This window comes from Pinus tabuliformis, chromosome X (genome assembly GCF_031772625.1).
Source record: "Pinus tabuliformis cultivar Carrire ecotype Pingquan chromosome X, CPIR1, whole genome shotgun sequence".
In the NCBI taxonomy this organism is placed as follows: Eukaryota; Viridiplantae; Streptophyta; class Pinopsida; order Pinales; family Pinaceae; genus Pinus; species Pinus tabuliformis.
In genome coordinates, this window is record NC_142308.1 from 1,221,362,900 (window position 1) to 1,221,651,257 (window position 288,358).

General features: G+C 38.7%; 1 protein-coding gene across 1 annotated transcript; it reads left to right on the forward strand.

Annotated features, from left to right (window-relative positions):
• The first annotated feature begins 3,450 nt into the window (after nucleotides 1-3,450).
• Nucleotides 3,451-239,427, forward strand: LOC149144366 (nucleotide/nucleic acid binding protein). The gene is made up of 18 exons (XM_089452135.1): nucleotides 3,451-3,495; nucleotides 3,708-3,777; nucleotides 3,856-4,008; nucleotides 4,126-4,231; nucleotides 30,921-31,028; nucleotides 31,173-31,287; nucleotides 31,663-32,612; nucleotides 32,742-32,873; nucleotides 44,223-44,315; nucleotides 44,615-44,738; nucleotides 46,112-46,435; nucleotides 76,375-76,439; nucleotides 133,147-133,315; nucleotides 204,669-204,776; nucleotides 204,868-204,963; nucleotides 205,115-205,294; nucleotides 238,448-238,582; nucleotides 238,726-239,427. Exons 1-18 carry the CDS (start codon nucleotides 3,451-3,453, stop codon nucleotides 238,855-238,857), a joined length of 3,105 nt encoding a protein of 1,034 aa, XP_089308261.1. The 3' UTR covers nucleotides 238,858-239,427.
• Nucleotides 239,428-288,358: the final 48,931 nt, after the last annotated feature.

Here is a 288,358-nt window from a genome sequence, read left to right on the forward strand (position 1 = left end):
AATCAATAGAGATTAATTTAGCAATAGATAAGTGTTGGAATAAAACTTGCATTTTCAATAATAATAAAATCCCATTTTGGAACAAATTGATAAAATTGAAGTGAATTAAATGTAATCATTTATGCTTTAGAGATTATTAAAACCTCATTCAAATATATTAAGTGAAACCAAGGGAAACCACGTGAAGGAGGCGACGTCATATTTCGGGAGTGAAATATCATAGCACAATATGGATTGAGCTTACGATGTCGCGGTCTTCCGAAATGAGAAATCCATGATATACTACATATGAAATATCGTAACATTTCTAAAATAAATCTTACGGAATGAAAAGTCCCCATATAAAGAAGGACTTATGGCATATATTAAGTATAAATGGAACTCGAAAGAGTGGGCCTACTGGGGCTTTATATTTCATAACCGTTTAGAAATAAGCTTTAATATAATAGCTCCAGTGATATTCATTTCGATAAAGGAAAAACTTTAAGTGTTATGAAAAAGTTTTGTTTTTAAATGTCCTTATAACTTATTTCCCTATTGTATTTTATTGAATAAAAGCAAAATACTTTTGATTGAAAACTAAGTAAAATAAAAAGGGTCTCCATTATTTATTAGAAACTAAGTGAAAATGGGGGTTGTTGTTTTCTACAATAATTGGCGATGCATTGGGCAAAACAATTATCTTTGAATATATTAATGAAACTTTGAAAATATAGGAATAAAAATGAAACGATTAGAATGTTGAAATCTAGATTTCAGATAAAAAGTTCTCTGAATCAAAATAAAAGTCAGTACTTGTAAACTTCACAACCTATTTGATAAGAAAGACTCTATCTATCTTTGAAAGTAATTTGATAATACGAGTTATAATGATGAAATAAAGACTATTTGAAGTTTATCATTATGATGGACTCCATTTTCACTAGTAGCGCCACTTTTTCCAGCATTGCCTCAACAGGGTTACCATTTAACCAAGAAATACCATTATCCCATCCACTAGAACAGATTTTAGAGACACAGTTCAGACTCATAACTTTTTCTTTTCCTTGAAAGCCATTGTCTTGGCTTGGTGACCAGATGTCGACAATGCCATTCATAAGTATTAATGATATTGAACAAGTCGACTCGTGATGAGACCTATTGTCTTACAACTTTTGGCTATAAGACACTATCCCTGCTTGGTGACCAAATTTGATAATGTCAATCCCATTAGTTGCCCATGATCATGGTAAGTTGGCTCTTAATGATACCCTTATCTTTCAAGTTTAATATTTTTTGAATCACACTCTAAAAATATTTGATTAGTGGATGGGGAGGTAAGTCTTCTCCGTAAGAGTTGTGGATGACAGTTAGAGCCATAAGATGCTAAAAAATTTCGTAGTTTACTTATTTCAACCATTGTTCTGGAATATGACTAGTCATAAGACAAAATAGTATTTTTAAAGATTCAAGTTATGAATAGTTCACAAAATAATGGAAACAAAATCAGAGATTACAATATTTATGAAATTCGGAACAACACGCAATGATCATTTTCCTTTTATATGAATTTCATATATATATATATATATATATATATATATATAGCCCAAGTACAAAGTCAAGAGAGTAAGATTCAACAAAACTAACCTAAGACACATTGGTAATTACATATTATAATTTACAAATTTACAATAAAACATGAGTTCTCAAGAAAGATATATATTTTTAAGATTAACTCATTTATGAGGAGGTTTTCCTTCCTACCCTGTAAGTCTTGAAGAATAAAAGTAGATGGGTAAAGCTTTTCCACAATCTGAAATAGTCCAAGCCAAAGTTTATGGAACTTTGTATGTTTACCTTTCTCCTCATGGGCCTGTCCCATTTTAGAACGAAATCTCAAACTTAAAAAGTTTTGTTTCTAACTGATATTGCATCGAGCCATGACTTAATAGCGTTTTGATGTTTGGTATGAATATAATTTGCCTTATCTCCTCCTTCTTCTAATTTCAATACTTGATACAATCTTACATGAAGGGAAGAGCAAGGTTGTTCTTCAATTGATTTCACTACGGCTAATGAAGGTAAATCTACATTAGGAGGAAACATAACTTCTTTTCCATAAACTAGATAATAAGGTGGAGTCCCTAAGGAAGCTTTGCGAGTTATTATATCTTCCCATGAGCAAAAATTAAAGTTTTATGCCAATATATATATATATATATACAAAAGCTCACAAGCAGTATGAAAAAACAACAATAGAGAGATTTACAAGGCAAAATAAGGAAGAAAAATTTCACTTCCTCTCAATACCACTCATGGCCAACCTCAATAGCTAGAGATCTTAGGATTTTAATAAGAATTTCATATTTATTATGGAAGCAATTATCTACTTTCCATATCTCTCCCTCTCACTATTTTCCTCAAGTCTCTTCCACTCTTGGCATCATAATCCCCCCAAGTGAGAATACATGAGACTCATATATAGGAGGAGCAACCAATTCTTGTCATAAACGAGGAGTAATGTGCATGCATTGGATTCCATTTAGAGGAGTGTAACTTATGCCATTAAGGAGAGGTATGCATGCCTTAGTTAAGGAGAGTGTAACATATGCATTAAAGAGAGCGTAAGAGGAATATTTTATGAGATATTTTTAATGAGTGAAAAGTAATATGTCATTCTTTAATGAGTGCATAAAATAGAGTGTAATGAATTATTTAAAAGAGAGAGAGAGAGTTACATAGAGCCATGTCACACACCATTACAGATCTAATAAATTTATTTTTTTACCACAGTATAAACATGCATACATGTTCATTGGATCTTCGCATTGCAAACATGTTATATACAATATTATTGCCAAACAATGTAATAAGGAACACTTAATAATAAAACACTTAAATGTCTTATACTCTTACCCACTCATACTAAAGTCGAAAAGTGATTTACTGTACCAACAACTATCCATAACCATGATTCATTAGCGAATAAACAATAGTTGGCTCATGATATGTCTTGGGTTAATCAAGCGGTTGACATTACAAAGGTATGTACAAAAGTTATATGAGCGGGTACTTCAGTTATGAATGGTTTTATGGCAATTTCTATTTGCGTGCTGGTTTATTTCGCCGAGATTAATTGAAGCCGCGAGTCTTGTCCGGCTCTGATACTCACCCAACTGGCCTGCTCTGCATCGTCCATTTGGCACGATGAACGGCCGGCCAGCAGGTACCATGTGCCCTCCGCGTGCTCGATGCTCCAGGACTCATACGGTCTGACATTTCTCGAACTTACCATTTAACAGTCGTTTCCCGGTTTAACTACGATTGATCCAACGGTGGAGACGAACCCGCCCAAATCAAGGGCTGTCGTCGAGCCATGAGGCGGTGGGTGCTTTAATGGTTTTAATGCATGGTTAATTCCTTTAGCTCGTTTTCATTGTTGAGTGACCTCCTGTCGCTCACAGCTTTATGGCGCTCCGCCTTACTCAGAACTCCTTACCTCCAGGCGGTCTGGTACGCAGCAGGATGTCTCTGCCTTCCAACACCAGTTAAGGTATCGAATTTCCTATTATTCATGTTTACCGCTCTTCTCGTTTCATGCTCATGTTCTTCACAGGCTTTTAAACTTCACAGTTCAGGTTATGGTTACGCTTCTTTTAGTTTTTGTATTCATCTTCTTCCGCGTTTTTAAAAACTCACAGTTCTGGTTACGTTGATATTTTCAGGTGAAAGGTTCGGTTGCTAAAACCAACGGCGTTGGAAAGCCTTCTCCGCTTCTCCGCCATCCCATGTCGGGTAAGAATTTATGCATCTACTTGTAGGCTCGTATGGCTTTTCCGTGGTAACGGGCTGAGCCGCTGTCCATTTTGACAGGATATCGGGTTTTGCTTATGCTTCGGAATCCCTTCGCCATGTACAGGGGTTTTCCTTCCATGGGGAAATTTACGTTTTTCTCATATTTTGTTGTTTGTAATTTATCTGGTCTCTCCGCCAGCATTCAGGCGGAAACCTTAGTTGAGAGGCGATGTATGCCCAACTTGTGTTGTATAATTTGTTTCCTTATTATGGAATGTTGGTCTTGAGGGCGGACGAATGCTTCCGGTTGATTACTGTTTTGTTTATATGATACTGTTTCGAATTTAGTTTTTGGTTTAAGAATTATTACTGGTTCATATGGAAGCCTTTATCTGGCTCTAATACTTTTATTCGGTGTATATTGGGCGTACTTGCCTTCTCTGTGGCTTTTATTGTGAATATAAGTTTTGAGCATTTATCCTTGTTCGTTTTCCAATGTATGTTCGCTTCTACTGTTAATTTATCTTGTAACGTCGGTCTGGCAATAGAAGCCCCTGCTGGCTACATATGTTTAAGCATAGCTTCGGCGATTCTCTTCAGAGTCGGGGCACCTGTTATTGTTTATTACGCATGCATGGTGGCCACGGCCCCTCCTCCGTTCCTCGAGAACAGGGGTATTTCCGTCAGTTTGCTTTCTCTCTGCATGCTTAAATATTCTATTAAATGTTGAAGTTGTATATTTGGTAATGGATTGTTACTTCAAAAATATATGCTTTGTTCCACAGTTGATTCGAATGGCTTGCATTTTCTTTGGTAGAAAGTCTGGGTATCTCCGGGTATTTACTGTTGTTCTCGGTTCGAAATGTAAACTCAATGATTATGCACAGTGTTGAATTCTCTTGTTCGATTTCCATCTGGGTTACAGAAGATGGCTTACACAATAGTCGTTTTCCTGTTTTACATTCTTTCTATCGCTTATGCTACAGGGGTTTTAATTCGGCATGGATTCGCTATTGTTCTTTGATTGAAAAATCTAATTCCATCTCTGCCAGTTGCGCAGAGGCTAAATCCTAAAAATGGTTAAATCTTTTTCCCATTACCTTTACTTGCCTATCAAAGACCTTAAATGAATTCCACAGGTTATAAACGAATTCTTTAATGCTTTAGCAAGCCGTACCTGAGCAGAAGCAAACCTTTTCGTAGCGCTTGTCAACCTCCCGACCGTAGGAAGATCCTCCTCGATCTTCCACCCCCAAGCACTTCTGCAGATCTTCACTGTCTGCAAACCCTCTGGTTATGCCAGAGTCACGCTATCTGGTCCTAACCAGACGTAGCGGTTCAGGAAGCCTCTCACTTCCAAGCACATGCCATCTGATCACTACCAGACATAGCATATCTCAACTCCTCTGCCATCTGATCCTTACCAGACTTGGCATTCCCCTTTTCCCCCTTTTTCCCTGGGGTCTCAACCGTCACATGAAGGTAGTTAGGTTTTTCTCTTGTTTCAACTACCTCAACAGCTACTAACAACAATTAATCACATACTTAAATAAACAGTAGTAGCACAATTAATTATCATAATAATTAACAGTAGTAGCAACAGAGTTATTATAATTTACCAAACAGAATTTTAGTTCACAGTTAAATTTACTATCTTACTTAACATTATCGCTTTACTAGGAGCATTACAAGCCATGAGAGTCATGAAGGAGATAAAATTGACTTGTAATTCCTTTTTAATAATAATATCATAGTCTCATAAAAGATAATAATAATATTAATAATATTGAGGATTCAATCAAGATTGAACTATTAGGATTGATTAATGATAATTTAAGTCATTTTTCTTCAACTCCACTTGATTACCAATTTATGCAAGGTGATTTACTATTTTTGGAAAGTCGTGCTTGAGATGCTCGACATGACTTTCTATTTTTAGAAAGTCATTCCAGAATTGTGAGAATGAAATTTTATTTAAGGAAATTCATCCATGAGTGGTATTTTTCTTCTGGAGAATAGGGATTCCGCACCCCTATTTCATGCATCTTTGTGCCTTCGTAGATTTAGGACTCCGCGCCCTGATCTACTCCAAAGATCCAAGATTCCACAACTTGATCTTTTTAAATATTTAGGACTCCATGCCTTAAATATACAAGACTCCACATTTTTATCTTTCTTGAATTTAGGACTCCACGCCCTAATTTCCATGCCCTCTCATCTACTGTGCTTTAAAACTTTGTGTTTCTCCTTATGGTATTGATTGTGAGCTTTTACCCATCTGATGGTTCGCTGGTAAGGCCTTGTTCAAAGACCTGCACACATTACAATCTTATAGATCAAAGGAATCAAATGAATTTCATAATGAAATTAACTTAATCACATTTTACTGAGAATGGTGCATGGCTTCCACAGTCATTTTGGTTTTGAAGAAATGACTTCCACGGTCATTCATAATTGAACATCCTTGTTGGAAAATGACCAGGTACCCTACCACATCCTGCTTAGTACAATATTAGACATATATAATCACACAAATCATGTATCATCCATAAATCATAATTAACCATCTATTCCGCATAACCATGAGCATCCATGGGTCTATGTGTCTCAATCTTGGATCACCATCCATGTCATACACCTACTTCATAAATCAGATACAAAAAGAAAAACATATGTATAACATTTACTTAAACAAAACCATCTAATACAAATAATCAATGATACCACATATAAGAGGAAATATGACTATATAAAACATTGTTCCCCAATCCACTAATCAATATGCCATACATAAACATAAAATGAAATATAACTATGTATATAAGGCAATATTCCTCAATCAAGTGATCAACCTGTCATATATATAACTCGTCAAAAATCACCCTTGATAAGAGTGACAAAACTATAGTAGGAAAAAAATAGGACACTACATCGTTTTGCAGCTTCCCTTGTGTCTGTATAAACTGAAGTGGTCGGTGATATATATGGATGATCATCTTCTTCCCCAGAATGTAATGTTTCCATTGCTAGCAAGCCTGCGCGATAGAATACATCTCTTTATCATAGTTAGAGTACTTCTGAATTGTATCAAAAAGTATCTTGTTATGATAGGCCATCACATGCCCATGCTAGGTAAGGGTTGCACCAATAACATAGTCGAAGGCATCTATCTCAATTTCAAATGGTTGTTGTAGGTCTGGTAATGTGAGTACATGTACAAAGCAGAGGTGGTGCTTCAGCTCAACGAACACCCTTTGTTGGGACTCGAACCAGGAAAACTTTTCTTTCACTCCACCCTTGGTAATCTGACTCAAAGGCCAAGTGATATGGGAGAATCCCAACACGAACCTTTGATAAAAATTGGAAAGGCCCAAAAAACTACGAAGATCTATTAGACTGGTCGGGGCTAGCCAATCCCAAATGACTTGGATCTTAGTTGGATCCACATGCACGCCTTGCTCATCTATGATGTAATCTAAATATTGGACATGGCTCATGCCAAAGGTTCATTTCTCTAAGTTGGCACCTCATTTGTGTTGTTGCAAGGTTTGAAGGACCTATCGAATGTGTTGCAAGTGCTCTTCCCAACTCTTGTTGAAGATGATGATGTCGTCCAAATAAAAAACCATGAACGAGTTGGTGAAGGGTTGCAAGATGTCACCCATCAACCTCATAAAAGTAGCAAGGGCATTTGTTAACCCAAAAGGCATGACCAACCATTCAAAAAGGCCTTCCTTGGATTTGAAGGTAGTCTTACATACATCTGTGGGCTCCATTGGAACCTGGTGATAACCAGACTTCAAATCGATCTTGTTGAAATACCTGGCCCCCTTGAGTTGGTCAAGGGGTCATCAATCAGTGATATTGGATACCTGTTCTTGATAGTGATTTTGTTTAGTGCGTGATAATCAATACAAAGACCACAGGTCCCATCCTTCTTCTGTACAAGTATAATTGGGCTCCCACAAGGTGAGAAACTTGGTCAGATGTGCCCTTTTTTCAGGAACTCCTGGATCTATCACTTGATCTCTTCATTTTCCAGATTGGAGTGGTTGTATATCAAACCACTGGGTAGAGGTTATTTGGAGTCAAATTGATAGAATGCTTGACCTGAAAGTTCAAGGGTACCCCTGTGGACGAGGAGAAGTTGTCCATGTATTCTTCCACAACCTTATCCATCTACTTCTGTTGCGTGGAGGAACCCTTCCAAGGGTCCATGGATGTGGCCACGATCTTCCCCTTACTTTGATATTGAATCAAAAAGAAAAAAAATTCCCCATATGGGAGATGATCTTACTACATTGCTTAGCAGGGATCAAAGAGGTTGCGGTAGGTGGGGCTACCTCTGCTATCCTGCATAACTTATTTCCCAAAGTAATAATAACAATGTGAGGCCTAGAATCATACACAGCATGATGCTTCCATAAGTATGGTTGGCCTAATAATACATCACAGACTTTAACATAGTACATTATCCGTGGAGGGTTTCATGCTGAAGGGAAGGTGACATTGTTGGCTTACACAGAGATTTTGTCCTTGGTGGAGCCATCTGATGGTGTATGGATGCAGGTGTGGTGTGATCGGCATGCCCAACTGCTTAACGACTTATGCTGAGATGAGGTTCTTTTGGCTCTCATTGTCGACAATGAGCTATAACGACGACCCCTTCACCCACATCTGTGAGTGGAAGAGACACTCCCCTTCCTCTCGGTCTTCGAGCTCAAACTTCTGGATCTTGGTGGTGGCAACAGTGGCACTGGGATCCAAATTAATGATCTTCTTCCCTTTTTCATTCCCCTTATCGGGGTTTAACTCTGAGTCAGAACATGCATCTCATTCTGAAGCCTTCAACTTGGCCACTAGTGACTACTTGGCATGATGCCCACTTGTGTTGTGGGGCTCCTATGGAACTCACACCACTTCCCCATGTCCTTCTTTGTCTTCGTGGTGTTGTTCTTTGCTTGCAGCTTTGATGGCTTGTCCTGGGTCACCCTTCCTTGACTTTGTCCTTTGTTCTGTGGTTTAGGTGCGCATTTTCCCTGCTTCAAATTGACAGATACAAAGTCTTGCTTCTTCTATTTAAATTTTTGTTCAATCTTAACAACATATCAGTATGTTGCACTAAATGAGGAGATGTCCAAGAACTAAATTTCTTCCTAAATGTATTTGTGTAGACAACCGTAGTACTAGAGAGCCATAGGTCACTTAGAGTCTTTGATAGCTTGCTTTGTGCGTAGAGTATGAAAGATATTTGTGAAATCATGCACATTTTGGTCCCTTTGTTGTCGTAGTGTGGTCCATTTTATGTATTTGTCCTCATAGCTCTCCACAAGGTAATATTGTTCCTTGACAACATCTCAGAAAGAGTTCCAAGTGGGTGCGACTGTGAACAGTGAGGGTTCCTTATCCCTTTCTCACAGTAATTCCCCCCAATCCTTTACATGGGGAGCGACCTTAAGCAATGCAAACATAATCTTCTCCCTATCAGAGAATTATGGACTGAAAAATAACCCTCCAGCATATTCAACCCTTTATCTACAACATTTTCAAATAATTGTCCTTCGAATATAGGTATATCAAAGATCACATGTACCTTGAAGGGGGCGGTGCCTTCGATGTGACTGTTGGATGAAAATGTGTAACCGGTGGACATCCACCAAAGAATCTGGGAAAAGTTGTTTATCATCTCGTTCCTTTGTTGTTCGAGGGCTTCTTCAAGCAGCAATTTGATAGGATTTATTGCTCCATTGTCTTTCTTTTCTTTCGCCATGGGAGGTTGTCGATGTTGATGGGGACAATCTTGCAAGGGTTCAACCAATTCAAGTTCCAACTCATTATACCCCGACCTCTTTGGGGACATGTACAAAAAATTAGAGAAAGAGCAGACCACTCTGATACTACTAATCCAAATTTATGCAGGAACGAAATGAAATGCATATATAAACAAAAAAAAGAGCTACAATGAAAAAAAAACTTTAATTCATTAATAACAAAGTATTGAAAACTGTTAAATACATAATGAAAATGAACTAGTTAGAGTGAGAGTTATTTATCCCTAAGAAGAGATGTGGCAGCTACATGCCTTCTGAAATGCGTTACAATGAGGCTCATAGGCCTTTTTTATCATTAAGAAACAATGGGAAACCCTAAACATCCAAAATCATAACTTATTTTCCAGTACCTCCATTTTCCTAAAAAACTTCTTTTAGGCCCTCAAAACGACTCCAGAAGTTTAGAACCTGAAAAACTGCCAAAAATAATAAGTTGTGCTACAATTAAGGAAAATGAAAGAAACAACAGTGAGGGTCCATGTGGAATAGGCGGGTGGCCACCAATATCCACCTCAATCAATCCTTCCCCTTCAGTAAGCAATGGTCCCTGTTGTGTTTAGTGCCTCCATGAGATGGGAAAACTTATTTTTAACTTTGTCCTTGGTGAGCCACTTACGGTGACGCATCTTCACCCAACTGTCACATCTGAGGCGTTTCCCCCTTCAAGGTGCAGGAGTTTGGTAGCTTTGACAACCTAATATAGTTGTATCTTCTTTTAGCGAATGGTATTGATCTGTGTTTCCATAATCCAATCAGTTGGCCTGTTCCATTCAGTCTGGGTTGAGCTCTGTTGGTGTTAGTTGTTCTATAATGTTCGATGTGTCCAACAATGGCGGAAAGTATGGACAAAGGTGGTCCACATTGAACATTGGGTGCAGGGAAAGGAATGGGGGAATGTTGAGCTTGAAAGCTTTGTCACCCACAACCTTGGTAACGGTGTAAGGCTTGTATCAAAGTGGTTGGATCTTTCGATGGGCTTCCACAAGGCATTCTTTTTGCAAATGAAACCAAACTTTCTCACCCACCTGAAACTTATGTGGCACCCAATGTTGATCATGTAGTTGCTTAACGACTTTAGTTGAGATGAGGTTCTTTTTTCTCCTACTGTCAACAATGAACTGCAATGACAACCCCTTCACCCACATTTGTGAGTGGAAGATACACTCCCTTTCCTCTGGGTCTTCAAGCTTCATCTTCTGGACCTTAGTGGTGGCAACAATGGCATTGGGCTCTAGATCAATAATCTACCTCCCTTTGTCATTCCCCTTGTCAGGGTTTGACTTCGAGTTGGAACATGCATTTGACTTCAAAGCCTTTAACTTGGCCATTAGTGACTGCTTGGCACGACACTCACTTGCGTTGTGAGTGAGGCTCGTGTGGAACTCACTCCACTCCCTTGTGTCCTTCTTCATCTTTGTGGTGTTGTTCTTCGTTTGCGGCTTCAATGGGTTGTCCTGGGTCGCCCCACCTTGTCTTTGTACTTTGTTCTATGGTTTTGGGGCACCTTTTCCCTACATCAGATTCACAGATGCAAAGTCTCACTCCTTCTGTTTAATTTTTTGTTCAATCTTAGCAACATATTCGTATGTTGCACGAAGCGAGGAGATGTTCAAGAACTCCATTTCTTCCTGAATTATTTGTGAAGATAGTCACGGTACTTGAGAACCAGATGTCACTCAACATCTTCAATACCCAATTTTGTGTGTAGAGTATGAGACATATTTGTGAACTCATGCACATCTTGGTCCCTTTGTTGTTGTAGTGTGGTCCATTGTACGTATTCGTCTTCATAACTCCCCATAGGGTAATATTGTTCCCTGACAGCGTCTCAGAAAGAGTTCCAAGTGGGTGCGACTGTGAATAGAGAGGATTCCTTGACCCTTTTCTTACTGTAAGTTTACCACTAGTCCTTAACATGGGGAGTGGCCTTAGGCAGTGTAAAAGTAATCTTCTCCCTATCGGAGAAACTATGGACTGAAAAATAACCTTCCAGTAGATTCAACCATTTATCTACAACATATGCATCTATTTGACCTTTGAATATAGGGATATCTAAGTTCACATGTATCTTGAAGGGGGCGATGCCTTCGAAGTGACTACTAGATGAAGATGCATCGTTGGTGGGCATATGCCAAAGGATCTGGGCAAAGTTTTCCATCATCTTGTTCCTTTGACATGCGAGGTCTTCTTCAAGCAACAATTTGATAGGATCTCATGCTCCCTCGTCTTTCTTTTCTTCTACCATGGGAGGTTGTTGATGTCGAAGGGGACGGTCTTGCAAGGGTTCAACCAGTTCAAGTCCCAACTCCTTATACCCTGATCTCGTTGGGGACATGTACAAAAAAATAGAGAGCATACCGCTCTAATACCACTACTCCAAATTTATGCAGGAACGAAATGAAATACAAATATAAACATAAACACAATGCTACATTGAAAACAAAACTTTAATTCATTAATAATAAAGTACTGAAAACGGTTACATGCATAATGGAAATAAACTAGTTTGGATGATGGTAGCTTATATCTGAGAAGAGATGTTGCGGCTACATGCCTTTTGAACTATGTCACAATGAGGCACGGAGGACCTTTTTATCATTAAGAAACAATGGGAAACCATAAACATCCAAAAACCTAACCCTAGGAGATGAAGCGCCAAATTTTTGGGCCCAGTTAGAGTTAGTTGGAATGTCAACTTCCCGGGGTCGTAACTTTGGCATATGATCTTTGTTTGACTATCACAATACCTCATTTAGGCGCAAAAAATGACTTTGTAAGTTTAGGACCCAAAAAAATGCCAAAAATAGCAAGTTGTGTTACAATTAAGGAAACTCAAAGAAACAACGATGGTGGTCCAAGTAGAATAGGCAAGTGGCCACAAATATCCACCTGGATCAATCAATTCCACTCCAAGGGAAGATGCAAGATTACAAATTGAGAGGTTAAGAGAAAGGAAGGAGTCAAAGATTAGAAATATGTCTAAGTTAGTTGTTATATGCCCTAGACCAGAGCGACGGTTAGACCAAGTGTATCTGTTCTTTATGGGTTTAATGTCTAAGATCTTATGGATCTAGATAAAATATTCCATATTTTCCTGGAATTGGTCTCGAATTTGTGAGCCCCTTTTTATTTCCCACTCGAGCATTGTGGTGTTGAAATCCCCACCTAAGACACAATTTGAGGAGTAGATGGAATCTTCCAGGGATGTTAAGGAAAACAAGCATTCTTGCTTTTATCTAAAATGAGCAGGCATATAAACATTTAAAGCAATCCATAGTTGGGTTGAAGGGATGTGCCAGAAGTTGGTAGCCAACCAATGGAGGGTTGAGAAGTCGCTAATCAACTGTAGTTGTGTGTTGTTCCATGAAGTGCAAATTCCACTTGAGGCCCCACTTGAGCTTATTGCTAATATTTTGTTGGAGGAGATAATGTTCCTCTAGTTTTGTTTCCTAAAGCAGGGTGACTAAAAGCTTTTCGTGTTTTTATTAAAGGTTTTACTTTTACCATTTGCTCCTTCAATTCAAGGCCCCTACAATTTTAGGAAAGAATCTTCATTGTGTATTACGTTTATGAGTTTCCCCTTGAGATGTGGCAGATTTGTTTCCTTTCCTGTTGGTTCTAATTGTTTGCAGTCAGGTGCTCAAAATTCCTTGCATGCCCATTTCATTTTTCCTTCTCAGTTTTCTCTAGTCTTATCTCTCTATTAGTTTTCCTTCCCTTTTTATCTTGCCTCTCTAGCTCTGTCTCTCTTTTGGCTTTTGATTTTTCGTTCGTTGAACTGATGGGGTTTAAATCAACCTTAGTTCCATGTGGGGAGGGGGTCCTCCTCTTCTGTTATTTGATTTTATTGGATCGACTCATTCTAGTCTTCTTCCAATGGTGGCATAAGCTCATCTGTTTTATCCTAGCTTGATTCATTATGATTTATCAAATTTGAAAGGGGGGGGATTTGAGTATGGAATTTCACCTTCTTCAAATTCTAAATTCAAGGCTTCAAAGTTGTTCCTCTCCCTCCAACAATTTTAGATTTGTTGGTTCCCTTACCAACACTTTGATGTTACACCCTTGGTGTATTGTGCCTTGATCCTTTGTTACTTGCTTGATCATTTCTCTACCTCTGCTCTTTGTTGTGACTATTGTTGATGTGGGGAACCTCTCCTTCTCTTCATATGACGCCACTACTCCCTGGCTTCTCCCTGGCTTTGCTGATCTTCTTATTTTTTCTTATAATGCTTGGTGAAATGGCCATATTCATGACATAACTTGCATTTGAAAGGGAGTTGATCATAGTCTGCTCCTTAAATGTGTGACCGATTATCCATATTAACATTGGTGGATACCGAGAGGCATTTGTCATGATCCACCTCTACATAGATGTGCGCACAAGAGATAGGCCTCCATGAGGCTAAAATTGGTCAATGTATTTACTCAGGATGTTCCCTATACTTCAAAAAGTCGCATCATTTCGGTAATGGAGAGGGAGAAATGGAATTTTTACCCAGACGGGGACAACATAAGGTACATTACTATCAAGATTGAAATTAGGCCTCTAGCCCTCTAAATAAAGGCATTGAGCACCCATAAAATAGGGTCTGCTTATGAAAATCAAATCTCGATCTACCTTGTTTTCAAAGAAAAAAATGTAGTAACCCTCACCGCATAATGAGGAGGATATTTCCCTTTTGATGAGGGGCTTCCAGATTTTTTCCACCCATTATTGAACCATGCATGGAGAGGGCCAAAGACCCATGAACTGACCAACTAACCCTTGTTCAAAAAATTGTAAGGCGCTTGATCTAGCTTAAGGAGCACTCACCTCAATTTTCGAGATCTCATCAAGCTTTTACATGAAACGAGAGGGATGGTTTTTTAGGAACTTTGGCCCATTGGTGATTAGAAGCTTACAATTTTTGGTCATAGGAGAAGGGGGGGGGGGTGTGGGGGGCGATCCCCCTATATAGGAGGACATGTTTCCCTAATTGCGCCTAGGCAGGTCATAGAGGGACCCACACCAGCCAATCCAAAAAGAGGGATTTCCAGAAGCACCAACTAATCAATATCTGATCCATCATAATTGTAGCATGTTGCAGAGGCAGGTAGTCGATTCAAATGTCGTAGAGCTCCTGCCCAGTCAATTATTGAATTCAATGATGTTAATATTATAATATATTAATATTATAAAATGTACAATAATTTAATAATATTCAATATTCTTCACATACATATATATATAAACAAAAAAATGTTTTTTTAATTGAATTTATGTGGAATATTCTAGATTCATAGAAATTCAATTATATTACATACATAAAGTACTAAAAATTCTTACATATATGAAAATATTCTATTAGGTCTCATTACCAAGGGTTTTTAACATTTATATACATGGTTACTCACTCTAAGGCATAAAGGATTGAAAATAAATATTGTGTAGATCCGACAAAATAGTTCACTTTTCATTTGTCTAAGGCTTTGAAGACTATCCTACAATGCAATTCCACATATGAATAATGCCTACAACATTAAGCTTTTAAAAGGACTCAAAATATAGAGAATACTTAAGGTACTTCGCTATGAATACATGATTACATGAAAGACTAACTAGTCATAGACCTTCGGGCTTTTGGGTTTGGGCTTTTGGGTCTGTTCTTTGCAACAATAGGGACATTAATATACTTAATGTTTGGCCATGGATTCTCTTATTTTCGTGGTGTCATTGTCAAACAATATTCCCAATCCCACTAGTCATTTATAAATGTATTTCGATCTAATTTGATGACTATCATGGCAAACAAACAGAAAGAAATCGATGGATGCCAGAGTTTGAAATTAGATTGAAAGCGAAGTAAGGCTCCATGTATACTTACGAGATGATGGCAAGATTAGAAAGTTTGAGCCCAACGAGAAGACAAACTATTCATGGAGGGAAAATAAAGACGAGGAGGTTTAATAATGATGATACTCTATGTTACCTGTATGGACTCGTCATTTGATCGCTGAAATTCTACACTTGCTTTGCTTCCTTCAATGCTTTTAAAGCATCTTTACCCTTTGCGAATATTCCACCGCAAGATTAATTCACTTGTACTCCGATATGATTGGATGGGTATTAACAATTATAGATTTGATTTGTATCCATAATATTAATATACTTTAGTCTTATAAGTTCAACCTATTGAGTTGTCCTTTTAAAATGTTCACATGCTATCTTTCTTACATTACACACAATGCCTACGCATTTCTCTTATACTAGGTTGTAAAGCACCTCTCGATGTTTTTTGTTTTTGTTTTTTATAAGCAAGTATACTGTTTTAATTAACCAAAAAGATATAATTTCTTGTTTACTAACCTGTAATCGGGGAAACTAGACCAATAACACATGTACATAGCTTATGTCCATATTACCAAATTATTAAAAGTAACACAATAAATTAAGTTCACAAGTCTTACTATAAGAAGAGCTACTATATAACCTACATCTATATTTAGTTTTAGTAGCAAATTCGCTGCTCAATGAAAGTAAAAGAAAAAACTTTAATCCAAACATGTTAACCCAAGGGAGAGTTCACTCAAATTATCTCTAGGTTTTCTGTTTCTTCCTCAAAGGTTGGGAAATCTAGGTTAATAATCCTTTTAGCCAACAAACACTTTGTTGTCCAATTTGTTGACTTGCAGTTGAAGGACATCAATACAAAGAAAAATCTTCCATTGAGTTTCACTTCTCTTCACAAGCACCTTTCCCATAATTGTCTTATTAGTAAATATCAACTATATCTATTACAATGACCTCAATTGGTGTGAATGTTAGGGATCCATTGTTTGACATTTTCTTCGATCTCCTCATTTTGGATGTATTGTTTCTTCGCCCTAGCTTTTGTTTTTGTAATATTGATTTCATTCTCGACTACTTGCGAAGTCTATTCCCAGTTGATAATTGTCGAATTATTTACATTTTATTGCGCTCGTGTGCGTGAATGAGCTCGATGCCTATGATGACTGCATCAACCATGACCTATTCCAAAGTGTGGCATGGTAGAAGTAAGACATGCAATGAGAGTGAAATAGCAATATGACCAGGGGGAAGGAGCCACCGAGGATTAAAAAAAATAGACTCCCACATATACAAATACATGGTAAGCAAGGGAGGTTGGCAAGGACAATCGACTTGTTGAAGGAAGGGGAGAGAAGAAACTAGGATGGTGGTCTAATGCTCCCAAACCAGAGACATAGAGACCAAAAATGAAGCCAAAAAAAGGAAATCAACCAAAGTAGGCTACACCTAAAACCATGAAGACAAGAGAAGGTGAGCGAGGGCATCATAATTCTTTATATAATCAAAATAAACAACTTATTTGAGTGTCATTGTGGACGACTGAGCTGGTGAGAGCGACATGTAATCATGAAATAATCCAAAAAGAAACAGAGCCACGTGGTGGCATGTCATTGTTTTTTTTGGTACAAATGAATTTTGTGCATGTCGTTTTATTTGCATTTTAAATACTTTGACATTGTGGGTTGATTATTCTTCTTCTATCCAAAAAATCGATATTGTTAAAATGAGAATAGTGCATTGAACAATTCCTTAAAATTGGAATGTCCAAATAATCTCATCTTTATGACGTTAAGAAGATTGAAGATGAAAAACATTTTTATTAAAATGTATTTTATACACCTACATTATATATCAATTCTCAATATTTTGTCATAATATTGATTTTCTTAAGAACTAATTCTAAAAGTACAAAACCTAATTCCAATCTCAAATCTCTAAAGGGATAAGAAGGTTGAATTTATGATCTCCTTAATTAAAAAAAGAAAGAAAAGTTTTTGCTTAATTCTAGTCAAATAATAAATTATATTTTAAAAGATTTCACATGTGGTTCAACCCTCAATTCAAATAAATAAACTGTATTTACTTAAAGCTACCAACTTAATCTCTATAAAATATATTTACTTAAAGCTACCAACTTAATCTCTAGTTGATTCATATCTCTCGAGGAAGTTGGTTGCTAAAACTAAGTGAACCAAGAATGACAACAAAACTTAGCACAACAGGCCTAGATCAACACATCTCTCACATCTTCTCAACTCTAAACTTACTAATTATCATAAACAAGTCTCACAAAATTACCTTAAGTGATGTCACAATTTGTTCCATTTTTTAAATTATTCTTTAAACTTCAAAATTTAAGAATATGTTCAAAATAAATATAATTTTTTAATATTGCTAATGTTTAAATTAAAAATAAAATAAAATAAATATCTTATAAAAATTATCAATTCTAGAAAATATATAAATATATTCTATTTAAAATTTACTAAATATATTTAAAACAAGTCCTACATAGTAGCTAGTACCTGCAACTTAGTTTAAATATAGCTAAATTAAAGTAAAAATAGTGAATTCAAGTTAGTTTTAAGATTTAGAATCCATCAATTTAGGTTTTACAAATTGGTAAGTTGAGGTATTTGTTATTTATAATTTTGCATTGTAGCGTTGGAGAACCAATTTATGGTTTGAATCATTTTTTAGTTAATTATTAATCAGTTTATCCCATTGTATTTGTTTATGAATAATTTTATTTATTTCGACTAGTAAAATTTTAAATCTATTAACAAGCAATATTTGTTTGAATTTGTTAACTAACAATATTTATCATAAAAACAATTTAAATATTATAAAATAATCAAATTACAATTTAATTAATTAATGGTTAATAAGAGTTCATTTTGTTATTATTAGTAGTTGGCAAGGCATAACTCTAATAATCAGTTTGCTTGTTGACGGAATAAGACATGAACTAATCATATTGCACATAAATAATTTTAAGTATTAATATAAAACAATAAAATTCAATCTAACGTTAAATCATAGAGAAACTACAATTATTTTTAGTCAAAAACAAAGTAATACCCATTAAAAGAAGAAATTGAAAAGAAATTGAATGTGTAATATCATGTTTGGTGTAGCAGATATAAAAATATTAATTTAGATCTAACTCAAGGATTCATTAATTTTTAAATAAGAACTTATTTAAAAAAGATAATTGATGAATTTACTTGTATACAATATTAGTATGAATTTGTTATTAGCAATCTAAATTTCTTGTATTTATCAATTTTTATTATTTAAAGCAAAAATGTTAATATTATCCAATTTCAACTATTTAATGATTCTTTAATAGTTAATATATTATTATGGTTGTGCTTTATTTTAATAGGTTAAAATTATTTATGTCAATCAAAACTTTTCCTTAATAATAATTGTGAAAGTTAAAAAAAAAACTATCTCTAAAATTTGAATATTAATTATAATAAAAATATATTATTCAAGATATTGCTATGTTTTATAACTTGGGATATTAAAAGAGTTAAAACAAAAAAACTAATTGTTTTCATTGGAAAAAAAAACTACAAAATATTCGAGGAAAAAAATATACTAGCAAACTATATTATAAACAATTTACACTTTAATTTAACATATCATAAACAATTTACACTTTAATTTAACATAAGATAGATATGATTCTTCTATGTATTGTTATGCAATAGCAATAGATATGATTCTTCTATGTATTGGTATGCAGTAGCAATATAGAATTTTTATTAATAGACGGTTAACAATACAATCGAGAAAGAAAAAAAGGTAGTGAAAATAAATTCACACATGTAAATATAATAGTGAAAGAAAGAATTGAGGGTGCTCAATGATAATGGAAATTTATTATAATTTAAATAGTAATAGGTGGAAAATACAAATGGCAATTATTTTTTTGATCAATAAAAGTTTATTATAGATTTTTCGGCCTAAATCACATGGTATTTTATTTGTCGATGCATTTCCAACCAACTAGTGTTCATCGTCAGGACAAGTTGAATGAACAGATATCGCTTTGCATATTAAACAGACAGAGCAGAACATCCAACAACTATATTTCATGACCAGGTAACGGCTAAATTGACAATGGCTAGATTTGACCGATAAACGATTAGTTTAGAGAAGATTAGGGGCAAAAACCTTTATTCAATTAAATAAGTTAAGTTAATTCTGTTAGTTATATTCTTATTAAAATCAAAGTGAATGGACCAATTTTATAAACTTATAATTATAAATATATATTAAAATAAATAAATTATAAAATTAATTAATTTAAATTAATAATTAGTTATCAAAGTTATTATATATAAATATTAGAGTAATATATAAATAGTTAGTTATATTTTTATTAAAATATAGGTTAAGGGGACTGTTTCATACACTTTATATTTATAAATTAAAAAAATTTAATTCTAAAATAAACTAATTTTAAATTAATAGTTATTTATAAAAGTTATTAAATATATAAATATTAGAGTATTGAATCATGAATAAAGAGCCGGTCGAAAGCAGAGTCTCCCTCAACTCGCTGCGCAACTGGATGGACAGAGAGTGTCTATGCACGTTGTGGGACATCTCACAGTGGAATAACGATTCTTGGGCAGGTTGGAAACAGTTCGATGTGCCGGAGCATCTGGTAAAAGACTGGGCCACGCTTATGGACTGTCTGCATGGTTTGGCGCCCATTCATAGGAGAATAAGGGACCAGAAAGGATGGGGCACGAGCGTCAAAGGCTACACTGTGTCCCTGGGGTATAACAAACTGAACGAGCGTCCATATGTTCCTCCCAATCCAGCTCCATGGCGAGGCGTATGGCGCATTCCCTCACCGCCTAAGATTGATTTCTTTGCCTGGCAGCTCTGTCACACCAATATTCTCACCTACGACATTCTTCAGAAGAAAGGCTTTTATGGTCCCTCCATCTGCCTATTGTGCAGAGAAAACACAGAGTTAGCTGTCCATTTGTTTCTTGAGTGTAACTTCTCCAAGCAGGTATGGTCCTCTCTCATTCCAAATCCAAATTTCAAGCTCCTTGGCACCATGGCGGGTCTCTTTTCAACCTGGCATCCATTTACCCCGGCCCAGCCCCTAAAAATCAGGTCATCAGAACAGCGTGGGCAATTCTTCCTAAGATCATAAGTTGGCAGATATGGCTTGAACGCAACAGAAGAATCTTCAGGAATACAAAGCATAGCCAAAGGATTTTAGAAAATAGAATCAAATGTCAAATTAAGGAGTGCTTGGCGGATACTAAAGATGACTCTAATCTGAGTCAACAGGACATCGCTTGGGGATCGACTCTAGGCCTTCAATTCCAACCAGCAGTCAAAAACACCCCAAATATTAAAGACTGGAAAATAAGGAAGTCTGAAAATGATATGCAAGGTTGGATCAAAATGCAAGCAAGACACTCCCTCTTTTTCGACGGGGCAGCAAAGGGTAATCCGGGCAAAGCTGGAGCAGGAGGAATCGTTCTTAATCCAATAGGAGAAAAAGTCCAATCCTATGCCTGGGGTCTCGGATAAGCTTCCAGCATTCAAGCGGAGGTCTTAGCCCTCCTTCAAGGTCTCCAGAGCCTCAAAGAATTAAACATAAAAGAAACCAACATTATAGGAGATTCCCAGATCATCATCAACGCAATGGCTACCAATTCCCCAGCTTTGGATCTTAATCTAGCAAGAATGATAACCAGAATCAAAGGCTTGGAAAGTTATTTTCAGAATTTGAGATATTATCATGTGCTGAGAAACCATAATAAAGAGGCGGACAGAGAAGCCAACAAAGCTGTCCTCCTCCCTGCCGGAACCAAGATGAAAGACGGAAAAGAAACATGGGAACCCATCCCATAACCTGATCGCTGCCATGTTTTATTGCTGGTTATTAAATAAATTTGTCTGCATCTTCAAGTGGGGGAAAATCACTGAAATGGATTTCATGGACTCTTTAGCAATTAGGAATTCTGCAAGCTCCAGCTGCATTCTTAGTCACGACAGAGAGCGGCAACAGGGCAATGAGATTCCCAATGTAATAATTTTTTCGGCATTCAGGCCAAGATGAATACAAACAACCCATAACCGTTATTGTTAATATATATATATATATATATATATATATATATATATATGAGTAATTTAAGGGTTAGAAAGAATATTTTAATATTTAAAATTAATTAATAGTTTATTGAAGGGTTAAAATTAGTATGTTATCATAGATTAATTTCAAGATTATTTTATTTTTGTTATTGGAATAAAACAAATAGCATAGATTAAGTGCTATTACAATACCTCCAACTATATCAACCACACCTTAAAGAATAAGGTCACAAGAAATGGGAAACCAGGGGAAATTACTTAAAAGACAACAAGAAAAAACTATACCTAGGGAGGGGAATAAAGGAAGAAAACGACTAGGAGGAGAGGACTGGGACCCAACAACTACTGATTTTCCAGCCATCCTCTCTATTGAGATTGTTCGACCGTTTTTCAAGCTCAAGGGCTTCCCTAAATTTCCAGTGATGGAATTGTGACACTCTAGCAATAACACCAGCCTCCTCGATACAGACATGATGATTGGTTTTTTCCACATGTTTTGCCAAAGCAGAAGACTTGGTTCTTCTATGCTTAAGGTCAGCTGCGTGCTCACTAATCCTTTGATTAATGGAGCGACCAGTTTCACCAATATAGGGGGTCCCACATGAACAAGGAATAATGTATACCCCTTTCATGTCCTTGGGTTGATAGGATCCTTCACTGATCCAAGGGACCTACGAATGGTGTTAAGAGGTCTGAAGGTCGAGGGGACATTATGCTTCTTAAGGATCCTCGCAATCCTATCCGTGGTCCCCTGAACAAATGGAAGATGGACACCAGGAATCCGTTACTCTTTTAGTTAACGAATTCCTAGCTGCTTTGAGGAAAGCCTTCTGTCCCATGTTTCTACTATAACTGTTCTCAACAAAGATATTAAGCAGATGGGATTTCTCCTCCTCAAAGCTCTTTTCATCATAGATCCTTAAGGCACGAGTAGCAAGGGTGTTGAGAACCCCCAACTTCCGAGCCGGGAAGGGGTGGGAACTAGCATGAAGATATTGTTCCGTCGACAAATGAAATACTATGTGATTTACGCCGAAAAATCTATCGTAAACTTGATATAGATCACATAAACTTCAATTCAACAATAAAAACATTTTAAATAATAAAAAAAATGATAAAAATATATTGAATAATAGTGATGTACTGAAAATACAAATCTTTGAATATTAATTGATGATGTGACACACCATCTCTCACAAAAAAAAACACTGAAATGTATTAATGAAAGTTGATACACGCTGAGTAAATATGTGAAAACACCGGAACTTGTTAACTTAGGTTACAAATCTAGGACTTAAATGTTTAATACGAGAGTCAGACATTACCAGCGGGTTTCACGGGCCATCAAAGCTATTGAATTGAACACTTTACCAGCTGTTATAGTAGTATAAGTACGAACTATGATTAAGAAAAAGAGGTTAACAATGTTAACCTTTGAGAAAAATATATTTAAATAGTATTAAATAATAAAAAAAATTAATATTTTTTTCAGAAAAAAACTACCTTTAAGAAAAGAAAATTTACTATATAAAGTTAAATTACTGTATAGTTAGATTTTTTAATCAAAAGCAAATTTATATAGAGTCTACTAAAACCTAATGCGTTAAATTTGCATGGCAGGTATAATAAATAAAAACATAAGATTACTTGTAAATTTTAATATCAATAATAATTAAATTAAAAAGTTAATATTAATATTTAACATTAATTTATATTAAAAAAACAAAAAAAAATTGAATTTCCAAGATTTTGTGTTTTGACTTAAATTTTATTAACTTCAAATAAATAAAAATTTTAATATTTATAATAATTAAATTAGCAAGTTAATATTAATATTTTAACATTAATTTATTTGAAGATTTTGTTTTTTATTTAAATTTTATTACTTTTCACTAAATATTTTTAAAATATTATCGTTATTAAATAATTTAAAATATAAGTATTTTTATTTTATTATTAAAATTTAATTTTAATTTTAACCTAATTTAATATTTACAATTTTAATTATTTCATTTAAAATTATATATTATTATTATTATTATTTACTAAAGAAAAATCATAATTTTCATTATATATTTGAAAATTACACGCTGTAGATATTTCCATGAAGCATATATCAAAAAACTAGTGGCCAAGCTACATATTGTGAAGTGTCTATGTTGTAAATAAATATACAATAATAACATGTCTGTGAAGTTAGACAAAAAACTGATATATGCAAAAAAGTCGTATCAAAATAGTTCATCCCCAAAATCTGGGCTGAGTTGCCCTGTGTGAATGCTGATCATAAACACCTCTCTTCGTACAAATCATTATAAGTTTTGAGTGGGACTACATCATCATCATGTGTGATATAGCACTTTACCAATTCCACATTAGGGAGTACCTTAACAGAGCACCACATCACCATTTATCCAAATACTTTGCAAAAATAAAATACATGCCCAAGCATCCCACTACAAAATATTAAATAAATATTAAATAATCTACATGTTGTCTATATATCACTTGCTTTGAACAAATTTGAAGGTCAAACTAAAGAATATTAAATTGGTTGCAACAACATACTTCATGCTTAATGCAGAGACAGAGATATGAAAAATGAAAGCATTCATTGTAGATATGTGTGCCATACTGCATTAATACTCTTGTCTATGTAGGGGTGCCAAGGCTACATAGAAGTGGCGAATAAGTGTTTCACTGGACAGAGAACTGTTGAGATCCGGAAAGGAACTTGCTTGCAAACAGTGAACAGACAATGTTGTTCAAAAATGGAAAGATAAAATTGAAGTGAGGAAGCAAGGTGGTAGGGAGTTAGGCTTAAATCTGGAGAAGTTGTGCACATCAAAGCAAAAGAAAAATTGTTGAAGTATAGTTTTAATCACTTGGACTAATGTTAAATATTTTAAAATAGAGTTTGTAAACCAGAATCGCACCAGCTGTAATAGAATAGATTCAAGCCGGGCACCCTCCAAATATGATGTCGTCATGTAATAACCCCAACAATCCATACCCCCGCTTTATCGCCTCAACGTACAAAGATGATCATTCCCCGTTGAAATTTCAACGTCGCTGGTATTCACAGACGCCATCGTGAGCAACACACCCATCTGCACATAGATATTGTATTTTTTTTTCAAATCAAATATTATATTTGCAGAACAATCAATCTTGAAACAATTTTAAAAAGTGTTACATTAAAAGGCATCCCCTATTCTCATAGAAAAGGAACAAAAGAGGAGTGTTACATTGCCTATTTGTTTTGATTTGGAAGAATATCCAAAACTAGACTATTGCAACATGAATAATCTTAAGACCAAAAAACAATACACAGTCTTCCTTAACATTGTACACAAGCGGTTTCATCAAAACTTCTATACATATATATTACATTTCCATGCTTTGCACAAGTTCAAAACCCTATCAATATTCCTAGCGCCCCTGTTGAATTTTATTGATGTCTATCAACTGCCAGATATCATCTTCCCATAAGACCCATGGAAGACCTTTGCAACAACCTCATTATATGCGGTATTCTTAGAAAGACCCTGAGAAGAAATGGCGACCATTACAACACCATCATAATATGGAAACTGGTTCAACCCCATGGTCAGAAAGACATTGAAATCGAACTCCCCAAGAACATTTCCATTGCCATAAGCCTGCAAGTCCCCAACATTTGAACCATCCCCAATGGAAGAAGTTGAGTCTGCATGCTACGATATTGAGCCCATTTTGGCTTCTTCTGACAATTTTGCAATGCCAAAATCTCTGTAGTGCTCATTCTCGCGCTCGATTGGGCCTCGCAAGAAAATCCATCCTCGTCTGTGTAGCTATCAATCTTGTCGATTCTGCCCAGAAGCATTAGCTCTATCCTAGGATGCCCAACGAACACTAGTTCGTGTCCATGAATCATGGTACTCTAAGTTTATCACACTATCACATGGAATCTCATTAAAGAATTGTAACTGACTACAAGTTTTTAATATGATGACAGAGACTATTTCTATTGTCTAACACCTAAATCAAAGGCACACAGAAAAACAAGTGACATGGGAGGGGAGGTTTTCTCAGAAGAAAACGCCTTACGGGGTAATTATAATTATAATTATAATTTAATCTAATATAATATTATTAAATGTTTCTGTATTCAAGCTTCTGTGATCCATAATGAATTAAACAGAGTCTTTTGGTAGGAATCACATGAGAGAATTTTTTGGCCGACGCGTTTCAATTAGATGTATTATTTTAATTAAATAAATATAAAAGTATTAAGTGTGAAATAAAAAGCATCTAAACAACTTTTTATTAAGTAATTTTTTTAAGAATCTCATTTTAATTTAGGCATAGATAATAAAAAATCATAATTTCATTTCTAAAATATATAGAATAAAATAAATTTAGAAAATTATTTTTCTTATAATTTATAATCATTAATAGATAATCAATTAAATTTAACTAAAATGTAATTTGACTCATAAATATATAAAATTAACTAAAATCTAATTTGAATCTTAAATATATAAAATTAACTTAAATGTAATTTGAATCATAAATATATGGTTTTTTTAAGAGTTATAATTATAACTTTTTGAAATTTAATTGTTTGTTATAAAATTTAAATTTTATGTTACATGAAAATTTAATGATTATTTTTTTCATGTGAATTATTTTATATTTTATGCATTTTCATCATTGGAAAAAAATAATAATATAAAATATAAAATATATATTATTTAAAATTAATTTTTAATTTTGGTAACTAAAATTATTTTTTAGTTTTGACCAATGCTAAAAATAAAATGAGTATTGCAAAGATGAGAGCTAATTTTCATGAGCTCTAGAATGAAACTTGGCATTGGTCTATTTCTAAAACACCTTAGGATGAAAGAAATACTAAAAGGGTTGAAGATGAAAAGCACTTTCTCTTGGATAATGGACACTTACACATATACGTTCTCATTTCCAAAACATTTGCCACGATGCCAACCTTATTAACTTGCTAAGTTGGCAAAACTATAATGAAATGGGTCCACGAGACTAAAAATAGTCTATGAGACCATTAGTTCCCTGTTTTTCGCTCTTTGCAATTCAATCCTTTTTCTGATTCAAATTGATGATGAGCTAACCCAACATTCCAACAATCTCTTCGTTAAAAAGATAATGGCAAGAAACCGATGCCAACATGTTCTCATAACTTTCTTTGATGTCTTTGAATGCATTACATTCCAAAATGAAATGTTTTTCCAATGCCACAGCCCCGAGACGTGCAAAATGTGCACACCCTTTTTTTCCAAGCTTCTTTAGGCCTTGTCCACCGTCCTGCTTCATATCGAAGTTGATGTGAGTTGGTCCTTAATTAAGCAATAAGAACCTTTGCCCTCCACCAAATGCTAGCTCCAATGAACTCTTTTTGTTGTAAATCACACATAAGGTTGAATTCCTCAATGTAATATTTCTTCTTTCTACCCAACTCTTTTCCCCACACCTTTTTATGAAACTTCTCCATAACAAAATCCTTTAGCTCCTTGCTATTTGTGGGATAGACATTGAGGTAGATATCCCATTTTTCCATCCATGTGTAGTTTTGTTTCATCCATGATTTCTTTCTTTCACCGATGCCTTCATTGAAGATAACATTAGGCCATCTACCTACTCTCATTTGTTCAATTCTTTTTAGGTATCTTATGAGTCGTGCCATAGTAATTGCTTCAATTAAAGTTACTTCTGTTTCACTCAACATTCTCTCATAAGGTACCGAACTTTTTATTTTGAACTTGCTCATGATCAAGCGTTTTTGGATTTTCTCAATTTGTTTCAATTTTGAGATGAGAGTGTTGTTAGCCCACAATTCACACCCATATAGCATCACTGGACAAACTAGTAGTCCAAAAAGCACTTTAATCATTTTCCAATCCCATAACTCTGCCTCTCTACATCTGTTTTGAAGAGCATATAATGCTTTCCACCCTCCTAAAATTCTCTTCTTTCTACAGTCCTCCCAATTGAGTTTGTTGTTGAAATTAATCCCAAGGTACTTGTACTCCTTTACTTCTTCAAGAATGTTGTCGTCAAAGAAGAAAGTATGCTAGCTCTACTTCCTTTTATTAGAAAAAATAATTATTTTGGTCTTGCTAGTATTGACTTGCATCCCCACTGCTCTACAAAAATGCTCAAGGGCATATAAGTGCATTTGCAATCCATGGGCCGATTTAGAAATCAATACAATATCATTAGCGTATAAAAGAAGCTTTATCACAAACTCCCCAATCAAACACCATCTCCACCTTGCAAATTTATCCACTCTTTCAATTTATCAATACATAGACCAAAAAGAGTGGGGGATAGAGGGCAACCTTGCTTGACTCCAATGTCAATTCTAAAGCTTTCTGAAATACCCACTGAGGTTCTAATTTTGACTTTCACTTCTTCATAAAGTCTATGGACAACAGCTCTATAATGCACAGGAATTTCAAGTTCTTCCATTCTACGCCACAACTTATCCCTAGGGACTGTGTCAAATGCTTTTTTGAAGTCAACAAAGCAGCAAAATACTTCTTCTTTGTCATCACAAACCTTTTCAACAATGTGTCTCAACGTGATGCCATGATCCACTGTAGAATGTTTCGGCCTAAAACCCGCTTGTCCTCTTGCTCTCTTTTCTTTTACTTCTGCCCACTTGTTAATTCTGTCTTCTACCATGCTGCCGAAAAGCTTTACGAACAAAGGATTGATCATAATTGTTCTATAGTTGGATGGATAATTAATGTCTCCACTTTTAAAAAGGGGTATTGCTAGGCTAGTTGTCCAGTCTCTTGGGAATCCTTGCTGAATGATGTTGTTGAATATTTTAATGATGTGCGGTGCAAGAGTGCTCATTCCTCGTTTTAGGTACTCTGCTTGAAGTTCAACCAAGTCCTTTGCCTTTCCTGTTTTCAGCTTCTTAATTCCATTCTCCACCTCTTGTAATGTGAACAGCTTTGAATTTGTGTTGATCCTAGGGGAGGACTCCGCCTCATATTCTTTCTCATAAAGTTGCCTTGCATAATCAAACCATTGATTGGCTGTAATATTATTTTCAATTTGCTTCTTCCTTGGTTGCAGTTCCTGCCAGAAAAGCTTTGGATTATTCTTGCTTAAATATATTAACTCTTCTCTCCTTGTTTGCATGAACTCATCTTTTTTCCTTTTTAGTATCTGCTTATATAACTTTACACTCATCTTCTCTTTTCCTACATTTTTCAAGGTTCTCCTTGCCATTTTGCATTCCTCATCAAACCAAGCATTTACAGGAAAGCAATTTGATTCTCATTTCCTATTTTTTGCTCTTTTGCACTTCTCAAGTGCACTTTGGATTATATTTGTTAACTCATGGTTGCTGAAGCGTTTGAAACCAGTTTTCTCTTTCTGAATTAATCTCTTTAACATTGTCTTGAAGATAGTACCATTTTCATGTGTTAGAAGAGTTTTTCCCCTTGATAGTATTGTCGAGAGCATTGAGTTTTCCTCTTATGCTACCTTTCTTCTAACCATGATAACCTTATAAAAATTGGGTTATGGTCTGATTTTAAGTCCTAAATATGCTCTCCAATACTAACTTCATCTATCTTTTCTATTAAGCTTTGTGAACACATCACATAGTCAATGACACTTGCCCCATTGTATGTGTTGCAAGTGAAGTTCCAAGATCTTTTCTATCTATCTAGACCATTGCAAATAATTAGGTTGAAAGCCTCACACAGTGTAAGCAACTTATCTCCAAAATGATTGCTAACTTTGTCATCTTTTGAACAGCTCACCCATTGGAGATTCTCGTCTTCAGTGAGCCAAATAGGATTGTTACCCTCTTTGCAACAAAGGATGCTAGCTTGATTATTTGTTGTTCTAGCATTGAAATCTCCCACTAAAAGAACTTCTCTTTGCTGAGAGTACACGACAATATCTTGTTTTAAAGCTGCATATGGATTCTTGCTATTAAGCCCCTTATTTTTGTAAGTTTTTGAGACTTGAGGGGCAAAATAACATGTCGCAATTCTTATGTGATTCTCATTCTCTGATATTTTCAACCATAAATATTGTTTATTTGCATCTTCTTGAATTAAACGAATGTGACGACCTTCTTTTTCTTTCACTAAAGCTAGTATTCCCCCATACCCTTTACCATTTTCTGCTACCTTGTTCCAAACTGCCAACTTCAAATAACCGTTAAACACAGGAGTTTTGCAACCATCATGTTCATGAGTTTCCGTGAGACAAATTATGTCTCTACCTTCCGCAATAGGTCCTAACCCAGGTCCCCTCCTCCAAGGGTAACCTCTACAATTCCAACAAACTAAACTTAGGTAGACCTGGGTAGGATTTGACTGCTACACAGTTTGGCACATAAGACTCAAATTTGAGTCTTCACCCCTTTATGACCTATGAAAACTTCCTTCCATTCTTTTTGATCATAGAAATAAAATAAAAAATCTCAATTAATCTTTTTCTAAAGATCTCATAGACCATATTTGTCTTAATGAACTTTCACCACCAACACCAACACAATTTTTTTAAGATTGTAATTTTTTTAACTAAAATAATAACATTTACTTATAAATCAAAATATAAAATTAAAAAAATAAATCTTTAAATTAATTTAATTAAAATTATATAATTTAAATAAAATGATTAAAATTTGTAAATATTAAATTATGTTAAAATTAAAAATAAATTGTAATGTCTATAGGCCTTAGATAGACCTAAGTACTCTTTAAGACACTTTTAATTTAAAATCACTAATTCAATTTCCCATCTGGTCTAAAGTGATATATTGAACCTAATAAAAATATAATCTTGCCAAACTTAAAAAAATTAATAATAACATTAAAATATTTAATAATTCACAATACATGCAAAAGTTTTGCTAAATTCAATATATTAACCTAAATATATATTAGATTAATCATATTATTATATAAAGACAAACGTTATATATCTAATGTATTACTAAATATTGAATCTAATATATTGTATTTACGTTAATATACAAACCACAATGGGTGTCTCAGGTTCAATCTCATTGCGAGAAACGAGACAGCAGAATAGACGACCCGGGTAACGAATCCGATTTGGAGGCAATTGAGGGCGCGATATGCTCAGGCGTAACAGTTAGGACGACTGATTGAAGGGGCAGTTGTGCTCTCAGCTATCCATAACATACTGTCACTCATATTTTTTCACAACAGTGGAGAGGAGGAGGAAGCGAAATCTAGTGATATGTGGGTTATTTAATTTGATTTATTTTGCTGTCAAATACTATCCATTGCTCATGAGATTTTGAGATTCCTGTTTTAATTTTTCAGGTCTCGAATTTGCGTGAAGAACTTACCCCGCTATCTCGAGGAGGATCGATTGAGAGAGTATTTCTCTCAGGCGGGAGAAGTAACAGATGCAAAAATAATAAGAACCAAGTAATTAACTTAATCTTTCCAACTCTCGATTTCTGATGCAAAAATCACAAGAACCAAGTAATTAACTTAAATCTTTCCAACTCTCCATTTCTATTATTTTAGGTTAACTGATTTAAGGACAATTATTTTCGTTTATGTGCACAGGGAGGGAAAGAGCCGTCAGTTTGGATTTGTCGGTTACAGGACGGAGGAAGAAGCCCAGGTTGCTGTCAAATACTTCCGGAATGCATTTTTGGACACCTGTAAATTGTCGTGCGAGGTTTTGCACTGATTTCCTTCGTTTAATTTATTCCAATTTTTGTTTTTTGATTGAACTTCGGAACTGTTTATGGCGGTCTAAATCTCAGCACCATGTTCCACCAGGAGAATTATCATCATTTATTTTATTTTTAATTTTTTATAGTGCTTTCTTCAACTCCAGAGCTCAAACACTTCAGGCACCATAAGCTAGCATTTTCAATAGGAGTTAATCACTAGTCACAAGCAGTTTCGTTCGGCTAAGCTGCAGCGACAGTTGAATAGATTAAGTTATGCAACTGAATAGTTGAATAGCTAAGTTGTGCAACTGTAAAATGCACTATGGTTAATTAATTTCTTATAGTTGATGCTGAAAATGGATGAACATTGTAAACAGGTTGCTTTTAAAATCGGAGATTCAAACATTCCACGTCCTTGGAGCCGTCATTCTCAGAAAAAGGAAGAAGACACTAAGAAAAGTATTAATGATAGGGATTCTGCCTTTCCAAAATCAAACAAAAATGAAGACCCTAAAGAGAACCCTAAATCGTCAATTATTGATAAGGATGATCCTCTATTTCAAGAGTTTCTTCAAGTTATGCAACCCAGAAGCAAGACAAAATTGTGGGCCAACGATACTGTTTTGGGTCCTAGTAATGACAACAGTTCTAAACTCAAACGGGTTGATAGTCAGACAGGAAAAGGGAACAAAAAGGTAGATGTTGAGATAGTTGATGGAGTCCTAAGAAAGCTACCAGTCGGAAAGGGTAAAAGTTCAGAGAAGTTAACACGTGTACATGTGAGGTTTGAAGATGAAAGTGACGGCGATTTTGAAGGAGAGGATTCAATGGAAAATGAAAATATTTTGATTGAACCACTTGATGGAGCTATTAGAACTCCAGAAGTAGATGAGTCCAATAATCTAGCTAAAGACGAGACAGTATCAGATATGGACTACTTTAAAAGCAGAATTAAGCAGTGTTGGGATGATAAGGCCGAGAGTGAGGAAGAGGAATCTGCAGATGAAATTGAAGATCAGAGTGGTCAAGATAAGTCTGCAGATGAAACTGAGGAAGATAACAAATTTAACGAGCAAGAGTTTCCCGATTTTACTGAATGTATGCATCAGCATCATGAGGTTGTGCCTGCTGTTGAACTCAAAGACCCTAACATGGATGATGGTAGCAATGCCTATGGATCTAAAGCTACCAATATAAATGAAACATTTGGAGCTACAAAAGATCAAATGCTTGATCATGGTGGGGCATCTACCATAGAAAACCCTGATGAAGAAAGTGCCTTTGAAACAGGACGCCTCTTTGTTAGAAACTTACCTTTTACTACAAGGTATATCCTACTAATGAGTACAAACGATTTATGATAAATATGCTGATCTGTTCTTTATCGTTATACCTTGTAGCGTTCTACTTTTACTAAGCTCTTTGCGGAACATTTTACCCTTGTCAAAATGTGCAGTGAAGAAGACTTGGTTGAATTATTCAGCCAATATGGTGAGATTTCGGAAGTACATCTTGTTCTTGATAAGTTGACAAAGAGCTCAAAAGGCTATGCGTATGTGCTTTACATGCTTCCAGAATCTGCTGCAAGGTAACCTCACTGCATAGTCAAACTTTGTGAAAGTTGATTTTTTTGTCATTTTATTATGTTAATCTAAGCCACACGAGCAAGCTGTTTATTTTCCCTGCAAAATGTTTGATGCAATGCACATGACTGCATGCCATATGGTTAATCCCTGCTTACCGAGGAGCTCCATGGAGGGGACCTCTATTTTTTTTTAAATTATCAATTTCAGCTGAGTAAAAGAAATAGTGTTTGGCTGGGGGAAAAGGTAATAATGGTTCTGTTGTTTCCTGTTTTCCCGGACATGAAAATGGAAACTGTTCAACGTGAATAAGAGAGAGCTAATTGAGGAACAGTAATGATATAGATGAAGCCTGTGCATCTCAAAGATCTCCTAAGCTATAGGAGCTGAAACAGGGCCTTTTCTCTTATGATGGCTGAGAAAAGCACACCTAAATAGTAGTTGTTCAACTAGAGAATTTTATTTTTAGCCTTACTCCCCTTGCTTTTTTTTTCTTCGTGTAATGCATTTCCCGGAGAAACCCACCGGGCACTTCCCCTCATTCCAAGGATGGTACCTATGGCAAACCAGATTCTTCAGGGTTCAAGGCCAAGTCAATATTTGAACAACAATTGGCTGGCAAAGAACAATCATGCCACAAATTGGGATTTGAACCCGGGCATTAGAGGAAACAACAATTACCTTCACAGGTCCATTTTCTCAGTGTGTAAATTCTCCCAAGTGGATTAGCTATTAATAAGTTCTCACTTTGCTTTCTCACTTCAGTGGTTTTAAAATTGAACATGGTAATTTTGTTTTTAAGAGTGGGCTTTCTAGCTATATTTCAAGTTCAGTTTATGTCCTGTTTGTTGTGATGATTTTATTGTCTAGAATGATCATATTCGTCGTGGCTACGTCTCATGTTAAATGTTGTTCTATTAATGAGCTACACACATATTATTATAGAACTCTGGCAAATTATGTTATTCTTGAATTCTTTCATATTATAGAGTAAGCTTTTAATGCAACGTGGCCAATTATTTTTCCAAAATCTGTATTTCATGTAGGGTTTGTTGAGCGGATGTTTACATAGGGGTTCCTTTTTTGGGGATAAATATGAAGCGAGCTGCGACATATGACATTTTAAAAACCGTCTCCTGAAATAGGGTTTAGAAAGTGCATGCATGTATGTGCAACCTGTCAAACTCACATGGGATGTGAATAATCATGTAAATGATAGAATAGTGAATTGCATATATTATTGACATGATATATATTTATAGTACATTGATGTGACCCTTGGATTCATATTTCAAGTGGTCTCTTGGACTCCGGTCGCTGTTCACATCCACACCAACCCATAGAGGATTAGGTGTCCAACATTCCCCCCTTAATCTGAAGGGTTATGTATGAGTCCAAGAAGAGAGCTATAATACAAAATGTGCAAAAACATGCATGGCAGCACTAGGCTGAATGTGCTCTTTGAAATGTTGGTATAAGGGGGTGGTTTAAGGATGACCACCAACACTGGAACCTTTAGTGCAGTTTCCGGAACTCTTCCAAAGCTGGCAAGAAGGTGAAGTCTTCTGCTAGAGGAAGTGTCCCTAATGATTTGGAGAGGGAGACCTTCAACTTGAAACAGGGAGGTGTTCAACTTACGATGGTTTAAGGATGACCACCAACTCTAGAATGCTTAATGCAATTCGTGGGACTCTTCTAAAACTGGCAAGAAGCTGAAGTCTTATGCTAGAGGAAGTGTCCCCAATTCTTTGAAGAGATGTCTCAACCCCACATAGATGGTTTAAGGTTGATCACCAATCGATGGCATGCTCAGGGGCATCTTTGTCTCTGGCTACAGCTCTGAATCTGGCATGGCAGGTTGTGGTCAGGCTCGCTTGATGTGGCTTTGAAGCTTGTAGATGAACATCACTTCCCCCCTGTTAGATACAAGGTGAGATGATGGAGAAAACTCAACTGCAAGACTGTTCAATACTCTAGAACAAGTTTTGACATAGGACTAAAATATCTTCTTGACTATTGATGCCCATTGCCAAGAAGCGATCCATCCATGACGAATCTTTGTTCTTGCCGGAAGCTTGTTTTTGAAGCATCTGTGCGAAGAATGAGTATGCTGACCACAATGCTTGCATGGATGAAGATCAAAACAATGATCTTTCACATGGCCAACTCTTTCACAATGTTGGCATTTCACAATCTGTTGTTGTTGTTGTGGAAGAGGGGCAGACTCTGGAACAGCTGAAGGTGAACTGTCACGAAGAAATCCAACACTCTGAAATTGGATGGGCTTTGAGTAATCTGGAATGTGAAAGGAAACCTCCTTATCATATCCAAGACATGTTCTATGCTTGTTATGGACAAGCTCTTCCCAAGGTCTAATGACCGACTTGGGAAGTGGCAGTGCAGGCTGAATTTCTGCATCTGCATGTACCACTGCTCCTTTATTGGGTACTAGATTGATTTGCTGCTTATGGGAGTCTTTCTCAATGTTCTGAACAGAAACAGGGTTAGAATGATGACTCCCTTGCTGTAATTCTTCTTATTGAAGCTGAGATTCAAGTTGCAAAAACTCGATCTTTTCTTGTGCATTTTGCAGATAGGTTTTAATATCGGAAGTAATGTCCTTGCTGACTTCTACAGTATCATGAACAATAGAGTGTATTAGAGTTTTCAAGAACTCTAATACTTCACCAAGTTTGGCCATTTTATTTTTTTAAAATAAAGACTCAATAAATGATGAGGGAAAATACCCACTTGTACACTCAGCACATCAAAAAGAAGAGAAATTGATATTAAAAACGCTATTCGTTTTGCTGAGAATAAATAATCTTTCAGATACTGTGAATGTGATTGAAAGACCAAAATCTATAGAGGATTCAATGTGCATGAATGGTATAAAGGGATCAACACACCATATGAACCCACATTATAAAACCCACAAGATTATATTGGGAAAAGACTGATATAGTAGGGAAATAAAATCTTCCATAATATCTCAGTTGTGAATATCATTCCAAGGGTAGTTTTAGTAAGGCTCCACCTAAGTCTGTAATAAATGAGCCAATTCAGCAAATAGAATTTTGCATATAAATTTTGATGAATGAGCAACGATGATAACTAGAGAATAATCGCTGCAAGTGCTCTTTCAACAATTATAGGCTACTCTTTTATCCAAGATAACATGTCGATCAAAGCTCACTTTGCCCAATACCTCTTGATCAAAGCTCACTTCTCCCAATACCTCTCGTTGCTGGGCCTACGGTGCCTCGCTTCGGATATTTTACCAAGGATGACAAAGTTGGTTGGATTATTTTCATTAATGACTCTCCTTGATGACTGTGCAGAATTACTCACACTAAAGTTTCACAGAAATGCATTTGGACATCATTGCCACACGCTTCACATCTCCAACTTTACCTGATTACCTTTTTCTTGTCAATGGTGGCGTGACACCTCATCATCCCTCCAGGAGAAGGCCAAGTCAGGATTCCAATCTTCAACTGCCACAACCGGTTCAATTCAATCTTTTGACCACCGTACACATAAGCAACATTCAATGCACAAATGCTTCATTCATAGTTTCAGTGTCAACTCAATACAACGTCAATTATTGAACACAAATATAATTCATCAGATAGAGCGATCTTCAACAATACCACCTGCAATCTTCAACGCAAATACCTTTATATCTATATCCTTTCTAAACACTGTTAGAAAGACATGACCATTTGAACACCTATGACTTACCAACCTTGGAGTGATTGCCACACTTGTGAAGGTGGATGATACGAATGCTATCAATTTTCTACTTTCTATGGAAATAATTCCACTTTGGTCTATCTCTTCAAAGAATGTTGCATGTTCACGTTGAGTTCGTGTCTCACTAGGTGTGCCAGCAATGGGGGAGGAGTGACACACTGAGACGTATCTCCAGCGCTGGTGTTTGCGGAATATCCTCATAATGACTTGATTGTAGCTCCAGTTATTTGAAAGTGAGACCTCATACTATAGTCACTCCAATCTCTCGTAATCCAAGGGCAACCAAATCCTCATGTGCCTCACCCTTAGCAACAGAAGTGTGCATGGGTTTAGACACCAAAGGCAACCCCATTCTTCGTCAAAAGGAATACTGAGAGCAACATTTTATTGAATAAAATTTTACGAGTTGTCCAAGTGGGCACACACAGGAGAAACACAAGTGCATTGGACGAGGCAACGTTGAGCTAGGGTAGAAAAATGGAAGGGCATTTGAGAGTTTGTGGAGCTAGGGTAGCGCAAACAAAGGTGGACAAGGTAGTCGTATTGTGGACTATTAATACTGAACGATACAACGATGTTATCGTGGGTTTCAATGACACAAAGGAAATCCTGCTTGCTTCTCTGGAAAGAAATGAGTCCGAAATCTCGTCATTGACTCTGTACGGCTTGGCTTATGTTTAGGAGAACGTTCCCTTCATAAACGACAGTCCTCAAAACGCCTTCGTTCCAGGATTGATTGATTTAGCAATTACAAAGAACAGTATCATCGTAGGAGACGACTTCAAGAGTGGACAAAGGACATTTTTTTAAACGACAAGACAACCCAAAATAGGTTTCAAAGTCTTTGAGAGGAAAAATTGACGAGCTGCACAATAAATGAATGCAGAGGACTAGAGTACTGAATCGGGTTGGCGTTACATATGGGAGGCGTTACTATGCTCAACAGAATGGCAAAGTGGATGGCAGCGAGAATGGCGTTGATATTCCCGAGGGAAGGAGCATTTCTGTGTAAGAGGCGCATAGTAATGAAAGGGGTAGAGTGGTAAGACAAGCAGAAACGCAGCGGGACTGACAAAGGTTGTAGGCTCACTAGAAAGGTATTAGTCGAGGGAGGCATGACTGACAGTGGAGTTGGCCACAAAAACAGTGGTTCAGATATGAGTAGGGTAGGAGATCGCCTGCTCCAATACCATGTCAAACTCACATGTGATGTGAAAAGTCATGTAAATGATAGAACAATGAATTGCATATATTATTGACATGATATACATTTATAGTACATTGATGTGACCCTTGGATTCATATTCCAAGTGGTCTCTTGGACTCTGGTGGTTGTTCACGTTCCACGCCAACCCATAGAGGATTAGGTGTCCAACATTCCTAGCAAGCAAGTTGATAGGTGTATCCTGATTCCTCACAAATATATGTATTGAGCATGCTGTAGTCTAACTCTTCTACATTTTATCTTTTTTCTTGGGCATATTTTCCTCTCAATGCTTGAAATCCGGCTGGGATTTGTTAGGATCTCAAGTTTGAGCTATGTAGTTTGCACAATTAAAGTGCCCTAGGGTTTTGAAGGTTGCTGAATCCATTTATGCATTCAAATTGTGCCCTAGGGTTTTGAAGGGTGCTGAATCCATTTATGCATTCAAAAACACATTTTATACAACGAAAGATCACAATCTTGCCCAAAATTGTATCCCTCGATTTGGCCCAAAAGACCAAAACGCAAAAGGGTTAGACAATGCCTATTATGCAGAATGGGTTGATATTTTTTTATTTTTATTTTCTACGTATGCCATTGTGTAGATTATAAATGAATCATTTACTTTAGTATTCTTAATTCACTAGCATATGGTGAAACGATTGCCTCCCTCCAGTGTAATTGGCAACACAATTTTTTTTATGACATGCACACTAATTTTACAACTACATTGGGGTTTTTTAGCAATGCACACAAGAACGTTTTAAGAAGATAAACAAGATATTAAAAGCTCAAAATAAATTACACAAGAAAGATTGCAATTTAATGTATAAACGAGAAGCACTTTAAATCTAGTTGCATGATAATATTTGATCAATGATACATCGATAATTTATAATAAGTTGGTATGGGGTTAAACTTTAAAGGCATGCCAACTGGTTTAAGAGGAGCAGGGATAATATAAATATACTGCTATAATAACACCACTCAACACGTAAGGATAAGTTACAAAACACAGTGGCAATCAACATTTAATAATTTTTGTTGTAGACAAGTGTCCATTGTTGCAACCTATTGATTATAGGTCACATTCAATGTTGTAGGCATTGTAACTTAATTTTTTGCACTTTAATCCCAACTACTTTGATTGGAATGCCTTGTCATACATCCATTGTATACATCTATCTTAGGGATATTCACTGTTCAGTGAATCTCATTCCTTAGTAACATCTTCTTAAAACTTTGGCGAAAGGGAGGGAAAGGTCCAAAAAGAAACCTCGATTAACCATCTAGTTAATCATAATAACCTCGGTATGTGTAGCCCTTGTGTTGGCTACAATAATTTCACTAACTGATCATTAGGACAATTAGACGGTAGGAATTGGGGTCCTTGGAGGCATGGTAAGTGAGAAAAAGAGGTCATTAAGGGAGCCAATTGCCTTACCAGGGCATTGCAACATCTCTATGTATATAAATAACCAAAGAAGAGCACTTATTTGGTTGTAATAACCAAAGGGTACTTTCTTTATACAAATGCTATTTTCACTCAAAAAGTGAGTGCTATATTTGGAGATTACTATTTTTAATTCCCTCAAGTGTTCTATCTTAACCTTTCTCATCTTCGTACTTTTGTCATGCTAATTCTATATATTGTAACGAGCAAAGAGAAGGTTTTGATTTTCTTGTGTAAGATCTTCGTGCTTTCTTCTATCCCTTTTGTGCTTATTCCTCTTAGAGAGATTGAGATCAACTACTAGCATGGACTACCTGTGATGGTGGATTGGTTGTGCTGTATTATGATTAGTACTGTCCCATTCAGCAGAGTTGATTTGTACCATGACATGTGTTGTCCAAATTTGTTAGAACTTTGTTCTACCAACTACTTTTGATAATAAAGACAGATTTTCAATTGCGACCAATATTTTCTTAGGCTTTCATCGGTGCTTAATCTTTGATCTTACTAAGGTTTTAGTGATATGCTTCTGATTGTCTTCCACCCTATTCACTTGTAATCTTTTCATTTTCTTTTGACTCCATAAAAGGTACCGGTTTACTGAATATTATTTTCTTGATCTCTCATTTAAAATGAATTTTTGCATCAAACATTGAACACTATGCATCTTTGGCATATCAAAGTAGGCATCTGGGTTATTTTAATACTGTTTTCGATAAAATTCAGCAAGATTAGCTTGCTGTAACTTCACCTTTATTACGCTTTTTCTCTGTTTCTGTGCATTTAAACATAAAAAACACTCAAAAATACCAAAAACAGCAGCATTATATTTATTAGGACATCCGTAAATTATCACCGTAATTTTTGTTTTTGCATTTAAATCAGTAGGCTTGCGGTCATATAGTTGCATTGGGTTATGTGTGTGGCCTTAAATTAATTTTTAGCCTATGTTTTGTTAGAAAATCAGAAAGACAGAAATTTTTTCTTAACTAGATAATTACTTGTGATTCTTTTATCTTCATGTTCTTTTTTTATCTTTTAGTTCATCAAGCAATTACCAAAACAATAGCACAAAGACACCAGATATAGGCAGACAGTCAGGGCAAAAGGTAAAACCCCTATCTAGGGGAAACCCCAGTGAACAACTCTTCCTTAAATAACTTCTTTGAGATAATCCAAGACTCTTGACCTAGACCCAAACTTCCTCCACACCAAGTCAGCCCTTTCTTCCTTCTTGTAGATGATAACCCTTCAATAGCATCTTCGACCTAGTAGCAACAACTTGCAGTAGCAGCTTCGACCCAGCAAATGGCAGCAGCGGCAGCAGCAGCAACTTCAACCTGACAAGAGAGACTTTGATCTCCTAGAGAAATCCACCTGAGAGAGAGATAGATAGCCCAAAATTTTGATTTTCTCCTTTTCTTCCTCTTTCTCCAACTTCGGACTCCTTTTGCCTTCCTTTCTTACTTCGCACTTTTCTAGCTCTTTCTTTTGGATATTGAACTTGTGAGAGATAGAATAAATGCTACAAATGAATTCAAACTGCTCCAATATATAGGCTTTTGGTGAGGTCAAATTACCCAGTTTGAGGCCGACTTGGTGTGGAGGGGACAAATAGCCTATTTGACTCAATATTAATTCTTTTTACATGATTCAAAAGCCCAAGAAGGGTTTCTTTAAATGGACAATGACTCTAATGACTCAGAATACTTCCTAGAAGTCCTCAATGGGGGACTTTGACCTAAAACATGATGACCCAAGCATGAAACCCATGTTTTAATAAGTGATAATAATAATAATAATAAATTTTTTTCTTCATTCTTTTTGATAAATACATTTCATTGCGACTCAAATACATTTATGAAGACTGAACCTAGTTACATTTTCCAACATGTTTCCATTCCATTTCGGCCTCAAGGGAAATTACTGCTTGCTGTAAATTCTGTTTTGCTGCTTTATTGGTGCATTTTTCATAATCGTAATTGCATTTGGTTTTGTCACTTCAGTCAGAAACAAATATTGCATCATTTTTTGTGCATTCTTCTGATTCTCATATCATTTATCAATTGCTGTTTTTAAAAATTTGTGCACAGATTTGTTAGGGCAGCGGTCTACAATTTTGATTTGTGTACTAATCATTTCTTGCATCATAGTTTGACTCCTAAGGTCATCGAGGGATTACCCGTTGTGGTTAGCAAGCACAAACCTAAGTGCAGGGAAATATTATCTGGTGACAATGTACTATTTCTAGTTACCTTGGAACTGTACAGTTTCAAGTGATAACACATTGTGCAATGTGCATTCATCTTTTACTGTCTTCTTTGCTCTCATTTTTCTGTTACAATCTTCTTGCCAACAGGTCCACTGGATTTTGAATTCATCTTGTTGCACTGGCCCTTGATGATCTGATGCTTACTCTTCTTGAGATCTTGTTGAATCTCCCATAGTTCACACAAAAAATGAGCATTTGTGTCTATAGTGACAGTGGCTTATGTCCATTGGAGGTCGCTGAGTTCTAGACCAAGATACCCAAAATAACCCAACAAATTCTTCTCTAACCAGAGCACTTTGGTTCACTGCCGTTTCCATGGTGGCCACGAAGAGGGGCATAATCAATGGCTTGAAGCCATTCCAGAACCAATAGAACTATAAACCCACACACAAGGTTCTAATTAGTAAATTACCCATCGTACTACTCATAAGCTTGCATGGCCATGGCAGAATGGAATGGATTAATGAGCATTGTGGGTGCCTGAACTCTCCATCTTTTCAATCTTGCTTTATGAAAGGCTTGTTATTATGCGACTTTTTTTTGGTAATAAAGAATTCAGTATGATTTGCATTAAAAATTGGCTGTGGCTGAACCAACTTCCAAGATAACACAAAATATATAGATGAGGTCTATCATAAGTTCTTCAAACATTCACAGAAATTCAAAATCACTTCCTATAGGATGTGCTAGCCTTACTAACCTATGCATATCACTATCTATTTGACTGGTATGTTGTCAAATGAATTCCATAGATCTCTGTCACCCAACCTTAGAATGCCCCTATTTTTCTGGCTTGACAACCTTCCCTTGGACCATGTCCACCGTCTCTGCCAACTCTTCATAACGCTGGTTATTGTTCTCCATAAATATTTCAAATTGTCTTTCCTTTCTCCCGAGAGATTCCACTCGTAAATTTGTGCCTACAATCTGCCTGTGCATGAGATGGGTTTCTAATGAGTGCATGTTTTCCTAGTTCTTTCTTCACCCTTCTCATTTATGAACATATAGGGAGAGAGAGTCATGAATTGCACCGACATTTCAATTACACCTCCTTATTCCTCTTCGTAGGTTTGTATTCTCGCACAGGTATTGTTTGTTGGGTCGAGTTTTTCAATCCGCCTTCCAACTGTTGCCCACTAGCTGAGGTCTAATCAAAAGCCAAATACTAGACACATGGGCTATTCCTTCCAGGACTTGTCTGCCCTCTCTCAACAAGAAGCAACAGATTGGTGATAAGAAGGAATGTCCGTGAATTCGAGGAATTTAACCCACATGCAGGAAGCCATCCCATCCTTATTGTATTGATAAATGCTACCTCAGGGGTGAAGATAAGAGTGAGACCAAAGTAATGAGGGGGCTTTAATGGCCATCTTTTCACCACTTTCACACCTCACCACTTGTCTGTAATGCTTAGGTCCATCAAACAGTGAACTAAGGATAGATTGATAATTATGATGGGAAGTAGATGAGTATAAGCCCATCCCATTTATGCTTACATTTTCAACAACTATGTGAACTGCTTCATTTACTTTCCTATTGACTGAGGCATTGGGTGATCTCAGATTATGGAAGAACTCTTCCCTAGGCCTCAAATCCTTTTGACTAGAAATCCAAATTGGATATCTTGTGGAGTCGATTGGTTGTATATATGTCTAATTAGTTATCACTAAAGAATCCCTTGCCACAATTAATTGCTTTATCCTTCTGTTCTTGAGAATTGATAGTCCTTGGAACAATACCAATGCCTTGGCTTGGTTATTCTTGGCCTTGCCTATTCTCCATGCATAACTTATTTCTTGTTTTCCTTTGGGATTGAGAGTGATCCCCTCTGTGCCTGCCACCCCTTGTTGTTGTGTGACCTTACGTCCATACTTGATGACCATTTTAAAGGAGGGTATTAAGGATGATTCCTCCCCATTTATTTTAATTTAACCTCTGCTCAAACTCATTCCTAGATTGGCTGAGGCATCATTCTTTCTAGTTAGAGATCTCAGAACTTAAAATAAGTAATTTTTTGCGACATAATCTGACGTTTCTAAGAGGGTTTTGTTGAAACATTGATTGAATGACAGTCAAAGAATCCCCTATTAGTGTCATTGGTTCAGGCTTTTCTCATTTGACATGACTAGGACCTGGAAAACTGCTAGTGCCTCTGGCTCATTTTTTGTTGCATTCCCTAGAACCCATGCATACTCTATTTCTGTTTGTCCATTGGGGTCATAGATGACCCACCACTTGCAAGTTCTCTATGTTATGATAACTTTTTCATTCTGTTAAATTTTTTACAAACCGTAGAGTAGGTGGCAAGAAATTATTTTCTTGGGTGCTTGTTTGCTATTCTTCTCAATGGGTCTATGTGCGATCTCGTACATTTATACTGCTTGCTTTTCTTTTGGTCTGAGCATGGTTTATTTTATTTCATTTTTGAATTCTGCTGATACTATAATTTAATTACAGTAAATGATTCATATTGCTTCCTGTTTTCATCATTACTCTTTTAGTGTATCGTTCTCATTTCAACTGCTTAGATATTGATTTTTTTTCACCTTGGTCCTTAAATAATAGAAATTCCAGATTTAAGGCCTTGGCAACGTTTTATCCAATATCTGGATGATGCTAGTTCCTTATGCTACTATCCATTTTTCATTCTGCTTTATGTTTTTCTGCAGGGCACTTGAGGAGCTAGACAAGTCAATATTTCAAGGGAGATTGCTCCATGTTATGCCTTCCAAACAACCACCTCCTGCTCCTGAAAAACTACTGTAAGCTCTTGCCCGCATGATCTGTTTTTTTCTACATACAATTTGCAACTAAATTTTGAAGTGTGCAAGAATTATTTATTTGACCTTAAACTTGAAGAGAAGGATCGAGAGGTTCAACCACTTGCCATATTTAAGATGTTACTCGCTAAATATTTTCAGGATCAGACATTGTGCAACTTATACATATGTAAAATTGATATAAGAAACCATAGAGTTCAATCTTTTGTTTATCGTTGGATTTGAAACAAAGGCTGGAATGACTGCATGGTTGGGATTACTTATGTTGGTTAGTTTACCAGAACTAAAGGCACTGCAGCAGCAGGAATGAACACATTTAAACAAAAAAGGGAAGATCAGAAGAAGGTTTCGGAAGCCAGTGGTGATACAAGAGCATGGAATTCTCTATTCATGCATCCTGACACGGTATGTGTTTAGACTTATTGCTTTCAAACATCGGGCTAGTCATGTCTATATATTTTTTAGAAGCTGTTTGTTTGCAGAATCATATTTTATGAGTTCATGTTCCATTCAGTAACCTAAAGTTTCTTTATATGGCTGGCATATATTCACCTTCATATCTTAATCCTTGGTTATAAACTTATAACATATACAAAATTCAGAGAAAATGAAAGGATTAAGTAGTTTAGAAACAACACTTAGACACCAAACAAAGTTTTTTGATTTATATTGCAAGTAAGGGTGCAAATAGGGAATATTACACCGGACACCAAATAAAGTTTTTTGATTTATATTGCATATAAGGGTGCAAATAGAGTTTTACATCGAGATAGTTAAGAGATTAGTTCTAAGATACAGAAAATTATGGTACTGATATGGAATATGTAAACTTGAGGCTCTCAGTGGCCCCCAAAGTACAAAACTCATCAAACCATAATTTAATGAGTACATACTACATGCCATGTCATGAGTCATGACTCATAATTCATCAAGATTAGGCTGAATTCTCAAAAATATCCTCTGCAAATGGGTAGACAGCAAACATGGAGTGTGTCCCCTCCAAAGTCAGCTCCAAGTTAGCTTCTTATCAACTCGAGCAACAAACTGCAAGGTGCCGATCTCTTCAGTCCAAATTTTCCAAACAGTGGCATTGAGAAGTGGTTGAGCATGGAGTGATTGAGGAAACTATTCGTTTGGATTGGTTTTGGTCCAAAACTGGCTAGACATGGCCAAGTTGAGTTGACCCAGCTGTTTCTGATAACACTGGTCACTGTCTGCTTTTGTGCAGACTTTGCCTCACCTAGCAGAAATTCGGGACAGTTTTCTCTATGAAGGGAGGATATGGTGAGATATAGTAGGTGAAAATGGCATTGCATTACGATATGCAACTTCTGACTTGGGGAGATATATTGTATACATAATCCTGCTAATTACTTAAACCACTCCAACACTGACATCCCATTGATGACGCCATTGATTAATTACAATCCATTTTTGGACTCTGTGCTTTATGAATATAATGACATATACAGTGTACAAAATGTGTGTACAGTTCATTTCTCTCTTTTATTCTGTATTATTTGTGCATGTATTCCCTTTTCTGTTTGTGTTCTCATATCAAAGTAAGCAATGCATGTAGCTTTTTGATTGTTTTTTCTATCTTGTAATTTTTGCTCAACTGCCTTTACACACAAAAATATATCACTGCAGTAGCTCGATTATGGCTAATAAGGGATACATTAACCATGATGCTTTGGTTAACGTTTCTTGTCAATATGCAACAATTCTCTGCTCTTTTGGACAGGTTTAACTACTTTGTTCTTCTTCTTGTTTTGCAGATAGCAGAGAATGTTGCCAGGAAGTATGGGGTTAGCAAAAGTGATCTATTAAATCCAGAAGCTGATGATCTTGCTGTCCGCATGGCCTTGGGGGAAACACATATCATTGCTGAAACCAAAAAATCTTTAAGTAGTGAAGGAGTGAACATAGAAATTCTGGAAGACCTTGCTTCTGGAAAATTAGAAAAAACAAAGAGAAGCAATCATGTATTACTTATAAAGAACTTGCCCTTCAGTACATCAGAAGCAGACCTGGTGCAGATGTTTGGGAGGTTTGGCAGTTTGGAAAGAGTCATCCTTCCTCCAACAAAAACAATGGCATTGGTAAGTCTGTTCTTTTCCTTCACGATGCCTTGCCTGAGTAGGTAAAGAAGTTGGATTTTCATCTTTTTGCTTATTTATTGATTTCACCATATGCTTGTTCAGTTTGTGCATGGGCAATGTTCTATTTGTGGTACTTTGCTTTCTCAGATAATGATGTTACCTTTCATTTTATTATATGTTCCGATATATAACTAGTAGACACCTAAAATGTGAAAATTTTAAATTCTGTTGCAATTACTGGTTAGTATTCGCCTATCTGTTTAGATTATTTGTCTTTTGCAATTAACTTGCGGCAAATACTGAATAAAACACAACTGTAACTTCACAAAAAAATAAATGGCCCCAGGAACTGAGAAAATTATGCACACACACAACATAGATGACACCAATATTTTTGGACAATAGTCCATGGAAAAACCCCAATGTGGGGAAAACTAGTCTGCAGATGAGGGTTTAGATTAATTCTTCAAATGAAAGAGTACATCAACTGCTTGCCTCTCTCATTGGCAAAGCTCAGGAAATTATCTTCACTGACAATATTGATCTAGAAACACAAAGTTTCCTTCTGTAAATCAAATCGGCCTCCTACTTGCAACTTGCACTGGCAAAATATGGAAATGTATACGGCCTTCTTGGAATTCGCACTGCCTCAGGAAAATCGTTCCTGCACCTTCTTATTCTGGCTGCAACCCGACTGAGCTATTCACACCTCCTCCAGCAAATGTCTCCGACAACTGGAAATCGAATTACTGCCCAGTAATGAGCACTGACAAACTCACACTAGCTAGTGCGGTCTCTTTGTAGAATAATTTGGCCTCTATTCCCTTCTCTCGGAATGCTGAAATCACGTGAAGAATTCCTCCAACAATCACTCCTCAATTCTTCCTACTGAAACCCTTATTGCTGGTGTTCCTGCACTTCCTCTGCGCCCTTATTCTCACTGCAACTCTGTGTCTCGATGTCTTACTGATCTACTCTTCAAATGCCCATCAATTTCCTCTTGTAATTTCTCGTTGACAAATCAACAACCATGATCTAATCTCAATTGGTGGCTAAGATCATCTTGACCCCATCAAGTGACTTCTCCGAAAGTCTCTAGAGGAAAATTGATTTACCCCAATCAATACTGATTAATTAAGCTTATTTCCCTAAGTTAGACTTAGAAAAATTAACTAATTGGCTAATTAATTCTAATCAAGGCCTTTACTGATTAATTAAGCTTATTTCCCTAAGTTAGACTTAGAAAAATTAACTAATTGGCTAATTAATTCTAATCAAGGCCTTTTCTTGCGAAGCCTTTTCGGGGTATTGGAGAAAATGTGTTCCCTGGCCTCATGGGCACAATGTGAGACTAGAACACCTGCTTGAGCTACACAAACTAACATAAAAAACCACAGGGTGAATGAAAATCAGTTATCTTTTGGTTCTAGAATGGGTTCAGGTTTAGATATTGAGTGGGGTTGTTATTAACCGAGTTTATAAAGAGTCACATGCATAGAGGCTTATGGGTATTACAAGTAGATAGTTGTATATGTACATGCACAAACATGTGTTATGAACTTATAAATATCCATTCACTAGTGTCTTTTGTGTGTATCCATGCAAGCCTACAACATATGGTTTCTCTAAGTCCTCTTGAATTTGATGCTTGTTCTAGTTTACACCAATGGAACATTTCTGGATCAGTTTCATTGAGATACTGTTGGTGTCCTTACATTATAACTTGTGTATGAACTTTGTAACCCCAACAACTTGTTTAATTACTTCCTAGGGGATCAGATCTACTGAAGAAAAAGCGCTGCTGAGATTTAACACTTAAATAAAGTGTAACAGATTCTTACTCTTGGCTTGGCTTTTCTGTGGCTTCTCTGTGATTTCTGATGGCTATTCTTTGATGGCTCTTGTCCTTGTCTTCCAATGGCTTCCCTGATGGCTTTCCTCCTTGGCTTCTTGCTCTTGTTACTTCACGGATCTGCTTCTCCTTGGGTTTCCTCCTTGGGTCTATTGCTTCTATTATGTCTGTATATCCATATGTTGTATCCAGTCCTTGGGTCCTTCATGGGAAACATTATGATCACAAGAATTTGCCATCACAAACACTGCCATATTGACATCAATGACAACCTTGATTAACACAAAGGACATGTTTAATCAACATAGGGCCGACTTGAAGAAGGGCAACTTGGGGCCGACTTGATTTTGAGGCATTTGTAGGTGTGCAAAAATTCTAATTTTCCTAGTGAGGGGAGATGCCATCAAGGGGAATCCAAATGTGAAAAGAGCCGTCAAAGGAGGGGCTTCTAGGATGGGGAATTAACCCTAGTTGCACTCTTTAACACTCCCTCTCAACTAGGGATTAATTCTAATTGACCACGTCCATCCACGACTATTTCATCATGTTCATCATGTACCATCTTTGCAACTTGTCTCGTCTCTATTGAAGATTGATATTATATATTAATAAGAAAGGATTGAAAGAGGGTGTGTCACAAGACCCTACCACACTCACCAAAATGACAGAGGCAAGTCCTCATGTCTAGGGGACAAGAACCCCTACCAGGCCTGATCCTTAAAGATCAAGTTGTTGAACATCATGCATACTAGTCATAGGGAATACAGTAGTACCTGATGCATCCATCGGTAGTACTAATTAACCCCAACCTATTTTCCTAACTCTTTGGCCAGATGAGAGGTACTTCCCAAGAGTCCCAAACTTCAAGGGTATGGTGTATGCTTGGGCATCCACAGGGGAAGGTGAACCACTGAACCTGTGCTTAATAATGCTTGGGTATATACTTCACAGGGGAAGACTCGCCATATGCTCATATAACTCCAAGAAGTACCCTAGGCCCTGCAGGAGCTCCCAAAGCTCAATGTGCAACTCAAGTGGGACCTTGATGAGAGGGTATTTCCAGGACTCCAAGTCTCTCTCTGAAGATTAAGAACTTGGCCTTTCCCAAAAGCTTTGTGAGGATGTGAGTAACCTGTTCATCCATCTTGATGTGATGGATCCTTATTGCTCCCCGCTATACCATATCCTAGATAAAGTGGCACCTGATATCAATATGTTTGGATTGGTCGTGGAACACGAGATTCTTTGAGAGACGAATCCCACTTTGATTATCGCAATAAATGATGGTGGTATCCAACACATGCTCAAATAGCTCATTGAAGAGCTTCTTCAACGAAATAGCTTCACAATAGGCCATACTAGCTGCAATATATTCAGCCTCCGCGGGGCTTAGTGTAACTGATTTTTGTTTTGTTTGTAGCAGATCCCAAAGAAAAACAACATCCATATGTGCTTTTTCTATCCACCACATTGCTAGCCTAGTCAACTACAAAATATCCATGTAGCCTCAAATTCTTGGTAGTATATCTCAGTCCAAAGTTGATAATGCCATGAACATATCTTATGATGCTTTGCAGCAACCCAATGTACATGATGAGGCCCAACCATAAATTGATTCAAAGTATTTATAGCAAAGCATATGTCTGGTTCGGTGTTCACCGAGAACATTAGGGCCCCCACAAGTTGTCTATATTAAGAAGGATTTGCTAGTTCTGGACCAGCAACACTTCCACATGGCTTCTTGAAGTTTAGTTCCATTGGAGTAGACACAAACTTGCATTCCACCATACCACATCTTTCTAACAACTTCACAATGTATTTCCCTTGAGAAAGGAAAATCTCGCCTGACTTTTACCAGACCTCGTAGCCTAGGAAGTAATGCATCAGTCCTAGGTCCTTCATCTCAAATTTGAGAGTCAACTCTCTCTTGCATTGATAAATGACAGGGTCTGCACTAGTCAAAAATAGATCATCGACATGCAAGACCAAAATAAGTGGCATGTCCTTTTCATCCTTGAAGTATAAGTTTGGATCAACATAGAGCTCCTTGTAAATTCCAACTTCATAAGATAGCTATCAATCCTATCATACCAAGCCCTAGCGGCGTGCATTAACCCATATAGGGCTTTTTTCAATCTGCATACATGTGTCCTTCTATCTTGTATTTCAAACCCTTGAGGTTGTTCCAAGTAGACTTTCCCCCTTAAGTGAGCCATGCAAAAATGTAGTCTTGATGTCCATTTGATGTAGGCTCCATCCTTGATTGGCAATAAGAGCAATTATGGATTGAATAATGGTGTAGCGAGCAACTGGTGTAAATATTTCATCATAGTCCACTCCTTCCTTTTGAGAGAAACCACGAGCCACAAATCTTGCCTTATATTTTTTAGCACTTCCATAAGCTTCATGTTTAATTTTGTAGATCCATTTGAAGTGACCATAGACTTGTCCTTGGGTCTAGGCACCACTTCCCAGACATCATTCTTCATGATTGACTCATATTCCTCAGCCATCATATCTTTTTAGACTTGGTGCTTTATAACTTCTTCGAAAGTGCAAGGTTCAATTTGAATGATAGTACTCATGGCAGGCAAGTATCCTTGATATTTGTTAGGTTTCTTACTTTCTTGAAATGTTCCTCTAGGGGCAAAACAGTGTTGCGAACATCGCGATGTTTTCAAAAAATCTCGCTTTTTTCAGCTTGCCAATTAAATCGGGCGATTTTTTAGGCTTTTTTGTTTGTTTGAAAAAATTGCGATTTTTTCCAAAACATCGCGATTCGACGGGAAAACATTGCGTGGGTCCTGGATATCATGTTTTAAAAGCGATTTCTAGGTTTTAATTTGTCATTTTTTGCAAACATCGGGCTTGTTTGAGAGTTGAGGAGGAGAGGAAGGCGACTACTAGGGCAGAGGAGGAGAAAAATGAAAGATTTTAGCATTCCAAGCAAGACAAATTTGTGTTTGGACCAAATTTCTTCGGCAAACCGTGGTTTCCAGGTATGGGCACCAAATTTGGCCTTTTTTTTGGTTTTTTTCTTGTTTTTGCTTGCGTTTCTATAACCCATTGACTATCAATGATTTTTGAGTGGATTTGATTGTGTTTTTTTTCAATTTTGTTGCATAAAGTGGATAGGGTTCATTTTGGTCAAAAATGCAAAAGCTTGATTGTTAAATTTATTAGTTTAATTTCTTCTTGTGCTCTATTTTTTGCATCATTTTTCTTTGGGTTTGAATGTGCATTTTTTCTATCATTGTTGCATTGAGTTGAAATTTTTTTGTTGTTGTTGTCAAAAATTCAATGTGTTGTGTCATTTATGTAATTTTATTTTTATTTTTTTTAACTTGCAATTCTTCTTGTGCCATATGTTCAACTTCAAACTTCATCTTACATTAAAACTCAAGAGTTCAAGTTATAAACATGCCAAGGAAATTGGACCCTCTGTGGGAATTTGGTGAACCTGATGGAGGGTTTGATAGATCAAACTTGTCTTGCAAGTTGTGTGGGCATCATATGACAGGGGGGTTTTATAGATTGAAGTATCACCTGGCAAAAATCCTTGGACATGAGGTAGGGCTTTGCAAAAATACAAATCCGGAAATCATCCGAAGAGCCCTCAGATTATTGGAAGAATTAGAGCAAGCCAAACTGTCCAAGTCAGATCTAAGGAATCAACTAGCAGAGAATATAATGTTAGGAGGTGAATATGAAAGTGGCATTGGTTCTACTTCAGCATCAATATCTACAACCAACCCTGTAGCTACCTCATCATATTTTGTTCCTAGAACCACGACTGATTCACAACCATCTATCTCTTCAATTCTTAAAATAAGGGAGAAAGAAGAAGCTGACTAGTTGTTGGGCAAGTTTCTTCTTTGGAGTGATATTCCTTTCAGCGTTACAAGGAATAATCGATTTTTCCAGCTTGCTATTGATGCTATTGCAAGTGTTGGCCCAGGGTACAAAGTCCCTTCTTATGATGACTTTAGAGGTCGCATTCTTCAAGATGAAAAGGTTGACTGCACTAAAAGATTGGAGGAGTTTAGGGCATCATGGGCACACACATGATGCACTGTGATGTCAAATGGTTGGACTGATCAAAAGGGGAGAAGCCTTTTAAACTTCTTGGTTAATTGTCCCAAGGGGACAATGTTTATGAAATCTGTTGATGCATCTGCATGTATCAAAGATGCAAAATTATTATGTGATTTGCTGGATGTGTTTATTTTGGAGGTGGGTGCAGAACATGTTGTCCAAGTCATAACGGACAATGCTGCAAATTATGTTGCTGCTGGCAAGATGCTTATGGAGAGGCATCCTACTTTATTTTGGACACCTTGTGTTGCACATTGCATTGATTTGATGTTGGAGGACATAGGAAAAATTCCTTTTTTCAAAGATATTGTTGAATTATCAAAAATCATTACAAAATTTATATATAATCATGCATTTGTGCTTTATTTGATGAGAACATTCACCAACAACAAGGAGTTGGTGCGCCCCGCCATTACACGGTTTGCCACCAGTTCCATTTCTCTTTAATCCCTCTTGAATTCTATGTGGGAAGTGAAGATAATGTTTCTTTCAGATGAGTGTCGTGCTTTGACAATTAGCCGCAAACCAGAGGGAGAGGCCATGTGCAGATTAGTTTCATACTAGGAAAACTTCTGGGCGGGAGTGCAGGAGGTGTGCAGCATCATTGAACCTTTGGTAAAGGTTCTTCGATTAGTTGATAATGACAAGCCCGCAATGGGCTACTTGTATGAGGCCATGGACAAGGCCAAAGAATCCATTCGGGCCTGCTATGATGATAAGGGAGATGAGGGGTTTAAAAAACAACCCTTCCTATGGGAATTGATTGATGAATGATGGAACGACACACTCCATCATCCTATTTATGCTGCAGGGATCTACCTAAACCCCACATTTTCTTATTTGACGCTGAGATCATGGATGGATTCTTCACCTGTGTTTAGAGGATGGTGCGATCTCCAACAAAACGTGCAAAAATCTCCAAAGAAATGGAGATATACATGATGGCAGGTGGCACATTTAGCTTTGATATCGCTGTGGTTGATAGGAAGACTAAAATGCTAGGTATTTTTTAGCTTGTTTCAAATTTCACTGTCTCTTCAAGTTCATAACTTCATACTTTGCTTCAACTTTCAAATTTCATTTTTTTTCTTATGTTTATCTTATTTGTAATTTTGTTGTAGATGCATGGTGCAGAAGCTATGGTGCCAGAGTACCCCATCTGCAAAAGCTTGCCATTCAAATTCTCAACCAAACATGTAGCTCCTTAGGATGCGAGCGCAACTGGAGTGTATTTGAAAAAATATGCACCAAGAAGCGCAACGGGTTAAACTTAAAACTTAAAATTATTCCAAATTTCCAATTAGTTTTTTGAATTCATTAAATAATATTTTTTTATAATTATTATTTTATGATCTTTGTACAGGTTGGAGTCCCAACGACTTAATGACATGGTCTACGTCTACTACAATCTTTGATTGTGGGTGAGGCAACTTGAGAGGACACCTGATATGGAAGCCATCTCATTGGATGGGATTGACACCACTGCTGCCTCTCATGGAGTCTGCCGATGATTGATTAGAGCAGGAGGTAGTGGAAGGTGTAGAGGGGGCGGAGCAACATGAGGAGGAGGTGACACCGCCTACCCAAGCTACCCCTGCCACCAGTAGAGGACGTGGTCTACCTCCTGTAGCTCCTAGTTCTTCAGCGTCTAGAGCACAATAGAGTCCACTGCTAACTCCACCGGCATCTACATCTAGAGGGAAAGGCAAAGCTATTGCATTTTCTCGCAAGAAGGGTAGAGGATATCAGTAGTATTAGTTATTTGGTTCATTTCATTGTATATGACATTATGACTCATGATATGAGATACATTATTATATTTTTGTTGATATTTTGAGGCTGAGTTGGGACTCAGGAGTTAGGACTTACTATTCAGGACATGATTCACTGTTATGTGTGATGTAGCACTAGAAATGATATTACACATTTTATATATTAGTTTTTTGATCATATTTATGTGTCAAGGTATTTATTTTATGCTAAGTTACCAGGATTCGGATCCGGATACGGATTCGGATACGGATCCGCTAATTTTTTGAAAAGCCAGGATCCGGAAACGGCAAGGAAACGTCAAGTACAAGCAAATAAAAAAAATAAAAATTTAAAATAAAAATTTATATTAATATAAAAATAAAATCATAAGTTAGTTTTTAAATATATAGATTTTACATACAATAAATAATTATTGTATAGATAATTTCATATTTAATGTATCATTTATTAATATTAATTAAATTTATATTAAAATAAAAAACATATGTTAATTTTTAAATATATATGGTTACGCTATAGTAAATTTTAAAATATTCTAAAAATATGTCTTTTATTTTTAAAATTAAAATTTATATTAATATAAAAATAAAATCATAAGTTAGTTTTTAAATATATAAATTTTACATACAATAAATAATTATTGTATAGATAATTTCATATTTAATTTATCATTTATTAATATTAATTAAATTTATATAAAAATAAAAAACATATGTTAATTTTTAAATATATATGGTTACGCTATAGTAAATTTTAAAATATTCTAAAAATATAAAAGACATAGGGCAAGGCAATTATTTTTGTCAAATTTTAAGAATATTAAAAAATCTATGGTTCCCAAATATTTTTTTTTTAAAACACATAAAAATCAAAACTCTAGAAATTATTATTGCACTTCTGATTTATTGCCTACGCGCGTGCAGATGCTTGTGTATTATATGAGTTTATATTGTTTCCCATTTCTCTCCTGAACGGAAATAGAGCTATCCAGATTAAGAAGTCAAAATTAATCGAATTGCCTGAAGTGCCAGACTCAAGAATCATATTTAATTTATAAAATCAGAGAGAGAAAACGTGACATCTTCCTATCAAAAATTTGCCCGCATAACGTGAAACGATCTTTGCGGCTGCTGGGAGTTTAGAAACGTTAATGGGTAGAAAGTCAGAATAGCATAAATGTTAAATTTGGACAACTAGGTCCAAACTCCATGTTCTGATGCTCAGATTAAGAGGCTAATATTTTTGTTGGATTCCTCTTTCTGAGAGGTGTAAAATCCATATAAAAATAGTCTTAATCCGATGAGCAGAACTTATATTTTGAATTTATTATTCTTAATAAATTATATGTGCAAGGTCAGCCAGTTTTCTAATGTAGGCTCACATGCCCAACAGATGTGTAACACACCCTCATTGATGGATATATATACAGGAAAAGTTGGAGAGAATTTTATCACAACAAAACTCACATCTTAGGGTTGTTGTGACACATGCTGGGCTGGCTGACCAAAGGAGACTTTGCTGGTTGAAGCATCCTGTTGACCGCCGAAACGATCACATACATTTTTCTTGTTTCTGATTTGTCTTCTGTAAGATCTGCTTATATGTTCTATCTGCATTTTGCTTATCTACTTGTATGATTGCTGTGAGAAAAGTGAAATTGCTCTTAGCATAGAACATCTACAAAACTTAACATGGTATCGGAGCCAAGTTGAAGACAAACTCTATCTATAACAATCATCTCTTGTGATCTCTCTCCACTTGTCTTTGGGTTTTGGTGGTGTGAGAGATCAAAAGGGATACGCTATCCTAAAGGATGCCCTAACTAATACGCGGTCAGGGAGGAAGGTTTCATAGCGCAGCAAGGGAGTGACCTAAACACAGGTCTAATGTTCCGTTGATTGGTTTGCATATCTACTTGTTCGTGGAATATATAAGTTCGCAAGACTGTCTCACATATGATATGACCGCAATCCCTTTTCGCATAAGGTATACCCGTGTATGTCACAATCTCTGGCCCGCATATGGAATAACCGATGACTCGCTGAAAAACACAGTCACGTTATCAAATTGCATTATATATTATCACCACATTGTGTATGGCAGGGTATGGCAAACAACGTATGGCAGACAATGTTTCTTTGACATGGCAGACAATGTCATGGTATGGAAAACATCATGTTGAAACATGATATGGCAAACAGTTCTTTGACATGGCAGACAATGTCATGGTATGGAAAACATCATGTTGAAACATGATATGGCAGACAGTTCTTTGACATGGCAGACAATGTCATGGTATGGAAAACATCATGTTGAAACATGATATGGCAGACAGTTCTTTCATGGTATGGCAAACATCATGTTGAAACATGATATGGCAAACAGTTCTTTGACATGGCAGACAATGTCATGGTATGGAAAACATCATGCTGAAACATGATATGGCAGACAGTTCTCTCATGGTATGGCAAACATCATGTTGAAACATGATATGGCAAACAGTGCTTTGACATGGCAGACAGTGAACAACATATATATACACGGTATGGCTGACAGGATTTTGGTATGGCTAACAATATATATATATATATATGACATGGCAAACATAGTATCCATGACAGGGTAGTCTCCCTAGTGACATGATATAGTGGACGCAGTAATAAAAGGACACAGTCAACCGCAATCTAAATTCCACAGTCCTGAGGTGTAGCTGGAGTTATGTATACGCTGTGCAATTATACGCTGGGCAGTCATGTCATACATTGCAGTTATGGTTATATACATTCGCTGGACAGTCCTGTACACATCACATGAGGATATATATATGCACGCAGAGATCCTGTACACGTCGCAAAAGTCTTGTACGCATTGCAGAGGAGTTATATCAGCCGCAGAAGTTTTATACAATATTATATAGGTCACAGAGGTCCTGTACACGTCGCAGAAGTCTTGTATGCATCGCAGGGGAGTGATATTAGCTGCGGAGGTTTTATACAATGTTCCTGTACACATCGCTGAGGTTATATATATATTATACACGCAGAAGATGCCAAAGACTTATATATACAAACAGAGTATGCAAATGTCCCTTATGTATATTCGCCGAGGCTGCGGAGGTTTCATACAATTGCATTGGTATATGGTCTCACATTCGTCTCTTTGATGTGGTATGACATTCGCATAATATCCCTGGTTATAATGGCAAATGATATGATCGCGATACTGTGATGATATGTGATATTGCTCTGGTGTGAAAATTGATACAAGATGTATGGCATCAGCGTTATATGACAGGGTCTCGATATATATGATCTTGCTCCAGCAGTATATAGGGTCTTAATATGTATCTGGTCTTGATGTGTATGGTCTTTATATATACGGTAGACTGTACTGACGATGGGCAGTAATCGCTGGACAATATACGCTATAGTACATAAGTTATATATATATGCTGGACATGTATATACACCGGGCAGTCATGATTATATATACACTTGTCATGGTTATTAATACCAGGACCAGAAATACCAGGTATGAGGAGTCTAATGTTGTTGATAAAAGAAATAAGTTCAAAGACTTTTGCAGAGAAGCTGGCATTAAGAGGGAGACTACCACTGCATATACTCCTGAGCAGAATGGTGTTGCTGAACGCAAGAATAGGACTATTGTGGAAGCTGCCCGTGCCATGCTATGTGACCAGGGTCTTCCAAAGTTTCTGTGGGGAGAAGCTGCAAATACTGCTGTGTACATTCAAAACCGATGCCCTCATTCCGCTTTGGACTCCAAAACTCCCGAAGAGGTTTTCTCTGGTAAGAAACCTGATGTCTCACATTTTAGAATTTTTGGATGTCCTGTCTATTTTCATGTGCCGAAAGAAAAGAGAAGTAAGCTGGATGCTACTGGGAAGAAAGGAATGTTTGTGGGCTACAGTGAGACTTCTAAGGCATATAGAGTCTATGTACCTGGTCAAAGGGAAGTAGAGATAAGCCATGATGTCACTTTTGACGAAGATGCTTCCCTGAAGAAAGTAGTAGATCTTCCTAGATCTGAAGAAAACCATGAAGAAAGACCTGGAAATCTGGAAGAACCCCAGGATGAGACTATGCCTGATGTTGAAGGGCCAATGGATCCTATTGATCCTTCCCCTTCTCTAGGAAAGAGGCCATCATGGCTCAGGGTCACCCTCGAAGATGCTGAGGGTCATGCTGCCCCAAGGGGAACATTCCGAGAAAGCAAGAAGCCGTGTAGATACCAAGGGTATCTAGCTGCCATGAGTACTATTATACAATCTGAACCTGGATCTTTTGAGGAAGCCATCAAGCATCAAGTCTGGAAGGATGCTATGCATGAAGAATATGAGGCTATTATGAAGAATGATGTCTGGGATGTGGTCCCGAGACCGAAGGACAAATCTGTTGTCACCGCTAAATGGCTCTACAAGATTAAACATGGATCTGATGGGAGTGCTGAAAAGTTTAAGGCAAGATTTGTTGCCCGTGGCTTCCCTCAAAAGGAAGAAATTGACTATGACGATATATTTGCACCTGTGGCTCGATATACCACCATCCGATCCATCATAGCCCTTGCTGCTACGCAAGGATGGAGTCTTCATCAGATGGATGTCAAGACCGCTTTTCTGCATGATGCAATAAAGGAAGAGGTGTATGTAGAACAACCTCTGGGATTTGAAGTTCAAGATCGAGACACTTATGTCTGCAGGTTGAAGAAAGCCCTCTATGGGTTAAAGCAAGCACCCAGAGCTTGGTATGAGAGGATGGATAGTTACTTGATGAAGCTGGGCTTCACTCGAAGCAATGCTGATCCAAACCTTTACTTTAAGGTTGTGGAAGGAAAGCCTCTCATTCTAGTGCTGTATGTGGACGACCTCTTCCTGACAGGTGATGACCCTCTCATTCATCAATGTAAGAGGGAGCTTGCTGCTGAGTTCGAGATGAAAGACCTAGGACTGATGCACTATTTCCTAGGCCTGGAGGTCTGGCAGAGACCTGGAGAGATTTTCCTTTCTCAAGGAAAGTATATTGTGAAGCTTCTGGAAAGATTTGGGATGGTGGACTGTAAGTCCGTGTCGACACCAATGGAACTCAACTTTAAGAAGTTGAGTGGCAGCGCTGCAGGGCCTATCTTGGCCAATCCTACTGAGTATCGTCAACTCATAGGAGCTTTGATGTTCTTAGTGAACACCCGTCCGGACATATGTTTTGCAGTGAATACTTTGAGTCAACAGATGGTTGAGCCTCATCATTTTCACTGGGTTGGTGCCAAGAATCTTTTGAGATATCTTCGGGGCACGATAAACCATGGGCTGAGATACACTGCCGGGAGTGTGATACTCCAGGGGTATACTGATGCCGATTGGGCTGGCAGTGTGGTGGATCGTAAGAGCACATCTGGATGCTGTTTCAATCTTGGTTCTGCTTCGATCTCATGGATGAGCAGGAAGCAAAAGCCGGTGGCTTTGAGCACCGCGGAGGCCGAATACATTGCTGCTAGTATGGCCTGTTGTGAAGCAGTTTGGTTGAGGAAGCTCTTTAGTGAGCTGTTCCAACATGTGCTAGATACCACTGTAATACTCTGTGATAATCAGAGTGGGATTCGTATGACTGAGAATCCTGTGTTCCACGACCAATCCAAGCATATTGATATCAGGTACCACTTTATCCGGGATATGGTACAGCGAGGCGCCGTAAGGCTCGATCATATAGGAACTGATGAGCAGGTCGCGGATATTCTCACTAAGCCCCTGGGGAAGGTCAAGTTCCTAACCTTCTGTGAGAGTCTTGGTGTCGTGGAAAGACCCTATGATGTGGGTCCTGTTGGACGATGAGCTCTGGGAGCTCTAGGGGGCTTTGGGGATAGCTTCTCAGAGCTATAAGCACTCATAATGCTTCTGCCCCACCCTTGTGATTATTGAGCTGGTTCGCCACTCATTTAATCTGTGCCCCGTATGCATCCTACCCATTGAGTTCAGGGCTCATGGGAAGTACCTCTCATTTGGCCAATGAGGTGTGGAAAAGCTAGAGACTATTAGCAAAGACTGATGGACGCATCAGAGATTGCCGTACTCTCTATCTAGGATGGCATGGTCCAACCACTTGATCTGGGATCAAGATTTGTGAGGTCTGGGACCTCTGGACTGATTATGTCAGTCGGGGAATGATGTCTTTGTGACTGACCCACTTCTGTTCTGAAATAAAGAAGCCAGCAAAGCAAGTTTCGGCGGGATGACTCACGATGTTAATTGCACTAATAGATGGAGTTCTCCCTAGTTGAGAGGGAGTGTTAAATTTGGACAACTAGGTCCAAACTCCATGTTCTGATGCTCAGATTAAGAGGCTAATATTTTTGTTGGATTCCTCTTTCTGAGAGGTGTAAAATCCATATAAAAATAGTCTTAATCCGATGAGCAGAACTTATATTTTGAATTTATTATTCTTAATAAATTATATGTGCAAGGTCAGCCAGTTTTGTAATGTAGGCTCACATGCCCAACAGATGTGTCACACACCCTCATTGATGGATATATATACAGGAAAAGTTGGAGAGAATTTTATCACAACAAAACTCACATCTTAGGGTTGTTGTGACACATGCTGGGCTGGCTGACCAAAGGAGACTTTGCTGGTTGAAGCATCCTGTTGACCGCCGAAACGATCACATACATTTTTCTTGTTTCTGATTTGTCTTCTGTAAGATCTGCTTATATGTTCTATCTGCATTTTGCTTATCTACTTGTATGATTGCTGTGAGAAAAGTGAAATTGCTCTTAGCATAGAACATCTACAAAACTTAACAATAAATTTACAGCAACAATCTAAACTTACAACGACAATCGAAACCTAAAAAAATTCCACTTTTTTCTGACTTTTCGGTGACCATTTCACTGTTTCCGGCAGCCACCAGCGGGATCCGTATCCTGGGAAAGTTTACCGTTTCCAAAAACTGTATATTTATAAAATACGTATTTTAGACGTATTTTTGGTGTATCGTATCCGGATCCGGTTCAGATCCGTGGATCCGGCAATGTTCCTCTTGCCTCTGCCGGATCCGGTAACATAGATTTTATGTTGTAGATGCTTTAGATATTTAAAAAATTGACAAAAATGAATATTTTTGTATTTGCCAATTTTTCCTAGATTTTTTATTTTTATTTATTTATTTATTTATTTTTTCCGATTTTTTCTCCTCGCCGATTTAATCTCGATCACGATGTTCGCAACATTACGACAAAATGTTTTTCTGCATCTTGAAGAGTATCCCAGAGCCATACTATTCTTTTTCTTTGAGGTAGAGGGATCACAAGGAGGTGGATCAAGAGAATCCATCGGGCCATCAACATTGGGCATAGGCTCATCCATCAAAGGTTCTTCTTGTTTTCCAGCAACATCATTATCCTTCTTGATGGGGAGATTTGTGGCTTTCCCAAAGGCAGTGTCTTCATCAAAAGTAACATCTCTAGTTACTTCTACTTCTCTTTGACCCTGTACATAAATTCTATATGCCTTTGAATTTTCATTGTATCCAATGAATACACCTTTCTTCGTGGAAGCTTCCAACTTGTTCCTTTTCTCATTAGGCACATCAAAATATACAAGACAACCAAAGATTCTAAAATGAGAAACATTAGGCTTCTTACCAGTGAAGACTTTTTCGGGTGTCTCGAAATCTAAGGCTTGATGAAGGTTCCTATTTTGAACATATACAACAATGTTAGAAACTTCTCCCCACAAAAACTTCGGTAGACCTTGATCACAGATCATGGCATGGGTGGCTTCCATAATAGTTCGATTATTTCTTTTAGCAACTCCATTTTGCTCTGGAGTATACATAACAATTGTATCCCTCTTAATGCCTACCTCTATGCAAAATTCATTGAATTCATTAGATTCATATTCGGTTCCATTATCAGTGTTGAATGTCTTGATCTTCTTTCTTGCTTAATTCTCCACCACCACTTTGAAAGAACGAAACCATTTGAATACTTCACCTTCCTGTTCAAGAAATAAATCCATGTTTTGTGGGAGAAGTCATCCACAAATATTGCATAGTATGAGTATCCTCCTAATGAAGTTATGTGAAAGGCACTAGGCAAGTCAGAATGGATCAATTGAAGAATATCAGTTGTCTTGCTCTCACTAGAAGGGAATGTCCCTTTGTATGTTTTCCAGTTGCACAACCTTGACTGACTCCTTCATGGTTCATATGAAACTCGGGCATTTCTGTGACCATCTTCCTTACTATAGGTAAGGCTTTATAATGTAAGTGGGCAAATCTTTGGTGCCATAGCTCACATTGAACAGAGGTATCACTTGCCAATGCTCCTAAAGGACTTCCACCAACTTGATAACAACCATCAACCATAAACCCAAGAGTAAAAGCATTTTTAAAGTTCTTATGCCATGCACGTACCATCACATCAACGAAAGCTACTTTGAAACTTTGTCTTGCATCACAAAGTTTTTCTTCAGATCAGGCACATACAAGACTTCTTGTAGATGTATGGATTGAGCATCGTTCAAGTGAAGAATAATAGTTCAAAGTTCCTATTCCTTTCATGGGATATGTGGAATCATCTCCAAGACCAATATTTAGATTAGTCTTCCTCTCAACTAAATTTGAGAGAACCTCTTTATATCCGGTGAAATGCCTTGAGGCTCCACCATCGATTAACCTGTTAGCGCTTGAAATTTCACCTCAGGCTGAGAAAGGTAAACCTCAAGGCAACATCAAACCACTTAGCCTCGTAGCTAGCCCTATGGGGCAGGAGAGGGCTCTCTCCGGTCTATCTCGGTAAAGATTTTCAATGGGTGAGATGACCAATAGGGTAACACTCATTTTAGGCTGGTAAACTGATCAAAAGGGTTGATTTGGGGTTTTTAGAGTTTTTGGTGGCAAATTGAGGAGATGGCAATTTTGGGTGCGGGGATTGGACACAGTTTCTGCAGGGGGTTCTTTGGGGCGAGATAGGAGACAGTATTGATGCCTTAGATTGAGGTGAATGGATGAGAAAGACAGGTGAGGAGCTAAGGAGAGCAAACAATAACTTTGAATTCTCCTTAAACAGTAGAAAACATTTAAATTAAGAAAACTTAAAAGCAGAGCATGACAGTCATGAGTTCTACTTTAACACTTCATTTGCCTAATGTGCAGAAGGAAAGAAAGGAGATGATTCACATAACACACTTACAAGTACATAGAGAAACACACCATCAATACATGTAACCACAAGAATCCCAAAAAGGACTGCAAAACCCTGGTCTTCCTTAGCCAAAAATTGCAGAGATACAATGAATAATACAATGATAACTTCTCCCTCAAGAGTCCAACCATGAAAATGAGCAAGAAAGTACATAATATAGATCATCTAACCTCTTTCCCTGCCTCCATGGGTCGAGCTCACTATCCTAGGAGCTGTTTCAACCACTTTTAAACTAAGCACTGAAAACTAGGCAGTCAAAACAACTTGCCTCTATAAGCTAGGAAACCAATTCATTCATTTAATTTTCACCTATTTCATGAATGAATCTTCTAGAAGAGGTACATAAGTGTAAAAGTGTCATAAAAGTACATTAATTACATCAAAGAGGATAATAATCCACCCCAAAAAGTCAAACAGGGTCAAACTGCGTTTTTCTAAGCTGTACACTGAAATTTGGAGAAATTTGCCTGACGGGTCGCGCGCCTCTGGGACCACTTTTGGGGCACTTCCAGGTGTCCAAATTGAGTAAGAGTAGGCTTGTTGGAAAGGTCTGTGAGTCTACTTTCCAACCCAACTGGAATTTCTGAATTTGGTGGTCATTTGCCCCTCCAAAATTGCAATCTCCCAAGACTGCTTTCTGTGTCTCAAAAATGTGGCAGAAAGTCATTTTTTGCTTGTTTTTTGACTTTCTGGAGGCCCAAAACTTCATAAAATCTCTTGGCCATGGATGAGCATATATAACTTCTCATGACAAATCTGGAAATGCTGAGTTTTTGCAAAATGGAGTTGCCAGGATGAAGGGTCGCGCGGGGGGTGAGACCCGTTAATGGAGAAAACCTGTAAATTGCCTGAAAAAACCAAAATTTACCAAAAATGCTCAAAATTTCTTGGGATTTGCGCTGTGGCTAGGCTATTTAGTGCCTTGGTCCTTCAGTGAGGCCTCGACCAAGATATGGAGGGGATCGGGACTCTTTCTCCTTTTTTGTGCCTTGGCCAACCGCCTTTGAAACATCTTAATCTTTGCCTTGCACACGTGCATTCTCGCCCAATAATGGTTCTTCATGTTTCTCAACAAATTTTTATCTTGGTTGGCCTTAGCCAACAACCTCTCCAAGTGAGCATTGAGCTGGATAAGCATGGACTCTCGCTCAGCGGGCAATGGATCACCGGGTCTTCTTCGATTCAAGTTGCGGTCACTACGGATCCTCCACAACTCATCAAGAGCTTGCTCATCCTCCAACTGTTTGTTGCGCTGCTCTAGATATGAGATTGTCCATTGTGCCCCCTCTAATCTCCTCTGCAATGCATCATTTTCAGCTCTAAGGTGCTGAATGATCTCCTTCGACTCTAGGCTAGGAGAACTGACATCAAGATCAATAAGCTCGATAGCTGGAACACCTGATGGCCCCTCATCAATCTTGGGCTGCTTGCCCCTCTGTGCTGCCTGTGTTGCTGAAGAAAGCGAGGCCCCTTCCACCTGTTGTGGAGATAACACTCGCTGAGCTGATGAAGAAGGCGAGACCCCTTCCACATGCTGTGGAGAAAGTACTCGCTGAGCTGCTGCAAATAAGGCCCTTTGGCCTCTCTGATAAGTAACCAAAGGTGAGGAGCTGACATGTCTAGTGACGGAGATGTCATGCTGCTTTGATGGTCCTCCCTCCTCGTGAATAACCTCAGGATGTGGCGGTGGTGGTGCTGTGAAAAGCTCACGAGAGATGAACTCCTCCCATGAGATGCCCTGCTGAGCCAACTGATGTAACACCACAAGCTGAATCAAACCATAATGGTAAAGGCTCCTATACTGCTGTGCCGGGCTCTTCCTCTGCATCATGGACACCATCCTCTCAATGTTCTGATAGAAGAAAACAAGGATGTTCATCATCCGTACCCGTGTGAAGTGCATCAATAGGCGAATGTGGTACGAATATACCTGTGAAAATCTGTCCTTACAGGTAAAATAGAGCATGATGAGCCTCATCATGGGAGCATACTCACTCCTGAGAAATCTGAAGGGAAACACACCTGTCAAGTGTCTCATGAGTGCTGGTCTAACGAAAGGCTCAAAATGAACACTGTCCAACACCTTGCGCTTATTCCATACCTCTCCGACATTAGGTATCCCTGTGGCCTGTGCAATCATCTCGGGTGTCAATGTAAAGTCCACCCCGGCAAGGTTTACATGTCCATCATGCAAATGTAAAACAAATAGGCGAGCCAACTCTCTGTGATGCTAAATCCGAGAGATCCTCTCGCAAAACTCATAACAAGACATATACTGGAAACATGAAACTGCCATAGGACAAGCCTGTAAATTTGTCAAAGAAGTGGGCTCCTCTCTCTTATGATGACCACCCTTTCCACCCTTATGAGGCCTCCTTTGTACCTCAATCTCTGAAGCTGATGCCTGGTCATCACTCTGCTCATAGGTTTCAGTTTCTGACATTGTTTAAGGAGCAAAGTGGCCAAAATGTACTACTGTTTCAACTTTCTGCCTTGCAAAATGCTGATCTATATGCTGTTTCAAGGGGACAAGGAGCACGAGGGGAATGTTAGGGGAGGGATACTTTTAAAGGGAAAATGGGAGTAAATATATAAAACAGGGATTTTAGGGAAAAAACATTGCAAAATCATTGCATATGCATCATTATATACATTTGTTTACATGGGTATTATGAGAGGTAGGATTAGATTTTTTTTAGTTTTTAGGGAAGAGGGGTAGGGTTTAGTTTTTCTTTACAAATTTAAAAGGGAAATTTACATAGGAAGACAAGGAAAATGAAATGGGAAATGGGGAAAAATGATTACAAGGGAATACCCTAAAACAGCATAAAACCCTAGGCATATTTTACAATTTTAAACCACAGCCACATAGAGCTTTTTCTCTTGCACAATGAGATCTTTAAAAATGTATTCATGATGTCTTTAACCATAACAAGCAGCAATTTGTAAGTTGGAGGGCCTACCTTAGGCAATTTGGCGATTTTGTTGGCTCCTTGGATGAATTTGCAGGCGATTTTATAAGGAGGGCGCTGACGGGTCGCGCGCCACTGACGGGTCGCGCGCCTCTGACGGGTCGCGCGCCTGGTCTGACGGGTCGCGCGCCTCTGCAACTCACAAATTCGCCTCGAACTCACTTGCAATCACTTGCTCAATGACTTAGATGCACAATGAGGGTCGATGGAGGGAGATTGGGCTTTTATAACTTTGATTTGAATTAATTTCATGCCCAAACCCACTTTATAATGTTTTTCTTTGACACTTTTTAAACTTGACTTTTTCTTGGTTTCCTTTGTCCTGAAATTGACTGATTTGATGCTTTTTGCAGGGATAGCATCTGAGGGATCTTGGCAAGGGAGCCAGAGTTACATGCTGTCTTTGGAAGCCTTTTGAAATTTTACCATTTTTTACAAAAATTTGAAAAATGACCTTGGCTTTAAAAACAGGGTTTTTAAATCCAAGGTGAAATTTAACTGTACAAGATATAATCTTTCGAAGAAACACTTTGAAAAACATCCCTCTGGCTTGTTGGGAACTTATTGACCTTCAGAGACAATGACCTTGAAGACAAACTTGACCAAAACCCTATACCTAGAATTTGATTTCAAGACAAGACAAGTAAGCTTGAAAGAGTCTAAGGACTGAAACAACTTTGATCCAACAATGCCAAGAGGGGGACAAAAACACCAGCTCCTCCATCAGGGTTATGGCATGCCTAATGGAATGCAAAAATTGACACTGATGAGACACCTACTTATGCAAATGCAAAGAGTTTTGATCGCTGATGGAGGGCTACTAGACCGACTCTAACATAACCAATGATCCAAGGTGTCCGGAGGAGAGGCAGTAGATAAAGCAGAAATAAGATATAACTCATTTTGTTTTTCTACAACATTATTTGCATCATACCTGACATTTCTTGTTCTCTTGGGGGTTGATTATTTCCTTCTCGAGCAGCAGGGGCATTCCTTTTTACTTTGTTATTAGACCTGTTGTTTCTTTGATTGTTATTATTATCCCTCAAAGGATTCTTCTTGTTAGGATACTCTCTAGCATAGTGGCCAAACTTGTTGCAATTGTAGCATCTTCCTTTGCCTTTTCCTTTGAATCCCTTCTTAGATCTTGCCCCTGTCTCCTTGAATTAGATGGACCAACATCATTCCTCCTTTTAGCATGTGTAGAGAAAGCAATAGGTTCATTTCCATTGTAGGACTTGTCTCTCTTCATCATCCTTATTTCCTCTTGAGCGCATCTAGCCAAAAGCTCATCAAAATTAGGTATCCTGTCATTATTGAGAACGGTGGTGGAAAATGTTTCCCATGGCCTTGAAAGATCTCCGAAAGCAATGAGGGTGAGTTCCCTGTCAGCAATAACTTCTCTAATAGATAGCTAATCATTCTTCACTTGAGTGATTCTTATGAAGTAAGATGGATAGACTCCCCTTTATCCATCTCGATATCCTTTAACTTGTTGTTGAGAAAGAGGATTTGATTTGCATTTTTGACTTTGAACATCCTAATCAACTTATCATACATTTCCTTAGAAGTTCCCAAATCATAAATATAGGCAATTAAATGCTTTTGAATGGAGTCAATTAGGATTTTCTTAGCTTTGACCTCACCTTTTCTATACTTCATTCTAACAGCAACAGGTGCATTTGAAGGAGGCTCCATCGCTTTCCCTTGCACATAGTCCAATACTTCATGTTCCTCCAAGGTCAGATCAAGTGTCATCTTCCAAGCATGATAGTCTGATTTGTCATTGAGCTTATCCTCTGTGTTGAAGTAAGAGGTAGAAGTCATAGAAACTTGTTCCCAATAGACCTTGTCCAATAGTAGCAAGAGTTCCAAAAGTGATTACTTACTTCTTCCTTGGGCTTGCATTCACCTTAATTCTGATACTATGTTAAGTTTTATGGTATGTTCTATGCTTGCGATAATTACTTCAATATATTATTAACCCAGTAACAATTTCACTTTTTTTTTACTAAATATGACTAAATCTATTAATGAAACCAATGTTTTAAAACTCCGACTCCGACTCTGACTCCGACTCGGCCGAGGATCGACTCCGACTCCGACTCCGAAACGGTAATGACTCGACCGGCTCGATTTCAATGACTCGGTCGTTGTAAAAAATACATTAAATATTTATTTTTTTTATTAAAAAACATAATTTTAAAGATTTTCATTCATGTTTCCAAACACACAGCATTATAATATAGATGAAAGACAACATATGATCAAAGTAGGCTCATGAACCAATCCACTATATCAAAATGGTACCCAATGGCAATACATAGTCGGCGACCTCCAGAGACGTGTCCCTTCAATCAAGCAACAAATTGTGTATAAATAGAGACCTTGACCTTGTCACCTTTACAACTGAGGGAAAACAAACTGGCAAGCTGAAAGTGGTGGCCATGTGTTTGAATTTTCCACATAAAGCTATGCATCCTGTATGTTTGAATGCTAGTTAGGTTGTAGGGTCAGCATTTACCATCTCTAAACTTCTGGTCTCAAAACGAACCACCTCTCCTCCCTTGGTTTTTCATTTTCTCCCTGGGATTTCCATCTGATTATATAAGGTGCAACACACCCTTTCAACTTTGATCTTGTGCCTACACTAGGTATGTGGAAAAGGGGTTGAATGACAGTACAATTAAAGAAATGATAACACAATGAAGTGGGGTGAAAGTGCGATAAATAGATCCAACTAACATGTTTTTCATAAAGTTTTAATGACTTTTGGGTTTTGGGAAATATCCATTGCTTTGACAACCCTTTTCACATGCCAAATTGGTAATGTGGGCATATAGAAAGGAAATTAGGTCAAACTAACTTAAATTTTGTTTGATTGGTTATGTTGGACATATATCAATGCATTACATAAAAACCCTTATCTTTCAAAATATCTCAGACATAGAACAATAACACGCAGGCATTTTCACAACAATTACGCAACAAACACACATACATTCATTTACTGGGCAATGTCTGGTCAGTTTTGTAAGAAAATATATGGCTAGAGAGTAGATTTCCTACCTTAGACAACATGAAAACTGCATTAAACATTTGAAAAAATACCAAAAAAATGATTATTATTATTATTATTATTATTATTATTTTTTTTTTTAATTTACGCTGCCCAGCCGTCCCCTTGTGACTCGGCCGAGTCATATCGGACCCGGCCGGGTTGACCGAGTCACACATGACTCGGTCAACCGGACCGGTTACTTGGCCGGGTCAGTCCTCAGGCTATTGAAACGGTTCGACTCGGCCGAGTCGGTTTCGAAACGACCGGTTTGTAAAACAGTGAATGAAACAAAAAATAGTACATGGAGGCACCAGTCTTTGCAGATTTTTCTTAGATTTTACCATGCTTTAACAAACAGTAATTGAAAAATGACTGCCCTCAAAGGGGAAACTAGTCCAAGATTCAAGGAGTATGCTGCCCGCGCGGGGAACCAGCCTGTAATAACATTGTGGTATAGTTTTTTGAAAAAACATCAAAATTGACATCAATTGCAACAAAAAACATTAAAAAGACCCCTAAGTTGGTGACCGGGTGCTTAAAGAACATGAAATTAACCTTGGCCTGCTAGGTGTCATTAGGTGGCAGAGGTTCCTCCACAATTAGACACCTGTAGGCCTCCATATCATCTTCTTCATGCTGTTGCCCGCTTGTTGTGGCTTCCATATTCGTATTTCCGCCTGGAGTGTTGTGAACCTGAGCTACGTCCATCCGGTTCAAAGCTTCACCATGAGTTCTACGAGTTCCCGAGTTGCTACCAGGAGTTTTCCTTCTGCTGTTGTCAGTCCTTTCCTGAATGATGCGAGCCGGAATGACAGAGCTCTGTGGCTCCTCTATGAAGGCAACAGAAATGGTAGCAATAATGCACGGGCGCTCCAGCGTGCAACGAAACTGGAACTGGGTAGAATGGCAGGAATGCATCGTCGGAACAGAGGCATCAGGAGGTTGATGGGTGTCTACAGCACGCCTAGAGCTGGCCGTCTGAGCACGCCCCCTACCATTGTGGGTGGCGGGATATCGACCCGTGAAGTGAGCATCTGTCGACGGGGAGGAGGAATCTGAAGGAGAAGAGGCAGAGAGGGACAGCGAGGGAGGGCGAGTTGCTCTGCCTCTATCGTTGCCCTGTCTACAACACATCCTGTGCCGCAAACGAGGCATACTTGCTTGGTTGGAATTGGTTCGGCGGGTGCTAGGAGGAGCAGGATGAGGGATAGAATGGCCAGTGGAAGTAGGAGAATGGGGAATTTGTTGATTAGAAGCAGAATTCAGGGCCGAAGCAGCAGTTCTGAAGCAGCGAAATAGATTATGTGAGAAGTGGGCACCTTCAACCATTTCAATACAACAGAGGATCTGGCACCTTCTCCCCGTAGTCGTGCGCGAGCTTGGCTTTGCAGCAGCGGGGAGGCAGTTACAGTCCAAAGGAGGCAAAAAAGGGGGATGGCGTTCCGATGGATCAGAGTGAAATTTCCTCGTCTTTCACACAACATTAAATTTTTTCGGCCTTCACACAACATTAAGTTTTTTTGGCCTTCACACAGCATTAACACATCATTACGTATGACAGTGGGCTTCTGGGTGGAAGCATGGGTGGCCATGTGGCCGTGCCACTTGCCAGCCCAAATATGATGCGCTGTACCAACGCGGTTAATCACCCGCATCCGGGGGAGTAACAATTTCACTTTAGATTCCAATAGCAATCACATTAAAATTCAACAATAGCTCATTATTAACAGTAACTGTAGATAGAACATTATCAACGATTTGCACAAAAAGACAAGCCAAGACAATGAACACACATATTTAGGATAATGCCAGGGCAAAACCCCACAAGGGGGAAAACCCAACCAATCCTTCTTAATAATCAATATCAAATGTTCAACAGAGAGAGAAAATCCAATTTAGTACAATAGTCAAAGTGAAAATGTTGACTTGCTAATGAAGTAGACCAACCAATTAGATGAGGCCCAATCTGATTAAAGTGATTTGGTCAACAGTTCTGCAATAGTCAACAACAGTCAACGTGCCCTAGCCAGCACAATCAACAGTGGCCAAACAATAGTTAAATGGCCTCCAATCAGCTTGGTCAAACCAACAAGGAACTCAGCCTCTTTAGCAGGGTCAAAGTTAGCCCAAAACAATGATCAAAACTCGGTCAACCAAAGTCAACACATTGTGGTCTGCTTGCGGTCAACATTGTTCAATCTACCCATAAATCCTCGGAATTTGTGCCAAACAAGTCAAAATGTAGTCAAACGGTCTCCCTAAGTCCTCGGTCAACATAAGCCAAAGATGCCCAAGAAGGTCCTCGCACGTGTGGAAAATGAGCTGCTTCAGATGATGTATGAACTAATCAAGAGAGGAGAGATGTTGTGATGAGATGAGGTGAAATTAGTGTTTTAAAAATCGACTGGTTAGCAAGCCTTAAAAACCCGGTTTACCTCCTCATTTCGCCTTTTTTTTGCCCTAACCGGCTGGTTTGTGGTCAAACCGGTCAGTTTTGTCCTAAATCGGCCAGTTTATTTCCAGGGCAACTATAACCCTCACAGAATGCATTTTTGTGAGTTTTGAAGCTGGTTTGAGGGAAATTTGGGGTTGTTTTCCTCAAAAAATAGTCCTTCCAAGAAAAACATGCCTACCCTCTCAGTTTCCTGACACATCTCAACCCTAACAATGTTGGCAATTAATGGTAATGTTAAATTCTTAAAGTATTTCATTTTCATCCTTTTACTTAAATTTTAACATTACCATGAAATGACTCAGGATGTTTGAGAGTGGTTTCGACTTCATTGGATTTCATATGGAGAAACTAGAATTTTAGATTTCACTCAAAATTCAGTAGACTTAATGGTTTTCAGGATTTCATGGTTTGGGGGTTTGCAATGTTTCCATTTGATTCTATCATGCGTGAGGGTATGAGATTGGCATTTGATCAAGAGCATGAAGCCCTTTAAGAACCTTGATTGTGGTGCCATTGATTGTTGAACTTTGTTGATGTTGGCGGTACTGATTGTTGAACTCCTCTACCATGGCCTTAACAAGAATGCGCCCTTCACTCAAAGGAAAACAACTGGTTAGGCATGCTAATCTTTTTCTACCACATTATAAGGTTGAGGAGATGAACCCTTCACTCAAACCAAAATCATTGGTTAAGCATGTTAAACCTTTTCAATTTCTATCATGTTATAAGGTTGAGCAATCCAAGTCTGAAGGCTTTGAGCTAGATGATGTTTATGTATCTCTTGTTGATGATCCCATTTCTAGTAGCATTGAATAATGATGAGTTTCATGAGTGACCATGTTGATCAGTGATTTGCAGTTTTGATGTCTATTTTTGCTACTACTACTAAAGTTGTAGAGGAGTTTCAGGAGTCTTCAAACTCGGAGGCATGTTATTTATGTAGCTCATGTTGATGATCGCTTGTCTAGTAGTGGTGACGAGTTTGATCATGATGAGGAGTGATCATGTTGTTGATCACTGATGTGTAGACTTGTAGTAGTTCAGTGACCCCATAGCTTAGAGCATTGTTTTCGGACTCTAGAGGCCATTTAGAGCCTCATTGATTATGTATTTTGTTGTGGATATGTATTGTACTCGATGCCATTTTGATATATTCACCCAGTGTTACTTGGGAGCGGGAGCGAAAGCGAGGAGCGGGAGCGAAAACGGGAGTGGGAACGACATTTTCAGAAGCTCCCGGTTTGGGAGCGAATCCCAAAGCTTTTTTATATAATATATATATATTTTTTATATTTTTTTAATTTTGATACATATATGTCAACAAAAACATGTAGAATAATGAATTAGATATAAAAAACATAAAAAAAACATAGATTGAACCATATAACAACAATCATCTAGAAGTTATAATCTTCATCAACCACATCCACAAGTTAGTAACATAGTAACATACAACATATTGAGTCTCATGATTCATCAATCTTAAAGTTTCAAGCTTTCAAAATTCAATATATAACATTTATCATCATTGATCACCAAAGTTGTACTTGTAAGCTAAGTGTAACCATTACAACAAATAATATCTAACATGAAATGAAATGAAACAACTTTCAACTTTCATGAAGCATCATATTCATAATTCATTACTAATGAGTTATAATTGCCAACTTCAAACTTAAATTGTCATATATTGTTTAAAAAAATATCATAATAAATATGAAAGAGTCAATAGTTATAAAAACTACTAGAAACTATAAAAGAGAAGTAAATCTATTATCTATTTCTTATGCTTGGGCCTCTTGCCACCACGAGAAATGTCTAATTTTTTAGTCTTGTTGGAAAATTAGGATCTTTGTCATTAATATCACCCTCTAAGCATTAATATCTAGAGGTATCTTTGTCATTACCTCTGTATCTGTATAGGGATCTTTGTCATTAATATCACCCTCTAAGCATTAACATAAGATAGAAAAAGCATAGCATGTCAAGTCAAGATTTTGTTTGAGTGATGCGTACATTTTTAGGAGGGTCATGATAGAGGAGTTCGACAACCAATGTCACTAACATCAAGGTACATAGAGGGATTGGTGCTCTTGATTAAATACGAGTTCCATACCCTAATACATGACAAAATTCAATGGAAACATTGCAATCCCCCAATCCTGAAATCTTGAAAAACTGATAAGTTTGCTGGATTTTGAATGAAATCTAAAATTCTACTTTCTCCATATGAAATCCAATGAAGTCGGAACCACTCTCAAGCATCCTGAGTCATTTCATGGTAATGTTAAAAATTTAAGTAAAAGGATGAAAATGAAGATTACATTCTCCTTAATCTTCATTTTCATCTCCATAATTTTCATTTTCATCCTTTTACTTTAAGAATTTAACATTACTATGAATAGCATATCAATACTAGGGACATAGACTTGATTATTAAGCTGCCCCACTAAAAAATGATTTGTTTCTTTCAAAAAAAATTGCATTTTGAACATTACTACAAAAACAAATTGCAAAAAAGAAAAAACGCTCCCGAAAAGGCAGGGAGCGAAATTTTTTTAGGGAGCGCGCTCCCAAAATCGTTCCCTTTTCAGGGGCGATTTTGGGAGCGCGCTCTTGAGTCGCTCCCACCCAAAGCGCGGATTGGGCACGGAATCGAGGGGGTGGGGGGTGCTCCCCCGCAACATTGTATTCACCTTTACATGGTATATAGATGAGCAAACCTTGCATATTTTGTTTCTATTGGATTGGAATCATGGTTTTAAATCTTAAAAATAGTTTTTTTCATTAAAAAATAATTATTTAATGTATTTTTTAAAACCGGTTTGTTTAGACCTAACCAATCCCGGTTCGACTGGTTCCGGTTCGAAACCCGGTTCATTAGGTGGACCGGTCCAGTCACTGTTTCCGGTTTTTAAAACATTGGGTGAAATGAAGTCATATTTATATGAGTCAAAGTGGGGTCAAAGGACATGTCTAATCAACATAGGGCCGACTTGAAGAGGGGCAGCTTGGGGCTGACTTGATTTTGAGGCATTTGTAGGTGTGCAAAAATTCTAATTTTCCAGGTGAGGGGAGATGCCATCAAGGGGAATCCAAATGTGAAAAGAGCCATCAAAGGAGGGGCTACTAGGATGGGGAATTAGCCCTAGTTGCACTCTTTAACGCCCTTGCACTCTTTCTCAAACCTTGCACACTTTGATGAAAGTCCTCCTTCACCCAATCACTGAGATCTCACTTTCACCGATTGTGCTCAACATGCGTCTTTTCCCCCAATCACTGAGATCTCACCTTCACTGATTGTGCTCAATATGTGTCTTTTCACTTAGCCAATCCTTTCTTTTATAGTTTGAGTTATTAACTGAACCTACAACCCTAATCTTCAAAGTGATTGACTGTTGAGATTAGATCTTAACGTCACTTGAGATCAGTGGTTGAGATTCGTCTAATTCACTAGTGCAAATAACCTTAGCATTTCTTTAGATTAACTCACTTTATCTTATAAAAGTCAGTTACTTAATAGTTAAAGTAATTGCTGACGTTAAGGGTCAATTAGTCGACTTCCACATGCCTAGACACTTGGGTTTGTGTGGAAGTACCCGTCCAAGCTACTCTCATCAACATATTAGGTAGAGTTTTAGCTCTTAAACGGCTTATTATTTTGATGCCCTGGATTGGAATTGAAATATGCTCTCCGTATTTGTCTGGTATAATTTTTAAGGAACTGTATATTGAATTCTGTTTAAATTTCTAATGTAGTAATAATACTTAAAAGTTAAGATAGCTTGTGTGCATTATATTATCAGCCTTGCTGCAGCTTTTATTTATCTCTTCTATCCTTTTGAATGTTTTCTCTTCGCACCACTAGCATTTTCTCTATAATTATGCATTTCTTTCTTTCTTTAAGGGTGTTGACTCTCTTATATTCTTGAGCATCGTCTTTTCATTATAAAGAAAGGGAGATCTTATCTATAACACTTTCTCGGTGTTAGCTCAGCTCATCAGTGGAAAGGAAAGGAGTGGTCTCTTCCCCCTAAGGAAGGCCAAGACCAAGAAGAGAGATCCTGCATTAGATATTTGACAATGCAGAGTTGGGGACCAACTTGTTGTTAATAATAGTGGGGGGAGCAAAACAAAGTGCAAGAATAGGGGAATTCAGGATATTCTGTCTTTCTTTTGGGAAGGAATAGAAGCGAAAGACTAGCCTGCTGCTCTTTGATAGCTTTAGTTTTTTGCCTCCTGCAGTAATCCTTCCCTTTTGTTAAAGACTCAAGTATATGATACACATGTCAAACTTTTGTACCATGAGTTCAGGAGTCTGCATTTGATTTGTCAGCTACCTGGATGTGCTTTCCCATGGGCTGTCATGATGAATTTTATGTCGCACTAGACAGATCTTGAAAGAAAGTTTTGGTGCTATTTGGGTAGAGAATGGACATCCCGGCAGAAATTTTGACTTTCCATTTTGTTCATTTCTTGATGCCAATTAATGTACCCTACTGTGCTTTCTACAGGCTGTTTATCTTGAAGCAGCTGAAGCCCGGGTAGCATTCAAAGGCTTGGCATACAAACGTTACAAGTAAATTTTCTTCCTCTACTGGAACTTTTCCATCCCTGTTCTCTATATAATTTTTGAATATTGGTGTAGTCTCCAGCCAACTATGCAGCTTCTAAACTATTACATTTCATACAAACATGGTAGGTAGAATAGTTTATATTGCATCCCTTTAAATATAATTTGACCAATAGATAAATCAGTACTCTGTATAGATATCATCAATATTACATGGTTAGGGACCAGGGTGCATTTCAATATATCGAAGATCTGGTTCCTGTATAGTGATATCATTTATATTGCATAGTTGAAAATTCAAAGTGCTGATTCCATCTTATTCCAATTTCAGAGTTTAGATGTGGGGAATATTTTTTTCAAAGTGACTGTGAATGGTTTGTGTTGTGTCTTTATTCAGTCTCTTATATGCATATTTGTAATATTATGATTTTCTTCCCTGTGTCAGAAAGAACTATGTAAGGAACATTCCCTGGCAATGTCTTCTATCATCCTTGCAAACTACCCGATATTTGCTCCTTCTCCAATCCTGTCGAGAAATTTTTTGGTTGAGGAAAGAAATGTAGGCCTTAAGAGTTCAGCGAGCAGTGGTTTTTGTTACAGATCCGTCTCCCAACACTATCCTTAGTGGTAAATGTAGCCTTCCTAGACCTGCGTAATTGGTAATTCTCCCTTCATACTGGGTACTATGTGTGAGGGGATAGAATATGTCCAACAACAAAACTTCCACTTGGTAAAAGTCAACCTTGGTTCTGGCTCAAAAAACTTTGGTTCCACCAACTTGGCGTATCTATTATGATATTATCTATTATTACTTGCACTTATAATAAAGAAAAGTGATAATAACTGTATCCTTGGCTGTTAAAGATATTCAAACACACACATGAGCCAAGGGATATGGATAGATTTGATAATATACATCATGCAATTTAAGGACACGTGGTAAATATATATCCATATAGAAGGTAAAATGGAATGATAATATACTTCATTGAATTAAAGGACATGTGGTAAATATATGCATATAAAAGAAAAACTTCGTTCCATTTTTTCCATTAGCAATGTGTCATGTCTTTGTCAGTTCATACTAACTTTATTGCATCTTTTTCCTAACACATCACTAACTTTGTCATTATGCTAACATTACACTTTATTACGTTAACACCTTTATAACTTAACACTAATAACCTCCTAGGACCCAAGTCTTTTAAAATAAACCTCACATCAGTTTGTTTAACACCCCCCTTAATGTTTATTTTGTTTTCAGTGATTCTCAACAAGTTTCTAAATTTCTGAAACTTTTCTTTTCCGAGTACCTTAAGTAAACATGTCTACTATTTGATTTCATGATTTGCAAAAATATTGGGTCCATTTATCTATTTGGTACTTGGTCCTTGATGTAGTGATGATGCTCTGCTGTGTTTTTGGTTTTTGAGTGAAGCACTTGACTCCTCGTCATTTTTATAGCACTTTGATTGTCACATGACAAGAGAGCTGCACCTGCTGTAACTTTAAACACTGGGTATGTTAGAGAGCCAAAGTGTTTCACAAGTTGCTCGAACCATTGCTCTATGTTTTGCTTATGCTGATGAATATGCAACAGAGGTTTCTGTTTTACTTACCTATGAATTTACACCACTTCCAAGGTTAAAACTTGAAAGCATAACACGATGCTGATATTTGGCCACAAATTTATCCTGCCCAATTTACATCCAAAAATTTGCTCAACCTGAAATATATATATATTTTTAGTGCAACTCCAAAATACAAAGTACCTATGCTACATCTGAACACTCTTTTTGCCGCATTCCAATGCACCATCCTTGGACAAGTAAAAAATGTTGAGAACATACCAACTTCTGAATTTATATCTGGTATAGTTATTTTAAGATAAATAAAACTTCCTACAAGTTGGCAATGTGTGATTCCGTTTACAGCTTCCAACTTACATGTTGAAATTTTTAATCCAACCTCAGTGTCCAATTGGGATTGCAAGTTTCAACCTTGAACATTTTAATCAACTCTGATTCTTATTTTATCCCTATCTTTCTTCTACCAAATCTCAATGCCTAACCAATACTATAATAAGCCCAATTTGAAAATTTCAAGCTCTAAGCGACTAATATCCTTATGATATCAATCAAACAAGTAGATTGCTGAATTTAAATAATGCCAAAATTAAATTTCAGACCATAGCATCAGTCGCACAATAACTAGAATTTAAATAGTGGAAGCATAAAAATTCATTTCTCACACATAGGTAATTACTCTTTCAAATCAGCGTTTAATTCCTTTGAAAAACTTACATGAAAATTTCTCCACACTGCTGAGAAAACAGTACTGCATAGTCAACAAAATCATCTTGAACTTGAGCTTCTACAGGCTGCTTGAGAGGTACAACTACGGAAAAAAACAGAAACAATAATTATCTGCTTTACAGCCATATGGCTGCATGGATCTGTATAGTATTGTCCATAGCACTATACAGAACTGTGCACTGCATGGAAGTGCCTCTTTGCTGGTTGTTTGCACTCTCTTCCATTCTCAGTCGCTCAACCTGCTTAACTGCTTATGTGTTTTCAAAGCCTCTACCTTGCCCTGTCTTTATACTTTTAGTGGAGAATCCATTTTCGAGATTACTCTAGTCTAAGTCATGCGTGAGATACAATTATAGATTCAAATGCTAGATATAATACTTTCACCTTTTTACTAAATTGAATTACAAAATAGAATTACTTTTCAAAAATATTTATTGAAAATATCTCAAACTATTTCTTGCATATTCACACTGAACATGTGCAGAAGTTCCTGTTCGAACTATAATTCTCAACAGTCCCTATTGATGAGGAAGGAATTCTGCACCAATCCAAGTTTATCGCTGAATGCCTCATACTTCACTTTTGCCAAGGGCTTGGTCAAAATATCAACTACTTGCTATTTTGTGGGAATATGTTGGAGCTTCACTGCTACTTTCTGAGCCTTGCCTTGAATGAAGTGATATCTAATCTCTATATGCTTGAGCCTTGGACCTGTCTTGGGACAATGGATTCTCAAAAAGTCTGATACTATGATTATCACAGAAAATGATTGTATGCTTCAACTCCTAATCAAACAATCTTGCAAGTAACTTGTGAAGCCAAATGGCTGTTCATTTGGGGCTATGTTGACGGAAACACTGGTTTTGAAGGTGTTTCTGGGTAGAAAAGAAATGGAAACGCGTTTGGTATGGCCTGGAAATGTGTTTCAGGTCGTACTGGCACGTTTCACGTGGGGGAAACGTGGCCTAGTACGACCTGAAATGCGTTTCCAGGTCGTACAACCACATTTCAGTGATAAAGTGACTTTTTCAGTTTTTTATTTTTATTTTTATTTTTTTATTTTCGCTCCCTACCAATTCAGGAGTGATAGAGGGAGCTATTGAATATTGGAAACAATTTGTTTTGAGTGGGGCATCTTAATGTTCAAGCCTATGGCCCTAGTGTTGATATGTAGTTCATGGTAATGCTAAATTCTTAAAGTAAAAGGATGAAAATGAAAGATAAATAAGAATGTCACTTTTACTTAAATGTGACATTCTCCTTTATCTTTCATTTTCATCATTTTACTTAAATTTTTAACATTACCATGAAATGACTCAGGATGTTTGAGAGTGGTTTCTCCTCATTGGATTTCATATGGAGAAAGTAGAATTTTAGATTTCACTCAAAATCCAACAGACTTATCTGTTTTTCAGGATTTCAGGATTTGGGGGATTGCGATGTTTCTATTGGATTTTGTCATGTACTAGGGTATGGAATTTGTATTTAATCAAGAGAACCAAGCCCCCTATGCAGGGGAGACTCCCAATAATCAAGACCACCTAGGCTACTAGGGTATGGAACTTGTATTTAATCAAGAGCACTAAGGTCGTTTGACTATGCAGGAGGAGACTCCCAATCAAGCACAAGACAAGAAATTAGAAATTTCTCGTTGCTGATCTTGGATATTGCTGTTTTCATTATGTGATCATTCATGAGAGGATGTGATCTAAATTTAGAGGCTTATAGTTTATGCATTAACATTGGACAATTTAATCATAATGTAATAAATTATAATGTATCATGTATGCTTTATGATTGTACATATTTCTTGAATGTCCTTATATATATATCGTGTTTTCTCCGTTTCCAAAATTTGAGGGGGGGTCACGTTTCGTACCCATATCCATTTCGGAAACTCATACTTGTTTCCCCGTATCGTACAACTTAGATTTGGGGTAGTATCGGATGTGCTATAGGCCTCAAATTTTGCAGGGAGGTTTGGACACATGTATTCCAAAGAACCCAAAAAGCGTTTTGGGAAATTCCACCCAAAAACAATTTTATTAAAATAATTAATATTTTTTAATGGGCCCCTAAGTGTAAACTTAGGAAATAAAAAATATTAATGGGTATTAATCTAATTGTGGGTGTAACTTCTAGAAGAAGATGAGGATCAAGCTAAAATGATCTTAGCCATTGATTAGCTTTTAATCTGGGCCGTTGAATGTCAACAAGAAGATTTTTTAAGGAAGCTTGAGGGTCATTTGGAAAACGCAATGAGAGATCAAGAGATCGAATTTCTGAAGTGAGAAGTTCTCAGGAGGAAATTCTGATTGAGTAGATTTCTTGCAGTTGAGGAGCAAGATATATTCTAGAGAGAGAGATTTTCTCAGCCGGAGAATCATCAACAGAGAGAGGCAGAGAGTGATCCAACAACTCTCACGTAGAGGCTGATGCAAGGCCACAGAGAGGCAGCGTAGAGGATGAGAGAAAGTCTGAAATTTTGCAGCAGAGTCAGTTTTGGGTTGTAAGACTGGGAGGCTGAGAGGAGTGACTCCGGGCAACAAATCGATCAGCTGGCTGGGTGATGCAGTGCATAGAGGGGTTGATGCAGGGACTACGTGAGGACTGCGCAGGTCCTACCAGAGGCACCTCATCCAACATCCAGATCAGCAAAGATTTTTCTCAGTGATTGTGTGAGGTAATCTCACAATTCTTTCTGCTAGTATTTCTCTTTGTGTAACTGAATAACCCTTGAGGTATTCAGAGATGCATTCAGAATTTTCTGTTGCATAATAATAAAACCCTTAGATCCGTTGCACTGATTTTACCGTATTGGGTTTTTTCCATGGACATTTATCCAAAGATACCGGTGTTATTGTGTTGTATTTTCTTTCTTGCTCAGTCTCTTGTTTCTGTATAATATTTAATTAAGTGAAGGTTGCAGTGTATGTATTTCGATATTTGCCATAGGAAACTACAAGTAATTTGTTTGAAGGAATTTAACAAATAGGAGAAATATGCAGTAGGAATTCCGGTTTAGGAATTTTCGCATGGTATCAGAGCTGCAGGTGGAATAAGAAGAGCAGTACCAGAGAATCCAACGCTGAGCAGAAGAGGGAGATCGAAAAGCTGCAGGAGACAGCAGTTCGAATCCCAGAGGGGTTTGCCCAGTGCAAGCTAGGAGGGCTAAATTTTCGAGGCAGTCTCTCTCTGAGTGAGTCGACAGATAGGAAGGGCTTCTAGATCGAAAATTTGCCGTGGCAGAGGGAGCAACGTTGAACCTTAGTGTGAGGAAGAGCTGGTGAGACATAATTTTTCTGCAGGTCGTTTTGCTGAGCAGAAAGACGTCAGAAGAAAAGGAGAAGCATAGTGAGTGAATTCTTCCTTAGAGGACTTCCAGCCAAGGAGTCTGAATTCTCACTAGCTGAGCAACAGTGGAGAGGTGCAGATTTACAAGTTCCAGAAGGGAGTGCGTAGGCCAGTCCAATGCTACGCAAAGGAGAGAGGGAGAAATTCGACATTTTTTTTGGTAGAGATGGCAGCCACATCTCTAGGAGGGAGGCTGGGTGATCTAGAGATGTAGTTCGAAAGGACTGCAGATGGGCAGGATACTTGAGGAACCCACTTCTCAGATCAATTCCTTGCTATGGGAGCCCAGATCAGAAGTAGTAGGATGTACTAGTGTCAGATGGTGTTGAGGAGTGTCGAAGAGTCAATTGCAGTGGCTAGGTGGGCCAGAGACTGAACAATGTAGAGCAGAGTTGGCAGTAGTGCAGATGGCACAGAGCAGAGGTCAGCAGCAACGCAATAGATTTAGAGGGTCAGCGCAGAGACTAGCAACACTCAGGGTCCAGCATTCACATGGTATCATACTGAGCACAGTTAGTTCAGTAATTTTGGATGTTTTTCCATCGCTGATGGAGTAGTAGCAACAACTTGCTGTGCAATGGCAGTGCTAGCAACAACATAGATGCAACACTTGAGAGGGAGCTGTAGTACGAATGTTGTGTTAACAATGGCAATGTTAGTAGTAGTTCAGTTGCAGCAGCAACGCAATAGTTGGTGGACATCATGTTAGACATGAGCAACGCAGAGGACGATGTTTCAGAGTCAGAGCAGTATGCAACAAGGTATTTAAGAGCACATTCCTTGCTAAGAGGGAGTGTTGATTTGGGGTAGCATCGGATGTGTTCTAAGCTTCAAATTTTGCAGGGAGGTTTGGACACGTGTATTCCAAAGAACCCAGAAAGCGTTTTGGGAAATTCCACCCAAAAACAATTTTATTAAAATAATTAATATTTTTTAATGGGCCCCTAAGTGTAAACTTAGGAAATTAAAAATATTAATGGGTATTAATCTAATTGTGGGTGTAACTTCTAGAAGAAGACGAGGATCAAGCTAAAATGATCTTAGCCATTGATTAGCTTTTAATCTAGGCCGTTGAATGTTAACGAGAAGAATTTTTAAGGAAGCTTGAGGGTCATTTGGAAAACACAACGAGAGATCAAGAGATCGAATTTTTGAAGTGAGAAGTTCTCAGGAGGAAATCCTGATTGAGTAGATTTCTTGCAGTTGAGGGGCAAAGATAACTTCTAGAGAGACAGAGATTTTCTCAGCCGGAGAATCATCAGCAGAGAGAGGCAGAGAGTGATCCAACAACTCTCATGTAGAGGCTGACGCAAGGCCACGGAGAGGCAACGCAGAGGGTGAGAGAAAGTCTGAAATTTTGTAGCAAGAGTCGGTTCTGGGTTGTGAGACCGGGAGGCTGAGAGGAGTGACTCCGTGCAACAAATCGATCAGCTGGCTGGGTGACGCAGTGCCTAGAGGTGTTGACGCAGGGGCTGCTTGAGGATTGCGCAGGTCCTACCAGAGGCACCTCATCCAGCGTCCGGATCAGCCGAGATTTTTCTCAGTGATTGTGTGAGGTAATCTCACAAATCTTTCTGCTAGTATTTCTCTTTGTGTAACTGAATAACCCTTGAGATATTCAGAGATGTATTCAGGATTTTCTACTGCATAATAATAAAACCCTCAGATTTGCTGTATTGATTTTCTCGTATTGGGTCTTTCCGGGGACATTTATCCAAAAATAGCGGTGTTATTGTGTTGTATTTTCTTTCTTGCTTAGTCTCTTGTTTCTGCATAATATTTAATTAAGTGAAGGTTGCAGTGTATGTATTTCGATATTTTCCATAGGAAACTGCAAGTAATTTTTTTGAAGGAATTTAACAAATAGTAGAAATATCATCAATTGCTGCAGTAGGAGTTCTGGCTTAGGAATTTTCGCATGGTATCAGAGCTTTAGGTGGAACAAGAAGAGCAGTACGAGAGAACCCAACGCTGAGCAGAAGAGGGAGATTGAAAAGCTGCAGGAGGCAGTAGTTCGAATCCCCAGAGGGGTTTGCCCAGTCCAAGCTAGGAGGGCTGAATTTTAGACGCAGTCTCTCTTTGAGTGAGTCGACAGAGAGGAAGGGCTTCTAGATTGAAAATTTGCCGTGGTAGAGGGAGCAACGCTGAGCCTTAGCGTGAGGAAGAGCTGGTGGGACGCAATTTTTCTACAGGTCATTTTGTGGGTAGAAAGACGTCAGAAGAAAAAGAGAAGCACAGTGAGGGAATTCTTCCTTAGAGGACTTCCAACCAAGGAGTTTGAATTCTCACTAGCTGAGCAACAGTGGAGAGGGGCAGATCTACAAGTTCCAGAAGGGAGTGCGTAGGCCAGTCCAATGATACGCAAAGGAGAGAGGGAGCAATTCGACATTTTTTTTGGTAGAGATGGCAGCCACATCTCTAGGAGGGAGGCGAGGTGATCTAGAGATGTAGTTCGAAAGGACTGCAGATGGGCATGATACTTGAGGAACCCACTTCTCAGATCAATTCCTTGCTATGGGAGCCCAGATCAGAAGTAGCAAGATGGGCTAGTGTCCGATGGTGCTGAGGAGTGTCAGAGAGACAATTGCAGTAGCTAGGTGGGCCAGAGACTGAACAACGTAGAGCAAAGTTGGCAGCAGTGCAGATGGCATACAATAGAGGTCAACAACAACGCAGTAGATTGAGAGGGTTAGCGCAAAGATTAGCAACACTCAGGCTCCAGCATTCACATGGTATCATACTAAGCACATTTAGTTCAATAATTTTGGATGTTTTTCCGTCGCTGATGGAGTAGCAGCAACAACTTACCGTGCAATGGTAGTGCTAGCAACAACATAGATGCAACACTTGAGAGGGAGCTATAGTATGAATGCTGTGTTGACAGTGGCAGTGTTAATAGTAGTACAGTTGCAGCAGCAATGCAATAGTTGGTGGTCATCATGTCAGACATGAGCAACGCAGAGGACGATGCTTCAGCGTCAGAGCAGTATGCAACAATGTATTTAAGAGCACATTCCTTGCTAAGAGGGAGTGTTGATTTGGGGTAGCATCGGATGTGCACTAGGCCTCAAATTTTGCAGGGAGGTTTGGACACACGTATTCCAAAGAACCCAGAAAGCGTTTTGGGAAATTCCACCCAAAAACAATTTTATTAAAATAATTAATATTTTTTAATGGGCCCCTAAGTGTATACTTAGGAAATTAAAAATATTAATGGGTATTAATCTAATTGTGGGTGTAACTTATAGAAGAAGACGAGGATCAAGCTAAAATGATCTTAGCCATTGATTAACTTTTAATTTGGGCCGTTGAATGTTAATGGGAAGATTATTTAAGCAAGCTTGACGGTCATTTGGAAAACACATCGAGAGATCAGAGATCGAATTTCTGAAGTGAGAAGTTTTTAGTAGGAAATTCTGATCGAGTAGATTGAGGGGCAAAGATAGCATCCAGAGAGAGAGAGATTTTCTCAGCTGGAGAATTATCAGCAGAGAGAGGCAGGGAGTGATCCAGCGACTCTCATGTAGAGGTTGACGCTGATGCTGCCCAATGCTCTTGCCTTGGCTCCACCATGAATTGTCTCAAGGTGTTCATTGCAAAACATACATCTAGCTTCTCTTGGTGCTTGATTGAGTATAGAGAAGGCTTTCTTAACTTCACACACATGTGACTGCTTTCCATTTACCTCAAAGTCTCAACGCTGCTCTATGTACATTTCTTCCTCTATGATGCCATTAAGGAAAGTTGTCTTCACATCCATCTAATATATCATGCATCCCATAAATGATACTAAGAATAGGACAATTTTAATAGAAGTGTACCTTGTGGCTAGAGCAACTGTCTCGTCATAATCCACTCCCTCTCTCTAGAAGTTAGAACCCTCTCACCACAAACCTCAGTTTGAACTTCTCAATGCTACCATCTACAACATGCTTGATCTTGTAGCACATCCTAGAATTTACAGTTGACTTCCCCTCCAATATTAGCATTATTTCCCAAACATTAATCGAAATTCTTCATGTTGGAGGTGTACTTCTCCACCATGGCATCCCACCATACCAACTGGTTTGGTGCCTCTTGAAAATTGGAATGCTCATAATATAGAATACTGCTCATCAATGCCATAAAGTTTGGAAACTTCTTTGTAGCTTTGCTTTGTTTGAAAGTGCTCCTAGGAGTCTCAATATGCACCTGAGCATCCCTCAATGTTTTAATGAACCATCGTGGCCTATTGATAGAAGTAGAAGGGGCTCTCCTTTATCCCTCTCTTTACTTGAAGGCTACTATACTACCTTGAAAATCAATGATAACCTAGGCTCTACCTTTAGAGCTTCCTACTCGTCATTCTTTATCATTGGAGTAGACTCATGGGACTTCTTGGTTGCAAAGTCTTCCTCAAACTTTACATCCCAATTTACCACTATCTTCCCTTGCTTTGGAATATAGAACTTGTAAGCCTTCGAAGTCTCACGGTAACCCACAAATAAACCCCAACTTGGTCCTCATCTCTATTATTACACGGATATAAACTGGACAAACAAATACACATAAATGACTCACCTCTGATTTCACACGAGTGAATGCCTCCTTTGGTGGTTTGTACTCCAAGATCTCGTGAGGACCCTGGTTCTAGATGTAGATTGTTGTGTTGCATACCTTTGCCTAAAGAAGCTTTGGCAATTCTTAGTCATGTATCATGGCCTTAGTAACCCATATGATGGATTGATTCTTTTGCTTTGTAACCCCATTCTACGATGGGTTGTATGGAACTATCATCTCCCTCTTGGTTCTTCCCTCCTTGCCAAATCCCTTGAAATCCTTAGTGGTATACTCTCTCCCATTGTTTAGTCTCAAGAGTTTGATCTTCTTTCTTGTCTTGTTTTCAATTAAAACTTTAAACTCTTGAAACTTGCTATAGACCTCATCATTAGTCTTTAAGTAGATCCAAGTCTTGTGAGAGAAATCATTAATAAAGGAAACATAATACACACTTCTTGTTATTGACACTACTGACATTGGTCCACAAATATTTGAATGTACTAGGTCTAGAATCTCCTTAAACCTATGCTTGCTACTTAGGAAATCAACCTTAGCATGCTTGATAAGCATGCACCTTCCACACACACCATGTTGCTCAATACTGAATTCTAGAAGACCTGTGACTAGCTTTTTTGGAATAAGCAACTCCTTGTGGGGTAGGTGTTGGAAATTAGGGGGTTTTTCAATATTAACGTAGATTTCCATTACATGATAATTACTTGTGACTCTGTCATCATTATTGTTATTATGTTTTCTTTCTTCGTCAAGCAATTACCATAAAACATGAAGATCACATGAAGACAATAGAACACAAGATATAGGCTCCAAGCCAGGGCAAAACCCCTCAAGGAGAAAACCCAAAAAAATCTTCTTATAGAATCAAATCAAATGAGAAATCCAAGGCCCATAACCACAAAAATTTCTGCCTCTAGATGCCAAGCCAAACCTTCCTTTCTTCCAGCAGATTCATCAACAAGAGATCAACAACAAGAGGCAAACCAAGGCAGATTTTCCTCAAACCCTAGCTTCAAGAAGAAATCCTTTCTTCCAGACTTCATCCTCCACTTCTTCTTTTCCCTTTTCTGCGATATTTATGATCAAACCCATTCAAGTGTGTGTGTTCAAATGAGCTCCATCTACCCTCTATTTATATAAATTAGAGGGGTGTGAATTGACATGTCCATTGGGGCAAGGCTGAGTTGGCATCTAGAGGGGTTTCTGTCCCAAAATTTACATTTAAAATTTCTTTTTCTTTTTCTTTTGCAATATGTCCAAAATAGGACTTTGACTAAAAACCTAGAAGTACAAAGAACATGCTTATCTAGAAAGAAATACTAATAATTTTTCTTTTTCTTTACTTTTGCTTTTTACATAAAATACATAATGGTACAAATTATGAAGACCGAAACTAGTTACATTCTCCAACAGTAGGTGTCCCATTCTCTTCTGCCACAACTCTTACAAGTTGTCATTGTTATGAACCAAAGCTCGAACAAGTTCATCTTGCAACCTATACATATTACCTTGTCTAGAACTCAATTGCAAAGCCCTTATCCGCCATGACTGAAACTGAAAGTAAATTCTTCATGAGACATGGAACAAACAAGACATTTTGAAAATCTAAATAATTTCTTGAGTCATACTGGAAGGGAATAGTACCAACTCTTGCTACTGGACACTTGGCGTCATCACCAAGCTCAACCCATACTCTTGGTTCCTGTTTCTTCATCTTAGAAAACAACTACTGAGCTGATGTCATATGTTGAGATGTTCCACTATTCACATGCAACTCATCTCTTTGAATTGCACTAGTAGAAAGGAAAGATATCATCGAGAAATCCTTGTTGAACTTAGTAGCAAACTCATTCATTTGAGTTTCTGTAAGGAACGATATCTACTTTTGCTATTGCTTCTCTTTAACCTTCTTCTTTGGACACTATGATGCATAATGACTGTGTCTATGACAACGAAAACATTTGATTTTAGTCAAGTCCTTCCTCGATTGTGAGGTTGACTCCTCACACTTTTCTCACCCCTGTTGGGTCCTTTACCTCTACTCTTATTTGAATGACTAAATAGAGATAGGTTTTCATCACCACCCATCCTGCTTGCCTTTGACTTCTAAGTTTGGCATTAGGTTTGTCTATATATATATATATTAATGTTAAAATGAAATATAACATAAAATATTAGGAAATCAACATTAATATACATAAAAAATGTTATTATGGAATTGGAAACTATAAGGATAATTACGAACTTGAGTTGTGGACTTGATCAATGACCATGAAGTTCGAGGAGGTTTAGTGAACCTCTATTTTTTTTAGATTTGCCAAATTTCGAAATTCAAGGTTGAAGTTTGTCAAACCTTGTGACATAGGAAAAGACTAATTGGGTTATCGAACATCTACTTCACCATCTTTTTCTCAGATACATGAGGGATCATATGGTCCTTTATGACATCTAAGATCATGCAGCTGACCATCACATCCTTTTTGTTGTGAGCTACGAAGTCTTGCATATTTATAGGTGGAGTAAAAACATCTTTGAAAGATCATTCACTTTTAGTAAGAGTGTTACCCTCATCTTGCATGCTAAGAAATTCAGGGCACCATCTAATTTGTCTTCAATCCAAAGGCTCGTTGCTGCCATCTTACAAACTCCCAAGGTAGAGGCACCATCCAATCTGTCTTCAAACCAAAGGTTCATGTTGAATTTCCTTGAAAATTCCGCAACTGTTATGACGAACAATTTGAAACTAATTTTTTTTCACCAAGATACAAAATTTCTCAACAATAGATAAGCAACATAATAAAATACAGAGATAAAGAACACAATCACACAAAAGACAAAATTTTCTTGGGAAACCCAACTAGGAAAACCCTCTCGTTGATGTGGTATTTATTCACTGAGCAAATAGATCAAATACAAAGCAATCTGTCTCTTGAGAACAAAGATATTTTCATGGTGATCTATCTTAGACTTGTCCTGCTAACCCTTGATCCTAGCTCCTAAATCGTTGTGCACTTGTGATCTCCTATTACGTAGGACATAAGTTCTCTGTTCTCTCCATGAACAAGGCTCTCTCACAACCTGTGAGCTTTATCTTGTCACAAACCTTTGTGCACAAAACATTGTTAATTCCGTGCCTTTGTCCTCCTTATAAGCAATTCGACTTATTACCACACAATCTAGCAGGGCCATAGGAGTGGAAACCTAAGGGACAACTACTAGAATGAGTGACAATAATTGGGACAATGATCCACTGTCACCTCAGTCAATGTCCCTTACTCTTTATAGACTTTCACCGATGGGAGGAGTCCCAGTAGGTAGGAAGTCACTTGGAATTGATATGTCAATAACTAGTGACTTAGTGATTTCGCAAAGCCCATTCAAGGAGAGACACAATAAAGGCTTAATGCTTCAAAGATGCTAACACGCTTTCCAAGAAAGACCTAGGGGAAAGAAGATCAAGACCTAGGGTTTGAGATATGCAGTGGTAATATGTATTCCTAAGGTCGAAACTATAGGGGATGAATTAGGACCTCTCAAAGGAGCTCTATGTGATGACTTAACACTTTTAAAAGGTTCTTCACTCTCTTTGAAAGACCTAAGGAAGGATTGCACTAGACCTAGGGTTTATGAATAAGCGTGGGAAAAAATATTTCCAAGGTACTTGCTAGGTCAAGGCAAGGGAGGAGAAGGGGCTTTTATGATTTATTCCAATGAATACTAAACTCATACAACCCTCAAAGAAGTCCCCAAGGTGAGATAGAAAGACCTAGGTTTTCTCTCTTGGAGTGGCACCTAGGGAAAGAGATTTTATGGATGAACCCAAATTTGGAGCATAGGTAGCCTAGAACCTAAGCTTGATGTGTGGACCCTCAGATTCCCGAAAAATCACCTCCCAAATTTCGCTGCAAGCCCTAGATTTACACCGTACTTTTAGGGGACTGAATTTTAGGAGGAGAAAATATGGAGAAGAGAAGAGTTGATCACCAAACTTCTTGGACTAGTGCCTAGTCCTTTGGGCTATGGAGTCTTAGATGATTTAAAATTGGCCAAAATCGTCTTTAAGGAGGCTAAAGATTGATGCCCTAGTAACCAACCTTGAACATTTACCCACTCAAAATTTATGGAGTTTTATGGAAGAAAAACAAAATTTCATCCACTAGGAACATTTGTCATTTGCCATACAATGAGTAGCATATGCAATTGCCAACAAAGAAGCTTTCCAAAAATGATTTTCAACAATTAGGGCATAATATCATTAACCCATTTGCAAAAATTCCATACATTAGACATAATTCGAAGAAAATATTCGACAACAAACACTTACAAGATGACAACATGATATATATCCATCCACAAATCATGAGGTAGCTCCATAGAAGATCGAAAATTTCAGCTTCAAATGTCAAAATGCATCTCAGAATCTCAAATAGTCTCTAAAGAAAAAATGTGATTTCTTTTACAATGGAAGAATCCAAATGATGATGATGAGTTCTCACAAATGAGACTCATCTTTATTTGTATGAGTCTCCTAATTCAATTTAGCCTAATGAGCTCCTAGCAACTATAAAATAATGTACCAAAAATAAATCATTGTGACCAGCCCACTAAGTAGCAATAAAGTGATGAATAAGCCATCCAAAGTGAGCTGAAATGATGAAATCATGGTGTAGAAGGGCCATTGGAGGGCTTCATTGAGTCCTCAAGGTGCCATGATGTGACAGGGGGCTCCATGAATGGTAAACAAGGGGTTGGGCCCTTAATCTCTATGAAAATCATCATGTGGTGCTCCAAATTGGCTATAGGGCACAAGTATTAGTCTCATGGGTCTCCCAATGAAGATTAAGCCAGTAGATTGCTCCAAATGAGGGCATGAAAGATGGTGCTTGCCCTCTCATGTCTCAAGGATGAGACAAACCTCCTCCGGGCGTCAGATCAACTACCAAACCCTGTATATACTGCCAAGCTGGCTGGGGGCACTGCTAGTCCAAGTGCATCATCTCGCATATAATATGGGGCAATGAACAAGCTGTTGAAGGTGCTGAGGGTGCCCATGGCACGAGATAATGCTATGTCACATGATGGAAACCCATGGCTCTCAACACATCCCCTACAAGTGTCAATATGATCCTCTTGTGGGTTTGGGCCTCAGTTATGTTGCCCAACCCATGATGAAACCACCTGCCAATTACGCATAAGATGCAATGCGTCTCCTCACCATTAGGTACAATAATTCATTAGTGCATTTAAGTGAACCAAACTTGTTAATCAAGGGCACAATTGGGACTTTATAATGGGCTTCCCTTCCAAATTTGGGGCTTTGAGCATGTAATGGTGTTACCTCCCTAGGTAGGTGTGGTTAATAAATAACCCTATTAGGTGTTCCCAGTCCCTAAAGGGAAGGACATGTCCAAGGTACATCCTTCAAGTGGTAGGTGTCATGTGGATAATGATGAGATGGATTGGGACACAAGGGTTTCAAGGTCAAATGCTATTGGCTCAAGGGTGGTGATGATGAGGGATGGCCACATATTTGAATGTATAGATGTAGGAGGGAGCAATTGTGGTACATGAGTTACCTCGACCTTTGTTTTTCCACCCTTCTTCATTTGTGTTTTTCCCTTTTTGTTTTTTCTTTTATTATATTGCTTGGGGCTCCAGGGGATGAGAGCATGCTGTGTATGATATAAGCACTGAATACCCTGATAAGGTGGGGCAGTTCATCACCCACCAGGGGTTGGGACATGCATGGGTTCCTTAATGATGTTGGGGGCGCTCATTGGGTCCCTAAGAACCAGGGTGATGGCCATAATGACAAAGTGGTAGAGCTCATGTTTGGCTTTTGCCCACATGCTAATATATTGCCTTGACCATCTTTTGCATTTTGTGGTATTATTTTCTTTTGTATGTGGCCATGATATGATTTTATTCCTTTTTTTTGACTGCATCAACCTCCGGGGCAACATTCCAAGCCCGACCCAGACATGTGGACAAGGGAAGGGGGTGTACCAAAGCCTTGTGGACCTAGTGGTAATGTGGACTCGTAGGGGGAAGATGATGGAATAGGGCATGTAATGTGAGAGGGGAGTGAAAAATATGAAACAGGAAAACGAGACCGCGCTACCAAAATCGGGGTTTCCCAAGTAGTGCCCATCCTGAAGCTATAAGCCAATAGGAGAGATCCATTGGGAATAGGGTTGAGGATTAACCCCCCATTTAAGGTGAGGGAACAAAACTACAGTCAAAATCCTTCCTCCTTCCAAGTTACCCAATAATCCATACGCAAGCGTGCCTAAGGAAAAATAAGCATAACCACCCGATTGCACAATGAAAGACACACCTTTATGATTGGATGGCCCACCTTCAAACATATGGTCTCAATAGATGGCAGAGGGGACATATGACTGGCTCAAGGAGCGGAGATCGACTAACACAATATCGACTACACTGGTGGCTGTCGGGGGCTGTTGGTTGCCAGTTGAAGATAAATCTAGGAGAAAAATTCTCCTATTGGGTCACCCACTGGTGGTGGGTAACACGACCCATCTAAATCTGTCTAGTTTATTTTTGGAACTCGGTCTTGTGATTGACTAGTTAGCTAAGTCTAACTAACTCATGTAACTTATCCTAATCACAAACAACCATTGAGACTTCTAGCTCGCACTAGTAGACAAACAATTGAGCCTCCAACTATTTGCATGACTTAAAGTGCTTCATGAACTAGTCCTAACTTTTAGGAGTTTGTGCATGCTAAGAAAGACTTCTGGTGGTCTCTTTGACTAAGGCACAAGTCAAAAAAGACGTTACTTGCTACTATTTTTCAACACTCTATCTTAGCGAGGAAGGTGCTTTTGGAAGAACCTTGTCCATCTGGATCTGTCTCCAACACTACCATGTTCTTCGTTGCTGCAGCTGCTCCCTCTGAACTAGAAGACTTCCCTGCTTTCTTTTGCGGAACCTAATCTGAACCTGTTCTTTTCCGCCATGCTTGGCGAGTCTATCACTTTAGTCATAAGTGCAATGTACTTTGTGTACCTCTATGGCTACTTCCTCTGGCTGAAGGTGATACTGAAAGATCCAACTCTATCCTGATCTCCCTAAAACAAATCCTTTGCCCACTTGGCTCGATCTCTCCCTATACATGGAGTCACTGACTAAGTGGCTACCTCCACTTGCCCTGGGCTATGCTCCTCATCATTCTGTTGGTCGGCCTTGACCCTGTTGCGTGGTAGGTCAAATTGCTCCCTCACGCCTGGTCTGTGCACCCTAGATATGCAACACTCGCCTGACAACTCTTGCGACAATGTTGTGGCCGACTTTGATCCTATTGTGCCCATGAGGTGCCACCTTTGCCTCCGCTGACCTGTCATAACTTTGTTGACCCTGGCAGTTGGGCTAATCTGTGATTTCGCCCAACAACATTACAGCTTGTCACTCACCACATTGTTGTCGATCTTGCATATGTCCACCAATCACTCTTGGCCTCGTCATTCGACTTGGACTTCTAAACATGACAACATAACCTACTTGACTTGTTCGACCCCCTGTGCCTGCAACTATGTCACGACAACTACCATGTCTTCTTGTGCTAAGTGGACAAACTCTTATGTAGTTGGGGCCTTGTTCACTGTGTCGTTGACTATGTTTGTGTGTTTTTTTTGTCATGGGGTGGGGGATACATTAGATGGATGTGAAGACAACATTCCTCAATGGGGCCATTGAGGAGGAGGTGTACATAGAACAACCTTAGGGCTTTAAGGTACATGGGAGCGAGTCTCATGTGTGTAGGCTTAAGAAGGCCTTCTACGAACTCAGGCAGGGTTGAGGAATACTTGCGGAGCTTGGGCTTCACCAAGAGTGAAGCGTATCCTAGGTTGTGCTTCATTCTTATTGGGAATGATTGGCTTATCTGGGTGTTATACGTGGATGACTTGTTTCTCATGGTTGCAAAGACACTCATAATAGGGTGCAAAGCACATTTAACTACCAAGTTCGAGATGGACATTGGCTTGATGCATTACTTCTTGGGGTTAGGGTGTGGTAGAGGTTGTGAGAAATCTTCCTTGGTGGAGGAAAGTATTCAATGGAGTTGTTGAGGAGATTCAAGATGGAGGAATGTAGGCCTATGGCTATGCTTATGATCACCAATCTAAATTGGATATAAAATTCAGAGTTGGTGAATCCCACGATATATAGACAATTAATAGGGTCCTTGATGTATTTGGTTAAGATCAGGTTAGATATATGTTTTGTTGTGAACACCTTGAACCATTTTTTGGTAGAACCAAGGAAGGTGCATGGGATATTAGTGAAGCATGTGCTCAGGTACTTGAGAGGTACATTGGAGTATGGTTCGAGGTATCTTGGAGATGATTAAGTGAGGCTGTAGCGATATATAGACTGATATTGGTGAAGGAGTGCAACAAATAGGAAGAGCATCTCAAATTGTTGCTTAAGCTTGGGATCAACGATGATATCTTGGTTTAATTGGAAGCAGACTTTCATAGCACTCAATTTAGGCAAGGCAAAGTATATGGCAATGAGTATGGCGAGTTGTGAAGTCATTTGGCTTCAAAAATTGTTTACATGGTTATTTGATCAAGAGTTGGATCTAATGATGATCTATTGTGATAATTATAGTTGTATCAAACTCTTTTAGAATTTAGTGTTCCACGATAGGTCCAAGCATATTGAAATCATATATCACTTCATCAGAGATAGAAACCATAAGGGACTAGTCAGGCTTCAATCTATCTTCACAGATGAGCAAGTTGCAGACATTCTGACCAAAGCCTTGGTTAAAGGGAAGCTTGGATATTACAGAGGCAAGCTTGGAGTCTTGTATAATACCTTCTTCACTAGAAGGGAGTGTTGATGGTTGTAGCTTCGACATGTACTTTCACACAAGTTTATGTGTCAAGATATGTGGAAGTTGTCCAAAGTCTTTAGCTTTGTAATTCAATTTAACTAAAGGAATGATCAAAAGTGAGTTTAATATTCAATGAAATGTAAAGACTTTAAATTAATGAATTAGATGAATCTAGACCATTGATTGAGACTTAATCTTAACTGTTAATCTCATTGAGAGATTAGGGTTATGGGGACTTAGTCATCAATGGTTATTTAATTTGGTCAGTAACTCAAAAGTATAAAGGCAAGACTAGGTGAAGAAGAAGACACATTTGAGTAATTGAAACATAAAGGACAATGACTTAAGGAGATGTTAGCAAGGGTGATAAACAAATTCATCCATGGAGGTGGTCAACTTGGAAACATAGGCCACCAAGCGCTTGTCGATAGAGTCCTGGATGATTTTCCTTGCTTTGACTTCTCCCTTGGTCCATTTTTTCCTAGCAGCAGCGGATGCATTTGATGGAGGCTCAACAATTCCGCCTCTCACATGGTCCAACACTTTTTGTTCTTCTAATGTTAGATCGAGAGACATCTTCCATTCGTGATAGTCAGATTTCTCACGGAGTTTGTCTTTAGCAGGAAATGTGTTGAGGACCCCATGATTTCATTAAGATAGCCTTGCCAACCTTCTCTTCGGTGATTACTCTTGCTCTGGCTTGGGCTTTGTCTTCACCTCAGCTCTGATACCATGTTAAATTATGGTATGTTCTATGCTTAGAGCAGTTATTTTTCTTCTTATTACCCACAGATTAGCAATCACATATACATAAAGTAAAGTGCAGATAGAACATTAAATGATTGACAAAAAAAACTAGCTAAGACAAGAGACACAAGATGTGGCAGCTAGCCACGAACAAACCCCAATGCGGGGAAACCCTTGATCAAATCTTCTTTTATCTTCAATAGTTCAACAGAGAGAAATAGTACAAAATCAGAATTCTGTAATTTTATATCATTAGCAGCAAACCCTAGATCAGAAAAGTCAAACTTGGTCAAACGAGTGGAAATTGACCTCCAATATTTTTGGTCAATTTTTGGTCAGCCAACCTTTGAAGAGCTTGAAGAAACAACCCTTGAACAGCCCTGAAAATGTAGTCAAACTATAGTTGACTGAAGTCAACTTGCTGCCCCAAACTAGGGCAGTCAACACCGGTCAAACCAGAGGTCAGATCACCTAGGTTTTCATGCCAAAATCTGCAGCCTGCCCAAGAGAGGCAACGACACCAAATCCGCACTCCTGGATGGTCAACGCTTGGTCAATGCTGGTCCAAGAGATGACCTGTAGCCCCTGCGTCCTTCTTTCTGCGTCTGCCTTGCCCTACTGCGTTTTCTTTTTCCAGCCACACGTGTGAGAGAGAGAGAGGCTCCTTTGATGCGTAGGAGAGAGAGAGAAGATGAGTGAATGAATGAGTTCCAAATGACTCAACCTCTCTTCTATTTATATGAAAAGCTGGGCATGTGTGCCACACACTTAGCTGCTGGCCGACCTTGACAATTTGTTAAGTAATTATAAATAAATTCATATCTCCATAAATACTTGTCGGAATCGGATGATCTCTAGATCAATCCTACACCTCTTGATGAGAGGAACCTAGGAAAAATATCGGCAGCCATAAATAAGGTGACCCACATGGAGTTTGGTCCTAGTTGCCAATTTTAACACTCCCTCTCAACTAGGGAGAACTCCATCTACAATCCGTCTGACCGTCGCTACTATCCATCCATCAAATGCACTGCCCTGCACAACTTGACCCCTTCTCTGCTTGAATTATGAAGAAGAATAAATGATCGAGGATGTATCATACCATCCTCCACTGACCCTAAGTCAGTGTCAGAGTGTGTACCACTCTCACCGATCCCAGATCAATATCATTGATCCCAGATCAAAGGAGGTCATCCTAGCATATGGTGTACAGTAGATACAACGATGCGTTCATCGATAGTACTACAATGGTCCCTAACCTCATTTCCATGCTCATTGATCAGATGAGAGGTACTTCCCATGAGTCACAAACTGCATGGGTAGGATGCCTCGACAGGAGAACTAATCATCCTGTCCACAGGAGAACGAATCATCCTGTCCACAGGAGAACGAATCATTTTGTCTAGTGGATGCCATGGAGAACTAATCATCCTGGCCCACAGGAGAACTAATCATCTCGTTCCACGATCGCCACGAAGAACGAATCATCCTGGCCCACAGGAGAACTAATCATCCTATTCCACAGTCGCCACGGGGTGTCACAAGGAAAGGTTGAACCTTTTACCCTGTACATAGTGCACCACCAGGGGATGGTGAGTCGCCCTGTGGTCACATGTCGTTCCAAGAAGTACCCTGCGCCCCCTGGAGCTCCCAGAGCTCAATACATCATACTCAACCCTCATAAGAGGGTCTTTGAACAACACCAAGTCGTTCTCGGAAAGTCAAGAATTTGACCTTTCCCAGGGGCTTTGTCAAAATGTCAGTGACCTGTTCATCTGTACCAATATGTTGGAGCCTTATTGCTCCTTGCTACACCATATCTCGAATATAGTGGTACCTGATATCGATATGCTTGGAGCGATCATGAAATACGAGATTCTCCGATAAACAAATCCCGCTCTGGTTGTCACACAGGATCACGATGGTATCCAATGTAAATCCAAACAACTCACTAAAGAGCTTTCACAACCAGACTGCCTCACAGGAGGCCATACTAGCAGCAATGTACTCTGCCTCGGCGGTGCTCAAAGCCACCGACTTCTGTGTCTTGCTCATCCAGGATATCGAGCCAGATCTCAAAGAGAAACAACACCCTGAAGTGCTCTTTCGATCCACCACGCTGCTTGCCTAGTTAGCATGGGTATATCCAAGTAGTCTAGCATCTCCGGCAGTGCATCTCAACCCGTGAGTGATCGTGCCACAAAGATATCTCAACAGATTCTTGGCACCAATCCAATGTGAGTGTTGAGGCTCAACCATATGTTGACTCAATGTGTTGACTGCAAAGCATATATCCGGACGGGAGTTCACCAAGAACATCAATGCTCCGACGAGTTGACAATACTCGGTAGCATTTCGTAAAACAAGTCCGGCAGCACTACTGCTTAACTTCTTGAAGTCAAGCTCCATCAGGGTAGTTACGGGCTTGCAGTCCACCATGCCGAATCTCTCCAGTGTTTTCACCACGTATTTTCCTTGAGATAGCAAAATCTCCCCTGGTTTCTGCCAGACTTCCAGTCCTAGGAAGTAGTGCATAAGTCCTAGGTCATTCATCTCGAACTCAGAAGCCAACTCCCTCTTACATTTGTGAATGAGAGGGTCTGCACCTATTAGAAAGAGGTCGTCAACATATAGCACCAGTATGAGAGGCTTGTCATCTATAACCTTAAAGTAAAGGTTAGGGTCGGCTTCACTCCTAGTGAATCCCAGCTTCATCAAGTAGCTATCGATCCTCTCATACCATGCTCGAGGTGCTTGCTTTAGCCCATAGAGGGCCTTCTTCAACCTGCACACATGAGATTCTCGATCATAAATCTCAAATCCTTCGGGTTTCTCCACATAGACCTCCTCCTTGATCGAACCATGTAAGAACGCAGTCTTGACATCCATCTGATGTAGGTTCCATCCTTGCGAAGCAGCAAGGTCTATGATCGAGCGGATGGTGGTATATCGGGCAACAGGTGCAAATATCTCGTCATAGTCTATACCTTCCTTCTGGGAGAAGCCACGAGCGACAAAACAAGCCTTACATTTTTCCGCACTTCTGTCAACTGCATGCTTTATCTTGTAAAGCCATTTTGAAGTGACAACTGCTTTGTCCTGGGGTCTGGGGACCACGTCCCAAACATTGTTTTTCATGATGGACTCTTATTCCTCAGTCATAGCATCCTTCCATACTTGATGCTTGACAACATTTGTGAATGACAAAGGCTCATTTTGGATGATCGTGCTCATGATGGTCGGGTATCACTGATACCTGTTCGGCTTCTTACTTTCACGGAAGGTTCTTCTGGGTGAAATGTGTCCTTCAACATCATCAAGTGTCCCCCTAAGCCATGAAGTTCTCTTCCTAGAAGAGGAAGGCTCTTGCGGAGGAGGATCAATAGGATCCATAGGTTCTTCCACATCGGGCATTGTCTCATCTTCCTTTTCCTTCGGTTCCCCGGTGTCAGCATCTTTAGATCCCCTAAAAGTAGGAAGATTGTCTACTTTGCTAAGAGCCATATCTTCGTCAAAGGTGACATTATGATTATTCTCAACTTCCCTTTGACTAGCCACATAGATTCTATAGCCCTTAGTATTTTCGCTATAACCCATGAAGATTCCTTTCTTTCCAGATGCACCAAATTTATTCTTTTTCTCCTTCGGCACATGAAAATATACAGGGCTTCCAAAAATTCTAAAATGAGATACGTTAGGTTTCTTACCGGTGAACATCTCTTCGGGAGTCTTGGAACCCAATGCTTGATGAGGGCATCGGTTTTGTACATATACAGTGGTATTTGCAGCTTCGGCCCATAGAAACTTCGGAAGTATTTGATCATGGAGCATAGCACGGACAACTTCCACAATTGTACAATTCTTCCTTTCCGCCACACCATTCTGCTCAGGAGTATATGGTGTAGTAGTCTCCCTCTTAATGCCAGCCTCTTTGCAAAAGTCATGAAACTCATTGGATTCATATTCAGTCCCATTATCAGTCCTTAAGGTCTTGATCTTCTTTTCGGTTTGATTCTCGATCAAGGCTTTGAAGTGCCGAAACCAGGAGAACACTTCATCCTTCTTTTTCAAGAAGTATATCCAAGTCTTGCGAGAATAATCATCTATAAAGGTGAGGTAATATAAATATCCTCCCAAGGAGTTCACAGGCATCATACCGGATATGTTTGAGTGAACCAACTACAATATATCGGAGGTCTTGCTTTGGCTTGAGGGGAATGGTCCCCTTTTGAGCTTTCCTTCGGCACATCCTGGACATACACCTTCTTGCTCTAATTTGAACTCGGGCATCCCGGTCGCCATATTTCTCACATCGGGTAGAGCTTTATAATGAAGGTGAGCAAACCTCCGATGCCATAGTTCGGACTGAAGAGATGTGTCACAAGACATGTGACACCCAACGGACTTCCTCTGACCTGATATAATGAATCAACTCGAAACCCAAGAGTGAAAGCATCTTTAAAGTTCTTTTTCCATACACGTACCTTGCCATTGCTGAAGGCCACCTTGTAGCCTTTGTCTTCCATTGCCGAGATGGACACCAATTTCTTTTTGAGATCAGGTACATATAATACATGTTGTAAATGGATTGCATTTCCCTGATTCAATTGAAGAGTGACATTTCCTACGCCTTTCACAGGATATTTTGAATTGTCTACAAGAACAATTTCGAGGTTGGTTTCCTTTTCTACCAGATTAGAGAGAGCTTCTTTGTAACCAGTGAAGTCCCTTGAGGCACCACTATCAATAAGCCAATTTCCCAGCGAGTCCGGGGGAGCAGTAGTAGAGAGAGAGCTGCTGGTAGATAATATTCATCTTGCTTATTGTTAACAGTGTTAGATTCATACCTGGAGTTTCTTGCCTTCTTGAAGGGTTGTCCTCTTCCCTGATTTCCGACATTTCTTTTGCCTCAGCCATTTGCCCTGCCATTCCTTTGGTTGCCTTGAGAGTAATTTTGATCATCGTCCTGGTGTGAGTCCCTTTTATCAGGGCACTTTCTCGCATAGTGGCCTGTTTTATTGCAATTGTAACATCGTCCTTTTCTTCCACCCTTCGGTCCAACCTTTCCTTTGAATTTAGCCCCGGATTTGTTTCTTCTTTTAGTATGAGAAGAAAAAGCAGAGGGATGGCCTTTAAGTGCGGGAATTTCTTGTTCTTCCATCCTAGTTTCTTTTTGAATGCATCTAGCCATCAATTCCTCAAATCCAGGAATTACATTATTGTTGAGAAGAGTAGTCTTGAATATATACCATTCAGATGGCAGTCCTCCAAGAGTTGTGAGTGTCATTTCCTTGTTAGGAATTACTTCCCCAATAGATAGGAGATCGTTCTTGATCTCGGTGATCCTTAAGAAATATGCTTGCATACTCTCATCTTTGCCCTTTTTAATTTCCTTCAACTTATTTCTAACGAACAAAACTTGATTTGCATCATTAACTTTAAATAAACTCACCAGTCTATCGTAGATTTCCTTGGAGGTGGTCAGCTCGGAAACATAGGCCACCAGCGCTTGTCGATAGAGTCTCGGATGATCTTCCTTGCTTTGACTTCTCCCTTGGTCCGTTTGTTCCTAGTAGTAGCGGATGCATTTGATGGAGGCTCAACAATTCCGCCTCTCACATGGTCCAACACTTCTTGTTCTTCTAATGTTAGATCGAGAGACATCTTCCATCTGTGATAGTCAGACTTCTCACGGAGTTTGTCTTTAGCAGGGAAGTGCGTTGAGGACCCCATGATTTCTTTAAGATAGCCTTGCCAACTTTCTCTTCGGTGATTACTCTTGCTCTTGCTTGGGCTTTGTCTTCACCTCAGCTCTGATACCATGTTAAATTATGGTATGTTCTATGCTTAGAGCAGTTTACTTATTTTTCTTCTTATTACCCACAGATTAGCAATCACATATACATAAAGTAAAGTGCAGATAGGACATTGAATGATTGACAGAAAAAACTAGCCAAGACAAGAGACACAAGATGTGGCGGCTAGCTAGGGACAAACCCCAATGCAGGGAAACCCTTTGATCAAATCTTCTTTTATATTCAATGGTTCAACAGAGAGAAATAGTACAAAATCAGAATTCTATAATTTTATATCAGTAGCAGCAAACCTAGATCAACAAAGTCAAACTTGGTCAAACGAGTGGAAATTGACCTCCAATATTTTTGGTCAATTTCTGGTCAGCCAACCTTTGAAGAGCCTGAAGAAACAACCCTTGAACAACCCTGAAAATGTAGTCAAACTGTAGTTGACTGATGTCAACTTGCTGCCCCAAACTAGGGCAGTCAACACCGGTCAAACCAAAGGTCAGATCACCTCGGTTTTCATGCCAAAATCTGCGGCCTGCCTAGGAGAGGCAGCCACACCAAATCCGCACTCCTAGATGGTCAATGCTGGTCCAAGAGATGGCCTGCAGCCCCTGCGTCCTTTCTGCGTCTGCGTTGCCCTACTACGTCTTCTTTTTCCAGCCACACGTGTGTGAGAGAGAGAGGCTCCCTTGATGCGTAGGAGAGAGAGAGAAGATGAGTGAATGAATGAGTTCCAAATGACTCAACCTCTCTTCTATTTATATGAAACGCTGGGCATGTGTGCCACACACTTAGCTACTGGCCGTCCTTGACAATTTGTTAAGTAATTATAAATAAATTCATATCTCCATAAATACTTGTCGGAACTGGATGATCTTTAGATCAATCCTACACCTCTCGATGAGAGGAATCTAGGAAAAATATCAGCAGCCATAAATAAGGTGACCCACATGGAGTTTGGCCGTAGTTGCCAATTTTAACACTTCAACATCCTGTCCTTGACCATATTAATCCCACCATCGCAATGTGAGAGTAATCTTTCGAACATATTTGAAAATCATAGCATTTGGTGGGGTGAGAGGGAAAGCTTCTATGAAATACAATTCTTATCGATAGACTCCGCATAATATGGAGTATCTGTTGCATGCAACACTTCATCCATTGCATTAATACTTCATGATCCTCCCCATCATGGATTGGAGTGGTATAATTTTCACATCCACATTTAATAATCCCAAGCTTTTAGTGGTGCATTTTGGGGCATGAAAATGAACATTTTTATTTTTTATTCTTAACACTTGATATCATTGCAAGCTTTCAAATTTTATTCGGAGTCTTTTGACTCATTTTAGGATGTTATTCAATCGATTGTCCTTTGGAGACTTTCTTGTTACCATATGTCTAATTCTGATGGTGAAGTTATCGAAAACATGACACTGCCAAATACCAATCTGGCTTGCTAAATCGAGCCCTAGATACAAAGCATAAGACTTTGATTGGTTGTTAGACATATGACATAGACCCCATAGATAACTATGTTCCAAATTTGCTCCAGGGTTAAGAAGAACCTCTCCGACACCTATCACCCCTCTCCCATTGTGATTGTTTCATTTTCACTTTTGTCAAGGTTTTAAAAAGATCTTTTCTCCTAATCATATATTTATTAGCTCTAGAATATTGCCTCTGTCTATGTCTTCTTCTACCTTTGGTTCTATTTCTTTCCGCTTCATGCATTTTACTTCAAAAAAAATCCCCCTTTGTGTTATTATTGTTTCCATGACTGCAATATGTGGGCTTGTTGGTATTAGAATCATCTTTGAAATTTTGGGAATTACTTGTGAAATTTTATTGCACCCACCTTTGGTTAGGCTTTGACGACAACCTCATGTTTGCTTCCAAATATTGTATTTAGTTCATCTTCCTTCTTCTTTAGTCTTTGTTCCTGTTATTAGAATAATCCTACAACTTCAAATGATGGTATTTCAATTATGGATGTTGTTGGACACCTAATCCAATAGGATTGGTGTGGAGGAATCCCAATAGTCATAAAAGTCCAAGAGACCTCTTATAAGATCAAAACCAAGGGTCGCACATGTATTAATGTGTACTTAATTTAAGTAATTACACTACAATACAAATAATTGGATTAGCTATACTTGTCCAAGCCCATTATTAGTTAGGTTCTTCATGCAAAAATCCTACATTAGTAGACTAATGGGTTATCTCAAGTGGTTGAGTGCCTTGGGCTTCATGTAAGAGGACTTGGGGTCAATTCTCCAAGTCAATTTCCCCTGTTGCATGCCTCACTTGATGTCCCTATTGGATGAGGCACCAAAATAAGCATTGACAAGTTTTTACTAAGTATCATTTGTGAATGTGGGTAAGTGCCCGAAGTTTCCTTAAGCTATTAGAGAACTCTAATGGCTTTCTATCTTTTGCATCCATTTTAAACTCATGATTACTCTGCATTCTGGTCCATCATTTGTGATACAACTTGAGTGGGTGTATTGGTTAAGAACATGTATTTTCTCCTAAGAAGTCATAGGTTCAAATCCAGATGGGGTTAGATTATGTACAATCTGTAGACTTGCATAGTCAAATCTCTGTGTAAAGGGGGTCCTTTCTCCCGCAAACATGGGGGTCTAATAGACTAATTTGGTATCTGGCTTGGGTGTGGCCTTAAAATTAGATTATTGTTATTATTATAATAACGAGGTCATGAACTTTCAATAGTATTTGGAAGTTTATTCAACAAAATTATTATCGATTATTTTCTTGAATAGTTGTTTCAATTGCTAGCAATTCATTTGAACATTATTTATTTTTAAGTTTCATTGCTTATTTCTTAACAACAAAAACCTAATTGCATAAAAGTTTCATCTAAACTTTTTAATTCACACCAAAGCTTCAACAACAAATTTAATACATTGAATATGTAGTGAAATTTTGTTCTTCAATTGTAAATGTTTCTTTTTTGTTGTATATTTTAAATTTTTTAATGAAAAAGGGTGAGATCATATTAACATTGGTATGAAGTTACATGTGATACTGCTAATTTTAGGTATGTTCTATGCTTAGAGCAATTTATTTCAATTTTCACAGTTAGCTCAATATCTTTTTTAGATTAGCAATCACATCAACATTAAAGTAAATTGCAGATAGAACATAAACATAAATTGCAAAAGACAAGCCAAGACAAGAGGACGCAAGATGTGGCGCTAGCCAGGGACAAACCCCAATGTAGGGAAACCTTTGATCAATTCTTCTTATATGTTCTTCAATAGTTCAACAGAGAGAGAGAGAGAGAGAGTACATTTACAACAAAAGTCAACACTTTGACTTATCTAGATAAGAGCATAGATCATCTCTTAAGAAGATGATACATGAGATCAGTTGAAGACATGTTGCTTCAATTGATTCTCCAAGGTAACTCCTTCACCTATCATTGCGTTGCATCTTGTCATCATGTTGCATGTCACCGTGCTGCACCCATCATCACAATGCTGGACCTGATGACCATGCTGTACACTTCATACTGCTGCACCTGATGCTGCACTGCTGTCCATTGCTGTACCATGCTAGTCACTGCTGTCCTATGAGGCATACAACTGTCCCACTGTTCATTCCAAGTTTGCTTGCTGTCCCATGCATTTTTGCAGCGCTATGTAGCCTGCTGTCCCATGCATCTTTGCAGCGCTATGTAGCCTGCTGCCCCATTTAATTTGCTGCACTAGTCACCTTGCTGTCCCATTTACTTTGCTGCACTAGATAGCAGCACCATGTAGCCAACTGTCCTATTTAGCATAATGCTGTCCCACTGTTAGTGACATGGCCATTCCATGTTTGCTTGCTTGCCATGCTGCTCATGCTCTTTGCCTTAGCATACCTTTGCTGCTGTCTAATAGCCCTGTTATTTTGCTGTACATGATGCTGCACTACTGCACTGCACACTAGTTAGGGCATCACGCTACAACCCTTTATCTAGTTGTTGGCTACAGCCTCACATAGCAGTTGCTGTAGCTTTCAACCTCCCTCCAAGCCTTCACCACACTGCCCTAAAACAATGTCAATCTGTCTTTAGGATTTGCGGCCTTACAACCCTTCAATCCCGCCCTTAAACAATACTTGTGAAGCCCTAAAACATCGTCAATTTGAAGAGGGATGAGGAATCCACTGATCCTTTTGTCCTTTCCCAATTGTCTTTGGTGATTGCTCTTTCACTCTTGCTTGGGCTTTGTCTTCACCTCACCTCTGATACCATGTTAATTTTAGATATGTTCTATGCTTAGAGCAATTTATTTCAATTTTCACAATTAGCTCAATATTTTTTCCAGATTACAATCACATCAGCATTAAAGTAAACTGCAGATAGAACATAAACATAAATCGCAGAAGACGAGCCAAGACAAGAGGACACAAGATGTGGCACTAGCCAGGGACAAACCCCAATGTGGGGAAACCCTTGATCAATTCTTCTTATATGTGCTTCAATAGTTCAGTAGAGAGAGAGAGATAGTACATTTACAACAAAAGTCAACACTTTGACTTACCTAGATAAGAGCATAGATCATCTCTTAAGAAGATGATACATGAGATTAGTTGAAGACATGCTACTTCAACTGATTCTCCAAGGTGACTCCTTCACCTATCATTGTGCTGCATCTCATCATGCTGCACCATGCTGCACCCATCATCACAATGCTGGACCTCATGACCATGCTGTACACTTCATACTGCTGCACCTGATGCTGCACTGCTGTCCATTGCTGTACCATGCTAGTCACTGTTGTCCTATGAGGCATACAACTGTCCCACTGTTCATTCCAAGTTTGCTTGCTGTCCCATGCATTTTTGCAGCACTATGTAGCCTGCTGTCCCATGGATCTTTGCAGCGCTATGTAGCCTGCTGTCCCATGCATCTTTGCTACACTAGTCACCTTGCTACCCCATTTACTTTGCTGCAGTAGTTAGCAGCACCATTTAGCTAGCTGTCCTATTTAGCATAATGCTGTCCCATTGTTAGTGAAATGGCCATTCCATGTTTTCTTTGCTTGCCATGTTGTTCATGCTCTTTGCCTTAGCATACCTTTGTTGCTGTCTAATAGCCTTGCCATACGGCTGTCCATGATGCCGCACTATTGCACTGCATCACTGGTTAGGGCATCACCCTACAACCCTTTATCTAGTTGTTGGCTATGGCCTCACACAACGGTTGTTGTAGCTTTCAACCTCACTCCAAACCTTCACCACATTGCCCTAGAACAACGTTAATCTGTCCTTAGGATTTGCGGCCTAACAACCCTTCAATCCAGCACTTAAACAATACTTGTGAAGCCCTAAAACAGATTCGTTGCACCTATAGCAACTCAGCTTCTCTTCTAGAACTGCCACGCTGCTCCTCGACCTCCACACTTGCTGTTCCTCGGCCTAGTCTGCCCTATTGTTCCTCGACCTAATCTGCCCAGCAGTACACACTAGGAGCAACCTTTAACTTACCCTCAAAACATTCTTTCTCACCACGCTGTCACCACAGCCCTTCACGCTGTCCCTTTGACCCTTCATGCTGCGGCTAAGGCTTCGTTGTCCACACAGCGCTTCACATTGTCTAGGGCAGCCTCTTTCTTGGCTGTGTAGAGGCTAACGTATAGGCTAGGGCTTCTTCTTGATAGCGTTAGTGCTTAGGCAACATATTTCTTCTTCTAGACTGCGTAGATACTAGGGCTGTCCTCCTTGTAGCGTTAGGGTTTCTCACTTGACAATGTCCTCTAGATTAGGGCAATGTTCTTCTTCTAGACTGTGGCTAGGGCAGCCTCAATCCTTCAACGTCTAGGTCTTCCACTCCTAGTTTTCTCTTCCACCAAAAACCCAAGACAAGTGGAGAGAAATCAAGATAGAAGTGTGTATGAGAAATGACTCTCAAGTCATCTCCTTTTATACTAAAACGTTGAGCGCATGTGGGGTTTATTTGGTTGCTGGCCAGCCTTGTCGAATTGTCTTATAACAGAAATAAATTCATAACTCCATGAATACTGATCGAAATTGGATGATCTTTAGATCAATCCTACACCTCTCGATGAGAGGGATCCAAGAAAAATATCAGTTGCCATAAATAAGATGACCCACATGGAGTTTGGCCCTAGTTGCCAATTTTAAGAGATATATTCTTGGCACAAGAGAATATGGCCAAATGCCCTTTGTGTATCGCTTAAAGTAGAATGTTAAGGTATGAACCAAATGAGGGAAGGGTAAATACCTAAGGACCTATCATCATCTCTATCGATTGTTTCAAGAGATTTACAAGTGGAAGGGGCCAAGTGATACAAGCCTTAGAATTTGGCTTTGCATTGGGCTAGCTGATGAGGGTGTTTCTTGTTGAGTTTCTAAGTGCAATAGAGACTAGCACAATATTTCTGAAAACTGATAATTACTTTTGATGTTGATCTTCTTTTAATTATTCCAATGTATCATTAAGCAATTGTACTTTAGAAATTCAACCATACAAAAACAATAGGACAGTAGAGATAATAATGCACAAAGAGAACACAAGATTTACCCTAGGAAAACCCACTAAGGGGAAAAACCCAACAACTTTTTCAATAGAGAAATTCTTCTATTCAACAAGAGACACACCTAGACCTTCTAGTCATCAACTAGGTCACATTTGGTCAATCCCTCCAAGTCAAGCATCCCAATCTGATCGATCACTTCACTTTGTTGATTTGCCCCAAAATTTCGGCCCTCCTGCAAGTGCCAGAATCCCAAAATTTCGGCCCCTACAATAGAAATTGCCCAGAAAATGTGCACTACAGAGAGAGGGAGCCTTATCCACATGTGCAAGCTTGACATTGAGAGAAAGAGATGTAATTCGTCCTTCTTTTCATCCTCATTGTCCTTCTTGATCTTCGCTAGGATGGCCAGAATTGTTTTGCTTGAGAGAGTGTGAATTGATGTCTTCAGGAGGAGGTCGAGCTGCCTTTACATAGTGAAATGGCTGGGTCAAATGAGTGTGACTTTACATGGGACGACTTGACTTGGAGGGAGGCCGACTTGGCAAACTTGGAGCCACAAATTTCAATTTAAAAGTTCAAATTTTTCTCTTTTAAAAGTCCATATGGGACTTGACTCAAAATATAATTTTCTTTTGACTCTAGAATTTAAAATATGCTTTACAATGTTCGCTTGGGGTAGCTCAATTGGCAATGGCTGTGGAAATGAAGTCTCACTGCATCGGAAGTCTTGGTTCAAATCTTGTACTATCCCCCCTGACCTGGGTGAGAAGTTGGACATGATGAAGATGTAGTCCTACCAAGCTTACAAAAAATACGCTTTACAATAATCAATAAAAATACATCAAGCGCCAAAAATACATTATGAAAACTGACCATGGTTACAAAATTCAACACTCCCTCTTCAATAGGGAGGTATTCATAATGAATTTCATAGATGTTCTCAAGTTGACAAATTTGTCTAAGAAAAAGATAGCATTAATTGTCATCAACATCATCATTATTAAATCATCATCTATTGTCAACATCCCCTAGTAGCCATATCTTGGTTGGTACCTAACCCATGGCTTATCATCAACATATCATAGCTCACTCTCTTAGAGTGATTGATCCTCAAATCTCAAGGCCTCTCATTAGGCCAAAATGTTGAGATACTAACTTAACCCTCCTGGGGAGTACTAGTTGGCACTCACTCAACCCTCCTTGGGAGCACTCCGAGCCTTGATGTTGAAAGAACTCACTCAACCCTTCCTTGGTGAGTGTTTGGGTCTTGATGCTGAGAGACCTCACTCAACCCTTCCTTGGTGAGTGATCGGGTCTAGACCTTACTCAACCCTTCATGGGGAGTAATCAGGTCTCCTCATTGAGAGGTACACTCAACCCTACTTGGGGAGCACTCTGGGCATCTCAGACCATTCTACACACACACACACACACACACATATATATATATTGGGAGAATGTCCATCGACGCTGCTATCAAATCAACACTCCCTCTCAACAAAGAGGGGTAATCTCCAAAAACCCCATCTTGTCTCTAAAGCAATGTTTTGAAACTCCAACTCAGACTTTGACTCGGCTGAGGGTTGACTCCAACTCCGTATCGACTTGGTCGACTCGATTTCAATGACTCGGTCGTTGTAAAAAATACATTAATTTTTTTTTTTAAAATAAAAAAACATAATTTTAAAGATTTTCATTCATGTTTCCAAACGCACAACATCAAAATATAGATAGAAGACAACATATGATCAAAGTAGGCTCATGAATATATCCATTATATCAAAATGGCACCCAGTGACCTGTCCAATACATACATGATGATGATATAGAGATCAAAACAAAAACACATAACCAAGGAGGCTAGAAATGGCCTCTACAACAAAAGTAAACTGTGACTAGTACTACTGGCTACTGCTAGAGGAGCCAAGATCATCTGGATCAATCTTTGGATCAGAGTCAGACAGGGGGACCCATGGCTCCTCCTCATCATCATCTCCAACTGCAACTATAGAAGTGGTAGCACTAGCAGGCTGTGTAGTAGCCGCAAACTGAGATAGACGAGATATGCGCTTTTGTCGTGGTTGAGCAGAGGAAGCGCCTGCAACTGGAGGACTTGCTGGCTTTGAGGTTGAGGCTGGTACAAGTGGATCAGGATCTGCATTCAACTGAACATGTTGTTCGAGTGATGCTATCATCTGTAATTCATAATCAATATCCTCATCAGAAGCAAACTCTGCTGGATGACTCTCCACTACCCAATCTGATGTTGGCTCAATGTCTTCCAACACAACGGGATTTGAATCAAGCTATGTTGCCAGGAAACGTGGGTGCGGGGACGGGGACGACATTTTTGGAAACAGGGGGCGTGGGTTCGTCGGGTAATATAATAATATTAAATTTTAATAATTAAATTTTATAAATTATAAATTTATAAGTAATAATATATATGAAATTTGAATTTGTATATTTTTTCAACTTTAAACAAGAAAACTTTAATGATAAGCATTTAAACATGCACATCATTGAACATTCAACATCGACATTTAAATTTCAAAATTTATCACCAAAAAACTGTTCTTTTGAACCTTTTCCGTGTAACCATGACACTGTGATAGCTATGTGAGAGAGCTCAAGGCTACTACTAAAACTGAAAATTCAAAATACATACTAGGATAAATGCTAGACTCGACGATTTTGGTGAAACTTGGGACAGATTTTGTCACACACAGGCTTTAAAATAACTATGCAGCTTAGGTTCATTTGCAAGGATGCCTATCAATGAATCAGGCTGTGGTCGTACAGACCCTTCCTCCTACACAGCCAAGGAGTGTTAGCATTTCTGCCTCCTGCTCTAATTTCAAGACAGCTTCTCTCCTTATTGAAATTGCTCATTCTGGCTGGAGCTTGAGCTTGTAACTTTGCTTTGAATGTTTAGTCTCTCCCATATAAAAACACAATTTTTTCATAGGAGATTCTTCTCAACCTGATAGTGGTCTAGAATTTTTTTGATGTCTAATCATCTATGGTAAAGCAATCCCAAAAACAGTGGCAGCCTTAACCTTCCACAAAACACGCTTATCAGTCTTTGATTCCCAATAAAATGCACAACAACCATCTGATGGGTTGAGGGATAGTTTGTCTTTGAGTGCGAAGCTTTGCCTGAATATTAATAATAATTATCTAAACATAAAACATCTTTACAGTTTTTAGAGATTACTTGGTGTACAAGTCTGTAGAGACCATATATGATTTAGGCATATTTTCCTAGTTTTAATCTTAACATGATGTTATCAGAATGTTGTGAGAAATTGGCAGATTTTGATACTTAATTTAGCCATTGTCCAAAATAGCCCTTCGCCATTTAACAGCGTCAGCTGATTACAGCTTATGGCTGGTCTCAATCCTACTTTAAAAAACAAGACTTGTAAAAAAATTTAAAAAACCGGGTGCGGGTGCCCGTGCAACACAGGTTTTGATGGTAAGGACCGTGGAAGAATGTCTCATTCCAAATTAATTTACAAGAATTGATTTAGGGTTTTTTAGGTTTTGTTATAAGTTTTACCTTTGTTATAAGTTATTTTTTAAATTTCAATAAAAAAAAATTATTTGAAAATTAAATTTTTAATATAGTTTTTTTTATGAAGAACCCAAAGAACCCAACCCGAAGAACCCAAAGAACCCAACCCAAGAACCCGAAGAACCCAAGAACCCAAGCACCCGAAGAACCCAAGAACCCAAGAACCCGTTAAAGGAAAAGAACCCAATTTTTTTTTTTGAAGAACCCGGTTCTTCTGGGTTCATCTGGGAAGAACCCGTACCCGAATCCGGTACTTGGGTGCGGGAACCCGGGACGGGTTCGAGAACCCCACCCCCGGGTGCGGGTACCCGTGCAACACAAGAATCAAGTCTTTTGTTTAGCGATTGGTTGCGTCTGAGCCGGAGGTTGTATTGGACATAGACTAGATCATTTAACCGTTTTTGATCCAAACGGTTTCTCTTCTTTGTGTGAATCCTCTCAAAGACAGACCAATTGCGCTCACACCCAGTAACACTGCAAGTTTGACCCAAAATACGAATTGCAAACTTTTGCAATTCAGGACAATGGCTACCAAAAGCCTCCCACCATTGTGCTGCAAAAAACATAGGAGTGTAATGAGTTAGCTCAACAAAATTACAAATTATATCCAACTTTCAAATTATAAATGATTTAACAAAATAAGTATTAAGCATTTGAAAATTGAAATTTTTGTTTACCTGGCTCATTTGCTTCCCTTGCAATCTTTGCTAGGTTCTTCCCAAAGGTACTTGAGGCATTGATGAAGGTTGTGACCTGTCGGTGTATCTCCAGCTGATCACACTCCAATGGCATCATGCGATCAATGCAGTCAATCAATCCATCTCTAACCTCCCCCCTCAAAGCTCCTGTCGCCTTAGCTTTATACTGATACCGTGGGTTCAAAAAATACCAATGTTCCACCAAGTCTCCGGGACGGGGAGACGTGGGTGCGGGGAGACGCACAAAGGGGACGTGTGGGAGAACCCTGAAATTTTAGGGAAATTTAGGGGAGACGGGGAGACGTCGAGGTATATATAATATAATTTTTAATTATATATATTATAAATTTATATATATATATATATGTATATAATTTTGAAATTTTCATGTTCATATTCATTGTTCAATAATGCTAATTCATCAAGATTCAATACCATAAGATTCAATAATAAAATTCAATATGAAATTCAAATATTCAAATACAATGTACATTGATCCATATCATTCATCAATCATCATTCTATAATTTACATTGAAAACCAAAATAATAACTGAAACTAACATATATTCCAAACAGTTGTTTCTATATGATTAAATCAAAAAGTTATAAATAAATTCTAACTTCTAATGTATCTGACCAACCTCCGCTATTTCGCTTTGGTTTTCACTAAAAGAATGACGATAGATGAACCACATACCTGTAATCTTACAATGCTCTTAATTTGTTCACAGTCTAGAGGTTGGAAAACAATATACTCATCAATGCGATTCATGAACTTACGGCGGAATGTCGTTTGAGCCACTTCCATAACCCTGTTCTTCATTCTCTCATACAGTTCCTCTTTTGAGCCAGGTTCATCATCAAGCCTACTTAGAATGTACTGAGAACCAATGTTTGAAGTCATAATAATGACAGTGTTGGTGAAGCTTACAGTTCGACCCTGAGAATCAGTGACCCTTCCGTCATCTAAAATCTGAAGTAGAATATTGAAGGCATCTGTATGTGCCTTCTCAATTTCATCAAACAGAATAACTGCATAAGACCTTCTACGTATAGACTCAGTCAACTATCCCCCTTCTTCATAACCCACATACCTTGGTGGTGCTCCAATCAGCCTTGAAACTGCATGCTTCTCCATGTATTCACTCATGTCAATCCTCACTAGAGCTTCATCAGTATTAAATAAATAGGATGCAAGAGCCTTAGCTAATTCTGTTTTGCCAACACCTGTTAGGCAACGACTGCTAAGTGCTAACAGCAAGCCGCTGCGTGAGGATGCGCTGAAGCTCTCGTGGGCGCCGTGAGAGCAGATGGAAGAAAAAAATGCGTTGAGGTAAGAGCATAATGAATGGCGGCAGAATGAAAACTTGAAAAGTGGAGTTAACCCTAGCTTGTTCATGTAATTCTTTATTTGTAATTGTTAATTTAGTTTATTTTTATTTTTTATGTTTTTTTAATAAATTAATTTTCATTTTTTTTATTTTTTTTTTGGTTTATAAAGGGTAATTAGACAAAAATGAAGGGGGGACGCCCAGAAGAACCCCATTTTCAGGGGGACGCCCAGAAGAACCCCATTTTTGGGGGGACGCCCAGAAGAACCCCATTTTTGGGGGGGACGCCCAGAAGTATCCCTTTCGGGGAGTCGAGTCTCCCACATTGGGGAAACGAACCCCCTTGCGTCTCCCCGAGTCTCCCCAAAAGGGGGACGTGGGGAAACGCACCCCCGAGAGTCTCCCCGTCCCGGGTGCGTGGGGTGCGAAGGGTGCGCGCACCCCACCCTGGGGGACGCGTCCCCGTGGAACACTGAAAAATACCTAGCTACATGTATAGGGCGATGGAGTTGATTGTTCCATCCTTCATCAATGATTGCCCAAATGGGCCCATAGTTAGCCACTCTATCCTTGTATGCCCTCTTTATTTGCTCCTTTTCTTGATCCATGGCCTCATAAATGAAGCCCATAGCCAATCATTCCCCATCCACCAACCGCAACACCTTAACCAGTGGCTCAACAAGCTTCACAACCTCTGCTGCCTTTCTCCAAAATATTTCTTCATTAACTTTCATTTTCAATTCTTTGCCTTCCAGTTTGTGAGACCACTGGCTTTGGTTCCATTCTTCACTGGAAAAAATCTTTTGCAAGTTTCTATGTTGTGAAAGCATAGATTGCAATGTCAAAAAATGAGTAGCAAATCTAGTGATGGCAGGCTTAATAATATCCCTGCCCCCTGTGTGTTTCCCCATCAGGCTCAAAATCCATGAATGATTGTAGATAAATTTTGTTATGCTTTTGGCATGATCTACAATGTTTTTGACCCAATCTAATTTGCCAATATCCTCAAGCATGAGGTCTATGCAATGTGTAGCACATGGGGTCCAAAAGATGTTTCTGTGTTTTTCCTCTAACAATTTATCAACAAAAACATAGTTAGAGGCATTATCTGTGATGACTTGAACAACATTAGCTACCCCCATCTCCTCAACAACCTCATCCAATAGCTGAAACAACAATTGTCCATCTTTTACCTTATCAGCTACATCAACTGATTTTAGAAGCATGGTTCCCTATGGGCAAAAGATAAGAAAGTTTATGATGGTACGGTTTCTTTGATCAGTCCATCCATTTGACATGATGGTACATCTTGTTCTTGCCCATGAGTCCTTCAAATCTTTCAAATACTTATTAATGGAGGCAATTTCTTTCTGCAAACGATACCCCCTTAGCTTATGGCGTAGTAGGGCCTTTGAAGCCTTTTCTAGCAGCATGTATGGCATCAAACATAAGCTCATAATATGGTGAATCGGAAGCATTGAAGGGGATATCAACATCATACCACCATCTACATATGTAATCACAAGTAGTCTCCCTCAATTCTTTCTTCCAATGGTCATCTAAAGTAGGTTGCATATGACTTTAACTAGCTTGAGGACCATGTGCATCTGATGGAGAGAAGGGAGTGAAATAACTTTTGATATTCATATCACCCTTTTTCATTTTACCCTTTCCCTTTTCTTGAATAGACTCAAAAGAGGGAGGAACATATTGGAAGGGGTTGTATGCATCAGTACAAGGGATAGAGGAAGAACCCTCAAAATCAAAATGGGGGTTGGTAGCGAGCACATGAAATTTAATAAGCAAAAACAGATTTTTACAAGTGAAAAAAACCTCTAGGCACAAACTGCCTCCTCAAGGTTGCTCCAAGAAACCAACTCCTTAATGGAAAATGCTACTCCAAATGGCTGCCTTGCTCCAGCTACAATGCTTGCCCAAGACTCCTCACTGCTGCTCCAAAAACAAACTCAACAACTCCTCACAAACTATCATTGAAATTCTCACTCAAATGCATGAGATGGCTGTGAGGAAATGAGAGGGGTTGGGTGGGTTAAATAGGGTTTAGGAGAGGGGAATGGACCCCAAAGAAAAAATAAACGAAAAAAACCGGTTTGGAGTCCCCCAAAAGAATCATTTAAAAAAAAATCATTGTTTTTACTGGTTATTAGGCCGCTGTTTCCAACCCGGACGAGTTAATACGGACTCGGCCGAGCCGGCCGGGTTAATACCGAGCCGGCCGAGTTGTTAGAGAACCCGGCCGGCTCGGTATTAACCCGGCCGGCCGAACCGTTTCCTAGGACGAGTCATAGGTGGAGGGTCTGGCTCGGACCAACTCGGCCGAGTCGGTTTCGAGCCGACCGTTTCTGAAAACATTGCTCTAAAGTACATGAAATTCTCTCTTAGCAATGACTTCGTTAAAATATTAGTTGTCTGCTCATCGGTGGAGATGTACTCGAGCCTTTATTGCTCTCCTCTCTACCATATCATGAATGTAGTGGTACTTGATCTCAATGTGCTTCGACTTGTCATGGAACACGAGATTCTTTGAAAGCTTCACACAACTTTGATTATCACAGCGTATCACAGTCGGTTCCAACTCTTGATTGAACAATCCTGCAAACAACTTTTGAACACACACTCCTTCTGTACATGCTTCATTGACCACAATATATTCTTCTTCTGTAGTGCTGAGTGTGACAAATCTTTGCTCCCTGCTCATCCAAGATATCACATCGGAGCCGACACTGAAGCATACCTCGAAAGTACTCTTCCTATCATCAACACTTTTTGCCTAGTCAACATTTGTACATGCCTGAAGCTGTACATCCTTGTTTGCGACATATCTCAAGCCATAGCTCACAGTGCCATGTAAATATCTCAAATGCGCTTTGTTGCAATCCAATGCTTATGCCTTGGTTCAACCTGGAACTGGCTCGGTGTGTTTACAACAAAGCAAATGTCTGGCCTGGTGTTAACCAAATACACCAACGAGCCAATCAATCGCCATTACATAGATGGATCTACCAATTTGGATTCAAAGCCTCTTAACTTCTTCAAGTTAGTCACCATGGGAGTAGCCATGGATTTACAGTCCATCATGCCAAATCTCTGAAGGATCTCAATTATATATTTTCCTTGACCAAGGAAGACTTTTCCAGTTCTTTGCCATACTTCCAATCCCAAGTAATAATGCATCAAACCAAGATCCTTCATATCAAACTCAGAGGCCAATTGCTTCTTACACTGAATGATGAGAGGCTCAACACTTGTTACAAACAAATCATCAACATATAGCTATAGGATCATGGGTGCATTCTTCACAGCCTTAAAATAGAGGTTTGTATCGACATTGCTCTTGGTAAATCCTAGTCTCATCAGATAGCTATAAATTCGAGCATACCAAGCTCTTGGAGCTTGCTTGAGTCCATACAAGGCTTTCTTTAACCCACAACTGTGAGATTCCTTTCCATGCACCTCAAAACCTTGAGGCTGATTTATGTATAGTTCCTCCTTAATCACACCATTGAGGAAAGCATTCCTCACATCCATCTGATGTACGTTCCATCCCTATGAAGCAATAAGAGAAATAATGGATCTAATGGAGTTGTATTTGGCAACTGGAGCAAAAGTCTCATCATAATCTTCTCCCTCTTTCTGGGAGAAACCTTTAGCCACAAATTGTGCCTTGTATTTGTCGATACTTCCTTCTGCAACATGCTTGATCTTGTATATCAACTTAGAAGTCAGTATTGACTTCCCTTCCGGCCTTGGCACAATATCCCATACATCATTCTTCATAATTGATTGGTATTCTTCATTCATGGCCTCCTTCCATACTTGCTGGCTAGTTGCGTCTTCATAAGTGGAAGAATCTGCATCAATAAGATTATTCAAAAGAGTTGCATAACTAGAAAACCTTTTAGGTTTCTTATTTTCCCTGAATGTGCCATCTAGAGCTGCATGCCCTTTTGCTTCTTCCAATGTAGAGAAAACCATTGGTTCTTTTGGTTCTAAAGGCCTTTTTGGCTCTTTAGGATATTGTATAGAACTCAAACATTATTCCTTCCAATATGCAACCTTCTCATTAAAAGGGACATCTTGACTGACCTCAATCTGTCGCTGCTCTGGAATGTAGATTCTGTAGGCTTTTGATGATTCACTATAACCAACGAATATGCCTTTCTTTCTTGAAGGTTCTAGCTTGTTCCTTTTATCCTTAGGAACATGGATGTAAATAGGGAAACCAAAGATTCTCATATATCCAACATTTGGCTTTTGTCTAGTGAATGCTTTTTCAAGAGTCATATCTTCCAGGATTCGATGAGGACTTCTATTTTGGATGTATACAAATGTCAATGTTGCTTCTCCCCATAAGAACATTGACAAATCATGATCATGCATCATAACCTTGACAGATTCTTCAATGGACTTGTTCTTTTGTTCTGCTACACCATTTTGTTAAGGATTATAGGGAACAATCACCTCCCTCTTAAGCCCAACTTTCTTACAAAAATCAACAAATTCTTTTGAGGTGTATACTCCTCCATTGTCAGATCTCAAAATCTTGATCTTCTTACTCAGCAAGTCTTCCACTTCAGCTTTGAGTTCTTGAAACTTAGTGAAGATTTCATCCTTGGTATTTATGAGATAGATCCATGTCTTACGAGAGAAGTCATAAGTAAATGTTACATAGTATAACAAACCTCCAAGTGATCTCACACGCATAAGACCACATACATTAGACTGAATCAAATCTAAAACTTCTTTAGATCTATTGTCACTACTAGGAAATGGTTTCTTGATATTCTCTCCAAGTGCACAACCTTTACAAACACCATTATGATCTATCTGCAATTTAGGAACACCTGAAACTATTTGATTCAATTTCAGGTAATGCTCTATAATGTAGGTGACCATCTCTCCCATGCCATAGTTCACTTTGCTCGATTTCATTAAGTACTAGTGCTTGAGCTAGTTGCCTCACGAGCCTATATAGTCTTCATTCACAAATTCCAATGACTCTAGCATCATCTATACTAGAGTCTAGAACCCTTGGGCCATACTATTGAGAAATCTAGGGGCAACAATATAGGTGATTTCTCTTCGTTTGATAATTTCTTGTGATGTATTTTACTTAATTTAATTAGCTTCTTCTTTTACTTGATTATATTTAGTGTTCTTTTCATCAAAAAACTATCAAACCATAAAGAACAATAAGACAAGAGGACACAAGATATAAGCTATCAGCCAGGGCCAAAACCTCTCCACTTGAGAGGAAAACCCACAAGAATTCTTATCTTCTTATAGAACTTCAATTGACGAATTCCAAGACCTATGACCCTTGACCAAGACCCTCCAAGACCAAGTCAAACCTTTCCTCTTTGATGAGATTTCTTTCAACCTCAACAACTTCTGCAATTTCAACCTCCCAGCAGATTCTTCTGCAACTTCGACCTCCCAACAGATTCTTCTGCAACTTCGAGCTCCAACAGTTTCTTTTGCAGAAACCCTAAATGACACGTATGAGAGAATGATGGAGATTTTGTCCTTCTATTATCCTTCGTTTGAGATGAGACTTTCTCCTTATCAACTCGGCTTGTAATAGAGACTTCCTTTGACCCAAAACTTTGGCTCTCTTGGAGTGATTGCAATTCTCTGTTTGCTGCTGCAAGATGATGCCTTATCCTTCGCACATGTGGAGGAATATAACCCAAAAACAATCTCTAAATTGCTTCGCTATTCCTTCTTTTGTCTCTCCTTATCTTACTTGGTATTAGGCTTCTTATTTTGGCTTGATCGAACTTCTTGATGCTTGAGTGAGTGCTCCTTGAATGAGGCCAAATACTCCTTTATATAGGCTTCCTTGACTCCTTAATAGGCTAACATGTCCTTTTAGATAGGCTGACTTGTCCCCTTCTAAGTCCGACTTGTTGCTTGCATCGTGACAAGGTCTTAGAGGGTCTTTGACTCTAGATTGACTCAAATAAAATTTTCCTTTACAATATGTAACATGACCAAATTGGTCTTCCATACATGACAGTGACTCAATTGACTTGTAGACTCAATGACAAGCCCTAGAAGCACTCAATGGGTGCTTGACCTATTTTTTTTTTCTCTTGAGCATGAAACCCATGCCTCAAGAATAACAATAATAAATTTATTTTTCTCATTACATCAAATACATAAAATCATGATTACATATGTCATTATGAAGGCCGAACCTAGTTATATATTTCAACACTCCCTCTTAACTAGGGAGGCATTCATAATCTATACAAGGTACTTGGAAATTCTAAATTTGAAGAATTTTCATAAGAAGAGTTGGATTGGTAAGCCATCTCTTTGCATCATACCAACCAACATTGTCACATAGCAAGGCCTTGAATAACAACTCTATTTCTCCACACGATTAGAGCACAATGCTGGCGAGACCAATGACTGACAGGCACCATCATCATTGTCTCTCAAGGCACATACCCCACTTAGGTGTTCACAGGGTATGTCCTTCTAGGACAATTCCTATCTTGGAATGACACATCTTTAAGGAATTTTCTCTTCGACTACTCTTGTCTTGGATGCGCCCTACCTCATCCTCAAAGAATATCAGATGCCAGATGCTTACCCAATCCTCCATTCTTTCTTCACGAAGGGAAGACAAGAATGATGTGTCTATCTCTCCCTCTTAACTAGGGAAGATATACCCATTCCTATTAAAGGAATGTACCCAATCTCCCTCTTAATGGGGGACTTGTTACTAGCAACAACTCTCAGCTCTTTGGTGGAGATCATGTAACTATCAGCTACTTGTAGGGCTCGTCCTTTTGATGTCATGAACTCCATCTTCTTTGTTATGGAGCCTTCATCTTTCGTAGGACATTGACCATCAATCATTTTCCTTCACGAATCACATTGGTCATGTCATCCTTCTCTTTATCGGAAAGTGATTCGCTAGTCCACATTTGGCTTTTCTTCATACAACTACCTCTTCCAAGTCATGTTTTCTTTCAGGATCTTCCATCCAACCACATGAGTGCTAGTTGTAGGTGACATCTACAACTCCCTTTCTGTAGCGCTGTATCTACTATCAACCCAACCAGATGTTGTTCAAAAATAAAAAATGAACATCAAATCAAAGTTACCTTTTGTGATGGCCTTTCATCATTAATGTTAAGGGTCTCTTTCTTTTACAGGCCTTTCTTTATGGAGATGTCACAGTCAATTCTTCTAGTCATCAGATGTTGATTTCTTTTCTTTTCTTACATGACCATAGTTGCATCCTTCCCCATCCCAGGAACTTCTATTCATAGTTCCTTCATCTTTGTCAACCACCTCATATTCCATATGAGGACATATTATGTTGATTTCATCTTGTCAATATGTAAACCATGCCTTCATGCATTTTTCAAGGGAAGAGATCCCTTTTCATTGATTATGCTTATGAGGTAGAGCATTTATCCATGCTATCTGCAACTATATTATGACATGACTTAATCTATCAAATTTATACATACCTCTTTTCTCCTTTTTGGTCATCTAGACTTCCTTCGACAACTTCATTTCCTTGATTGAAAGTACTTCAATCATCTTGACACTAGAAGTGGTAGCACTAGCAGGCTGTGCAGCAGCTGTAAACTGAGATAGACGAGATATGCGCTTTTGTCGTGGCTGAGCAGAGGAAGCGCCTGCAACTGGAGGACTTGCTGGCTTTGAGGTTGAGGCTGGCACAAGTGGATCAGGATCTGCATTCAACTGAACATGTTGTTCGAGTGATGATATCATCTGTAATTCATAATCAATATCCTCATCATAAGCAAACTCTGTTGGATGACTCTCCACTACCCAATCTGATGTTGGATCAATGTCTTCCAACACAACGAGATTTGAATCAGGTCTTTTGTTCAACAATTGGTTGCGTCTGAGCCGGAGGTTGTATTGGACATAGACTAGATCATTTAACCGTTTTTGATCCAAATGGTTTCTCTTCTTTGTGTGAATCCTCTCAAAGACAGACCAATTGCGCTCACACCCAGTAGCACTACAAGTTTGACTCAAAATACGAATTGCAAACTTCTACAATTCAAGACAATGGCTACCAAAAGCCTCCCACCATTGTGCTGCAAAAAACATAGGAGTGTAATGAGTTAGCTCAACAAAATTACAAATTATATCCAACTTTCAAATTATAAATGATTTAACAAAATAAGTATTAAGAATTTGAAAATTGAAATTTTTGTTTACCTGGCTCATCTGCTTCCCTTGCAATCTTTGCTAGGTTCTTCCCAAAGGTACCTGAGGCATTGATGAAGGTTGTGACCTGTCGGTGTATCTCCAGCTGATCACACTCCAATGGCATCATGCGATCAATGCAGTCAATCAATCCATCTCAAACCTCCCCCCTGAAAGCTCCTGTCGCCTTAGCTTTATAATGATACCGTAGGTTCTTCCCAAATGTACCCGAGGCATTGATGAAGGTTGTGACCTGTCGGTGTATCTCCAGTTGATCACACTCCAATGGCATCATGCGATCAATGCAGTCAATCAATCCATATCTAACCTCCCCCCTCAAAGCTCCTGTCGCCTTAACTTTATAATGATAGCTTGAACTTGCTCGTTTGATCCTACATTGCTTTTTGCCTTCAACCTGGTTTCTTCAATCTTACACAATGACCAAAACTCACTGAATGGGGTAGCTTCCTTCTTTCCATAGATGCTTGAAACAAATTTGCCCCATTCCTCTGCTAGTGCATTGAGCACAACTGTGATCATCTCTTTATTGGACATTATTTCCCCCAACTCTTGCAGTTGATCCCATATTTCCGACACCCTCATGAGATATGTGGCTATTCCTTCTTCTTTTGATACCTTCATCTTATATAGCTTGGTTCTTAGAGATATGACTTCTCCAATAGTGCTTACGGAGAACAATTCTACTAACTTCTCTTAGATTTCTTTTGATGTTTCCAATTTTGCAACATAAGGTATGAGGGGTTCTTTGATTGATTCTATAAGAATCCTTTGAGCCCTTACTTCCCCTTTCATATACCTCGCTAGAGCTTGAGCTTCTTCTTTTGGAGGTTTAGTGATTGAACCCTTAACATGTTCAACGATTTCATTTTCTATGAGGATCAAGTCTGTACTCTTCTTCTATGCAAGGACATTTGATGACCCAACCAACTTGTTGCTCTCCTTGCAAAATGAAGTCATTTTGATAGCAGATTCAGACATAAATATAGAGATACTTGTCAAGTGAAGATGCTTCCTGATGGTGATATCTTCAACTTGATGCTTTCTTGATTTTGATGATAGAAGATGTCTTCTTGATGAAGATGCCTTCCTTCGAAATTGATTCTTGACTCAAGGAGAGGGAGATCACATTGATTCCTTGATGATGATGACAATGCCTCTTCTTGCTTCCTTAGATGATAGTGTAGAATGTGGTGGCTTTCCCAAGGTGCTTCAAATGTAGGGTCTTTCTTTGAATGAGTGGATGTCGGGTCCTTGAGGTCTTCTTTTTGTTGTGATGAAGATTGGTCAATGTGCAAGCTTCCCAAGAATGCTTTATTTGAAGAGTCCTTTCTTTAAATGAGCTAGGGTTTTGAGGTCTTCTTTGATGCTCCTTAATTACTTTCTTCAAGATGATGAGAGGGTTAGTCTTTCTTGATGATTGATGCTCTTTTGTTCCCCAGATTATCTTCTTATGTTTCGACCTTTGAGTATCCATCTATAAGCTGCCTTTCTTTGATGTAGTCACCTTAGCTCTGACCATGTTGAGAAATCTAGGGGCAACAAGATAGGTGATTTCTCTTCCCTTGATAACTGCTTGTGATGTATTTTACTAAATTTAATTAGCTTATTTTTTTAATTGATTATATTTAGTGTTCTTTTCATCAAACAACTATCAAACCATAAAGAACAATAAGACAAGATGACACAATATATAGGCTATGAGCCAGGGCCAAAACCTCTCCACTTGAGAGGAAAACCCACAAGAATTCTTATCTTCTTATATAAATTCAATTGGCGAAATTCAAGACCTATGACCCTTGACCAAGACCCTCCAAGACCAAGTCAAACCTTTCCTCTCTGACGAGATTTCCTTCAACTTCAACAACTTTTGCAATTTCGACCTCCGAGTAGATCCTTCTGCAACTTCGACCTCCTAGCAGATTCTTCTGCAACTTCGACCTCCAACAATTGCTTCTGCAAAAACCCTAGATGACACATGTGAGAGAATGATGGAGATTTTGTCCTTATTTTCTCCTTCAATTGAGATGAGACCTTCTCCTTATCAACTCGGCTTGCAATAAAGACTTCCTTTGACCCAAAACTTCTGCTCTCTTGGAGTGACTGCAATTTGGTGTCTATTGCTGCAAGATGATTCCCTATCCTTCGCACATGTTGAGGAATATAACCCAAAACAGTCCCTAAATTGCTTTGCTCTTCCTTCTTTTGTCTCTCCCTATCTTTGCTAGGTATTAGGCTTCTTATTTTGGTTTGATCAAACTTCTTGATGCTTGAGCAAGTGATCCTTGAATGAGGTTGAATACTCCTTTATATAGGCTTCCTTGGCTCCTTAATAGGTCGACATGTCCTTCTAGATAGGCCAACTTGTCCCCTTATAAGACCGACTTGTTGCTTGCATCATGACAGGTTCTTAGAGGGTCTTTGACTCTAGATTGACTCAAATAAATTTTTCCTTTACAACATGTAACATGCCTAAATGGGTCTTCCATACATGACAATGACTCAATTGACTTGTAGACTCAATGACAAGCCGTAGAAGCACTCAATGGGTGCTTGACCTAAAAATAAATTTCTCTTGAGAATGAAACCCATGCCTCAAGAATAACAATAATAAATTTATTTTTCTCATTACATCAAATACATAAAATCATGATTACATATATCATTATGAAGATCGAACCTAGTTACATATTTCAACACATACAAGTACTTTTCCATCTATAAAAGCTACTCTATATCCTTTATCTTCTAAACATGAAATAGAGACTAAATTCTTTTTCAAACTTGGTACATATAGGACATTATTGAGATGAGCATTGTTACCAGATTCCAGCTCGATGGATGCCTTTCCAACTCCTTTGACTGCATACCTGTGGTTATCACCAAGCTGCACCCTTTGAGATAGTCTTCTTTTCATTATGTTAGTGAGATTGCTATGATCTCCTGCCATATGTCTTGAAGCACCACTATCTACAAGCCACATATCATCATTGTTTGCAATAGAACTCGTTAGAGCGGAAAAGTAAAAGAAATCTTTGTCACCTTTAGGCTTCTTTGGATGTTCATCTTCAATGTCAGCTGCAAAAGTATGTTGTTTTTCCTTTGTCTTTTTGTTATTAGCCATCTCAGGACAATCCCTTTTATAATGTCCAAATTTCTGACAATCATAACATTGAATTTTTGACATTTCCTTCTTCCTTTGGGGAGGAGGTGATCATCTTCCTGACTCTTGTTTTGAAAGCCAAACTTCTTTCCTTTATTCTTGAAGCAAGCTGCAAATGCTTGAGAAGCTTCTTCTTTTCTATCTCTTGATATAAGCCTTGATTCTTCTTGAGCACAAGAGGCCCACAATTCTTCAAATGAAGGAGTTTCCTTCCTGCTACTTATACCTGCTGTAAATGCATCCCATGATCTAGGTAGACCATTGAATGTTGTAGTCACAAGTTCCTCTTCAGAAACAGTTTCTTCAATTGCTTGAATTTGGTCTGTTATTTGTGAAATCCTTATGAAATATGAAGCCACGGTGTCATCATTTGTCATCCTTACATCATGAAGCTCATTCTTCAAGCTCATGGCCCGACCAACGTTCTTGATAGTAAATAGATTAGTTAGGGCATCATACATCCTCTTGAAAGTATCAAGCTTTGCAATATAGGGAATTAGATGATCTCTAATGGAGTCCACAATTAGACTCATGGCATTGATGTGACTCATGTAACCAACCACCGTCATCACATCAACCCAACATGCAAAGATCACTAGGAAACACCAACAATGCCATGAAATATCTACCTTGTAACACCATCATCTAACCCCTGGGGTAGCTAGAGCCATCATCCATATCCAAGATAAGCATATTGATATCAACAACATCAAAATGAGAAAGCATGCTCTACAACCATTGAATGTGTAACGAAGGGGTAATTAATAAGTCAAGAACATATGGGAAGACAACCAAATCAGCAAGCACACACATCCAACCAAGGAGAAGGGAGAGTCCCACAACCTAATACCTCCATCAAATGATCCATTGCCATTAAGAGAAGGGGCTCCATGAAGATGAATCACCCCAAGTTGTTCCAATGTTCCAAGATACCAGCTGCAAATTTCCATAAATGTGATGAAAATCATGGTGTGGAACCTCATACAGTATGATTGTAACACTCCATTTTCCGAAAAGGACAAGTGCCAGATCTTTTGTGTCTACTCACCCTATTGCCTCCTTAATCCACACCTTGGATTATCATGGAGAAAGTCCTTAACTCCACTTGGTGTGGCTTTGGGGGCAAGTTTCGAATTGAGGCTGTCACTCAATTCTCAACTCCTCTGTCAAGGCTTATTCCTAGCGAAACGAAGGGGGGTGGACCTTAAAGTTGTCTCAGGTTTAGCTAGCTTCAAGCTAGCAAGTTAGTTTTCATAGGAATTATCCAAGTAAATGTACAAGTTCAATGAACACACAATACATATAGATTCACCAGTATTGAGATGAGACTAGTGCCAAGGAATAGATGCTTGCTAAAGATTCCAAGTACAGATACAACTTTGCAAGACACTTGGAAGGTAAACCAAAAGCCACAAGATAGATGCTTTCAACAATGATGCTGACAAATAACAATTTTAGCAAATCCAAAAAAGGAAACAAGTGCTCATCAAGTTATTAGAAATATTTGAATGATAAATAGGATGCTCGCGAATCAACAAGATTTACCTAACTTAAAAGCCCAATTCGAAATAGGAAACCAAACTTAGATGATGCTCATGTACCTACTTTGTGATGAGTGATGAGATGATCTTGGTTAATTCTAGTTTGAGTTAGGTCACTTGGAATTAGATTGATTCCAGGTTACAATATGCAAATTTAATAAGTCTCAATTCAGCTTTCCCTTCCGTCCTTATCCTCGCTGCATTAAGGAAAGATGCAAGGAGGTCCAAAGGAGGAAGCTAAAGCTCCGTGTGCTCCCCGGATTCTCACATGCAACCCACTTGCAAGTAGATCCATCGTTGGGTGATCCAACCTGATTTAGCAAGTAAAATGTTTACCATTCCCCCAATCCCAGAATAATAAGACATAAGAGGGAGAGGATCCCTAACTTAAACTACTTCAACCAACTTATATTGGAGATAATTTTTAATTAGTGCAATTATGGACTAGCTATGAAAAGAAATGCTTTGCAATGACAATTAAAAGAAAAACTAACTAATGATGTTACAAGAGCAATGTAAAAGTCAAGTTAAAGTATAATATGCAAAAAAGGAGAGACAATTGCAATGAAGGAGAGACAATTGCAGTAAGACAATTAGCTCATAAAATATATCAAGATCAACTAGAGATTAGGTTGCATGTCACGTGAAATGAGACGAGAATTAGCAAGAGTAAATTTGCATGTTAAGTAAAGAACATGAAAATAAAACCATGAAAGGGAACTTATTTATAATCTAAGTCACTTAAGCAAATTAAAGCAGCCAAACAATGAACCACTCAATCAATCTTGCAAAAGACACCTTCCCCAATTGGGGAAAATGGATGACAAGGGGAAAATACCCCAAGGACCCAAAAAAAAGATTAATTTTTTATTTTATTTTATTAAGGTTAGGCCCCTCTTGATGAATGAGGGATGTAGGAGTCTACAAGCACTTCCCTTGAAGGGAACAAGAGACCTCTTCCAAATCTTGTTACAATAATGGGTACAAACTCTCACACCCAAAACTACAATGAGCTGAGCGAAATTACAAAAATTTACTAGGCTAAAACCTTCCTTGAAGAAACCCATTAACAAAGCATATTTCAATTATATGTGATTTACAATGAGGAGAGGTGAAAATCCTTTAAAGCTGCTGGTTGAAGGTGTATGCGATCAGGTTGACAAGATGCCCCCTTTTTCTTTGTAAGCAAGCCAAAACAACTCTGCCTCAAGAAGAAATGAGAGTCCAACAGGGTTCGAATCTCTGCTCCAAGAGGGAGTTGGAGTCTGGTAAAAATCAACTCCAAAAACTCTGTTTAATGGGACTGAAGTCTGGTCAAAGAGACTAAAAAAAATCAGTCCTATGGACTGTCAAGAATACCCCTTTGCTGCCCAAGCTCTCTGCAAAAATCAGTCCCGAATTAGTACATCAGTTGATCAAAAGGAAATGCAAATTGGAGCACCAAACTCTAGCTTGGATTTAGGGGCAGCTGATTGCAAAACTTGCAGACTTAAGCAAACTGAAAATTAATTTACAAATTTTCCCAAAGCGAACATTCAAACTTGTTCTCTTTGAGCAAAGAAAGTCAATGTTGGAACAATTAATTATGCTTGAGCCCAATACTCTAATGTTCAATAACAAGCCCAAAACAAGTAACCAAAATTGACTTAGAATTTTTTTGATTGGTAAAAGTCATGGAAGTATTGAGGATCCTTTTTGATCTGTCTCTTGAACAACTTAGAGAGTCTTTGTCCACTTTGGGTTGGGAGTCCTCAACCTCCTTGGAGATGGTTGGTCTAACCGAAGACTTCACCACCTTTGAGTATGTGGGATAACCTGCAACTAACACCATACACTTGCAAACAAAGATCAGTACACCTTGAGACCTCACTCATATGATGGCAAGAGTTGGATTATTGTTCAATCAAGAATAAATAAACCTAAATGAAGCCTAGGATATGATTGAATGCCAAAGAGGAGATCCAAATAGTTGGATCCCTCTCCCCTAGGCAACAATGCCCCTATGGGCTAGGCTACTAAAGCAAATAGATTGCAAAGAAAAACCATAAATCATTAACACAAGTGCATATTAAACATTGAAATCAATACCAAAGTTACCTCACAAAAGTCAAGCCAAAAGCCCACAACCCCAAAGACTAGACCTCCAAAGCCTTTTTATTGATCGAAGTATGAGAATTATACAAGTAGCGTTTCCACAAGCTTTGAGCTTCAAACCATGAAATGAGAGAGGTCCAATGGGTCTCTTTATACAAAATTGGGAAAAACCATGCAACAAGTGGAAGAGGGTGAAGATCTCTATGAATTTTTCCAAGTGTGAGGACTGCTGTAGATGACTGTCCACGTGTCCCTTGACTGCTGCGATTTCCCTCTGCCTGGCTGTGCGCAAATCCTGACTGCTGGTGCGTATCTTACTGATGGCTGATGTGTGAGGGAGGACTGCTGCCATGTGGGAAAAAGGCTGAAGTTTAAACTCCAGCATCTGCCACCAAACTGAGATCCTAACTGTTGTATGATTCCTTGATTCTGTGATGATCTCCTAGATGATTGCCAGCGCTGGAGCATAACTGATGTGTTATCTATTTGTTGCTACATGGAATTTGGAGTGAAGTTGAGAGTGTAGAAAAACTCCACTAATCACTGAAGTGTTTAACCTTAACTCAACCTTCCAAATCTGCATGGATTTCAGGAGCTTTTGGCTAGTTGACAAGGCAATTCCAGCCTCTCAATGATCCGAATTGGATCCTTAAACGTTTTCATGACTGTTTCAAATTATGATAGATCAAATCTTATGAATAACAAAGCTTATCAGAAATGACCTCTGGACAATGGCAATTGTGGCCAGCACGGAACAACGAGGACCCTCGGTCAAAGTGCGCTGACCGTTGGCGCATGGAGACCGTGCATGGACGCAAATTGGCAAATGGGAAGCCCGGATCCAGAAACAAAGGCAGTTTCTGATATGCGATTAGCGGAAAGCGCTAATCGCGTATCGCAGTACAAAACCCTCAGAGAAGGAAAGCCCCGAGCGTTCAGTCACAGGGAAAACAGGAAAACCGTGCGGAAACTGTCAGAAGGCGGGTCCCGCGCCCAAAATCGCCAGGATATCGCGTGCACTTCGAGCGGTAAGTGGGTTTGGCCGAGTTCAGCGTGATGCCATACACTGGGCGACATGTGTCCAACGGATGAGAGAGAAAACCGCTTACATCGCGTGAGTAACGGTCGAGCAACTTACCCGCGCAATATAGACGGAGACCGTAGGATCTGGAGGCTCCAGATCAATGGCGGAGAATCAACCCGATGGATGACCGGATTCGACGGGGAAATAGACTGAGGCACATAAAGATTTGAGGTCCGGCATGACCGATGAGCTTGCAGAAGAATCAATTTCGCGGGCAAATCCTGGAGTAATGGAAATAACGTCCGTTCAAAGAAAACTGACACTCAGTTCGTAAGGTGACAAGTAGCCACCTCTCTGTGTAGCGTTATACAGTGATGATGATGCAGAGCAGGGGAATTCCAACAGATAGAGGTAGGCGATCCAGAGAGCCGGGAAGAGGAAACAAACAGTCAGGGAGCAGATTGGCTTTAAGCCACAACAGACACAGAGACAGAAAACAGAACAAAAGAGAAGGGAATAGAAGTAGAGAAGGAAGCGAATTGCAAAGAATAGAGAAGCCGAGCTGACCTGCAGAGCAAAGGCAGCGTCGAGCAGACAGAACAGAGAGAGTCTGAGAGTCTGTGAACTCTAGAGAAGGCTTGAGAGGTTCAAGCAACTCCTCTGTGTATACTTATCTAGTATTGAGTACCAAATTGGGCTCATACCATTGAGACTGGTTGAGGTCGAGATTCAGTAAGGGGGAGTCTGTGCACTTTAGAGGCTTGGGGGATCCAAGTACCACTCTACTGATCATCATCTGTTAAGTGAGACTCAAATTGAGCTCCTTGTTGTAAAATCTCTGCTTTAAGACACAATAGAAAAGGCCACCACTGAAGCTGGACCAGGAGACATAGCCCAGGAGGATTGGGTGAACTCCTTATTAAATTTGTTGTGTTCTGTATTTGCTTACTGTGTTTCTCTTACTGTTTAAAGTGTCTGTGTATTTCGCAATCTTATCAATCTATTGCCTAAAATAACATAGACACACCCCAACACGAGTCTGTAATACCTTCATTAATTAATTGAGATCATTCACGAGTGATTTTCAGATCACTCAACTACTAGTGAACTTGACCCTTTTGAGGTCCCACCTTAATGCGGTGATTTCGCTGCCTAGTCAGTCTTCCATTTGACTTTTTACTTGTTTAAATTCCATGTCATTTCACTTGATTTTTGAGAGCATTTTTAATATGCCTCAATATTCATATTTTCAATTTTTTGACACTTAATGCCACTAAACTTGGGAAAATTGGATTTTGAGGGGGGATTATTGAACTTTTTATCCCTTGAAGTGGACCTTAGAAGAATTTCGGGATGGTGAGTATGATTTTCAAGTACTATACGCCCCCAATATCTTCGAGGTTCACTTATTTACCATTTTACATGGAAATTAATTAAAAATCCCGTATTGTGATAATTTTAATAATTTAAAAAATCCTATAAAAACCTAATTAAATTTCGCGATGCTTTAGATATGTCCTAGTATGGTAATATACATCGATTCTAGGCATTAGCAAAGACCCAAGGCCCAATCATCAAGCCACACATCAGCTTTGGAGGTGTTTGAGTGGAAAAACTCAACTAGTTATTCACTGCTGAAAAGTGAGAATAATTAGCTAAGTGAAAAAAACACTCTAGAGTGTACTCACTTGATGATCGAGTTCTAAGTCGCCTAAACCTGTTACAACAGTTCATCATACTAGCGACATAAAATACAATTCCCCATAGTGTTGCAAAATTTGAGAGAAGAATATAGAGATAGGAGAGAAGGGTCAATAGGTGTTTGTTGACTTCTGAAAATTTTGATGAGTGCCTTGTACATTGGGCCATGGGGTCTTTAGGTTCTGCTCGATATAACCTAGTAGATAACACACCATATTAAGCACACAAATCTCTAATCTGATTTCAGTTCTGTGCTAATAGATAGATTAGTGATTTGATCTTAGGGAAATCCCTCTTGACTAAAGGAGAGCTGGCCTAAAGTGAAGGATGGTTATATTGAGGTGATAGTGGGTAAAACTTCCAAGAGTTGTGCTAGGGTTTGTACCTGGAAGATTGGACTTATCTTGTGTGCAGATCTAGGAAGTAACAGCACTGAACACCTGTTCCTATGTTCTACAAACTTGTATAACATAGATGTTGAGTTATTTATGCATAAGCTTTTTATGGCTTACATTTTGGAGTCATTTCTAGCTATACATGTGCAAACATTTTTGGTGAACACTGGTGATTTATTCATGCAGTTTGGATATGGCTAGTGATTAGTTCAAACCTTAAATTTTTGATATGATATGTGGCTCTAGGTAATTAGTTTCAAAGCAATCAATGAAATTCACTCAATGCTTTGCATATTCATGCTAATGTATTCAACAAAATTCAACATGATACTAGCACGTGATGATCGGGACAAATGTTACCCTCATTTCGTGTCTGTCAATCAAATGATATTCTTTTGTTATATTATAATTTATTAGAACAAAATGAAGACCATCTGTGCCTTGTATATCGTTTTCTATTTTTCATGGGGATACTGCATTCTATTTGAGAAAAGGAAATTCCATCTTTTGAAAGAAAAATAGAGTGCATTGCTTAATTGTATTCGACTGCGATTATAGAACAAACTGCAAGGAATAAAGAGAGGAGAATATTATGAACTGGAGCATAGGCTAAGTCATCTGTACTAAAATTCTTCTTATGTGAATGAATGGGTTTTTGCTATTGTACATTCTAATATTTAAGTCTTTTATTGTTTGAATTTTGGTCTTGTTTCTTTTTAATTATAATGATAATTGAGAATTATGGTGGCATTTAGATTGTTCTAGTAAGAAAACTATATATTATTTGAGTGCAGACACGTGCCTTTATATTTAGAATGGGCTCCAGAGAATATTCTTGCCCCAAAACCAAAGGCACCAAGTGGACCGATTGAAAGTCAGTCTACTGGCGCTTCTGAAATCAAGAGAATCGTAGTGGAACAACATGCTGGTATTTCTGAGGATGTGGAGTCTGATAGTGGAGAGGTCTGCTCTTTTACACCGTTCACTTCATTCTTATTTTAAATTTTAAGCCTTAGTAGTTGTAATGTTTATTTATGGGCTGCTCTCAAAGAGATTTGTTATTGTTTTTTCTTGTTTTCATATTCATCTTATTTTTATTGGTTCTATCTGAATATTGTCAATTATTGATTTCTTATTTATTTTGAAATCGCTTGCTTTATTTTCTTGTTTACATATAGTGATATATTTAAAGTATTATTTCCATAAATGAATTGCTGGCATTCACATTTTTGCAGATTTTAAAGATTGTAGATTTCATTAATCTAGATTTTCAGTTTTTTTTGTTCCCATTCGATTGGGACTACTGATGTATTGTTTACCATGGATTTTCATTTATTTACAAGGTTGGTTATGTTCCTATCCTCTTTATAAATAAAACTTTCAATATATTTCCAGGAAAAAATTATAACAAAACAAAAGCAGGGTTTGGCGAGCAGATAAAAAGGAAAAATGGCACAGAGATCCTAGAAAAACCCCGAAGGGAAAACCAGTGAGGAGAGTGAGATTTTTATTACTTTCAAAGAAATTATTACAACATTTATTACAATAGTTAAATCAACTTATCTCATAGGAAATCATGCCTGGATTTCCTAGAATTTCACGCTGTAGCTGCTCCTTAAACACTGTGTCAGACAACTCTTTGGTTTTTGTGCCAATCACACCCAAAAATTCATGCTTGACAATCGCTTAGAAATCCGTGCTAGCTATACAAATTTCCCAACAATTCTTCTCTCGAAAATTGTGTTGCTTTCTGACTGACGAGCTGTAATTAAGCTATAAGAATACCCTGATTTTCATGCCCAAGCTTTCTGAGAATTCATGCTACTCGTTACTCTCTGATAGCCTCAATTTTTGCGCTGTCAGATCCCTAGAAATCTGCCCAGACTGCCTTGAAAATCGAGTTGAAGTAGTAGCAATAAATGCAACCTAGATTGCCTCAATTTTAGTGCTCTCTTCAACAGTAAATGTGTCGATCCTGTCCTTGAATTCCATTCCAGTACTCAGCCTTGGAATCTGTACCAAATTTGTTGTACCTGCTATACTCTCCTACTATACTTAGCCCCTCTCATGCTGTTAATGACTCTCTCTACCTTCTTTGCTTCTCTTCTCCAACTCTCATGAACAAATGTGCAAAATGGTGCCTTCTCCTCTTTCCTTTTTCCCTGTTGCTATGTCATTAAGAAGAAAGACCTAAACCTAAGATCTAATGGTTGAGATTAAATCTTAACCAATTAAATCAAGAGTGGAGATCTAATCTCTCATTAACCCATGAGACACTTTCCCCTTTAGTCCCCTTTTCATTAATTACTCAAAAGGTACTTTATGACTTTAAGTTCATAAAATCAAGTGACTTTATACTTTATAAACTCACTTTAACGTTATTTCGCATAAAGTTAAGTAAAAGGGGTCACGTTAGGACACTTTCCTAGGCTAGACACCAATTCTTAGGAACACTTGCCCTTGGTACTCCTTTTATACCACTTCCACTTACAATGGAAAGTGTTTCTCACCACTTCCATCACGTCTCTAAAATAAACATGCTTTTTATGATGATTTTGGGTAGCATCGGATGTGCTCTAGCTCCAAAATTTTGTGGAGGGGCTAGAACACATGATATCTCCAAGACCCAGAAATCGTTTAGAGAAATTCCACTCGAATGGGTTCCTAAGTCTAAACTTAGGAAAATAAAAATATTAATGGGTATTAATAAAGATATGGGTGAGAAGCTTCTAAGAGACGAGTATCAAGTATGTTTTAATCTTAGCCATTGAGAGACTTAATCTCAGTCGTTGATTCATCAACAGGAAAAGTGTAAGAGAAGACTTGAGAGTCATTTGGAGACACACCGGGCAAATACTCAGTACCTCGAGGGAAATTGATCCTCAAGGAGAAGGAGTTCGATTTCAGAGGGAGAGTTGCAGGGTGAAGGAAGAGGAGGGCATCAACAGCAATCAGTGACTGAGGAGGAGGTAACGCAGGGCATTTGAGAGACAACGCTAGAGGGAAGAGTAGGTAAACTGCACCATTGGAGACGTAGTCCACACACAGGTTGACGTAGACTGATGCGAGAGACGAAGAAGTGACGCAGAGGTGGGTGAAGGGTCTCCAGGGTGTTAGAACTTCTCCAGGAGGAGGAGAAACTTTGTCTCAGGTGTTTTCTCTCAAAAGTGTCTTAGTTTCTCTGTGAAATCATTCCTTGTAAAGCGATTGTTGTTGAAGATTAATAAAACCCTCATTTGCTGCACCAGTTTTCCCACATTGGGTTTTTTCCGAGGACAATTGTCCAAAAACAACTGTGTTGATGTGATTAATTCTTGTCCTTGTATATCGCTGCTATTTTCTCTATGTAATTATGTGATAACTGCAGTAGAATTTATTTTAATGTTTACTGAAGGGTTTTCGTAAATAACTTATTGTGAGAGATAAGTTGGTGAAACAAATTAGTTACTGTAGTAGAATTTCGTATTAGAAATTTTCACATTTTATAACTACTTCATCATTCTACTTGCTTTTGTTGACACATATGCATCAAAATATATGTTATATAAAAAATGCGTCGGACTCGGAAGCTTTTGAAGATTGTCTCTCCCACTCCCACTTCCACTCCCACTTCCCACTTACTCTCCCACTTCCAAGCAGCCTTGCTCCAACCCCAGGAAATAGTGCATTAGCGCTTTATCAATCATCTTGAACTCTAAAGCAAGGTCTCTCTTGCAGTGCTCAATGAGTTTCTCCTCTCCTGAAATAAACAAATCATCTACATACAATATAAGAATGAGTGCATCCTCACCAACCATAGTGTAATATAGGTTCATATTCGCATCACTATTCTCAAAAGCCATCTTGCTGCAAGTAGGAATTAATCCATGAATACCACACCCTTGATGGTTGCTTTAGCCCATACAAGGCCTTATTCAACCTACATACGTGGGATGCCCTCCCATGCCCCTTAAAGCCCTGTGGCTGCTCGATATATACCTCATCTTGTATGATCCCATTGAGAAAACTGATCTTCACATTCATTTGGTGGATCTTCCAACCCTTCTCCGCTCCAAGGGAGATAATTGCTCTAATCGAAGTGTATTTAGCCACTAGTGCAAAGGTCTCGTCATAGTCAACTCCCTTTACTTGTGAGAACCCCCATGCCACAAGTCGAGCTTTGAACTTCTCAATGCTGCCATCCACAACATGTATGATCTTGTAGAGCCACTTGGAAGTCTCCATTGTCTTCCCCTTAGGTCTCGACATATTCTCGCGCACATCATTCTTCATGTTGGAAGCATACTCTTCCACCATGACATCCCTCCAAACCCGTTGGGCTACAACCTCTTCATGCCTAGATGGTTTGGTCTCCATAATGCTACTCACTATAGCCAATTAGCTATCAAATCGCTCTGGTGGACTGCTCTCCTTAACTGACCACTTAGGCTTTCCCACTGTCCCCTGGGTTTCTTGCAAGGTATTGCGAAGCCATTTAGGATTCTTCTTCCCTGAAGTAGCCTCTTATATTGGGATGGGTATATCATCCTTTATAATTGGTATCAACGAAGATGATGCCCTTGTGGTTTACATTGAACCTGTACTTGGGGATCCTGTGTCCTTGTAACTTGTGGACCTGTCATCCTAGAAGCCTGCGGAATGAAGCTTGCAATCATCCAGACCCCTGTGAACCTGTACTTGATGGTTCCATACCCTGTGGTGGACTTCCTTGTTTAGGAGCCCGCTGCTTTACCTGATCCATATCTCGTGACCTCCTCAAGGCTCTCTCTCAAATCTCACATCTCGCCTCACAACAACCTTCCTCTACACAATGATATATATGCGATAAGCCTTCGAGGTCTCACTATGCCCCACAAAAATGCCCTTCTTGGTTGTGGGTCCTAACTTTGTCCTTTGCTTCTCAGTGCCATGTGAATATGTTAGGCAACCAAAAATCTTGAAGTGTCCAATATTAGGCTTCTTCCCAGAAAAAGCCTCCTCTAGAGTTTTGTTCCCCAACACCCTATGTGGGTTCATATTCTGCAGATGCATTGTAGTGTTGCATACCTCAACCCATAGAAAGAATGGTAGCGCCTGATCATGGAGCATGGCTCTTGCTGCCTCAACTATTGCCCCGTTCTTCCTCTCTCCAACCCTATTTTGTTTAGGGGTGTAAGGAACTGTCCACTCCTTCTTGATGCCCACTCTAGCACAAAAATTCCTCTTCTCATTGGAGGTATACTGTTAAAATTGGCAACCAAGGCCAAATTTCACCTTGAGACAACTCATATGATGGAGATGATTATTGCATTGGATTCCTCTTTTTGAGAGGTCCAAGATTGATATAAGGATCATCTCATTCGGACAAGCAAAAGTGTGATTTTGAATTTATTCTCTCTCGTGTGCAAATTGTTAAGGTCGGCCTCAACTTAATGTAGGCTCAAGAAGCCCAAAATATGTGTCTCTTCACCCACAACAAAGTGTATAAATAGAAGAGACCTCACACCTGATCTGGACATCATTCACTCACACATTCTTCTCTCTCTTCATCAGATTGGTTCGTACAACTTGGGCATCTTCTCTCTCTCTCTCCCCCACACGTGCGGCTAGGAGGATTGTTTTTCTAGGCTATAACAAAACCAAAAATTTCAGACTATTGACCAGCATTGACCACTGCTGATTTGACTGGGTTTTTGGAGGCAATATTTTGCTCTCTTGAGGCCTCATTGATTGGCACGAAAATCAAGGTGTTTGGGGCAATTTGACATGCATTGACTGCAAGGCTGTTTGACCACATGGCTAATTTCTATTTGAATAGAATTGTTGGACTGTTTTGCTGCTGATTTGACAAACATTGAATTTTTGGTTAGGGCTGAAGTCTGACTGTAGAATTTGACAGGGTTGATTTGACTTTGTATTGGGCTAGTCTATTTGAATTTTGTACTCTCTCTGCTGAACTATTGAATAATAATAAGGAGATTTGATCAAAGGGTTTTCCCCACATTGTGGTTTTTCCTTGGCATCTGCCACATCTAGTGTCCTCTTGTCTTGGCTTGTCTTCTGCATTCACTGTCAATGTGATTAATGGTTGATGTGATTGCTACTGGAAATAATTGCAAATTGTTATTGGGTTGCTAAGGAACATTGAAGTAAATTGTGCTAAGCATAGAACATACCATTGTTATTTAAAATTAACATATACTTGTCTCCATTGTCGGACCTCAAGACCTTGAACTTCTCCCCTATTTGCTTCTCCACAAGAGCTTTACACCCTTGGAACCTCTTGAAGACCTCATCCCTAGTTTTCATGCAGTAGATCCACGTCTTCTTAGAGTAGTCATCAATAAAAGTGACATACTATTCACATATGTTAGTTTTTGTAGCATTAGATTGGCGGTTGTTTCAGGTAGTGCGTATGGCAGACAGTGCTAGGGTGACGCAGAGCCTGGGCATACCACTTGGACGGCTAACTTTTCAAAAGGTCAGATAGTGTTGGGATTATCGAAGTGAGGGTAAAATCTCCGAGTAAATTTTTGCTAGTATTTCTCTTGGATAGATTTTCTAGTTTGGCGACATTTATTGTACTCAGAATTTTTTCAACGCTGCTTAATAATAAAAGCCCTCAAGTGCGGCACCGGTTTTCCCACTTTGGGTTTTTTTGGTGCTTTTTTCCAAAAATAACAATTTTATATTTTTTTGTGTGTGTGCTAGTGTTTTCTCAGTTTCAAGTTTAGCTTCCGCAGTATTTTTTTTGTGAAGATTGCAATGTGATTAATTCGTTGTTGCCATAACAATAAACTGCTAAATTAATTTACAGTTAGAAGAATTAACTCCTGTTGCTGCAATAGACTTTTAGTAGTGAATTTTTCACATGGTATCAGAGCATTTTTGATCAGATGAGGAAGGTCAGAAATAGAAGAAGAAAATTTGCTGTTCAGAGGGAGCAACGGGACAAATTTTCTAAGGGTTGCACAATGCCTATCCAGGCAAGGCGAATTGCTGGGCAGTTCGATTTTTTAGTGCAGGGTTGCAGAAAAATTTGTCTTGCCAGATTGAGTGATTCCAACAGGGAAAGGAAGCAACAATAGCTCAGATTTTTACTAAGCAGATTCCATGTTTGGGCACAGGAGGGTTCTGTAGCAGTAGTAGAATTAGTGCTGGGTGGAAGATGAAGCACACACATAGAGGGAATTTTTCTCAGAGGGTTTTTAGTTCAGAAACCATATTTCAAGTTGTAGTCGGCAGTAGTTACAAGTAGACTTTCCCACTCAAAAAAGGGAGTGCAAATAGCAGATTCACCAACCGAGTAGGTGAAAGAGGGAGATTTCCATTCTAGTTTTAGAGATGGCCACAACTGGGCTTAGACATCAGGATAGGTTGGAGGGAGCCTCCAACTATGTCATCCAGAAGGCTAGGATGTCCTTCCTGTTAGATGAACATGGCCTGAAGACGTTTGCAGAGACTGTGGTGGTAGTACCGACTAATGCAGATCAGTGGAAAGAGTACAGACAAGAGATGGCCAAGGGCGAAGCAGATGATCCTAGATGGAGTTCGAGACCATACAGTTTCACATATATCTGGAAAGAACATTGCCAAGGAGATGTGGGATGCTCTCACTCAGCAGAATTCTTCCAAGCAGTGGAAGATGCCCCTGAAAGAGAAGCTGAGAAACCTTAGGATGCATAAGGGTGAAGGCATTGATTCCTTTCTCACTAGAATTCAGGAAATCTAGGATCAACTTGCAGCCGTGGTAGCGGCACCTCAAATTATAGAGCTTGTGTGTTTGGCTCTAAACACTATCTCTAAGGAATGAGAAATCTTCATCTAAGGCATTTTGGGACGAGATACATTACTAGGATGGGACCGGATGTGGTCAAACCTACAGTAGGAGGAGATGAGGTGAGCACTTGTGAAGACCTCCATTACCAGAAGCAGTAGTAAGGGTTCGAAAGGTGAGAAGGAGGAAGAGAATGTGGCTCTTGCATCAAAGGGTCCTAGATTGGCAGTTGTTGCCGGCAGTGCATGTGGTAGGCAGCGTTAAGGTGACACAGAGCCTGTGTAGACCACTTGAACGACTAGCTTTTCGAAGGCCAGACAGTGATGGGATTGCTTGGAATGATGGTAAAATCCCTTAGTAAATTTTTGGTAGTATTTCTCTTGGATAGATTCACCATTTTGGCAACCTTTATTGTACTCAAAATTTTCTCACTGCTGCTTAATAATAAAAGCCTCAACTGTTGCATGGTTTTTCCACATTGGGTTTTTCCGGGGACTTTTGTCCAAAAATAACAGTGTTATATTTTTATGTGTGTGTGCCAATATTTTCTCAGTTTCCAATTTATCTTCCGTAATATTTTTATTTGCGAAGATTGCAGTGTGGTTAATTTGTTGTTGCCATATCAATAAACTGCTAAATTAATTTACTGTTAGAAGAATTAATTCCAATTGTTGCAATAGAATTTTAGTAGTGAAGTTTTCACATGGTATCATAGCATTTTTTATCAGACGAGGAAGGTTAGAAGCGGAAGAAGAAAATTCGTTGTTTAGAGGAAGCAGTGAGGCAAATTTTCTTAAGGCTGCGCAGTGCCTAGCCAAGCAGTGCGAATTGCTGGGTAGTTCGATTTTTTAGCGCAGGGTTGCAGAAAATTTTGGCTTGCCAGATTGAGTGATTCCAACAGGCAAAGGGAGCAACTGTAGCTCAGATTTTCACTAAGTAGATTCTTTGTTTGGGCGCAGGAGGGTTTTGTAGCAGTAGCAGAATCAGTGCCGGGTGGAAGACGAAGCGCACACAGAGGGAATTTCTCTCAGAGGGTTTCTAGTTCAAAAATCCATATTTCCAGTTGCAGCCGACAGTGGTTGCAAGCATATTTTCCCACTCCAGAAGGGAGTGTGAATAGCAGATTCAACAATCGAGCAGGTGAAAGTGAGAGATTTCCATTCCAGTTTTAGAGATGGCCACAACTGGGCTTAGAGATCAAGATAGGTGGGAGGGAGCTTCCAATTACGTCATCTGGAGGGTTAGGACGTCCTTCTTGTTAGATGAACATGGCCTGAAGACCTTTGCAGAGAGCGTGGTGGCAGTATCGACTGATGCAGAACAATTGAAAGAGTACATGAAAGAGATGGCCAAGGCGAAGTGGATGATCTTGGATGGAGTCTGGGACCATACAGTTTCACATATATCTGGCAAGAACACTACCAAGGAGATGTGGGATACTCTCACTCAGCGATATCAAAATCCTTCTGAGCAACGAAAGATGTTCTTGAAAGAGAAGATGAGAAACCAGAATTTAGGAAATCTGGGATCAACTTGCAGCTGTGGGAGAGGCACCTCAAACTACAGAGCTTGTGCGTTTGGCTCTGAACAGTGTCTCCGAGGAATGAGAAATCTTCGTCCAAGGCATCTTGGGACGAGATACGTTACCAGGGTGGGACCGGATGTGGTGAAACCTAGAGCAGGAGGAGATGAGGTGAGCACTTGTGAAGACCTCCATTAGCGAAAGCAGCAGTAAGGGTTCGAAAGGTGAGGAGGAAGAGAATGTGGCTCTTGCAGCAAAGGGTCCTAGTAAGGCACAAGGTGAGAAGAAGAAAAAGAAGGACCTATCTAAGGTCAAGTGCTTCAGGTGTGGCAAGTTTGACCACTATAGTACTTAGTGTCCTTAAAGGAAGAAGGACAAGCAGGAGAAGCAAGACTAGGCAACAACATCCACAGAGATAGACAATTTGTCCTCTAGGTTGGAGGAGGAATTTTCCATGTTTGCAACTATACCTCTAGGAGTGAGGTGAGGTGATATGGAGCTATAGTCCTAGAGTTGCGTAGATGGTTGGGCAGGGTCCTTTGGGGTGTCTTCCTCATTGATCATTACCTTACTACAGGGGCCTATAGTGTTCAATATCAAGATGGATTGATGTCAGTTGATGCAGTCAGATTCCAGAGTGACAGTTGCAGACTAGTTATAGTCAGGTGCTGAGGAGCACAAAGTAGTGTTGACAGTAGAGTAGGAGGCTCAGTAGCAGACTCAACAATAGTGTAGATTCTTCAGTTGGCAATGCAGAGGCTAGTAGCAGTGAGATGCTCAGGAGACAAATGCAGCATAGAGACACAGTTGATTCAATATTTCAAATGCTTCTCAATTGCAGTAGTTGCAGTAGCAACAACAATAGTTGAGAGGGAGTTGTAGGGCAGATGCAGAGTTGGCAGCAATATAGTAGTGTCAGCAGCAGCACAGATGCAACATCAGATTTGCGTAGTGGTTGGTGGGAAGTGGCAGATAATCACAGTGGCCAGGTGTCAGTAGCATGAATGGAGGATGATGCAAAGACAAGGTGTTGGAGCAATTCAACACTTGAACACATTCCTCGCTAAGAGGGAGTGTTAGTTTTTGTAGCATCAGATGGTGTATAGTCTCGACAATTGTAAGAGAGGCTAAGAAACACTAGGACTCCATAACCTAGAAAAGATTTCAGGAAAATCCACCTAGAGATGCCTTAATTAAGTTAATTAATCAATAATTAATTTTTTCCTAAGTCTAACTTAGGGAAAATGATTAATTAACAGTAATTAATTGAGGAAGGTGAGATTTCTTTAGAAACTCACACGGATCAACTAGGAAATAATCTCAGCCATTGTTTAAGTTTTAATCTTCGCCGTTGGAGTCCCACACTGAGATTATAAAAAGTAGATGGGTGGATGGAGAAACACACTCGAGATTGATTTCCTTGGGCAGTTTGATTTTCCAGAGAACAACAACATTCTGTCGGAAGAGTTCGAGCCCGAGAGGGGACGCAAAGACAAAGGGGCAGAAGCGATGAGTCCGAAGGAAGTTTTCCAGTTCTGGATAGTCAGAAAGAGGAGATCGAGATTGTTTGTAGGAAGTAGCGAAGGGATTGCGCAAATGCTTCAGAGGAGTAGTTCGATTCAGCTGAAGAGGAAGACACTTTCTATTCCAGAGGTTGGGAATATTTTCTGGAGTGTTGGAGAAGCATTTTCCCAGTCAACAACATGCAGAATGACTAGATTGGCAGTTGTTTCAAGCAGTGCGTGTGGCCGACAGTGCTAGGGTGACATAGAGCCTAAGCAGACCACTTGGACAACTAGCTTTTTAGAGGTTAGACAATGCCGAGATTGCTCGGAGTGAGGGTAAAATCTCTCAGTAAATTTTTGCTAGTATTTCTCTTGGATAGATTCATTAGTAAATCAGTGGTGGTGGTGGTTGATACCAATGCTCTAGTAGGTTGAAACATGAACCTATAGAGTTTCCCATGGCATACTCCAATCACTTTGGTAGAAGTGATACAGGATCCCTTGGGATACATAAAAACTTGTCCATCTCGAAACACCACATCATATCCCTTGTCCTCAATAGTGGACACTGATATCCTCCTGATCTCCTTTTGAATGTAATCATCCCACATCCTCCCCCAACCTGGAAGATGCTCTCTATCCATAATACCATCCACGAATCCATCCCACTTCTTGGGGAATCCACTTAATACCATCTTGACCAACTAGTCATCTGGAATAATCTGTCCCACTCAACCAACTTATTTCTCACCTGTGTGATCTTGGTAAGGTATGAGGTCATCGTGTCAGTTTTGGTCATCTTGGTGTTTCTTAGTTTTTCATGTAACACCATCTTTTTGTCTTCATTGTTCTTTGGTGAAGTTTTTGTTAAAATTTGATAGCTCAGGAATGAATTTCTCCTAGAAGAATCATATCTTTCAGTGCCGTTTGAACCACCTATAATAAAATTTCATTTCTAAAAATTCTAATATGACTTTACAAAAATAGTAAGTCACATCTCAATTTGGAAGCGACTTTCCAAAAATAAGAAGTCATGTCTAAATGATCAACGATGATCTCGACATATGGAATCCACTTTAAAATCAAATCAATCATGATTATACAAGCCAAGAATTAATATTTTTATCCTTACTAGTAATATTATTATTATTATGATACTATTATTTATAAAATAGTCTAAAGTCATTCACCTTTAATGGATTAATAAAAACGAATTCTCTCATGAAATAAGTAAATTAAATTGAGAATCTCTTACTTGGCAAATTGAACCTCTCTCTTGGAATAAAACAGTAACTTCGCACTTTAGAGAATGTAACTCTCCGTCACTAATTCAATGTATGACAAAAGTGTAACTCCTCATTAAATGCACTTGTAACTCCCTCATTCAATTCGATTTATAACTCTCACCAAATACTCTCTCTCGCCCTAATTCAAATTGCAACTGCTCAAGACAAGTGTATCTCTTTCTCTATTCTTGGGATGAGTTACACTTCTCCTCAAGTAACTCCTCCATTTCTTCTATTATTGGCTCAAGGAATGAATTCATTTTGTAACTCTCCTTTCTCATCTATTTAACCAAGAGAAAGTGAGAGTTGAGTGTAACATGTTCATTGTGAATGAGGAGAGCTAGAGTTGAGTGTGTGCAAGAGAAGTGTGAGAGCAAGTCAAGAGTAAGAGCAAGGGAAGACCTGAAGCAAGTGTGTAAGACAAGATCTAATCAAGAGGGAGGATATTTTCTAGCAAAGAGCAAGAGCACTTCAGCTGCAAGTTGATTAAATGTTGGTTACTTTATCCATTCTCATTCTCTCTCTCTTTGTACTCTGCTGAACAATTGACGAAATCTAATAGAAGAAGAATCATTTGGGTTTTCCTCTTGTGGGTTTTTCCTTTGTCATTGGACCTAACTCTCAGTGTCTCATATTTGTGCTTGGCTATCTTCATATAATCCTTAAGTTTATGTTCTATCTACAATTTTTGTTTTGAAAAGTTGCGAAGAAGAAATCTGCATTCTAAGTAATTGTAACAGCATAGTACATTCAATTTTCTGCAAAGCACATTCAATTTTATGCAAAGTACATTTAGTTTTCTACAAAGTACATTCAAATTTCTGCAAAGTACATTCAGTTCGATTCAGTTTTCTGCAAAATACATTCAATTTTTTACAAGTACATTCAGTTTTCTGCATAGAACTTTCAAGTTTCTGCAAAGAATTTTTAAATTTCTGCATAGAACTTTCAGATTTTAACATGGTATTAGAGCCTTGGTGAAGACAAGTCCAAGGAGATCAGAGATCACCTGAGGAGACCCCACTTGCTACCAAAGTTTTCTAATTGAGATGGCTTCGTCCTACTTCAAGATAGAGGAGAAGTTGAATGATGCTTCAAACTTTGGTCCATGGAAAGCAAGGGTAGATATCACTCTTGAAGAACACGAAGTTCTGGAGTATGTTGAAGACACAATAGCTAATCCACCAGAGAATGCAAGTGCTGTTGTCAAATCCAAATATAAAAAGGGTGAAATCAAAGCTAGAAAAATTATCCTTGATTCTCTTAGTGATCATCTCATTACTTATGTTTCTAGTTTGAAGAAAGCTAAAGAAATGTATGACAAATTAATTGGCATGTTTGCAATTAGTAACTTGAACCAAATTATTGCCTTGAAGAATCAATTGAAGGACATCAAGATGAATAAAGGAGAGATTGTTCAGGCATACTTCCTGTGCATGACTAGAATCAGGAATCAACTTTCAATAGTTGGTGAAGTTGTACCCAACAAAGAAATGGTGTTGATTGTGCCTGGAGGCCTTTCTCTTGTTTGGGAGACTTTTATCACCGCCATCAACAACATCAACACTATTCCCACATTTGATGAGATCTTGGGAAAGTGTATCCAAGAGGAGTCCATTGAAGAGTGTAACTAGGTTCGGTCTTCATAATGACATGTAACTGTGACTTTTGTAAATGATGTAAAGAAGGAAAATAATATTATTATTGTAAGACTTGCTTCATGGGTTTCATGAGCAAGGGATTTTATTTTTAGATGGCTCCCATTGTGAGCCTTTAGGAATTGTCATAGAGTTAATGTCATGTATGGAATGTATATAAGTCTATAAAGGTGTCTAGAAGCCTTCTAACGACAAGCACTAGTCCTTCTCTTCCTATGTTGGCCTCAAGATGAAGACACAATTATGGAGACACAACCCTTCAAATACACATGTCAACTTATTTGTGGAGGACCAATCACTATAAATAGGCGTGAAAACACTTCACATTTCCGCAGTCAGAAATTCACATATACCCTTGAGATTTTCGGATGGACAGTTAAGTGACAAGTTTGGATTTCTATTACAATCAACAAATGTTTCAGATCTCTGAATTTGGGTGGATAGCTACAGTTAGGAAATTCGGATGTCTCTATAATTTCGGATGGACAAATGCAGAGTACATTTCTATGATTTCAGGTGGGCAGTAACAAGATATCTCTGTGGAAACTATAGTGACACAATTCAGAATAGAAGTGAGACTACAATTCAGTGCTATCTCATAGTCAAGGGAATTCAGATCCCTCTGAGACTTGGATCATAGGAAAGGGAGAATAGTTCAGATGGGTCAAGGGACAACAAGGAGTGATGAAGGGACATCGAAGCTTTGTCTAGTTAAGGAGCTATTATTCAGTGATGTATCATTGTGCTTTGGTGCTGCTGCAGAGGTCACATTTTGGTGACATTACATTGACATGTTTTGGTGCCATGACTAGTATATCTACCCTTCATTGAAGAGATGATCTCAGTGCGAAGAGGGTCGAATAAGAAGAGGAGTCAAGAAGAAGAACAAAGAACTAGTGTCTTGGTCTTGGAGTGGCTAATAGGTCAAGGGTCTTGGTCTTGGTATTCGTCAATTGGAATATCTATAAGAATTTGTGTGGGTTTTCCTCTCAAAGAGTGAGAGGCTTTGGCCCTGGCTGATAGCCTACATTTTGTGTCTATTGCCTATTTATGTTTATGCATCGGTAGTTGTTTGATGAAGAAGAGCACTAATAACTTAAGCAAAGAGATGATACTAATCTAATAAAGTAAAAATACTCACAAGCAGTTACTAATGAAGAGAAATCACCTAATTCATGATGCCCTAGATTTCTCAACAGAGGCCAGAATGATCTCTAGAGGGAGAATTGCACATGATGAAGAAGGAGAACCTACTGCATTTTCAACCTATGGCAAAAGAAAGAAAGGTAATAAAAAACAATCTTCTTTCAAATCAAGTAAAGGAATCTAGACACGTCAAAAGTTAGATGCTTTAACTGTCAAAAACATGGTCATTTTGCTCGTGACTGTAAAGAAAGAAGAAGAGCTCTTAGATTCAAAAGCAAATCTGATTATAGAAAAGACTCTACTGAAGATCAAAGAAAAGGGTGTTATGAATATAATTCATAACAAATAATTAAATAAAATAAATATAAATATTAAATATTTAAATATTAATTAGGTTAAATAGTCATTAAGTTAAGTGAAAAGGCATGTCTAAAAGACATGCCCATTCACGAAAGGACACCTGCTTAGGTATATAAATGCGGGTCCTCAATGTAAATAATCATGACTTATACATTTTTTATATATATAATAAATTGTTATTTCAAATACTTCTTGTGTATTTTTACATTCAAGCCTACAAGCTATTAGTTTTCTTGCTTCAGCCATAGTTTTTATGCTTCAGTGGTATCAGAGCCATGGCACACAATATAATCATGCAGGTCTTTGAACGTTGTTCACCGCACAATGTGTAATTACGTTCACATCCTGAATATGTTGAGCAATTTAGTAAAATTCAAGAAGAATTTTAGTGTTTAGAAAACTCATGTGCAGAAGTTAAAGCACGTCGAAAGGAAATCGATAGTAAGGGAGATGATAGCGACAGTGAAGAGACAAAACAAGTTGAAGTAGGAAAAGAAAATGAAGCATTAGATTATTATAACGTTGAAGATGAAGATGTTGCAGAAAGTGATCAAAATGATGATTCTGATGAAGCTAATAGAAATCAAGATGAGGATTATCTTGAGAAACAAGGGGAGGTACAATATCATAACAATGAAGAAGATGTTGTCAGTGAGAAACTATCATCCATGACCCCAGAACAAGAGCAGGTTGTTGTAGATATTGGCAATGAAAGGATATTAGATTTATCCTGGTTGAAAGAAGATGTCAATGAAAATCTTCCATCTGTGGCTCTTGAGAAAAAACAAGTTTTTGAAGATGAGAGGATTACTACTTCTGATTCTGATGATAAAAGTGAAGTGAAAATGGTTAATTCTGATAATGAAGTGAAACAACGGCTCTGGTTGCTGCCACATGGTGGAACGAATTGTCTCTGGATCTTCAAACAGAGATATTCTCTTCCTTGCCAGTTGAATTTGTGTATAGGTATCAAACCGTGTGCAAGCAATGGAACGATTTGATTTCTTCAAACTATTTCATAACTCAGTATTGTGAGGCGCATATCAGGCAGCAGCCACCACTGGATGTGTTTGATTTAAATCCAGAAAAATCCTGCATGTCTTTTTTCTTTGACACAAAGACTTGGGTGGAGTCCTCTGTCACCCTATCTTTCCTACACAATTGGCTACGTGGCCAAGTTCAAAGACGTATGTCAGAATCAGTACCGCACAGTCGGTGGCAGGACTCATGTTGGTATGCCCCTTATTTAGTCAGTCCCATGTGTTTGGCAAGGTCTGTAATCCTTACACACGAACGTTGGTCGTCGATGAGAGCAAGAATTAGCGATCAGAGAGTGCATACAAAGTGGTGGCTCTTATCAATATAACAACGGGAAGATGTATAGTGAGGATTTACGAGCCTTCCCAAAAACAATGGATTATCGCAGGATACTTTTTTGATTATTTAATACAGCGATGTTACAATGATTTTATTTTTTGCAACGGATCATTCTACTGTTTTGGGAAATCCGGCATTGTGCGTTTCAGCATACCATTGGAGGGAAATGGTTCAGATGTAGCACCCAAGCCCATGCCCATGCCCATGCCCATTCCCATGCTTCTTGTACCATTCCCTGAAATAGTTCGTAACTAGGAGGGCTACAATGCCCTGTGTTTCCCACGGAACATCAACTGCGGGTCACGTCTATTCTTAGTGTGAGGCAAAAAGACAGGACGAGGTGGAGATAGGGTGGTGATTATGGTTTGGGAGTTAAAAATTAAGGACAACTTCCTTATTCGTCCCTCGTGGGAATGGGATTGCGCGGATGCCACAGGTACCTTGCAAGGAATGGATGGATAAGCATTCAGAAGATCGTAACTCTCGTTGCTTACCATCTCGTTGCTGCGTAGGCGTTGGAGATCACGTGTGCTTCATAGCTGCAACCACCACCTCTCGGGTCTGCTTTGCGGCATGGGAAACCAAGCCACTGTGCGTCCGCAGATCCCGTCGACATCCGTGGACAACACGCCATCGTGACCACCGTGGACAACACGTCGTCAACCATCTAGGAGAACAACGCTCCACAAAGCTGTCTTGGTGCCGTGGGGTAATTGACCGCTGATCTAGGGTGCCTGCCATGGATCCGTAAAATGGTCAAACGAGGCAGCGTGACTATTGAACGCGTCGATTTGGTGAGTACAATAGGTTATAATAAAATGGTGGGTTATTATATAATTACATACTATATATATAAATTATAACTTTATAATATATATATCTATATCTATATATATATATATATATATAGTTTATAATTAAAAAAATAAAAATAAAAATTAAATATGGAGTTATAAAAAATAGAGTTATTAAAAGATAAAAAAAAATATTAGAGTAAAAAAAAATTATTGTTAAAAAAAATAAAAAAAATAGAGTTTCAAAAATAAAATAAAATTAGAGTTATTAAAAATAAAAAATAAAAATCCAAGGGAATATTACTGATGGGTTACATGAGAGGATGGCCAGATTATCTAGATTATATACATCGAGGCGACAGACACTAAGTGAAGAAAATCCACAACGATAAAGCTTTGAGGACAAAGCTTCCGAAGGGAAGGGCTATGTTATGAATATAATTCATAACAAGTAATTAAATAAAATAAATATAAATATTAAATAATTAAATATTAATTAGGTTAAATAGTCATTAAGTTAAGTGAAAAGGCATGTCTAAAAGACATGCCCATTCACGAAAGGACACCTGCGCAGGTATATAAATGCAGGTCCTCATTGTAAACAATCATCACTTATACATTTTTTATATATATAATAAATTATTATTTCAAATACCTCTTGTGTATTTTTACATTCAAGCCTACAAGCTATCAGTTTTCTTGCTTAAGCCATAGTTTTAATGCTTCAAAGGGCGTCCTAAGAAAACAAGAAATCCAAGATATAGAAATAATGCAACAGAAACTCAATCAAAATATTTTCTTGTTTTTGCTCTTTCAAGTTCTTCTTCTGCAGATTCATTCGATAGCTGGTTAGTTGATAGTGGTGCTTCCAAATATTTTACTAGTTACAAAGAGGCACTTTCTAATCTAGTTGAGAGGGAGACTAATTTAAATGTTATCCTTGGAGATAATTCTACTCACCAAGTTAAAGGTTATCGTTCAGTTTCATTTCAATTAGATGATGACAGATTTATTTTTCTGCAAGAAGTTTTTTATGTACATGGTTTGAAAAAAAATCTGTGTCCATATCTGCTCTAGAAGATAAAGGAATGAAAGTTGCTTTTATTAATGGAAAATTTCTAACTTGGTCTTTGAACTCAAGTATGAGAGAAGTCTTCACTCTTGGAAACAATGACATGACAAGTTCTTTCATTTAGCAAACCCTGGAAACAAATCAGATCAATGAATCTAACACCTTTCAAAATTCATAGAGTAGACTACTCACTAGGATTTCAAACATATCCTAGATTTCATACATGAGCTTTAACAATCAAAACCGATCACAACTTAATCAACATCATGACTAGAATATACTAGGGTTTGATGTGAACCCTAGATTTCCATCTACAAATTCTCAACAATAACTATATAGATTCATATATTCCAGACAGCTAAACATACTAGAGAATTTAACTACTACTAGGGTTTAGCTATTAAACCCTAGATTTTCAAACAACATCATCCTAGAACATCAAACTTTGATTAGGGCTTGTTTCCAAACTCTAGGACTCATGACCATTAACACTTAGGTCAACACATATATCTAGGAATTCATCAACATATCATAAGCAGATCATATGTCAGGTAATATTAATGTTAGACATATACCAACCTAGAACAAGCTAGGGTTTCAACGAAATGAACACATACCTAGGACTCTAAATACATAATAAGGGTTTTGCTTATAGAACCAACCAAACCCTAAAGATCTAGGGTTTCATAACATAGCAATGGAAACCCTACTGTTCCAAAAATTTCAAAGGTTCGAGATCTCAGACAAACATCATTCAACCCTAACAAGTTAGGTTTATATGATCATACTGAAATCCCAAACATGACATCATCAACAAAAACTTCAAATAACATTTCCCAATAACCCTAAGCAGTGTTAGGGTTTCAAACATTGACATTATCATACTCTTAGGTTAGGGTTTTCCAGAGAACCTATCTAGCATTCTATAAGAATAATTAAGTATGTAAGGAGGGTAGATTTATCAAATGATGAATCCCCCGAACAAGAATCTTCATGGTTCAAGACAACTAGATATAATGATGTTAGTAACACAAATTTCAAAATAATATGAAAAGAATTTTACAAGATATATGGTCTAAGACATACTTGGAGACGAACCTTGTAGTAATTCCTTGAAGTGTAAGCCATGGTCTTCTCTACCTGTAATACATACTTTCAAGTAAAACACGTGATACCTTGAACATGATTTAATTTCTTAAGTTAGATCTCCTACATAACCATGGAGGATGGTATCCTATAAAACTTATTCCTTCTTGCCATCCTAGATTACTTGTAATCCCTAGAGGATAAGAGTGCATGTTGCAATCTTTATCCTAGACTAGCCATAAACAAGGATCATCGAAAAGTTAAAAGATTATGTTTATACGTACCTTGTGATTACATACCTCTGATAACTTATTAGACTTGCATGTGCATTTTGATAATACTTACTTGAACTTCCTTAAGGCTCGAATTAGAACAAACTTTGAATTCTTCAGTTATGTGGAGATGGCCTTGTCCTTGGTCTTGTAGTAGTCCTTATCATATTTCTTGTAGACATAGATCATAGCTTACAGAATCAAGTTCCTTTCCCTTGACAAGATGTGGATCAAATATACTTCTTTGTTGAACTCATAGACATGTCTTTACCTTATCTTTAACACTTAGTGCTTCAACATATTCTTGAGCCCGAATTCTGAAATCTATATGACTAAGACTGTGATAGGTACCATTGTAGTGATACTTATTCATTGTGATGGGCACCGAAACTATGATATGCATCATTGTAACAACATTGAACTTGTAGTACTGAAGTTAGTTTACTGATGATAGCATCGAAGTTATCTCTGTGATTTTTCTTCACGAGATCATATCACTTCAATGGCACCAAGTCCGAGTTCTTTGTCACTATGGAGGCATCAAAAACTTTTCTTTCTGTGGTTGTACCGATTGAAGAGATCATCAACCAATCAGAACTCCTCCACTGTAACAATATAACACCGAGACTTTATCCACTTGTGTTATCACCACTGTGATAGAACCGAGTCTCATACACTGTATTATCATTACTGAAATAGAACCGAGTTAAGGTCATGAGATCATAATATTGTGGAAGCACAAAGACTGTGTTGACATGGTGACTGAGATAGCACCGAGATCAAGGGTGACCTTTTCTTTGAAAATGTTATTTGAACATTACACTGAATCTTGTATTACTGAAATTGTTCTGAACATGGTTACTCATTTTTTGAAGTGACTGAACTGTCTCACTATGCCTTTAAGGATGCTTTTGAATTCCTTCTGACTTGATCTTTAATACAAATGCACCCAAGTGATTCTCAAACTGCCTTTTGACCATAGATTTGATACCATGTTGAGAAATCCAAAGAGGTGGTAGTTAAACGATTTCTCTTATTATGACATTAACTTGTGATGTTTTCATTATTAGCATTAGATCTTTTAATTATCTTTTCTTATCATCAAGATTAATGCCAAGCAACAAATAGAAGAGAACACAAGATGTAGGCACGCTGCTAGGGAAAAACCCCTCTCTAGGGGAAAGCCCAGTGAAAATTCTTCCTTCAGTAGATTCCAGATGAGACGACCAAGACCCTTACAACTTAGACTCGAGAATCCTCCATTAAGTCATCCTCCTTTCACTGTGTTTGCATACCATGATCCATGTCATTGTGTTAGCTTTAAACTGTGTAGCACCGACACATCATTATGATACCACCGAGACCTTCTTACTGTAAGATCACCAAACTGATATCACTGTGATACTGAAGTCATCGTGATAGCTTCCAAACTGAGGTCACTGTAGTGGCACCAAACTGAAATGGCACCTAAACTATGAGATTATAGTAGCATCGAGTCATGTGCCATATCACCGAAATTGTGTTATAACACTGACTGTGAAAGCATATATATCCTATCCGAGTTCCCTATAATGACACCGCACCATCTGCCTTATTCGAACTTATCTCTTGTTATAGCACTGAAAACTTGTTCTCTGAAATCCGAACTTCTTCTCTAATAGCACCGAAAAACATCTCTCTGAAATCCGCACTTGTCTCTGAGACCCACGAATTGATTTCTGTGTTTTTGGTTGAAGGTTGCACTCCTATGTATAGTAGTTTACCTCTTGTAATGAGCCGACATGAAACCTTGAAGAGACGTGTCTTGTAGGACGACCTGCTGATGTATTATTTTGAGGCCGACTTGAAGAGAATTCTTTCAACAATAAGGAGACTTTGACTTGATCGAGGACTCTTCACAAATTGACTTTGACAATAACCTAAAGCCTAAAATGCAGACTTGAACTATACATTTGATCCAAGCATGAAACGCATGCTTTAATAAGTCAATTCAAAAATAATAAAAATTCTTTGTGCTTTTCTTTTGACAAATATATTACATTTTGACTTCAAGTACAATTATGAAGACCGAACTTAGTTACATTCTTCATCAATTGTATGTGGTATGTGTGCTCAAAATTACACCTCTCACCCTCAACTTTCTACTATGACACACTTTGAGGGGTAAAAAATAAGTTCTACACTCTCAAAACCTACTTTTCCTAAGTTTTGCGGAAAATGTGGCAATAAATTAGCCCAAAAATTAAATAAATGGAGAAAAATAAATATCCACACATGCTCAAATGATGTGGAAATGAGGTGGTATTTCATTTAAAGGTCAAAGTTGAGTTACCAAGTGATGTGGACTCCACATAAGCCACAAATTAAGCAAATCATATTTTTTGTGGAGAAGACAGTGAGTTCTAGTGACGAGAATGTGTTTTGCAGCCACCCCATATCTGGTTCAGGCTCCGACCTGGTTTCTTGAGGACTCCAATCCTCTAGGGCTCCAACCCTATCTTCCAAGGCACCAACCTTGTCTTTTCGAGGCTCCAACCTCCTGGGCTCCAACCCTCACTTTACTTCGTCAAGATGTATTTGGTTATATTTCATGGTTCCCAATGTCTTCTTCAACAAGCCCTGTCAATCTTCGCTTAGTCTTCACTTTGGTCTCCACATTACATCATCAATGACAACCTTGATCTCTTCACATGAAGGTGCCTCCGCTATCCTTCATGGTACCCAATCAAATTCTCTAAGTCACCTCAGGATGACATCAACATTGCATCATGGTCTTTAATAGTCTTTGAAGAAATTTCAACCCCCACTCCGGTTATCAATTTACCTTATCACTCCATGCATTTAGTTTTAAATCCAAGCATGATAAAAATTCTAAAATCTAGAAATGAAAATATTTTTCTGAAAACACAAATTTAGAGATTTCACTACTGTTGAAATTGTAGAAATAAAACACAGTAAAATTATGATAGCCACACACAGAAAATAACACAGTGATTTTTGGTCAATGTGACCTTGGAAAAACCCCCTACAACTCTTGGGGAAAACCAGTTTGAGAGCTCTTCTTTATTTCTGAAAATGATTTTATAGAGAAACTGAAATACACAATAAAAATTCAAGCAACCACAAATTACAACTTATCTCGATTTTCGTGCTTGAACTCCACCTCGAAAATCGTGCCAATCACCGAACAACCAAAACATAATTTTTTACAGCAATAAAACAACATTAAATGTTGTACGACCTGCCTCGAAAAACGGGCCCAAAACTTGTACCGACTGTAGGGACCATATAGATTTCAATTGTACGACTGCCTCGAATTTCGTGCCCAAATATGCCTTGAAACTCATGCCCTTTCTGCTGTCCCTCTTCCTCAATTTCTGTGTTGTCCCTCTTCCTCAATTCTTGTGCCTTTCCTTGCTATACGGTTTTGCCTTGGGATGCGTGCCAATAAATGCTGCTGCTCAAATTTGTTGAAATGTCTTCTTGCTGCTCTCCTTCACTTCCTCACTGCTCAGAGATTCTCTTTGCTCTCTCTTCTCTTTCTCTCAAATGCTCATGAAAGAATGAATTGATCTCTTCCTCCTCTTCTCATTTTATTCTCTAAATGACCTTTTGGGTTACCCTCAGATCTAATGGCTGAGTTTCATTTAGATCTAGGGATGAGAATAAATGTGCATTTAATTTTCACTTTTTATTTTTTAACTCACCCACTTAAATAAAAACTCACTTAGCTTTTTATTTCCTTACTCACTTTTTCACTTTCTAATTCTTCATTGACTTTAATAAAGTCACCTTTAAATTAGAATGTAACTTTACCACTTATAAAGTCACTTTTAAACTAGAATGTAACTTTACCACTTATAAAGTCACTTTTAAATTAAATTGACTTTACCACTTATAAAGTCACTTTAGGAGAAAAGTAAAAAAGAAATTTGGACACTTTTCTCGAGGCCAAAGATCAAAGCCTTAGGGAACCACTTGTTCTCTGGCACCCAAATTTTAACATTCCCTCTTACCGAGGAAAGTGTTCCTCACCACTCCCATCTTGTCTTTGAAGTAGACATGCTTGCCCCGTGGTAAGGCTTTGGTCAAAATATCCGCTACTTGCTCATTTGTGGAAATGTACTCAAGCTTGATAGCGCCCTTTTGGACATAGTCTCTAATGAAGTGATACTTGATTTCAATATGCTTTGGCTTGTCATGAAAAACTAGATTCTCCACGAGTTTTATGCAACTTTGATTATCACAGTACATTACTAAAGGTCTCAATGCCTGACCAAATAGACCAAACATCTTGCGAAGCCATATGGCCTCACAACTAACCAAACTAGTAGCCATATACTCTGCCTCAGTTAAGCTCAATGCAACTGACTGTTGTTTCTGGCTAATCCACGACACAACTGCTAAACCCAATCCAAAACAGCACCCAGAAGTACACTTCCTATCTGAAGCACAACCTGCCCAATCTGAATCCGTGTACCTTGCTAGTCCCACTCCATCACCCTGTCCATAATCTAGACCAAAATCCATAGTCCCCTGCAAGTAACGAAGAATGTGTTTTGCAGCCACCCAATGCACTCTCTTGGGCTCACACATGAATTGACTCATAGTGTTAACTGCAAAACATATATCTAGTCGAGCGTTGACCAAATAAATCAAACAACCAATCGATTGTCTGTATAGAGTAGGGTCCACCAACTCGAAATTAGAAGCGTGAAGCTTCTTCCAGTTAATGATCATGGGTGTAGACATGGGTTTGCAGTCCTCCATGTGAAATCTGCTAAGAATATCCACAATGTACTAACTTTGTCCCAGTAAGAAATGCCCCTCCTCCTGCCACACCTCCAATCCCAAAAAATAATGCCATCAAGCCGACATCCTTCATCTCAAACTCTGAAGCAAGATCTCTCTTGTAGCCCTCAATGAGTTTCTCTGCACCAATGATGATCAAGTCATCAACATACAACACCAGAATGAGAGGCTCCTCACCCACCACAATGAAGTATTGGTTCGGATCAACCTCACTCTTTGTGAAGCCCAATTGCTGCAAGTATGTATCAATCCTCGAGTACCAAGTTCTAAGAGCTTGCTTCAGGCCATAGAGTGCCTTTTTCAATTTGCATACATGGGACTCCTTCCCATGCACCTCAAAGCCCTGCGACTGCTCAATATAAACCTCCTCCTGAATGAAGCCATTGAGAAATGCAGTCTTCACATCCATATGGTGGATCTTCCAACCCATCTCTGCTGCAATCGATATAATGGAGCGATTAGATGTATACCGAGCTACAGGAGTGAAGGTCTCCACATAGTCAACTCCCTCTACCTGTGAGAACCCTCTCGCCACAAATCGAGCTTTGAACTTCTCGATGTTGCCATCTGCAACATGATTTATCTTGTAGAGCCATCTGGAAGTAACAACTGATTTACCTTCAGGCCTCAGCACTACCTCCCAAACATCATTCTTAATAATAAAAGAATACTTCTCCATCATGGCCTCTCTCTAGACCTGCTGGCTGGCTGCCTCCTCATAACTAGAAGGCTCGGAGTCAACAATGCTTGTTACCAATGTCATGTAACTACAGAACCACTCAGGTGGTTTACTGTCTCTAACCTGTCTTTTTGGCCCAACAACTGATGTGGCCTTGCGCAAGGTATCTTGAAGCCACTTGGGCTTCCTCTTCCCTGAGCATACTTCTCCCACCTGAGTGAAAGAATCCTCATCATCATCAGAAGCCTGAACTCCTGAAGGCCTGTCAACTGACCTCATGCCTGAATCTATGCCTGTAGATGTTGAAGCACCATGTGAACTGTCCATTAGTGGGCTACCCTGTGAACTGCTCTGTGGATTGCCCTGCATGATGCCCGAAGAACCACCCATCTGATTCTGAGAGCCACTGCTCACTAATGGACCTGACACTGTAATCGATGCACCTCTTGATCCTTGACCACTGGATCCCTGTGACTGACTCAGCTGCTCCTGAGGGTTTGGTGACTCTGGATACTCTAACTCCCGTGACCTCCTGAAAGCTCTCTCCTCCTCGAACTTCACATCCCACCTGACAACCACTTTCCTCTGCGCAGAAATATAAATTCGATAAGCTTTCGAGGTCTGCAGTGGGCTCTAGCTTGGTCCTGTTCTCCTTAGGGACATAGGAATATGTAAGGCACCCAAAGATGTGAAAGTGCCCAACATCAGGCTTCTTCCCAGAAAACGCCTCCTCCGGAGTCACATTCCCCAAGGCACGATGTGGACTCCTGTTCTGCAAGTACACAACAGTGTTGCAGGCCTCTGCCCACAAAAATAAAGGTAACCCCTGATCATGAAGCATGGCTTTGGCAGCGCCTGCAATGGATCTGTTCTTCCTCTTTGCAACCCCATTCTGCTGGGGTTAGTAAGGAATTGTGAACTCCCTTCTAATGCCTCAACACAAAAATCAACAAACTCACTAAGGGTATACTCCCCTCCATTGTCTGACTTGAGGACTTTGATCTTCCTACCTGTCTGGGTCTCGACAAGAGCTTTGAACTCTTGAAACCGCTTGAAGATGTCCCTCTTGGTCTTCAAGAAATAAATTCAGGTCTTCCTGGAGTGGTCATTAATGAATAAAACATAATACTCATAGCCACTCAAGGATACATGAGACATCCGACCATTTACATTGGTATGAATCAAGTGAAGGATCCTGGTCGCTCTGCTGTCACTGTTGGGAAAAGGAGATCTGGCAAATTTCCCCATAGCACATCCTCTGCATACATCAAGGTGATCAGAATTGAAATCTGGCACACCAGTGGTGATCTCTCGCAATGTACTCAAGGCCCCATGATACATGTGCCCCATTGTGCGGTGCCAAATCTCACACAACTCTGAACTGCTAGATCTGCTGTCGGTCCTATCTCGGGTGTTGGTACTCAATGCCATCAGGGGCTAGAATGAGAACTTGTATACCTTGGCATGGCACACACCATTCTCTCTAGCTGAAGAAGTTGGAGTTCCCCTAGGATATATAAGCACATGCCTTCTCCTGAACAACACCTCATACCCTCTGTTCTCAAGTGCTGAGACGGATATCAGGTTCTTCTTCATTCCAGGCACATATAGAACATCTGACACTTTCAAGGGAGGTTTGGGTCCCCTATCAAATGTCAATGTCCCCACACCGACTGCTCTAACAATGCTGTCATCACCAAGTACTACCTCCATATCAATATCACCCTCTGAAAGCTCTGAGAAGTACTCTTTGACTCCTGTCATGTGGCGGGAAGCGCCACTGTCAACATACCAGATGCTAGAAGATGCTCTGCTAGTAGCAGGGAATGCACACTCCCTCTGAACCTGTATGGCAGGGGATCCTGAATTAGTGGCCTCACAAGCTATGAACTCAAACTCCCGATCAAAGCTTTCTGAGAAGCTCTCTATCTCTGCAAAAACTGCCATGGGTTTGTATTTCCCTTTCTTGTTCTTCTTCTCCGAACACACAACAGCATAGTGTCCCAACTTTTGACAATTCCAATATTTGACTTTGGAATAATCCTCTTTGTTCTGCTGCTTGCCTTTACCTTTGCCTATGCCTCCACTGTTGGAAGTTTGCTTCTTTTCTCTGCCCCTTCTTGGCTCTTGCTAACAATGCCACATTGTCATCCTCCTCCACCTGTTTGGCTGCCCCAAGATGGTTCTTTCTGATCTCATTTTGAATGCAATCATCCCATAACCTCTCCCAATTGGGCAGGTTTTCCCGTGCAACAATGCCATCCACAAAATTCTCTCAAGTCTTGGGAAGACCATTCAAAGCAATCCTCACCAACTCAGTGCGTACAATGATCTCACCTACGGCTGCCAATTCATCTCTCACTGAAGTGATCTTTGTGAGGTATGTTTTAGCACTATCAGTCTTAGCCATTTTAATGGCCTTTTCGTTTCTCCTTTAGGACCATTTTTCTGTTTTCATTTGAGCTCTGGTAAAGACTGGTCAAGGCTGTTCATATCTCATGTGCATAAGTCTTTCCTCTCACATGAGGAATGACATGATTTTTGATTCCTTCCAGAATCAATCTTTTTGCCTTAGCATTCTTTTTGTTAAACTTTGCCAACTGTACAGGGTCAGCAGGTACGACCACTGGGTTCTGTGTGGTATTTACCATAATTCCTCAGACTTCTGCTTCCTCAAAGATGCTCTGGATTCTCTCCTTCCATGCACTGTAGTTGTACTGCCCATCCAACTTGTCTTCAACTCCCAAACCGAAAGACATGTTTCACTGTCCTACCAAACTGAAATTTTTAAATTTGTGGTAAATGTTTCTGTTTTCTGTGTAAAACCAGTTTGCTGTAATTTTCACTTGCTGTCTCAAATTGCACTTTTCAACCAACCAAGCTCTGATACCATGAAGAAATTTCAGCCCCCACTCCGGCTATTAGTTTTCCTTACCACTTCATGCATTTAGTTTTAAATCCAAACATGATAAAAATTCTAAAATCTGGAAATGGCAATATGTTTCTGAAAACACAAATTTAGAGAATTCACAACTGCTGAAATTGCAGAAATAAAACACAGTAAAATTATGATAGCCACACACAGAAAATAATACAGTGATTTTTAGTCAATGTGACCTTGGAAAAACCCCCTACAACTCTTGGGGAAAACCAGTATGAGAGCTCTTCTCTATTTCTGAAAATGTTTTTACAAAGAAATTGAAATACATAGTAAAAATTCCAGCAACCACAAATTACAACTTATCTCGATTTTCGTGCTTGAACTCCACCTCGAAAATCGTGCCAATAAGAAAACAGCCAAAACAGAATTTTTTACAGCAATAAAACAACATTAAATGCTGTACGACCTGCCTCGAAAAACGGGCCCAAAACTTGTACCCACTATAGGGACCATATAGATTTCAATTGTACGACTGCCTCGAATTTCGTGCCCAAATCTGCTTCGAAACTTGTGTCCTTTCTGCTGCCCCTCTTACTCGATTTCTGTGCTGTCCCTTTTCCTCGATTTTTGTGCCTTTCTCTTGCTGTACGGTTTTGCCTTGGGATGCATGCCAATAAAAGCTGCTGCCTAGATTTGCTGAAATGTCTTCTTGCTGCTCTCCTTCACTTCCTCACTGTTCAGAAATTTTCTCCTTGCTCTCTCTTTTCTTTCTTTCAAATGCTCATGAAATAATGAATTGATCTTTTCCTCTTCTCTTTTCCTTTTATTCTCTAAATGACCTTTTGGGTTACCCTTAAATCTAATGGCTGAGATTCATTTAGATCTAGGGATGAGAATAAATGTGCATTTAATTCTCACTTTATATTTTTGAACTCACCCACTTAAATAAAGACCCACTTAGCCTTTTATTTCCATACTCACTTTTTCACTTTATAATTCTTGATTGACTTTAATAAAGTCACCTTTAAATTAGAATGTAACTTTACCACTTATAAAGTCACATTTCAATTAGAATGTAACTTTACCACTTATAAAGTCATTTTAAAATTAAATTGACTTTACCACTTATAAAGTCACTTTAGGAGAAAAGTAAAAAATAAATTTGGACACTTTTCCCGAGGCCAAAGATCAAAGCCTTAGGGAACCACTTATTCTCTGGTACCCAAATTTTAACAGTCTTCACAAAACTTCAATGTGCCTACAATGAACTGTACTAAGCCTCAAAGTTTGCACCAAATAATTTTTCTAAGAATTCTTTAATATACCTCAACACTGCTGCTTCAAGGATGCTTCAATACATCTCCAAAAGATTGCTTCAATACTTCAACCAAGCTTGTTGCAACAATTCCTCTTCAATTTGTCCTCAACAAGCTTTTCAATTAGTCAACCAAGGTGATAATGAACTGTAGGTCTGAATTCTTACTCGACAGGGTCGAGGTACAGGACAATGCCACTTCTTTTTACAAATATGTACTTACAAACTTTTGTTTATATGTAAAGAAGATGTTCTATACGGGTCGAGGTTAGTTTCCACAGATCTATGTGATTCATCTCCACAGGACTTTAGGTATCTTCTGCCCAAAACAAAGGTCTGTCCACAGATCTGCAAAAAGTGCTACAACATGTCAAATATTTTTGCACATAATCAAGAGTTGAACAGGTGATAAGGATCGAGATCACTGAGGTCTGTTACAGACCTTCCATAGGGTCAGAAAAATAGACTTGAACATCCTTTACACAAGGCCAAAATCACAGATCCGAACTTGCTCCAAATGAACTCTCATATCTGAATTCTGCTATCACTGTCTTGGGATGCTACAGGTGGCTTCGAGCTTCAGATTCTTTGCAAAACAATGATGTAGTCTGCACTTAAAATATTAACCTTAGTATTCCTGTTTACAGATCCAAATTATGTCACTGTTTCACTGAGATTACAGTGCCCACAGATCTGGGCTCCATCGAGACTGTAATGCCCACAGGTCTGGGTTCCACCGAGATTACAGTACCCACAATTCTTTAACAGGGTCTCCTCAAATCCACTAGAGGAAGAAATTCAGGTTTGTAATGAAGTATCACATGTCTGAGAGTTTTAATGAACAGGTCTACAATTCATTCATAAACATCCACCACAGAATTATAGGCTCGACTCACTCAATAGATTATTTATTGCAGAGAATATTATTGTCCAAAAGATACAGGTTTGCTTGTTAAAAAGAAACACTTTCCCTGGTCCTGAAATTGCAGGTCTGCTGGTTTCGTTTTTTACCCATGAGTTGTATGATAAACTCAAGATCTTCTCGCTTGAGTGTGCTTTGCAATCCAGCTTTATGATTATGCTTATGTGTTTTCTTTGTCTCGTGTTTCAACTTCACGGTAATCCCCAAACGAATCAAAATACATATATCTATATATGTGTTTTCTTTACATAACTGAGCCGACAAGATCAACGTTTGGAGAGCCGACATGTGTTTTGGTGAAGTCGATACATAAACGTTCAACGTAATGCAACGGTGGATATGAAACCTGTAATTTGTTCTGTGACTTTGTTTGACCAAAACACTTTATCATCAAATGTTATGAAGTAAATACAATGCCTTTATTGAATTCCCTCAAGTTAATTTATATACGTATTTGTCTGGTTGTGGATAGTCGAGATATGAGTGGAAAGGCCAACATAATGAGTGTAATTTTTAAGGAATATAATAGTATATGTTGGAAGGTATTACATGACTTTATAAAAAAACTTCCTTTTTTTTAATAATGTATGGTAGTGTATCTTAGCATAAAGTAAGGTGATGTAGGGTAGCATAAGATAATGTAATGTATGCTAGTGTAAATGTATGGTTAGGGTTTCATTATTATAAGAATAAAGGATATAATAATTTAGGACATTAAGGTTTAGGAATTAGGATTAAGGGTAAAGGTTAGGGTTTGTAGGTATGAACTTAGGGTTAGGGTTTCATGAATATATTTAGATTATCAAGTGTAGGGCTAGAAAATAATTATCACTTTATAGGGCATATCATGTAGCTAGGGCATATGCATCATTAGGGTTTTATCGTAAGGTTTGCATGAGGTTAGGGCAACATCACGAAAGGGTTATTCATGCATGACAAGAATATTTGCTATCTTCAATAGTGCCATATTGACATCAATGACAACCTTGACCAATAGTCTCCCCCTTTGTCATTGATGGCAATATTCTCGCCCTCTCAACATTTTCTCCGCCTTTGACATCAATGGAAAATGGGGTGCCCAAGTACTCCCCCTATCAAGCTGCTTTTCTTCATCGTATTTTTTTCATCAATGATAGTTCTTCATAGATATGTTGCTCCCCCTGTTATGGTGCTCTTCATCAATAAATAGTTCTTGATATGTATGTTGCTCCTGTTATAATGTTCTTCCTTTTGGCAATGTGGTCCATGATAGATGTGTTTACATTTCTTCATGTAATGAACCAACTCCCCCTCCCTTTATAAACTCCTTTAGCTTGAGAAATATTGCTTGCTTTGTGATCAAATGGAAGAAATCTTCAACAGTAGTCCATCGGATGAGTAAGGGATCATGTTCTTTAATGGAGTTGCTCCTAAGAGATGATTTATCAAGGGATGATTGTCCATGAGTGACTCTGTTGTCGCACAGATTGTCACGACAACGCTCAGACCCGGGGCTGTCACTCTGATCCCCGATCTCTCCGTTTAAGCCTGTCTCCCGCGGCTAAGGGGGGTAGGCCCTATGAGATGATGAAAACCAACTGTGATCCAGTTGGGTTGGGAGACACGAAGGAGCAAGCACTAAATAGATTTTACTGAGTTAACAGACCAGTGCCTTGTGGAGCTTAATGTTTAAACGATTAATTATTAGATGCTGCAGAAATAGAAATCATGGCGAGAAAATGCTTAAATGATACTCCAGCAATTGAAATTTCGATAGATAAAGTGCTAATCACGTAAAGATATCAACCAGAGATCACATTCATGCAGTTAATCTTCAGATGAACATTCATGCTTGCCAACTCACATAAAATGATATACATTCATTCCACATCAAAAATTTTAGCCTTAGCAAAGATAAAAAAGCGTGATAAACCCCTGAACCCAGGCCGAAAAAATATTTCCAAATTTTTTTTTATGTTTTTCAAATACAACAAAGATTTAAAGCTAAATGAAACAAAAAATCTAAGAAAATGATTTTTTTTATGCTTTTTTAAAGTTTTTATAATTTTTTTTTTTTTTTAATGAATTTTTTATTTGTTATATTTTTTTAAAACAAAATTTAAAGTTCAAATCTAGACTAAAACTAAAGTAAACAAAAATTGAAATAATTAAAATCTAATCGAAAACACTAAAAAAAAAAAAAAAAAAAAACTAAGGACTAAAATGATTATTTTTTTATTTTTATTTTTTATTTATTTTTTAAATTTTTTTATACTTTTATGATTTTAAAATTTAAAATTAAAAATTTAAACAAAACTTAAATCTAAAAGTAAAATCCTAAAAAAAGAGGACTTTCTTTTCTTTTTTTATTTTATTTTTTATTATTAAACTTTTAAACTTAAAACCAAAAGAGGAAAAAAAACTTGAAGCCAGAATCTAAAGACCTATATTTAAACTCTAAAACATTCTTTTTATCATTTATTTTTTTATTTTTTATTTTTCAATTTTTTAATTTTTTTTTAAATGGATCCTCGAACTTAGCCTTTGGAAAAATCACCTAGGACCTAGGACTTAGGACTTATGAGGGGATTAAAAACATTTTCTAACCCTCAAGACACTTTACATCATGACTTTTACAACTTTATATCTCAAGGGGGAGAACCCATTTGACATAGACCCTCATAAACCACCCAGTTCTGCGACAAAACTATAATCTAACAGATTAACACACTAGGATTGTCCTAAGATTCTAATGACAAAATCCATTCCGGCTTTGGGGTTAGGTTGAAGGAAAACTCTGCCGATCATAGATCGGTGAGACAAAAAACCTTCCGAAACGTAGATTATCACTAGAAAATTAGGTCCACCTAAGCAATTTACATACATGACTCAACTCTGCTAAGATTATTTACAATTAAATATGCAGACTGGGTTTACAACATAAATTGATCAAGCTGTCGATGACTGTCGAATGGCACGGACATGTCGATCAAGCGCTATCCCTTTTTTGCGAAGAAAAGGGGGTGTACTGCTGGGAAGTTGACACGTAGTGGTCAACATCTGGCTCCACTTGGGGACACGTTGCTGCACTGTAGGAATGTGAGAATCCAGAATCTGCACCCATGCAACACACGACAAAACATAAGTAGCGTCCATCCAAAAAATCATCATATAATGTTAAGCACAGGAAAAATATAAGCTCTTCATTTATTAACTATCTAGTAACATGAAAAGTAAATCTTAATCCTAAAACAGAAATGCTGAAAAAACAAGGAGTAAGGTTAGAAATACAGGGGATGCCCCATGGCATCAGATGTGTTCAATATAGTGTATACTGAGCATTTGCCTGCTTTCAGGCAAATCTGTCGGCTGCTTGTCGGATGTGCCATGTCCAATTCTACATATGGTAGGACTTTTTCCTATCCGAAAATCAAGCTGCTCGCAGCCGTCTGATGCATCAAATCTTCTTCTCATTCTCTTTCTTTTGCACTTTTTCTTCCTGGCAGGCTGCATCACTGCTGACATGGAACTTTCTGCTTCAAAGTTATCAGATGAAGTATGTAAGATATGCGTGACATGTCTTTCTTTATCCTGCATCTGATCTTTATCATTTTTAATTCTATCTGGATCACCTCCAATTAACCACCTTTCAATCGAACCAATGATCTCCTCATAGTAAGATTGGAGCTTGTTGCAGCGGATGAGAAGGCTCTTGATTGATTGATTCTTCCTGGTTTCCTTCATCTTCCGACTGCTGTTGAAATTTCTGACACTGTATTTTAATGGCGTCTATCTAACTAGAGTGTTCAACCCTTATAACACTGATTTCCCTGGCATGGTCTTCTTCCATGGTCATCAAGCAATGCTGCATAGAGTTTATCTCTTTCTTATGATTTGTTTGCATGGTCGTCATATTTTCCTCTAAGCCTGACATCTTGCTTTGCATAAAACTAATTTCTGTGTCATGATTAATCTTCATGGCTTCAATTTCCTTACTATGCTGATTTTGCATGATCTCCATCTCTCTATTACGCTTTTCCAGGTGAATGCATAACGTTCTCACATCATTTGCGTAATTAGTTTGATTTGTCTCCATATTTCTTACCAGTAGCAATAGATCTTGTATAATTTGCTTATGATCTTCCTTTTCATTGTCAACACTACTATGATCTGCAATGGTACAAGTGGATGGCACATTCTGATATGAAGAATTGTCTTGGACAGTTGGACCTTTTACAAGATTACTTTCATTTTGTTGCACAATTTTAGGGGCATAAGGCGAGCTATCTGGATCACCATATCTATCTTTAAAAGCATCGACAATGTCTTGCAAAGAAATGAAGGAATCTTCAGGACAACTATTAAACCAGTTCAAAGCATCACCCTTTAAAGAATGGACAAATAGACACATCTTGACATCTTCATGATTATATTGAGGAAGTCTACAATATATGATCATTACACAAGTAAACCTGTTTAAATGCTGTCTAACAGCAATCGAATCACCACCTGAGAACTTAAATAATCTAGGAATGGCCTCTTTAGGAAAATCATGGAGATTATCAGTAAAATGACATGGTTTAAATGAATAATCCATGATGAATAATAAGGGATCAAATGGATGATAGAAAGAGATTTCTGCTCAAGAAAATTAAGAGATGAAAGAAGTGGAGTCGCCACTTGAACAATGGATCTAATTCTAAGATCCAAAAAGCAACTAACAAGTAGATATGAGGGAGGTTTCTTGTCTGGGAAAAATAAGAAAATGGAGTCGCCACCCAAACAAGAAACAAATCGAAGAGAAGTTGCTGATATGACGAAAGATAAGGTGATGAAAGAGATCCAAATGATGCCAAAAAATGTTGAATCTGCCAGCTCAAACGCGAGATGAGAAAGAATGATGAGAATGATGAAAAATGAGAAGATGAATGTCGTTGAAACGCCAGGAACGAAAAAACTCTCTCCCCGGCAACAACGCCAAAAAATGTTGGCGTTGCCGGCTCAAACGAATGATGAAAAGATGAACGATGAATGATAAAAAGTCGTTGAAACACCGAGAATAAAGTATCCCCGGCAACGACGCCAAAAAATGTTGTCGCACAGATTGTCACGACAACGCTCAGACCGGGCACTGTCACTCTGATCCCCGATCTCTCTGTTTAAGCCTGTTTCTCGCGGCTAAGGGGGGTAGACCCTATGAGATGATGAAAACCAACTGTGAACCAGTTGGGTTGGGAGACACGAAGGAGCAAGCACTAAATAGATTTTACTGAGTTAACAGACCAGTGCCTTGTGGAGCTTAATGTTTAAACGATTAATTATCAGATGCTGCAGAAATAGAAATCATGTAGAGCAACCATTCAAACAAAAATTAATTTTTATCAAATGCGAGAAAATGCTTAAATGATACTCCAGCAATTGAAATTTCGAAAGATAAAGTGCTAATCACGTAAAGATATCAACCAGAGATCACATTCATGCAGTTAATCTTCAGATGAACATTCATGCCTGCCAACTCACATAAAATGATATACATTCATTCCACATCAAAAATTTTAGCCTTAGCAAAGATAATAAAGCGTGATAAACCCCTGAACCCAAACCGAAAAAATATTTCCAAATTTTTTTTATGTTTTTCAAATACAACAAAGATTTAAACCTAAATGAAACAAAAAATCTAAGAAAATGATTTTTTATGCTTTTTTAAAGTTTTTATAATTTTAATTTTAATTTTTAATTTTTTGAATTTTTTATTTGTTATATTTTTTTAAACAAAATTTAAAGTTCAAATCTAGACTAAAACTAAAGTAAACAAAATTTGAAATAATTAAAATCTAATAAAAAAAAAAAAACTAAGGACTAAAATTATTATTTTTTTATTTTTTATTTTTAATTTTTAATTTTTTATACTTTTATGATTTTAAAATTTAAAATTAAAAATTTAAACAAAACTTAAATCTAAAAGTAAAATCCTAAAAAAAGAGGACTTTCTTTTATTTTTATTTTTTATTTTTTATAATTAAACTTCTAAACTTAAAACCAAAAGAGGAAAAAAAACTTAAAGCCGGAATCTAAAGACCTATATCTAAACTCTAAAACATTCTTTTTATCATTTTTTTTTTTTATTTTTTATTTTTCAATTTTTTAATTTTTTTTTTTTTTAATTTATTTTTAAATGGATCCTCGAACTTAGCCTTTGGAAAAATCACCTAGGACCTGGGACTTAGGACTTATGAGGGGATTAAAAACATTTTCTAACCCTCAAGACACTTTACATCATGACTTTTACAACTTTATATCTCAAGGGGGAGAACCCATTTGACATAGACCCTCATAAACCACCCAGTTCTGCGACAAAACTATAATCTAACAGATTAACACACTAGGATTGTCCTAAGATTCTAATGACAAAATCCATTCCGGCTTTGGGGTTAGGTTGAAGGAAAACTCTGCCGATCATAGATCGGTGAGACAAAAAACCTTCTGAAATGTAGATTATCACTAGAAAATTAGGTCCACCTAGGCAATTTACATACATGACTCAACTCTGCTAAGATTATTTACAATTAAATATGCAGACTGGGTTTACAACATAAATTGATCAAGCTGTCGATGACTGTCCAATGGCACGGACATGTCAATCAAGCGCTATCCCTTTTTTGCGAAGAAAAGGGGGTGTACTGCTGGGAAGTTGACACGTAGTGGTCAACAGACTCATCAAGGATTTCATAAGGCCCTTTCACGGTAGCTTCTGCAAGAATGATCACAAGCTCCCCCTAACTGTATGCATGGTCTTCTTTTTGGTAGAGTCTCATCATCAAACACTTGGAATATCACATCTGTGAAGGATGTCTTCATCAAATCAACAACATGTGTTGTTGGCTAGAGTGTCCAAGAGACTTTCAGATCCAATTTGCTTCTTTCTCCATATTTTTGTAACTTTCTATTTTGATTTGGTTATCATGGTTGCTTGTGTAGGGGCCCAAGTCAAGTTACAATCACATGCCATATGTCCAATGTTATGGCAATTGAAGCACTCCATCTTATTTATGAATGAGTAATCATGACTTCTTCTTGCAAAATTGCTTCTAAGAGATTGACGGGGACCATTGTATGTGTCTTTGTGATATGCCCTACAATCCTTTGCCATGTGCCCAAAGGTTGTACAAGAATAGCAATAACTAAGAAATATATTTTGGTTCCTGGGAGATGAAGATTTCCTTCATGTGCTTCTGAAGTCTTTTTGTCTTGGGATTCTTTGATGATATTCATTACCTTTCATATTTTTGACACCATCTGCAAGTCTCCTTGGAGTAGGATTTCTTTCATAGTTGTCTTGACTCTTCTCCTTGCCTTTGTTGGAACTGGGAACATCAACATTTCTTTCTGGCTTCCTCACATCCTTGTTGTTTGAAGCATTATCATTCTTGTTTGAGGATTCACTTGCATAGCCAAGACCTGATTTATCAAGGGTAGACCTTTGATGACTTAGGATGTCATCTAGGGTTTGAGAGCTTTTCAAGTTCTTGTTCAACAAGTCAACTTCCTTTTTAAGAAAGACAATTTCTCCTTTCAACTTTTCACAATCTTCATCTTTCATAACTAGTTGCTTCTTTATTTCTTCCATCGTCTTTGTTACTTCGCGTGTTTCGATTTTTTGAGAGATGACATTTGATTTTAGTAGGAAAATCTCTTCATCCTTTTCTTTTAGTTGACATGTCATAATATAAGATAAGATAAGATAAGATAATTTTATTAATGTCGAACAAATGACCATAATAGATCAACGGGACTGTCGATTACAATGATTACATCATGCCAAGCCAGTGGACCAAACGGTCCCCTTTAACATTTCTTTTGAAAAGCAGAAAATACATCTATAATCTAAGTAAATGTAAATGTAGAAGCTAGAAGCTCTCGGCTTCTAAACAAAGCCCTGCGATGAAGCAGAGAAGGAGAAGAAGAAGAAAAGTGGGGAAGGAGATTCCTGCCCAGTTCCTACTCCTAACATCTGAGGTCGAGAGAAGAACGCTGAGAGAAGCTTGTCAAAGTCTGCTGTCCTGTGGGCATATTGGGCTGTCGCCTGGAGGTTCTAGGGTGCCTCCCAGGGGTGGATCCAATCCTGGAGTGCTGGTGCAGTCTGGTGGGTCGGTCCCCCCGGGACCGCATTGATCTGGTCTCAGTGTTTGTGGGTCGGTCCCCCCGGGACCGCATTGATCTGGCCTCAGTGTTTGTGGGTCGGTCAATGGTTCTTTTGGTGCCCCGCGCTGATGGTAGCACCCTAAATAAGTTTGTGATCTTCTGCGTGGTGTTCGATTTGGTGGGGGGCTGAAGAAAGTGGGCCCGAAATCTGAAGGCCTCCTGGAGATAAAGTGCAAGGCATCTCTGATTAACATATCTGAGGAAGCTGGTCAAAGTCTGAGAAGACCTAAAGAGACAATGGAAACGACCTTGAATCTCGTAGTCAGCAGGGCATCTGAAGATGAAGTGTGTCTCCTTCTCTATCTCCTGTAAGTGACAGAGCTGGCAAATCCTATTGGCCCTAACGATGTGGTGATTTGTCTCCACTCGGAGTCTATGAGATCCAACTCTGAGCTGCCTGAGGGGGATTCTAAGGGCATGCATCCAATGCTGGAACGTGTACTAGGGTCTGATGATGGGCCCATCCCTGATCTCTAGGCAATGCTCCGCAAAGGTGGCCATTTTTAGACGCAACCCATTGGGAGGATTGGTCATGTAGTCTGAATGTATCGTCTGTAAATATCCTCCTTAATGATTTTATTCAGCTCTTGCTGGTTGGGAAGGAGGTGGCCTGGAGCATTCAAAGAGTACTGAAAAGGAGGGACATGGTCAATCTGGATTCCTGAAGCCTCCAGAAACTCTGTCACACCGATGTACCAACATTTGTATCGGCCTGTCTGCATACGGGCGATGTTCTCCGAGGAGCAATATGCTAAATATTGGTATCTGTCACGACCCTTCCTCGTGTCTGCCAAGCCTCGGAGCCTGTGAAGGAGCGACACTAACTTGAATATCACCTCTAGGCGGAAAGGTTGAGCCCCGAAATCTGCTAGAATGATGTGTTGAGGAATTGTCTGCTTGCACCTAATGAAACGACGCAAAAGGAGGGTCTGGAACCGCTCTGTTGGAGCCCAATCTGACTCTAGGAGAGAGGGACCCCAAATCTTTGAGCCATAAAGCACTGTGGGGCAAATCAAAGTATCCACGATGCTCATTTTGGACGAGATGTCCTGGAAATGGTGCTGGAAACACTGCCTCTCCAGAAGGGCTGGCCGCAGGCTGAAGTGAGGCCTTGAAAACTGAACTCCCAAATATTTATAGGTGCTGACAATCTCGATCTCTTCTCCTCTAAATAGGAAGTGGAAGTTCGAGGTTTTCTTGACTCCATTGGAGATAATCACTTTGGTTTTACCGAAGTTCACAGTTAGATGCCTCCGGTCACAAAAAGCTGCGAGAACATCCAGCTGTCTCTGAAGGCCTTCTTGGGAGGAGGCAATAAGGACAATATCGTCTACAAAGAGGAGGATGGAAATCAGGAACTGGTGAAGAAGACACCCAATTGTATCCTGGATATGCTCCCGGAGGAAGGACTCAAGCTCATCGATATAGATCTCAAATAAAGTAGGAGAAAGGGGGCATCCTTGCTTGACTTCAATGGTGCTTCGGATGAAATCTGACATTTCTCCCACTGTGCGGAGACGACCAAGGACGGCCTCATAGAGGCGCATGATAGCTGTTAGGAGAGTCGAGGAAATGCCAATCTCTCTTAGCCTCTGGAAAAGATCTTCCCTCGGGACTGAGTCAAAGGCCTTCCGGAAGTCTACAAAGCAGCAATACACTTTAGAGGATCGATGCCTAGCCTCCTCGATCATTGCACGAAGAGTAAGGATGTGGTTGATCGTTTGGTGGTCTGGGCGGAATCCTGCTTGGCCCTTGGCCCTGAGTTGTCTCTGCTCAAGGAAATGGGAGAGTGTCCTGTGGAGTGCTGTAGCATATAGCTTGGAGAATGTGTGCCCAACCATGATTGTCGTGTAGTTGTTGGGGTTGGAAGTAGGCCCTGACTTGTGGATCGGGTAGATAATGTGGTGTGACCAACCATCCGGAAATCCATCCCTAACCACCTAGTTGAAAAGGTCCACCAGATATCCTACTAGGGGCCGAAGTCCATGCTTGAAGAATTCTGCTCGGAAGCCTTCTTCATCTGCTGCCCTGCTGCTATTCATTGTCCATATTGCCTCTCTGATATCTTTGTCAGAGAAAAGGTGGCAGGATGTGGGGGGGGGGGGGGGGGAAGTAACCTAAATCAGAGGCTGCCCAGGAATGTCATACAACTGGGAGGTGTGAGAGAACATTGAGGCAGGATCAAGGTTGACTGGGGTAGGTGAACGTCGGGAAAGGATGGTCCCCCAGAAATCTTTCGGGAAGCGAAGGAGGAGAGTAGAAAGAACCTGTCTCCTATGGGCAATGAAAAGGCGCTTCTTGTGGTGAAGGTAGGCTGAATAGAGGTCTGGGTATGTTGGTAAGGAGTTCCGGAATGCGTGTTGGAGGTCCTGATACATAGACTTGCATTCATGGTCATACCATTTATTCATAGGGCAATTTCCCGGTTTGTGGGAGGTGGTGGCAGTATGAGTAGAATGGGGGAAGGATTGGAGCGTAGCTTCCCAGATTGCATATGAGAGGCATTGGTATTTGTCCTTGGTGGAGCTGAGAGAGGCGAACTGGGACTCCGATGGGAGTGTCTGTCTGAGGATAGAGGAGAAGAGATCAGGGTCAACCTCCTCAAATTGGAAGGTGGTCCTGGGAGGGCTGCGGGGAAGAGTAGGAGATGGATTCGGGAGGTCAAATTGCACAGAGAGTGAGAGAAGTGCATGATATGCGAGAGGGATGGGGGTGATCGAGAATCTTTTGATGTAAGGGAGGAGATCTGGGTTTGCAATAGCGTAGTCAACCACAATTGGCCTGCCTCCAAACGGTCTGCAGGTAAAGAAGTGCAAGGATGGGAAACATGGTAGGCCATTCAAAATTACCAGCTCATGAGATTCTCCCAACTGTAGCGGATATCTCCCATAGGCTGTGGTGGGTCCCAAGTGATCCTCGGAGGTCCGGTGCATGCCGGTCGTGGTCAATCCCCCGAGTGCAAAATATATCCTCTGTTCGGTCGTGCATAGGAGTATGGAGGTCTTTGGTCCGGGCATTGAAGTCCCCCGTGAGAATGACGTCCCCTGCTGTCGAAAACCTGGTGATGTCAGAGTACAGGTCTGTAAAAGGGTCTCCGTCTGAGCTATTGTGAATAGCGAAGGAAGACAAGATAGGTGGGAAGTAACAGACTGCGACATAAATGTCTCTCGGAGGTGATGTTCTGGCTTTGATTTGAATCCACATGAATTTGGCATACTCATCGGTCGTGACCACTGATACTCTGCTCCTGAGGCTATCATGGACGAGGCAAGCAACCCCTGATCCCCTGACACCTCTTGAACTCTGTGTCTCCTCTCTGCAAACTGCGATCCACTGGTATCTTGTAATGTCGGGGAGAGGTCGGACTGGGCTCACATGAGTCTCGGTAACCAGGAGGATGTCTACTGAGCTAAGGGCTTCATAAAGTAGGCCTGGTGAAGACCAGAAGGAGCCATTGCCATTCCAGCAGTGAATCGAGAGTTCTGTGCCCCGCCTCCTCTCCGCTCGAGCTCGTCATTTGGAGCTACCTGAATGGGATGCCCATCCTGGGGGAAGGTGTCCTGAATAACTGCCCGAAGGTTTCTAATCACTGCCCATTTCCCTGCCTGTCTTGCTGCTGCAACTTGTTCCCTGGCCTATTTTAATTCAGCTACTTGAGCTCTTGTGAGGTCTTCATCCAGAAACACTTTATTCGGAAGAGAGAATAGCTTCCGCTTGGCTTGGAGTACCCGAAGTCTATCCGAGGAGTCATGGAACCCGAGGAAGAGGGTAGAGTCCTGCCCCATCCAGTCTTTGTTTAAGGTTATGTCTAGTATGTCAAGAGTGTCACATAGAACCCTGTTCCCCAATTCCATTGGGTCCGCTGAGGGGGGAGGTGTAGGGAGTCCTCTTACCTTAAGATTTAATTCTCTTGCTTGTCGGGTTCTTTCCTCCACGAGCTTTGCCTACACTACTTCCTCCACCGCTACAAGCGGAGGGGCCTTGTCCTTTCCTTTGACCACTTGTGCCCATGTGCTGATATGCGACTTTGTTTCTTGTTTAAAGGACATTTGTTGGGATCTAATTTCCTCCTGTTTGCTTTTAAAATCTCTAATGTCTGCCTGTAAAATCTCGTCGAAATTTTGCCCCACACTTTGTTCTCAGTATTCCTGCAGTGTTTTTCTGATAGATGCATTGTCTCCCTCTACTGGTAGAACTCTGTTTGACAAAGTGCCGATGTCGGCTCGCAGCCTGCGATTTTCCGCCTCTAGGTGTTCCATTTTCCTCATAATTTGTCTAATTTGGGATGTCCAGAAAGCAAAACCTGTTTCTAATGCAATATCGGTGGGGTTGTATACATCCTCACCTATATTGTGGCACTGCTATAAGTACTTCAATGGACCTCTGTTGTTGAAATCTTTGGACAGTGGCGTTTCGGCTTCCCCGGGGTCCTTGTTGTGTTGCTGCTCTGCTACTGCGGTTGTTGAAGTCGGTAGGAATTTGTAGCGGATGTCCGAGACCTCGTCCACCATTGCCGTGTAAGTGGGTTTCGGGGCACTGTGGGGTTCGTCTGCAATTGCTTTCAAAGTAATTCCAGCATTCCTACTAGAGGACGGTGGTCCAGTAGCCGCAGAATTGCCCTCCAGAGCAGTGGCACCTTCGAACAAAATCAAACGAGGACCAATATATCCACGACTGCCCTCATCCCCGACATCTGCCACAGCGGTTAGCATATTCCCGCATCTCGACGCCTGCCCATCCTCCTTTTTATCTATTATGGCGTTGACTACTCTGTAAGTCGGCGCAGGCCTTGGCGCCGCTGCCATCGATCCCTGGTGCTGCTGAGGCTGTGGGGGCATGGCCATGCCCTGTGCTTCGACATATTGATGTTGCTTCATGTAAATATAACTATAGCAGACAGGACGGAGAGCAGACGGGATGGGAGGAGAGCAGACGGGACGGGAGGAGAGCCGACGGGATGGGAGAGCAGACGGGACGAGAGGAGAGCCGACGGGATGGGAGAGTAGACGGGACGGGAGGAGAGCCGACGGGACGAGAGGAGAGCAAATGGGACGGGGGGAGAGTAGACGGGACGGAGGGCAGATGGGAGGAGAGCCGACGGGAACGGGAGGAGAGCAGACGGGACGGATAGCAGACGGGATGAGAGCAGACGGGACGGAGAGTAGACGGGATGAGAGCAGACAGGACGGGAGGAGCGTCGACGGGACATGGGTTTAATGCTTGGGTCATCTTGTTTTAGGTCAAAGTACCCATTTAGGAATTCTAGGATATATATTTTTGCTTCATCAACTCGTCCTTCTATGAATGCCAAAGCTTCCATCACCTTCTCAGCGTCTTGTGATTGTTTCCTTGCTTCTTCTAGTTGAGATCTAAGGGAGGAGACCTCTTCCTTATATCGACCAATCTCTGCTTCAAGTTTGTTTAAACTCTTGAGTCTTTGTTCAAGGTGGATTGACAAAGTTTCTTCCCTTTTCTTTGCCTTATCCAATTGATTTGTCATGGATATGACTTCTTCATGATGCTTTCTTTTGTTTTGATGAAATTCTTCCTTAAGCTTGGTGAGCTCCTCATCTCTTTCTTGAAGCTTGAAAAGGTCAACTTACTTCCTTGTCTTGTCCTGGTCACCATCTTGCGCTTTCTTCTTAAGTTTCTCATTTTCCTTTTTCAAACGGTTAATCTCTTCCATGGCAGCTATAAGTTTAGTCAGGAGACCTTATTCAAAGTCTTCTTTGCTTTCTTCTTCTTCTAGGTCTTCTTTGGCCTTGATGTCATCATTCTTATTTTTAGCTTCCTTGATGGGTTTTGGATTTCCTTCTTGTTTTCCATCATCTTCTTGACTAGTGGTCATGGTGAATGCTCCTTTTGAGTGAAGGTCATGAAGTTTGTCCCATATACCCTTTGTTGACGAACATTTTTCCAATTTGGCCTTTATAGAATTTGGCAGCTCATTCAAGATTGCCTTCATCGCTTTTGCATTGTACTCCTTGGATTCTTCGTTCATCATGTTATCAGTAGTCACTGATTCCCATACTCCAATGCCTTGAGCCATTAAGAAATTCCCCATTCTTACCTTCCATGCATCAAAGTTTCCATTGAACACTGGAACTTTCTCAACTTGATTGGCTTCAGTTTTCATGGTTGAGGAAGAGACATCTTTAGGAGGATTGGAGGCTTTCTTCCTTGGCTTTGCCATTTTTATAATAAGGATCAACCTTCAAGCTGTTAGGCTTTGAGTGAAGGTACTGGCTCTGATACCAATTGTTGGAAACACTGAGAGGGGGGGAATCAATATTTCTTTTCAATTGTTACTTTTACCAGTTAGATCACTTATATTTAGAACACAAAATGAACAATAAGAATAAATGCTTTTATTAATTTCTTCAATAAATCAAGTACTATATATGTAGGGATTCAACCCTAGGTGAAGACACTGATTTTCAATCTCCCAGGCTCCAACTTGTATTTGCCAAGCACCGACGTGGACTTCCAAGGCTCCAACCTTGTCAATTTTGAGGCACCAACCTCAAGGGCTCCAACCCTATATCTAGTTCAGGCTCCGACTTGGTTTCTTGAGGACTCTGATCCTCTAGGGCTCCAACCCTATCTTCCAAGGCACCAACCTTGTTTTTTCGAGGCTCCAACCCTCATTTTACTTCGTCAAGATGTATTTTGTTATACTTCATGACTCCCAATGTCTTCTTCAACAAACCCTGTCAATCTTCGCTTAGTCTTCACTTTGGTCTCCACATTACATCATCAATGACAACCTTGATCTCTTCACATGAAGGTGTCTCCGCTATCCTTCATGGTACCCAATCAATTTCTCCAAGTCACCTCATGATGACATCAACATATCATGGTCTTTAATAGCCTTCACAAAACTTCAATGTGTCTACAATGAACTGTACTAAGCCTCAAAGCCTACACCAAAAAATTCTTTAATATACCTCAACATTGCTGCTTCAAGTATGCTTCAATACGCCTCCAAAAAATTGCTTCAATACTTCAACCAAACTTGCTGCAACAATTCCTCTTCAATATGTCCTGAACAAGCTTTTCAATCAGTCAACCAAGGTGATAATGAACTATAGGTCTGAATTCTTACTCGACAGGGTCGAGGTATAGGACAATGCCGCTTCTTTTTACAAATCTGAACTTACAAACTTTTGTTTATATGTAAAGAAGATGTTCTATACAGGTTGAGGTTAGTTTCCACATATGTGAGTGATTAATCTCCACAGAACTGGTATCTTCTACCCAAAAGTGCTACAACACGTCGAAGATTTTTGCACATAATCAAGAGTTGAACAGGTGATAAGGATTGAGATAACTGAGGTCTGTTACAAACCTTCCACAGGGTCAAAAAAACAGACCTGAACCTCCTTTCGCACGGCCAAAATCACAGATCCGAACTTGTTCCAAATGAACCCTCATATCTGAATTCTGCTATCACTGTCTTGGGCTGCTACAGGTGGCTTCGAGCTTCAGATTCTTTGCAAAACAATGATGTAGTCTGCAGTTAAAATATTAACCTTCGTATTCCTGTTTTCAGATCCAAATTATGTCACTTTTTCACCGAGATTACAACATCCACAATTCTGGGCTCCACCGAGATTGTAATGCCCATAGATCTGGGCTCCACCGAGATTACAATACCCACAGTTCTTTAACAGAGTCTCCTCAGATCCGCTAGAGGAAGAAGTTCAGGTTTGTAATGAAGTATCACAAGTCTGAGAGTTTTAATGAACAGGTCTGCAATTTGTTCAAAAACATCCACCATAGAACTATAGGCTCGACTCACTCCATAGATTATTTATTGCAGAGAATATTACTGTCCAAAAGATACAGGTTTGCTTGTTAAAAAAAACACTTTCGCTGGTCCTGAAATTGCAGGTCTGCTGGTTTCATTTTTAACCCATGAGTTGTATGATAAACTCAAGGTCTTCTCGCTTGACCGTGCTTTGCAATCCAACTCTGTGATTGTGCTTATGTGTTCTCCTTGTCTCGTGTTTCAACTTCACGGTAATCCCCAAACGAATAAAAAATATATATATCTATATATGTGTTTGCTTTACATAACTGAGCCGACAAGATCAGCGTTTGGAGAGCAGACATGTGTTTTGGTGAAGTCGATACATAAATGTTCAACGTAATGCAATGGTGGATATGAAACCCGTAATTTGTTCTGTGACTCTGTTTGACCAAAACACTTTATCATCAAATGTTATGAAGTATATTCAATGCCTTTATTGAATTCCCTTGAAGTTAATTTATATACGTATTTGTGTGTGAGTGGATAGTCGAGATATGAATGGAAAGGCCAACATAATGAGTGTAATTTTTAAGGAATATAATAGTATATGTTGGAAGGTATTACGTGACTTTATTAAAAAACTTCCTTTTTTTAATAATGTATGGTAGTGTATCTTAGCATAAAGTAAGGTGATGTATGGTAGCATAAGATAATTTAATGTATGCTTGTGTAAATGCATGGTTAGAGTTTCATTATTATAGGAATAAAGGATATAATAATTTAGGACATTAAGGTTTAGGAATTAGGATTAAGGGTAAAGGTTAGGGTTTGTAGGTATGAACTTAGGGTTAGGGTTTCATGAATATATTTAGATCATCAATTGTAGGGCTAAAAAATAATTATCACTTTATAGGGCATATCATGTAGCTAGGGCATATGCATCATTAGGGTTTTATCGTAAGGTTTGCATGAGGTTAGGGCAACATGACGAAAGGGTTATTCATGCATGACAAGAATATTTGCTATCTTGAATAGTGCCATATTAACATCAATGACAACCTTGACCAACATTTATGTACTTCTTCCTTTTTGTATTTGATTTTATATGATTATATTTTTAACGGACGCTATTGATATAAGTCTTTTGTTTGTAGATGCAGATTCCAAGTTCTTGCATACTATCACTTCCTATTAGCATGCATCCCCATGTGGAGCCGAATGTTGACCACTGAGGTGTACCCAATTTTTTTTTTGAAGACTCCTCCATGCCCAAGGATATATAAGAGGCCTCATGTACCATCCCAGTTCACTATATCATCAGAGATTTTCAACTCTATTTCTTCTTCTCATCTTCTTCTATTGTACTAAGATTCCACAAGCCCTATAGGGATGATGCAAAGTGATGCTAGTATGATGAGTTGAGTCATGTAACAGGCCTAGATAACTTGGGACCTTGTCATAAAGTGAGTTTACTATGGGAGGTTTTTTTTTTACTTGGTTAATTATTAGGTGCTTTCAGGGACTTAATAATTAATTGAGTTTTTTCCTCTAAGCATAACGCCAAAGCCAGAGTGCTGCGTGATGGTGAGGCCTTAGGTGAGTCCTAGTGTCTAGGGTCATTGTATATTACTATACTAGATCACTTGTAAAATTTAGTGGAATTTGATTAGGTCTAGGGGTCAATTTTTTAATTTTTTAAATTTCCCGCAGGGCGAAAATTTGAATGTAAAATGTAATAAGTGGTGTTTAGAGAAGTTGGATGGGGTATGTGTGCTCAAAATTACACCTCACCCTCAACTTACAATTATGACACATTTTGAGGGGTAAAAAATAAGTTCTAGATCTTCAAAATCCACTTTTCTTAAGTTTTGTAGAAAATGTGGCAATAAATTAGCCCAACAATTAAATAAATGGAGAAAAATAAATATACACATGCTCAAATGATGTGGAAATGAGGTGGAAATTCATTTAAAGGTCAAAGTTGAGTTACCAAGTGATGTGGACTCCACATAAGTCACAAATCAAGAAAATCAATTTTTTTGTGGAGAAGACGACGAGTTCTAGTGACAATATCCACGAATTGAGGAAGTTAACTCGAGCTTCAAGGAGATATCATGTGCTTACTTGAGATTGGATTAGAGTTTACTTGAGTGAGGTGGAGAGTGGTCTCCTACCAATCCACTTCACTCTCCCACATGTTCTCTCATCTAATTCGAGCTACTTCATCAAGGATTGTGTGGGCCTATAAGGAAGAAATCAAGTTGCCCCTTGGGAAATTCGAATTTGCATGAAGGAGCATTGGGATTGTCACCATTTGCCTTGGGATTGACTCCCAAGCTTTTATATAATAGAGCTATGGGCTCTCACTATGTAATAATTGATATGAGTTGTTGGGCTAAAGGAAACTCCATTGGATTGTACACCCTTTTGCAAATTAATACAAAAGACCTTGGGGTTACATTTGAGGTGTTCTTCTCCTTGTGTATGGTAATATGTTGATATTCTTGTCCTTTTTTTTCTACTTATTTCATTATGCTATTATTTCCATTATGCTTTTCAAGTTGTGTTGATGTATAACTATCTTACATTAGCATAAAGATTATTTACTTGCTTTAGATAGAGAATGCTTTAGTGGATGTCCAATATATCTTTAAAATTTTCTCATCATTGCATGTGATTAAGCTCATGTGGATCTAAGTCTATGTGAAGTTGTGTAGAAAATCTTTCTTTGGGTCAAGCTTCAAGCGTGGGGGGAAGTTCTCAGAAGAACCAATCCACTCTTGAAATACTCAAGGAGAACCCACATTTGTCAATTTCCGAAGCCTCATCTTTCGAATTTGTCTTGTAGGGACTTCTTTTGGGCTTTGGGCTCATATCTCAAGCATAATACATTTAATATTTATTTCTCAAACTGTAATATTGCTATTTTAGAGCCGAATAATAGCTAAGAAAAGATGAGATTTTACTCATACTATTTAGCTTTAGCCTTTGTAGACTATTGTACATATATATTTGCAATTTTCTTGATTAATTTCATAGCTAACACTTGGTTTGTTTTTCAACCCTCTCTAACTTGTTATTGTGGCAGCTTGCGGAATTCATTGTTTGAAAATTTTAACAAGTTGTGTGTAGGATCCAGTGTTGCCCCCCCCCGGATCCTAGGCCGGAATCGCGTCCCGTACGGAAGCGTTCCGGAAGCGCCCTAGGAAGCGCGATTCCATTTTTTCCGAAGCGCGATTCCAAAATTTTAATGCGCTTCCTGGGATTCGGGTAAGGATTTTAGAGAGCAGTTTCGGTGATATGACTGAGATTACTATCTCGGATCTCATAGAAGATTGCGTTGAAGATTGGGTTCAATTTTGTTATGTATCACAATGAATGCGGATTGCAATGGAGACAGTTCTGTTATGTATTACAGTGACTCAATGTTATTCCTATCACAGTTTCGATGCTACCTTGATTTCGATGCTATTACAGTGATCACACTTCGGTGATATTACAGTGATCACACTTCAGTGCAGTGATGCAGTCACAAAAACTCGAATTATCTCTGAAATAAAATTTGGGTACCACAGTAAGGTAATGCAGATTAAAGGTTTTGTGCTACCACAGTCTTGGTGCCTCAACAGTAAGAACAGTCATCAATAGATTTTGGTATAACTACAGTGATACAAATTTGGTATCACAACAGTGAGAAAGTTTTCATCACAATAAGAAGATCTTGGTACCTAACACAGTCTCAATGATAAGGGTTCGGTGAGAAGGTTTCACTGTCAAAATCTTGACGCATAACAATGATATTACAAGGATAAGGACTTTGCATCACATACATAGAAATTCGATCAAGGCACTTCAGAGTTTCGATGATATTATGTAATGCTTAAATCAAAATTTTCCCATTTAATTTTACAATTGAATTGCTAAATTCATGTAATGCTTAAAAATTTGATGTATGTTTGTAATAGCTAGAATATAGATGATTGTTATACATACTATTAACTACAATGGAATCATGGATGCCATATCTATCTTGATTTATGCAAAAATATGCATGTTTTCATGTCTTCTACAATTAATTTGGTATTTGGGATGTTTGTTTTGTGTATAAATGCAAAAAAATATAAAAAAATATATATATATAGCAGACGCTTCCGCGGACGCTTCGCTTCCTAGATTTTTGGAAAATGACGCTTCCGCGCTCCGCGCTTCCGCTTCGCTCCCGCTTCGTGCAACATTGGTAGGATCTTGGGCTCTCACTTCAAGACTAGTTTTCAAGGGAGGTCGTGGGCTGTTGTGAGGGCTGCTAATTTTCTTTCTCCAATACCGAGAGCTAGAGGGGGCTTAGCCTCTCTCCTCTTGCATGCATTGTGATTGTAAAGTGACCGATTTGTGAATACCAAAACAATCCACATATTGGGCAGATTTGGGCAGAGGCCTTTTCTCTATGCCATTCATTTGCTAATTACTTTGGGCATCTAGGGGGGAAGTCTAGTGCATCACAAGCACAAATTTTGTAAAGATTTTTTTTCTTTTGAAGTCTCTTGAGAGGTCTCTTTTCATTGTAACTATTCACTAATAAAAGCGTTAAATTTTCTTGTGAGGGAGTCTGGGATTTTTTCCATAGTATCCCTTCTCCCCATTTAGAGGGAGGATCTTTGCTTGTGTGTGAACTAATCATATTAGTCTAGTTACTCTAGTTCTCATTCGCTAATTTCATTTCACTCTTGCATGATTAGTTAATGACATAGTTCTCACATCCATTTTAATATTAACACAAGTTTGACATTTGTTTATTTCAATGTCTTGAGTAATTGCATTGAGCTTCTATTACAACACATGCAATATTCTTTTCTTTCAAAAGCAAGCAAATATTTTACACAATTGGCAAACTTAAATTGGTTTAGTTTAACCGTCTTGGTTTCACAAGTCTCTTGAGCACTTTGCTTTATCATTGTCAACTTAATTTATGTGGCATTTTGGTTATTATTGAACATTCTTTGTTTTGAAGCAATTTGGCATTGACTCTATTTCTTGCAAAACAATTGTGGACTTGTGAAGTTTCATTTTCATTTCCATTTGAAGATATTGGTATTTTTACCTAAGCATTGTCCATTATACTCAAGCGCCAATGCTTTATTTTGGAGGCAACAACATTTACCCAAGCATCCCACGTAGGTACATTTTATTACTAATTCGCATTTTTAAAAATCAACTTCCAACTTAAGTTGGTTGTATAGACTTTAGGGACCCTCCACCCCTATTGACGACTCATTGTGAGATCCGGATCTCCGGGCAAGGATGAGGTCTGGGGACCAGAGTTCAATTGAAACTTTGTTCTAGAATACAACTAATAAAATAAACCAAGAGCATCTCTACCTCACAATTTCACTTTACTTGCAATACAACTCTCCTATATATGCTATCTTGAATTTTTTGAGTCATATCTGCAAATATCATCATTTTCTCAAGAAGCATTTGCTTTATAGTGCAATCATTTGGATCGTTTACTTTTGCAACAATTAGCTTTTTTTTACTTGGAATATCCTTCATTGGTGCAACTCAATTTCATGTTATTACATGTATCTGTTGCTTTGATGATGATTTTGCTTATGATTAATTGATGTCATTATCTTTTCATTTGAGCATTTACTTTTAAGTACTATCTCCTTTATAGTTGCAATTGATGTTTATATATGCTCATCTTGGTCCAACATTTGATTTTGCAGGATTGTCTATCATTGTATCTTGATTTCATTTTTTGGGCAAGCTATTGTTATTTATTTGAAGGCACTGGTCTATACTTTGAATATATCATTGAAATTTGCTCATTTATTCATATGCTTGCTTAATTCTTGAAAACAAGTTATTTTTGACAAACACTCCACTTAACTTAATCTCCTAAAAACTCATATCTTATAACTTTTCATTAGGGACACCCCCCCCCTTTAGCTCACCTAGGAGAGAGCTTTAACAGAGAGCGTTGAGAATAGGTGACAACCCCATCTCTTAGTTTTGCCACCAAACCACACCTTGTTAGGTGACAACCCCATCTCTTAGTTTTGCCACCAAACCACACCTTGTGGGGTTCAGGGCTTTTTTTCACTAACTTAGGTGTGTGTGCTAGGCGACAACAACAAGCCCAACTTGGTTAATCTCATCAGTTTAATGCGCAACCCAACTGAGATTTTTTGCTGTTGTTTTTAAACATGAAACAAATAGGCCTACTATACTCTTTCAATTTCACTTAGAATAATTGTAGCTGTCACACAAATTTAACACAATGATTTTTGGTCCAAAGAACCTGGAAAAACCCTGTAGGGAAAACTAGTAAGGAGAGAGAGAGAGATTTTTATTACATATAGGGAACATACTACAACATTTATAAAAATAGTTAAATCAACTTATCTCATAGGAAATCATGCCCAAATTTCCTAGAATTTCGTGTTGTAGTTGCTCCTTAAATACTGTGTTAGACAACTCGTTTTTTGTGCCAATCGCACCCAAAAATTTGTGCTTGACAGTCCCCTAGAAATTCGCCAACTGCACAAATTTCTCAGCAATTCCTCCCTCAAAAATTGTGCTCTTTGCTGGTTGACAAGCTGTGATTAACATTGTCAGAATACCTTGATTTTCACGTGTAGGTTTTTTGAGAATTCATGTTACTTCTTACAACGCTAGTAGCTTCAATTTATGTGTTGTCATACACCTATAAATCTGCCTAGACTACCTGTTGTAGCGGCTACAACCACCCTCCAAAATTTTTCCTTAGCCTGTTTTGGAACCTCCCTACCAACCTTACACAACACTTTGTCTTGCTTCATCAAGTACTCAAGCTTCAGTGTTTTCCTCAGACAAAGGCCGCGTGTCGATCACAGTTGATCCATTACCCTCATAGGCTGCTTACCCGGACTTGGTCCAGCTGCAGGCTGAGCAGCTTCCCCTTGAACATTGTGCATTTCTGGAGGGCAACTAGCCTTCTCTCTAGGAATTGCGCAATCCTCTCCGACAGTCTGTTGGGCTTCAGGATTGCGCAATCCTGCCAACCAACCCTTCTAGCAAGATTTGCGCAAATTTTCCCAGTAGCAAGCTGTTCAATCCAAGATTTGCACAAATTTGGGCATTAGTCTACTGCTCTGCTCAGAAATTGCGCAAACCTCCTGGGCAGTCAGCCCAACTCCTAGCTAGGAATGCACATTTTTCCCAAGTAGTTGAGCACTTGCATGCATGGACAGTCCGGTTGACCAGTTCCACCCAGGACCGAGGAAACTTGACTTGCATGCATGCATGACTTGATCTTCCCGGAATAGCAAGAGACAACATGCAAAAGGCATCCCATGATTCAGGGAGCTATTTTTAGCAGCCGAGGGTTACATGCAAAGTTGTTTTAGAAGTTTCCCTCCAAGTGTCGCTTTTTCCTAGATTTGTGGCATGCACGTCATGAGACCAAACTTATTTATTCGACGCATCAAAGCTCATTCATTCACATCGATCTTGGAGCTCTGACATCCCACAACACATCCAGGACTCTTCGACACATCCGGCTCAACTATTCACGGGTAAGTGGCCTCAACTTGTCTTTTTTAGCATTTTTGTCGCTTTTTGTGTATTCGCTTGTGTGAGTGCTATTTGCTTGATTTCTTTGAACACTTGCTGTCATTTACATGTATTTTAGCTTGTCCTAGCTCTGTTTCAGTTTTCATTGCTATCTCACTGCTATCACATGCATGAAACTGTTTTGCACAAACGTTCGCCCAACTGGCGAACTGCCTCACCCACATGCATGTTGATCTGTCTGTTGAATCTTTCATTCATGTTTTGCATGCACTGTCAATCACTTATGCTATCACTTAGTGTCACCATTCATTTTACAGTCTTAGTTGCTTTCAGTTGCCCGTCGACGAGTCGCGCCGACCTTGGCCTGGACTCTGCCTTCACCGAGGCTGCATTGTGCAATTTGGGGAGGGAAGGCTCTCCTTCCTTTCTAGAAATGCGCATTCTTGTCCAGCATTGGCCTCCAGGACTGTTTTGCACATTTCTGGAGGACAGTGGCTGCTTGGCCCAAGAAATTGCGCAAATCTGTCCCTGGGCCAACAGTTCTTCCTAGCTGGAATTGCGCATTGCGCAATCCCAACAGCCAACTGCCTGACTGGATTGCGCATTTCGCAGATCCAGCAGCCCGTCCAGCCTCGCAGACAGCCCAAACTGCCTTTTGCGCAATTCTGGCAGCGAGTCACTCAGCCTCCCAGTAAAATTTGTGTAATCTTGCTCATTAGTTCCCCAGGTATGTGCTGTGTCCTTCCCCGGATTTGCTTTGTTTTCACTGAAATATTTGTTGCCATGCATGCTGCTTGTTTCCAGACCTTTCAGGTGTTCATTTGTCTCAATAGCTTCCAAGAGAACAAGATCACAGGACACTGATGGTATTGCAGCTAGAGCAACAGTTGGGCAGGTGTCCTCTAGTCTGCCGATCTACGAATATACGAAGCTGTATCTAGACAAGGAGATCAAATTGAAGTGCCAAGAGGTGAATGAAACATTCATAGGTACTTTTGGGGAAGACCTTGAAGACTTTCAGGTGTACGTGAACATTCATAAGTCCAGCTTGTATTGGATTACATGCAGATACCTCGCGTTCCCATGCGCAGACATGATTCACTGGATCGTTTCTCACACTGACCCTGAGACGATGACCTTGAGCAGTGTCAGTCGTACGAAGCTTGCAACCTTCTGGGCACGAGATTGAGATGAGATGTATCAGATGACCGAGCCCATGACTCTCATGAATCCTCCATTCAGCTGGCCCAACAATAGAGCTCACTCCAGAGACATTTTGAAGGATTAGGTAAAGGAGCCAGCTCGCTTCAGGATGACACCCAACCAAATCTATAAGACAAAGATATTGAGGAAGGAATACCAATACTTGGTCATATTCGCATGCCGACTGAGTGGCCAAGAAAGCACTGAGACCTTCCCTCAAAGTTGGGTGATCGTGCTGGACCAACTGGCTAGAGAAGGAAGACCATGCAACTGGTCCGACATACTGGCTCATCAGCTGAAGGAACAAGTCACGAAGGCTTGATAGTCACCCGAAGGCATGCATGCAAAGATTTACATGTCCGCCTACATTCTAGATGCAGTCTGTGTCCGATATGAGTTCCTGGGCTTAGAGTGGGCATGGTCACTGGCAGAGACTGTTGTGAACACGTATTTCAAGTTATTGTCCGAATGCAACTTCAGAGTGATCATATGTTTGTCCGACCATTTTGTCACCCCAGTGTACAGGTTGATATTCGAATAGGATCCACCCTGCATGTCAGAGGAAGCGATGAAGGCATTGTTAGGCATTGCAGATTGGTATGCCTCATCGTCTGACACGTTCATCCAAGTGTTCAGTGCGGAGAAGCCTCCTCATGTTCTGCCAAAGTTCGCCTTGGACGTACTTGTCATGCAGGAAGTAGCATATCATATCTCAGCAAGATTGAAAACTAGACTGCAGCGGAAGAAGAAGGCACCTTGGCCCGCTCTTCCTTTGCGTATTGGGTTATATGAGATCTGGAGCATCAAGCAAGCGGATGTCGAAGCAGAACAGATGAAGAAGTACCCGTTCGACCTCCGAAGCTTCAATTCGTATGACCCACATTGCATTCTGAAGGATCACTATGCGAGAGTTCAGTTCAACTGGATCCATGGGGCATGTCATTGGGTCAAGGAAGACTCGTGGAGGTACTGCTACAATTCCTCTAGACCCAGTGAACAGGTCGGCTTCGTCGTAGAGTGGTTAGCACAACAGCATGAAGCGACATCACGGAGAGCACCAACAATAGCAATAGTAGTAGCAACAACAGAGGCAACAGAGCCAAGCATACCTGTGCACGACAAAAGGAAGAGGAAGATTGTTGACCACATGGAGGAGGAGCAAAGCTGCAAGTTTCGAGTAGATCCACTTGTAGAACAAGCAACTAAGGCTATTCAGGGAAAGAGGCAGCAATGCGAAAGTGCATCAGGCAAAGGCAGAGGGATAAGAAGAGAATGGAAGAAGCAGAGAAGGAGTTGCATGAGCTGAGGGAACAACTTTGGAGAGAACAAGAGCTGTGCCAACAGAAGGAAGCGCAACAACAGTGGACACAGCAGGGGGCGCATCATGTGCAAATAGACGAAGCAACGCATGTACAGGTAGTTGATTCATCTGAACAGTTGGCATCAGACGAACAGGGTGAACCATCACAAGGGGAAGACTTTACTCATGAGATAGAACATGCGCTTGAACAATTGGATGTAGACATGGAGCAACGGGGGTTGGAACAGGATACCCATCTCATGCCTCATCACAAAGAGGTTGACTCACCCGCTTCATTGCATCCTGATGATGAGCAAGTCTCAAATGAGCAAGGGGGGTACTGAGGTCCTTGGTGGTCAGCCGGAAGCAGAGATGCACAACATCTCCTTTGACGAATCTCATCACAGAGTTGTGCAGTCTCAAAGAGTACTGACTCCGGAGGACCAAACATCCCCGGTGCAATTTGAAGAGCAAGTGATCGTGACTGATGTGCACAAGTATCCAACTGCTTTGGCCAATGCAACTAGGGTGTATGCCGAAGCCACTAGTTCAAGTGTTCGTTTTCTCATAGCTGAGAATGAGTGAATGGCGAAGGAACTACAGGTGGCTAAGCAGGGAGGAGACTTGGTGACAATGTCCGCCTGAGCTGAACTAAAGAAGGCAATACTAGATGAAGTATTGTCCTTGGACACAGTTATGCGAGCATTGTACTCCAAGTTTGGTACCATGCATCAAGCAGTCGTTCATCTCCACGGATGGCAGCAACGATGTGCGAGAAGAGCATGCATCTTGAAGAACATACATGCTGTTGTTGATAACATGCAAGCATGGACGATGAAGTACAAGGGATCCCCGCTTCACTTGCCAAAGATGATGAAGGCCAATGCAGTCGAGCTGCAAGCATGTATCCGAAGTCAGATTTGGAACTATGAAGACCTACTGCAACTCATCACTAGTGTACAGGCTTCCCATGCACGAGTATTCAAGAGCATGGATGTTATAGTACATACTCATGCGATCCCATCACTTGGGACTCTCACCCAGGCGAAGACAAAGAAGCAGGTCCGACAAGAGCTTGACTCGTACTTCGACGAGTTGATGCGCACCGCCACCAGCCCAGACTTGCCTATTAGTGTAGACATCATGTGCAAGTACATTGCTGGTCCGGCCACATTGAAGACAATGATGCGCATGCTTACAAACGAGTTGGACAGAGGAGCCCGAGCAGTGTCCCTTCATGCTATGGAGGCAAGGTTCAGGTTTCAGACGGATGTCACAATAGAACACACAGACACTATCAAGGACTACCAATCTTGGCATCAATATGTCACTATCGATCAACATGAGGATGTTGAGCAGTTGGACTTCTATCGTTGTCTAAGTCCGAATGATGTCTAGTTTGGCTTGTTCAAGCCATTGTTCACATGGGTACATATGCATTGTAATGTTGAGTCATGTCAAATGTAAGTCGAGTCTCAATAGTGGATGTAACAATGATAGAGTAGGTGAAGAGTCATGAGGGTAGTTGAATGGTCACAAAGGGGAATGTCAAGGGTCACCACACCCTTTGCTATATATAGTCCCTCATAACTCATTGTATAGGCTTTTGGTCAGCCAAGCTTCTACTAAGACTATCTTGAAGAAGGCTTGGACAATATTGTAACGCGCCTTGGCTTCTTCACTGCATGTAGCTAGTACAACTCTTTGGAGGAGCAGGCGGATGTGGTTGTAACATTCCACTGTTGGGGCTAGTAGGTTTACATGGATGTATTGTATGATTGAGACTTACACTTCTTTATATTATAAGAGCCAACACATTTTCATGCATATGTTGTTATTGTAGTTGGATTGCTCCGGTTGCCTTAATGATATATGTTGTTTAACTTACGTACTTGTGTATGAACTGATTTGTATGCAATTATGTGAATCTTGTTGTTAATGTGTTGCATATGTTGTTAATGCTGTCACCGTCTGTGTCGATTGCTCTGTCGGACATCAGAGAGACCTGGACTGATTCGTGAGCACTGTACGTGTTATCTTACCTTGTATGATGTGACTGCCACATCAGAGTGGACTGCTCTGCCAGAGGCTGTGCATGTCCTTTTGTGTTGTGTGTTCCTAGCCGAGTTGGGACTGATCCCTTTCAACCTGGAACTCACCTTCACCTCCTTCTCCCTTCGAAGTGTTGGAACCTCTCATACACCTTCCTTGACTCACTACATCAGTCACACCCTTGCTGCTGATAGAGTTATCCTACTTGCCTCTGTGCGACATTGCGGTCAAGGCATTACCTTACGACCCACTGCTGGGACTCCTACACCAAACGGTTTGAGGTCTAATTGGGACTTCTTATCGGGGAGATCCCCTTGACATGTTGGCGAGTTTAGCACCGTCAACACTACCTTGAAAATCGAGCTCAAACGGCAACAATAAATGCAACCTACACTGCCTCAATTTTAATGCTCTGTGCAACAATAAATGCGTTGATCCTCTCCTTGAGTTCTGAGCCAGTACTCAACCTTGGACTTTGTACCAGATTTGCTGTACCTACTCTACTCTCCTACTATTCTTAGCCCTTCTCAAGCTGTGAATGACTTTCTCAACCTTCTTTGCTTCTTTTCTCCAACTCTCATGAAGAAATGTACAAAATTGTTCCTTCTCTTTCCTTTTTCCCTTTTGTTCTTTCATTAAAAAGAGAGGCCTAACCCTTATCTAACGATTGAGATTAAATCATAGCTAATTAGATCAAGGGTGGAGATCTAATCTCTCATTGACCCATTAGACACTTTTTCCATTTAGTGCCCTTTTCATTAGTTACTCAAAAGGTACTTTATGACTTTATGTTTATAAAGTCACTTGTGACAATTTCTTTTAAAGCTATTTTTTGACTTTATTTCTCTTAAAGTCACTTTATGACTTTATACATTATAAGCTCGTTTCAACTTTAATTCCCATAAAGTTAAGTAAAGGGGGTCACATTAGGACACTCTTTCCTAGGCTAGACACCAAGCGATAGGAATGCTTGTCCTTGGTACCCCTTTTCTAACACCTTTTTCTTGCATCACCTCAGATCACAAATTTGAGATGCGATCGTCTTTTGTTCATTGCGAGCTTTCCAATGATATAAGTTTCATCTCGTTTTGAGCTTCAGACATGAGGTTGTGCCCACTTGAAAATATTACCCTTTTAAGGTCACATTAGCGTCCAATATAGGCCATGTAGTTGACATGGCGGCCTATGGCCACTTGTCTTAGCTGCATTGGCCCACTATTGCTACCTGTCTATCATGTCGAAGTCCCCCCATATTGGCATTGTCTATAAAATGTGCCTTGTCCAAATCCCAGAGGGTTCAATATCCTAGTATATTGGTATCTCGAAATGCTGATATGCTAATATAGTGATATCCTTCGATTTGTCATTACGCTGATATAGTCATATCCTCCAATGTGTTGATACGTTGATATAGCAATGTCCTGTGATGTGCGATATGACGATGTCCCACTATGCTGGTATCATGATACATAAATACCTGGATATTTGGGATTTTGTTATAACCACAATTCCTTGCAAATAGCTGAGATGCCGATAGGTGGGTAGACAACTCATCATGCCACCTCATTCGTTGTCAGCCAATCACCACTTGAAATGTGGTAGATCTTGATGTGTCCCTTGCCACGTGGCACTGCTGATGTGTGCCATGTGTCACTCATATTTTCGTACCTAGCAGGGCAAAAATGCGAAATTTTGCTGGCATGTGCTTCACCGACACTACCATGTCACCATTTATGACGTCATTCTTTAGGATTTCTCGATGCTCCGATACTTTGGTGTTGTTCGTTGACTTGCCCAATCAATAGAGATTTTGTCGTCAAGTGGCAGTTCATTGAGAAAAGCTGCGCCATATTGGATAACTTCCAAAGGGCATCTCTTTTATTCTCCTAAGGCTTGGTGTTCTTGTAGGGCCCCCACTTCATGGCTCCTATTGTCCTATGTGGGCAGGGGCTAACACTGAGAGTTCAAACTCCAATTTTTAGGTAAAATCTAGGATTGCTTACACAAATCTCTCTTGATATTTAGGACTCTAACACTGCTTCCAAGGGAAATCAACACGCTGTGTTTAACTAGGCTTCTCACTCCACCACCATTGTCTACATAGTGACTCGACTTGATTTCCTTCATAAAATTGGAAATATATGTATTTATATACAACGATTATATCCAAAGCAAACTTTTCCATTTATGAACATAAAATACACAAATGTCATGATTTATTTTATTTTTTGAGAAAAGAAATTAGCCTCGTTCTCAACCCAAGGGCTAGAGTGAGCCTAACATTGTTGGTACTAGGCCAACCCATAGGCATACTCACTTAAGAGTTCACAAGGATTGAAGCCAATACAACAATATTCATAGGCATGAAGCCATTACAACAATATTTATCAAGGCATTATAACTCATCATATCACTAGTGGGGATTTGAACCTAGGAGGGGAAGATAACAACCATTTTGCCCAACCACCCAAGATAACCCAATTGACAGAAAGGCTTCCATTGTATATAAAAAATCATATTCATAAAAGGAAAGGATATCAACCTACAAGCAGATTGAATGTTGCACTCAAGTCACTTGTCATACATATTCAAGAAGTCAATACAACAATATTCATAGGCACGAAGTCATTACGACAATATTTATCAAGGCATTATAGCTCATCATGTAACTAGTAGGGATTTGAACCTAAGAGGGGAAGATAACGACCATACTTCCCAACCACCCAAGATAACCCCAATTGACAGAAAGACTTCCATTGTATATAACAATTCATATTCATAAAAGGAAAGCATATCGACCTACAAGCAGTTTGAATGTTTACACTCAAGTCACTTGTCATACATATTCGATAAGACATTACTATAGCTTTCAACGTCTCATTGCATACATACACAGCGAATCCAGCATAACATTTAAACATGAAGCAAGGAAAGTAATACACTTACCTGTTTGACTTGAGCTTGCTGGAAATGAAGAAGGGGTAGCCACTCTCCACCTAACTGTAGGCACAATTGCATTGCAAGTTTCTTGTAGTTGGCCACCCTCGAGCTAGCTCCAATGTTTGGAGAATGCTTCTCTCAGGGAGTTTTAATGAAGGTTCAATTCAAGTTATAGAGTTTGAAGACCAATCTCCTTCACTTGTAGGAAACAAGAGTATTGCCTCTCAAGCATTGAGTTTTGGTTGTTCACATAGTTAAATATGGCCACTGGGACCTACACAACACAAAAATATATCCCTTCACCGCTCCCTATGGTCCCCTGGCAATTCTCCTTCTCTTTAGTGCTTATCATGCACAATACATCCAAATAGCTGAGTTCTTCTCAGGCTAATCAACTCAGCTTGAGGCTTCTTCACTCGTTTCCAATCACAATCCAAAGATGGACTCTCTCGCAGGTTTGCCGTGACTCAAGCGATTGTTCTCTCTCCTTCTATTTGAGTCACTCTCACACAACCCTTGCAGTCCCAAATCCACACAAGTTTTATAGATCGCTGTTTCACAATGGGTTTTGGGTTCCTTTCCACATAGTCTCTCTCTCTTTAGTCGCTCTAGTGGCTAGACTCCCTTCCTTTTCTCAGACGCACTACCTTTTGCATGAGAGATTCAGCGTAGACAAACCAAATGGCGAACGTCATCTGAACCTCATCAAAAGATTCGAATTCAAACCGAACCTAATCATTGCTGAAATTGAACTTGAACCTAGACCATGTGACTTACGCTAAGGGTGAGCAATTTCGTAAAGCACATAATAGTGGTGTTGATGATGTTGACAAGGATGTCACATGATACATGGCTTTCAAGTTTGTTTATTATCATGTATCATGAGTTGCAACATATTCATATTATGATTGTAATTATTTGTGGTTTAACTTTTGGCTCATGAATTAATAGAATATGTGTGCGCGTGTGTGTATGGAATCAACTATACTTTTCAAGTGGGTCTAGCACAAGTGGTTGTGAGGAAAATTGTTATCCTCTCCTCCCGCGATCAAATCCCATGTTGTGACATGATGCTCTTTATGAGCCATTTGTTGAGTGTCATGATCATCATGAGGTTGTTAACAATGCCTTGAGCTTTTGTAGAATCCATTTTATCTTGGGGAAAGTTACCCACCAAAATGGGTAACCCCTAGGAGAAAACTTTTCTTCTATTCTTGACAGTCAACTGGCTAGCCAAGCAAACCTTGACAACGACTACTAGCTGATGACTTGCCATTATATCTGTGCCACTTGCATGAGCCCTATGTTTCTCATCTAGCTGGCAAGAGCACATGGAATGATGGATGAAGGTGGGCTTTCTCTCAAAAGGTACTTTAATCATTTTGCAATCTGGTGCTTGTGCTTGTTTGTTTTAGGACATATGATATGGATTATGGATGGCAATTGATCCAGGGCTTAGATGGGGATGGTAGCTAATCTAGGGTCTAAATGGGGATGGTCTCACCTTTTGAGACTTAGGATGGCTAGTAGCACCTAGAAAGCCCTCAACACTGGTGCAAAGATGGATACTTTTCACAATTAGAGACCCATGGAGACCACTTTGTGGTATTGCAACTGGATTTTGGGACCACAATGAGCCATTTAGTAGGATTTGAGAGCCAACCCTCAAATCATGATTTTTAGATGCTTCTACATCACACTTGGCACGTAATGGCACCAACACATGGCATTTGGAGCTCACTTTATGGACGACGTAAGCCCTAGAGGCCTCATGACTCACACTTGTGAGCTTTTGTTAGCATTTATGTTAAAAGCTTGTGGTTTGGCTTGTAACCCAAGGGATTATTATGATTTAACATGTCATTAGGGGGCTTTCAGGCTAAAATTTAACTCATCCTCCTTATATAAACAGAGGAGAGGATCATTATAGCAAATCATCATCTCTTGGACTATTTCGTCCCTCCTTAGAGATATTTTGTTCTTCTTTTTTCTTGGTGAAGATGTGATCTATGGAGTATTCTTGTTCATTGTAGCTACTTTCTTGACCTTGGAGAAGTTATCTTGGATCAATAAAGAATTGTTCATGCATATTTTCTTGTAAGTGAGCTTTATTATTGAAAATTTCTGATTTTATGTCTAATGTATGGAATAAATTGATGATGTAGGGTTTTCCTATTGTGCCCTAATTTGTTGAAAATCAATTGCATAGAATCTAGGTCTCATTATTGTATGCATTACTCATGTATGATATGTAAATGGCAGTCCCCTTGGTGAATCTTGATTATAGCTCTCCCAAGTGATCTTGATCCCTCACAAAGGCAATATTTAGGGTTTATGCTAGGGCATCTAACATCCTTACTCCTTTGCAAGTTATAACTTATCTTAAGAATCCATAGACCCCATCCCCCAAGGACTAGGCACTGGCCTTGTTTAGTTGGTGATCAAGTCAAACTTTATCCATAAATTCAACTTCACTCCTCTTGTCTTGTCTTCAGTGCTCTTAAGGGCAAGCGACCCAATTAGGGCTTAGTGCAAATTGTCTTGGAAGAGGAATTTTGGGCTTTGGAAGGATTCAACATGAAGCGTTGTAGTGGTTGCCTCAAAATCATTCCCCTTGGTGGCTATTTTTTCCATTTTTCTCCATAATTTCTCTTGCCCTAGGAGAAACCCTAGTTTGGTTAATCTTCAACTTGAGTGCTTGTTGAAGGTTTCATGAGCCATTGCCTTGCTATAATACATTGTTGGAAACCTTTTTTGGGTACCTGGATCTAGGTCATTCCATTTTCCATGCTATTCACCAAACCCTAGGTCTAGCATGCCCTAGTTTGGCCTCTCCAAGGGATGTAAATTACCTCTCCTCATTGATTGAGCCTTGTTCCTAAGTCGTGCCATCCCTTAGAAGCCTATTGTGTCACCTTATACCTATAAACTTAGAATATCTCTTGGGTGATCTATATATCAAGATTCCTACCAATGGTGAAAATCTATAAAGAGCAAGGGGCAATGGCTGTGGTGATAGTGGGCCACACCTCATTGTTGTCACTTAGTCTAGTTTTGCCATGTAGGGTTACCCCTCTACAAGGCCTTCTAGCTTTTGTAGCAACAAGTCCTATTGATAAGGTTACTTTAAGTGTTCCGCATGAAAGAGGTTACAAGCCAACCTCATAGCTCAATAACATAACAAAAGTGCCATAAAATCCCACACGTGGGACAAAATGCTCCTAAAACATGGCATCATCCTCCAAATGAGCTCTTTAAGCTACTGAAAGGTAAAATAAGGGCTAATGGGTGCCTTATACTCCAAGATGCATCTCTAAGAATCATGTGCAAGCTGCCTCCAAAGTCACTCCATGCCAACATGCCATGTCCATGGTGCCCTACGTCACCCTCAAAAGAGCAAAAGGGTGACGTGGCACTCTATAACTCAAGCATTGGGGCTCCAAGGTGATGTACAAGCCCTCCCTTGTCATCTCAAGGATGACCATCATTATTTAGGCTCTAGAACAAGTGATGCCCATCAAATAGTGTCAAGGCCAACTTGGGGGCATCCTTGCTCGGTTGAGCATATCGTCAATATCTCCAACGCCTTGCTTCATGAGCTTAGCGTTTTAGCATGTATCAAGCATCATATGGGGTCATTAATAGCTCAATGCTTTTCTTTGGATAGGAAATATTGCATCATCAAGGTCAATTTTTCTCTTTGCTATGGTATGAGCTCTATTGCTCTATTGAGAAGGTGTGGCAATCACCTCAAGTAGCCATTTGTTGATGTGATGAGAACCGCCTGACAAAACTATCTCAAGATAAGTGCAAATTAACAATAATTAGGTAACAAAACCCATGGATACATCATAGTTTACCATACTTAATGTTATGGGCATAATAGCACTTCACACAAAGATCACCTTCAAATATCAAACTAAATGAAGTCTTTTATAAACGTTCCTTCATTATGTTAGGGATGGCTAGATGGATGACCATATTAGATGTTCCTAGCCAAGTGGCTAGCTAATGGTGGTCTAACATCTTGAGTGTATAGATGTAAGGAGGGAGCAATCGTGGAGGCATGAGTTACCCCTTTCCTCGGCCTGCTTTTTCCACCCCTTTGGTGTGCCTTTTACTTTTTTATGATAATGCTTTGATTTGGATGCATAACTCAGGATCCTAAGCCTGCTTTTAGAGATTTAGTATTTATCACCCCTTGATGATGAGGCAATTTATCGCACATCAGGGTTGGGACTGTTACACACCTGTTGACCACTCTTTGTCAACTGCCCTATATCAATACACATTTTTGCAATGGAATTCCATCATATGCAAGCATTCAGATATCGAGGATTCATCATCATCATCATTCGTCAGTTTATCAAAGTTGTAAACCCATTCTGTAAAATTTTAATGTAAATGATGCTAGTAAGACGATATATGTATGTAACAACCTAGGTAAGTCTATTATTTTGACGACGAATTTCTTCTTAGGAGGTTTTTCATCTCACTGATTCATTTGTGTTTCTAAACACAGATGATCGGCATAATTTTTCCCTCCAGCCTCACCCCAAAGCTAAGGTGGAATTTATTATCAAGGTCTTAGGTGAGTCCTAGTGTTTTAGTCAAGTCTTTTGTAAAAGTGATTTGGGAATAATTTAAGCTAATTGGCTAAATTATTTTATTACAAATCACTTGGTCTACTAGATCATATTGAGTCGTAAAATTGGGTGGTAAATTGAGGGTCTATAATGAACGGGTGTTCTCCTTTTGAGGGTTGAAATGTAATTATCTTATGTAAAAAATATTTTAGTTCATGGTCCCTCATATTTAGACACCATGGCTAAAATATTAGAGGGTGGAAAAAATATTAGTGTCAATTAATTAATTTTTTTGGTAAAAATAAATTAAAATCCTAAGTCATAAATTTAATTCATTAGAGTCAAACTTAAAGTCTTAGAGAAATTAAATTCTTCAAGTGGAAAAAATCGTGGGTCTTAAAGAAATTAATTTTTGGAGGTCCCCCACCATGGGAATATTGGAAATTTTAAGAAAAATTGGACCCTTGGGCCTTGTTGGTTAAATCAAAGTCAATTTTTTGAAGAAATTAGCTCAAAATAAAATAATTATTTTGAGCTAATAAAAAATGGGTTAAATAAGAAATTCGAAAATTCCTAAAAAATGAATATTTTCGACTATGGAGCTTAAAAAATGATCAAACATTTATTAAAGGTCGAGATTATTTTGACGAGTATCATGCCAACTAGTCGTTATTTTCCACTTGGAGGATTTTTCTATAAATTAGAACCCATTTGTTTCTCAAGATAGAGAAAATTTTGTTAAAAAGCTCTAAGTCAAGCTATACTGGTTGTAATACTTTTTTTGGATCAACAAAGCAAAAGACTTTGGGGTTTATTCAAGGTGGTGTTCCTCTTCTGCTTCTTGTGGTTATTTTTTGGATCATGTTCTTAATGCTTTATTGAATAATATTTTACAAGTTATTATTTCATTAGCCAATGATGGGAGTAATTATTTGCACATGTATCTTGCTTTAGTTACTGGGTTTAGAGATGCATTTTAACTTGATTGATCTAGCAAGTATCTATAGATCTTGAGAGTTATGGTGTCTATCTAGCCCATATTGATCTAATAACTTGATCTTAAGTGTGTAGAGACTTCAGGGATTCAGATCTTAGGTGTGAGGGGAAGTCTTCGGTTGGACCAACCAACTCCCAAGACAAGAAAACTTAAGAGCCCACATTGTTAAATTTCAAGGCTCATCTAACGATTGGTTTTGGAAAGATCTTGGCCATTGCTCACCCCTTTAAATTATTTTGCTCATCTGTATTTTTTTTATTGTGCATTAAATGAATAGATATGCTTATAAGAGCCATAAATCATTGTGAATATTGTAAAATAAGATTGTCTAAATTATTTTATTCACTAACACTTGTTTGCAGTTGGGGTTTTGGGATTTATTTTAATTTTTTGTATATATTGGGGATTTGGGCTCTTGTAATTTTATTTGTGCAGGTGAACCTCAACCTATATCTGAAGATTTTTCGGGGATTTCAGGTCTTGGAAATTTTTTAGAGGGTTTCTAGAGGTGGATCTAGGCCTAGGAAGGCAAGATCCACCATCTATTGCTCCTCCAAGCTCAACGCTCAAGCCCAAGGAGAATCCGTCAGCCTTCAAGAGGATTTCTAGTGGTATTTTTTAGGCAAATTGTGGAAATCCGAGGCAAATTTGATTTTTTTTGCGGACGTCTAAATCTTTTGGCCTTCTTTGGCCCTCCAAACCCTGCCGTCAGCCCAAGGAGGCTCCTCCAAGCCTGCTGCTGGCCCTTTTCTTCCCTGCAGCAGCCTTTTCCATCTCTGCCATGAGCTTTCTTCTCTCTGACCATCCACTTCTTTCCTCGGCTCCCCTCCTTCCTCCACACTGCCCTTCCTTCTTGCCTGTTGTGGCCTCCTCTGCCCTCATTCTCCCTCCCGCAGCAGCCTTTTCCATCTCTGCCATGAGATTTATTCTCTATGTCCAGCCACTTCTTTCCTCGGCTCCCCTCCTTCCTCCACGCTGCCCTTCCTTCTTGCCTGTCGTGGCCTCCTCTGCCCTCATTTTCTCTCCTCCAAGCCTGCCACTGTCTCCAAACCCCTCCTTCTCTGTCCCTGCCTTCCGCTGCCCTATTTACTCCTGCCGCAAGCCCTACTGCCTATTTTTTCAGGGCCGCAGGCCTCCACTGCCCTAGACAGCAGGCCTTAAGGCCTGTACAACCTAGCCGTGGGCCTAAATTGGCCTTGTTGTCCTCTTTTCCTCACGGTTTGGTTAAAATTAATTTCTGGGTAAAATTTGTTGGATTTTGCAGAGATATTAGGACTATTCTCGTGTTTACAGGTGCTCTAGCTATTGGAGAAGTTCTGGGCATTCTCACTAAGCATCTACAAGCCCAAAGGGCTCATTGGTTTGCGTCTTCAAGCCCTCTATTCATCTCTGTTCTATTAGCAGCCAAAATATTTTATTAATGGTAGGATTTTTACAAAATCAACACGAAGTCACTGATAACAAACTCAACGTATTTGTTGTGGTCACTCATAAAAATATGAGCATTTTCTGATTGGTATAATTTGCAATTTTAGGTGACTGTCTTATTGTTTGGAAAGGCATCATAAGGTCTGATCTTAGCATAGGAATGCCATCATACAAATTTCTGAGCTCATTTAACATTTATCTCTTGCTCCCTCACTGATTTAATTTGCAGCATCTAATTGTTGTGATAACAGTGGTAAAACAATCATAAAAGTGGCCTAAAATCATTTAAGCATATCAACATTTCATTGCATCAATTGGCTTGTCATTTTTTGGCTCACTACATGGCTTATTGTTGACTGTCATAAGCATTATAAAGGTCTGAAATTACATCAAGTGCATATGCACCTTTTCACTGTTTGTTCTCTATCGTAAGTATTCTAATTTGACTGAAAAGGAAGTAAGGATTTTAGGACTGTTTGGCATCTTTAGCCTTGAAATATCTCACTGCTGTCCTAATTATCATAAGAGATTCACTGTTGTAATAAGTTAGCTTACTGCTGTCATTAACATAAAACACTTTCACTTGTTCATGTTCTTTGATGATGATTGATTGTAATTGAAGACGTTGTTTACATTAGGTTGCTAAAGGATTTGACAATTGATGAAGTATCTTGCTGCTAAGAACACACTAAAACTTTGATTGTTCGTTTTAAGTTTGCACTTATAAGCTCTCTCTATAAAAAAATCTAAATCTCTTTAAATGGTTTGCTAGTAAGTGAATCTAAGAGTCTATTGGATATTGGTGTCTCTTACATATTGATCTATAAGTCTAATTGTCATTGACATCTCCTGTTGGCGATAAGGAAACTAATTGCAGTATTGGCATCAGTTTTTAAAAAGGCATTGTCTCTTTATTGAAGCAATCCTCGTTCTAAATAACATAAGTGCTTTATCTCTCATTTACTTGTTGTCATTGTTTCATGATTAATATCTTCTTGTGGATGATAATTTTATCTTGAGCATATTGGTGATTTATATTGTATCATGGATACCCATTGTATTTTAGTTGCATTTGTTAAATTGGCACATTCTCCTTATGGTTAAGATTGTCTTTTGAATATCATTGTCAAGTACTTGTTTTCTTAACTCAAGATTTGATTATAACTTAAGTACTTAATCATTAAGCAAATCTTAACCTAAGATTCACTCAACATCTTTGCATTGCATCCTTAGTTTAGTTGCATTGATAAATTACCTCCAAGCATAAGCTTGGTTGATAGACTTCTAGGGCCACCCTTCTCATCTAGCTTGAGGGGCTTAGCAACTCTTTGGTGGTTAACACGATGACCTTGCAGTTGTCAGAGCCAAAGTCTCTGTAGCGCCGAAGACATTGGGTGATAGGAGCCTAACATAAGGTATCGTTAATCAAGCCCTTGCTTGCTTCTTGTCAGCTTCCTTCCCACGACCTACCTTGGAGCCTAGCTTCAAAATAGTTAATGGAAGGTCACATTTAGATTAGGCATTTAATTAAAACTAACCAAGGTCTTTGCATCACACCTAGCTCTTAGGATTTGCATAACATATAGGTTAGCGAGGCATCTAAGCAGTAGTTGTCTATTCGATTACTCCATAAGGCACTAGTCTCAAATATAAATTTAATCTAATCCTTAAAATCTTGCTAAATTTAATCAGGTAGCTAGGCCACTCACTGTGTCTCCTAGACTCCTTGGTTCCCAACTTGTCCTTCATCATCTCATTTTCATAGTGTCTACCCCCCATAGCCTGCTATTGGGTGACAGCTAGAACGAAGAAGTTGGGGATTAGGGTGACAACCCCTGACCCGAGTCGTTGTCGCGGTGCCTGTATAATCTGAGCGACAACATTTTTTGGCGCTGTTGCTGGGGACAATTTATTGGACCTTGGCTTTGCGACATTCGTCTTAATCATTTTCATCTTTTCACCTGTCATATTTTCATTTATCTTGGCCACGCCACATTTTTTGGTGCCTGGTTTCTAACATCTTTCACCAGGATAAGTTTCTTGTCCTTGGTTCCCTTTACTAACTTCCTCCTTAACATCTTGGGTTTTTCAAAGTTAGATTTCTGTTCGAGTGGCGACTCCACTTCTTTCATCTTCTACAAGAGCGTGTACTAGGAGGCATCCAAGTTGCTTGGTTAATCCTACTTCGGATCTTGAAAAGGTTCTCAAAGTTAATTACACAAGCTCTCTTCCCGTACACTTACTTTTAATCTTGGACGAGAAGCTCTCTCTGATATCATTTGCTTTTCCCTGACCCGGCTGAGCAAGACATCATGGACTTGTTCGCCCCTTGTAACTTTGCCAACATTCAAGGTTATCCCCATGATCTCCCTGAGAATGGTCTTTATAAGTTGCCCTATTTCCAATGCAATAATGCGGTTAGCTTTAATGCTCATCTAAAAGCCTTTGGATCTTGGTTGGGTAAATATGCTAGAGGTGCTGGCTATAATCATGAAGATGTGAAGATGAGCCTCTTTGTTCTTCCTTGGAGGAAGATGCTTTGGATTGGTTTACAAAAAAGTCTGATAATTCGTTTAATTCATTGCAATTGATTATTAATGCCTTTAAGGACAAGCATGGAGATAAGAGAGAAGAAATACATCTAGTTAAAGCTATTGACGTCATAAAGAAGAAAGAAAATGAAACAATAGAAGAATTTAATAAGAGGTTTAATGGTATTATTAAAGAACTACCTCAAGATTATAAACCTCTTGACAAGTCTCTTTTGGATTTCTATTTTGATGTCTTAAATGCTGATACTTCTTATGAGTTAAGACGTGCTAAAAGTAATGATTATAAGGCTGCCCAGGTTTTAGTTGAGGAAATTGAAAAGGATAAGAAAGCATCTGGAAAGTCTGAAATTCCAGGTTTTGATAGGGGTCCAAGTAATTTGAAAGAATCTAAGGGAAAAGAAATTAAAGGATCTGATGATGACCCTATGCAGAAATTAATGCAGCTGAACTTCAAGCTAGATATGAAGATTTTTCGAGGGAGACATCGGGGTCCGTAGCATAGGGATCCTGTCTCTAAATTATAAAATATAAAAATAATAACGATAAAATCTGAACAATGGCAATTCATCCCGTGCTATAATCTTGCCAATCCTGAAATCCTGAACGCTGTTAAAGTCTTCTGAATTCTGAATGGTATATGGAATTATTCTTTCTCCATATGAAGTCTGATGAAGGGGAAACATGGGGGGCGTGTTCTAACCCTAATGGGTGCATCCCCATGGAACACCCCTTAATCTATTTCATGAGCTATGTGGAATACAGGGCGATTTATGTCTTAATGCTGATTCTGGCTAACTCATCCCTTGTGGACTTTGCTTGCTCTGTTAGCTCATGATGGGAGGTAAGGTCATTAGTGGTTGAACAATTGAACCTGTGCAACACCCCTTTTCATGTTGTTTATTATCTTTTCTGCATATTCTTTTTTCTGATGATTCACTTATTAGTATCTTACAATTAAATAGCCTGTGTAAATCTTGAGATTCAGTGAGAAAAGGCACTGGTAGTAATGTTGCAAACTGCAAAGCTGAATTGATTTTGAAACAGTTTTAATTTTCATTTTATTTTAAATAATTTGAAATATAAAATACAAAATTTTGGCAGAAGATGTGGATGGTTCAATGTTAATATCAGTGACTTTAGGTATTTACTAAGTTGATGAATTTAACAAATACATTTTGGTTAGGGCCATGGGTATATAAATTTATATAACATGGTTTTAACCATCAAGAAATTTGTTTTCCTGGTATGCTAAGATTCATGATGTAACTTAAGTTGTAAATGTATCCAAAAAATCAGATTCACTTATCTGAAATTCTGTATGTTGCAGTTGTCTGGATCCATTTTTGTTAAAAACTTGAACTTCAAAACCACAGCAGCAGCATTGAAAAAACATTTCAACCAGCATGTGAAGGGAGGAGCAATTCGAAGTATAACGGTACTGTTTCCTTTTTGCTTCGAGTAGAGAGAATTAGAATGATTGTAGTTTTTTATGACGAGATTCTAATGTGGCTACCATTAGCATGCAGATGAAGGGGGATGCTCCTGGGAGAGAAAACAAGGGCTTTTGTTTTGTAGAATTTGACAGTAATGAAACAGCAAGGGATATTTGCAAGAAATTGCAGGTAGCCCACTCTCTCTTTTCATCTAATACAGAGGCTAATTTATGTGTTGATGTTGGTTTGATGTAATCTCATAAAAGGCTTTATATTGATCTGATTGAACTTGAAGTTAAAGATGAGTCTTACGCTACATGATTTGATTAATTTGCTGCAGGGAGGTGTTCTTGATGGGCATGCCCTTTCTCTACAGTTGAGCCATAGTAGAAAAGAAGCAAAATCAACTCATGAAAAGAAACATGACAAGAGCAAGAGTTCAACAAAAATTATTGTCAGAAATGTCGCTTTTGAGGCCACAAAGAAAGATTTGCAACAACTTTTCAGTCCCTTTGGTCAGGTATTGTATTCTTACTTTGTCCTCTTGAAGAAAGTGCAAACAAAATATTCTGTGGAAATGATCAGAAAATAATAAAATTAAGATGGTTGTAACATTAAAGGGAGTGATGCTAATGTTTTATTTAAAATAATTAGAAAACTAAATAATTGTATTTATAAAAACATGTTTTTTCCTTCTCTGAGAACAAATCCTTGGGCAACTCCCAGTCGTTCCCCCCATTTCAAAGATGGTAGATGGCGTAAAGCAGGGGGCGGAGGCTTAGTGCAGCTAACCCCTGTGGGAATTGTATTGGGGACCTGCACAGCGTGCTGGATTACTGGTGTTGAGAAATCCATATAGTGGCAGTTAAAACGATTTCTCTTATTATGACATTATCTTGTGATGTTTTTCATTATTATTATTTGTTCTTTCTAATTATATTATCTTATCGTCAAGACTATTGCCAAGCAACAAATAGAAGAGTACACAAGATGTAGGCACGCTGCCAGGGAAAAACACCACTCTAGGGGAAAACCCAATCAAAATTCTTCCTTCAGTAGATTCAAAATGAGACGACCACGACCCTTACAACTTAGACACAAGACCACCTCCATCCATCAAGTCAACCTCATTACTGCGCTTGCACCGAATCCTTGTCACTGTGTTTGCACCGAGACTACATCAATGTGCTTGCACTAGCACTGAAATCATTCATTGAGATTTCACCGAGATTGTGGCACTATGGTGAGACTTCATCACTGTTTTTCACTGAAATATGATAGCACTAAAACCTTTGTCATTGCACTGAGATCTAGTCAATGTGTTGAGACCCTATCATTGTGGTAGCATCTAAACCATCTCTACAATATATAGCGAAGTGCTAACTTCATTATGTTGATTTCTGGTAGCATCAGATGTGCTCTAAGCCTCAAAATTTGTAGGGAGGCTTGGACACATGTATTCCACAATACCCAGAAGTCGTTTTGGGAAATTCCATCCGGAGACAGTTTTATTAAAATAATTAATTATTTTTAATGGGTCCCTAAGTCTAAACTTAGGAAATTAAAATAATCAAAGGGTATTAATCTAACTGTGGGAAAAACTTGTAGAAAAAGACGAAGATTAAGCCAAAATGATCTGAGCCATTGATTAGAATCTAATATGGGCCATTGGTTCTCAACAAAAAGATTATAAGAAGAGGCTTGATGGGCATTTGGAAGACACATTGAGTGGGAGATCAAAAGATCGAATTTCTGAAGCATAGGAGTTGTCAGGAGAGAAATTCGAAGTGATTTCTTGCAGTGAGGGGCATGGATGGTTCCAGTTGGAGATTTTTTCTGATCCGGGAATACTCAACAGAGAAGGCAGAGAGAGATCCAATAGAGGCAGTGCAGATCCAGAGAGGTTGACGCAGAGACATGCAAAGGCAACGTAGAAGCCTAGAGGCATTCGTAAATTTGTTGGAGAATCGATTTCCAGAGCTAGAAGGCGGGGTGTGAGACCGAGTGGGTAGAAGTCAAAATATTAGAGGCAAATCGATCAGTCGGGAGGAGTGACGCAAACCCCAGTAGCTGTGATGCAGGGCCTACGTAGTGAATGCGTAGGGAGTGCGCAGAGGCAGTCAGGGGCTAAATTAGCCAGGATCTCTAGTGATAGTGTGAGGGATAGTGTGAGTTAATCTCACTCATCTCTCTGTAAGTAATATTCTCTGTACTGGATAGCCAGAAGGGCATCTAGAGATTGTATTCAAAATTACTACTGCATAATAATAAAACCCTTAGCTGCTGCACCGGTTTTCCCACATTGGTTTTTTGGGGGACATTTGTCCAAAAATAACTATGTAGATGTGTGTGATGTTTATTTCTCTCGCATGCTATATTTAGTTTCCACAATTTTATTTGGTGTACGCTGTAGTGTATGCATTTTAGTATTTGCCGTAGAAAACTGCAAGTAACTTGTTCAATTAATTTAACAAGTAGGTGAAATATAATCAGTTTGTTGCAGTAGGAACCGAGTAACCAATTTTTCACACATTAAACTATGCCTTCACTGAAATACTTAGACTGTGCCTCCACCGAAATACTAAGAGCCCATTCTCTGGAAAGATCCGAATTATCTCACTGTGTAGGTACCGAAAATCTGTCTCTGAAATCCGAACTTATCTTTGTGTTGAGCGAAGTGCTTATACGTGTATATATAGTATCTTGAAATGCGCTGACATGAATATATGAAGAGGTGTGTCGCTGTATTTAGGCCAATATGATATTATTTGAGGTAAGTCGACTTGATGGTGTGTTCTTTGACAACAAGGAGACTTTGATGGATGGAGGAGTCTTCAAAAATTGACCTTGACAATAACCTAAAGTCTACAATGGAGGCTTGACCTAAGACAAATGACCCAAGCATGAAACCCATGCTTTAATAAGTCAATTTCAATAATAATAAACTTCTTTTTGCTTTTCTTTTGACAAATATATTACATTTTGACTTCAAGTACAATTATGAAGATCGAACCTAGTTACATTTTTCAACACTCCCTCTTAACTAGGGAGGTATTCATATTTACATATAACCATAGAGGTACATGGAAGATCTCAACACATCCTCTACGAAGAGGTTTATGCACCGCAATGCGATGGACTAGATTCTTGACAAGGGCAATTTATCCATTAGTCTCTCAACAATTTAGGCACCACAATGCCATAGACTAGATTCCTTACTAGGGCAATCTATCCGGGTAGGACTAAGATGGACTCAAGCTTTCAACCTCTAGCTACCATCATGCTTACTTGCTAACCATCAACCCAGGGACCTAGGTTCGTATCCATGGTCAAAGTTCTTTGACCTATGCCACCCTCCCTACTTTGGGACCTAGACATCAACACAAAGTGCCAAACAGATGTCCTCCCAGGCAATGCTTCACTCACAAAGCCTCAACTCTCCTTGATCGAGTAGATCAAGGACAACAAATCTCTCCTGATCAAACTGATCGGTAACCAACATGCTATCAAAACCTTCGAGAGATTTACCTTTACAAACACAACCCCAATCAATAATATACTTTGAAATGTACATAAACATTTACAAACCTTCGGGGTCTTCTAGACAACTTTGATGTTGCTTCTCAACTTTTCATAGTAGGACTTTAGAGCTTTCCCAATTAATCTTGACAAAATATTTCTTAACCATGCAACTTCCTTTCCTACCTACTTCTCATGCAACAATATATTTCATAAATCGATCCGGCTTCTCAGCATCCCTTCAAAAATACATTCTCCAATTTCCCTCTCTCACTTATGGCCTTCACTAAAGCTTATGACTGTTAGTCCTAGTCTAGTGCATGACACATGAAGTAGAGAACCATATTTGTTACTCCCTTTTAAGAAGAGAGGATCTAATCATTCTTGTACAAGGAATATTCTCAACCTTCCTCTTTTCCTAGGGAGATTCCTTTCATTCAAAACCCTCTTTATCTAGGGAGATTTCATTCAGGCTCCCTCTTAACTTAGGGAGTGTTGATTTGGGGTATCATCAAATGTGCTCTAGCCATGAAAATTGGTGGAGAGGCTAAAGCACATGAGATCTCCAAGTCCCAGAAATCGTTTTGGAAAATTCCATCCGGATGAGGAGTTATTAAAATAATTAACTTTTTAATGAGTTCCTAAGGCTCAACTTAGGAAAATAAAAATATTAATGGGTATTAACAAAGATAAGGATGAGAAGCTTCTAAGAGATAAGGATCAAGTCTATTTTAATCTTAGTTGTTGATTAGGGACTTAGTCTCGGCTGCTGATTCATCAACATGAAAAGTATAAGAGAAGACTTGAGGGTTAGTTGGAGATATACTGAGGGAGATCAGTCAGTTTGATTTCTGGAGCGGGGCTTGCTGAGAAATTTGAATTAGAGGACTGGATTGCAGTGAGAGGCAACGAGTACATAACAGAGAGGCAAGGATAGTACCGGAGGACCAGCGCATAGATCAGAGAGGCAGATGCAGAGCCAATAAGAAAGACACAGAGGCAGCTGGACTGCGCAGTGACTGGAGGGCCTGCGTGGGTGATGAAAAGAGGCCAAGTATTGACGCAGTGAGGCAGAGTGTTGACGTAGAGGGTTTGAGAGCTGTGCAAAGGCTAGCTGGACTAACTCTGAGCCTAGGGGAAGCGCTGAAGGATTCTTTGGTATCACTGCCATGTGGTTATCTTTGTCGGGTAAGCCAGTTTGGAACCCTAGTTGTACTCAAGAAAAGCTGATTAATAAAATCCTCCTCTGTTGCACCAGTTTTCCTGCGTTGGGTTTTCCGGGGACTATTGTCCAAAAATAACTGTGTTGATGTGTTTGTTTCTTGTGCATGTGTTTGTTTCTGTATAATGGTGTGATATCTGCAGTAGAATTTATTTTAATATTTACTGAAGGGATTTCGTAAATAACTTATTGGAAAATAAGTAGGTAAAATCAATCAGTTGCTACAGTAATAGAATTTCTGTTTAGAAATATTTACATGGTATCAGAGCAAAGAATCAGAGACAAAGGGAAAATCAATTATGGGTCAAGATCGTAATGCAGAGGCATCCAAGTCAGGGGACTCGTGCATATTTTTAGAAAATTGCACAAGAGATAGAAATTTCGATTTCTCTATGTTAGCTTCTAGATTAAAAGAAGTTGCTTGCGTAGCAAGCTCTGCATCATCAGGGGTATGGTATATAGACAATGGAGCCTCCTGGCATATGACAAGAATCCATGAATGTTTCTCAAATTATTAGGAGGAAATAATGAATTTTCAGATCACCATGGGGAATAAAGCAAAGTGTACTCTAGTAGGGAAGGGTACCATAATTTTTCAAATAGAAACAGGAGAGCGATTCCCAGCTACCAATGTGCTGCATGTGCTAGTACTGGGGATGAACTTACTTTCCATATCACAACTTCAAAGCAAGGGCTATGATGTTTTCTTCATTAAGGAGAAAGTATACGCCAAACACCCAAGATGGAAAAAGGAAGTACATATCGGAATCAGAAGTAACAGGTTGCAGCTAGAATCACCAATGGCACTGATTGGCAGTAATGGAGACAAGGATTTGAATGCATTATGGCACAGAAGGATGGGACATTTGCACCATGGGGCTTTGAGAATTCTCAGGAAAACTGTGACAAGAGTTCCAGATCTTAGTACAGAATGGGATGATGTATGCAAAGGATGTGCTCTAGGCAAGTATGCCAAAGCAACGTTTCCTAGAAGTAAAAACAGGGCCAAGAGTGTACTAGGATTGATACACTCAGATATCTGCGGACCGATGTCCACAAAAGCTCTTAGTGGGGCCGAATACTTGGTCACCTTCATCGATGACCAGTCTAGGAAGACTTGGATTTATTTTTTGAACACCAAGGATGAGGTTTTTGTCAATTCAAAGAGTTCAAGGCTCTAGTGGAGAATCTGACTGGAAAGAAAATAAAAGTCTTGCGCTCAGACAATGGTGGATAATATGTCGACAAGGAATTCACCGATTTTTGCGCTAGGGAGGGCATCAGAAGAGAGTGGACAACTCCTTACAATCCAGAGCAAAATGGAGTAGTAGAAAGGAAGAACAAGACTATCGTGGAAGCAGCTAGGGCTATGATGTATGATCAGGATATGCCAAAATTCCTGTGGGTAGAAGCATGTAGCATGACAGTCTATGTCCAGAATAGAACTCCTCATAGGGCATTGGGCAAGATTACTCCAGAGAAAGTCTTCACCGGGAAGACACCTGAAGTTAGTCATTTCAAGATTTTTGGGAGTTTAGCATATTGTTGTATACTCGAGGGGAAGAGGAAGGATTTAGATCAAACTGCAGAGAAAAGATATCTAGTGGGATATGGCGAGAATGCTAAGGCATATAGAATCTATCTTCCATTGAGGAGGAAGGTATTACTTCGACGAGATGTGAAGTTCATGGAAGATAGGGCCTTCAAAAAGTCTCGAGAAATGCCTTCCGAGGAGCAGTCAAAAGATGAGTCGTTGGTCAACCCACTTCAACCAGTGGAAGCCAGTACTAAGAATTCTCCTTCAGAATAGGAGGAATCACATGAAGAGGAAGAGCTAATAGATGCACCTACTACTAGGGGAGGAATGAGCTGGGAACTTCGACAGATTTTGCGGGATATTGAAGATTTCATCGGTGCACCTTGGAACAATAAAAGGGAGCGAAGACAACCAGATAAATATTAGGCCTTAGTAGCTCAGGATGGGGAACCTTCCAGTTTTTAGGAGGCAGCTCAACATCAAGTTTGGATGGATGCGATGGTAGATGAATACAACTCTATAATGGTGAATGATGTCTGGGAAGTAGTGCCTAGGCCTCAGGATAGACCAATGGTAGGTTCGAGATGGATCTACAAGATCAAATACGCTGCAGATGGCAGTGTGAAAAAATACAAAGCCAGGTTTGTGGCCAAGGGGTATGCTTAGAAGGAAGGAATAGACTATGAAGAGACCTTCACCCCAGTAGCCAGGTATATATCTCTTGCAGCATAGATGGGGTGGGAGATTCATCAGATGGATGTCAAAACGACATTCTTAAACAGAGTAATAGAAGAGGAAGTATACATTGAACAACCAAAAGGCTTTGAGACACATGAAAATAAATCTCATGTATGCAGATTGAAGAAAGCCTTATATGGGCTCAAACAGGCACCTAGAGCATGGTATGGTCGAATTGATGGCTACTTGCAGAAGATGGGGTTCATCAAGAGTGACACAGATCCAAATCTCTACTATCTGGTTGTAGAGAATGAGCCTCTAATCCTAGTACTATGTGTGGATGATCTCTTCCTAACAGGATCATCCAGGCTCATCAAGGACTACAAGAAGAATCTAGCCACAAAATTCAACATGAAGGATTTGGGATAGATGCATTATTTCCTGGGGTTGGAAGTTTGGCAGCAGAAAGGGGAGATCATCCTTAGACAAGGGAGATATGCTAAAATGAATTATGAAGAGATTCAGGATGTAGGACTGTAGACCTATGGCTACTCCAATGATCACCAAATGGAAGAAAATTGATGCATTAGAAGACAAGGATGTTGATCCCACCTTATCTAGGGAGCTCAAAGGGTCCCTGATGTATCTGGTCAATACCAGGCCAAACATTTGTTGCGCTGTCAACACCCTCAGTCAGTTCATGGTCGAACCGAAGAGGGCGCATTGGGCAACAACCAAACATGTTCTTAGATGTATACAGGGAACATTCTATTATGGAATCTTGTACACTAGAAGCAATGATATCAGACTGAGTGGGTTTACTGATGTAGATTGGGCTGGAAGTTCAGTAGATCGAAAAAGTACCTCTGGGTACTGTTCCAACATTGGATCAGGGATGAACTCCTGGTGCAGTAGGAAACAAAAATCCATAGCTCTGAGCTCAAGCGAAGCAGAATATATGTCCGCTAGCACAGCTTCGTGCAAAGCCATATGGCTTAGAAAATTGCTTGTAAACCTATTCAGAAGAAGGATGGAAGCGACCAGGATCGTGTGTGATAATCAGAGTTGCATCAAGCTGTCTGAGAATCCAGTATTTCATGATCGGTCAAAGCACATTGATATTTAGTGTCACTTTGTCAGAGACTGTGTCCAATGAGGAGCTGTGCATTTGAGTTACACTCCTATAGGAGAACTGGTGGCAGACATCCTTACCAAGGCCCTTGGAAGAACCAAGTTCGCTTATTTCAAGGAAAAGATGGGGATGGTAAAGAATCCATTTCAGGAGCAGAAATGGATAAGTATCAGGTATTGTAGTGCTATGAGCAGCATGATGCAATATTTGAGAGAGAGTTGCAATGTTGGGAAGAAGGACCAGCGACAACATTGATGCAGAGTGAGCTGCAGTACAGATGTAGCTTTGGCAATGGTAGAGTCATGGGCAGTAGTACAGGAGGCAACAATGCAAAGGATGTTGGGTAGCAGGCCAAGCATCGGCACAGGTACCGGTGCAAGATGATCAAGGTGATGTTCAGTGGTGGAGCATTACTAGAGCACATTCCTCGCCAAGAGGGAGTGTTGATTTGGGGTAGCATCGGATGTGCTCTAGCCATGAAAATTGGTGGAGAGGCTAAAGCACATGAGATCTCCAAGACCCAAAAATCGTTTTGGAAAATTCCATTTGGATGAGGAGTTATTAAAATAATTAATATTTTTAATGAGTTCCTAAGTCTCAATTTAGGAAAATAAAAATATTAATGGGTATTAATAAAGATAAGGATGAGAAGCTTCTAAGTTCTAAGAGATAAAGATCAAGTCTATTTTAATCTTAGCCGTTGATTAGGGACTTAGTCTCGGCCATTGATTCATCAACATGAAAAGTATAAGAGAAGACTTGAGGGTCAGTTGGAGATATACTGAGGGAGACCAGTCAGTTCGATCTCTGGAGCGGGGCTTGCTGAGAAATTTGAATTAGAGGATTGGATTGCAGTGAGAGGCAACAAGTACATAACAAAGAGGCAGGGATAGTACTGAAGGAGTAGCGCAGAGATCAGAGAGGCAGACGCAGAGCCAATAAAAAAGACACAGAGGCAGCTGGACTGCGCAGTGATTGGAGGGCCTGCATGGTTGATGCAAAGAGGCCAAGTATTGACACAGTGAGGCAGAGCGCTGACGCAGAGGGTCTGAGAGCTGCGCAAAGGCTAGTTGGACTAACGCTAAGCCTAGGGGAAGCACCGGAGGATTTTGTGGTATAACTGCCGTGTGGTTATCTCTGTTGGGTAAGCCAGTTTGGCACCCTAGTTGTACTCAAGAAAAGATGATTAATAAAATCATCCTCTGCTGCACCGATTTTCTAGCATTGGGTTTTTCCGGGGACAATTGTCCAAAAATAACTATGTTGATGTGTTTGTTTCTTGTGCATGTGTTTGTTTCTGTATAATGGTGTGATATCTGCAATAGAATTTATTTTAATATTTACTGAAGGGATTTCGTAAATAACTTATTGGAAAAGAAGTAGGTAAAATAAATCAGTTGCTGCAGTAATAGAATTTCTGTTTAGTAAGTTTTCTCTTATTGAAGTTTCTTATTGATCAATGGTAAACCCTAGACCCCTGACAAGAATATCCTCCAAGCACAAGTCAAGTCCTTCTTCCTGCACTTTTTTTCTTAGCAGTTCGTCCTCCTTCTGACACTTCCTTCCCCGACACTTCATCCTCCTACTTCTTTCGGCAACTGGTGATAGACCTTGTTATGCTTCGTTCTAGAAGATATATTTTTCTTTGATCCTTAGTGAACTCCTTCACATAAGATGATGCCTTCCTTCTTTTAACCAAATGAGCTTCTTCCTTGAAATGTAAGTACAGACTTAATATGACTGTCATGCAGCGCTAATTCCTCGCATGTGTGGTGGTTTACTTGATGTTGTAGGATCTTTTCTCCTTTGCTTGAGTGCCCTTCTTCTTCGCTTGATTGGGAGGCCTTATAGGCCTAGTTTACTAGCCCCAAATTGTGAGATATATCAGCCGTGAGTTGCTGTTGTCATAACCACAGAGACAACCCTCCTTTTCTCGCACATGTGGCTGTAGCTTGCCCTAGAAACAATCTTCTTTAAGCTCGCTTGTATACCCTTCTTCTTCGCTACACTTGGAGATCCTTTCTTGTCCTTCGTTCACCCTTTACTTCCTCCTTTTCTTCGCTAATTTCAGAGATGTGTGTGCATTCTATTTAGAGGAGTGGACAACCTCTATATATAGAGGACTGTCCCTCCTTTAGGCCGACTTGAGGCTGACTAGAGGACAGTAGGTCGACTTGACATATTTAATCATCATTTTGTTGCTTGAAGGATGTCGTTGCAAGGAGGAGACTTTGACTTTGCTTGGAGGTATTCCTTTTGACTCTAATCTATAAACATACATGGTGTAACATGCCCTGAAGGTCTTCAACATTTTCTTTTGACTATTTGACTCACGTATAACACTTAACGTGTGCTAGACCTATTTCAATGAGAAAGAAACTCGTTGACATATATTATAAAAATAATATTTCTTTTCTTGAATAAGTACATATATCAAAAGTACATATATGAAGACTGAACCTAGTTACATTTCCTTCAACACTTCCCAGATGCTTCCAACTTATTTTTTTTTTCTCTTTAGGCACATGAAAGTACACAGGACAACCAAAAATTCTAAAATGAGAAACATCATGTTTCTTACCAGTGAAAACTTCCTCGGGTGCCTTGAAATCCAATGCTTGATGCAGGCTCCTATTTTGAATATATACAAGTGTTGGCAGCTTCTCCACATAAGAATTTGGGTAGGCCTTGATCATGGATCATGGCATGAGTGGCTTCAATGATTGTTCAATTCTTCCTTTCAGCAACACCATTTTGTTCAAGAGTGTATGGGACAGTTTTCTCCCTCTTAATGGCAGTCTCTCTGCAAAAGTCATTGAACTCATTTGATTCATATTTGGTTCCATTATCGGTCCTCAATATCTTGAACTTCTTCCTTGTTTTATTTTTCAGCAATGCTTTGAAAGAACGAAACCATTTGAAAACTTCATTCTTCCTCTTCAAGAAATAGATCCATATTTTGCCAGAGTAGTCATCCACAAAGATTGCATAATAAGTATCCTCCCAATGATGTTACAGGAAACATACCAGACAGGTCAGAATGGACTAATTGAAGAATATTGATTGTTTTTCTTTCACTAGATGGGAATGGTCCTTTTGTATGTTTCCCAGTTGGACAACCCTGACAAACACCTTCATGGTTCATATTAAACTCGGGCATACCTGTGACCATCTTCCTTACCCTAGGTAAGGCTTTGTAATATAGGCGGGCAAATCTTTGGTGTCATAGCTCAGATTGAAGAGAAGTATCGCTTGCCGAAGCTCCCAAAGGACTTCCTCAACCCTAAATTCAAGAGTAAATGCATCTTTAGGTTTTCTTTGCCAAATACGTACCTGTCCATCAACAAATGCTACCTTGAAGACTTTATCTTCCCATTGCAAAAATAGACACCAGATTCTTCTTCAAATCTGGCACATACAATACTTCTTGAAGATGAATATTTTGACCTTGATTCAAGTGAAGAGTGACAATACCTATCCCTTTCATGGAGTGGCTGTCATTATCTCCAAGTATGATCTTCAAATTAGTTTTCTTTTCAACCAAACTTGAGAGGGCCTCCTTGTATCCAGTGAAGTGCCTTGAGGCTTTACTATCTGCAATAACTTCTCCAATAGATAGGTCATTCTTGATTTGTGTTATTCTCATGAAGAAGGATTGGATAAACTCTCCTTTATCCATCTTGATATCCTTCAACTTGTTCTTGAGAAGGAGGATTTGATTTGCATCGTTCACTCTGAACATCCCAACCAACCTATCATATATCTCCGCAGAAGTTCCCAAATAAGATATATAGGCAACCAAATGGTTTTGAATGAAATCAACCAAAATTTTCTTTGCTTTGACCTTACCCTTTCTATACTTCGTCTTAGCCACTGGTGCATTTGAAGGAGGCTCCACCACTTTTCCTTGCACATAGTCCAATACTTCGTGCTCCTCCAAAGTCAGATCCAAAGTCATCTTCCATGCATGATAGTCAAGTTTGTCGTTGAGCTTGTCCTCAGTCTTGAAGTAAGATGTAGAAACCATTGGGACTTGACCAATAGATCTCTCTTAGTGATTGCTTTTCTCTCTCTTGCTTGAGCTTTGTCTTCACTTGTCCTCCAATACCATGTTAATTTTAGTTAACAATGGTATGTTCTATGCTTAGCACAATTACTTCAATGTTCCTTTGGTAGCCCAATGACAGTTTCCAAGTTAGTTTTCCAATAGCAATCACATTAACCATAAATCACGTTGACAGTACCTGTAGATAGAACATGAATAATAAAATGCAGAAGACAAGCCAAGACAAGAGGACACCGGATTTGGCGAATTGTAGGGCAAAAACCCCAATATGGGGAAAACCCTTTGATCAATTCTTCTTATTATTATATCAAATGCTCAACACAGAGAGAGTATAAAAGTTAAAATTGAATCGCCAAATCACAGTGAAAACAACCCTGTCAAATCTGCAGTCAACAACAGTCAAACTTCTCCCAAAATAGCCTGGTCAACCCACAGTCAAACTCGGCCTTCCAAGTTCTAAGGTGGTCAAATTTAGCCCAAAAACAGTGCTAAAAACATCGGACAAACTTGGTCAATTTATTCACTTCTAATTTGTGGTCAACTTTGCGGTTAGCCTCGATCGATGTGCCCAAAATACCTTGGTTCCTGTGCCAATCAATGTGGCCTTCCAAAAACGAAATTCTGACCCAAAAATCGCAGTCAAACTTGTTAAATGCACCCCTGGTCAATGCTGGTCAAGCCTTCAATAGGATTTTGAAATTTCGGCCTATAATTCGTCCTCCTTGGCACACATGTGAGAGAAAATAACTACCCAATCGTTGTATGAACCAATCAGATGAGGAGAGAGAAGAATGTGTGAGATGAGGTGATGCCAAATGAGGTTTGAGGTCTCTCATATTTATACAAGTCGTTGAGGGTGAAGTGACATGTCTCTTGGGCTTTGTGAGCCTACATGATGATGTCGTCAACCTTGACAATTTTCACGTGTGGGCATAAATTCAAAAACATATTTTTGCTTATCCAAATTTGATGATCTTTAGGTTGATTTTGGTCCTCTTGAAAAGAGGAATTCAATGCAATAATCATCTCCATCAAATGAGCTGTCCAAAGTAGAATTTAGTCCTTGTTGCCAATTTTAACAGTTAACTACTTCTAAACTTGTCTTGATTTTTAGGAACAATTCCTAAATTATAGGAACTCATCCTAATTTGTTGGGATTTATCCTAAATCTAAGGAACTCATCCTTTTTTATAGGAATTAGCTCCTAACTTATAGGAATTGATTCCTAACTTATAGGAACTCGAGCATGCTAAGGAAGAACTCGTTGAACTCCCTTTGATTAAGGCACATCGTCAACGAACATTTCTCGCTACATTTTTTAGCATTGTTTAGTATGCCACGAATGCATGTGCTATGTTAGAGGTTCACTGAGTGAAGCCCTCGTGCAACAGTGGCACCAACTGATTGAGCCAACCATGGGAGCTCAAACATGGAATTGTTAATTACATAGCAATAAACCAATGTTCCACCAAGTTTCTAGACACATGGACGCGGGTGTAGGGAAATGCATTTAGTTGAGGTGTGGAGGTTTCCTACAAATTCTAGGGAACTCCCTAACGTACGTTAGGGTCTTCCCACCCAAAATACTAAAAAATATAAATTAAAATATATGAAAATTGAAATGTAATTTCTTGAAATTTTAGAGATAAGAATGCAACAATAACACTCATCATTACGAGTAACCAAAATTATCATAATCAGAATTAGTTGAGGTTTGACTACTATGGAACCGGAATCGACTGGTGAACCAATCTACTAAAAAACACAATAAAATATGCAATATGTGTGTGTGTGTGTGTGTTCAGACCATTAGACACCAAATATGTCAAGTTTTCTCATGTATGTAGCAAACATTAAGCATGAATATAGATATGCTATTAATGAAGAGTATGAGTCGAATATGAAGAATGATGTTTGGGATGTGGTCCCTAGACCCAAAGACAAATCCATTGTCACCTCGAAATGGCTCTACAAGATCAAGCATGGAGTTGATGGAAGTGCTGAAAAGTTCAAGGCCTGGTTTGTTGCTCGAGGCTTCTCTCGAAAGGAAGGTGTGGACTATGCTGAGATATTTGCACCTATTGCCCGATATACCACCATTCGTTTGATTATAGCCCTTGCTGCCTCGCAAGGATGGAACCTACACCAGATGGATGTCAAACCACCTTCTTGCATGGTTCAATTAAGGAGGAAATCTATGTAGAACAACCCGAGGGGTTCGAAGTTCAAGATCGTAAGACACATGTATGCAGGTTGAAGAAAGCGCTTTATGGGTTGAAGCAAGCTCCCTGAACTTGGTATGAGAGGATCGACAACTATCTGATGAGGCTGGGTTTTACAAGAAGTGAAGCTGATCCGAACCTTTACTTTAAGTTTGAGAATGATAGACCTCTCATCTTGGTACTTTATGTGGACGATCTCTTTCTGACAGGTGTAGACCCTCTCATTCATCAATGCAAGAGGGAGTTTTCTTCCGAGTTCGAGATGAAGGACCTAGGACTGATGCATTATTTCCTAGGGTTGGAGGTCTGGTAAAGGCCAGGTGAGATTTTACTTTCTCAAGGAAAATACATTGTGAAGTTACTTGAAAGATTTGGGATGGTGGATTGCAAGTTCATGACTACTTTGATGGAACTTAACTTCAAAAAGTTATGCAGAAGTGCTGCTGGGCCCGATTTGGGAAATCCTTTTGAGTATCGTCAACTTGTGGGGGCCCTGATGTTCTTGGTGAATTCTCGTCCGGACATATGCTTTGCAGTGAATACATCGAGTCAATTTATGGTCGAGCCTTATCACATACATTGGATTGTTGCCAAGGATCTTTTGAGATATCTTCGGGGCACAATCACCTATGGACTGAGATACACTGCCGGGAATGTGAGGCTTCATGGTTATTTTGATGCTGACTGGGTTGGCAGTGTGGTGGATTGTAAGAGCACATCGGGATATTGCTTCTCACTAGGTTCTGCTTTGATATCCTGGATGAGAATGAAGCAGAAATCAGTTGCTTTGAGCACCACCGAGGGCGAATATATTGCTGCTAGTATGGCCTCCTGTGAAGCTGTTTGGTTGAAGAAGCTCTTTAGTGAGCTGTTTGGACATGTGGTGGATACTACCGTGATCTTCTGCGACAAACAAAGTGATATTCATCCTTCTGAGAATCCCGTGTTTCATGACTACTCCAAGCGTATTGATATCAGGTACCACTTTATCCGGGATATGGTACAACGAGGAGTAATAAGGCTCTGTCACATTGGGATTGATGATCAGGCCGCAGATATTCTTACAAAGCCCCTAGGGAAGGTCAAATTCTTAACCTTTCGTGAACGACTTAGAGTTGTGGAGAGACCCTCTTATGAGGGTCTCGTTTGAGTTGGATATTGAGCTCTGGGAGCTTCGGGGGGCTTGGGGTACTTCTTGGAGCGATGAACAACCATAGGGTGAGTGGTTCTCGTTCACCTTCCCCTAGTGGTGCGTTATGTACAAGGTGAGTGGTTCACCTTCCCCTGTGATACCCCATGATGGTTGAGATATGCATAGGATGAATGGTTCTCCTTCTCCTATGGCATATGAGCAGGATGAGTGGTTCACCTTCTCCTGCCGATACATCCTACCCATGTAGTGCAGGACTCATGGGAAGTACCTCTCATCTGGCCAATGAGTAGGGAAATGAGGATATGGACCATAGTACTACCGATGGATGCATCGTGTACTACCGTACTCCCTATGCTAGGATGTTTGATATTGATCTGGGATCAATGGACACTGACTTCGGGTTAGTGGAGAGTTATATGATACACTCTCGATCATTTCTTCTTACATTATTTCTTCATAGTTCAACAAAGCAGAGATGACAGGGATGGTATAGATTGTCAAATGGTTTGGCAAGTGGAGTTCTCCCTAGTTGAGAGGGAGTGTTAAATTTGGCAATTAGGGCCAAACTCCCCTTGGACAACTCATATGATGGAGATGATATTTTTATTGGATTCCTCTTTCCAAGAGGTGTAGGATTGATCTAAATATCATCTCATTCTGACATGTATAAATGGAATTATGAATTTATTTCTTCTATGGGCAAATTGTCAAGGTCGGCCAACAATCTAATGTAGGCTCAGAAGCCCAAAAGTCATGTCTCTTCACCCTCAATGTTGCATATAAATAGAAGGAGCTCTATCTCATTTAGACATTGATCATCTCTCACATATCTCTCTCTCTCCTCATCTGATTGGGTCGTATGAATTTTAGGCAACCTTCTTCTCCTCCACACGTGCGAAAGTTTGACTAGGGTTTTTTGATTTCGCCATTGACCAAATTGCAGCCAGCTTTGACCAATGTTGACCAGGCAGTGTTTGACTTCGTTTGACTACGATTTTTGTGGGAATATCTCTATTTGGGCAGGCCACATATTTGGGTACAAAAACCAAGATTTTATGTGCTGTTTGACCAATGTTGACTGCAACAAGTTTGATTGTGCGTTGACCAAGTTTGACCGATTTCTTCAGCGTTGTTTTGGGCTGATTTGGACTGTTTTTGGAGGCCAAATTGACTGGGTTTGATCGAGTTGATTTGAAGAAATAATTCCGCTGATTTGACCAACGTTGACTTTTTGGTTAGGGCATGCTATTGACTACAGTTTGATTGGACAGATTTGATTGTGTTTGGGCAAGTGAATTTTGTATATTGTACTCTCTCTCCGTGCTGAACTTTTGAAAAATAATAAGAGTACTCTCTCTCCCTGCTGAACTTTTGAAAAATAATAAGAAAACTTGATCAAAGGGTTTCCCCACATTGGGGTTTTTCCCTGGCATCCGCCAAATATTGTGTCCTCTTGTCTTGGCTTGTCTTCTGTTTATTATTTATGTTCTATCTGCATTTACTATCATGTTAATGTGATTGCTAATCTGGAAATTGATATTGGGCTAATAAGAAAAATTGAAGTAAATTTCTCTTAAGCATAGAACACACCATTGTTATCTAAAATTAACAGTGTGAAGCATGAATGTTGGTACATATTTGAAATGAAATACATATACATCAAGTCTCTAAATGGCATCTAGAGCCCGAAAAATGTTTTGCTCCAACAAATAACTACATACCAAGACCATTGTTTATATTGGGATCCTCATCATCAGTAACTTTCTCTGCACTCTCATCTAGAGATTGCCTCTACCTCCATCCACCAGGGACATCAATCAATGCTATCCTATTTTGATGAAAGTACCTAATCTAAGCCTTAAATATGGTAGAAAATGTTTAACCTATCTAATTAGTGATTTTGAATTGAGTGAAGAGAACATTTTTCTATAATCATGACAAAGGAGTTCAACAATCAACATTGAGAATATTTCGATACGTAGAGGGCTTGGTACTCTTGATTAAATCTCAATTCCATACCCTCATAGATGGTAGAATGCAATGGAAACGCTTCAATCCTGCTAGTCTTGAAATCCTAAAACTGTTAATTGTGCTGAAGTGGGATATCAATTTACACTTTTTCCATATGAAGTCTGACAAGGATGGACTACTTTGAAAACATCATGGAACTTTTAATGGTAATGTTAAAAATTTAAGTTGAATTCTCCTTTATCTTTCCTTTTCTATCATTTTCAAAGTTGATATTGTCCTTTATCTTTTCTTTTTTGTTCTTTTACTTTAACAATTTAATATTACTAGTAATTATAGGGTGGGGTGTTCCAAAACAATAGACGTTGGTAAAAAGGGAGTGTGGGATTAGTTTAATTTTTGAGTAGGACATTCCCTCTTATGTTTCCTTGTGTGCCCGGCCCCCTCCCAAATGAACATGTGGAGAAACGTCGCCCCTTGGAGTACCCATGTCCCAATAGCATGGGGAGCACATCCCCTATGTTGATGTTTGTAGTTCGGTCAAGCACTTTTGCACAGGCCTAAGTGTCTAGGCATGCAAAAATCACCCAAGATCTCCTTAAACACTTGCTCTAGTGTGAGCAAGTTGTTTTTGTAGCTTAGCCTAAGTTAGCATTAAGAAAAATATATAATTATTATGTTGGCTTATTGTGATAAACTAAACTTAGGAAAAGTAAAGTAAATAGCTTTAGTTATTATGTTTTAATCTCAACCATTGATCTCAAGTGAGATTGGATCTAATCTTGGCCGTCAATCACTTTGGAGGTTAGGGTTAGGGATTTAGGTCATTGGAAAATTATAAAAATAAGGCTAGGGAGAAAAAGAAAACACAATACAACCATCGAAGATTGAGAGAGGCATGTCAATGAGTGTGTTGGGTCCAAGGAAGCGGGAAGCAAAGAGATTCGGATCAGCGAAGGAGGGCTTGATCAACTAGATTAAGTCCTATTGTTGTACTTGTAATTTTCCTTGCGAGAGCTCAAGTAGGTTTTCAATCACACAAATGATGAAATGATTTGATTGGGCAGAATTTGTTGTGTCATTTTTGCAATTGAGATTGGTAGATTTGTCTTCGAATTTTTGTGTTAGGAAACTAGTGCATTTAATTAGTAGATCAGTCTTTTGTTAATATTCAAGTGCCCAATGCTAGGTTTGTAAGAATTCTAACATGGTATCAGAGCGCAACTCTAAAGAGTATCGATCTTTGAATTATAGGTGCCAGGTTCATATTGGATCACTGGGGCCAGGTTCAACCATGATTGTATAAGCATAATTTTTAAAAAGGAGAGTGGGCTAATTCTTTTTATAAGGACGAAATTAAAAAGAAAATAAAAAATAAAAAGAAGAGGAGTGTGAGGGACTATAGCTTAAGTGGGTCATCAGACCCACCTAGCTAACAACCCCGACAACGACAAGAGAGATTGTCGGGGTAGTAACTGAATGGAAGTGAGTGACGAGAGAGCACATAGATGATTGGTTGTGATGTGAAGTGTTGAGTTATTTGGTTGGGGCGGAGGAAACCACTGACAATCAACAGGTAGGCACATAACAGTGATGAAGGACACATGCAGGACAAGAGGAATTGTGGGTGGAAGAAAGGGTTGCCTGACAATGATTCGCTGCCAAGTAGTGGTTGAGCCATTGGAACGCTAGTACATGGATCAAGGAAAAAACATGCGTGGATAAGGAAAACACAACTGACGTAAGAGACAATAGGTCAGGGAACAAAGTTGTCAGCCTAGTTGGGTAGACATGTGTGTGCAGAGGTTTAGTTGTCGAGATCTAGCGCATGGACATCCGCTAGAAGTTGCTGCGGAGGCTACCATCACAGGGTTCATATGGGAGGCAACCATATGATTGGTCGTGTTGGAAACAAAGATGAATGCATAAACAAAACTTGAGGATTTCATATCCAGCGAATGCAATTTATACACAGAGCCTGCCAAAGATCCTACAGTGATTTGACGACTATCACCGACTCTTATTGACTATGACCGACTATTAATTATCAATGATCTAGAAACTATACTTCTCCGACTATTGAATAGTCATCATGATTATTCTGACACCTCCCCTTAATCATGACCTATATGTTAACTCGCCAGCTGGTCTAAGTGTTAGCTAGGATTAGAACATAATTAGGGTTTTCTACAACACAACTTACTTCTACAAATTTCAACTTTAACCTTTCCAAGAGGCTTGATGAATATGTTAGCCACATTTTCCTCTGTATTACAATATGTTAAGTCAATTTCTTTTGATTGCACTTTTTCCCTTGCAAAATTATGTTGTGTTTCTATCAGGGTTGCAGGAATCGCCCCCCCCCGGATCCTAACCCGGAACCGCGACCCGTGCGGAAGCGTTCCAGAATCTCCACATGAATCGCGATTCCGAAATTGAGGTTGCACGCTTCCTTGTTTTTTAAACGATTCCTGCCAATGAGGTTGCGCCCCCCCCGGAATCGCGCTTCGGCATGCGGTTCTGGCATGAGGTGGCGCCACGCAACCTGCCCGGAAGCGCACGCCACCCGCACGCCACTCGGGCGCAACCCGCACGCAACCCGCGGATAACATATTTTTTTTTTAATTTCATTTAAAATTTAACTTAACTAAGCATGAGGGGGTGGGTTAGGGTCACTTTAGGGTGAGTTTAGAAAAGAATAAAGCCCCCATTCTCTTCTCATTTTCTCACTTTGAGTTTATGAGAGTTGGAGAAGAGAAGAGAGGAAAGGAGAGGAGAAGAGAGGAGAAGAGAGGAGAGCTTGGAGGAGTGAAGAAGGAGGAGCTAGGAGAAGGAGGAGGAGCTTGGAGCAAGAGCTTGGAGGACTTCATCTACAAGAGCTAAAGAGGTAAGTTCAAACCCCAAACTCCCTTGTTTTTTTGAAAAAAAAATTGTATTTTTCTCCTCCCTCTCCTACTCTTTCCCATTGTTTCTACTTGCTCCTTTATTTACAGGTTGTCCACCACCTATATCCATATTCCAAGATGGTGTTCTTTTGGCTTCTATGTATCATTCCACTCTTGGTTTTAATGATGGCAAGGGTGAGGAATAGAGGGGAAGAGGAAGGGGATGAACTTGGTGACCCAATGTATGATGAGGAGGAAGGGTTTGAAGAGGAAGGGGATGAACTTGAAGGGGACACTGAAGCACAAGATGGGAAAGGTACATCAAATCCCTTGTGGAACTATGTGACCAAACTTGAAGGGGGAAAGGGTGGTGGATCTTACAAATTTTTGTGCCCTCATGGTTGTCATGGAGGAAAACCATATACGGGTTCATATACCCGTCTGAGGAGGCATCTTTGTGGGGTGCTGGAGAGTGATGAAAAAAAGGGTTCTGTGGGGGTAACCATTTGCCCAAACATTTCAAGTGAACAAAGAGAAAAATACATCCAAATAGAGATGGCTGCACAACGAAAAAACAAGAAACAAAAAACTCATTCTGAATCAAGTGCAACCTCTAAATTTGGTAGTTGCCCATCTCCTCATGGTACTTTTGCAACCTCTGGAGGTAGAAAAACAATAGGGGATTTCCTTAATGTTGCTGGGAGGGATGATGTGGATGGAAAGATAGTCCGTTTTCTTTGTGCTTGCGGTGTACCATTCAATGTGCTTCGCTCTCCCTATTGGCATGAAATGGTAAAGGCCATCAATGAAGCCCCAAAAGGATACAAGGCCCCCAACTATGAGAAAGCTAGAACAGTGTTATTAGAAAGAGAAAAAGCTAAGGTTCAAAGAGCTTTGACACGTTTTACACATGAGTGGGTGGATTCTGGGGTATCCATTGTATCAGATGGGTGGACAAATATTAGAAACCAACATTTGATAAATGTTCTTGGTGTTTCTTCTAGTGGTGCAGTATTTATTGCATCTCATGACTCCTCCTCCATCAGTGCAACTGCACAAAACATTGCAGATCTCCTATTGAAATCAATCAAAGATGTTGGTCCGAATAATGTGGTTCAAGTGATCACAGATAATGCAGCAAATTGTAAGTTAGCAGGAAAAATTATTGAGCGTACTCATCCACACATCTTTTGGTCTGGGTGCCTGGTTCACACATTGAACCTTTTGATGCATGATATTGTGAAACACAAAGATTGTGGGTGGATTGCTGAGGTTTACAGGAAAGGGAAGCAGCTCATTAAATTCATCACAGGGCATACAAGGGTAAACTACTTCTATGGCACTTACTCCAAGTTGCAATTGCTTAAAATTGCAAAGACAAGATTTGCTAGTTATTACCTCACCTTTAGGCGGCTAGTGAGGGTGAGACAAGCTTTAACTAATCTGGTGTGTGCTGAAACATGGGATGAAATTAACACTGACACAGATGGTGCTAATGAAGTCAAGGACACTGTTCTTGACAGTTACTTTTGGTCACAGGTTAAATATGTTTTGCAATTCACCAAACCAATTTATTACATGATCAAGTTTGCAGATTCAGATCGACCAGTAATTGGGGAGGTGTATGAGCAAATGGATAGCATGTTGGGGCAGATTAAAGACATTGTTGAGCCTAGAGATACCACCTTGTACAATTATATTCGTGAAGAGGTGGAAAACCGATGGGATATGCTAAATGTTCCATTGCATGCATTAGCATATGTTTTGACACCTAAATACTATCATCCATCATGGCTTTCAAAACCAGCACCTGGGGGGGGAGTCAGGAAAAAACCACACCAAGATAAAGAGGTTCACGAAAAATATATGGCTGCATTGAGTAGATTAATCCCTGATAATGAGGAGGCTGCATTGGTACGGAGACAGGTGAGCAACTATACGAGCAACACTGGTCCATTTGGGAGCATGCATGCAATTCAAGATCGAGAGCATTTTTCTGCTCTTGAGTGGTGGAACATGCATGGAGGGCCTACTCCACTTCTACAGAGTTTGGCATTGCGGGTGCTATCACAGGTGGTAAACACTTCTTCTGCAGAGAGGTGTTGGAGCTCTTATTCTTTCATCCACAGTGTTAAAAGGAACAGGTTGAATTTAGACCGGGCAGAGAGCTTGGTTTATGTTCATTACAACTTGCGATTGTTGTCCCATTACTGTGAAGATGCAAAGTCTAATAAAGACTTGTTGACTTGGGATAAGAATCCAGAGGAGCCCAATTTGGAGGATGGAGTGTTGCGATTAGAGCAATTAGAGGATTCTCTTATCCAGGTATGTCCATTGTGGTATGAATTTTCCAATTTTCCCTTATAAAGCATTTCTCTAATTCATGTTTTTAATTTTTTTGTTAACTAGTGTTTTTTTTTTTGCATGAATTTTTTGAGCGATTCTAGGATGATGACACGGGTGTTGATATGCCACAACCCCCACCCCCATCTGGTCCCTTGGTTTCTAGGTTCCATGGTTCAACACCAACGGCAGGGGGTTCTTCTTCATCAGTTCCAGTGCCACGACTTACATAGGGACCATCTTCTTCATTGCCACCACGTGGAGGCCCGCCATCACGTTCTATTCGTGGTGGAAGGAGGAGAGATTAGTAGATATATTCACAATCTACTTCTTTTTGTCATAGATTACTCATTAGACTTGTAGACTTGTGAATTTGAATTTTGAACCTTTTTGGCTTGGCGGTGACCAAGTGACATATTTTGTAAACATTATTATTTGAATTTTGGACATGACAAATGTGACAGTTGCTCACTTGCTAGATAAATCATAATATGCTCTATGTTTTATAATATGCTTAAATGTTTTATGTTTTATAATATGCTTAAAAATTTGATGTATGTTTGTAATAGCTAGAATATAGATGATTGTTGTACATACTAGTAACTACAATGGAATCATGGATGCCATATCTATCTTGATTTATGCAAAAATATGCATGTTTTCATGTCTTCTACAATTAATTTGGTATTTGGGATGTTTGTTTTGAGTATAAATGCAAAAATAATATATATATATAGCAGACGCTTCCGCGGACGCTTCGCTTCCTAGATTTTTGGAAAATGACGCTTCCGCGCTCCGCGCTTCCGCTTCGCTCCCGCTTCGTGCAACATTGGTTTCTATATGATTTGACCTTTCATGATATATGGGGTTGTTTCCGAATTTGATAGTGCTTTGATTGTCGCATCTGATTATTGTAGGTGCCACTTGTGTTTCTCCAACATCTTGAAGTATCCTTGTAAGCCATATTGCTTCATAGGTAGCACTGCTTAATGATTTATAGTCAGCTTCAATGGATGACAAGGAAACAATTGTTTGTTTCTTACTGCTCCATGGTGTTGAAGAATGTAACTAGTGTCGGTCTTCATAACTATATTTGATGAAAAGAAAGAAAAATAAATTTTATTATAAACGAAATTGAATTATTAAAGCATGGGTTTCATGCTTGGGTTGAAGATTTATAGGTCAAAGCCTCCATTGAAGGCTTCTATGTTTTGTCTTGAGTTAATAGAGTCATTGCCATTTTTATTAGACCCTTCTTGGGCTTTTGTATCTTGTGAACATAATTATTTTTGAGTAAAAAATGTCATTTGTCACCTCCACACCAAGTCGGCTCTGTCCTCATGAAGTCAGCCTGGATTAGGGCTATTCGACCTAGCAGAAAAGCTATATATAGGGGCAACTCGACTCATTTGAAGCACCCACTGAATAAGTCTGATCTACAAGAGAAAGAGGCAGAAAAGAAGAGTGAAGTTGTAGGAGAAGGAAGGAAGAAGCTAGGAAGAATAAAATCAAGTTCTTGGGCATCTCTCTCACACGTGCAGAGTTTCTGGACTGACGCTGGGGGTCAAAATTCTGCTTTGAAGCTACATTTGAAGAGCTGACACTTGGAAACTTTGATAGAGATCATCTACTAAAAGGAAGGGCTGACTTGGTGATTTGAGGAGGTCTGTGTCTAAGTCTAAAGGGTCTTGGATTGTCTCATATTGATTTACTGAATGAAGAGTTGGACCGGGTTTTCCCTTAGATAGGGTTTTTCCTTGGTTGAGTGCCTACATCTTGTGTCCCTTCTTGTGATCTTCCTTGTTTGGCATTTATCTTGATAAAATGAACATAATAAATTGAAAGAAGAACTAATAAGAAGAAAAGAGCAATCACAAGAAAATGTCAAAGTCTAAGAGAAATCTACCTAAAGAGCCTAATTTATACAATGCCCTAAATTTCTCAACATGTTATCAGAGCTTGGTTTGTTTATGTAAAGGCAGGAAGAAGGTCAACAAAGGTTTCAAGGCATCAAGAGAAACTTAAATACCTAAGGCCGATATCTTAGAGGAAAGGCTAACAAATTCTGGGCTCTCCTAATAGCCCTAATCATAGTATCTATAACCGCAGACCTATACAAAGAGAGCGAAGACATAAAAAATTTGTGTTTGGAGCACTGAAAGGTTAATTAAGCATCCCATGGAAGGGCGAGCTATTTGAAGAAGAGAGCGAAGGTGTAACGCTTCTCAGTAAGGTTTGAAATCATCATTTAAAATTTATTACTGTGCTACAAAAAAAAATTGTGAATCTATCATCATCAATCCTCAAAGGAGTGAGTTGGTTGTATATCTTACAAGTTCATTTTTGCATCCACAATCACTGTGGAAGGAGTTGATCTCCTTCAAGATTTTGAGCATAATTCTAAATTGGAAGCCTTAAAATTGGCCACTATCACCTTAAGAAAGGAGTTGAAAATCTGAGTGAGGTTGAGTCCAAAAATTGATCTATCACTCTCCTTCATGCCATCATCTTGGAGCTAGCAATTCACTGGTCTTAGAGTGATATGTTTGGTGGTAAAAGATCATCTGTTCTGAGTATATAAATACAAAGTCCGAACCTCAACAATGATATAGAAAGCCAACCTTGGAAGCCAAGTATATATCTGGACAATATGACGAGAAACCAACCTCAACAATTGTCGAAGGCATAACAAATGCTTTTAAAGATCTCTTCTCTTATAAGAATTGTCATATATATATATATATACAAAGTCAAAGTCCAAATAAAGAGGCAAATCCCGGTAACCAGTCATCCTGAGCACATCCAAAATTCTGGATAATATCCGATCTTGAAGCTTCCTCAATGTTTGACAACCTCCTTAACTACAAATTTGAAGCAAAAAGGCATTCAATGCTAGAGGAACCAACTCGAAGAAATTAAGTAAGTATTGTTAATGTTCCTTATCTAACAAATGTGTATGCAACAAGTTAAATGGATCATCAAATCAAAGTTATGTAACCCTGAGGTTTGTGTATTTATTTTGTTCATTACTTGTGGTTCTAAGACTTGAAAGGTTTCAATATATCTAGGTTTGTGAAACCCTAGATGGCTCATATAGAAATCCTTGTTCATTCTAGCTTTTGGGTTTATAGTTAGTTTAGGGTAAAGATTGGAAACCCTAGTAAGAATTAAATTTAAACCTAAGTTTTGAATTTGAAATCCTGAACCTATAATCATACTCTTGAAAATGATTGTTAAATAAGGTTGGTACTATTTCATGAGACTAAGATTGTAGGAAGAAATAAGGAATCCTCAAAGAAAGGTTTACAAGGAGCTTTGCTACTAAAGGAACCCTTCAAACTAAATCCTACAAGGTTTGTAAAATCACAAGGTATGTATAACTATTTGTAACTAGATCTTTTCATATCAAAAGGTCTGGTTCTTTTGAAATTTATATCACTAATCTTTTTCATGCTTAGGTCTTTTGAATCATAAGAATTCTTGTTTGGGTGATTAATGATTAGATTGAATCTACCCTTATACTATCTTGTCATTTGATCATTCTTGTGAAACCCTAACCCCTAGGGTTCACTGTAAAACCCTAGCCTCTTGATGCTAAGGGTATGTCAATGTTAATAATGAAACCCTAATCTACTTAGGGTTGTTGATAAAGTCCAGAACATATAATGAAATCCTATTCTTTTGAAGTTTAGGGTTTCAATAATGTCGTGATAAAAACCCTAGTCCTTTAGGGTTTACTATTAATGTCTAGGTTATATAATAAAATCTTAGATTTTTAGGGTTTGGTGAATTAGGGCTTATGAACAAAACCCTTGTAATAACTTAAGAAAGATCCTAAGAATGAAACCCTAGGTGTATATTCGTCATTATGATCAAAACCCTAGTTTGGTCAAAAATGTTGTATATCTAACTTCGATGTATTGATGTTTGTATCTTGGGTTTTCTTAGTAGATATCAATATGAGGTGCTAGTGCATGATTATCCTAGATATATGTGAGTATGCTAATCAATGAAATTTAGGGTTTGTAACAAAACCTTAGTAGAATCTGTTATGAATTCTAGGACATAATATTGAAGCCCTAGATGTATAGTGCTATGATTGGATTGATATCTTGATTGAGTTGCTTTAAGTCTTGATTATGAAGTCTAGGGTTTGTGACAAAACCCTAGCAAGTTGTTGAAGTCTAGAATATAAAAGATATGACCCATGCTAAATATAAACCTAACTAGGTTTAGGTATTTGATGTCTAAAGGTTGAATGTTTTGATGCTTCCATTGTAATAACATGATTTAGATATAGTTGACTTCATGCTTTTGTATTTGGTTGTACTTGTTATTAAAGTTTTGCAAGTACATAATCTTCAAGATGTTGAAGATGTTCATAATTGAAGATGATAATAATGATGAGCATGATGAAGGAAGCTATAAGAATGATGATGCATCTATGCTGAAAACTTGTTCAAATTTTGGGATGTTTTTCAGTTTCAGTGCAGATGAAGTGTTAGCAGTGGCAGTGCTAGTAGCAGCATAGATGCAACACTTGAGAGGGAGTTGTAGTACAGATGCAGTGTTGACAGTGGCAGTTTCAGTAGCAGTACAGTTGCAACAACAACGCAATAGTTGGTGGACAACATGTCAGACATCAGCAGCACAAGGGATGATGTTATGAAGTCAGAGTGATGCTTCAATGGGAGGCATTGCTAGAGCACATTCCTTGCTAAGAGGGAGTGTTGATTTCTGGTAGGATCGGATGTGCTCTAAGTCTCAAACTTTGCAGGGAGGCTCGGGCACATGTATTCCAAAGAACCCAGAAAGCGTTTTGGGAAATTCCACTCAGAGACAGTTTTATTAAAATAATTAATTATTTTTAATGGGTCCCTAAGTCTAAACTTAGGAAATTAAAATAATTAATGGGTATTAATCTAACTGTGGGTGTAACTTCTAGAAGAAGACGAGGATCAAGCAGAACTGATCTTAGCCATTGATTAGCTTCTAATCTGGGCCAATGAATGTCAACAAGAAGATTATTTAAGGAGACTTGAGGGTCATTTGGAAGAAGCACAGAGAGTTGATCAGTCAGATCGAATTGCAGAGCTAGAGAGCAATACCGTGATTTTTTGGTGATCACGCAGAGAGGGGCAGAGATAGTTTTGGTTGGAGGATCTTCTCCAGAGCCAAGAATACGAAGTAGAGAGGCAAAGAAAGACGCAGAGGAGGCAACGTAGTGCCCAGTGAGGGTGACACAGAGCCAGGAAGGGCTCACGCAGAGCAGCGCAGTGCCTTCCAAGCAAAAGTCCGAGATTTTGCTGGGGGTTTGACGTTATGAGCCGGGAGGGTTGAAGTCGAAGCTCCTGAGAGAAAATCGATTCAGTAGAGAAATGATGCAATGCCTCAAAGCCAGTGACGTAGGCCCACGCAGTGACTGCGTAGGGGCAGCGCAGAGGTAGCCGGGGACTCATTGATTCAGCGGCCGGACCAGCCAGGACTTGCAGTGTAGAGTGAGATAATCTTATTATTTTCTTCTGTCGAATGATATTCTCTATACTGGATTACCAGCAAGGCGTCCAAAGTTTGTATTCAGAAATAACTTCTGCTTAATAATAGAAACCCTCAGATCCGCGGCACCGGTTTTCCCACATTGGGTTTTTCTAGGGACATTTGTCCAAAAATAACTGTCACTTGTGTTGTATCTTTTCCTGTTCAGTTTCTTGTTTCAACATATTATTTTTAATTAAGTGAACGCTGCAGTAGTATTTACTTCGGTGTTTACCATAGAACACAATAAATAACTTGTATGGTTTAACAAGTATGAGAAGTAACATCAATTTGTTGTAGTAGGGATTCTGGGGTTTAGGAATTTTCACACAAACTGGATGCTCTTGCCCCTTTTTTACAAACCCTTCAGGTTGAACCGAATAAACTTATTCTTTTAACTCATCATTCAAAAATGCAGATTTTACATCTAACTGATGCATTTTCCAATGATGTTTTGTAGCTAATGCAATCATGATTCTAATTGTGTTCAACTTAGCTACAGTTGCAAAAGTATCTTCATAATCAATTCCCTCTTTTTGTGAATAACCTTTTGTAACCAATCTAGCTTTATACTTATCAATACTTCCATTAACATTAAACTTGGATTTATATAAACATTCGCATCAATACATCCGTCAATGTTAAACTTGGATTTATATTCCCATGTGTCATTCTTCATTATAGAGTTATATTCTTCATTCATTGCATCTCTCCATTCTTTATATTCTTTAGCCTCTTCATAACTTGAAGATTCTACAAAGTTCATTACATGAGACATCAATGCATAATCTTTATACCTTATAGGTGTTTGAATTTGACATGATGATCTTCTTGGAGTTTTCCTGCTTTCATATTTTTTTATGCTTTGTGGAGTCTCTTCACCTCTTCTTGGAGTGTTATGACTGCTTGATGCTCATTGCTCTTGAACATGTACCTATTCTTGTTCAACACTTGTATCTATTTTGACATAATCATCATTATTATGCCATACACTAGTATCATTCATTTTATCACCTTAGTCTGCATTTTCATGAAACACCACATCCCTACTTGCAAGCAATCTATGGGAACTAGGATCAAGCAACTTTCTTTTTTATCATCACAATAACCAATAAATGTGCACTTAATTGACTTTGCATCAAGTTTTCTGCTTTCATCTTTTGGAATATGAGCAAATACCATGCATCCAAAGACTCTTAAATGACTCACTTTTGGTTTATACCCATAAAATGTATCAAAAAGTGTTTTAAGATCTAAACTTTTGGTTGGACTCATATTTTTCAAATAAACAACATTATTAATTGCTTCAGCCAAAAAAGCATTAGAAACATTTTTACCTTGAAGCATACTTCGTGCACATTCTATTAGTGTTTTGTTTTTCCTCTAAGCAACTCCATTTTGCTGAGGTGTATGTGGCACTGCAAATTGCTGTAGAATCCCATTGCTTTTACAATATTGATTAAATGCCCTTGATTTATATTCTCCCCCCAATCAGATCTGAGAATTTTGATGCGCTTGCCAGTTTGTTTTTCCACCATATTTTTGAAGTCTTTAAATTAATAAAGAAACATCACTCTTCTTTCTTATGAAGTAGACTCATGTATATCTAGCTCTATCATCAACAAAAATAAGAAAATACCATGCTCCACCAAGAGATCTAGTTTTCACAGGTCCACATACATAAGTATGAATAAATTCAAGTATTTCCCATTGTCTTTTCTCTTTATGTACAAGAAATTCCTCTTTACGCTGTTTGCCAAGTACAGATGCTTCACATTCAACATGATCATTCTTCATAATGGGGAAGACCTTCAACCATTGTTTTTTTTTTGAAGTAACATTAAATCATTGTGATTTAAATGCCCATACCTTTGATGCCATAATTCTACTGTTGACATTGTTGTAGATTCAATGTTTGATGACCTGTCCTGGTCACATCCAGCTTATACAACCCTCCAACTTTGGTACTTGTGGCAATAACCTTGTAGTGATCTTCAATGTCTTTAACAACACACTATGATTTAACAAATTCCACCTTCAAATCTTGGTCAGCTATAGTAGAAACATAAGTTAAATTCTTTTGATACCAAGAACATACATTACATTATGGATCTCTATCTCTTGTCCATTAGGCAAATTCACACCTATTACTCCATAACCTTAAACTTTAAGTGATCTGTTATCTCCTAGATAACCATATTATCCATCAATGTTTTCATAATATTCATCAAACCAATCCTTATTACAAGCCATATGGAGTGATGCACTAGAATCAATGAACCAAACATTCACATCATCAATTTCTGCAAACTATACAATATCAGAAACAGACAATCTAAGATTTTTAAATCCATCACTGATTGACGTGTCTTTGTCCACAAAATTTCCATTATGCCTATTGTTTCTTCATTTAGACACATTTTATTTTTTTTTATAACAATTTTTTAAAGTGATGCCCAGGCTTGCACAATAATAACAATCATTATTTCTCTCATCATGAGTAGGAAATTTGGATTGTGCCATACCTTTTTGTTTTGCTTGAAACTTGCCTCTTTTATTCTTGTCCCATGTCTTGCCTCTACATGGTTGTTTACCCTTGGCTATCAATGCCAAATCTGAACTACTAGAGCCCAAATTAAAGTTCTTCATCCTCTCTTCCTCTTGTAGAATAATTCCTATCAATTCATCAAATGTAGGGGGCTTCTCTCTAGCTGAAAGACTTGAAACAAAAATTTGATAATCTTGCACTAAGCCATTTAATGTGATGTTGACCAAGTCTCACGTAATGAACTTATCACTTAAATCTTATCACATGAGACGTTCATTACACCTTTTCACCAATATCTCCTAACTTATCACTTAAATCTTTGGTACGGGACATGGAATTGCTTATATTTTCACTTGCTTCTATTTTTATAGACAAAAGCTTTGTCTTCAAAAATATGATCCGGTTTGTATTTGTTGTTTTACACAAACCTTTGAGCACATCCCACGTTCCTTTTGATGTCTTGCAATCCCTGATGTGAGGAATTATATTGTCTTTTATGGACATACGTATAAACACCTTTGCTTTTGTCTCCCGTTTCTTTCAATCTAGAACAAAGGCTGCAGCAGTGGGTTTGGGCTCATCCCAACTCACAATTGACCACAAATTATAACCTTCTAGAATTGCCAGCAACTTGAATTTCCAGCTCACATAATTTTTTCTATTAAGTGGATTCATTCAAATAGGAATCAACCAGAAAATTTGACATGATGACAAAATTTATTGTTCTCCAATCAGTGACTTCTGCAAAAATATAACTGTTCAACCACTTAAAACCTCAAAAGAAAAAATCCTTTTAATTCTTTATATCTCCTTTTAACACAATTTCCAAATAACTCCTTTTTGTTTTTACTCTTTTTTTCACCCTTAAAAAATATTTTATTTCTCCCTTTTCACGGATCAAATAAATTAACTCGTTTTTCACCATTAAAAAAAAAACACCCTAGTCACAATGAGATCGCAATATCAAATTTCATGAAACAACCCCACACTTTTTTTCTTTTTCTTTTTTACACCTCAAATTCTATTAATAATATCACAACACACTTTAGAATATTCCTTTTTATAAAAATGATGGCCTGCTGCAAGCAATACCTTCTCTCCAATGCATGACTCGACTGGAGGCACGACTTGTTGCTCCGGCTAGGGCACAAGATCTCAGCTAATGAACAGAAAAATCAGCAGCAACTACTTGATTTGCAACACCCATGCACAGAACCACTTACAACCCTCACAGGTCTTGGCCCTCTAGCTCACAATCGCAGCTACAGCAACACGGAAAACACTCAAAACAACACACAGCAATGATGATGCACTTTAGTTTGCGGCCCAAAACATCGATTGCTCGTAGACCGCACACACTCGAATACTGCAGATCACTCAGATCTGGAGCCCTTTGGATATCAGCGCTCAAGCTCTGATGCCAAAATGGAGATGAATGCACAAACAAAACTTGAAGATTTGCATTTCAAGTGATTGCAATTTATACACAGAGCCCGCCGAAGATCCTATAGTGATTCGATCAACTATCACCGATTCTCACTGAATACCAGCATAGATTCATCTTAAATATGGATCTAACATGAGCCAAGAGGGATCCAATTTCTTCATGTTCAATTTTTTTTACAAGCCAACATTATTTAAATGTTTTGTATAGTTATTTATTTATTTTTGTTAGGTTTTTTAGTTTTTTTTTTTTTTTTTTTTTTTTTTTAACCGACATGATCAAAATTTTAACTTAGATGACAGACGGACATCGTTACACATCACACTGGGCTGTAAAATGAGCCTCTCAGCTCAACAAGAGGGATCCAATTTCTTCATGTGCAATTTTTTTTTATGAGCCAACACTATTTAAATGTTTTGTATAGTTATTTATTTATTTATTTAGATTTTTTAAAATTTTCATTTTAACTGACATATCAAAATTTTAACTTTGATGATGGATGGATATAGTTACACATCATACTGGACTGTAGAATGAGCCTCTCGGCTCAATGACCGACTATTAATTATCAATGATCTAGAAACTGTACTTCGCTGACTATTGAATAGTCGTCCTGATTATTCTGACAGTTAGTCGCAGATTATTTGCAGGGAGCCTAGACGAGATAACTGTAGAGCCAAGGAATGGGTGCCACAAGGTAGAGGGCTAGTGACTAACATGACATTACGTAATTTCTTTTTCCTAAGATAAACAACATTACCCTTTTTATTGAAATAAGGCTTCACAATGGATAAATAGAAGTTCACCCCTAACAATTGTCTCAAACTGTCCTCATATTATCTATTTAGGGAATGTCTCAGAAATTTGTCGCCAAAAGTCATTGAATTTGAATGTAAAGTGATGTCATAACTCTGGTCCTTGAACTGGAGAGTCAATCTTGTGTAACATTTGAAACTTTCATTGGTAAAATTGAGTAGGGGAAGCTCAACATGGAAATTATAATCAATTGCCTTAAATAATGAGTTCCTAATGAGTTTTTAAATTTCATCCATTATTTTAGATGGCTCATACTAGGCAGGGTATCGCTTTGTTAAAGAATCATGAATATATTGAGAGGTAGTTCTGGTTTAACTATCTTTCAACTGTCAATTGTGTACTTGCATTTTGATCAAAAAATGCCCATTGAATTGCTACAAAGAAGGATGTTGTCAAACATCATGATAACAAAGCCCTCATTTAGGTTGGTAGGGCAAACAATTATTTCAGCTTTTGATTTTTGAATTGAAGGCCTTACGAGGAATGCTTATAATTAGTAAAAAGTTGAGTATGAAGCGCAAATTACATACCTTTGTGTACTGCCAGTTTGCAAACTTTTTGAACATATAGATGGTACTTATTTCTTCAAATCGTTTTTCTAATAGATAAAGAGTTTACGGCTCCCAAAAAAAGCTGATCACAGTCACAGAGGGTTTGCATTTATTGAGTTTATTACGAAGCAGGAAGCTGAGAATGCATTCAATGCACTCTCTAGTTCACATCTCTATGGTCGGCATTTGGTAAGTGAACATTCCTTGAAATGCGATTTTTAGTAAATTGTAATGCTGCTGAACAATTTATGTATTGATAACCATGTACACTTTCACATTCCAAATTTTGAAGTGTCTTTCAGATGCTGTGCCTTATAATTTTATGTGAACAGGTTTTGGAGCAAGCACGTGAAGGTGAGAGTCTCACAGAACTGCGAGCTCGGATCGCTTCAAAATTTCTTGATGACAATGACATCACTTTAGGATCCTCCAAACGTAGAAAGGGCATTCCATCTGTAGATTAAATGGGGGTATAGTTAGGTCAATCCATGAGCCAAAATATTTTTGATAGACATGATGTTTGAGTGTTCTCAAGGTTCATCTTTTTCCTTTACCATCATTTCTATCTTTGCAGCGCAGACCTACCATAGTTTAGAAATCCAGAGGAAAATCTCTTCTTAGTATATTGTGGGTTCCATTTGCATTCTCTACATAAATTTTCACGATGTACTCTTTCTGGCCTGATGTTAATATCGATTGATTGTTTGCCAGTTTGGGGCATGGCCTCTAAAATTGCGTATTACTCTTTTTAAGTACACCTAGTTGAATCCCTTAGTTTTACCCCCTCTTCACCCTATCTCTACCGTCATATTTATTCTCGAAATCCTAGATGTTTGGAAGGTTTTTGTATTTACGTCTCTTCTTGGGTTTCTATTCCGAAATTATACAAATTTCTTTTATCTATTATTGTCGTATTCATGATAATGAAGGGTTTTCTAGTCCCTTAGAAACGAAGTGTTTTCTCTTCCTAATTTCATGAGAAAAGCAACGTGCAGAGGTATTAATAAATTACAACCAGGCAAGGGTTTTGTACTTTGGTTATAACAAGGATGAATTTATACAAAGTGACTAGAAGCTAACATCATTATAGAAGAGGACTTGTGCCAAACATATATGGCAGGACACAAATTCATTCGGCATTTTATTTTCTTCAAGCATACATACATCTGTCTGCAATTTTAGCTGCAGTTTCTGATGATTGTAGGAAAATGTGTTTTGATAGGAAAATGTGTTTTTGTAAAAACATTAAATTAAAATTAAAATTTTGGTGTTTTTCAAGATGGTGAATTCAAAAATGAATCTTTGGAGTAGGGGAAGAGCATTATACAGATTGCTCTATTGAATAGCATTACACAATCAACTCCCAATATTGATGAATCTCATGGTTATTTATTTTCCCATTGAATATCCTAGTATTATCTTTATGTCAAGCCATCATATCTAGTAAGGACCGTAAACTTTAACATTGCATTATGCTAATGCTTACTAATGCATATCAGTGGTCTGAATTAGAAATTATATTATAGTATTTTGTACATGAATAAGCATTAGTCACATAAGAAGCATACATGTGTCTGCAATTTTAGCTGCAGCCTCTGATAGGAAAAAATGTTTTTGTAAAAACATTTGGTGTTTTTCAAGATGGTGAATTCAAAATGAAATCTTTGGATAGGAGAAGAGCATTATACAGGTTTCTCTATTGAATAGCATTACACAGTAAAATCCTAGTAAAATCTTTATGTCAAGCCATCATATCACAGTCTTATGTTAGTGCTTACTAATGCATATCAATACATATCAATAGTCCGAATTATAAATTTATTATAGTATTTTGTACATGAATATGCATTAGTCACATTACAAGATATTGCAATCAGTCTTAGAAGTTTTTCACTCCAGAAAGTAAAATAGGCTTGGCAGGGGACACGAATTCTCTGATGCATTAAAGAACACTCCCCTGCATTCCCTCCACCAAAGTATAAATGGTCCCCATTACAATGGGTGTATTAATGGAGGGGTCCAATGCATCAAAATTCTCTTTGAGAAAATGACCAACATAAGAAGCTAACATTTCGCAACATATATAAAAGTTTTCGTAGCTCTATAGTGAATGCCTTGTGTCATCCTTTGAATAATCTCAGTAAAAGGATTCGATGTGTTGAATCTCGGGTCAATGTCAATAAAAGACTTAGCTTATGTACTGCTTTGTGTAGGATTAGGATTGTAAGGTTATAACATCTCCACACTGAAAGTTAGATGCATCTTCATGCATGGTTCTAAATTAATCTTGAAATCATTATAACCACACTTCTTGATCATGTATGGATTGTATAACTTGAGCTTACTAGTTGGGCTCTTAAATCTTTCCCTTTCAATTTGAAGCCAAATAGTGTCCTTTATTGAAAAGTTGTAGACAAGGCACAATATTAGCATGACATTATTTTTATCTTTCGTCAATGACAAAAAGTGAAATTAGTAGAAAGAATGAATAACATACAATATGGAGATGGAGATAAAGACATTCTGAAGTTTATTATTATTGAATGCAAAATAAAAAAGTTTATTATTATTGAATGCAAAATAAAATTGTAATGAATAGAAATTTTCTTTCAGGTTTTTAGAAGAAATAAAATTATATGTATATATGATGATTATTTTTTTTTGTAAGAACCTTGTGAAAACAAATAGTTGTAGATATCTTAAAAGAGTTTTCTACAGTCCGCCTGGGGTAGCTCAATTGGCAATGGCCGTGCAAATGAAGTCTCGTTGAACTGGAAGTCTTGGGTTCAAATCTTGTGCTATCCTCCCGATCAGGGTGAGAAGTTGGACATGATGAAGATATAGTTCTACCAAGCTTACAAAAAAGAAGAATTTTCAAAAAAGATCGCAGTGCTTTAGTGAATCATAAAAAGTCAAAAGATAATAGAATGATAATCAATGACAAACTAAATAAAAAGTCATATTATTTAGTATAATATATAAATCTTAAATCTAATCATAAGAATTAATTCAAATGTTTAAATTGCTAAATTTTAATTTATTTTAACAATACATATTAATATATGGTTCATGAAACTTATCCATGTCCTACATATATCCCTATTATCCAAATTAATGTACACTTTTACAAATAATAATAATTGTGTACCACTTATGTACAAAGCATATATTGGAAAAACAATGAATTAAATTAAAAATGTTGGCAAAAAATCATATAAATTTTAATTATGTACTGGAAATATTTTTTTATATTAGTTATGTAATCAATCTTTGTCTCTTTATGTAAATTGCTCTAAAAAAAATAGCTAAGAGAATAAATTCAATGCTTTTTTATTTGTCAAGTTTGTGTGGGCCTTTCCGTCATATTTACATTAATAAAGACTTCAAAAACTTTTTATTTTTTGCGTCCAAATGTATCTTTAACATTTTTCTAGGGTGTTGCACCATCATAACATTTATGGATAGTCCAATTACAACATTATCATCGATTTTTGACATTTTTTTAATAGAAAGTTGTGATATGTTGTAGAAATGGGTATGTTGTATTTAGGAGAAGCATTATGTGATGATTTATTACAGATATTATTAAAAGAATGCATATGAATACACATATTACCTATGCGGGCAAAGATGACATCTTAGGAATATGTGGAATAGATTCAAACAATGGGAATTTAGAAAAAGGTTTGTTGGATAAATCATTGGGCATTTAAGACTTGATACAAAAGATGATAATAGAGAAAATGTGAAAAACATGAGAATCTATTAACATACTATTTGACCTAATGATAATTATAAGTACAAACAATACAACATGTCTATGATAGAAAATATCTACGCATATAAACAAATATTTACTTTGTGAATGTAGACTAAATTCTCATCACCTAGTAATTGAAGATGGAAAATATAAACAGAAAAGAACATCTATATTTACTTTGAAACAAGGAGAAATTGGGCTTGAGATGTAGGTGTTGAAATATTTCCTTGGATATAAACATGTGAGATAGAGACTTCATGGTGAAGATTTTTATAGCTTACATAGATTGTTGAGTTTGCAAACCAAAAATAATAAATGGTTATATTATGAATGCTTTGGAACAATGGAAAAAGATGAGTATATTGCATGCTACAAACTTGAAAAATGCCAATTTGTGCAACTCTTGGTCTCATATATCCTATATAACCTCTCTTGAAAAGTAAATAAAAATATTCGATTGGGATAGCTTACACAACTTGTTGAGTTTGTGAACCAAAAAAGGTAAATGGTTGTATTAAGAATGCTTTAGAACACAAAAAAAAAATGAGTATATTGCATGCTCACAAACTCGACAAATGCCAATATGTGTAACTCTTGGTCCCATAAATCCTACAAAACCCCTCTTAAAAGTAAATAAAAATAATTTGTTTATAGTAATGAAAATGTATAATTTGACTTTAATATATAACTAATGTATTTTAAAATATGATATAGTATATTTTACAATAAATTAATAAATCAAAATAGAGCTATCTTAGCTTTCGATCTACCAAGTGCCAAGAGGGATCAAATCTCTCATGATGAAAAACTCTTGGAAATGTTTACACTTTTATTTGACATGTTTTATAATTTTTAAAATTTAATTTTTTAATGTGACCATAATAGCTTATTGAGGGCTGCTACTATTTTCCTTCTCTTATTTGTAGTATGGACTTAGATTGGCATCAAATTTTAATCTAGCTACTCCTCTTTGATGCTCTTAGGTTGCTTGTTCTTGTCTTCTCTAGCACCTCTATATAAATATGTGCTATTAATTTAGCTCAAAACTAGAAGGCTTCTTGTTTCGTCCTAGGGCATCTTCATTGGCTCTGTCCTGTCTCATACCTTGAACAATTCAACTCCTCTACCTTGAGGGAGGTTCCAACACATCAAGGACAAGGGAGGTATCAACCCTTCTAATAGGAGTTTGGGTCACCATTTAATACTTCATTGGTATATTATTTGTGCAATACATCTATTATTACATATTGCATTAAATTGGAGATTTGTTATAATTATATATTTTTAGGGAGGTCGAGCTAGGTGAATGTTTATTCAAAAGGCTGGACACTCTCTTGGAGGCCCATTACAACTCTCATCCTTAACCCAAGTAGTTTCGACACCCACAACATCCTTCTATGCGAGCTCTTTCCATTTATCCTCTATTTCATTTCAATCACTTAGACTAATTACCTAACCAAAGGAGATTAGAAAATTAGTTCTAGGTTACTGTTATTTCTTTATTGATTTATTGTTATCATATATTTGTTGTAAACCCTAATCAAAGTACCATAATTAATAGACAATCATAGATAACTAATTAAGAACAAAACCCTATTTCATCTAGTGTCATATGCTCTTATCATTTCCCTTCCTACCTTATATTTTTTAGTTTTTCACTAAGATCAAGTGGGGACTCAACTCTCTCTTCCTTATGGTAGAGCAGTGCCTCACTCAAAATTTGATGCTACACTAACCATGGACTTGTCACCCCTACATCATTTGCAAAAATTTAAGTAATTACACACAACATTGTCTTAACCTTCCATAAATCCAACACATGCAGAACTAGATGACCAATCTTTAGAATAATCCCCCATAACGGAATGTATTCTTGCACAGGGGAATCCTTACACATAGTAGTTGAATGTTCTGTAAATGTGCTCCCGTAGTAAAACTTAGTGATGAACAATTAGGATGTGCCATCCTCTTCTAATTGTCATAACTTGTTACAAGGTGGAAACCTTTCATGACCCCAGGAACTCCTATGATTATGAGGCACTTTTTGGGTGCATCACGATCCCTTGAGCATCCAACACTGACATGTTTCACCTTTGCCTCTTGGAGTATGTGGTTATTCAACCCAGACTATGCCTCACAATAAGTTTACTTATCTATACCATTAGCTACTTAGTGGAATACCATAACTCTTCGATATAGGGTAAGCAATCTTACTATCTCTTTTACTTTAATTAAAATTCCATTTATAACACGAGCATTATATGCAAGATATTAATTGACCATCAACACCATCATACACATGCACAAGATTTCATAACGGAATGGCCCTTCGACTTGATGTTTTTATTAGTCAAACACAGTTATAAGATATCTCCGAGACAATGACATGATCAATAAGAATACATAGCCAAAAATTACAAAGGAATTACCATAGAAACTTCCTTCACTCGTTGCCACCCTATCAAGTCAAATTGGCACCATAGTGGTTCTCCTCGGCAGCTTGCCAGGTCCTTGCCACCCTTCATAGCCTACTACAATTGAACTCCACGGTTTTCTCAGGTCTGCACTACCGCAGACTCTAAGTCCCTTCCTCAACTCCTTCATATCCTTTCCTTGTCCTTCACACCATTACAAGTCTTTGCAAACGACTTTGATTGTGTTACTTGTTCCATTCATGAGATGAATTGTTCGATCATGCAACTCCTCTATATATATGAACCATTGTCCCTTCTCATATGGTTTCACTCCTCCAAACGATGGGTAAACTTTACTTCATGGATTGGGTGCATTGGGTTGGTTGGACCTTTCCTTTTCAATCGATTGCCCACACTTATGCCTGGTTGACATCATTATGTTGTGCCACCCTTCTCAGCTGACATACATTTCGTCGCTCGGTCCAACATTTGGATATTACTTGGTCCATCTCAATGTTCTATCAACTGCTCATTTGGGTACTCATTCCACCATGACACCCTCCTCTTGACCTAATATGCCTTGGATGTTTTCCCTCTGTCACTAGGTTTCTTGTCTAGGGATGTCTTAACTCTCGTCTAAGGGTGCTCATGTTTCCTACCATGGACTCGTCTTGGGTATTTTACCCATTGCTTTTTCAAGTTGGGTGCTTGGTCACTCATGCCCATCATGGCATTAAGATGCTTGCATGCTCCTAATGGAAACCCTAAGTGTCGTTTTTTAACACCTTATGTTGTCATGCCCATGCCCAACATCCATTTTCATCACAATTATTGCGATATCTTCGTTACAAATCATGTGATGGGGATGTTTACCATGGTGTTCCCCTTGGTTGAAGGTGCTCCGGACTTGACATTGTCCCCCACCAAAGTTATTTCCGTCCCAAAAATAGTCTGGCCTCATCCCTCTGGTCATCTCCCACTGGATATCATCATCATGATGTAGCCTCTTAGAATGATATCTCTAATTGCATATTTGAAAATTAATCTTGCATATTAGCATGTGTTGGATCCCCTCATAATGCTTGAGTAATCAAGTGGCTAATATAATCATTGCACCAAGCACCACAAGAACTCATGTCTCACAATGCAATAACCTCAACCTCATATTATCGCGACTCCATCTGTTGTTGTATAGGCACCACCCTAGGTACCCCCATGATCTCTTCTCTCCATCTGACTGCAATAGTAAGCCATGTCATCATGGCTCAATGAGATGAAAAGGAGTGTTGGTCATGGTGACCTCCACTCTCATCTCCCATATGATCTGCTAGAAGCATCCCTCCATACTTTGTCATGTAGGCCGACAAAGGAGGATATATTCTATCCTACCCTTTACTTCATCAATAAGTCTCTTGAGCTCAGGATTTCGTGGCCAACCTCTTGGGATCAACATTGATGTATAGACTCTCTCCTTGTTCTCAACATAGCAAGGCATACCACTATTAGAAAACCAGAAAGACAAAAAAAAAATTTCTTATGTTGATAATTACTTGTGATATTCTTGTATTCTTTTTTGATTTCTTTAAGTTCTTTTATCTTCTTTTCATTAATCAATCATCATATAAAAAACACGAAGATTAAGGACACCAAACATAGGCACTTAGTTAGGGCTAAAACCCATATACAAAGGAAAACCCAACCAAACTCTTCCACTAATATTTTTAAATCAAATTGAGACAAACCAAGACCTTAGACCTAACCAAAAGACCTTCCTCCTCGACCAAGTCAACCTCAAATTGTCCTTCCAAACTTCAAAGATCAACTGCAATAATACTGCATCAAAGATAAAATTTCAACCCTATTGCTTCAAAATTTCGGCTCAACTTCAAGTTTGCAAATTCGGCCTTCCTGCAACTTTAGAATTTCGCATGTGTGAATCACGAGAGAGAGAAAATGGTCTCCAAACTTCTTCGCTAGGGTTTATTCTTATTCGCTAGGGGTTATTCTTATTCGCTCTCCTTCTACCTTGAATTTCACACCCTCTTTCCTTCTCCAACAACAGTAGATCAAACTTGTTGTGAATGTGCTTCAAATGAGGTCGATTTGCTGACTTTCTATGGTGGATTTTGCCTCCCAATTAGGCCGACTTGTCTCCCTTGAGACCGAATTAGTGGAGGAGGCATAAATGACTTAATTTACAACAAAATAAATTTCTTTCTTGATAGACAAATTCCAAGAAGGGTATTTTACATGATGACAAGGACAAGGACTCTTGACACAAACCCCATAAGCCTACTATGGAGGTTTTGACCTAAAAATAAAATAATAGAGCATGAAGTCCACGCTTAATAATAATTTTGTCATAACAAAATTTATTTTTCTTTTCTTTTGAAAAATACATTACATCGTGACTCAAATAAAATTATGAATACCGACACTAGTTACATCCTTCAACATTCCCTCTTAACTAGGGAGGTATTCATAATTACATATATACATAGGTACATGGAATATCTCAAAATGATATGCTCTATGAAGAGTCACAACACACATAGTGCTACATATTAAATACCTAACCAGGGTACTCTAATTGGGTGGGACTAAGGTGTACTCAAGCTTTAGCCAATCTTGGTACCATTAGGGTTTTAAGCTCTAACACCAACCCAGGAATCTAGGTGCATATCCAAGTTCAGAGCTCCAAGACCAACACCACCCTCCCTGCTTTAGGATCTAGACATCAACACATAGGCTGACCATATGTCCTCCCAAGCATCTTGTCGCCCCAAGATGCTTTATCTCTCTTAATCGACTAAAATAGACAGATCCACTAATCCAAGCATGCTTCAAACGTTCAAATTTTTATGGAGAAATCATACATAATCACATCCCCAATTAGTAATAAAACTTTAAATATAAATAAACACAAACCTTCGGGGTCGTTAATCATTCTGATGCTACTTATATCATCATCAAGTTAGCCAAATACATCTTGTCGGAAGCTTTTCTTCTTTAACTTCTTTAGCAGCATTTAATACAACCTTAATACATCTAAGGTCTTTTAACTTCATGAATTACAAACATCCATCTCTAGTACTTTCATTCTTTCTTTGGTTTAATTATTTCTTCAAGATATTTACTGTGACTTTTATAATATGCCCTCCCTCTTAACTGGGGAGACATACTCTTTCTTCTATCTATTGATGGTGTTGGACCTGCCAACATTAAGGGGATCACCCCGGTATGAAGTCCCAACTAGACCTCACACCATTTGGTGTGGGAGTCCCATCCGATATGATGGCCCGGTTGCCATTATCTTAAAGATTTGCCTCAAATCTTACTTGTCAGCACAGGAGAGTGGTCTGCTTTGTCTTTCGAGAAGTGAGGTTCACGTGCCTGGTGATTGTAAGTTTCACTTGTGTCAATGGTTCCTTCACCGTAGCGGGAGAGGGTGGGAGCGAGTCCCAAGTTGGTTGGGAGTAGTCCCAACTCTGCTAGGAACACACAACACAATAGGACATGCATAGCTTCCGATGGAACAATCCACACAGATGCGATAGTCACAACACACAAGGTAAGATAACATGTATAACACTGAGCATATTAGTCCACGCGAGTGCAATGGTTGTTATAGCAATTTTTCTATGAAAGGTTTGTCTGATGTCCGGGAGAGTAGACAACACGAGCGAGAAAGCGTTAACAACATATACAACACATTTTCATTAACATATATGTACTACAACAAGTGAATTAGTTCAAGTGTTAAACACAGGTTAAAGCAACATGCATTACAAGTGTTTAAGATTAGTCTTACAACAGTTACAATACATGCGTGAAAACGTGCTGGCCTGATAACAAGCTTTTGAATTATGCGAAAGTTCCAAGACACATCGTTACACCATACATCACTAACACTATGAGCGGGGCGTTGGAGCCACTACTTACTCCTCAAAGAAAAGATTACAGACTCTCAAGGCTATGTGGGAGGAGATGAGGTGAAAAGTCCTTTGCATGTACAAATGAGGGGGTATTTATAGCCAAGGGTGAAACTGACCTTTGTCACTGTTCGACTACCCTCATGACTGTTTGAATTCCATGACTTTTCGACTTTACATGACTCTTCATACAACAAGTGGGTCTCTTAGACTTCCACGTTACATTACATTGATTGACAGTGTGGTCCACAATAGATATGTGGACGACATGACTCATGACATGACTTGACATGACAGTGATGGTACATTGGTGCTGCTGCTGGTGTGCATGTCGAGTTGCAGTGTTGTTGGGTGATGGATGTCCTCATGGTGTGTCACAACTTCACCTCCGCATGGAAAAGTGTGCAGAGTCTTCGATGGTCATTGGTTTGCATGATGTTTCATTCACACATTTCTCCTTGCTTGTATGTTGGTAAGCTTGATAGGTTCGTCCGTTCGTGAAAGGTGCATATTCGTCCGTTTATCCATTCGTGAACACATCTTGCATGTTTGCTCGTCCGTCTATCCTCGAGCACATATTTTCATGATCATTCGTTCACGAGCACATCTCTTTGCATGCATCATCTGTTCGTCTGTTGGTGAACTTGTCCTTCTTCATGTGCTCCCTTTGTTCATCCCATCCGTCGTGACGCCATGTTTGTTGTGTACTTGTTTTTGCAGTCACTCATGACGAGACGACATCAAATCCATAAACCTCCTAGTCTACCATGATGCATGATCATTTCAGATGTAGGTGACCGGGAGAGATGACAAGGTTGCGAGGCGGGACAGAGGCTCTAGGAACTGCTGATGAAAATTGCACAGGAGTCACTTAGTGACGAAGATGGGAAATCCGAATCGATAGTGACTTTCCCCGGGGTCTGGCTCAGTTAGAGGACAAAACTGTGCAGTTTTTGAGAGGAGCAGTTTGGGCTATGGAAAGGCTGGGCAGGCAAAATCTACACAATTTCTGGAATGAGCGGGCAGCAGGAGCTTAGCAGCAAAAACTACGAAATTCTTGAGGGGAACTGGCAGTTAGCTGTTGGGTCATTGGCAGCAACATTTGCACGATTCCTGAGGGGAACTGGCAGTGAGCTACTGGGAGCTTGGCACCAAAAACTGCGCAATTCCTAGAGGGAACTAGTAGTCAACTGCTGGAGCTTGGCAGCAAAAACTGAGCAATTCCTGGAGGGAACTGTCAGTTGGTTTCCGAGAGATGCTAGCAGGAAAACCTGCACTTATGCTGGGAGGATGGCCTATTGGTCACCTCTGCGTAGTTTCTGAGCTGAAAGGACTGTTGGGCAGCAAAGGAATTGCTCATGAAAAATGTGAAATTTTCTGGGTGAGCAGTTGGTCGACCGTTGGGAGGGTTGGCTAGAAAAACTGCACAATTTTCTGAGAGAGACAGGGACGGGCACTAGGTGTCTATCCAGCCTATCTGCGCAATTTTCTTAGTCAGCGGAGCGGGCAAGGTCTGCAACCTCTGCGCAATTTTTGGGGGGAGTCAGTCCTGGGGTGGCTGCCGAGTCAAACTCTCCGATTGACCAACATGAAGGTTGATTGATTTGCTTGCGGACAACGTAGCTTGAAATGGCTTGCTTGGTGCTTCCGCGCTATTCTGGGTGACAGTCGATCGAGTCAATGGCAGGGTGATGGTCTGACTGTCAGAGGGGAATATGGTCGTCAAAACTTCAACAAAGTGACTAAGTGTGTGAACAAGTGAAAGATGCATACGTGATCTTGCAAACACACACTTACATGACTTGACGACGAGACAACTCAAACCATCCAGACACACATGCTCAACAGGACTGACCGACGGTGTAAGCGAAAAATGTGACACTTGTGATTGATTGTTGGTTGACCGTGACGACGCTTTCACAACAGTGAATGTGACTCCATGTGTGTGTGACAGATGTTTTCATAGCAAACACAACAAGTACACACAAAGCGAAGACTTTGAGTATAAACAAAACATGGTTGCAAGCATGAATTTGAAATCAACATGCAAAAACTTGGGTGAAATTATCAAGCAAGGTGGGTGCAAAGGCTGACACGAGCCCACGGAGTGAACCTGAGTGTGTGCAGTCATCAACTGAAACTCTCAAGGGAGGCTCCGAAATTGGGTGCAGGCCAACATTTTGGAAGGCGGTTGTAGCCACTACAACACTTGGCGACACACTGATAGAACTCCAGCTTCTCTACTTTGGTTCATTCATAGGACATGGCCTTGGTCTTTCGGGGAGTATTGAATCGCTGTGCGGGTTACTTCGGCTTCCCCACTTACCTCATGGACATACATGGTTCACCTTTTTCCAACTCAGTCAAACACAATCAAAAGTTCAGCTTGATCACAATGTTTTGAATTCGAGAAGGGTAGTTTAGCTCGCGAGTTGAAGATTTTCAGAGTAAAAGTTTTCATCTATGGTGTTTCTCCCCTACCAGTAGGCCTGGACAATACCTCAGTGGAGTCACACAAGAACACATGCATTGCTCCACTGCCAGCGAACCTGGTCAGTACCCCGGTGGAGTTTCATGCTTCACGTCTTTGTGCAGGAAGCCTTTCTCTTTTTTCGCCTTTGTATTTTTCAAGAGGACTGTGAATAGGCACTTATTTATTTTTGGGGCGGAAGAGGGATCTTGACTTATTTAGAGAAGAAGAGGTTGTTCCTTCAGAGAAGCATGTAAGACCTCTAACATAGGTTTTCTCGTTTAGATTTTCCCCTTCTCTGTTTCTACTAGTTGGATGAGCTTGAACACACAGAGCAGAATGTTGAGTACATGCATGGGGCTTCCCAGTGTGGACACAGGTTCATGGTTGGACCAAAACTTCCCTCGCATACGTCTCGTATTTTCCGTCAAGACTTCATTAGTCGAAGGTTATAACCAAGCACAGAGAAGATGGACACAAGATTGGCCAAGTGCTGCAGCATCACAAGTTTCTTCAAATCTCAGCCACATACTCTATTCAAAAGCCAGAACGCAGTAGTTGGTAGCACTTATTTCTGGAAACAAAAATAGTAAGGTATCAAGTAAACAAAACAAACATAAATAAAAATAGTAAGTAGAACAAACCAAATGAAAACAAGCAGTAAGCAGACTATGTACATGGCACGGGGCGCGGCCTGACCTATTGTAAATAATGTTTGAGATCTTGGCCATTGACAAGAAGGCTGTCAACCCTCCTGTCAAGTGATTGCAGTCGGTACGTCTGTGGGCCAAGCTTCTCCTGGAATGTGTACGTATTTTCCATCGATGTGTCATGGACTGAAGGAAACAATTTCTTACATAAGAGGCAGGACGACATATAACCAAGTATTGATAGTTGTACAAGTCCTCATGTACTTCACTTAGCTTGTTTTAAGAGTCACACACGGTCCATGAAAAACTAACTTACGGACATAAACAAGCAAACAAACCAAAAAGAAAAGCAAGAAGCAGAAGCAAATGTGTATGCAAAGTGAGTAAGAAAACAAACAATCAAGCAAGCAAACACACAAAGAAAGAAGCGAACATGGATGCAAGAAAACAAATCAAAACAAATACTACTCCTACTCCTAAGCTAACAATGCATGGGTCATCTTACGTGAAGTGATACTTCCAATGCAACCACCAGTGCATTGGTCGACCCTTGTTGGTGAAGGCATGGTTTGCGATCATCGCAGTTGCGCAAACTAGTAAGCATGAAAGATATAACGATGAAGACGTACGCACTCTGAGATTACAAGTGTCCACAGAACAAAAATGAGTGAAAGCACATGTCATGCACTCTGTGGACTTTTCATGGTGCTCTGCTACACTATGTACATATGTTGAGTGTATGAATTCTCTTGCCTGTGACTTGAAAGAAAACATGAGAAAGGTAGACCACTTACGTTGTGCAATTGTGCTTGCTGTGTAAGATTCCTTCAATGCATGAGCGATGGGATCGTGTAGTTTGAGTGGAGGAAGTGAAATCTGTGTGTTTGGTTGACCTTCAATGCAAAGTAGAGAGCAATGAGGAGCCTTGCGTGTTTCAACAGTTTCTTGATCGGAAGTGAAACCAACCTCAGGACAGAGAGGCCCTGACATAACCATCATCTCAGGCTGAAGTGCCTTGACAGTCTGGGGGGTTTCGACTTTGTCGACCGATAGATCATCATAGACCAGTGCCTTAGACAGATTAACAACGATTGAATCAACATCATGATCGGATGAAGACGTAGAGAGATCACGACAACCAAGATTAGAAAATTCAGGATGTTTGTCGGCATCCTCATGGTTTGACGAATCGTGTAGAGGGGTAGATGAGAAGAAAGGATGTTCATCCTATATGTTTTCAGAAATGATAGATGACAGATTGGATGGATTTTCAGAGGAAGATGTGTCCTCTTCCCAATGTAATGACAGATTGACATCTGATGTGTCCTGTGAATGATCATAAGTAGAAACATCCTGAAATGAGTTTTCACAGGGAAAATCAACAGTGGAAATATCACAAGGGATGTCAGGATAGAGTGGGTGAGGCGTGGATGGAAGGGAGTCATCCTTCACTGCGGGTTCTTATTTAGATTCCTATACACACTCATCATGAATGATGGCGCAGGTTGGCTGTATAGTACCAACTTCGTCGACAACATGATCTTCGTTCACAGCAGGTGAGGAGTTTGGAATGGAAGAACACAATACTGTACAATCTGAAGGATCAACAGAACATGGGGACGAAGGTTGAGGGAACAAATCCACGTGACAACAAACAGGCTTGCAAGCCAAATCTGCGCAAATATTAAGATCAGGTGGGGTGTGAGGATGTGAAAGTTCAACAAACGCGTGTGCATGTTCTCCCACATCACTCTGCAGTGGTAGAGCTGTTTGATGAGGTGAAGGCGGACAATCACTTGTGATAGAAATTGTGTCTGCCTGTGATTGTGTAGATCCATCACCGAGGTATGTTGAGCGGGGTTCGAATGATTTCAAGAATTTCGGATTTTCGGATATGTGAAGAAGATACTCAAATCTTCCATCAAGAAATCCCCAATCAATTTCATCTTCGGGAAATCGGTAAGCAAGATTACAAAAGCATGTGTGAAATTGTGCAACGGGTTCATCGAGTGCTTTTCGTAATTCCAGAATTTCTTTATCGAGTGCTTTACGGCTAAAGTGATTGAAATCACGGTCAATCTCTGCGACTATATGAGAAAGAGAATGAATATATTTTTCAGGCAGCGTGGCACACTAATGCAATGGGTTCCCTCGAAGCGTGTAGATGAACAATGTGCAGGTCATGTGTTCTTCAAAGATTTCATGTCTTTCGCATGAGCCTACAACGCCGACCGCATGCCTAACCAAGGATACATAGCCTCCACCATCATATGTTTTATGTGACAAGTTATTCAAGAGCTCTTTCGAGATTTCAAAGTCGTTTCCATAAGACATACACTTTGGAAGAGAAACTCTGTAGTTGGTCATGATAGATATGCAGAGATTCAAAGCAGATTGTGAGGACTCAGCTTGTCATCTAGAACTCCTTCTAGCACCAAAAATGTTGACATTTCTGGACCCACCAACATTGAGGGGATCACCCTGGTATGAAGTCCCAACTAGACCTCACACCGTTTGATGTGGGAGTCCCATCCGGTATGATGGCCCGGTTGCCATTATCTTAAAGAATTTCATCAACTCTTACTTGTCAGCACATGAGAGTGGTCTGCTTTGTCTTTCAAGAAGTGAGGTTCGCGTTCCTGGTGATTGTAAGTGTCACTTGTGTCAATGGTTCTTTCACTGTAGAGGGAAAGGGTGGGAGTGAGTCCCAAGTCAGTTGGGAGTAGTCCCAATTTGCTAGGAACACACAACATGATAGGACATGCACAACTTCCATCGAAACAGTGCACACAAGGTAAGATAACACGTATAACACTTAATGGATTAGTTCGCGTGAGTGCAACAATTGTTATAGCAAGTTTTCTATGAAAGGTCTGTTTGATGTCCGGGAGAGTATTCAACACGGGCGAGACAACATTAACAATATATACAACACATTTTCATTAACATATATGTATTACAACAAGTTAATTAGTTCAAGTGTTAAACACGGGTTAAAGCAACATGCATTACAAGTGTTTAAGATTAGTCTTACAACAATTACAATACATGTGTGAAAACGTGTTGGCCTGATATCAAGCTTTTGAATTAAGCAAAAGTTCCAAGACACATCGTTACACCATACATAACTAACCCCGTGAGTGGGGCCTTGGAGCCACTACTTACTCCTCAAAGAAAATATTATAGACTTTCAAGGCTATGTGCGAGGAGCTGAGGTTAAAAGTCCTTTGCATGTACAAATGAGGGGGTATTTATAGCCAAGGGTGAAACTAACCCTTGTGGCTGTTCAACTACCCTCATGATTGTTTGACTTCCATGACTTTTTGACTTTACATGACTCTTTGTACAACAAGTGGGCCTCTTGGACTTCCACGTTACATTACATTGATTGACACTATGGCCCACAGTAGAGATGTGGACGACATGACTCATGACATGACTTGACATGAAAATGCGGGTATATTCGTGCTACTGCTGGTGTGCATGTTGAGTTGTAGTGTTGATGGGTGATGGATGTCCTCATGGTGTGTCACAACCTCACCTCTGCATGGAAAAGTGCGCAGAGTCTTTGATGGTCATTGGTTCACTTGATGTTGCATTCACACATTACTCCGTGCTTGTATGTTCGTAAGCTTGACAGGTTTATCTATTCGTGAAAAATGCATCGTCATCCATTTGTCCGTTCGAGAACACATTTTGCATGTTTTCTCGTCCGTCCATCCGCGAGCACATCTTTGCATGATTATCCATTCGCGAGCACATCTCTTTGCATGCATCATCTGTTCATCCGTTGGTGAACCTGTCCTTCTACATGTGCTCCCTTTGTTCATCCCATCCGTTGTCGCGCCATGTTTGTTTGTGTACTTGTTTCTACATTCACTCATGATGAGATGACATCAAATCCATAAACCTCCTAGTCTACCATGATGGATGATCATTTCAGATGCAAGTGACCGGGAGAGGTGACAAGGTTGCGAGGTGGGATGGAGGCTTCGAGCGTAGCTGATGAAAATTGTGCAGGAGTCACTAGGTGATGAAGATGGGAAATTCGGATCGACAGTGACTGTCCGTGGGGTCTGGCTTAGTTGGAGGACAAAACTACGCAGTTTTTGAGAGGAGAATTCCGAGCTGCGAAAACGCTAAGCAGGCAAAATCTGCGCAATTTCCGGAATGAGCGGGCAATGGGAGCTTAGCAGCAAAAACTGCAAAATTCTTGAGGGTAACTGGCAGTCAGCTACTATGTCACTAGCAGCAACCAATGTGAAATTCTTGAGGGGAACTGGCAGTCAGGAGCTTGGCAGAAAAAACTACGCAATTCCTGGAGGGAACTGGCAGTCAGCTGTTGGAGCTTGGAAGCAAAAACTGTGCAATTCCTGGAGGGAACTATTAGTTGGCTGTTGGGAAAAACTGCACTGATGCTGGGAGGCTGGCTTGTTGGTCACCTATGTGCAATTTCTAAGCTGAGCGGACTGCTGGGAAGCAGAGGACTTGCTCATGAAAACTGTGCAATTTTCTGGGTGAGCAGTCAGTCGACTGTCGGGGGGGCTAGATGGAAAAACTATGCAATTTTTTGAGGGAGACAAGGACGGACATTGGGTATATGTCTGGCCTATCTGCACAATATTCTCAGTCAATAGAGTGGGCAAGGTCTGCAGCCTGCAGCCTCTACGCAATTTTTGAGGGGAGTCAGTCCCGGGGTGGCTGCTGGGTCAAACTCTCCGGTTAACCAGCATGAAGGTTGATTGATTTGATTGCGGAAAACGCAACTTGAAATGGCTTGCTTGGTGCTTTTGCACTGTTTTGGGTGACAATCGATCGAGTCGATGGCAGGGTGATGGTCTGGTTGTCAGAGGGGAATTCGGTCGTCAGAACTTCAACAAAGTGACTAAGTGTGTGAACGAGCAAAGGATTCATACGTGATCTTGCAAACACATACTTACATGACTTGACGATGAGACGAATCAAACCATTCAGACACATGGTCAACATAATTGACCGACAGTGTAAGCGACAAGCGTGACACTTGTGATTGATTGTTGGTCGACCGTGACGACACTTGCAAGATAGTGAATGTGACTCTGTGTGTGAGTGCGACAGATGTTTTCATAGTGAACACAAAAATTACACACGAAGTGAAGACTTTGAGTATAACCAAAACATGGTCGCAAGCATGACTTTGACATCAACATGCAAAAACCTGGGTGAAATGATCAAGCAAGGTGGGTGCGAAGTCTCACACAAGCTGATGGATTGATCCCGAGTGTGTTTAGTCATCAAGTGAAACTCTCAAGGGAGGCTCCGAAATTGGGTGCAAGCGAAAATTTTGAAGGATGGTTGTAGCTGCTACAACACTATCCAAGCTCCCTATCAACTTAGGGAGATCAACAAATTCCTTCTTTTAGAACATTGGAGAAAATTCAACCTTTCAAGGCTTCATTTATTTGTGAACATCATTCTTTGTCATGGAAACAAGGTCATGTTGGTCATCATCATTCTTATAACTTATTTTATTCATCATGCTCATCATTATTATCAAGTCATCTTCACTTATGAAGATATTCAACATCTTGAAGATTGTGTACCTAGAAATATTCAACAAGTACAAATATACATAAGCATGCAGTTAACTATATCAAAACCATGTTATTACAATGGAAGCATCAAAACAATCAAGCTTTAGACCTCAAATATGTAGTTTAGGTTCATAGTTAACAAAGGGTGCATCTTTTATATACTAGACTTCAACAACTTGCTAGGGTTTTCGCATAAACCCTAGATTCCATCTTCGAGACATAAAGTCTTAGAAATCAACAACTCACTCAAGATATCAATCCAATCATAGTACTATACATCTAAGGTTTCAACAATATACTTTTTAGAATTTCATGACAGATTCTACTAGGGTTTTGTTATATACCCTAGATTTCTTTAATAAAACTAAATCATCAACAATCAGGTTAGCATAATCGCATATATATTTCAAGGGTTTTATGCACTGTCATCTCATATCAATATCTACTAGGTAAACCCTAGATACAAACATCAAGACATCAGATTTATATATACACCAATTTTAATCAGGCTAGGGTTTTGATCATACGAAAGAATATACACCTAGGGTTTCATTCCTAGGACCTTACTTTAGCTATTACAAGGGTTTTGTTCATAAACCCTAATTATCCAAATCTTAAAGATCTAGGATTTTATCATATAGCCTAGACATTAGCAACAAACCCTAAAAAGGCTAGGGTTTTACCATAACAATACCAAAACCCTCAACATTAAGAGAGTAGGATTTCATCATGAGATATAAACTTTACCAACAAACCCTAAGTGGATTGGGGTTTCATATTTATTGTCAACATACCCTAGATACCAAAAGGATAGGGTTTTACATTGAACCCTAAAGGTTAGGGTTTCATAAAAAAATGACAAGATATTGTATAATGAGGGTAGATTCAATCTAATGATTAATAACCCTAACAAGAATCTTTATGATTCAAAACCCTAGACATAAAGATGTTAGTAAATCAAATTTCAAAAGAAGAATGATCATACCTTATTGTATGAAGAAATCCATGCAACAAATCTTATCGTCTAAGACATACCTTGAGTTGTTCTTTAACAAATTTTGTAGGACATCAATTCTTGAAGAGCTTCCTTTGCAAAAAATCTTCTTTCAAGTCTTTTCTTTGAAGTCTCCTTCATAACCTTTGTGTATTATGCAAGATTTCCTACAAAAACTATAAAGAAAGGATTACGTGTATGCAATATAAAAATATCTAGATGTATGGATGGAAATCAAACATGAAAGATGAAACAAATAAAAATATACTTATCTTTTGGTAAAATGGTGAAGGCTCCCTGTTAATCTCGTCTTTTTGAGGGATTCATACAACTCATAAAAAACAATTCAAGAATATCTACCAAGACATATTAGATATATGAATTCTAGAAATCAGAACATAAAAGAAAACATTGCAAAACTTAAAGTAGAAGGATATGCAAGGGATAATATCCCTAACAGACTTTAGAAAATAAGTCTTTGACTTCAGATTCACCAATCTAGTTCTTCTTAGGTGGAGCTTCATTGGCATGTTCTATTTCTCTCTTATTATTCCTTGGATTGTCAGGACATTGAATTTTGTAGTGTCCCATCTTATGACAATTGTAGCATTGAATTTTGATAGAGCAACCTTCTTCTTTGGTCCTTTAAGCTTCTTGTATACTCCCTTCTTCTTGTGATGAGAAGAGTAGGCATTTGAAGTGTTGTTTTCTTCATCCTCCTTTTTGTCACTTACTAATGAGACACATGCTTCTTCTTGACTGCATGCATTCCACATTGGTTCAAATGTTGGTGTATCTTTCCAATTGTTAATTCCTGGTGCAAAAGAGCTTCATAATTTTGGTAGACCTATTAGTGCAACGATCACGAGTTCTTTCTCTGGTACAATTTCATAAATAGCTTGGAGTCGATCTCTTATTCTAGACTTCCTTACAAAATAGGATGACACAATGTCATCTTTCATCATCTTTATTGTTCTTAGTTAATTCTCGGGACTAACTATCTAACCAATGCTTTATGGTGAACAACTTGGAGAGGGATTCATACATATCTTTTACGGATTCTATATTAGATATGTATGGAATTAGATTATCCTTTTCTCCATATATAATTAAATTCATGGCCAAAATGTCATTTTCCTTGTATTTTTCTTTTCCTACATTATTTGCTGGTTCCTTTACTTTTCCTCGAACAAAATTCCAAAACTTTGTGCTTAGAAATAATAATATCCATTCTCTTCTTCCATGCCCTATAGTTGGAGGCTCCTTCTAGCTTATTTTATGTCTTCATTGAGGTTTCCATAGACTTTATAACATCTCCTTTTCTTGATATAGATAGTAGGCCTTTCTCTTCTTATATGATCATTTCCTTAATGATCTTCCTTTGTTCCTTTATTCTTAACCCTTCTTTCAACATACCTTCAAGTTGCCTTTTTCTTTCCTCTTTTATCTTAGCTCTGATACCATGTTAGAAAACCAAAAAGGCAGAATATGTTGATAATTACTTGTGATATTCTTGTATTCTTATTAGCTTTATTTAAGTTCTTTTATCTTATTTTCATCAAGAAATCATCAAATAAGAAACATGAAGATCAAATACACTAGATATAGGCACTCAGCCAGGGCTAAAATACCTACATAAGGTAAAACCCAGTCAAAATATTCCATTAATAGATTCAAATAAAATTGAGACAAACCAAGACCTTCCTGCTTTACCATGTCAGTCCTCGAACTATCCTTCCAAAATTCAAAGATAAACTACAAAAATACTGCATCAATACTACATCAAAGAGATACTTTCGACCCTACTGCTTCAGAATTTCAACCCAACTTCAAGTCTGAAACTTTGTCCCTCCTGCAAATCTAGAATTTCATGTGTGAAACTTTGTTCCTTTCTTCTTCTTCTTTGCTAGGTTTTTTCTCCATCTTCCTTGAATTTCACACCCTCTTTCCTTCTCCAACAACTGCAAATCAAACTTCTTGTGAATGTTCTTCAAATGAAATCGAGTTGCTACCTTTATATAGTGGATTCTACCTCCCAATTAGGTCGACTTGGTGGAGGAGGCATAAATGTCCTAATTTACAACAAAATAATTTTCTTTCTTGATAGACAAATCCCGAGAAGGGTGTTTTACATGATGGCAAGGACAAGGACTCTTGACATAAACCATAAAAGCCTATAATGGAGGCTTTGACTTAAAATTAAAATAATAAAGCATGAAACCCATGCTTAATAAATTATTTTATTTCATAATAAAATTTCCTTCTATTTTCTTTTGAAAAATACATTACATCATGACTCAAATATAATTACGAAAACCGACACTAGTTACATTCTTAAACAACCTCATTGGTCACACCTCTAAACTAATGATGCCATCTTGGTCTGTCCTGCATGATTTAATTTTATTGTCCTCTTCTCCAACTTCTGTATCCTATATGTCAAAGTGAACATGATGTCCACATGTCACGAGGGAACAAATTCTACATCACAAATGCTCAACTCTCCACATCTATCTCCATAAAATTGTTGTTCACTCTAAAAGATAGTGGCCATCCTCACTGCTATATCTAGGTCTCCTCTATGCTTCTTCACAATGATTGGATTAGGTCCCAACATAATGAACATATGCTTGATATGAGGCATAAGGGAATCTATCTTGTCAATCAAGAACTCCTGACCAAACATCAAGTCATAGTCAAAAAGTTGCACTACCATAAGGTCCTCCTTACCCTACCAATATCGGGTGCATATAGGTACATCATCAATCAAACCAATCACTCACATATATATGGAGTTGATAGCCTTAAAGGATGCCTTCTCAGGCTTGAATCTAAGACCAAGCTTTCTTTCTACTTCTTCTTTCACAAAGTTGTTGGTAACTCCACTCTCTAGCGTCACTTTCACTTGAATGCATACCAATTCTATCCCAACAAAATCTATTCAGGTTCTTTCCTTGCCCTTATGTTCTACCTTATTCCTATGGAAAAATACTTCTCCTAGTACCTATAACATCGAAACTTTAACTGCCTCTTTCTACTCCAAAGAAGACACTTTATGCTAAATAGGGTAATTTTTTTCCAAGTGATCCTCTCCACAAACCAACAAGATATGGGCTTCTTCTCTTTGGTTTCACATATTAGCTTGCCTTCTTTTGAAGTATTCCCATTCTATTGTTTCTTCTTCTTCTTGTTTCACTTATCACTTCACACTTCCTCCTTATCCTTCCCATTTGCTTGGTTATCAAGGAGTTCTCTGCTGCGGTGATGGATGCTACAAGATTCTAGACCCCTTGCTTCATGACTTCCATTTTTTCCCATGGTTGGAGATTGCAACAAAGGGACACATCATGTCCTTATCATGCATATCCCTAAGCTCCAACATAAGATCTGAGAACTCCTTAATATAGGTCTAGATCTTTCTGTTATGCTTTAGCTCCCTCAAATGATCCCTTGCACCCATTCTTGATTCCCTAGTCCAAATTTTGCGTATAAAGCCTCTTTCATCTCTGTCCAAGTCTCAATCTGGTCTTTTATGTGAAAAACTAATAGTTACTCAAATCATATTTTCCACCAAATATTCTTTTTTCCTATGAGATACATGGCTACTGAATTGAATTTCGTCTCTTTAGAATAACTCTTCATTTGGTCCATGTCCCAACAGAAGTATCCCAACACCTTAGCGCTTCTAGTCTCATCATACATCTGCAGTTCATTCCGCTTCACCTTCATAGATGAACTTCCTGAACTCTTCCCTATGAATTTATTCAATTCAATACTCCAATGGTATCATCCTTGTCCCTTGTGAGTGACACAAGTGACTTCACTTGATCTTTCAAGTATCTCATCGGATCCTCCTGATCTTAGGCTTGTGTTACTACATAATCAAGGGAATAAGAACCTGCATTAAGGGCTTCCTTATTTTCTTGGATGCAATCTTGGAGTTCCTCAAGCTCCTTTCCATGGCCTTCCATAACATCTTCCAACCATGTCAAATTCAACTCAATATCTCAAACCTTCTCAGACAATGCCACGGTCCTCATCTTGGTCAATTGGGTTGGACCTAGTGTTCGCCATCATGATCTACTTCTTCCAATATTATCAAGTTCAATTCAAATTTCCCCAAGTATGACTCGTACTGGGAACCAATAGCAAAAAACCCCTCTCCCACTTAGTCATTGATTAGAGCAGACGCTTCCACCATAACCTACAAAAAGAAAGAAAATTATCTATGCAATATTATTTATGCTCTTTCATCTTCTGACACCACCTATTGAAATTTTAACTAGGAACGGTCTTCATAATCATCATTGTACTTGAAAAAATATGTATTTTATGTAAAAACACAAGAAGAAAAATTATTTTTATTTTCTAGCATGTTCTTCATGCTTTATTTTGGTCAAAATAAAATGTAAAAGGGTATGTTCTTCATGACCCTTGTAAAAGAAGTAAATTTGAATGTTTGAAAGTTTCATTTGTTCCTCCAATTTGTTAAGTTGTCCCTCTAAGGAGCAAGTCAGATCAACCCTCAAGAGACACCCCTTTGCATGTCTGGAAGGCTATAAATAACCCGTTCATCTTCCTCTAAGATTACCTTGTGGTGAGGAACAACATATTTGATTAAATATTTTTTTCAGTGATAATCACATCAGAACTAATTTTCCGACGTGTTTTGAACCATCCAGTGTGGTTCATAATAAAGGCAAGATCTCAAATCACATACGAATTTTTGAGGCAATAAATCTTGTGATCTAATGCAAATTCCTGAGGAATCTAAGGGATATATTTATAAGGTTAATGTGAGTTGTCTGAGGCATAACCTCTATGTGTAATGTAAGATTTTTGAGGAATAAAATATTTGTGTAATGTGAGATGTATGAGGAATAACATCTTTGTGTAATGCAAGCTATCTGAGGCATAACATCTCTGTGGAATACAATCTATATGAGGCATTATTTCTTTTGTGATTATGTGAGTTTCTGAGGCACTCTTTCTCTATGAGACATGGCATCTAAGGAAATGAATATGCAGGGCTGACTTGGCGTTTGTACTACTGGTTAGGTTAGAAGTGACTTGGATTTCTCTTGTTAACAAATATTCTATAAGGAAAGGATTGTTGGGTTTTCCCCTAGTGGGTTTTTCCCTAGCCACTAGCCTAACCTTTGGTGTCTATTGTCTCTTGTGTACTATGATCTCTACTTTCTTTATGTTTTTGAATGTATAATTACTTTATCTATATATATATCAGTCACAAGTAATTATCATGATCAAAATTTCTATTTTCCAAATGAATTTCAACATGGTATCAAAGCTAGTTTGAAGGAGTTGAAGAGCAATCATAAAAGAATGACATCCAAATTACATATGTATAATATGATTTGAGTTCCCTGTCGTATGAAAAGAAAGTGAAAGTCTAATTTATCCTATAACATCTTGAGATCAGAACCAATGGTGACTAGGCTGAAGAAAACTCAGATCCAAGTGGCATCCAAAATTACATCTATGTTCTCAAGTTAAGAAATAAAATCCTCTCTATGGTTCGAAGTCTGTGTACTAATATGAGATATGGAGTGAATATATGATCCTTATTCTCTCAGATATAACCAGAAGGCTGAGTTGAATCATGTCTGCAATTAATATGAGTTCTGTGCATACCAATGTCCGTAGAATCGAGTAATATCTGTGTTAAATTCCAATTTGAGCTCCTTGACATAAGGCATCCGAACTGTGTGAAGAGAAAGAAATAAAACAAGTCAAAATGGGAGAATAATTTCAGAAAGTAAACAAGTCGAACTTGCATGAAGGGAAGTTTGAACCACGTTTCATTCTGAATGGAAGAGTGACAAGATGAACATATGAGCCTCTATGTTTCTATGAAGATATGAACGAATCTGAGTCAACTTATTTTATGGAAACAAGTCTGAAAGTTTACTATCTTTATGTACAGAAGTTTGAATTTGTCATAACCATATCAAAGGATTGCAACGATGACCCAAAGACCCTGTGGTATAGGTTGAGCTTATCTGCCATATAGCTAGAATTACAAATAGAGATCCTCTCTATGGAACAAATCCAAAGCATACCTTTGTGGAATTGTCCAAGCTCCTAAAGAAGAAGAAACATCAACGAGGTATTTTCAACTTAAGTTTCTCTATGTCCAAAATTAGCGAAAAGTGTGATTGCTATATAAGATTCTGTTGTATATGCTCTAGCTTATGTTCAAGATCAGGTTTATTTGTGATTGAAGTTCAAGATTTGTTGGTTCAAACTATTTTATGTGATATCAAGATCTTCTTTATGATTTAAGTTCAAGATTTGTTGGTCCAAACTATTTTATGTGATACCAAGATCTAGACCTTTTGTTCGAGCTCCTGTAATCTGAGTTTCATAAGAGAGAACAAAACTATTAGGGAACCCTTAATGATCCATGTAGGCCACTATTGATGCATCCAAGAATGATATGAGTGAAGTAATGATCATGTGTATCATGGATACAACTATTGAATAAAAAATGTATTTAATTAAATGGAGGTATAAAGATCCTATCCTATTTCTAAGCTTACAATAAGAGGTTGAAGTCCTCTTTATATTGGGGTCCAAAGTCATTTGGACTGTCACAATACTTGGGATAAGAATCACAATTAGATCAACAAATATTCATGATCACTAAAGCATGGAATATGATGAGCCAAATGGTAGGGTTTGGAAGATTAAAAATCCCAGGGTTTGTGGACAAAACCCTAGTATTGATCATTTCCACTGAAAGAATCCCTAGCTCTTGGAAAACACTGAATTGACATCATGCTAATGTACATACAAGGATAGTGAAAATTACAAAAGTTCCAAGATTAAGAAGGAGCTGACTTTTCTCAAAAAGAGGTGTGTTCTATAACTGCCGTCTTTGATTAAGACTGGTTATTGTCTTTAATTTTTGAGTTAAGTTTCTTGTCCATGTATTCTTAATTTTCTTGATTGTGTTTTTTCTCCTTGGCCTCTTGTGAATATTGCAGGTACATAGTAGAAGCTTCCAAAGATTTGATAGCGGTTGGAAGAGGTGGAAGAATGAAGCAAAGTAAGGGGACCTTCCAGAATTGTTGCTTGAAGGATATTATACTAGATGAAACCCAAGTTCAGAGGGAGAAGATTGTTTGAATTATGCCAAAGATAAGTAAAGATATAACATGCAAAAAATGGAAACATAGAAGCAATATTTGAGAAGGTTCTCCCAAAAAGAGGGAGTGGATCATTTCAAAACATTTGTCTCAGTTGCAAGGGTTGCCTTAGGTCTTTGAAGTGCACTAAAATCAGCCTCATGATTAAATAATACTTTTGGGTTGGTTGAATATGTCATGGATGATCCTATATATGATTTATATTTGACAGAGGTTGAAGAACTCATGTGTTAAAGGGAGAAATTATTTCCTCCAGAGGGAGCGGTCAGAAATCCCTATTATGACCTCAGAGAAAGTTGACCTTAGATTCATGGACATTGGACTATTAGTGTGAGAGGGATCACCTAATTAGGGTGACTTGAAAGAATATGTGATTATGGATCATATGAAGTTTCAAAGAGTTCATCAAGATATTGCTTCTATTTGGGGTGTTGATAAGTCTAGGGCATTATATAGATTAGGTTATTTAGGTAGATTTATCTTAGACTTTGACATTTCTTGTGATTGCTCTTTTTTTTCTTATTAGTTCTTCTATCAACTTATTATGTGCCTTTCATAAAGACAAATGACAAACAAATAATATCACAACAAGGGACACAATATGTAGGCACTCATCTAGGGAAAAATCCTTATCTAGGGAAAACCGAGTCCAACTCTTCCACTAGTAAATCAAGATGAGACAACCTAAGACTATTTAGACCTAGACACAAACCTCCTACAATCACCAAGTCAAACCTTCCTTTTAATAGATGATCTCTGCCAAAGTTTCCAAGTGTCATCTCTTCAAATGTAAATTCAATCCATAATTTCGACCCCCAACTTCAAAATTTCAGAACTGCAACTAATTCAGAAATTTTGGCCCCTAGTGTCGGTCCATAAACTCTGCACATGTGAGAGAGGGATGCCAAAAAATTCAATTTTATTCTTCCCAACTTCTTCCTTCCGTCTCTTGCAACTTCACTCTTCTTTTCTTCCTCTTTCTCTTGTAGATCAAATTTATTGGATGTGTGCTTCAAATGCATTGAGATACCTCTATACATAGCCTTTATGCTAGGTCAAATAACCCTAATTTAGGCTGACTTCCTGAGGACAGGGCTGACTTGGTGTGGAGGTGACAAATGACACTTTTGACTCTGAAATAATTATCTTTACATAATACAAAAGCTCAAGAAGTGTCTAAGAAAATTTACAATAACTTTATTGACTCAAGAGAAAACCTAGAAGCCTTCAATGGGGGCTTTTACCTAAAAATAATTAACCCAAGCATGAAACCCATGATTTAATAAGTAAATTTATTTTATAATAAAAAATATTTTTCTTTCTTTTTATCAAATACAATTATGAAGACCGACACTAGTTAAATTCTTTAACACGTGGCTCCATTATTTTTTCTTGGATGCGCATGAAGCGGTTATATATCACACTTAGTATGGAAAAGGACGATTATAATGTAGCTGGATTTGAAAATTGAGAAGCAGTATGACTTTAAAGGTTACTTTCGAGATTATCTTAATCGAGTGCTGGTGACGACCATGATGATCGGTCAAAGCACATTAGGATCATATACCACTTCATTCGAGACATGGTGCTGAAGGGAGTTTTGAAACTCTTGTACATGTCCACTAATGAGAAAATTCCTGGCATTCTTACAAAGCCTCTTTATAGAGGGAAGTTTGTGTACTTTCAGACAATCCTAGGCTCGTGGGGAATACCTCTCTTTTGAGAGGGAGATCTGATGAGACATCATTATAAATGAACATTATCCCTATGTCATTATGACCTTGGTTGGAGAATAATTTAACAGATTAGGTAACATCATGGACTGAAATTGTTCCTATGTCATGTACTTTTACCTGGTTAGGGAGGTTATCCCTGTCGAGTACATACACCTTGGTTGAAGAATGGTTCGACAAAATGACATTTTTCATCTGAATTTTACCTTGGTTGGAGAATGAATTCTCCCTGTGTCACTTTGAATTTAGTTTGAAGAATGCTTTGATAGAGGATATTCTCCCTGTGTCAGTTAGACCTTGGTTGGAGAATAGTCCTAGAGGTCGCTCAGATCTCTTTCTAGAGTGGGTAGGATCCTCCCAACATCATTCTCTGATATCTTTCTAGAGTATCTTGTTTCTGGCATCGTGCTCTGATGTATTTCTAGAGTGAGCTTGTTTTGGTATTATGATTTGATCTTTGTCTAGAGTGAGCTTGTTTTGGTGGATATCAAACAACGCAATATATGTGCCATACATAAGGGATTTTGACTAGATAATGGAAATGTGGTTGATGTTGGTGATGATTTTGATGATGATGCTTATCTTAATCTTGATAATCCTTCCTTATATAATATTTTAACTTGAGAATATCCCTATGAGTCATTATGAATACCTCCCTAGTTAAGAGGGAGTGTTAAAATTGAAACTAAGATCGGTCTTCATAATTATCATTGTACTTGTAACAATATGTATTTTATGTAAAAACACAAGAAGAAAAAATATTTTTTCTTTCTAGCATGTTCTTCATGCTTTGTTTTGGTCAAAAGAAAATTTAAAGGGGCATGTTCTTCATGACCATGGTAAAGAAGTAAATTTGATTTTTTTCAAGTGTCATATGTCCCTCCAATTTTCCAAGTTGGCCCTCCAAGGAACAAGTTGCTTAGCCCTCAAGTGACACACCTTCGCATGTATGGAAAGAAATAAATAGCCCATTCATATTCCTCCATGATGACCTTGTGGTGAACAACAACATCTCTAATCTCATGCGAAGTTCTGAGGCAATAGAGCTTTTGATTTTGTGTGAAGTTATGAGGAATCTAAGGCATATATTTTTGAGGCAAATGCAGGTTGTTTGAGGCATAAAATCTGTGTTTAATGTGAGTTGTCTGAGGCATAACGTCTCTGGTGTAATGCGAGTTTTCTAAGACATAAAACCTCTGTGTAATGTGAGTTGTCTGAGGCATAACATCTCTGTGGAATGCGAACCATCTAAGACAATATTTCTTCTGTGGTTATGCGAGTTTCTGAGGCACACTTTCTCTATGAGACATGGCTTCTAAGGATGAGAATATGGAGGGCTGACTTGGAATTTGGACTACTGGTCAGGTTAGATGTGACTTGGATTTCTCTTGTTCACAAAGATTCTATAAGGAAAAGATCGTTGGGTTTCACCCTTGTGGGTTTTTCACTGGCAAATGACCTAATCTCTGGTGTCTATTATCTCTTGTGTACTATGATCTCTACTTTCTTTATGTTTTTGAATGTATAATTTCTTGACGACATAACTGAATAAAATAATTTCTAAAAGGAAATATATATATATATATATATATATATATATATATATATATAATTCAAAAGTAATTATCATAATTTTTTATTTTTTTTAATCGAATTTCAACACCACTTTCTTTAGAACCAACAATATAGATATCAACTATAATACCACCTTTGTGCGGTATATGTCTTCACCACTTACACTGGTATCTCCTCTACTTGTATGTAGAGTGGTATGCTTTGATACCACCTGTCATAAGCCCAAGGACTCCGACGATTACGAGGTGCTCTTTGGGTGCACCAGGATCCCTTGATCTTACGACATTGAGTGTTTCATCTCTGCCTTCTCTGGCTGCCATCCTATCGGGTAAAATCGGTACCCTATAAGTTCCTTCGACACCCTAGCGGTTCTCCTCGGCACCTTGTCAGGTCCCTGCCACCCTTCGTGGCTGGTTGCGGTTCGACTTCACTATTCACTTAGGTCGACATGATCGTAGGACTTGAGTCCCTTCCTTGACTCCTTCGTATACTTGTCTCACCCTTCACACTATTCCAAGTCTTTGCAAATGGCTTGGATTATGTTACTTTTTGTTCCATTAGTTGGATGAATCGTTCCATCATGTGACTCCTATATATATGAATCATTCTGCTCTCATGCAGTTTTTCTCCTTCATATAATGGGTTGGTTATCATTCGTGGGTTGGGCAATTTGGGCCTAGTCAACCTGGTCCTTCCACCTGAATGCCCACACTTCCACCTAGTCGACACCAGTGTGTTGTGCCACTTTTCTTGGCCAATATTCAACATTTAGCCATTTCTTGGACCATATTAACATGCTCTTAACTTCTTGTTTGGGAAATAAGCCCATAAATTGTTCCATCATGATGCCCTCCTCTCGGTCCAATATGCCTCGGGATGATTTCCCTTTATCGCTTAGGCACTTGTTTAGGGTTATCTTAGACCACGTTTAGGGGCACTCATGTTTCCTCCCATGGAATCGTCTTGGGTATTTTACCCATTGCTTGGCCAAGTCAAGTGCTCAATCACACATTCTCATCATACCACCAAGTTTTTCAACACCTCATGTTGGCACGCTCTCCTCCAACATCCATTTTTGTCGCATTTCTAGTGATAAATTTGTCAAAAATCATGTTATGGAGATGTTTCCCATGGCACATGCCCTGATTAAAGGCAGACCCAACTCTATGACCTAACACAACCCCTGTTCTCAACATATATACATGACACCTAATGATGCCAAATGTGAAAACTTTAGTGATAAGACATCTAGAATTGAGGGAAGAAAATAAGATGCCTAGTATTGATACAGTTTTAGGGGAAGAAAGAAGAAACCACATGACCTTTAGTTATGAACATGATGACTATAAAATTTATGAACATTCTCACATGTCATATTCATTGACGAGTATGTGGTATTTTCTAATTCTTTTTTTTTTCTTTCTAGAGGGTGCACATGCAGGTCCCGTTGAGAAATCTATGGGCAACGACATATGATGATTTCTCTTGCTTGATAATTGTTTGTGATGTATTTTTACTTCACTTAATTAAATTATTCTTCTTTGTTTTATTATTAGTGTTTTATTCATCAAACAACTACCAAATCACAAAGAAAAATAAGACAAAGGCCACAAGATATAGGCGATCAACCAGGGCCAAAACCTCTCCAACTATGAGAGGAAGACCCACAAGAATTCTTCTTCTTATAGAACATTAAATTGATGAATTCCAAGACCTAGACCCTTGACCAAGTCTCCTCCAAGGCCAAGTCAACCTTTCCTTCAAAACAACAAGGGCATGGTGGTGTCAAAACAATAAAAATGGACATACATTTATTTTTTGTCAATAGAATGATTCCCTTCATTTGATTCCATTTGCAGATCCAAAGCTAGGTGATTTAATAAAAGAATCGAGAGCAAGGACAAATATTGTGGCAGATCACCATCTAGTTCACTGAGATTGAGTTGGGTCATCTCTAGTGCGATAGGTGAATCCATATCCAAAACCTATAGAGATACAAATAACTGCATATAGAATATTGTAACAAGCCACAATGAAAAAAACATGAAAAGAAACAATACTATATTGAGTGGAACATGCTTACATAATAGCACATATAGAAGTATTTAAGTCCATTTGAGCAGAGTCATATCTAGTTTCGTAACCTCAAGTCATAGATATTATTCATGTTCTAGATGCAAATTCATTTAATTGGAAGGGCACTTTACTTCGACCGATAAAGAAGGTAGGAGCATAAGCATAGGTAACAAATACAAGCACATAGGTAGAGACAAGACTAGTCGGATAGAGCCAGTAATAGGAACGAAGGTGCAACCGATGGCTAAGGTAGTAGGAGAAATAGTTGCACAATATATTTACTTACAGAGTTGAAGCAATAGAAACAAGGGTAGTTGGAATTTCTTATCTCATCGATAGAGAACCACTAGTAATAGCAAAGGCATAGGCACCTTGGCTAGTTCCATACCCTATTTCATAAGCAAAGGTGGTAATAATGAAAACATTTGCTAAGGTGGTAAAATCATCTGTTGGAGAAGCAACATTAATAACAAATAGTAGTAGTACCAATAACATCAGTTTCAGTTGAATAAACACCAGTTTACCTTAATCCAATGGATCCACAGTTTTACTCGCAGTTGCATTTTTCGACCAACAACTTTAGTTTGAGTAGATTAGATTTTCATTTCCCTGGGGGTACCCTATTGTGTTTAGGATTGACCTCTTCCCTCTGCTTTGTAGGTATTAGGTGGGATTTTTATTTTTATTTTTATTTTTCGTAATGCCCCTAAACGGGCCTAACACCTGCCTAGTCAACTCTACCATAGGGAGCTTGACCCCTATGGACCCAAGGAGAATTATACTCACGTCTCTTGGCATAGGGAAAATGACTTGGCCGAGGGTTTCAATCAACTAGGCTACCCATCAAGGCTATTAGGTGGTATGCATTTGTACCTCACAATATTCCTATTGGAGTAGTCTAGCCCAGTATGCTATGATAGGGATGATAGAATTCAATATGCCGGATGTTTCGCTTTTCCATACGCATCACGTAGTTAGCTGAGTAATGTTGTTATTAAATTCTCATAGAAACCCACTTTTCTTTCTTTGGAGCGGGATGGAAGCTTCATAGGCCCATGGATAGTAAGAGTGAATCCTTTTCCAACTCTTTGACTTATAAAAGGAATCATCTCCAGGTGGTTGGAAGAACCAAAGTATATTGTTTCCTCCAAAACAACTTAGAAGATCAGAAGGAAAAACAACTAGAATGGTCAAATAAAAAAAAAAACATTTCCATTGATGAGATTTTGGTAAGGAATCAATAGAGGAGTGAGAATGAAACGAAATTATCTTTCGATAAATTATTTGATAGCATATATATATATATATATATATATATATATATAATGAGCATCATTCAATATATCGATGATGATTGATTGATGAGGAGGGTGAGTGTGTAGGGGTCATCACAACCTACATTTCAAGGTAGGTTCACTTTGATGAAAGTGAGGTCGATTGTCCTCATTTAGTTGGGAGGAAGCAAAATAATTTGTTCGATAAGATCGATGAAAGTCAAATGATGTAGATTGAGAAAGTTTTGATCTTTATGGATCCTCTCTCTTTTGAGACAATTGAGAGTTATTTATCTCACATTAAGGAGTTTCAATTGAAATTAGGTTAATATGGAAAGAATTTACTAAAGAAAGACAATTAGCTCAAAGAATTTATTCTCATGGACTTGAAGACACCCTATCATGTATTCCATTTGATGTCTCATGCTAGTTGGGATTTTAGAAAAGAATATTGTAAGGCTTATACATTTGATTCTTTCCGTTCTTTGCTAATTAGGGCATTGAAGAAATTTATTAATGAAGGTAAAGTAGAGGTCAAACAACATTCTTAGTTATTGAAGGAAAAAGGTCAATAGAAATACAAGGAGAAACCAATTAATTACATCAATTAGAATGTGAAGAAGAAGCATGATGAGTAGAATTCAACTAAGAGAGGTAGAAAGAAGAAAAGTTTCCACCATTGTTGAAATATAAGATATATGGAGAAGCCTTGTTGGAAGAAGACTCAAGATTTGAAAGATAAGATTCAATATCTCAACATAATACATTAAAATGAGACATATCAACATAATAAATTCCTGTGAGACCTCATTCTTCCTACACTAACACACCCTTTACATATACAAAACACTAATTAGAAAAATATCTCAATAAAATACATTAAAATGAGACATATGTCCATACCCTGAAACTACCAGATTCCTACTGTACACCTGTTGCATTTACAAAGGATCACTTGGATTGCACTAAAAAAAACTAACAACTCAACATAATTTCAATAAGACACATGCTAATTAATAACCTACAATCCTACTTTGTACTAAATAAAATCTCCCTTCTAGAATTTACATGAGCTTTAGTCTTCAAAAACATGTGGCTGATGCTCCTGCATCACCTTTTCACTGTATTACTTCTTCTTCATCATTAGGTTTGGTCCAATTGTATTCCTCCGCGATATGTCCTTGAGATTCTTTAGTTCTAGAAATGAATCTCAAGATTTGCTCTTAATAATTACACATGGCAGTTTGGCACCATTGGTCTATGCACCAATTAAATCATCGAATACTTGTAAGAATTTGATATTTTTCTTTATTGTTGCATCTGGGTGTAGTAATAAGGCTTCATAATCAAGGTGATGTTCGTGTTTCCAAATTCCAACAGATATGCCAATGCTACTATTTCTCCTTCATGGGATTTAACAATAGTTCCTAAACCACTTCCACTACCACTGCAATGGACATGCTCATATTCTTGCACTTCATCCTGGGAGAAAAGTGAATAAGTGCCCATATAAGAATCCTCCACTAACACATCATCATTCTTAGGAGAACCGATCTGTGCAACATTAACCTTTCTTCTGGGTTTTAGGCTCAGATGTACTAATTTTGTGTTTACCGGTACCATGGGAGCATCCCACATGATTTAGGAATATTAGCCAATATGATTGTAATCTACCATCTTATAGTGATATGATTTGCTAGTTTCACTTCAATATCCTTAAATCTTTGGCCAATAAAATTTACCCCTTTTTGACTCAATGCTGTAGCACTTAGTCGTGGTTTTACCCTTTTTGGACTCCATGTTGTAGCACTTAGGTGTGGTTTTACCCTTTTTTGACTCCATGCTGTAGCACTTACCCGTGGTTTTAGTTTCTCAGAGTCCTAGCTTTTGCATCAAGGATACTGGAATTATACTATCACTAGCTCATGAGTCTATGAGACTCTAATTTACACGCTTTCCATTAATGTATTATGGATTAAGAAACACATGGACTTGTATTTTTTTCGTAGTATTGTCGCTATTTTTATATAATTATTAACAAGTAGTTTTGTAGCTATTTTTATATCAATTATTGATTTTGGGAACATTTCAGAATAATAAAAATAAAAGTAAATTGATCTTTTTACTTCACTTCTTCATAGGCTATTACAACCATTGAGTTAATTTCAACAATCACATTATTCATCATACAATTAGCCTTCTGATGATTAGCTTTGCCTGAATTTTAGTACCCAAATTTCCTCTTCCGAGATCCTTGTCATGACTTCTAAAACAATAATATTTGCAGTGTTCTTAGCTAGATCTTACATAATGTTATAATTTGATCCCACTCCTACATTCTTACTCTGCGCCCTTACCCATATATGATATAATTTGATAGGTGGATGGTTGATCTTTACCTTTCTAGAGCTATTTACCTTTGTTCCATTTCGAGTTGAGTATGGACAACACATTTTTTTTCCTCTTCTTATTCAACATCATTGTGTGAATATTATATTCAAAAAACCCCACTTAATCCTCCTTCAATGATAACGACCCTCTTCTTCATGTTCTATCATCAACATAATCATGAGTTGTTCTATTTTTGATAACATTCAACATCCATTACCATAGTTTGTTATATCATTAATCCTTAGGGAGACCAGATATTCAATAACATAAATATCAATTAATTTTGAAACATAATGAGAGATCAAAGGCTTTTCTCTTTATATCGTTACATAAGATTGATTATATGTCTCTTAAATCAATATGGTTTAGAAATAAGTTTATTGGAAATATTAAATTTTAATATATTTATTAATTAAATTTAAATATAATATTATGAAATATAGTTGTGAGGATAGCTCAATCAATGATCGTCTTGATAATGAAAAGTCATGTGCCATAAAGTTTCAGGTTCAAACCTCATTGATCAATCAACAAATAAAAATAAGGAAATTATGAAATGCAATGATTAATAATATAGATTATTATTTTATTTTAGATAGTAAAATAAATTTTAATTTATAACTATTACAAATTATTATTTTATTTATATAATAATATTATTTTACTCTATTTAATAAAATATATTTTAATTTATAATTACTATTTATATTATATATATAAATAAAGGTCCTATGTTAAGTTGGATCCCGAGTGATATTGATCTTATTCTCTTAGTTGAAACTTGGGAGCATGAGGAATCTAGGGTCCCCTACATTCATGGATTCGTTCTTTGGTCAACTTGGAACAAGAAATCCTCTCGTAAAGGTTTTGGTGGCATAGCTTGTTGTATAAAAAATAATATATCTTCTCACATTCGACTTCATAAGATCAACCCTTCAATCAGTACATGTGGATCAAAATTTCTGATTCTAATGTGAATATTGATCTTATTGTCTTAGTTGAAACTTGGGAGCATGAGTTATCTAGGGTCCCCTACATTCATGGATTCATTCTTTGGTCAACTTGGAACAAGAAATCCTCTCGTAAATTTTTTGGTGGCATAACTTGTTGTATAATAACTAATATATATTCTCACATTCGACTTCATAAGATCGACCCTTCAATCAGTACATGTGGATCGAAATTTCTGACTCTAACGTGAATACAATTTTTCTCACAATTTGTTACTTCGCTCCTATCAAATATACCTCCTACAAGAAAAACTACCTGGATAAGAATTGCCCCTTCATCCCCTTAGAATGGGATATCCGCAATCTATGGAATGAAGGTATATACTTTTGATCGGGGATTTCAATACTAGAACTAAGATGCTCTCCTAAGTAATAAATATAACCCTAACCCCATATTGTTTGATGAGGATTATGACTTAGCTAATAAATTCCAAAGAAAGTTTGAAGACAATAACGAGAACCTATTTGGTACTGAGCTTATCAAGCTTTGTAGTTCCCATGACCTAATAATTTATAGTGGGATTAATAAGTGGCCTACCTCTGGCCCAATGACTTGTATTAATGGGCAGGGCAGTAGTGTTGTGGATTAAACAATATCAAACACCCATGTTCTCAATCATATTATAAGTTTGGATGTCGTAAGTGACCACAAGCCTAACTATGATCACAAATATTTATCCGTAACCCTAAATCTTGACATGCACACCAACCACATGCAAAATAATAATGAGGTTCAAAGGCACATGTATTTTGACAGAAGTAAAATATATCTCTTCTTACATGTTCTAAAGAGAGATTTAGGTTTTTTAACGTACTGTTAGATACTAACTTTAAAATTATGAGTGTAATACTCCCTCCACCACGTTCTCTGCATCATCATCAAAGACTTACATATGTGAGATCTTGTTTTAGCATGTAAAGAATGATAAGGCCTAGCTAAGAGACATGGGAAGGGCATATATTTGAAAGGTCAGGTAACTCAAAGTGGTACCCATGGTGTCTAGTTCATTACTTCCTTGCGTCATTGATGAGACTCTATCTCTAGAAGGGACATAGGTAGAGATGATTGATTCTGCCAATGGTTCACCAATTTTTGTAGCCGCCACAACAACCACCCAAAAAAATTTAGCCTAACACAAAATTTTGGGTCCCCCTATTCTTTTCAAGGTTTCAATGGCCATTCTTGTTACCTGAATTGGTCAAATTTTTAGATGACCTAGCTATCATTGAGGACTATGTCCACTTATTTTAGACAAGACAGTGTGTGTGCCTCCCTTACATCACCCTAATTTTGTTTTCCAAATGTATTGTAGCTTGTGGCATATTACAAGAATTCTTTTCAAGCCGTGTTCCAAGGCTTCCTACATTTTCGTTTATTATAAGTCAAGAGTGCTTTATTTTTAACCAGTTGTGAGGACCATACTTATGTGTGCCTTTTATCCCTAGGGTTTTGAACGAGGTTGAAATCAAGCTAGGAGTTTTATTGCCATCAAAAGCATCTCTTAATAAGAAAAGATACTAGTATCCCAATAGGGGTACTTCTGGGTATTTTCGAGGACAATTGTTTCAATTCAGAGGCAAAAAGTCTTTTTATTCAGTGTTTGGACTTTCTTGGACTTGGTAGTGGTCCTGAGTTTGAACAAAAGTTTAATCATATCTAGCAAGTTGTTGTGGTGTTATTATTGTTAGAGTCCTATAATAATAGGATTCATAATTTTGAATTGAATATGATGAAGTCTTGTAATATTGTACATACTTTTGCTTTCTGCAAAATGTTTTCCCATATTAAAAATAAAAAATGTAAAGAGGGTAAGTCCTAAAATAAAAATCAAAGGATTAAAATAAAAGAATAAAAAAAGAAAATAAAATATGAACCCCACCAAAAAGAGATAAAAAAAAAAGGAAAGATTGTGAAAGTGATTCAAATTCAAATGCCACTACTTTTTACTTTGCCTTACAAAATAAGATTGTGTGCAGCTTGTCAAAAATGCCACAATCCATGATGGTCAAATAGTTTAAGCTTAATTCGTTCATGCTTTAAATTTCATGTTGATAGATAGAGAATAAAGATCTAGCCAAATTGTATAATCTTGGCAGATCAGTAGTTAGGTAGAGAATAATAATGAGCTCATCAGTTTAATCTGAGCCACTGGAAGTTATAAGATTATAATTAGATAGTTTTCTTAACAAAGAAAAAGAAATAAATGGTCAACAAGCTCAAATGCACCCAATAAATGAAGAGAAAATGCTAGGGTAAATAAAGGGTAGGTAAAAAAGGTTTTGGAATGCATAAGGTTGCTAGCTCAAATGCACCTTCATCATGCTTAATCTTGTCTTTCATGTGCAGGAGGAATTATCAAAGAAAGAGGACATTCACAAAAGTTGTATATTACTTTGGGTATTTACCCTAAAAGTTCTATATAATTTTAAGTCTGAATACTAAAAGTCATTCACTAATTTCCTCTCATTTCACTAAACCACTTACATGTCTAATTTATTAATTTCCCTTCATTACCCCTTCATTACTTTTCATTCCCTAATATTTTTCTCCTTCTTGATTCTAAAGGACCGTTCCATGGAAAATTTTAGCGGCAAATTTTCGCCCTTGGGCTAAATTAAGGGGTTTTATATTTTTATTGGGTGAATATTTTGTATCATAGTACATTGTTACAAATCGCCTCAAATTTATTTTATAAAAAAATTAGGTATGGAGGTTAGCCCACCTTATTTTAAGGGAGAGGGTAAAAAAAGTAAATTTAGCGCTTGAAATTAGGAATTACAATCTTCCATTCGCCCTCATTTTCAAGAAAATGTATTTATGATAGTTATAAATAAAAATATAAATACAGTGGAGGTATGGTAAATAAATAAAAGCTCTTTTTATACTTACTCCAAAGGTATGGTAAATAAATAAAAATACAAATAAACTATAGGTATGGTAAATAATTAAAACCTCTTTTTATATGTAATCCTTAACCCGCTTTCTATTTAAGAAGGCTCAAAAACAAGGTTTCATTTAAGTGAATCCTATGGGCCAAATACCATATTTATAAAAAAGATATGGTAAATTAATAAAAATATAAATAAATGAGAGGTATGGTAAATAAATAAAACATTTTTTATATTTACTCCATATGTCACCTTATATTTATGAACATGCAAGCGTGTAAATAAATAAAAACATAAATACAGTGGAGGTATGGTAAATAAATAAAACCTCTTTCTATATTTAGTCCATAACCCTCTTTCTATTTAAGAAGGCTCAAAAAAGATGTTTTATTTAATAGAATCCTATGGGCCAAATACCATATTTATAAAAAAGGTATGGTAAGTTAATAAAAATATAAATAAACGAGAGGTATGATAAATAAATAAAACATTTTTTATATTTACTCCATAAGCCACCTTATATTTACGAGCACTAAAAAATGTGTTATATTTAGGTGAAGCCTATGGGCCAAATACCATGGGCCAAATTATTATTAATACCATGCAAAAAAACATTATTAACCCTAATATTAGTATTAATAAAATAAAGATGGCACATGGTATTGACCCATGGCATTCACATAGAATGAAGCCTATTTAAAGGGGAGAATTAAACTAGCATAGATCCATCTTTACTCTGGATCAAATATCGTGATATGCAAACTAACATTGAGTGAAAAAAATATTTGATCCCTCTTGGGGCTTGGTAGATCAAGAGTAAAAATGGATGTTGTAATTTAATGTCACTTAAACATTTTAACTTGGTTAAAATAAAAAAATAAAATAAAAATCAATTATTAATTTTATTAATTTTTATAAATTACTAATAGTAGTTTTTAAGCTCCAGGGGGGACGAGTCAACCACTAGTTGTCTTCAATAGCAATCAACTCCGAACTAGCATGCAATCCTTAACTTCATTCAAAGAGATTTTGGGCTGACTATACAAGTCTCGAAAGTGGTTGATAACCTCTTCCTTGATCTGAAGAAAATTTGTGATTTGAGTCGCTCCTAACATTATCTCTTAGATATTCTTTTTCCATTCTCGACTTTCTGCTCCTTTGTGGAAAAATATTATATTTCAGCCTCTTGCCTGAACACAAATACTCTGAGATTTTAACCTCCAATTCTCTTCCTCCTCTTTAAGAAGAGTGTGATATTTGGTGAATGTTTTTGTTTCTTGTTGAAGGAGATCATTGTTTGTAGGACTGTCTTCTAGTTGAGCCTGAAACCTTTCCAACTATCTTTCAGATTCTTGGATTTTCCGCTCGTAGTCGGCTTTTGTATCTTTGACCCAAAGCTTGGTATTTTCCTTTAGACATTTTATTTTTTGTTCCTAGATTTAGATGGGGTTTATAATGACCCATTATGCCAGGACGAGATCACAAGGTCATAGAATCCCATATTTGAAAAGCCAGGTCGCATTGAATCATAAAGGGAGGGGTTCACAATTAATTTTCTCAATGAACTCTAGATCTATATGCCTATGGTCAACGATTTGAATTTATCCAAGAAGGAATCGAAATACATATTTAAACATAAACACAAAGCTACAACAAAAACAAAACTTTAATTCATTAATAACAAAGTACTGTAAATTGTTACATGCATAATAGAAATAAACTAGTTCGAGCAATGGTAGCTTATCATTGAGAAGAGATGTGGTAGCTACATGCCTTCTGAACTGTGTTACAATGAGGCTCAGAGGTATTTTTTATGATTAAGAAACAATGGGAAACCCTAAACATACAAAAACCTAACGTTAGGAGATGAAGCACCAAAAGCTTGTGGGCCTCGTTGGGGTTAGTTGGAACATCAACTTCCTAGGGTCATAACTTTGGCATACGATTTCCGTTTGACTATCATAATACCTCATTTAGAATATATCCAAGAGGAAGTCGATAATGGATTAATAATCTAGATGTCCACTTTTTTGATCCATCTGTTTTCCCAAAAAATGTCTTTTAGGCACTCAAAACGGCTCCGAAGTTTAGGACGTGAAAAACTACAAAAAATAGTAACTTGTGCTACAATTAAGGAAACTGAAAGAAACAACTATGGGGGTCCAAGTGGAATAGGCGGGTGGAAACCAATATACACCTAGATTAGTCCTCCCCCCTTATGAAGCAATGGTCTCCATTGCAATGGGTGCCTCTATGAGATGGGGAAACTTCTGCTAAACTTGGTCCTTGTTGAGCCACTTGCCTTGTTGCAGAAGTTGGCCAGCTTTGACAACCCGATACATTTGGATATTCTATTGGCAAGTGGTCTTGCTTTGTATGTCCATAATCCTATCAATAATGGCCTACTCCATACAGTTTGGGTTGAGATTTTTTGGTGTTAGTTGTTTTGTAATGTTTGATGTGTCCAATAATGGTGGAAAGTATGGCCAAAGGCAATCCACATTAAACAGTGTGTGCAAGCTAAGGAATTGGGGAATGTTGAGTTTCAAAGCATTGTTACCCACAACCCTGGTGATGGTGTAAGGCCTGTATCAGAGTGGTCAGATCTTCCGATGGGCTCCGGTAAGTCATTCTTTCTGCAAATGCAGCCAAACTTTGTCGCCCACTAGACACTTATGTGGCACCAGATGTTGAAGATGCCACTGCTTATACTTGGCATTGGGCTTCTCTAGATGTCGTGAATCTGCTAGTGGATGTGTTGGATGTGTTCAATAAACTTGGTTGCTTTATCAGCCTCAGACTGTACATGTGTGTATTCTATTTGTGTAGTTGCATGAGGCATGGAAACATCAATCAGACACAATGGTTGAAATCATCAATCCAATTGAAAGGGACTATGACTAGTCGAGCTATGGAGAACTCTGTTATAGTTGTGCTACACATAGGGAAGGCTCTCATCCCAGGTTTGGGGATGCTTGCAGTTGTACATGCAGAGTATGTGCACTATAATCCTGTTGACGACCTTTGTATGGCCATTAGTCTGGGGATGGAATGTAGTCGACTTGGTGAGCTTGGTGTCCAATAGTGTGCAAAGGCTTGACCAAAATGTGCTTAGGAACCTGTTATCCCGATTTGATATAATGGTCTGCGGGATCCCAAAATGTACCCACACTCGTTCAAAGAAGAGTTTTCCAATGTTCTTTGTTGTGACACTCTTCTTGCAGGCTTCTAATATAGCCATCTTAGGAAAAAAATTCTACGACCACAAATACAGAGTCATTACCATGCTTGGTAGAAGGGAGGCTAGACAGATAGTCCATTGAGATGGATTCCCGGGGCTGGCTGGGAGTAGGCAAAGGAGTGTATAGGCATTGCTTCTTTATGGTTAGGTCTGACGATTGCACAAGTAGTGCATGATCTAATATATTTTCCAACATCTTGTCAGAGTTTTGGCAAATAAAAATAATTTTGTAGTACAACCACCGTTTTCTCCACACCAAAGTGTCTTACGACCTAACTGTAGTGCGCCTCCCGAATCAACTTGGCACACTCACTTGAAGGAACAAAAAGGTGGCCTAAGTAGCATAATAATGTGTTCTGGAGGTGGAAATCTTGAATTTGTTTGCTATCCACTAACATCTGATATGTGGTGGAAAACTCTGGATCATTTTTGTACAGTTGCGTCCATCCAAAGTTCTTGTGGCCACAAGAGTTGAGAACATTAGTCAGTGTTGCAACTAGGGGCTGACTAAGACAATCTGAAACATGATTGGTGCTACCCATTTTGTATTTAATGTTCAAGTGGAATTTTTGCAGATATGTAGACCACTTCTGATGGTGATTCTTCTGAAACTTCCCTTATGTATGTATAAACTGAAGTGGTCGGTGATCTCTGCAGATGATCATATCCTTTCCCATAATGTAATGTTTCCATTGTCGGCAAGCCTGCACAATAAAATACATCTCTTTATCATATGTGGGGTACTTCTGAATTGTATCAGGAAGTGTCTCACTATGATAGGCCACCATATGCATGTGCTGGGTGAGGAATGCACCAATAGCATAGTCAGAGGTCTCTGTCTCAATTTCAAATGGGTACCGCAGGTCTGGCAATTTGAGTACAGGTACAAAGAAGAGGCGGTGCTTCAGCTCAATGAACGCCTTCTATTGGGACTCAAACTAGGAAAACATTACTTTCGCTTTGCCCTTGTAAATTTGAATCAAAGGCCAAGTGATATGGGAGAATCCAAACACGAACCTCCCATAAAAATTGGCAAGGCCTAAAAATCTATGAAGCTCTGTCAGAGTGGTTAGGGATGGCCAATCCCTAATGAATTGGATCTTAGTCGAATCCACATGCACACCTTTTTCATCTATGATATAACCCAGATATTGGACCTAGCTCATGCCAAAGGTGCATTTCGCCAAGTTGGAACACAGTTTGTGTTGCCGCAAGGTTTGAAGGACCTACCAAATGTGTTGCAAGTGCTCTTCCCAACTCTTGTTGAATATTAGGATATCCTCCAAATAAAAAAACATGAAGGAGTTGGTTAATGGTTGTAAGATGTCATCCATCAACCTCATAATAGTAGGGGATTTTTTCAACTCGGAAGGCATGACCAACCATTCAAAAAGGCCTTCCTTGGATTTGAAGGCGGTCTTCCATACATTTGTAGGCTCTATTAGAACCCAGTGATAGCCAATCTTCAAATCGATCTCTCTGAAATAATTGGCCCCCTTGAGCTAGTCCAGAAGGTCATTAATCCATGGGATTGGATACCTGTTCCTAACAATGATTCCTTTTAGTGCTCGATAATCAATGCAAAGCCTCTAGATCCCATCCTTCTTCTGTACAAGTATAATCGATCTCCCACGAGGCGAGGAAATTGGTCGGATGTGCACTTTTTGTAGCAACTCCTGGATTTGTCGCTTGATCTCTTCATTTTACAAAATGGAGTGACATTATATCGACCCATTTGGTAAAGGTGCTCTGGGAGTTAGATTGATTGAATGCTTGACCTGACAATGCAAAGGGTACCCCTGTGGGTGACAAGAAGATGTCCTTGTATTCTACCACGACCTTATCCACCTGCTTCGGCTGCATGGAGGAACCCTTTCTAGGGGCCATGGATGTGGTCACGATCTTCCCCTTACTTCGATAGAAATAATAAAGAAAAAAAAATTCTCGGTTTGGGAGATGGTCTTACTACATTGCTTAGTATAGATCAAAGAGATGGACTTTTGTGGGGCTACCTTTATTATCTTATATAACTTATTTCCAAAAGTAATAATAATAGTGTGAGGCCTAGACTCATACACAACATGACGCCTCCACAAGTATGGTTGGCCTAATAATACATCACAAACTTTAGGAGGAACACTGCCACACAGTACCTCATCTGTGAAGCGTTTGACATTGTAAGGAAGGTGGCACTACTGGCTTACACGAAGATATCATCCTTGGTGGAGACACCCGATGGTGTATGGCTGCAAGTGTGGTGTGGTTAGCAGACCCAACCACTTAATGAATTTTGCAAAGATGAGGTTCTTTTGGCTTCCGCTATTGACAATAAACTGCAATGATGACCCCTTCACCCACATCTACGAGTGGAAGAGATACTCCCCTTCCTATGTGTCTTTGGGCCCAATATTTTAGACCTTGGTGATGGTAACGGTGGCGTTAGGATCTGCAACAATAATTTGCTTCGCTTTTTCATTCCCCTTGTCGAGGACTGACTCCGAGTCAAAACATGCATCTGACTCCAAAGCATTCAGCTCAACCGCTAGTGACTGATTGGCATGACACTCACTTGTGTTGTGAATGGGGCTCTTGTGGAACTCACACCACTTCCCTGTGTCCTTCTTCATCTTCGTGGTGTTGTTCTTTGCTTGCGGCTTCGATGGGTTGTCATGGGTTACCCCGCCTTGGACTTTGTCCTTTGTTCTATGGTTTATGCGCGCCTTTTCCCTACCTTAGATTTGTAGATCCAAAGTCTCGCTTCTTCTGTTTAAATTTTTGTTCAATTTAACATCATATCGGTATGCTACACCAGGCAATGAGATGTCTAAGAACTCCATTTCTTACTTAATGAATTTGTGCAGACAACCACAGTGCTTCAGAACCAGATGTTTCTCAAAGTCCTTGATACCCAACTTTGTGCATAGAGTATGAAAAATATTTGTGAAATCATGCACATCTTGGTCCTATTGTTATAGTAGTGTGGTCCATTGTATGTATTTGTCCTCATAACTCCCAACAGGGTAATATTGTCCCTTGACAACATCTTGGAAAGAGTTCCAAGCGGAAGTGGTTGTGAATAGAGCAGGTTCCTAGACCCTATTCTCACAATAATTTTCCCACCAATACTTGACATAAGGAGCGACCTTAAGTAGTGAAAAAGTAATCTTCTCCCTATCGGAGAAACTATGGACTGAAAAATAAACCTCAAGAAGATTCAACCATTTATCTACAACATTTGCATCTATTTAACCTTCAAATATAGGGATATCAAATTTCACTTGTACGTTGAAGGGGGCGGTGCCTTCGAAGTGATTGTTGGATGAAGATGCATTGCCAATGGGAATCCGCGAAAGGATTTGGGCAAAGTTGTCCATCATATTGTTCCTTTGCCACTCGAGGGCTTCTTAGAGCAAAAATTTGATATGATTTCTTGCTCCCTCGTATTTTCTCAAGATAAGTGCAAGACTTGTTTTAGGCCCTGAAAATCATGTTGACAAGATCTCTTGCTCCCAAAAAATGTGTTTTACACCCTGAAAATGGCTCTGAAAGTTTAAGACCCAAAAAACTGCCAAAAATAGTAAGTTGTGCTACAATTAAGGAAACTGAAAGAAACAATGGTGGGGGTCCAAGTGGAATAGGCGGGTGGCCACCAATATCCACCTAGATTATTCCTCCCCCCTTAGGAAGCAATGGTCCCCATTGCATTGAGTGCCTTCATGATATGGGGAAACTTTTGTTGAACTTGGTACCTAGTGAGCCACTTGCCTTGGTGCAGGAGTTGGCCAGGTTTGACAACTTGATATAGTTGGATCTTCTGTTAACAAGTGGTATTTATTTGTGTGTCCATGATTCGATTAGTTGTGGCCTATTCCATGTATTCTGGGTTGATCTCTATTGGGTTTTAGTTGTTCTACAATGTCTGATGTGTCCAGTAATGGTGGAAAGCATGGCCAAGGATGGGGGAATGTTGAGCTCGAAAGAATTGTCACCCATAAACTTAGTGATGGTGTAAGGCTCGTATCAGAGTGATTGGATCTTCTAATGGGCTTCGACAAAGCATTCTTTCTGGAAAAGCAACCAAACTTTGTCGCCCACCTGAAACTTATGTGGAACTTGATATGTGATGAACCTGCTTTCAGATGTGTTGGATGCGTTCAATAAACTTGGTTGCTTTATCAACCTCAAACTATACATGTGTGTATTATGTATGTGTAGTGGCATGAGGCATGGAAACATCAATCGAACACAATGGTTGAAATCTCATACCCACTTGAAAGGGACTACGACCAGTCAAGCTATGGAGACCTTTGTTATAGCTGTGTTGCACATATGGAAGGCTCCCATCCCAGGTCCATGGATGCTTGGAGTTGTACATGCGTAGTATGTGCACTATCATCGTGTTGATGACCTATGTTTGGCCATCATTTTGGGGATGGAATGCAGTCGACTTGGTGAACTTAGTGTCCAATAGTGTCTAGAGGCTCGACCAAAATGTGCTCAGGAACCTTCTATCCCTTTCTAATATAATGGTTTATGAGATCCCAAAATGTACCCACACTCATTCAGAACAAAATTTGGCATTTTCCTTTGTTGTGATACTCTCCTTGCAGACCACCAATATAGCCATCTTAAAAAATCTGTCCACGATCATAAATACACAATCATTACCATGCTTGGTAGAAGGGAGGCCAAACAGATATCGATGGAGATGGATTCCCAGAGCTAGTTGGGAATAGGCAAAGGAGTGTACATGCCTTTCTTCTTGACGGTTAGCTTGGCGATGGAACATGTAGTGTAAGATCTGATATATTTTCCAACATCCTGTCAGATTTTTGGCCAATAAAAATACTTTTGTAGTACGACCACATTTTTCTCCACACCAAATTGTCGTATGACTTGACTGTAGTGTACCTCCCAAATGAGCTTGTCATGTTCGCTTGAAGGAACTGAAATGTGGCCTAGGTTGCATAATAATTCATCCTGGAGGTGGAAATATAGAACTTTCTCGCCATCCACTAACATTTGGTATGTGCTGGTGAACTTTAGATCATTTTTGTATAGTTCCGTCCATGTAGAGGTCTCGTGGCAACAAGAGTTGAGAACAATAGACAATGCTACAACTGGGGGCCGACTATGGAAATCTGCAACATGAATGGTGTTTCTCTTTCTGTATTTAATGTCCAAGTCGAATTGTTGCAAATATGTAGACCACTTTTGATGGCGATTTGTAAGGTCCCACCTTACCAACCATCAGTATTATACTAAGTCTGACTCAAAATGCGATTTAAGTTTAAGTTTTTAAGACGTAAAAGTTAATGCAAGGTCATATATCTATATTTTTATTTTTATTGGTATTCTTTACACTACACACTAATTTCTACTAACTAACTAACCCACGGTAATATTAAACTTCTCATTAAAGCTATAGGGTCATGGTTCCTCAAGATCCAAAACTTACAACCATAAGTCTTAAAATCACATTTAAATGATAGAGTCTTTAGTGGGATAAATAATATCAGTCTTTACAAACCACAATTTCCAATAAGCTAATTGTTCATTCTATTGCAATTAAAAGTGTTTAAGAGTGAACCGGATGTGGGTGATTATCTGGTTAATTAAGTTGACAAGACGGTCGGGCGGCGGATGGGATGGCCACATGGCCGCCTGTGTCCTTCCCCACGCCCGCCTGAGGTACATTCAAGGCACCTTGCAGGAGCCATTAAATGTGTCCCAAGGCCGAGACTGCTCCACATCCTTCATAGCAATGGAGTCTGCAGAGTATTATGATATCCCTCCCCCCTTACTCCATTGTGTCTGCCCCCCGCAAGCCTCTAAGCCATGCTCTCGCACTGTCATAGGCTGCCGATGTTGGTTGCTAAGTTGCATTGACCTAGGTAATGGATTTCATTTTTCACAAACCAGGCTCTGCAACCTAGCTCTGGTTCAGCCCTCCCCGGTCCATCCTCTGCACAATTACTCCACCACCTGCTCGACCGCTATCCGTGATTTCAATCTCGCTATGGTTCTTCATAGAATGAGAAGCAGGAGGGGTGGCACGCATGACAGAAGCATCCGCCCTCCTGCAACTCCCAGCTCTGCCTTGGCTTCCCCTGCTTCTTCAGCAGACAACCCCAATCCTTTTGGCTCTTTCCCTGGCCGATATCCAGACACCCAAAATGGAAGGGGAAGAACCCATTTTCAAGGATCTGAATAGCTGGACGTTGCAGTTCATATGGCAAATTTCCCCCTCCCCCCGCATCTAGCACCCCATACCACTCAATTTTGTTTTCATAGCACTCTGAACCAGCTTGTCATCACCGCTACTATCACAATTACTTTTACTGAAGAACTGGACCAGCTGGCACCTCAGGGTGCTCACAATGAAGAGTTGAACAGGGCAGCTCCAAGAAACAGAGGATTTTGCAGCCCAGGCGAAATGCAACCCAACGTTGATAGAGCCACCCTGCATGGCAAAGCACCGGCTCGCAATCAGCAAGCTGTGGGGAGCATGCTTGGCGACACTCAGGCTTCTGGCAACCGACAAGGCGACACGTCTGGCCTACATGCGGGCTCAGGAAACACTGAAACAGTCCATCCAACTCAGGGAGCGGACACGTCAGCTGAAGAGGATGACTGGTACAAATATGCATGCAGGATTGAAGAGGAACTGACCCCGGACAACCTCTAGCCCTGACGCGTGGCTGTCAGGTGGCACTTTTTTTTCCAGGTCAATGATTCTCATGCTGATTGGGAGTTTTCGATTAAATTCATGTTTTATGCCTAGATCAATGCCATGTCTGAAATGTCATTTTGT

What these genes read in the sequence shown, in the direction of transcription:
- LOC149144366 (XM_089452135.1), top strand. Translation starts at nt 3,451, where the DNA reads ATGGCGCTCCGCCTTACTCAGAACTCCTTACCTCCAGGCGGTCTG. An exon ending in TATTCATGCATCCTGACACG is followed by an intron (nt 44,739 to 46,111) that starts GTATGTGTTTAG and finishes CTTGTTTTGCAG; the next exon opens with ATAGCAGAGAATGTTGCCAG. An exon ending in TTGGCATACAAACGTTACAA is followed by an intron (nt 76,440 to 133,146) that starts GTAAATTTTCTT and finishes ATTTGAGTGCAG; the next exon opens with ACACGTGCCTTTATATTTAG.